A 207,905-nucleotide genomic window follows, 5' to 3' on the forward strand; every position below is an offset into this window, starting at 1 on the left:
TACCCTTCTTCTTCCACCAACGCAAGGTCCTTACGAGCCACTCTGGCACATAGCAAACAGTGGTACACGAAATCCACATGCGCGAGACTGTGGACGCCCTTGCATCGCCATCCCACCGGCTGTTCACCTCCCAGGGCCGTCCCCAGTCCACGACTCGCTCATCCACCACCTTCCTCGTCCTCTTCCTCCGCAACTCCAAAAAGGAATGCTTCAAGAGCACTCAGAAGAGCTTCCTGACGGAGAATCGAACTCCGATCTCCCGCGATCAGTGCAGAGATGCAGTGACAAGCGAGCATACTAACCGTTATACGATCAAGAACTTGGATATTATGTAGAAATGGCGTATCGCCGGAATCTGGCCTGGTCATTTCGTCTGCGAAGCAATCTACGTCTGCGCCTGGTTTGGACCTCGAAAAGCCATCCACAGCGGCCCCGGCAAGGCTGTTCATGATGCTCTCATGTGGCATTAGCGCTGATATGCTGCGAAGAGGGGCACCAGCCCCTCACATGCCCCCACATTTCGGCCACCAACTCAACGACAGGACAGAACCCACCATTGGACGCCTTTGCGCCTTGGGCGTCCCCGGAGACGCACGTTAGACAAGGCCAAAGCCATCAAGCCATCAAGAATGGAAAAAATCGAAACATGACAGGCTTGACGGTGGGTACGTGGGCTTGGCGGACGACGGAGCTTTGCGGAAGGGGGGGAGAAAGGCACACAGTGTCCTCCTCCGCCACAGACCCTTGCAGCGTGGCGTTGGCTTGTCAACTGTCCGCATTATCCCTGCCAGAACGACGGCTTTTCAGTCTTTCTTGCTCCTCTGTGTCCTGCTTGCACTCGGCCGACGAGGAATGTAATAACGTTCAAGAAAAAAGAAAAGGCACACCCTCGGGCACATCTGCATCCGACGGACGCCGCCGCCGCCGCCGTGTGGCTGTTCCCCGACGCCGACGCCTCGTGACGTCGATGGACCTTAGGAGCCTTGCCAGCTTGCCACGGGGGTGGCACGCGGGCTTCAAGGCTTCCTGCTTTCAGCTCGGTGCCCGCACCTTGGCATTGGCGTCGCGGCGTCGGCGTCGGCGTCGACAGGTGCTGGTTCTCAGGTGGCATTGCTGAGGCGTTGCGGTCAGCGAGGTCAGCGACACCCTTCCCCTCCCTCTCCCCCTCCCCAGCTCCCAGGATGCCCCGATGGCGTTTGTCGCGTGGACGGAACGCACCTTACACAGGTCGGCGCCGCCTCGGTCGTGTCGGTCGTGGACGTCATCGCCGGTCGCCGGTCGCCGGCCGGTTCGGGCCTCGGCGTCTTGGTCATGTGCAGATGAAGATCCCCGCGCGCCCCCGCGCAGTCACCCCGTTTGTTCGCTAGGGACACACTCCTGGTGCCACATGCCGCCCAGGTGGATGCCACAAAGCCCGGCCCCCGTATGCGAGTCGCGCACCGCGCTGCAGGTGCTGCTGCAATTACATCCTACCTCCCCCACTCCGTGTTGCACGTCCTGAAAGGTCCGTAGGATACAGCGTGCCTTTTGTAACAAGAGAAGAAACAAAAAAACAAAAAATAAAGGTGTAGTGTGTCGCATGATGTGTATCCGCCCCCCTCTCTGCTACGTCCTCTCGAATTTGAATATGTCCTTTGGGGTGCTGAACCCAAGGTGAACCTCTCCGTTCTTGCACCGCACGCCTGACCCAATCCTGCATCATACGTAACTGCCGTGCTTTCATGCTCGACGTCGGTGTGCTCGCTAGCCTCGGATTTGGGTGTCACGGGCCGAGTTTGGCCTGTGTATGTACGACTCCCGTCTTGTATGCCGTGACCCATGGTTCATGGCGAAGCGCGTAGCGTTTAACAGGACCAACGACGGGCGTTTGTTAAGCGCGGCGCAGTCAGCTGGGGCAAGTGTGGCAGGAGACAGAGTACAGAGTACAGAGTGCGGCAGCCACGCCGTTTCCAAACCCGTCACGTCTGGTGCTAAACAAGTGCCCGTGGCCACCAGAGTTCCAGCCCTGTCAGGTGGAGGGAGGGTGGTGAACAACCCCCTCCGCGGACCGTTATCGTTTAGCGCGCAACGGTCTCGGACAGTCGGAAAGGGTGTGTCTAGCGCAGACATTCTTTTTCCTTTAATATTTTTTTTCTAGCTCCACCAGGTCGCGTTCGCACAGCCTCGGGGCCAGGAATTGTCTCGGTGCGGCTAGACCAGTTTTACCTGCTCTCTGCCGTCATTGTTTGGGTGCTTCAATGCTCAAGTACATCCGCGATAGAAAATGAATTTGTAACGCAACCAAAAAGAAAAACCCAGGTAACAGGAATTGGTCTAATCGACACTTGAGGCGTTCCCAAGACTCGTTAGACCCCACTAGAGACTGTGTAGACGTTCCTCATCATGCAATTCATTCAACGCGCGCAAAACCCCTTGCGTGAATGGCTGGCATGTTTAGACAAGTGGTAGTGTCGTGCCAGGATCGTTACAGACACTTTCACCTGCTCAGGAGCGTTGGATTGTATGTCTGTGTCAGTTCATTTGGGCACAAGTCGCACTGTGAGCCAAGCTCGCTCGGCAAACGTTTGTACTACTGTGGCGCATGGCCAGTGCTGTTACATCATGACACTAGACTGAAGTTCGACAACGGCAATGGGGCGTAGAACACGCGCGGTAAAATCTAAACAATCGGCCTCGGTTGAGCGTGAACCCCAAAGGAGTGCAATGGGGTACAAGACAGGATTTGCCGAGGGAATCCTATGTGTGCAAGGAGACATGGTGGGGGTATGGGCCATGTTGAGAGGCCTGGGTGGTGTGGGTCGTCACGAATCGAATAGGGGCGGGGAGTCGAGGCTGCTCGAACACCTCCAAAACAAGAAAGAAAGAGAAAGACATGGGTCGGGGAGAACAGAGGGAAGACGCTAGGCCTACTCTCGCCTCAAGGGAGCAAGGCGGACCGGCTGAGGCGAGATGCTACGACGGTACTCGGGTGCGTACGCGTACGATCCACGCCTGTGGGTGGGCCAGCCGGCGCTGGGGTGTGGGCGGAGCAAGTAGCCCGCGTCAAAGGCCGGGGCGTGGCGGGGCTCGGCGTCCCATCCGCCGGGGCCACGCTCACGCTCGACGACGAGCGGGGCCGTGCGCGGGCCCGACCCAGCACCAGGAGACACGCGGTAGGGGTGGTGGCGGACCTCAGCCTCGTACTGCGCCGATGGCGGGTACGAGTACGGCCACTCCTGTTGGTGTGGCGGGGCCGACGTTGGCACCCCAACGGGTCCGTGGCCTGCCGACCAGGTGCGGCGGTCGCGTGCCGATTCCAAGCTGCCGCGACGGCCAGCATTGGCGGCTGCTGCCGCCGACGAGGCAGCGTTGGCAGCAGCAGTCGATGTGGCCACACGGCTGGTGGCAGGACGACCAGGGCAAGGACCGCGCTTCTTTTGGGTGGCCGTGTAGACGCACACACGACCAGACTCGCGGCAGCGCGAGCAGGTGCCGGTCGAGCCAGGGTGGCCGCCAGCATCACAGCGAACCTTGCGCGCGCGGCATGCATCGCATGCCTTGGTTGTGCGGGAGATGGGTGCACGGGCGCCCATGTTGGCGTCAAACGGCATACCCACCAGGCCTGGTGGGTACTGAGGAATGTCGTAATATGGTGGGTACTCGACGGTGTGGTATGCCGAAGTGTGGCGGCGGCTTGCCTCGGGGCGGCCGTATGGGTGTGGGTGAGGCGCTGTCGGTGGACGGTAGTCGTAACGCTCCGGAGCATAGTAGCGAGCATCGGGGTGGACAAGCGGCGCAGAGGGGGGTCCGGGGGGCACGCCCATGGGATCGTGGTGCATGGCGTGAGGGTGGTGGTGAGGTGGAGGCTGGTGGTGGTGAGGGTGCTGCTGCTGGTAGTGTGGGGGAGTGTGCGGAGGTGCGTGCGACTGGGGCTGGTGCGAGAAATAGTCGTCATGCCTGCGAGGCTCGTTGAGGAGAGCAGCAATGTTGCGGCGCTCGTCGCTGGGCTTGCGAGTGAGGGGGACGCTGTCGGTGCGGGGCAGCTGGGAGAGGGAAGGCAGAGTGGTCAGAGGTGCTGGACGGCGCTTGCCATCCTGCATCATGCCACCTTGGCTGCCGTTGACGCCCATGGGACCAAAGTTGGGGCTTGGACCGTCCATGTTGATGCTGCGTGGTGTGCGTGGAGAAGAAGAAGGCGAGCAGCTGCTACCGGTGGACTGGCGGGGGTTGGAGAGTGCTGGAGTGTGTGCCGGGGCAATGGATGACTGGGTGTTGGCCGTGTCGGGTCGCCTAAGCAGAGTGGAGAGTGAAGGGAGACTGGAGGACTCGATGGGGGCGGGGATCATGACTGTCGGCTGGACACCGCGCTGGTCTTGAAGGGGGATGGGGATTCTTGGGATGAATCCAGTGAGCGAGCCACAGGGTGTTGCAGAGTGCAATCAAAGGCGGAGAGATGAGGGTAGGTGGGGGCCGGTGTGGTGACTGTGCACAGGGAGAGCGGCTGTGGCGGCACGGTGGCGGGGGTGCACGGCCGTCGTCGACAGTGTGGTGGGTTGGGGTCGTTGCGCAAGGAGGGTGATGTTCGAAGGACTGAAGGCTACGTGGGTTGTGCGGTGTGGGGGTTGTGTGAGGGCAGATGTTTATGGGTGAGGGAGTGTGAAGGAGGGGAGACGAGGATGTGGTCCTGTGAATGTCGTTCTCTTTATGGACGCGCTTGACAAAGAACCTGCACGAAGGGGGAGAGAGGGAGGGAGAGAGAGAGAGAGAGTTTGAGAGAAACGCGCGTCAGGAATGAGCGAGACAGAGGTCAAGGAGAGACAGGCTTTGGGGAGAGCGGAGAGAGGGGGCCATTGAATGTGGGTCTCTGGATGCACTAGACGGCGGCGGCAGCAGCAGCAGCAGCAGCAGCACAACACACTGCGCGCACTGTGTGGCGTCGGGTGTCTGCCGTTGATGCCTGTCGTCCCTCTCTCTAGGGTTGAGACCAAATGTTCATCCCCACCCCCCACCCACCTCTCTCTCCTGGCTCTCCTGGGGGGGCCAGCAGGACCGAAAGAGAGGGTTCAAGGAACGTAATTGTTCCACAGACGGCGCCGCGCACGGAGGGTTTTTTGGGCCACCAAAAGTCGCATGCCGCACAGAGGCTCCATGGATCCATGGACCCGAACTGGCGCGGGCTGGCCGCCCGACCGTCCGACTTGGCGGGCAGGGCCCAAGGACTGATGCATATAGAGTTGCGCGCCGAGCACTGGTATCGATCGCGCAAGTCTCCCGTCAGTTCTCCGACGCTTTTGATCTCTCTTTCTGTTGAATAAAGCCCACGGTATCAGTCACCGACGCCTGGTGCGCGTGTCGGATGAACCCCGTCTTGCGCCTTCCTTCTCGTTGCATCTGGCTGGCGAGATGGATGCCTGCCCCCTTGCCCCCCTCTTCGGCCCTCCATGATGCATTCCATGTGTTGCCGTCTCCCTTTTGCTGCGTGTGCCGGCACTTTGGAGGGGAACGCCCAGGACAAAGAAACTTCGAACTAGGCAGCGTGTGCGAGATTCCCTTATGGGTGGTGCAGATCCCTGCCACTGCTGCTGGCTGGGGGGCCAGCGGCCTATTCAATGTGTTGTCTCTGGTCGTCGTCGCCGCTGTGTCTCCTTTTTTGTGCATTCATTCATCAACCCCGCCTCTGGCCCTCTGCTCCCTCACGGCCAGGGTGCCTGCGCCAACGCCACCTATGCACTCTGTCCCCCCGCTCTGCGCCGCTCCCCTCTCCCCTCCGCGCACGCCGCGGCACTCGGCAGACTCGGCTTCTAAAGAACGCCATTTCTTTCGCCTCTGGCCCCTCTGGTGCTGACATGCGTCTCTCTGCACATGTGCATGCCGCACGTCGATGAGGTGGCGGGGGAAAGCCAAGCCAGCTGCAGGCAGGTATTGCCCCCCCCCCCCCCCTCCCCCAATGAGACGCACGCCACCGCCACTGGCTCAGAGTTGTTTTTGTCCCTGCCATCCGACCTATACAGAGGCCGGCTTACACGCACGCACGCACGCACGCAAGGCCCCGCAGCGCGGCCCAACCTACTTTCGCCTCTCGGGCCTCGAGAGACGGCCACTCTCTCCATGTACCTCTGGGTGTCCTGTGCCTCAATTCAACTGGTGACCGCCAGGCAGAGTGAGACACACACACACACACACACACGCTCCAACTCATACATGTGTCGAGCTCGCCGCCAAAGATTCTTTTAGCAGACTGCCATGCGCAGCACAGTCGCAAAATCCCCCACAGCTGAAATGGACACGCTGGACAAGGGCCCGAGACATGAGGCAGCCTGCCGCTTCCGTGCCGACCCGTGCTAGATCTAGCGCAACACGCAGACAGGCAGCAGCAGCCCACGCTGTTTGTGTCCTATTGAAGGTTGCCTGGTAGCGCGACACGGTTCGTGTTTGTGCGTGCAGGAAAAAAAAAGCACGTAAAAACCTAAACCCAACCCAGACATGCGCAGACACTGGCCCATGCTCGGCGATCAGTTTATCTAGAATACCCACCATGAACCAACATGCCGTCATCCGTGACCAACACTTGTCACGCGCTGTTCATGACCATCCCAGCAGTCTCGATCTAACGAACGATCTGGAACCACACTGCCGTCACCTCTTGACGCAGACGTCTCTCCAGAGTTGGAACTCTCTTTTTTTTCCATGACCCCCATGCCTCGTTGATGGCGGCCGTGCCAAGGTTCGCAGCCATCAACCATCAGTAAGCCCACCCCGCGCACGTCCTGCACATCGCTTGGGCGGCGGCCGGGTGGATCTGGCGGCGTTCGGACCTGTGGCCGCTGCTCGTGATGCGCCAGTGCATGAGACGGGGCTGGTGGCTCGTTGCATCGTGTCTGCGTCTGGATGTGGTGGGCAAGCATCTGCATGGAACGAGTGCTTAGCCAAAGGGCCAGTCGGCGCACAGAAGGCGTAGCGTGCAGGGCATTGGCGCCGCACCGTAAAAACCTAGAGCCGTTGGGCCGTTGTGCATATGTTGGCACGCGCGCACACAAACTAACAGCGCGCGTCGCGGCCTCGTCGGAAAAGGGCCGGGACAACTAGACACAGGCCACAGAGACACAGACCGCGGATCCGCGGACCGACGGGGGATGGACGTGCAGACACGAGACTCTGCCGGCACACCGATCTCGACATGCACAAACGTCGTGCACACTATGAACAGTGCTCTGCGAAAGCATCTCGATATAGAGCAACCGTATATTCCCACTGCCGATCGTGGGCTCTCTGATCTGCGTCTCTTTCGGGCCTGAATCCAACGACGTACTACATCTGTGGCAGGTCCCAAAGCGAACCCCTCTCGGGCGACGCCCAGCCGCTACAGAGAGGGATGGACGCGTCGAGGCTTGCGGACAAGCTCCAACGTGCAGCACCGTTGTGTATTTGCGGTACCGCCCCAAAGTGTGGGTGCGTACGTCTGGGCCTTATGCTTCCATCTGTACGGCATCAGAGCACCTCGACAGAGGCACATGTATTTGCGCGCGGGTGTGGCGCCGGCCGTGCTTAAGCTTGCTTGTCCCTGCGCCACGATAACGACGCGCCGGGGTTGGTGTGTGCCGAGACCTGAACAGGAGAGGCCTATTCTTTGTGGGCCAGGACACGCAAAACTAGGATGACAAAAAGCTGCTAGAAACACTCTGCGGTGCACGATGTCAAATGGGAGACCGTGGGACAGGATGCCTTGAAGGGTCAAATGAACCGTAAATGAAGATGCAGGACACTTGCAGAACTGCGCCGATGGGCAGAATATCAAAAGCGTTCGGGTTGACCCCCCCCCCCCCCCCCCCCCCCCAGCACAGCAGTAGTTGCTCCGGATAGCCGTCTCGGCGCGCGCATTCTCCCCCGGGTGCACTCGGCTTGGCCTATGCCGACCCGTGTACCCGTGTTGACCGTCGTGATGAATGCAAAAGAAGGTGAATGGGTCTCCCATCCCAACCTGTGCGACACTCGATGCGCCAACACCCAAATGCACCGACTGCGGCGCCACCCACACCTTCCGGCGGCTGTGGCGTGTTCCCAACATCAGTCCCCCCCCCCGCCCGCCCCGCCGCTCGGCCAACAGTGCCAGCCCCCATTGGCCCTGCCGCGCAACCTGCAGGTGGTGGCGCAGATCCTCGATCCTCAATCTGTGTCGTCCTCTGCATCGATGACGACCTCGTTGTGACCCTTGTGGGCCGGCTCGGCACCAAGTTTGGGGGCGGTTGCCTCGCGGGGTGCCTTGTGTGCACCTGGTGGTGGTCTAGTTCAGTTCAAGAGCCAGAGAATCAATCTCAGACACGGTGTAACACATCCAGTCTAGCGGCAGAATGAAAAGAATTTGCCTGTGCTTCAGTTACAGATCGGAACCACGATCAGGCGAAACCGCCCGCTAGTTTCGTGTATTGCAGAATGGAATACACGCCACATTCGAACACGACCTATCGGCACCCGCTACTGTACATACACCATCTGAATCGATCACACTACTGAGCTCTCGAGTGACAAGTGTATGGGCGGCAGAGGAGCCGAGTTTGGCTCCGGCCGCGGGAGAACACATCTGCAAACCGTGTCCTAGGTGTTACCAGTCATTTGGTCTCCCCCCCTGCAAAGGACCCACCTGTCCCACATACCGAGCCGCGGACCGCAGCAGTTCCTTTCTTTGCATATGCACTCTGCACAAATGCCCCTGCACAGACTCTTGGGGACCGACCGCCAAAACATGCAAAGCCAGCTGAGGTCTGGTCTGTCGACCTTTGACCACGCCTCCGCCCAAAACCGAAGCCCCCCGTGCGGCGTGGCGGCGGTCTCGGACATGTCAATGGGTCTATTAACAATTCACAGGGTAAAACGACGACAGTGGCGCTCACACATGTGAGGGTTCCTCGATGGGCACCACATTCACAAAGGTGCAGTCTCGGTGGCCGTGCGCTGCGCAGTCAGTCCCGATCCCAATGGCCGAGGTCGAGGTCGAGGCGGGGTGCGAGAGGGGAGCGGAGATCGAGCGAGACACTGCGAGACAGACGAGACACAGAATCAGAGAGAAACAGAATCAGAGAGAAACAAAGGGGTAACGGCACTACAGACACGATGTTTGGACACTGACACACGAACATGTGCATAAATAGCGTGTTCTTTAGGCTCTCGTCTACACGTACCATGACGTTGCTTGCGACAGAGGACCTCAGATCTGCCTCACGACTGCGGGGGAGAGGTTACCTACAGTTGCGATAGCAACAGTAGTGGTCCGTGGCACGCACATCTCGGGGTGCGATTTTGCCGAGTATGTTGGCCGGCAGGTCAAACTCTCCCCACAGACCGCAGCACCCCCGTTCGCAACAATAGATACTGGACACGCATTGTGCTCATGTATTTGGGGAATGCTAAGGCTACCCAAGTCTGTACCAAAAGTAGAAAATACCGTTACCAAAGAGTAAATACAGGAATGCAGGAAAAATAACACACACAGTCCACCACAGTAATCAAACCTCCGTCAGGCGACACATAGGGAGTGTAGGGAATGCGATAAATGCAGGGACGGTCAGACAAAGGCGACTGACCGGTCCTGCAGGACCACGGTCATACAAGAACCAGGAAGCCACGGACTCAGGCCCCACCTCACTTCACTCTATCCAAGGGACGTATGGAAGGAAAGGCAATATGCCCCGTGGACCAGACCGACGGAATAACCGGGTCGAACGGCGAGGCGCTCGGCTTCCGGAACCACTCCCTGGCATAGATGAACTGTGTGGCTGCGTAGGATATTCATCCCCAGTGCCCCCACCCCCGCGGCCCCCCCACGGTCCTCACCGTCCTCAATCCCAGTACGGCCGTGTACACTGGTGAACAGGGCTGGACACGCCGGCGCAAGTAGAGCGGGACCAGCCGGGATAACGCCGCCGACTCGGACCAGCTCTTGTGCGGTATGGCCGGCCGTCCAGACCCTCGTCGTTGATCTACATGCCTCCCCCAGCTCGCAAGCCCCTGGGGGTAGCCTCTGCATACGTTCATATCAACTTGCAATCGTGGAAGCATGTCGGAGCAAGTTTGGCCGAGGGAAGCCTGGCCCACACTCTGTCGTCTGCTCGCCCTCGCTGGACAGCGTGTACCGCCCAGTGGCCAGTGATGGTTGCTGTAGGCCTGTGCCTGTGTTGGCCACCTCGTCCCTCGACCGGCGGCCCTTGTCGGACCGCGTGCAACAACCCTCAACTTGGGGAGCTTGGCTCCGACCAGCTTCCGAAGTGCCAAGCAAGCGTTTCAATAATTATGCCGGATCGATCGCCACTGCCACTGCCCGAAAGAGCCACAACCGTTGACGCCTGGTGTATCTCGTTTGTGGCAGTCGGAGGTTTGTCGCTTCCGTTTGTGGCTTCCGTTTGTCGCTGGGGGTTTGTCGGCCTGTGCATCGCGTCGGGTGTACCTATCCCACCCCTGGTGCCATCAAGGTGCAGCGCACAGAATGCGTAGACTTTTCGATCGCCGTTGAGTGCCAGGTGCACATCTGCGAGCACCAGCAAGACGCGTTACGACGCGCGCATTTCGTGACCAAACGCCCCGCTAAGCCTTTTCTCTTCTGCGCCACGACAATCACTCCAAGGATCCAAGGACGCGTCAAGCCTCGTCAAATACAACGCTTGGCGAGGCACGCCACGCCATTTCAATTCCCATTCCCATTCCCATTTCCGTTTCCTTTTTTGTGCGCGTCGCACGTCCTCTTGTATGAATTAAGAGCAACAGAGAGGCAAGGTGACAAAAAAGCCGCCCACTCGGTAGCGCACCTGTTCAGTCACACAACCGCTGGTACACTGCCTCGGCACATGTCTGAAAGGCAGTCAATGCCGCGGAAGAAGGCCTCGATCCTGCCCATGCCGCGGATCCAGGTCAGGAGAGGTCATTCCGTCTCTGCTGCGGATGCGGGGTCTGGGTGCAAGAGACCAAGACTGGCGGCGCACCGCACTGGACGGCATTGATAATAGGCGGCTGGCTGCCTCCGGCGAATGCCTGCTCCAGAAGTGATGGTGGCTGGAAAAGTAGTGCTTGCAATTGCGATCGTTAGGTCTGGCCTAGTCGTCCACGGTGGACAGCCTATCCAGGGGTTAACAGGTTAATAGACTGACTGCTCTGGATCCCAAATCGTGAGTAGGACCGGAGTATCAACGGAGGTCTGCGGCTGTCTCTCCCCCAGGAATTTTCGAAGGCAATTCTGGTGACATTTTCAAGGATTAATCTTGCGCACTCCTCTAACCCGGGCGCAACCCAGCATCATCACACTGGGTTTCCTGCACCTTCCTGCACCAGTATCCTGGTCTAAGCCAATGCAGGGCGCTTTTGCTCCTTTTTTCACTTTGCTGGGCTCGACACGTTGTGCATTTGCCTACCTGCCTCTCCTACAAAGGCCGTTCAGACGAACAGTTGTTCCGTGCCCTATCTCAATGCAATGACGCCCAGCCCCGGATTTTGGCCGGGTGCGGCGTGGCGTGATGGCGTCGCGGCGTCGGTGGCTCGTCGGGCTAGGTGGCTCACCGGGCCGGGTTCGGGGTCGGACCTGCCAACTGTGAGGAATCCCTGCACGGGCATTCGGTGCCCTCCGCTAGTCGACGGCCCTCCCTCTCCCCCACCTTCGACGCCAACCCTAGGAGCCGCACATTGCACTCTGGCCAACCTGACTCACTCTGCTGGCCACGTTTCCCGTCCACCCGTCGAAGGACGTCCACCACGCCATCCCGCCCGAGGCCCTGTCTTGCCACCGCACTCACCCCCCCGACTGGCCTGAGTAAAACTGTAAATGCTGCCATCGTGCTGCCATCGAGGGCTGTTTCTGTGCTGACCGCGCATGCTGACAGAAGGGGAGAGGTAATGTGGCGCTTGACACTCGGAGGGGGCTGGTGCGACGACCTCGGCCCATGAGAGCGGGAAAACTGGGCGGTCGGACGTGCAGGGCTTGTTCCAATGTGTGCGGTGGGGTAGCTTGCACCGGCCAGAGGTGGCGACGCAGTCATGTGAGATCTTCAGCGGCAGCTGCAGCTTGAGTTTGTGCCACCGTTCATGTTGGGACCTCGGGCCTGATTCTCACCGCGCCCGATGTTGCTATGAGATCATGTTCCCTTGTCTAAGCGAGACGCCGCTGCCCATGTGGCCGGCACACAGAGTCCAAAGTGCTCCGTGGGAGATCGAGGCTACTTGGGTCTTCTGCCTCAACGTGTTCGGTGCGTGGTGGGCTCGTGTTCGGCGATTCTTCTGAACGCGAGGCGTTCGTCCACCCATGACTTCTGCGGACGGACGTCGTGCAACATTACCAAGATACCAGAGTGTGGTGGATCTACGAGTCAAGTGCGAGGTACAGCTGTGGAGAGATGAAACATCACGTCTGCATTCCTGGTCCGTACTTATTCCCACCGATGTAGATGTCGATGGTGAGAGTAGCACATGACCACGCCTGAGAATACTGACCGAACAGGTCGTGAGATCTGCCCCGTTGCTCGACGCCAGCCACGGAGGGGTTGGAAGCTGCCGAGAACCGGCCCCGCACGGCGGTCTCGCAAGATCACCGGCCATTTCTCGTGACGGCTCCATACTTGAAGCGAGACAAAAGTGGCGCGTGAGAACAAAGTGCGTCATCCCCAGACCTTCCAAAGCTTAGATCCAGTACCGCAAGCCACCTCTCGGCAAGCGGCCATGCAAGCGGTGAGTACAAGGTCAGGAAGATCAATAATAACACCCGATACAGCCTGACAACACGGTAGCCACGAGGAAGCGACACAGTACGCGAAACAACCGCCAGGAACTAACAGAATAGAACCTGATAAGTGTATTAGTGGTAGCCTCCCAAAAGCTCATGTCAATCCTCTACAATCCCGATCTGGTATCTCGGCGACGACAATTGCATCCAATGGCGCAAGTTGCCGTGACTCAAATACTGGTTGTATTGATTAAGTTGACACCAAGACGAATGCGTCGAGAGCTGCCCAAGCTGCACAAGCAATCTCTGCACCAGCGGCAGCAAGAGCCTCGTGTGGGAGGGAAGTGGGAACGGACGGTGAGACGAGGGCTGCAGCACGCACAACCGCGTCTGACGCGAGGACGATGGCGGCCAGCGGGACAGATCCTGGACGGCGAGATGCGAGGACAACGGCAAGCGCGAGCGCTGACGCGGCCGCCTCGAGGCCTAGGAGGGTGGCGAGCGCTGGCGCAGCAAAGTCGTGGATGCGGATACCAATTGTGACTGATCCCACGGCAGCAACTAATGCCAGCAGACGGGCACCGAGAAGCACCTTACGTGCGAGGCGGAGCTTGGCGTCATCGAGGACAAGACCGCGTGGAGCGAGTGGTGCGCTGGGAAGGGATCCCATTGGGATGCCAGAGGGCCCGTTAGAGGTGGGAGCTGTACCGCCCACTGCTCCGGCACTGATTCCCCAGCCAGCAAGTAACGACTCAAGGCCAGTCTCGTCGTTGCCTGTCTGCGGAGGGAACATGCGCTGACGACCGACACCAAACGAGTCCCAATCGTCACCCTCTGCGGCAGACATGCTGCCTGGTGCCAGTGATGGTTCCCAGTCCATGGGCTCGGATTCGTCGCGGTTCTGGACGGGCTGGACCATGGATTGCTGCCCAAAAACGTGGTTTGAAGCGGCGGGGGGAGGCTGAATGGGTGCCGGGTTGAGAGAGAGGGATGACAGCGACGCTGGTGACTGAGCCGCAGCAGGCGCAGGTGTTGCTGATGGCGAGGCATGGATGGGTCGAACAAGTGTGAGTGCCACTGGCTGAGAGACACGAAGCTGGTACAGTGCTGCAATGGTCGCCTGAATGTCAGTTCACTCGTGGCGACCAAACTTACAATGAAGTCGGACGCAGCACATTTCACCAGTAAGCTTGGGGCTTTGACGGCTCCATTGCGGGACCACGATGAGAGGAAGATGGCAGTGCCAGTGCGCAGGCAGCAGAGAGCGAGCATTGCAGCCTGGACAGTCAGGTAACGAGTTGACGGCTTCACTCACGACCCAGGCGCTGCGTCCTTCCAATGCGGCTTGGCTGCGAGTACGGCGAAGCCATGTTGGATCCCACACAGCCCAGAGGATAGCGAAGACTCTGAAAACGAGGACGTAGGTAGTCGCGCGAAGCCCAATGGTGCGCGACGAAGCCACAGTCGCCAGGTCGTCAGGCGCAAGCCACGCTTGTCCGGGATCAGCTTCCTTCCTAGACAGCAAACAAAACACGTACCTGCCAGACCAATGCCCCAGCTCATTGCCGCGTCGAGCACCCATAACACCCCCCTCACGCGCCACATCCCAACCTCGACCACGCCGAGAGACCGTCCCGGCTTGTCGGGCTTCATGGCGCCGCGCCGCAACGCTCGTCCCCATGCCTCGGCCTGCGCGCGCTGGTCGGACCGCTTGAGGGCGTCGTCTACTGACGGCTGACAGGCCGCACACACGGGAGGGTATCGCTCGTGAAGAGAAGCAATGTAGCGTGGGAGATCGTCTGAGAGCCCCTGATATGAAGGATCCTGGCGACGTCAGTCATCGCGCGGCGGGCAATGGGGAGGGGTGCGCGAGTGGGCGAGACGGAACGGTCGTGGAGGGAGGACGTACGCTCTCGTCGGGGAGGTAGTTGCTTAGAAGGTTCATGACAAGTGTTTGGTTCGTGACACAGTCTCGGCAGAACGGCGAGGATCGCGTCGAAGACGGAGTTGGGAGACGCGCAGAAGAGGGCCGGCCTGGGCACACCGTATCAGTGTATGACGTGACGCTGCCGCGATGCAGTAGGTGACGGAGGTGGTGCGCAACCGTCGTCACCGTCCACATCCACAACCCAAACAACGCCGTGACTCACCTCGTTTGGCAAAGCTTGCGCCATTGAGCGTGGAGTCGCGCATGGCAGGGAGGTCTCCCATGATGACGCCGCGGCCGTCGTAGACGTTCCAGCAGCCGCATTCGCTGCAGCGCCAGTTGGCGGGCCGTGCTCGCGGGTCTGCGCCTGGGGTATCTTGGGCATCTGCGGTGAGGCAGTAGTAGCACTCGCGCTGCTTTGGCCTGCGAGCCAGGCGCATGATATTATAGGTATGTGCGGGAATGTGTTTGTTGAAATGGTGTCAGTTGGGTGGCGACGGATTTGGATTTGACGAGTGGAATCTCGGAAAACACAAACGACAGGGGAGAGGGGGGCGAACTCGGATCTCATCTCCGTTCGTGTCCATTACCCAACATCCACTGCACTCCACCCCACCATGTCATTCTCATCACGCTCGCGCAACCCAAACCCGCTCCTCAACACCGTGCGCAAGCACCCATTCGTCTTGTTTGGTCTGCCCTTCCTCTCCATCGTCGTCGTGTCCAGCTTTGCCCTCAAATCGTTCACCCAGAACCGCTATGACCTCGACAATCAAAAGGTCCAGGCAGTGAACAAGGAGGAGTCCCTTGGCATGGCCAAGGACAGGAAGAAGATTGACATTAGGGAGGAGTACTATGTGAGTCGTACCGGTGTGCTCCCGGTGGTCACCGCGTCACCAGAGCTACATCGTTTGTCTTCGCTGCTCAACACTCACACTCGCCACTCTCCAGCGTCTCACTTCCGGCGCGTTAGCAGAAGAGAGCCTCTCCGCCCTTGACTCTACCCCTTCCATGTCCACCACAGCCCCAGCCTCTTCTTCTGGACCTCGGCCGCCGCGCAAGAAGAAGTTCAGCATGGCCGCGACCACTCAGGACGACTACGAGCCCGTCCGTGTACCCCGTCCCGACGGCGTGTCCGAATGGGGAGCCATGAGCTCTGGCTCCGAGGACGCTCCTGTCAAGGGCAGCCGTCCCGAGGACCGCTGGGTGTAAAGCGTTTTGTTCGCAAACGTGACACGGGTCGTGTAGATCATGTAGAGAAGATCTCAAAAAGCCGAACGCCCCCGACGATCTCAACGGCACGGTGGTGTGCTCGGCGTGGGACCTCATGGAAGGTAACTTCCGCCTTCACAACGTCTAGGAGCTATGGACAAAGTCGGAACGTCAACAGAGACATCCAGTTGCCGACATTGTGAAGCAAGTACAATCAGCGAGGAGGCAACGACAGTCGTATCATCGGAATCAAGAAATTAGCATTTGCATGGCATGTACTTCCCTACTCTACTTTCTGGCGCTTGGCCTCTTGGTTGTCCTGAGTCTGACTGTGGCCGGGTAGCAGTCGAACGAGATGGGAGTGAGATGAGGTGTCAACAACATTCAGACGGACTGTACTAATGACTAGCTCCGTTTATTGCGATGGCTTCTGCCATGACTGGCCACCTCAGTGCGTCCCTCCGCTTGTCTGGGCCAGTAGCTTCTCAGACGCGCAACTAATCAGTTTGACCTGTTGCCCTCGTGCACCTCAGCTCTGGACGCCAATACTGTGTGGCATGTACATCTATGTGCTCAAATGCACCCCGTCTCGTTCTCCATACACACTGGCCCCTCTCACCGCGCTCACTTGTGCTGGCGATCAAGGTAATCCAGGCCGCGAGACTTGCACTCAAGCATGTCACGCTTGTCCTCGTGGACGAGCAAGCGCTCCAGCGACTCGGTGACCTTGCTGTCCTCTACTCCCTCGTTCCACGCGTATGTCACCCACTTGTCCTCGTCCTCCTTCTGTGCCGTGGACCACATCTTGTTTCGGAAGTCCTTGATCGAACCAGAACCATCGTTGTTGGGGTCGTCCTGAAAGGAGAAAGCGTTAGCTTGAGTTGCACAGCACGGATCACGTGTTAGAGACAATGAGAGGGACGACAAGATGGAGACCATGAATGCCACGGAACGGTGGCCAGGCGCTTATAGCGTCGGACAAGTGGCTCGCCACAATGCAAATGTATCGGGCGACTGGTACGGGGCCTGGCATTGTGAACCCCCTGCACCAGCGGCTTGTGCTAGGCAGAGGCGACAATACACTGTCACTAGGCAAGCGGCAAACTTGACACTGCCGAGCCCCGAAGGAAATGCGTGACGGGCTCGATCACTCGCATGACGGGTTTGCGAGATGCCAGGTATCCTTCCGTTGGTGTGATAAATGCACGGCGTCGACTAGTGGTCGTGCCAGCACTAGGACCAAGCCACGGTCCCATTTGCTGCGTTTCGTCCGACACGAAACAGAGCAAAACGGTACGGGGCAGCCACAACCCGCAGTCACAACCCCACACACAGCAATAACACAGAGAGACATGGTCAAACGGCATGACTCACCAGGCTCTTGGGCATGTCCTTCCTCGGCGCGGCGGCGGCCTTCTTCTTCTCCTCCTCCTCTTCGGCGCGGGTTCCACGGCGGTTCTTGGTGTCAAAGTCGTCGAGGTACGTCAAAGCTGTGCGGAACTGAAGCACACGCGTGATCGGGTGCAGGTGCAGAGCGCCTGTGGCAGGGTCAGCATTGGTGCGCATGGGCAGTTGGTAACAAGACGTAGCCGCCAGCCGCGCGCAGCAGTGCGATGGTCGTCGTGATCTCTTCTCCTCCAAACAGACACTGCAACTCACCATCATGCACGATGCCCGAAAAGTGCGTCAGGCCGCTGGCGACGGGCACGTTCTCACTCCGGAGACGCATCTTGTCGCCCCACTTGGCCTCGACCGCCTTCTTCCCCTTGCCCTTCACACCACCCTCAACCTCCGCATGCCCATTCTCACGGGCATGCGAGTTGATGTCGGGGACATAGCCGAGGTCACGGGCACGCTCGTCGCGCCACACCTTTGGGTCGGCGTCGACAGGGACCTCGATCTCGACACGGCCCACGCTCTCCTTGACGCGCGTGGTGATGCGCTTGCCGCGGTCGGCGGCCCAGCCGGGCACGCGGAGGGAACGGTGCTGGAGTGGATACTGGAACATGGCAAGGGAGGGGTGGAGGGCCGGGGAGAGGTAGACGGGGAGACGGGCGACGACCTCGTCGTCCTCGTCGTCATCATCGTCGGCGGCACTGGCGCCAGGAATGCGCCGCAGATCGGGGATTGTAGGCGATGGAGCACGGGGAGGAGGGCCTCTAGCGGCGGGTGCAGCTGCGGCTGCGTCTGCCTCTGCAGTAAAAGTGGTGGCAGGAGGGGGAGTGTTGTGCGTGTGCTCAGTGTTGGGGAGGAAGGTCGTCGACGGGCCGGGGACGTCGCGGTTCTCGGTCGTCGCCATGATCACGTCGCCGGCGTACTCGGGGCCCTCGGGAGACTCGAGGATCGAGTCGGCGACGGCGACAATCTCGGGCTCTCCGGGATGGGCCATGTTGATAAAGACTAGGGGGATATTTGGAGCTCGCGATCGTCGACGAGCTCGATGTTGTTGCAAACTCGGGGTTGTTAGGTGGCCAAAGATTTCTGAACGGTCATGACGCCCAGCTGACGGGATCAATTCAGGAGAGGGTATTTTCTAACATCCCATTTGAACAATATTCTAATTGCACACGTGGCATTTCCTAATGCCTAGTCTACTGTTTTCTGTGACGATGCCTGTTACGCTGCCATGACGGCCATCACGAGGCCAGCCCGTGTCGGCTCTGAGCGCTGGCGCGCTGGAGAGATGGCGACCCATGACGCTTACGCCGTTTTCAAAAGAGGGTATACCCATCCACATTGTCTTCTCCAGAACTGTACCTCCTCTAGTGCAGAAGCCGCACGCGCTCTAGTTGCAGTCCGAGGCGTAGCCACGCTCGACCGCCTCGTCCATCTCGCGCTCGAGCTCGCTCTCGTTGGCGCTCGACTCGGAGCCATCCTCCGAGACCGCAGCCTTGGACCACAGCTCGCGCCAGACGTGCTCGTCCAGGCGCTCGCCCTTGCCGTTGCGCTTGGCGCGCGACCACATGCCGACGCGGGGGTCGGTGATAAACTTCCAGGTGACGTAGGGCCATGACTTGTGGGAAGGAAGCGTGTTGTAAAACTCGGGCGCGAGGGCGCGCAGGGCAGGGAGGCGGGTCCAGGCGACCGAGGGGAAGTCGTGGTGCTCGTTGTGGTAGCCAACGTTGTAGGTGAGGATGTTGAGCCAGCCGTAGTAGCTGGTGGTCTCCTGCGCGAGGCTCTGGACCGATCCAGGCTCCACGTCGTTCATGAGGTAGTGCTCGGCAATAAAGTGCGCAGCGCATGGGTGCAGCGAGCCGGCAAAGAACGACGACAGGAGGAGGTAGACAAGCGGCCTCCAGCCAAAGAAGTGAACGAGGACAATGTCGAAAGCAAAGACGGCAAAGAGGTTGAAGGCGTGCCACAAGGTCGGCTTCTGCGACCGGATAAAGCCAGGGCGGATAGCGTAGAAGAGAAGCTGGAACGTGCTGATCGTTAGCCAGAGATCTCACAGACAAGACCACGCCAGTGCCAACATGGGGGCCGCGTATTGACAACCCCGGTCACTTGTCCGGAAGGCACCACGTGCAATTCCGGGGCAGACCGGGTTCAGTCACAACGGGGTCGTACCACTCCCAACCCAGTCCCTTTTGTCTGTACTCACGCAAAGAAGGTCTTGCCAGCGACATTGTTGAGGATGACAGCCTCGATGCGGGAGGGCAGGTCGGTGTCAATGCCATCCTCGCCGAGGAACTTGTGGTGCTCGATGTGGTAGCCCTTGAACGCCATCGCGTAGGGAACAGCAATGGCAAAGTTGGACACGATGGCGAGCAGCTTGTTGGCCTTGATACCCTTGAACGCGAGGTTGTGGGTAATCTCGTGGATCGAAAGGAAAGTGTTTTGGTTGGCCGTGCCGCCGACCACGTATGCAATGGCCAGGACGAGCGGGGACAAGGGGTGGTGGCCGCGCAGGCCGATGGCAAGCGAGACTTGCAGCGTGAGGACAAAAGCGACAGACACGGCAGTCCAGCGTGTCGGGCCCATGAGCTTGCGGACCTGTAATGTTGTCAGTTACATCATCCCAGCGAACAGCTGCTCGACATCGCACTCACCTCGGGGTGTGCCTTGAGAATGGCCATGCGACGACTACGGTGCGGCTCTTCGGTGTACATCCACAAAAAGTCGTGGGTCGCAGGCGGCGCGTCCCCCACCATCTCCTCCTTGTCAGCCTCGACGGCCAAGTCGACTGACGCAGAGTCGGCGTCAGCCACGTCGAGGGCCTCGTCCTCGTCAGACGACATCGAGGATGAGCTCAGTGTGCCCGTCGTGGTGTCGCTGGGCGTCACTGCTCCACTACGGGCCACGGCATTGGAGACTGGGTGGGCGGTGTAACCCGTAGTGCGCGAGCTGGGGTGGGATGAGGGCGACGGCACGTCGGCGTCCACGTGCGCGTCTTTCCTTGCGACTGCCGCTGACATTGCGGATTGCGGGAAATGGAACGAGTGAGGGGGAAGAGATGAGGATAAGATGCGATGCGATGCTTGCGTGGCTGCTGTAGGTCGTAGGCGATAGGGTAGGACTGGTCGGGGTACCGTGGGGGAATTTCCGGGGGTCCAAAGTATTGGAAAGAACAACTGAGATGCGCTACGTGTTGCGGCAAAAAAGACGCTCGGTGCTCAGTGTCGAGCTGGAGGGAGAGGGGGTGCGTGGAAGCGCACGCAGGGGCGCGTTCGTATCGGGCCTGGACGGAGGGGTTGGACAGCGAAAGGAGAACGAGTGATGGAGACGATGAAGAGAAAAGAGTGAGGCGAGAAGAAGATGCACGCGCCCGCCAGATGGTGAGCCGACACCAGACTTACCACTGCGGTGCGCTACTGCGGCGCGCCCAGCAGCCGCGCCGCCGGTGCCACGATGCCGATGCGCTTAAACGGGCCGTGCCTGCCTTTTCTGTCCATGAGGATCTCGGGACGGCCTTCTGGTTGAGACTGCATTGCAGCGCGCTCTTCTAGCGTTCGGGTAGGTAGGGGTGGCCAACAATGCCATAATAATAAGCTACTCGCATGCGCTGCTAGCTGGCTATAGGTAGGAACACAACACTGAATGACAACACATACTCTCTACACTCTCCCCTTCTCTCTCTCGCGTCTCTCACTCTCTCTCTCTCTCTCTCGTCGTTCTCCCCCTGTCTCTCTCTATCTCTCTCTCTCGCGCGCGCGCTCGCGCAGACATGGTTTTCTCCTCTCCTCATTCCTTGACAAGGTACGCCTTCCGGCCGACTACCAGTCATCGTCGTCGTCGTCGTCGAGCTCGGCGCCATTGTCAGGCGGCCACTCGTCGTCGTGCAGCACCTCGGGTGCGCCCCATCCCTCCACAAAGCGCTTGGGACGCGGCAACGCCTCGCGGGACGCGTACTTTTGCTCCACGAGAGCAGTGATGAGCGCGGCAGTGCCAGACGACCGCGTCGTTCCGATTGCCGTTGCGGGGCGAGGTGGGCGGTCACCGGGAGTTGGGGGACCAGACGAAGGGGACGAGCCGCTCGAGCCAATGGACCCACCGTCAAGGCGTGACGCAAAGGAGGGGGCAAACTCGGAGAAGCGGTTCATGCGCGTTGCCGGCAACGACGGGCGCTTCATGACGCGTCGAGTGGGCAGGGAGCCGCCGGCGGCACTGGCAGTGACCTTGCGCATGGCGATGCGCGCGACAGTGCGCGAGAACTCTTCCTCCTCGCTCTCGCTTCCGCTCCACCCATGTGTTGCCGGGACACGGTCGCCTTGCGCACTCAAAGGTCGAGGTGGTGCCGACACGAGCAGACGCGATGACGACGGAATGACGCGCGAACGGAGGGCCGCGTTCATCAACGGGAGGCTCAGGTCTGGGAGGGGAGGAGATCAGTGAACTGTACGCCCTGATTCGCGGAAAAGTGGGGCAGAGAGGCCAAAAACTCACCAAGGTCGCTCTCGTCATCCGAGTCGAGATTGAGCTCGCGACGCGAGTCGCGAGGACCTATGCTGCTGCGCGGGGTGTGACGAACAAGGTCGGCCACGGTGGGGCTGGGTGGGCTTTCACGAGGACGGAACGGCGCCGGCGCGTCGGACGCGCGGTCGGCCGAAGCCCTGCGCTGGCGAGCGTCGCGCTCGGGCGACTGCTCTTGCTGGCGGCGCTGCATTCGGAGGTCTGCCAAGGACGACTGGAGCTTGAGGAGACGCTCGGCTGCGCGAGGAGGGTTGTGCGTGTATGATGATGGAGCATCGAAAGACGATGCGGAGATTGGTTCTGACCGACGTGGGCGCATACAAGACGGCGGCGGCGGAGGGGGAGGTGGGAGGGGTTGTGCCTGCAGGAGGCGCAGCTTTGCAGGTTCAGACGCCTCTGCGCCTGAAACGTTGCCACCAGTGGAGCGAACCATGTATGCAAGCATGTCAATGTCCGACACATCGTCGCTGTCCCCCGTGTCGCGCAGCGCAACAGTCGCGTCGTCATGGGCAGGCGATGGAAGGTTTGGTAACCGGTCGTATGGCGACGAAGGCGACAACAAGAGACTGGTCATGGAGGGCGCGGTCAGTGTGGACGCGACGGACGCGCGGTGGGACGCGTTTGACGAAACGAGTGATGGGCATATCGACGACCATGATGGGATGGGAGAACGCGGCGCACGACCTGCCTTGCGCGCGGGCGTCGTTGCTGCTGCTGCCGCCGTTGCCGTTGGAACCGGTGTCGTCGCTGCCGATACCGATGCCGCCGGAGAGAGCGATTGAGGCGACGCTGTTGCCGCCGCAGGCGGTGCAGGCGGCAAGGGTCCAAACGAGCCCCCCGTACGCGAGGGGCAGGCCGTCCAGATGGCACTTGGCATGGATCCATCGCTCAGACGCGCCAGTGCCGCTGACACCTTTGGGTATCGCAGGGTCTGTGGCCTGAAGTCGTCAAAGTCGAAGTCCAATGTGGCGACCGACGCCGTCGAGCCTAGCTCCACGATGGTGTCGGTCCCGATCGAGAGTGGCTGCGAAGACGAGGCACGCTTCAATGCGGGGCGTGGGGTAATGGTTGATTTTCGGACCGCGGCGTCGCCGTCCGCAGAGGGTCGACGTCCTATTGCAGACGATGGTGGGGAACCGTGCGAGAGCGGGCGACGCGACGTGGTCGTCGTCGTCGACGCTGAGCGAATCATCATGTCGTCGACGGCCGCGACGTCGACCTCTTCGCGGAACGACACTCGCGACCTGCGCGGGCGCACTCCACGGCATGACTGTGATGTCGCGGCGGTGGTGCTGGGCGGTGCACTTTTGCGGTTACTGTTGCTGCTGCCCCTTGGGAATGGGGGCAAGGGAGGGAGTGGGGGGAACGCGAGCACACCATCGGGCCCAAAACCTGGTGATGGTGATGACGATGGTGCTGCTGCTGCTGCCGACGACATGTCGGCGAGCTGATCTAAGGAGGGCGAGTCGAATGGAAACGCTCTGCGGCCGGCGGGGAGCGAGCGGAGAGACGAGTTGCGAAGGATAGAGACTGGACAGCGACGAGAGACGGACGAGATAGACGACGACGAGGAAGAAGAAAGACGCTTTGATGAGAGAGACAGGGAGCGAGTTGGAGGCGACTGGAAATGTGGTCAGTGCGACGCACGGTGCGCACGCTAACGGTGATGGGTTGGGGGCCACCCATTCCTCGGATTCGATCTCCCCGATCTCCTCCCCATCCATCTGTCCAAAAACTCACCTGCGCGTGGTTGCCTGACGCCAGCGTCGACGGTCCTGGGCCGGCCTCGGCAAGGCCAGCAACAGAAACTGTCATACCGGGCGCGAGAGATGTGGTTGAAGGGGACAAACAAGCCTCCCAACTTGACAGACGAGCGCAAATTGTCGTGTTGCTCTCTATCAACCGTCCGTCGGCCGTCGCTCGTTCTGATGAAAAGAACAGGCCGCGACGAGTCCTTGGCCCTTTCTGGTCGTTCTGGTCTTCTAGCCTTTCTCGGTGTCGTTGCTGCGCCGCTTGCGCTTTGCGCTTTGCGCAACCGGGGCGGAAGAGACCAAGTTAGCTACAAGGGGTTTGGCGTACGGGTGGCGTTGGCCGTGGCGGCGCCGGCGAGCAAGAGGGACCTGACTGGTGCTGCGGTCCAAATTGGTGTGTCGAACTAAACAATGGGCCGTGCAGTGAAGGCTTTAATAGAGTAAAGCGTACTCCTGGGTGGAAATGGGACAAGGAAGGGTGGGCCAGGACAAGTATTGAATGCTGAAATGCCGGATGGCGCAGTGTCCGTCGAGATGGGAGGAAGGGTGGCCGATACACACCAGTGGTTTGCGGTGTGACGAGCAAAAGAGGCCAACACGCGTTTGTGGATGTGCAAGTGTGCGCTGCTACTGCCACCACCACCAGCTCCCAAGTCACCTGTTGAAACTGAGCGTTACACGAGACCTCAAGTGTCCCTTGCAAGGTCTGATCTCCGGCTGGTGACCCAAAGAACGGAGGGAAAGAAGGCACGGCCTTCCGAGTGAGGGTGGGTGTGTGGTCGCCTGGGTGTGATGGGAGTTGTCGTCCGTCCGTCGTTGGGCCGCCGGTGTCTCAAAGGCGCTGTCGCTGAGAGGAGGTGTGATATGTGCAGTGTGAAAGGAAGAGAGATGGTCGTAGTACGAGTCGTCGCTGTTTGTCGTGTTGGGGCGATGGTTGAATCCAAGTTTTGCGTTTTGGCGATCCCGGTGTGCGGATACGCGTTCACGCTAGCGTCAATGGATCAATGGTCGTTGGATGCTAGTTTGTGCAGCCAAAAATCACAGGTCAATTGGCCTGGCCTTCCCTCAGCTCCCCTCAGTTCCTCCCAGCTCCCCCACGCTCCACCCCAGCCAAGGCCTTGGTCGCTCACTAGGTTCGCCCCGCCATGATAAACATACCGCGGGGTAACTACCGGACCTAGCGACGACTTGACGTGCGTCGAGGGTCAAAGGCCCTCTGGATCCTCTTGCCTCCTGCCTCCTGCCAACAGCGCCGCAATTTGTACGTACATACACACGTACGTCGGTGCGCGCTTGTCGAGTGTGTTGGCAGCGCGCAGCTTGGGACGTGCAGCTGCCCGGGACTCACTTGTCTGCTGGTGTACCCGCACTTTGCTTCCCGCACCCGTTTCACGATGCCGAGATCCCCTGATCATTCCCACTTGCATGTCCTCTGCCGACGTCCATGGATGCAATGCCAGTCCCTTGCCCTTCCCCTGTGTGTAACGCTCTTCTGGACTCTCACTCCCTCTCTTTCTGGCCGTCGCGTCCTCCTTAAAACCACCACGGCTTTGCCTGGGTGTGCTCAACAGACTGACCAGCGCGTTGACACAAGGACGGCGAAACAGTTACAACTCGAGGGGTACTACCATCAGCTGGCACTTCTCGTGTCTGCCCCCGCCCACTTCGTTGCCTCCCACACACCGCTTCCCGACAAGACTTGTCTTCGGAAGCAAGGACGAGGGGGCTTCGAGCCCGTTGCACCCGGTAGTGGTCTCGGGCTTGCTCGATCGAGCATTGGCGTGTCATTTTGACCAAAGTTGCTGTCACGGTTGTGGCATGCCCCCCTCAGTGATGTTGTCGAGGTAGCGGCTGGCCCCAAAGGGAGACGGCCACACATGGGCTACAGAAGGAAACGTGGACCGCAACTCTCGTTATTGATTGCCACCTATGCCAGGACTAGAAGGGGACGACGAATATCACGAGAGCCACACATGTTCCACTGTCCTATGCCGTACACTGACCGTGGGTTCATCTGTATGGACAAGTGGGTCGGTCACTCACCTTGTTCAATGTTTGGATTTCTGACCCGTGGATCCATGGCCATAGCCGCTTGCAACCGCGACCCTCAGGCCCACGCTTGCCAACACCTGAACTGTCGACATGGACATGTGTAGTCAGCCCCCTTCTTTTCCATGACGAGCTAGGACTTTGGGGTCCTGTCAAACCTTTGTTTACCCAAAGAAAACAATAGCGCCAACTCGCATGCCAAAAGACGGGTTTTGACACCATATCCGAGACCAAATAATGTCCAGATCAGGAGTGTGGGCGTGCACCTAGAAGGCTTGGAAAATGCGCCTACAAGAACAGTCTCGAGTTGCAAAGCCTTGCCCACGCCACATGAAAGTATTCCAGGAGATGCCAGGAGTCTTATGCAGTGAGAGGAGGAGCGCTGTGGTCTCCGGACACAAGCGAGCCCCAGCCCATGAGTGGGTGAGGGAAGGACTGAATCACCAGGCGCCAACGCCTGCTGCCACTCCGCGGGTGGCCGCTGACGCCACCAGACGAACCTGAGAGAGGCCTTGCTGGGGTTGACGGCAGTTGTCCCCGAGATGCCGCTGGACGCAGGCTGCGAGTGGGCGCGGGTAAACGAAGCTCGCACATTGACATGCTGAGCTGCGCGGCCAATTGAGTAATGAAGAGATGAGTGATAGACAGGAACAGACACCATGTCGTACTTACACAGACAAAAAGCAGAATGGACGCGACTTTGCACACTGGTTGTAATGCATACGCGTTTGGACGGTCATACAACTGTGCAACCGTTAGTCGTTGCTGCCTACAACGCTTTGGACCCTCGGGCCCTCGTTGATCGGCACCGCTCTCATCCTGAACGTCGTCGTAGTTGGCCGACCGGACGGACGGATGCGAGGGCACCCTGACCTATGTCCGCAGGAGCATATCCGTTCGCGTATCCAGGTGCAGCTAGCTCGTAAGCTTGTAATAGCTGGCGGGCAGTTTCTATTCCTGCCAGCACCGGCCAGTGATCCAGTGGCCAGTGGGCTGGTGATCCTAGTGACCCAGTTAGACTGGGTGTCGTCACCAGGATACCGGGGGCTGACGTTCGGACCCGTTCCAGCGAAGACGCCACAAGTGGCGTTGTAATCACGTCCTATTTATCCACTTTATTTGCCCCTTACTCTGGTGAGTTCCTCGGTGCCGACTGCTCCTGCTACTGCTTGTTGTTGTGCGGCACTCTGCAAAAGACCAAGAGGCACGAAGGGTCGAGAGGGAGTGCAGTCATTTCAGAGAGAGCCTGTTGCGCCGGAACCCAGGGGCCTGGAGGGCCGAGAGGATTCGGCAAACTGGCACGTTGTCCAGGGCCCACAATACCAGCTGTCATGTACAATCTGCATTACACTATGAACCTACGAGCTGCTTCCGCGTCGTCGACAGCATCTGTCGCACTGCTTCTATGCTTGGCGACCTTGATTCTGGACTGCCACTTCTTCTGCGTGCTCTGCAACGAGATCAACCCTCATGCCCTTCATCGGCCGCGGCCCTTAGGCTCGCCACGCTCCGTTGGGACGTCTCTCTGCCCGCCTGAGATGCCGCAAGTCAACAAGCATGAGCAGAATGCTAGCAGAATGTAACATATGTCCCAGGAGCCGTTGCAGGTTGAACCGCAGAGATCAGAGATCAGAGACCCTTCCATCCACCCCCCTGCCACAGGTCACTATTGTGCGCCTCCGGATCCGAACCGAGTCGTCGGAGAGACGTCGCATCTCCGCGACTCGCCATTCGGATCCGGGCTGCGAGCACACCACCTCCACTTTGGACTTTCACGCTGATCTTAAGAACCTCCCATTCACAACAAACCCGCCCTTTTTCCTCACACCACTTACATCTTACACCATGCCCCGCAAAGTCCCAGGGTCACACAAACAAAAGAAAATCAAACTTATAAACCAACGCGCCACCAAGCGTGGCGAAGAGGCTCCCATCCACGTGCCAGAACGGGGCCCGGCGCCATGGCTGAAGCCCAGCGCCCGCCCCGATGCGCACCGCGCAGGACCGGGTGGCAAGCTCGCTCTGCAGTCTCGGTTCATCTCGATGCCACCACAGTACGTGGAGAAGACGCGTGATTTGGCGTTCAGCGAACGCGTCGCGCGACCGTTGCCCGGGTCGGCAGCGTGTCTCCCTCTGGAGCTCGTGATCAACCCGGCTGGCGACAACTTGACCGTGCCCGTCAGGCCCCGGTTCCGGTACGGCCAGACCAAGAAGGAGGTCGAGAGGAACGAAGAAGGCATCTTCCGCAAGTGGCTTGCAAGCACGAGAGAGACGGTCGAGGACTGGGTCAGCGTCGAGACTGGCCCCGACGAGTGGCCTCATTCCCCATCGTGGTTTGAGACCAACCTGGAAGTCTGGCGTCAACTGTAAGAGCTAGCACAATGCCTAGGTCGTAGCTAACACTTCAGGTGGCGTGTGGTTGAAACGTCTTCCATCGTGCTTCTCCTTGTCGACTCTCGTTGTCCACCAGTCCACTGCCCGCCAAGCCTGCGCACATACCTCCGCAACACAAAACGCCAGGTCATCCTAGTCTTGACCAAGTCGGACCTCGTCGACCCTGTGGCACTGGCAGGTTGGCGTACCTGGCTCCGCAGGTACTGGGCCGGCGACGAGGACGATGAACAAGGCGACGACAACCACGATGTCGAGATTGTTGCCGTGTCGAGTTACGACACCGCGCTACTCTACTCGTCCGAGGGGCGCGCACGTCATCGGCCCAACATCCCCACCTCGGCGCGCAGCTCCCTCATTGCAGCTATCAAGCGCGCTCACGCCCGCCTCATGGCCCCACCAAGCTGGGCTGCTTCCGACCCGGAAAAGCTCGCCGCGTGGAAACCCACTGTGCGGAGCAAGGTGAACTGGAGTGCTCTGGCGAGTGACCCCGACCCAACGGCTGGCCGACCCGTCAAGACGGCCAGAACCAAGCCCAACTATGAGAAGGAGGAGAGCGAGTCTGCGTCCGAATCTGAAGACGATGGAGGACCTTACGTGCGCGACCCCGAGACCGAGCCACTCACGATCGGTCTTGTGGGTCAGCCCAACGTCGGCAAGTCGTCCCTCCTCAACGCTCTCTTGGGCTACAACAAGGTTCGTGCCAGCAAGACGCCTGGCAAGACCAAACACTTCCAAACCATTCTCTGGGGCGACGCCAAGGACGTCAAGATTGTCGACTGTCCTGGACTCGTGTGTCCCTCCTTGGTGCCCATGGAACTCCAGGCTATGGCCGGCAGTGAGTTTGACGCAAGGGTTATGTGTTCTGCTAGACTGTACTAACGCGCGTCTCCCAGTCCTGCCCGTCTCTCAAATCCCCTCCCTCCCGTCCTGCATGCACTTTGCCGCCTCCCACCTGCCCCTCGAGGACGTCTTCCACATCCCGCCTCCCGAGATCGAGGTCGACACCATGGCCTCAAAGCGGACGTGGCGTACGCCCCGCGAAGAGGACCCAGACGTCATTGCCGCGGCTCAACAGGTGCCATGGACCGCTGGGCTGATCATGGAGGAGCGTGCCTTGGACCGCGGGTTCGGTGAGATACCACAGATGCTCGACACGCTGAGGACATGGTAGCTGACGGATCGTCCAGTGACGGCAAAGAGCGGACGACCCGACACCAACCGCGCAGGAAACGGAAGTGAGTTGTGCTGTCATTAGGTTCTAGACCCGGAACTGACTCGGACCAGTGCTCCGTGCTCTTGCGGACGGCCGCGTTCGGTGGGGCTTCTACCCTCCCGGCGGATGGACAGAGCGCGAAGGCGTCGGAGCGTGGTTGGGCGGACGGCCGGACATTGACGGCGAGCCCGACGACGAGGATGGGTTGGATGGCGAGATGCTGTCCGACTTGGACAGCGACGGAGACGAGAATAAGCGCCACGGGGCAGAAGAAGACGAAGAGGAGGAGGAGGAGGAGAGTGAGGAGAGCGAGGACGAGTTCCAAGCTGCCAACAAGCATAGTTTCTTTGCTGCGCTCAGCTTGGACGATGGAGACGACGACGACGACGATGAAGAGGAGGAGGAAGAGGAGGGTGAGGAGACGGTGTAGATAATCACCATTGTAGGCATAGTCATATTACACATACGCATTACCACCGTCCATCATCACCCTCAGTTGCGAGTTGCCGTTGCACGAACATCTTGGGTGAGCAGTAAATGGACAAGCCTCCCGACGTAGCGACATTCAAACATCATCGCATGCTGTACACTGTTCTACACATTATACACACACTCGCCTGCCTGTCCTCGGTAGATGCATATGTTGTTTGTTCTTGTTCTTGTAATGTTTCACAACGGAGTGACAGCGTTGAGAGCCATCTCCGTAAAAACCGCGCGTATATTGTGCCGGTTTAGTCGTATGTTCAAGTCATTCTCGGAGGGTGACGGCGTTGAGAGCCACCAAACGGTTTGCGTCTACTTGGCCACAATGGCCGGTGCGGCGTCGACCTTGTCGACCTTGCTGTGGCCATTGACCGGCGCAGAACCGTTTACAACCTTCTTCTTGTATGGGTCATCGAGGTCGCGGCCGATGACTTTACGGATCGTCTCGCGCAGGGCGAGCTCTTCCTGGCCCTCGGCGGGCTGGGCGAGGAACCATGGCTTGGACATGTAGTTTCTCGATCCGTCAGGCAGGACCACGACGACATTGGCGGTGGGGTCCTCTGCGATCTTGCGGCCCTCGTCGCTGTGCAGGAACCGCACGGCTCCAGCGAGTGCCGTTCCAGACGATCCGCCGACCATGAGGCCCTCGATGCGGATAAGGCGCTTGGCGGCTGCGAAAGACTCGGTGTCGTCCGTCTTGAGCCACTTGTCAATGAGCGAGGGCTCCATGTCAAGCACCTTGGGGAAGAAGTCCTGCAGCGTCAGTGTCAAGGGTGGGTCATTCTTAACGCACATAGCCAATTCCCTCCACCTGGTACATGCCAGGCAGGCCACCGCCGAGGATGGACCCGACGGGGTCGCAGGCGACAACAATGGCCCGGTGGTCGCTGTCCTTCTCTGCGTCACGGACGGCGCGCGCGAGGCCTGTGATGGTACCACCAGTGCCCGCGCCGGCCACGAGGAGGGCAATGTCCTTGCGACGGAGCATGGACGACTTGAGAGCGTACTGGAAGAGGTCAGCTTGGGTTCTCAAGTACGAGCGACCTCACCGCAATCTCGCCATAGGTCTCGTGGTAGTGCGCGAGGGGATTGTTAGGGTTCGAGTACTGGTCGAGAATGACGCCGCCGGGGATCGCGTCGCGCAGACGCTCGGCGATGCCGATCAGGCTCTCGGGATCGTTGTGTCTACTGGTTAGTAAACTTCTGTGGTACCGTTGCTCACGGTGCCTCTGTCCTGCAATGTCAGCGTGGACAGTCATACTGTAGCTCACGGTGTGCGGACAATCTCGGCGCCAAGAGCACGCAGCATGACCTCCTTCTCGAGGCTCATCTTGGCTGGCAGGGTAATGATGCAACGGTACCCCTTGATGGCGCAAGCGAGGGCGAGGCCGATACCAGTGTTACCACCTGTTGTTGTGAGCTCCAATCCTCATGGCCTAGCTCGATGGTGCGTGGTACACGGCATAACGTACTGGTAGGCTCAATCACGACGCTCTGTCCCGGAACGAGTGTGCCTTCCTTCTCGGCTTGTTCGACCATGCGCTGTTAACCAAAGTTAGCTCTCGTTAATCCGATTCAATCTCGGCTCGAGAAGCCACCAGGTGGTGCTCACCTTTGCAATGCGGTCCTTGACGCTGCCGCCTGCAGAGAAGTACTCGCACTTGGCCACTGTACCAGGGGTCAGCGCGGGTGGTGCCCAGGGGTCACTCGAGCAGACGTACAGAGGTTGCACTTGAAGCCTTCGGCCTCTGCGATGCGGTCGAGACGGATCAGCGGGGTGTGGCCGACAGCGTCGAGGGCGCTGTTGAGGACGCCCTGCCAGTGGTGCGTCGTGTCCAGAGCCATGATGCGTGGGAACTGTGTTGTGGTTGAATGAACGAGTGGGTTAGTTTGTGGTTGGGAGAGAGAGAGAGAACGACAAAGGACAAGATGGGCCGCGTTTAAAGAAGGTGGACCAAGGCGGAACGCGACCCATCAGCCAGCAATGGGGGATTTTGCCGGGCCAGAACGGGAGGCACCACCCCCCCACCTGCATGCAGCACATGTGGTGCGTGTTGGTCACAAAAGCGGTGGCGAACACATGATGCAAACCGGGCAGCAACGCGTGGGTAGGCTCCGGCCGGCGGGCGCGCGCGGGTGCGTCTGTGGGGTACCCCGGATTGTCCCCCCACGTGACAGTCGCGTGGGCGGCAGGGGGGTGTCGGGGACGGCATGGGCGCCCACGGAAGCAAAAATCGTGCCTCGCGTGCCCGGTTGACGGTGGTGTGTTGTTGTGTTTCTCTGCGCGCGCACCGCCAGGCAGACGGAGAGGGGACGCGCCTGCTCTTTCTGTCGTCCACCACCAATTCTCCTCGCCCACACCATATCCGACAACCATCTCTCGCCATGCCCACCCCACCACCGGGCACCGTGTTCGACGCGTCCACAAGTGAGACTGGAGATGGAGCATCCATCCTCTTCTCGGAACAGGTCCGCGCAGACACCTACGACAGTGCAGGCCCCAGCACCACTTCATACCACAACCACCAAAACCAACGTCGCGGGCACGCAGCAGAACCCGAGGGGGACGACGGAGACAACGACACTGAACCGGACGCCGGAAGCATGTTCTTCTACGTCGTCGACGACAGCGTTCCCACTACGGCTGGTATCATGCCGCCAGGACAAGGAAAGGAGCGCGAGGACGAGGCAATGGATCAAGACGAACACGACCCACCACCAGACGTCGACATGAACTTTTGGCTCGAGTCCGGCGAGGAAGGCGACGAGGACGTAGAGGGCGGTGGCGAGACTACACCAAGAGCAGCACCGGCACCAGAAGTAGCAGCAGCCCCAACACCTCCACCACCACCGCCGCCCATTTTGGAGGTGACTGTGCCTACCGACAATGAGACGAGCAGCGTTCCCCGGCCCGTCCGCGATGACAGGTACTGCTCTGCGGAAGTTGTGGAATCGGATGATGACGTCTATGTTGAGCCAGCAAGTTACCACTCTGGCGACTCGGACGAGTACGAGATGGATCACCGACCATGGTTGGAACGTACGGCCATCAAGCGCGACATTCAAGAACTGTACGCCATTACCGGCATGCAGAACTCTTTCCTGGGAACTGAACGCTACCGTGCAGTAGATCGTCTAGGAGAAGGCACCTTTTCATCCGTCTACCTCGCGCACGACACACTCCATCACCTCTATGACAACCGGTCCTGGCGTGAAGAGGACGAACTCAGTCTGAGCGCAAACGGCAAAGTCAAGGTCGCACTCAAGAAGATTCTTGTCACCAGCTCGCCCTCGCGTATCGAGAACGAGCTGTCCATCCTCGAGAACCTGCGAGGGTGCAGAAACGTCTCCCCCCTCATCTCGGCGTTCCGCGACGAGGACCAGATTGTCGTTGTCCTCCCCTTCCACCCTTCGGACGACTTTCGCTACTTTTACCGCTTGATGGACCCACCAAAGATCAAGCAGTACATGACCTGCCTGTTCCGCGCGCTCAAGGACACGCACTCGAGAGGAATCATCCACCGTGATGTCAAGCCTGCCAACTTTCTCTTCGACTATGAAACCGGGCATGGGGTCCTCGTCGACTTTGGTCTTGCGGAACGCTATGCTCCTCCACGCCGACCGATGTGCCAGCACGAGATTGCGACCCCGGCGTCACCACATGGTACAAGAACCAAGACTAGCGACACTGTCGCTGTCGAGCAAGCTGTCTATGACGCGAGGAAACGCGCAAAGTCTGGAGACGGTCGTGTTGGTTTTAGGCAAGAAGACAGCCGCCCTGCCATCAAGACAAACCGCGCCGGTACACGAGGCTTCCGCGCACCTGAAGTGCTCCTCAAGTGTCCAGATCAGACAGTCGCGATTGACGTATGGTCTGCAGGCGTGATGCTGCTCTCGATGCTCGCACACAAGTTCCCAGTTTTCAACTCGACTGATGACGTCGAGTCTCTCATGGAGATTGCGGCTGTGTTTGGCCGTGGGGCAATGGAACGATGTGCATTATTGCATAGTGAGTTGCCTCCACACGTCAGGTTGGACATGTATCACTGACGCTTCACAGACCGTACCATCATGACCAACGTCCCTACGGTGGATCACCCTCCCGACTCGCTTGCTGCACTCATCCTGCGTCTCAACCCACACCTCTACACGCCGCACCAGGCACAGCCCACTCGCGAGGAGGCGTTGGCACACATTACCGATGTTGATGCCGCGTTTGACCTGTGTGGACGGCTGTTGCGGCTCGATGCGACCACCCGTATCACTGCTGCTGCAGCGTTGCGACACCGATTCCTTGCCAACGATGAGGACGACGGACCAGACGAGATTCTTGATGTGACCGAGGGCAAGTGTGGACACCTGCACCAGATCACCGAAGATGGCACCCGTGAGTTTCTGCCAGCCTTCTTTGTCCAACAGTGGTGCTGACAATTGTGCGATAGACCAAGCTCGCTTCGGAGACGTGATCGAGGACATGCGTTATGGACAAGGCATCCCGACATCGCGCGACGCGTTGTGTCCCGAGCACGAGCACTGGCAGCAGCGGAGCGGTGTCAACCCCCTAGGTGCAGCTTATGGCGCCACGCTCGACGACGAGTATTACGAAGACGCCGGGTTCCACGTCAAAGATGAACATGCCGGATGGGACGATGTGGGGCCAGCCCGCACAGTCATCTGAGACGTCAAGGCGCCGAGACAGTGAATGCAACGTCTCCATCATGTCTACTCTCTCCGGCTCTTGCTCAGACGAGAACATGATCGATTTGCTCAGACGAGAACATGATCGACAGTCGTCTAGGGTCTGACACGAGACGTCATCATGACGCTCGGCCCACGGGAGATGTGCCACAGGAGTGCATCGAGAGCCGGTGGGAGTAGACGACGCGTCTGACAGAGTTGATTGGGAGAATGAACTATGAGCCGCGGTTGCTGGGCGCGTCATTGTGAGATGGTGGAGCCGGTACACACGGCAACCAAACCACTATGGGTGGGAGGGAGGGAGGGGGGAGCAAGAGGCGTATTTTCGTAGCCTTGTTTAAAGTGTCATTATTGTAGTTTTAACCAACAGCATGCACAGCAGCCATGACGACACGATGTGCAGATGAAAGACATCGGCTTGAAGAGTAACCGATTCCCCGATGCTCCACACGGCGCCAGTCCTTAGCCTGCGTGCACAATTGATGTCGTTGCGCACTTGACACGGCTGATGGCAGCCGGCGGGCTGTGTGGCTCAGGCGATCAGGCTCGCTTCATCCTGGTATACGGCAACACCGGCGAATAATATTGGTTTTGTTTTGTTTGTCGCTTATTGGGGAAAAAGGGATGTTCCCTTTGTCCTTTGGCTAGCTTCGTGGACAGGTTCCCGTGCGACGCGCAGCCGCAACCAATATCCAGAAATCCGCAAGTGCCGATCTCTCTCAACGGTATACCAGTATGTTATGTACTGGTCGCGCTGGAACGCGCTAAGAAATGAACGGGAAGTAGCACCACTGGTGGACGTGGTACGTGCCATAAACACGGACTGAGGCCGGTGTGAGGTGGACCGCCTCGTGAAGGGTTTTTGGATTTTTGGTGGCAAACGGACAAACGTACGACAATAGTGTTTGAGACTTTCGTCTTTAGTGACCTTCTCCGGTTGGAGTTGGTATCCGGTGTTCTGGACATTTTGACGTTTTGGTCTCGTTACGATGTGGGGAGCTGTATCCCAGGGGCCAGAGGTCGAGTATGCACAACACTCGACGGGCGAGTGCAAAGTGCCAGTCCCGCACTCGCTTACTGGACAACGTCGCAAACGGACACCTTTTCCTAGCTTTTACGTTGTTTCGTGGCATGTCTCTCCGTAAGTACCTGCGGACTAGGAACGTCGAGCGTTGGCTTGCCGAGCAGGCTCTGCTTCTCCACATGCAGTGTGTGCGTATGTGTGTGTGCGTATGTGCGAATGGATACATGCCAAAGAAGTGCTACGGTTACAGCGGGTGGAAGTGGGCGTTCTATTATGGATGTCGGGGCTGGGCAACGCTCCCTCTTCAGACCTAGACCTATAGTAATGGGGATGTAATGGACAGGTGTACGGTTACAGCATAAGCGCAGAACGAACCGGGTAGAGCTGGGCCTGGCCCATCTTGGGCGTGAGCGCGTGCGAGTCCTCGCCGTCGTCATCTTCATCGGCGGCTGTGCCGTCGGCGCCAGTCCACTCGCCCATGCGTGTGCATGGCGACGGACCGGCTGCGACCCACGCTGCCTCGTCGTCGCCAAAGTTGGGCGTGGCGGGCCAGGACATTGCCTCGTCATCGGACGAGCCGTGGTCGCTGACGCTGGCTGTTGGGGACATGAAGATGCCGAGACCGATGAGGCCTTGCCCCTCGTGGCCGCCCGAGCAGCACCGGAGCATGGCAGTGGGAGGGGCGAGCGTGCCGTTGTCGTCGCCAGGTGGGATACAGAAGGAAGACGGCGACTCGAGGTAGATGGATGACATGGGGAGCGGGCGGGTAGGGAGCAGGCGCTGGCGAGGGAGAGCAATCCCAGGGGGCATGGGATACTCGAAGCGCGGGACGTCAAAGCGCGCAGCGAGGCTGGTGGCGACCAGAGGGTTGAGCCAGGCGGAGATGGTGATGGCGTTGGGGTCGGAGCGGTTGGAACGGAAATCACCCAGGTAGTCGGATACCTTTGCGTTCTCGTCGGCAAGGAGAAGGGGTGGGGCTGAGGTGGCGGGATAAGGAGTCGGACGGCGACCACGGGTGAGACCGCCAGTGGCGTCGATGGCGGCGAGGTCACCTTTGCTCATGTCTATGCGCCAGAGGATCAGGGCATCGAGCATGCCAGCCGGCGCTGGGCGGGACGAAGCAAGGAGGAGGGCGACCTTGAATTCTGCAACGGTCGAGTCTGGGGAAATGTCGACGAGGACGACACCGTCATCGCTGTCGACGGGTGTTGCTGTTGCCGAACGTTTGCTGCGCATGTCACTGTCGATCGACGCGAAGCGAGCGGAAATCGTAATGGGCACGCTTGGTGGCCGTGTCCAGTCAAGCGAGGAAGTCGACGCCGTACGTGCCAGAATGCTAATGGTGTCTGGGCAGCCGCCGTCGGGAAACCAGTGGCCGACTTTAGGCTTGACGCCAGCGGGCCAGCCGCTGCCTCGACGTCGTGGTGCGCGTAGTGAACCGGATCCGTTAATGTAGGCTGGGAGGGGGAGACCACCGCTGGCAGCCAGCTGCGAGGGGTCGTCCAGGTTCCACCCAGGGAATACGGAGAGGAGGGATGCTGGCACACCGTAGCGCTCGACGTATGCACCGGCCTCGTAGTGAGCCTGCCATGGAATGGAGACCTGATTTTGGTGTTAGTAACCGCGCACATGTGTGGTGGCGTCTGGGGTTGTTCCTTGTGCGGCTACTCACCTTGAACAGGCTTATGCTTGCCACACCAAGCTCAGCGGCAACCGCATCACGAATGGCGCTCACGTCGTCATCGGCATTGACTCGAATGACAAACATGTCGCGAGCACTGGGTCCCGAGTCAACGAGAACGCGGACCTGGACCACCATGGCATCGGAGGAGGTGCCGGTCGGTGTGCGCGAGTTGGTTTTACGGCGGAACAGTCCGAGGCCCATTGTGCCTCAAACGCTCAAACGGGTGGTGTGGTGTGTGGTGGGTGGGGGAGCGGGTGTGGAGGGGTCGTGGTGCAAGCTCGTTGCTCTACCATGTACCACTTCTGCTTATGTCTTATTACTACAGCTTTGTCGTTTTGGCGGGTGTGGGGCGAGCAAGTGGGCTAGGAGGAGGGGGTTAGAAGCGCGGCAGTCACTATCGTCACCAACCTTTTATTGCCTCTTGACGTCGGCGGAGTGGTGGTGTGGTGTCGGAACCACGCTCTCCTGTCTTGGAGCCTCGAGCCTTAGACGCTTCGACGCCTCTCGCGTGGCCACGCCTCTCTTCTCTGCACCTGTGATCGACAGACGCGTTCCCTGTTCTCACCCCCGCACCCCCCGGTGACCCGCGGTGGCTGCTGCGGGATGCTGAATGCTGAACACATGCAGTGGCCGGCGCGTCTCGCCATCGACCCCTCTGGCCTCTGGGCCCACCTGGTTCGCTCGGCGCGCTCGGGCTAACTCCTAAATGGTCTTTCAATACCCCCCCTGCCGTTTGCCGGCACCGAGGTAGAATCCTGGACGTGCGTACACTAGTTCGGCAGCGTGAGCGTGTTCTGCCGCGGTCTTGAGTGATGATAGAGAGAGCGAGAGAGAGCGAGAGAGCTTGCCGCTGTGGTGCTGCGCGCCAATGTGGGGGCCGGAGGAGGACGAGGAGGGGGCAGCAGCTTTGAGGCATGTCGGCCGCGGCGGCGCCACACGATCCCGCATGCCGTGTATTAAGAGGCCCCCCGCCCCCCTTCATCCACTCCCTCCCGCGCTATCTCACCCTGGACAGCGACCCTCAACAGAGTCCTCGCATCGAAAGCTGTTGCACGCGAGCACCACGCAGATCGAGGGATGCCGTCATCCTCTCATGTCGCTGAGCCTTTGGAACAAGAGCCGTCGATTGTGGAGAGTTACCACACCGCTCAAGTTTTCACCCAAATTCTTCCTCTGGCCGTCTGGCGCGTCTGGGCTCAGAGCCAAGCGGATTGCTGGAACGTCCTGAACAGCTGGGAAGCGATTCCCGCTGTCCTCGATTGATGTTGCTGGGTGCAACTGCACTTGAACTGGCTCCCTTGGCAGCATGCCCGTGCAATCGTGTTCTCTACCATGGTCCAACCGCCGGTACATGCACCCATCGAGATCTGTTTGCTGTATTGCTCGCAACATTGCCCTGTTCCGCGCTGGTCAATTCGGTGACATGGCCATCCGCTAGTTGTGTCGTGACCTCCGCCTAAACGGCCAGAATCATGTCATCCACAGGGGAGAGCCACGCAGCTCACAGGGCCAACTGCGCAAGGGGGGCAAGACGTCATACGGCACATACATTCTCCGTCGTCTTTGTGAATGGAGAACACGCGACCGCAGTATCACCCCAGAACGCCATGTACGCGGATACGCGTCGTGGCGGTATCCCGTAGCTTCCGTCACATACACGGACAAAGGATGACGATATGGCGAGGTCGTCGGGTGTGCCCATGGCGCACACTCCACAGGACCGAGACTGGGCCGTGGCTGGTGAGCAGGGCCCTCCTGCAAGACACATGCCAACCGTTGGACGAGCCGGACGAGCACACGTGCTGAGCCCCTTGGCACCCATTAGGAGCTTAGCAGACGGCAAGAACGGGCACTTGTTGCGCAGTTGTGCTCTAGACCGCGTGCTCCAAGCCGCAACACACCGCACACGGATTAACCATGACACCACCTCACAGGGATGTCACAAGTGGGGGTCGCTCGGTGCCAACGATATCCATGGCTCCGCCGAACGTCGCTCGGCGCGCTCGTACAAAGCACTTTAGAGGCCGGATGTGAAGAGGTAACGCCGGTAAGAAGGCCGGAAACCCATATGCGGTCTTGACCCGTTAATCCGGTACTGCACTAGCTAGTTATCGGGTACGAGGCTCCAGGATCCAGGTGCGAAAGAGTGGAGCATGGGACGCCGTGGTTGCACAACTCGTCGTTGCGCTGGAACCCGTACCCAGACAATCTAGCCAACATCCGAGAGCTTCCGTAGAATTGGGTCTCCGGTAAACCTTCCGCAAGAAATCGGCTCCTCAATAACGGCAGCGATGAACTAGTGACGGATGTGTTCTTTACCTGACACTGATGCAGGTAGTGCGAAGCTGCTTTCCTGCATGCCTGCTCCCCCCACCCGCCCCCGCGTCTCTACAGTTTAACAGTTTCCTGCCAAAGCACAGCATGCCCGTCCGCTGGCAACTCGTATCCACAATGGACGGCGACCTGACCTGCCCTGACACCCGGGTACACGCACTTCCTGTGGCCTCTTTGACGTGCCGGCGTGCCACGGCCCGGCTCCCTGTCTTTCATACAGCGTACCTTGCATCTGCATGCCTGGGCAAGCTGCCATACCGTGTCCCTGTCTAGAACCCCGCTCTACTCGAATGATTGCGTGCGAGTTTTGTTGGAGACAGAATATACCGCCAGACCTTTTTGCTGCGGGACGGCGCTAGGCTGGGCAGGGACCATATGGACAACCTGATCGACCTGGCTGCCATGGACGTGCGTCGTGCCTCGCCCCACTCTGGAACCCCTCAACGCCACTGCGCACCTCGCGCTGCAAGCCTAGATACAGAACATTCCTCACTCACCACTGCCTCGTGACAAGGAAGCAGATGTATTTGTATTGATATGGGTTCGCAGTGCCATGTATTTGTATTATAGCGCAGAGGGGCTCGCGCATTGGCAGGCAGTGATGAACTATTCGTCATATCGGCTCTTGAGTGCCCCGCCACATCATCATGACGTTGTGTGGGTGGTCTCTGGAGCAAGAGCCGTGTTAGCTTCGAGGGCAGCAATCTCAACAGCCGCCTCCTCTTCTCCTATGCTCCGACAATGGTCCGATGGTGATAGACCAGGACACAGTACACAGGTAAAGACAAATGCTGTACAACGCACTCAGTCACCGGTACTCCCTGTGTGTGCATGCGGGCCATACGCAGTGCCTATGTAATAGAGGGTGCCGCCCTACTCGTCCCCAAAGGTACATTGTATGTGCAGGACCCAGGTTCCGAGAAAAAAAGGTTGGCATCCTGAGCCAGCAGGTGGAGGATCATCTGCGACACGCGCACGCTACTGACATTTGTATTGCTGCCCGGCACGTTGCTCCAACGATCAACGATCAACAAGCCGTGCAGCCACCCATCAGCCACAACCGATCGAGTGGCTGTGGCGGCAGCCGTTCCGGCGTGAGGAGATCACACAGCCAGTACGCCTCCTTTTTTTTGCTCGCGGGTGAGGTTGGTCCCTTGGGTGTGTGGTGGAATTGTGGTCACCCGCACAATGGAGAATGCATAGAGCCAGTTCTTCTTCCTTACCGCTGTGGCGGGCCCTTGTTGTGGACGGGCTCGCGGGCCAGACGGCCCGTTGCCCTTCACTGCTGTACCAAGTGCTTGACCTGACACCTGGCCTGAGACTAATTGCCAGAGCAGGCATACACTCCTGAACCGCACGTCCATCGCAGGAAAACCGGTGGTTAACCGCACCCGCGAGCCGCTGACGAAAACCCCACATTTGCCGCTGCCGCTCCGAGACGAATGGCTGAGACATGTGTGACCGACCCCGCCAATATGCTGGGTTCCCAGCGACGCGTTCATCATGCCAAAGAGTCGTCATCGTCGTCCGCGCTTTGTGCCCTTTGACACACCTGGATTCTAGAGAAAACGGTGCCACCCGCGGGAAAGTGTGTGTAAGGAAAACTGTCACGGCTCGCCATGGTGACCCGCCCCCAGCTATCAGCGTTGACCCACATTTTCGCACGAGGTGCATCACCCTCGCGAGGCCGCGAACTGGTCCCAAAACGCCACCGAGGTCATGACCACGACAGGATGTCAGCTGACTTTGCTGAAGCTGATGCTGACGATTTTTCAATGACTGGACGGTGTTACTTTCAAACGACACGTTTGTCATGTTAATGTGGCAGGGGAGTCACTGCATGTCACCTGTCGCCTTGCTGTGCGGCTACTCTGTTCCATCTCGTTTTTCTCTCTGTATGCGTTCTCAGCTACAACAAGGCCATCAGGCTTGACCTGAGTGCTTCGTCCCTGCCTTCCGAAGCTTGCTGAGGTTGCAGCACTGGCATTGGCCCAATGAACCCGGGACAACGGCAACCGGCCTGCTGAGGTTGTCCACGTAGTTGTTACCGGGGGTACGGCGGAGCGCCGCTCTGTAACCTTGTCTTGAACCACCCTCACTCCCCCACCAACTGAACCTGACTGCCCACCCCTCACGCCACATCGCTTACGAACAGAGGCCACGGGTTTTGGAGCGAGATTCACGTTGGCGGGTTGTTAGCATCCGAGCCTCCGTTCCCCACAACAAAGCGAACTTGGTTCTAACTGAGAGAGAGAGACTCCGGCTCGATCACCGCTTTCTCTCTCGGAAGATGGATCTTTTGCACCTCCGCCGTTCCGAGGTTTGCCAGGCTTTAGGTCGTCCGTGGCACCCAATTTCCGACGGCAGACCCCGCCAATTCCGCACTGGACCATGCCACTCCCAGACCTCGTCACATGCACCGTCGGAGCTCCACCCCACTACGCGTTCCCGAGCGGTAAGTTAACCGGTGGATCTCAGTGCCACGATCGCGAGCAAGATGGAGGCGCGACCTGCCTCTCCAGTTCCTTGTCGATTTTGCTTTTGCCGGCTCGTCTACGCCAGGGATTTCCGGCACGTCGGGTCGTGTGAGGGTCCACGCCACACCCTGCACCGGCTTTGCCGCCGAACACGAAGCGACCAAGCGACCAAGCGAGGCAGATCTGCATTTCTATAAAAAAAGTGGCATCCCTACGCGCAAAGAGGTAGGTAAGCGTTCGCCTCGCGGTCTGGCGAGCTGGCAATCTGGCGATCTGCCTCTTACCTGTTTGCCAAGACGAAAATGGATCTCAGGAAAGCCACAGAGCACCTCGTTGTGGCTTTGTCTGGCCCCAGTGCCTCATACCACCCGACGCGCCGCAGGTACGAGGGTATGAACGACTGTACCCACATGGCTATGCTAAAGCGAACGAGCCTGAGGAACGTACCACGAACTGATGTGGTGCGTGCTCGCAGAGTGTCCTCATATACAGACGAGATATTCCGTTATCGGTACAGCGCACAGCACCATGGGCAGTAAGTAACCGCTTGCACCATGTGCCCCACCTGGGCAGTGTGGCCTTCAAAAATGCATCGGAATCCGGATTCTTGACGCGCTGTGACAAACGAGAGAGCGGACCTCGCCGCATGACCGCATGGCGCGCGTTGGTGACATGTGCTCAACGCCTCCTGTGTCAGAAACGACGTCGAGGGACTGCAAAGTTCATTACAGCGACCAACGCCGAAAGCCAACGCCGAAACCAAACACCGAGACCTACACAAGGATCCAAGAACCTGTGTCCGTAGTTCTCCCTCGCGTAGGTTTTCTCGGCCAGGAGCAACCTCGTGAGATCCAGAATAAATATTGGGCCTGGAGGCGTCAGTGCCCGAAAGGGATGACGGCAGTGGCGGTCGGCCGCCGGTCATTGCGGTCGTCGATGTCAATACGAGACGGTGCCGAGCGGCGAGCGCCGCTACACTGTTGGCAGGTGAGGGGTGTACATGCATCGTAGACGTCAACATCAAAGACTACCCTCCCTCCAACTCTGCACACGACACGGTACTGACATGCAAACGAAAAAAACGTGTCGGTGGTTTTACTGACTGAATTGAAATGATTTAATTGGTGAATCTCGAAAAGTGTGGCAACTAATAAAATTGTCATTCTGATTAGACATTCAAGACCAGCTGTTGTCAACGTAAATTCCTGTGCACGTCTCAAGGCGATCTTAACTGGGGATGTGGCAGAAATACACGACGTCGGTCGACGTTTGATCTGTCCGGCTTTCAACTATCCAAACAGATCGCCCATGTGTCCACAGTGTGAAGATCCCGACAGATCATCCGCATGTATAATCCCCACTCTTGCCTAGATGTGCTTAACGCAACCCACTAGGCCTACGCAAGTACCACACGCACACACAGACTACTAGCCACACATGAAGCGCAGAAGACATCGTTGGGAAGTGGCAAAAGCGACCTTCGCGGTCACGACTCCCAGCCTTATTTCAATAGCGTGGCAGACATCCACCGCCCTTCTTCCCTCTCTGCGTCTCGTCTTCACACACACAATGCTTTAGAACTGCATCTTGGGCGAGGCTCCCCCATGCACAAGCACGGCTGAGACGATTGTGGCCAAGGTGGGCGACAGCACTTGCCGGCGACACCGGCGCCCGCCTATTCCTTCGCGCGCCTTTCTATTCGGCCACTCCGATTCATATCTCAACCAGCGTCGGCGATCTCCCGACCGGATCAAGTGACGTCTTGGGTCTGACTTTTAGAACCCCAATCACAACGAGCTCTTGCATGACTCCCACCCCCACACTCCTCTCTCACACTCTCACACCATGACCTACGCTGCGGTCCTTCGCAAGAAGTACCCCTTCATCGCGCCGTCGATGAACGTCGACCACCTGGTCGTCGGCGGCGGCGTTGTCGGCCTTGCTGTCGCTGCCGGACTTGTCAACACGGCCGGCGCGAACCGGACAACCTTTGTCGTCGAGCGTCGAAAGCTGGTACGTCCACCTGGGAGGTTATCTGATCGGCGCTTATGACAAGTGAAGCTTGGACAGGAGACTACGTGCGCATCTTGACTGGCATTGGGAAGAAGGACACGGAGCTGACGATCTGCAAGTGCTCGCAACTCTGAAGTCATCCACTCTGGTGAGTTCAGGACCATGCAAGGCGGGAGCTCATTGTAGGCATCTACTACCCCGTGGGCAGCCTCAAGTCTGAGCTGTGCATTCGCGGCCGCGACCTGCTGTACGACCGCTGCAAGGTGTTTGGTATTGGCTACAGCAAGACTGAGAAGGTGAGAACCCACCTGGACGAGGGACAACGTTCATGACCGGGTAGTGACTAACGCTCAGCTCATTGTCGCTACGGACAAGTACCAAATCCCCTACCTTGACGACTTGCAGACGCACACCCAGCACCCCTCATTCCTGCGGGGCATGGACACTGGCTCGTCCATGGACAACAACTCGGTCATCCCTGCCTACTTTCTCAACGGCGACGACGCCCGCGACATGGAGCCCGACCTCTCGCCAGACGTGTGCGCGGCTCTCCTCGTTACAGACACGGGTATCGTCGACTCGGCCGCCCTCGTCGAGTCGCTGTCCCGCGAGATTGAAGAGTCCGATTACCTTACCTCGGCTGGCGACGACGGCATACGCAACGGTGTGGGACTCAAGACACACGACTTTGACCGCGGCGAAGGTGTGGTCGTCCCGGGTACCCGTGTTGTGCGCATCGACAGGGAGGAGAACGGCGCGGGCTGGGTCGTGCAGCTCGAGTCCAACTGGGAGGGCAAGGGCGAGGGGGAGACGGGCGATGTCGAGGCTATCCGTGCGGACGTGGTCGTCAACGCCGCTGGCCTGAACTCGGCGAGCCTCGTCGAGCAGCTTCTGCCTGAGTCCCAGCGACCCGGCATCTGGATCTCGAAGGGTACGTGCGCGCGCAGATGTTGAGGAGCGTCTCTCTTTGTCTGCAACGCCACTGACATCATGCTCCAGGCAACTACATGAAGTACAGCGGTCCTGGTGTCGAGAACATCCAGCGTCTCATCTATCCTTGCCCAAGCAAGAGCCTCGACTCGTTGGGCACGCACCTCGTGAGCTAGGAGTTGGACTCGGAAGCTGACAACAGACGCTCGACCTCCACGGCAACATCCGCTTTGGGCCCGACGCCGAGCCCCTTGGCGACGCTGCGCAGTCTGCGGCCAACCCCGACTACTGGCAGGACCATCTCGCCCCATCGGACGCACAGCTCGAGTCCATCGGCCGTTCAGCTCAGCTCTACCTTCCCGGCGTGGACCCCACACGCCTGACTCCCGACTACGCAGGCTTCAGGCCCAACATTGTCCCACCAGGCTCGGGATTCTTCGACTTTGTGATTCGGCACGAGCCGGAGCGTCGGGGCCTTATTGACATGCTGGGCTTTGCGAGCCCTGGTCTGACGAGTTCGCTCGCGGCGGGCGAGCGGGTGGCGAGGATGGTGCGGCGCGAGGTGTGGGACGGCAACAGCGTCGAGGCCAGGGCTGAGGGATGGGAGCTGTGAGAGACGAGTGAGCATGCATGTCAGGTGTTGTTCGTTGTGCATGGAGAAAGGGTGATTGACTTGCTGAGGCAGTAGGGAGACGCGCGATGCATTCTGGGGTCGTGCTGAATGCGCGCATTCATTGTGCAAACTGCGTCGACTGCGTCATTGTGGCACACGTGAGAGCGGATGTGGTGGTGCCATTCAGCGTTTAAGTGGGCTGACTTGTTATGATGGTGTTAGGCCGGTCGTTCCGATGGTGGGGGGTCAGGTGGTCATGTGAACAACAACGTCCGAGTCGTGTGCGAGCCACATCGCGGGGCAGTGCGCGGCCATACGATGCACACGCACGCGGCTATATAAGAGCGACACGTCGTGCATCAACATCTCTCTTCCACCCGCTCTCTCATCCCGAGTAAGCTCCCCAGCATCCACCCAGCCACCGCCTCTGTGCTCCAAACCCCTCTGTAACCCTTCGTACACCCCCCCAACACTCCAGCATGGACTTCGGTACCTCTCCCACCGAGTGAGTAAGCCCACTTGCCCACCTCCCCCTTGGCTGTGCACTGCACCCCCCACTCGTCGCGTCGCACACAGCCCGCACGACCTCGCATCCACCCCCACACAGAGCCGCCACTGACTCCACCCAGCTCGACCGCTTCGGGTACGCCACCATTGCCACCCACGCGACCCTTACTGACCCCCCCATAGTTGAGATCAACGACGCGCTCTTCTGCGAGCACGGCAAGGAGGTCTGCGAGCCCTGCGGCTTTGACGGGCGTGAGGGTAAGTGCACATGGCTCCGCCACATCTCCACAAGCACGACGCCACAACTCCACAACCACTCCACCCCACTCCGCAACCTCTCTACTCCACTCCCCTGCTCCCTACTTTCACCACCTGTCCTCTCCTGCCGTACACCAGCAGTCACTGACCACCTACACAGACAACGACGCGGTTATGGGCTACGACCCCGCTCCCCGCGCTCCCCTCGACATCCCCTCGTACTACCGCAACGCCAAGGACCAGCAGATCGTCTGCAAGGCGTCAGTTGGCCTCGTTGGAAGCATCGTTGAACACTGCTAACGTCTGTTAGTCACGCTAATGTCGATTGCAAGCAATGCGTGAGTCTTGAGCAACGCATTTCATGTATTTGTGGACGTGTGGAGAGAGAGAGAGAGCACTGGTGGCAGAAGGTGGCAGCAGGTGGCCAGGTGGGCATCCACCGGCCCACTTGATTGCCCACCTGGTGCTATATCCGCCATATCCATGACGTCACACGAATACCTTTGCTGACAACCGTGCAGTTCAACTGGAAGAAGCAGGCAAGTATCCAGAGTCCCCACCTCGTAGATGACATGCTGACCGACTGGTAGATCTCCAAGCTCCACAAGGAGGGCAAGAAGATGGCCAAGGCCAACAAGAAGCCCGAGTCCAACTGGTAATCGCCCTTGACCCCTTCCGTCCCGTCCGTTATAGAGTCTCGTTCCGCGGCGCTCGGATTCGGCTCGGTGTAGGGAGGAGCGAGAGGAGGCGGAAAGCAAGCGCCTGTGTGTAACGAGGAAGATAAAGAAGAAGAAGAAGCAAGCAAGAAGTCTGTAGTAGTGTTTTGTATGTGAGAAGCAGTGAGATGAATACGATGGTCATAACCCGATAATGTGCAGTGGTGCGGCATGGCTTGTTCTTGGCTGCAAGGGCTGTGCTGGCTCTTGCACCTGCGAACAACGACTCGCCGCGGGCGATGTCCACCCTTGATGCGTGTTCGACGTCAGTGGCCATTGGCCAGTGGCGCCATACTGGAGCCCCCACAACAGCCCTTGAACAAAGCAGGTCGAAGCGGCCCGTTCAGCCCGCTTTTGTTGGCGCCTAAACACAGGAACAGAAGCGAGGGGGCTGGAGATCCAAGCCGACGGCGCACAACACACAGGTGCCGACTGCGTGTCCACATCACTCTTGACGTTGTCCATTCATTCTTCCCACCATCCGATCTCGGCCAGACAGGACATATCGCCTTGGTGGGGATGCTACGCTATGTCTCGCTGTACAACGGCACGGGCGAGTGCACGCCGGCCTCTCAGCTGAGGCAGGAAGTGGACTGAGTGGGTTTGCGAAGTTGCGGGAATGAGCATGCACTGACTCTCCATAGCCAAGCTTCGGCGACGCTACTTACATGGCCGCATTGCAATGCTGGAGGTGCGCAGGGCTAACGTGTATCGATCTCGGTCCCAGCACAGGAAGCTCTCATTCCCAGCATGTGCTGTGCCGAGATGCTCCTGCGACGAGCCTGTATCCCGAACCAACGCGGTGGCACGAACACAGTGGCACGAGCGTCGCCCAGCGCCCTCTGCGCGCCACTTCCGTCATGCACACCTTCAGCAGTGTCAGACATCCAAAGCTTGAAGTGAGCGAGTGTCATCAGTGAGCACAGAGAGCTCTGCGAATGGTGCGAGCTTGGTCTAACATCTGCAGATTGATCATCTCTTGGTCTAACATCTGCAGATTGATCATCTCGTCTCCTTCACGAGCCTTGACCGCATTCTGTCTGCGGCGCCCTCGTTCACGTATCTCAACAATGTCAAGGACACACGAGAGAATACAATACCGCACAACTGTGGAATGCGTACAGCAGCACCCTTGGAGGAGGAGAACAGAGCTTGCAGGTTCACAAGGGGTCTGATCCAATAGCCAGTGAGGTTTGCCAACGCTTGGCTGCCAACAGCCCGCTCCGGTAGGTGCACGTCACTACGAACAGCGCTAAACGTCACTAGAGCTGCAGACGCAGTCCGCACCTACGGACGCATGCAGACACTGTGCATGCAGGACTGTTATTCGGTAGCAGACTTGAGGTCAGCCCAGGTCAGCAGGCTCTGCTGGCGGGCAGCACACACTCAAACATGACGCCCACTCCTCCTGCCCATCTTTGACATCTTCCACCACCACCCACCGCTGCTACACCACCACCACCACCCACCGTCACAGCACCACCACTACTGTTCCAACGCCTATCGCTTCTGTGGCCAGCGGAGTATCAACTGCGGTGCCATGTATTCTCTTGACGGCCTCGGATGGATGAAAGCAGCATGGTTGCAACGGCAGGCGGTCGCGAATGGGGTACACGTTTTCGAGGTCGTCGATTCACGCGAGTGTGAGAGGTCCATGGAGTAGTGCCGTGAGTTTGAGCTTCACAATCTGGACCGGTTGGTGCAGATTTCGCCCCATGCGGTGTGCCGAGCTGCAGACCTGTGCATGGGCACAGCGAAACGGCTTGCACACCGGGATGGGCGACGGCTTGCAGATGGAGCCATCACACGTCCGGTTGCGTCCCGGAAGAGCATTCCCTCTGTCCCGAGATACCCATTGCGGATCGCAACGCTGTCTGCAAGGTGTGAGGGTGAGGAGGGAAGGTCAGCTGGCTTCCCCTTATCTGTCCACGACGATGGCACTGGCCTTCCCTTCCATGACCGACGCAAGAGGGAAGGAAGGAAGGTCGATAAGATTGTGGTTATCGACACCGTTTGGGCGCTGGCCAGACACACACAGTCTGGGATTGGCGTGGTGCATGTAAGCCACTGCTCGTCCCATCGCATGACATCCATCTTTCAACTATCGATTAATGCATGCCCGGCCACAACATGCTTTCTACATCCCGTTGTGGGACACTTGGGGAGCCTATGGCACCGAAAACGTCCTACGGCGTGCCACCGGGGCCACGCGGAAGCCATAATGCGTTCTCGGCTGGTCGGAGAAACACATATGGCTGGCAACCGTCCAACCTCAGGATAGTATAGTTGGTTATGGGTGGCAACACTCACAGACTGACGGAGCTGACGAAGAACGCGTACCTGGATGCAAACATGCTCTTGTGTTCTAACACCTCTCTTCCTAAACATCCATCCGCATCCACCACAACACTGCTCTCACCACGGTTATCACTACTGCTATCACCACTACCAGCTCCCTTCCACAACGCTCTACGACACCACTCTCGTTCTACCGATTGTTAAACGCCCGTCTCTCCATACTCGACCTCGTCCGCACGCTCCTGTCTCGCTCCTCGGCAGTGTAGCAGCAAGTCTCTCGTGCCATCATGGTCAGAGCCAAGAAGAAGAAGGCGTTCTCGAACACGCTCAAACGATGGCACATCTGGGTGCAGTGGGAGGGAAGGAGTGAGGAGGCATACAAGGCCGACGTTGACTTCTGCCTGGTGAGCAGCCATTACCGATGGTTTCCGCATGCTGACACGCCTCACAGCGTCACTCGGCGACCGTGGTGGACGAAGTGAGCTTGAGCAATGTCGTCGTTGTTGAGCTGGCTGTACCTCATGTGCACCCCTATGTTCATGTGTGCGTGACTCGACACGGCTTTGGCCTCGACGGCCTTGTCTTCAAGTTCGCGGACCTTGAGGAGTCGCCTGCTGCCGACCAGGGTGGGACAAACTTCCCCGGCGAAGACGGCACCGCTGCCGATGTCGGCGAGAAGACCGACGATGTCGAGGAAGGAGGAGAGGAAGACGTGGATGCGGACCTCGTGAGTTGCTTACGATACAGACCTGAGGAGAATGGCTCGTTGACGTACAGGAGTTCCTGTCGCCGCCGTCGTCGCCGATGGAGCGCCCCCGTCAGGTGCTTGTGGATGCCGCCTGTCTGCGTGACTTCGTCGCTCGGACGATCCGGATGGACGGTGTGCAGCCGTACGTCTTGGACAGCACCGACATCGTGTAAGTTGAGCCTGAACGTATCGTATGTCAGTAGCTAGCAGCTCATCGGTACAGCCGTGCCCGCACCCCAACCGTCTGGCTGCAGGACGACTCAACCTCCGACAACAGCCACCCCTCCATCGTCGAGTGGATTGCCCGCGTCGGCGACTCACAAACGTCAACAACTGAGTCCGGTCCGATCACACCACCACTTGTCGAGGAGCTCTCGGTCGGTGGCATCCCGCACGCTGTCCAGGGTGTTGATGCTGCGACATTCACCACTCCGGTTCAGCCAGCGGCCGGTGATACGCCCGCGCCTGCAACGGCTGAGACGACATCGTCGGCAAGCTCGGCCTCTGTCACTTTCGAGTCCATGCTCCAGGAGGAGCTCGACAACGAGCATGATGTGTTTGGTCCCAACACCATGGCTCCCAAACGGGCTCTCTCCAGCTCCAGTGGCTCAAGCATCGCGACGGATTCACGCCGTCCACAGAAACGACCCAGGATGTGCTGGCGCAAACGTCGTGCCCCTCAGAAGGAGGATGTGGGAGGTAGGGAGGGCGAGGAAGGGGAGGACACAACTACCGCAGGCGGTACGGCCGCAGTCTTAGTTGTTGGCCAGAGCGACGAGGAGGAGGACGAGTTTGCCGACAACGAGGAGGAGGAGTTTGCCGACAACGACGACGAGGAGTTTGCCAGCGACGACGACGAGGAGTTTGCCAGCGACGACGACGAGGAGTTTGCCAGCGACGACGACGAGGAGTTTGCCGGCGACGACGACGAGGAGTTTGCCAGCGACGACGACGAGGAGTTTGCCAGCGACGACGACGAGGAGTTTGCCGGCGACGACGACGAGGAGTTTGCCAGCGACGACGACGAGGAGTTTGCCAGCGACGACGACGAGGAGTTTGCCGGCGACGACGACGAGGAGTTTGCCAGCGACGACGACGAGGAGTTTGCCAGCGACGACGACGACGAGGAGGAGTCTGCGGACGAGGAGGAGCTCATGCTGCGTAAGGGCCTGCGTTAGAGTAGATGGGCACCTGGATGTACGACTCTGAGCATTTGTTTTTACAATACGCACAACAGATGCGAGGTGCTAGCAAGGTGATACTCCAAACACAACACGCGTACAATTTGGCTAGTACCTAACAGTCAGTGGTATCACCTTAAATGGGACGATTTATCTTTCTACCAAGAGGTCATCCGGTCCTTTAATGCAGCGGGTAGCGGCTCACGGAAACGTTAGAGCAACTCTTGACATCACCAAGCGTTGGTTTCTGCACCGAGCGGGTTCGGTTCGCCAGAGTGCCAAGCAGACTCCTGAAGCTTTTTGCGCGCTCGGAGAGGGTCCGGCTACGGACGGCGGTATAGACGGCTGGGACGGCTACCAACGGTGACATGCCACGCTAAGAGGGCCGTCAATAAACCGTCTTTTACCGGTCAAGCACCCCACCGCGCTCCAAACGCGTTCTGCTCAAGCACCAGTGGACATTTTCGGATTCTTAAAAGTTGTGCTAGGGCTCGTGGACGTCGTATGTGCTCGTTGCCGTCAGTGCGTGCACTGAAATGGTCAGAAATGAGTGAACAAGTGCAGGCGCCACATTGAACGCCGACGTATTTTATGTTACGTAATATTTACACTCAGTCACGTGTTCTGATCAGGTGGGATCCAATGTGTGGCCATCTCGGCGCATTTCCTTGCCGCATGGCTATGTGTGGTGCCGGTCTTGACGGCGTCGTGTGCATGTTCGCCGAGCTCCACGACCCCGACGAGAGTACTGGATCCGCGACCGCTTCTGCGGACGACGGTGACGAGGAAGAGGAGCAAGACCTAGTGTACTCCGTATATAATCTGCGACAGACAGCTGCTAACGCTCAGGAATTCGTGTCACCTTCGCCTATCAGGCCCCACCGTACCATCGTCACAGATGCGTTGTGACTTCGCGACTGTGTGTCGCAGACGATTCACACCGATGGAGAACTGGGGTACCCTCTCACAGTAGCTCGTCACTCCAGCCGCACGCCTGGCGAACCAGCCGTTGCTCCATATGCCAGCACAGTGACGGGTCAATGGGGTACACTGTGGAATAGATCAGACGCATGTTGCCGCCACTGACAACCGATTCCTCAGCCTTCCGACCCCTCGATGGTGGCCGCCGACCAGTTCCCCGCTACAGCTCACGCCTCGGCATTCATTACTCCGGAGCGCCCTGCATCGAGGCACCACGACACGCCTGCCACGGCGGAGACAGACTCGACGGGCTCCGCAGACACGACATTCTTCGCCCTTCTAGACTGGGCGATGGGTGCCGCAAGTGAGAGCGACGAGACCACCTCGACGTCCTCCGCCCCGCTGGACTTGGTGACGGGTTCCTCGAGCGAGAGCCACGACGCCTTTGGGCAGATCACGCCCCCCGTTCGCAACAAGAGCGCCGATAAACCAAAAACTCGATTATGGCGTTTATAACCGCACAATTTCACTAAACACCTAAGGAGGTACTAGTCGCTTAGAGCGACGGTACGGCATCGCGTTAATCGCTAGATGTGCTTCTTTGAAAAGTTGAGGCCCGGGCACCGAGCAGGTTCGGTTCGCCGCGCACAGCAGAGGCTGAAACTTTTTGCGCTTGGCAGACATCCGGCCATTGACTAGTACGCCTACCAACGGCCGCCTGCCACGCTAAGAGGACCGTGATGGAACCACCTTTTACCGGCCAACCATCCAACCTCAATCCAAACCCGTTCCGCGCAAGCACCATTGGAAGTTTGAAGTTGCTTTTAAGTCGTTCTGGAGCTCGTCGACGTTGCATGGCCACGGTACTGGGTGCATGTGCACTAAAATGGTCATAAATGGCGTGGCGGAGAGATGCAGTTGAGGCTTGGAAGCGTGATGTGGCCTTCTGCTGCCAGGTGAGTAGCCGTCAACCAACGTTCCCCGCATACTGAGACGTTCCATAGCGACACGCAGCGATTGTCGTCAGCTTGGAAAGCTGGGCATGCGACCTCATCTTTGTTGTAGGTGGCGGCGGCGGCGGGTATTTAAGTCGCGGCCGTGCCGTACCCTTTCTATGCATCGCACTATCCCTCACTACAACAATCTTGACGGAATTACCAGCACAGCACTATCACCCGTACGCTCACTTCTGCTCAACTCGGTCAGGTGCCGGTCTCGACGGACTGGTGTACAGGTTCGCGCCGCTCGACGACCTCGATGCACCATCGCCCTCTGCCTACGAGTACGACGAGTATGACGAGTACGACCAGTGTGACGACTACGACCAGTGTGACGACTACGCCCAGGCCGATCAGCACGACCAGAACGACCAGAACGATCAGTGCGGATTTGAGAGAGCCTATACGGACTGTGACGACGAGGTGCAGGAGGAGGAAGAGCGGGACCTGGTAAGTTTGCTTGCCACGTAATCTGCGGAGAGCAGCTAACGCGCAGGAATTTATCTCACCCCCTCGCACGCCCGGCCACACGATTGTCATCGATTGGTCGTGTCTTCGCGACTGGGTGGCCCGCACGATCCAGAACGGAGGCGAGCCCCTGTACCCTCTCCAGGACATTGCCATTCGGTAAGTTGGACTTTTGAACGTATGTCACAGTAGCTCATCACTCCAGTCGTACGCGTGTCGATCCCGCAGCCGCGGTGCGCTCAGATGTGCCAGAAGAAGCCGACTCGCCGTCCCAGCCTAGCCCCACGGATGCGGGCGCCGAAATTGGCTCGGCGTTCACGACGCCAGCACGCCTCGGAGAAGGGGACCAGGGCACGCCGGCCATGACGAACACGGCATCCTCGTCAAGCTCGGCCTCAGACGCTTTTTGAGTCCATGCTCCAAGAGGAGCTGGACAAAGCGCAGGCGAGCCGCGAAGATGTTTTCAGCCCCATCGTGAAGGTGCCCAAGCGGGCTCGCTCAAGTGACGGTGATTCGTCCAACGTCACCTCGAGTTCCAGAGAAACGCCTTAATACCGGCATCAGCACTACCGGCGACGGCACCACCAATGGCGATGAGGGCAAGGAGGACGCGCCCACCAGCAAGGAAGAGTCCGACAGCGAGGAAGAGTCTGCCGACGAGGAGGAGATGGTACTCAGTGAGAGCCTGCGTTGACGTAGAGGTTATGAACACTGTGTGTGACTGTATTAGCTATTGCAATATGTACAAAGAGGGACACATATGTTAGCAGTGACCCAAGTGCTTGGTATATGGATACATGCCAAGATACATACAAGACTACTATATCTACAGGGGGCCTGGCAAATATAACCGCTGCGCCCCTTGCGCTGCTGTAGATGCATGCTCGCGCAGTGGGTACCTGACGGCCAATGGCGCCCACATCCCAGAATTTTGTTAAGCATGCAGTCTTTAAGAGGAGCTGCGGTTCCTGCTGGGTTCTGCCTAGCTAGAGCCGTTCTTACAGATGGTCCTGCTTGACTATCTTTTATGATAACTAGTGCTGTGCCCGTGCCCGAATGGGCCTGCACTTACTGTATTAGACAAATGGATACTATGTCAGTGGGAGCCGTCACCTTAAAGTTACCGATTTCATGTACCTTCCTAAGGAGGTCACTTAGTCGCTTCGTGCGACGGTTACAGCTCGCGGAAACGTTTGAGCGCTCCTTTTCTCGTGGTGGCTTCGGAACCTAGCGGTTCGGTTCGAGACCATGACACATTTTCTTCAGTTTAACCTGTTTCTGCTCCAGCAGCCCCCATTGGACGTTTTTGTAAAGTCGTGCTGAGACTCGCGTATGTATGTTGCATGTCCTTGGTACAGACAGTATGTGAACTGAATGGGCAGAAAGAGTTATCTGGCCCCATTGCACGGTGTCGTAGATTGGGTAACAGCTTCACTTCAAGTGACGTGTTGTGATCTACCATCGGTGCATGCGGAACTCTACCAAGGCGACATTGACCTTGCTCGCATATCAGGGCACCGCGGCCTAGTGAAGCTGAGGTTTGTGGATGCTCAAGGTTGGAGAAACTAGGGCCGGAGGAGCGAGACGTTAGAACACGTCCTCCAACGCATCCACGTTGACTGACTCGACTTCGACTTTGAGCTGAACCTCGTCCTGAACAGCACACCTCATCCTCAAAGAGCAACTCCAGTCTCCCAGTACCTTATGTCGTCTTCAACAGACTCGAGTCGCCGTCGACAGTGTCTGTGCGGCGAGAGCGCCCGCCGCGGCTTGTCTTCCCTGCGTTCTTTCTAGTCCGGCTGCACTGTACTTTGAGGAAGGGTCGTCGGCAGGCTCAAAAGGGGGCAGTTGAAGTGATGAGCTGCCGATTTATTACGGTCAAGTATAACGTATTAGATCGATGTTGCCGCGAGTGGACTGCTGGAGCGACGACGTATGCATACTGACGAACATCATAGCGTCGCAAGGCCATCCTCGTCCCACTCCCCACTTTGGACTGTGACCTCATCATGGTCGAACTGCCCCTAGTTCCGCACCAGGCCCCTTACGTGCACCACTGCACCACCCTCGATGGAGAGGGTCTGGATGGGCTGGTGGCAAGTTTTGCGAAGCTGGCAGTCGACGACTCGCCTCCTCCCTCTGAGGGCGACGACAACGCAGAGGAAGAAGAGCACGACCTTGTGAGTCGCGTACGCTATCCACACGAGAAGGCCAGCCCGTTGACGTGCAGGGGCTCTGGTGGTCGCCACCGTCGTCCCCTCAGCAGCCCAAGCGTCCGATCGTCACCGATTCGTTCTGTCTGAGGGCATGGGTGTCCGCTTATATACAAGACAAGGGGGAGCCGAGGTAGACCTTCAACAGCATGTCAGGGGCTTATCACACAGCCGCGCCGCCGACGCTACCGCCACCTTCACTCCTGACGCGGAGGTCAGCGACAAGGACGTCGACATGCCCTTCGAGTGGATTGGCTCTGGCCCCGGACCTTCTCTCCCGTCTGCGCCCCGGACAGCGACGACAGCGGCCACCGACCCGCTTTCATGGATAGTCGTCGAATCAATGGCAGGTGCTCAGTTCTTCGCCTGCGTGCAGTTGATTTTTTCGGCGATTTTCGTGATATCTGAAGCCTTTTGTTGCCGACGACCGCTCACTGTCTGAACGTGCTGCACACATGTACATCTGTTCAGTCCTGCTGCAGCAGTGTGAATGAGACGCACACATCCATCAAAGAGGTCTCGATAATGTTGGTTGGATCCCCGTTGTCTGTAGGCAGACACAGGTCAAACGGTGGGTAGCATGCACGATGTGGGCAATCGTAACCGCCAGCCGGTGGTCGCGAAATCCCGCGCCGTACGCAGTGCTAATGACCGTAGACTATGCAACGGTGCGACGTCTCAACCATCGAAATGTGGAAAGTGTGCCGATGCGCGTAAGACTGTTAGTATGCAAACAGGAAATGGCCCATGCTAGTCATTGCCAGTGAGGCATGGTGATTTGTGGCATGGCCACACGCCGATCGTCACGTGCCTCCACATTCGCCTGCGCTCCCCTCCTGCTCGCGAGTGACTCGCCGCCCAACAGTCCCTCAATGCGCAATGCACCGCTCCAGACAGTCGAGAATGTAAACATTTGCATTCCCATCGTGGCCCATGACACAATGCATGCAGCCATACAACCCTCCTCGTAAGACGAGCACAGAAATCTCTCGGATCCAACCTTCGACCACGGGCGCCTTGGGCGAGACGACCAAGAGAAGACTACTTGCCCACCGTTTAACGGTAGCGGCGGAGCGAGAGGGTGTTGTGCTTGCGCCAGGTGGCACGAGCGGGGGTGTGGTTGTGCTTGGAGCCCTTGCCGAGACCACGGTTCTTCTTGCCCTCGGCGGTAAGGCCGCGCGACTCGCGGTGCTTGTGGACGGGGTTGCAGATCCAGTTGATGCGAGCGTCGCGACGGATAGCCTTGTGCGAGGGGTCGACAAGGATCACTTCGTAATACTTATAGACTCCATCTAATAGAGCATTAGCAAGCTGCAGGCAAAGGACAAGAGACAACGGAAGAAGGAGTAGAAAGGTGGAATGAAAAGTGGAAGTGTGGTGAGACGAAAAAAAAAATCCCGCGATCTGCCTCCGCTGATAACACAACTTACCGGTGTCAAGGGCGTACGAGTTGAGGACGCGGAGGTTACCGCAGCGGCGGCCAACACGCTCCTCAGCGGTGGACTTAAGGCCACGCTGGTACTTGAGGTGGTTGACACCCTGGCGGACGGGCTTACCGTAGGTAGCACCCTTGGGCACAGGCTGATTTGTCAGTGGGACAATTCCCTTGAACCAATGTCTCGACGTACCCTCTTGCGGTTACCACGGCGAACGCGAACGCGGTAGATCACGTAGCCCTGCTTGGCCTTGTATCCGAGGCGGCGAGCCTTGTCGGGGCGAGTGGGGCGGGTGGTGCGGTGGATGACCGCGAGCTGGCGGTACTCCCAGCAGCGGACGCGCGAGACGAACTGGAGGACGTCCGACTGCTTCTTGGTGTAGAGCTCGCTGAGGAACAAGGTCAGTAACATACTCTAGGACAAGAGGAACGCTTCGGTCGAGTACCGTTGGTTGAACAAGGCAATCGATTCACGACGCCCGCACAACCCTCGGTTTGACGAGAAGCACTCCCCGCTGGGAAGAGACGAACCTCAAATACTTGTAGGCACCCATGGCTGGTTTCTGTTAGCACAATGTATAGGCAAGAAAGGGAGCAAGAACGCGCGCGGCACAGATGCTGAAACGATGTCGGAGCGATGGACGATCGCGGAGGCAAATTTGTGTCAAGCCAGGCCGCGGGCGTGTGCCGATCCTGAAAGGCCAAAATTGTCGGGAAATCACACAAAACATAGACGGGTCGGTAGGGGGCAGTGGCGTGGTGGTGTGCAATAGCGTGGACTGCACAAGACGGTAGGTGGTGTTGGGGAGGGATGCCGAGTTGGATGGCTGTTGGAAGGGTTGGGGGCCTGGACTTTCACAAGCCCAAACCTCCCTCCCCCGTGACGCCTGTCGTCTTGCGAACAACCTGGCCACCTGGCTGTCCAGCACAACTCTGAACAGCCAAGAAGCAAGGAGCCCGTAGCCATCCTGGCGTAGGACATCAAAAGTGGCAGGCACAAGTCGGAGCAGGGGTCCCGGCGACGCAAGTTTGCGAAGCTTCACTGGATCTGCCGCACACGACACTGACGCAGCCGTGTGCACTCCAGTGGCGAGTCTCTACTCGCTCATTGAGCAAGGCGACAGAGTCCTCTCCGCTGGTCGTATTTATCGCTGTGCCACGTCCGGTACCAGTCCCTCGCAGACGTCGATCTGTCTGCTCCAGCACTGATGTGCCCGATTCGAGGCCACACGAGTCGTTTCCTGGCGTTTCTTGTCGGTCGAACGTGTCCAGTCGGTGCTCGCCATGTCGAGCATTGTGCCGCGCGCGTTTGCTGGGGGACGGGAGGCTCACCTGCTAGCTTTTTTGATGGTTGGAGAACAACGACTGAGGGCGAGAAGACCCAAGAGAGCGGCCAGCAGCGGGCGCGCACACCGCAGGGAGTGTCCCAGTGCCAGCCCAGGCAGGGCCAGGCGGAAATAATTGTCGGCGTTTGGCACGGGGGCGCATGCGTGGCGAAAATAAAACGCATCTGTCGGCGAAAAGGACAGTTAGTTACGTAAGCGGGTAAACTTTATGAGATCAGCCGGGGCACTCTGTGGCACACGAGACCCTGTCGTCGTTCGTCATTCCCAAACACGAAACGACCAACTTGATGCACCCTGCACGCCCCTGGCAGCTGACACCCTGTGGCCTGTGGCCCCTCTCGTTCTATAGCCACAGATCCACAGATCCACAGATGCATTCCGTCCTCTGTCTCGCCGTCCGAAAGAAAGGTTCGAGGTTTGGCTGCCAGACAATGCCCAATGCCAGCTCATAAGGGGTTCACCGCGCCGTCCGGCCGTCCGGACTGGCCTCCGCGGCGCTACTAACTGTTCTGATCATGAAGCTGACAGTCCATTGCTGACCAGGAGGCCTGACGCAGCCATCGTGCAAGTCACATTTGCATGGCACAACACTCGCCGACGAAACGACTCTTAATCACACCGCTGTCTACTTCACTTGCATCTTGAGCTCCTTGATCTGGTTCTCCAATTCGGCAACGCGCTCCTGGAGGCCAATCTCGTTCTTGATCTTGTTGACAAGAGCATCGTCGAGCAAGGTGATGCGCTCGCTCTTCTCGGCAGCAAGGTTCATGTGGCGCTGGTACAACTCGAGAATGTTGGCAAGCTGGTTGGGCGTGAGGGGGCACCTGCCAGGTCAGTAAGCACTCTCTTGGAGGGTAAACCACTCACCCACGACCTGGGCAATGAGGACGGCCTTTGTGGCTTGGTGGTTGTGCTTCATGAGCCACACAATCTGCTGGCAGAGCGGGGGGTAGACATGGGCGAACTCGTGGAGGGGGGTGATGGGCTCGGCCGAAGACCACAATAGGGGCCGGCGGGGGGTTGGAGGACCCGGGACGCCGGGAGAGAAGTCGGAGTCACTGGTGTCGTCGTCACTGGTGCCGTCGTCACTGTCGCTGTCGTCTTCGATGACTTGGTGGACGGGAACATCAGGTGATGTGGAGCTCGAAATGCGTTGTTGTTCGCGATGCTCCAACTCAACCTAGCGGAAGGTGTCGTATGTCCTCTCACGGGGACCACGGTCCTGTTGTCGAGCAGTGTCGAGCGAAGCAAGGCGGGACGAGTACGCGGAGTCGGAGACCACAAAAGAGGCAAGCACCTGATCAAGCATGCGCTCGCCTTGCGACGCCATGTACGCGTCGCGAGCGGCTGCTGCTTCTGCTTCAAGACGGTCGTGCACGACCTTGGCTGCCTTGAGGTCGGCGTACTGCTGCTCGGCTGTTCGGTGACCTTGCTGACGGAGCCGAGTGCGGAGCTCGTGGGCCTCGTCCTCGCGCTGCCTCTTCTGGCGCCTCTCCTTGAGGTCGAAGTGCTCCACCTCGAGTCGGCGGTGCTCCTGGTCCTCGTCGAGAGCCTTCTGGTAGCTGGCCATGTGCTCATTGATCGCAAGGGCAGTCTTCTTGGCCGACCACTCTGGGTGTGACCGGCGCCGGAAGAGCTGTTGCGAAGAATGCGCACGGCAGGCCTCGACGCGACCCAGGTGTCGAAGACCGGCGGCAAGGCAATGTCAGCGTCACCGATCAGACGCCCCGCAGACAGCATAAACATGTCGACCTGATCTGGCATGTAGTCGGTTTGACGATGCCAGATTTCGTTGAGGGTCGACTTGTTGATGCGGGGTACGGGACCTCTGCCTTGTTCAAAGGCGGTGACGCTGTTCATGGCGTACTCGGCCTGGGCCTCTGACGACATTGCGTATGTCGCCGGAAGCGTGGCGCCGACGAGGTGGCCGTTGCCCTGGAGACGCTCGAGACGGTCCAGGACGAGAGGTGGACGGTCACGTGGAACCGTTCCAAGCCGGCGAGCCGCATGCCGCGGACGGAGAGGTTGGCGAGCGAGCCCTCGATGCGCATGGTGCAGCGGGCGGGCTCGAACTGGACGAGCGTGTGAGGGGTGCGGGTGTTGAAACCCGAGTGGAAGTGGGTGCCGTGGGTGGTGTGTGTCATGAGTCCTGGGCTGAGCCTGGGGACGTACAGGTCGAAGGGAAGTCCGCTCTAGATACAGCGCCTGCCAAAGCGCACCCAGTACAGGCACCAGTGGAAGAGTGAGGACCGAGAGTCCATCATCCTCAGACGGCATCTTGCCCTTCCATCCACTTCCACAGTCGTGGACACCTCGATAGAGCGATGCTGGCGTCGCAGAGGGACTCGGGAACCCCAAACCGTCGTTGCACTTGGGGATGGTGCAGTCGTACTCGACCTCCAGCTCGGCGATGAGCGAGTCGAATCCCTCAAAGTGCTCGGCAGCGAGGTGCGCGATCCACAAGACCTGCGGGTAGCGAGCGAGCGCGCGACCACCTCGCACTTTGTAGCGGTCCAGGATGGCCGCGATGACGGGTCGGTCGCGCGGGGGTTGCTGCGCGGCCGTTGGCCACTCGGCCATGGTCTGGGTCGCGTCCTCGCCGTACGCTTCCAGGAGCTGCTTGGCGAGGGCGAGGTCGTGGTCGTTTGCCCTGCTGGGGTCTGCACAAACGTCAGTGAGGCGTTGCACAGCACCCATCAGGCGAGCCAGCTCGTCGAGGTGGTGCGTTTCTGCGCCGGCACATCGGAGAGCGTGCGCGACGAGGCTCCACTCAAAGAAGAGAAGCCCGGCATCCTGTCGCACTGGGCCACTGTTTAGCTGCTTCGGCTTGACAGACGCCACTATCAGCCATTCCGCCAACAGCAGTACGAATGATAGTCGTTGCTTGCTCAGCTCAAGCCGATTATTGTCAATGTGTCTTGTGGGATTGTTCGTCTAGGACGAGTAGAGGAGGCAACAAATCTGTAGCACGGTGACACTGGAGCACTGCGACATGTGTACGCGGGGATACAGACATGCTTGGTATTGCGTTGACGTCTGGCGAGATGGCATGCAGTGACATGACATGGATCCATGGACATGACATGGACGGCGGGCTGCTCGACCCAGGCCTCGTCCAGAGCCACCACAACGGAAGCAGATCGCCACCACACGGCTTCGCCAAAGCTAGAAAAGCTAGAAAAGTGCCACACGTCACGTGGCACACCCGAACGAAACGAAACTCCGGTCCAAATCGTCCTCCCTCACTACCTTTCCTCACCAAACTCCCTCTTCCATCACTCTCCACCACCGCCACAAAAGCACGACACCATGCCACCAAAGTTCGACCCCAGCGAGGTTAAGGTGCGCAACCTCGAGGACGGTCTCGCGGCGCCGGCGGATCTGAGAACCGTTTCTTGAATCGCGAGAACGGGTCTGCAGCCCGCCGATCTGAGAGCCGTTTCTTGAAGATTTGAATGAAAGACCATGGTGCTGACTAGATTCCTCCCTTCGTTCTCGCGACTCTCCACGACCTGTCTATCGCGTTGCCCGTGTGCTACTTCCCCGTGTCACGACGTTCTGCTGCTTTCTGCGCTGCCCCCTACGCCAAAATCCCCTTCCCAATCCGTTCGCCAAATTCCTCCCCCCGTCCCGTCTGCCAAATTTCCCCCTCCCCCCGTTTCGCTCGACCCAACAGATCATCTACCTCCGTGCCACCGGTGGTGAGGTCGGTGCCTCGTCCGCTCTTGCCCCCAAGATCGGTCCCCTTGGTCTCGTGAGTCGAGCAGAGCAACCAGACCTCTAGCGCGCGCAATCAATCTGGAAACCTGGGAGAGCGGAATTTCGACATGTCTGCACGCGGAGTGGTGGTGCTACGCCCCGGCCAAAATGCGCGGGCCTCCCAGCGACCCCCAGCTGTTGGCTCTGCGCGGTGTGCAAGTCACTCCTCCCCTCGTGCAACGCTCCCCTTGGCGACCAGATGCGCCCATGCCCGTGGTTGCTCCCAGCACACGCCGCAACGAAACCGTGCTAACATTTTACAGTCGCCCAAGAAGGTCGGAGAGGACATTGCCAAGGCTACTGGCGACTGGAAGGGTCTCCGCGTGACCGTCCAGCTCACCATCCAGAACCGTCAGGCCACCGTCTCGGTCGTCCCCTCGGCTTCGTCGCTCGTCATCAAGGCCCTCAAGGAGCCCCCTCGTGACCGCAAGAAGGAGAAGAACATTATCCACTCGGGTAACGTCGCTCTTGACGAGATCTACAACATTGCCCGCAAGATGGCCCACAAGTCGATGGCCAAGGACCTCGCCGGTGGTGTCAAGGAGATCCTCGGCACTGCCCAGTCGGTCGGCTGCACCGTTGACGGCAAGCCCCCCCACGACATCATCGAGGCCATTGACGAGGGCGAGATTGTTGTCCCCGACGAGTAATTTATTTCACTCTGTCACGGCGGCGAGGCGTGTACGGTAGTCGGGCATGCATGAGGCTTCTCTACACCAGTGAAGCGATGCGTTAGAACAAGACCAGGCAGAGCACGTGCAGAGACGGAGCATGGCGGATGGAGCAGAGGTGCAGGGGCTGCGACAGAACAGAGATGCTGTGTCCGCGTAGACGCGAGAGTCACTGCAGAGTTGCAGACGCGACCTCCCGTCATACAGTCGGCGACCTTCATCAGACCCACATTCTGGCAAGGTTGTAAAGATCGGGAGACGTTGTTTTCTGGTTGTTAGGGTTCAGCGCTGCTGTCGCAGACGCAAGTTGGTATCTCTGGCCGTTCTGAGCTGTTTCAATCGGACTAGAGGTTGTCGTATGGGGCCAGGCCTTAGGACAAGGACACACGTCTAGATCGACGACCTCCTGATAGCATTGGCCGGACAGTAGAAGATGGACCCGCCCGCGTGGCCGCCGCCCTCATCGCTTGGGACTTTCCACACTGCCCATTGCTTGCTCCATTGAAACCAGACTACATTCCCATGACTATACATACTACGAGAGGTTGTCGTGCTCCTCCCACTTCTCGAGACGGGTCTGTACGTGTCAGTTTTCGGGCCCATGATGTGCAAAACAACTCACCTTGCCTGCAAACGGCTTCAGTCCAGCGGCGATACGCTGACCGCCCACGAGCGCGGTCCAGTCCATCTTGTCGCCGCCAGTGGCACGCGCCGAGATCATGTGCTGGTGGGCGACGTCGATCGTGGGCATGGGGACATTGTGCGAGTCGGCCAGCTGGCGAATGTGGTGGGCATCCGCCATACCGCCTGCAAGGTTGAAGCCGCCAGTGGCGTCAAACTTGTTCTTGGTGATACGCTCCGAGTAGCGCACGAGGGCGGGGGAAGCGTGCTGGTGACGGATGAGCTCGACGAGCTGGTCGGCACCGACACCAGCCTGGTCAGCGAGGGTGAAGCACTCGGCGAGGAGCTCGATGAAGCCGAGCTCGAGCGAGTTGCCGACGAGCCTTGTGCGTCAGCGGGTACCCCCCCCCCCATGACGTATTCATAGACTCACTTGAAGGAAAGGGCACGCTCGGGGTTGCTGCCGAGATCCATGACCTTCTTGCCGATGGCAGGGCACAGAGCGTGGGCGGCAACCTTCTTGGCAAAGTAGTCGCCCGACATGGCGAGGATGAGCTCGGCCTTTTCAGCGGCGCGGGGCACACCAAAGACGGGGCACGCAAGGAAGACACGCTGGGGCTTGGAGGCGGCCTGGCGCTCGAGGGCTCCGGCGGTTGTGGGGTAGACCTGTGTGTGGGTGTGAGACAAAGGCAATTCCCGGGTGGATACGCACGGTGCTCGTGTCGACAAAGATGGTGTTGCGACGCTTGCCGTCTGCTGGGGGCTCGTGAAGGGCGGACTGGGTTTGGTATTAGCATGTTGGACATGCCCCCACCATTGTTCTTACCTCCTGGCCAGCAAAGAGGGTAGCATAGACCTCCTTGACAGCGTCGTCGCCGCTAAGCGAAGTGACGACCATGTTAGCACTGCCGGCGGCATCAGCGCACAGTTCTTCCGCAGCCTTCTTTTGTCGGCGCTCCCTCATACTGACGTAGCAGCAATCGCCTTGAGGTCGGTCATGACGCGGTAGGCACGCTCGGGGAGACCCTTCTCCTCGGCCCACTTGATGAAGGCGTCCAAGCCGTCCGACGAGCGGTTGTAGACAATGAGAGGGGGATGGTTCTCCTTGAGGAGCGACTTGGCGAGGTTGGTAGCCATGCGCTTGCCCATCTCACCGAGACCGACGAACGCATACTGAGCCTGCAAGGGGACGTCAGTGAAGGTTCCGGTGTGTCATTCCTAGTCTTGCTCACAGTGCTCATCGTGGGTGTGACGGGCCTGTGGTGGTTGTTAGCCGCCGGGACTGGCAAAGGGTCACATGTGGAGAGCGGGGGGTGGGAGAAGGAAAATGTGAGATGGGGGTTTACTGCTTACCTGGAGAAGGGGATGGGGTTGTGGCCACCCTCTGAGTGAACGCGCGACATGATGGGGGATGGATGGTCCATGGTGGGGGGGATGTTGGGGGGAGTGTGTGTGACAGATTATCTGGAACGAGAGATGGAAAAAGGACAGGCCGACGACGACGACGGAGAGGGGGTGAGAGGGGCTAGGACACACTGGGCTCAGGTGATGACGTCGAACCCTTCTGCCGCAACCTCACACCCCAGCCAGGCGCGCCAGGCCCCCGCCAGCACGTGTAATTGCTTCCCTCCATCCCCCCTAGACGGCCCTCTCCCGCGCGCCATTCGGGCCCCAGACACACGCCCATCCCATCCACATAGGCTGGCGCCATCCATCCATCTCTCCATCCCACCAACATCCCCCCCCACCCACCCAGCACCGCGCACCAACCATGAGCACAGCTCCATCCCGCTCCGCTCCCCCTCCTCCCCCTCCCCAAGAAGAGGACGGAGCTTCGGCCAGTGAGTGGCCCCTGCCGCCATCCACGACACAGCATCAGCATCATCATCGGCGTCGCCCCGAGAGGCCTCCGTGATAGCTCCCGTGCCTTCCTTGTTGCTGGTGCAGCTGGCCAAATGCTGACACCCAACAGACGAGCGTCTCCTCGCCGCGGCCAAGACGGACAATGAAGAGCTCCTCGAGTCGGCTTTCAACCAGCTTGACGATGTCAACTTTGTGGACGGGTGGGTCGTGCGCGCAGCTCGGGACAGAGCTGTGCAAGTCCGGGGGGTATGGACTTTTTGGGCTGACGCAGCCGCGTAGAATGGGCAACACTGGTGTGTTGTCACGCGTCGTGTAGCCTTCTGGACAGTACTGACCGTGCCGTCCCAGCGGTGCATTACGCGTAGGTGCCGTGGCACGACCCGAGCTTACTGTCACAGCGTCATGAACGGCTCTACGGACGTGCTGGAGCACATTCTTGCTCACGATAGCTGCAACCCGGACATCCGAAACAGGCTGGCTGGTGACACACCACTCCACATTGCCGTGCGGAACAAGTGGGAAGACCACCCAGGCATGCGGTTGTATCTTGGTGCGTTGGACTCGGGTCACACCGTGATGGCCGTTCAGGTCATGCACAGGTCCTGGACCGATCCGGTGCCGGGCCCACCGACCCTTCTCCGCCCGAACACCGTTCTGACCCCCTGCTCCCAGTTGGCTCACTTCTCGAGGCCGGCGCCGACCAGCTGTGCGTACCATGGCGATTGACAGACTGCTGACCGCCAGGATCAAGAACCGGCACAACGAGCGTCCGGCCGATGCGCTGCCCCAGTGGCACGCCGGTGTGGACCCCGAGGCGGACGACGAAAAGGTCCGCTCGATGCTCCGTCGCGCCGCCGCCGAGACCATGGTCGCGTCCAGCGGCGACGTTGTTGAGGGTGCGTGTTTCTTGAACACCTCAGGGAGTAGCCGTGCTGACGTGTGTTCTGCAGAGGACGACATCATTGACCCCAACGACGTGGCCTCGGACAGCGACTGAGCGCGCTCTGCCTGTGGGGGGACAGGTGGGGTCAGTAGATGAGGTGTGAGCATACCCAGTGTTGCGATACCGGTGTTGATGGAAGTATGCATTGGTTCGTCATACAGGAACAGTGTTGGGTTCGGGGGGTGCAAGCTTGTAGATGGCGGTGATGATATCCATGTAATTGAGCGTTTGGTCTGGATTACGGATTACTGGCGGAATGCGGAGTGACGGGGAGCCAACCTGTGGCCTGTTTTCAGTTGCGGAGATGGCGCGTTCCATTTCGGCCACCATCGACTCGCTCAGTGGGCATTTTGCGGATAGCTACTGCCAGGGCCTTTCGAAGGCGAGGAGATGCCTGGACGCACCCCATCGCCCTAGCATCGCTGCATCCTGGGGACATGATGAGATGCGATGGAGGTATGCATTATGCAGCGATCCACAGTGGCCCAGTGGCCAGTGGTAGACTGGACGGTGGGCGTGGGCAGTTCTTCTGCCACACCCGGCTGGCGGGAGTATATATACCCTAAGGCCCCCCCATGCTCTTGGTGCCCGCCCGCGCACAACTCGATTTCTCATCGATCACATCCCTCTCACCACCACTCTCGGGCGCCTTTACATCGCCTTTCTTATACATCCGACGTCCATCCACCCCCCGCAGGAGACCCCTTCATTGGCACACCTCCAGCGACTGCCCCAGACCACCTTCTGGCGCGGCTTCGGGCTCGTCCGAGAAAATCAACCCACCCCCGGGTCACAACACAAACCCACTCGCCACCCGTTGACCACTCCTTTCCCCCACTTCCATCGCCCCTTTCCTCATCCTTCTATCCCCATCGCGACCCCCTTCCCGCATCGCCACCATGTCCGGCCTCGCTGTCCCCACCGCGTCCTCGAGTAGCCAGCCTCCTGCCGAGGAGCAGCAGACGTACGGCAAGACCACTGCCCCTCCCCTCCGCGCACCCGCGAGTGTGCCCGAGATCACGGCCGTGCAGGGCCTCGTGCCCGTGCTCCAGTGCGTATGCTGATACTGAAAGAGTGAGAGTGAGAGAGAACAGCGGTGAACCAGTTGCACAGGAACATTGTCGCGACGGTCAACCTCGAGTGCAGGCTGGACCTCAAGACCATTGCCCTTCACGCGCGCAATGCCGAGTACAACCCCAAGGTGAGCCCTTCTCGTTGTATTCTTTGCCACCCAAAACGCTGACACTGTTTTTTTTTCAACAGCGTTTCGCGGCTGTCGTGATGCGTATTCGTGACCCTAAGACCACGGCGCTCATCTTTGCGTCGGGCAAGATGGTCGTCACTGGTGCCAAGAGCGAGGACGACTCGCGTCTTGCGTCGCGCAAGTATGCGCGTATCATTCAAAAGCTTGGTTTCGACGCCAAGTTTGCCGAGTTTAAGATCCAGAACATTGTCGGCTCGTGCGACGTCAAGTTCCCCATCCGTCTCGAGGGTCTGGCGTTTAGCCACGGTGCTTTCAGCTCTTACGAACCCGAGCTCTTCCCCGGTCTCATTTACCGCATGATCAAGCCCAAGGTCGTGCTCCTCATCTTCGTCTCGGGCAAGATTGTCCTGACCGGTGCCAAGGTCCGTGAGGAGATTTACATGGCCTTTAACCAGATTTACTCGGTTCTAGTCGGTGAGTACAGCGTGCGGTTGGGTTTGGGGGTTTGCTGCTGACCAGGCTACAGAATTCCGCAAGGAGTCATAGACGCTGCCGTCCCTGTTACTTTTCCCTCCCCCCCTCCTCCCCCATCACCCCCATTACATATACCCTTCATCTGCATCAACCAGGCTGCCTGGCCCCCTTGGTCTCTGGCATGGACACGCTATCTTCGCTCCCCCCTCCCTCTCCCCCTCTTCCCCCTGTTCCTGCTCTTGTTCTGTTCACAAAACCACATCCCCCCCGCCCGCACACAAACTGGGTCCTGCCTGGTGCCCCGCCTCGCCCTTTCGCTCGTACGCCGTTACCGCGGCCGTTGTCTAATGTCATGCAGCCAATCAATGTCACGTGGAGGGGGTTGTGGCCGTTGGTGCAGAGGTGTTGGGTCCTGCTGAATGGTGAATACTGATGGAGAATGGCGGGTTGGTGGAGGTGTGTGTCAGTGGGTCAGTGGATTGGATGGTGGTGAGTTGAAGTCCACGGTAGCCACTCGCCGCTGGCCACTGGGCAGATGGGTTCGACTGTGGCGACGTGTACAGCGCCGTCGTGTACAGCGCCATCATTGTGAACTGAGTGCGCAGGCTGGTATTCGTGCCGGCCAGAGTCGCGGCGGGCAGTTTGGCTGGAGAGGTTGTGTGAAAGCTCTGCTGTCGAAGTGGCTGGTCACCGTGTCGCGTTTGAGATCGAGCTAGGTCGAGTCGGCAGCGGCAGTAGAGGCTCAAAGGTGGTCAGTCGCTGGGGTGTTGGCGGTCTGAGAGAAGGCCATGGGTTTGGGGCCGCAGGCGAGAGCACAAGCGTGACGGAACGGCCACGAGGATCTCACTCGCTCCCTCTGCATCACCATCCAGCTCGTGTGACCGCCCAGTTGCGTCCAACCAGACATTCCCGCCATCTCCTCATCGACACCGGCAGGGGCCCGCGACGATCCTGCCACACGGCCGATCCCACCACACGGATCCGCGCCACCCCACCTGCCCCAACTGAAAACGCCACATCCCCCCTCCCCCCGCCAAACACCTCCGACTTTAACCCTCCATTCCTCCATTTCCACTCGATCAACAGGCGTCGTTCTTTGCATCAATCGGAAGCCACGATACAGCACTACAAGGAGGACACCATGAATGGCAATGTGGCGGAGTGGTTAACGCGATTGACTCGAAATCAATTTCCTTCGGGAGCACATGTTCGAATCATGTCATTGTCGTCTCTCTTTTGCTGGTGCGTGAGCGAGCGCGTGAGAGATGTGTTCTTTTTTGTGAGAGGCGGGAAGGAGAGAAGGCGAGGATGGACAAAGACAGGTGGTGGGGTTGTGGTGGTGGTGTGGAGCTCGTGTCGTGTGAGGTGGCGGTGAGGGGTCCGTAACCGCGCGCAACACGGCCCACGAGGGTGACAGGATCTCCATGTGCCCGAGACCTACTGCATGCACGATCTGCATCCCGATATAGCGCACGAAAGACTTGGTACACCGCTCGCAAGTGCAGCAGAAAAGTGTACCAAAAAATCGCGCTGTTGGTCCGGACCGGCCGAGACCGACAGTGGCTGTTGGGGACGATGTCGGCAACTGGCGGTCCAGAGCGGTGCCGTTCCGGCCCACCGGCAGCCGAATGAGTCGCCCACCATCGCCTAGAAGCGAGATCGCGAGTTGGGTTACTCACTGTACTCTCTCTCCCTCTCTCCACTCCCCGCCGTTCTACTCCACAGCAAACATGACTGGCACACTCGGCACCAAGCCCAACGCGCTCCTCTTCGGCCTCGGCGCCATTGGCAGCGTGTACGCATCTGTCCTGCAACGGTCTGGTGCTTGCAACGTCAGCGTTGTTGCGCGCTCCAATTATGCCGCGGTCAAGGAGAAGGGTTATGCTCTGGACAGCCAGAAGTTTGGCAAGCACCACCACATGCTCGATGGTGGTAAGTACGGGGGAGGATAGATACCAAGGCCTTTACTGATGACAAGTGTTCCGCGACACAAAGGAGGCGGCTGCCAGCGGCATCAAGTTTGATTACAGTGAGCTCACTTTGGTCATAACCCGAGCTGACGCCAGTCCTGTGTGCCAACAAGGCCCTGCTGACGGCGGTGCCGACCCTCGCGGACCAGCTCGCGCCCATCATGTCGGACCAGACCTCGATCGTCTTGCTCCAGAACGGCGTGGGTAACGAGGACCCTCTGCATGCCGCCTTCCCCAACTCGACCATCATCTCCGCCGTGGTGTGGACTGGCGGCAAGGCCGTGCCGACCGGCGAAGACGGTGTCACGACGTTTCAGCAGTTTGCAGCCGAGGGACTGACCATTGGTGTCGACTATGCCGAGGGACTGGACCGCGCCACCGAGCGCGCCAAGCTCGACCGCCTCGTCGAGTGGCTCCGCGCCGCCGGGTCCGACATTACGCCCACAGAGGACATTCAGAAGGAGCGCTGGATCAAGGTCATCTGGAACGCGTGCTGGAACTCGCTCACGACCGTCACGCGCGTCCGTACCAACCACTTTTTCGCGTCGTCGCCCGGCGCAGCCGAGTTTGCCACCAAGCTTATGGACGAGGTCGTCGCCGTGGCGCGCGCAAAGGGCCTGGACATTCCGCTCGACACACCCGCGACCCTCTTGGCCCGCTGCCAGGTCGTACCAGGCGCAGGCCTGCCGAGCAGCATGATGATGGACAACGAGGCCGGCCGCCCCACCGAGGTGGAAGTCATCCTCGGCACGCCGTTGAGGGAGGGCCAGCGCCTCGGCGTGCCCGTGCCCATCCTCGAGACGTGAGTGTATAAAGTCAAATGACAAGTGGTCGTCTGGCTCGCTGACGCCGGAACAGGATCTACACCATTGTCAAGGCGCTGGATTGGAAGAATGCCCATCCCGACGAGGCTGCCGCTCCTGGACCTTGAGTGGACAGGCTGAGGCTAGATAGGATGTTGTAGATGACAACGTAAGAAGACATGGAGCAGTGCAGAACAGGACCGCAGTGCATATACATCAACATGTGTACCTGGGTCGGCCAGGTGTGGCTGCGGATATGCACCCAAAGGCTTGTGTGCGTCACAAGACCCACCTGTGGACGCGTCGCGACGCCCAGGACGCCCAGGGCATCGTGTGTGGAAGATGTCTAGTAAATGCATGGTCTAACTCAATCCCTCGAGAATTACTACTAATAACATGTGCCGGCCCCTACTCTTCTCTGTAGCCCGTTACACAAGGCCTAACCCGTTGTTCTAGAGATGCTGCGCCTTCTCCGACTTCTCGTCGTGTGCGTGCTGGTGCTGCTGGTGGTGGGCCTCGAGAGACTGGCGGAGGTAGGCCATCGACTCGCGGCGGCCCAGGGGCATACCGTTGTGGGCCTCGGCGACGTCGAGCTCGTGGCCGAAGAACGAGTGGGCAGCCGACGAGAGCTCGTCGTCCTCGTGGCTCTCAAACTCCTCGCGGCCACCTTGCTCCTTGGTGACCTCCTGCTGGCGGGCCTCCCACATGACGCGGAGCTCCTTGATACGCTGCTGGCGGTCAAGGTCCGGGTCGTAGGCGCGGTGACGCTTGAGGACGACACGCTCAAAGAGCGAGAGGTGGCGGGGGTGGACGGCGATACCGTGGTAGTCGCCGGCGCGGCCCTCACGGACAAAGGCCCAGTAGCGGTCCTGCTCGCGGAGGTCGAGACCGGTGACGTCGGGGATGAAGGCCTGGGTGAGGATCCATCCAAGGAAACCGAACCAGCAGACAACCCAGAACTTGGTGTGGGTGCCAATGTAGTTGTAAACGATAGCAGGGAGAAGAGCACCGAGCTTGCCCGAGGCGGCCGAGAGACCGTGGGCGGTGGCACGAACCGAGATGGGGAAGACCTCGGCGGCGAGGAGGAAGGTGGTGCAGTTGGGGCCGAACTGCTGGAAGAACGAGGCGAGGAAGTAGATGGTCTGGAAGCCGGCAATGTGCTTGGCGGACGAGAGCTCCTTGTACCAGATGGCGGGGAGGAGGTAGAGGACACCGCAGGCGAGGAAGCCGACAGTCTGCATGCGCTTGCGGCCGTAGAACTTGTGGTCGACGAGGAACGCGGCAAGGTAGTAACCAACAAGCGAGACACCGACGTTGAGCAGGTTCCAGAGCCATCCGGTCATGACACCAGTGGAGTTGGGGGTGATAACCTTGATAAAGGTCGAGGCGAAGAGCTTGGCACCGTAGAAGAGGAAGTCGGCGGCGAGCCAGCACATGCAGGTACCAAAGAGACGGCCACCAAAGTGCGAGCAAACGAGCTTGAGCGAGACAATGTCGTAACCAGACTGGTTGACGTGCGAGTTCTTCTTGGAGCGGCGGAGAGCGGCCTCGGAGTACTTCTTCTTGTAGAAACGCCAGTAGGCGAGCCACAGGGTGAAGGGAATCATGAAGGCAAACGACAGGCGGAAGACCCACTGGCCAGTCTTCTCCGAGTAAGGAGGAGTAGAGCCGCCGTGGAGGACGAGGACGAGGAGGATGAGGAGACCCTGGTTGAGGAGCTGGCCCCAACCCTGCATCAGGAAGGCGAGGACGACGTTACGGCCGCGGTGGAGCTTGTCGTCGCGCTGAGCCTGGCCGGCAGCAGCCTTGTTCTCAAGAGCCGAAGTCGAAGTCATGGGGTACTCGCCGCCAACACCGAGGGTGTAGATGAACTGAGACCAAGCGTAGCAGATAACCCAGCCGTTGAGCGTAGTGCCCCACGAAGCGGTAAGCATGACGAGACCAAGAGTCATGACGAGAGCGTCCTGGACGAGACCGACACGGCGACCAATCCAGTCGCCCTCGATTCCGACACCGATCTGGCCACAGATAATACCAATGATCTGGATGTACGATACACCGGCGATCCAGTTCTCGTCGCACACCTCGTACGTCTTCCAGCACTGGGGCCAGACAGCCTGGTACCAGGAGGTAAGGTTACCAATCGAGAAGATGGTGTAGCTGGAGTCTTGTCAGCATGGTGTAGCCAGTTTTTTTTTCTCGCTCGCCCCATCGTCGTTGTGTAACGTACCCTTCAGTGAACATTCCGAAACCGGTGACAACGTAGCGCGAGCAGTAGGCGTTGAGGGGCGAGAGGGGGTCCTTCTTGAACATGTCCCACACGACGCCAATCTCGCGCTTGGTCTCCTCGGTAGCCTGGTTGTTGACCCAGGCCTGGCGCTCCTTCCATGGGAGGTCGGCCTAAACATGGTGTCAGCCACTGGATCCGCGCGAAATGAATTCTTTAAGACGCCGCCACACTCACCCAGTAAACACCCTCGGGGGTGTACGAGTCCTCGGGACACAGGTCATTGAAGAGGGGGTGGGCGACGCTGAAGTCCACCTCCTTGTTGGAGGGGAGAGCGTCGCGGTCCTGGAGGTCGGGGGGGAAAGGCATTGCGGGCAGGCTCGCTGCGGGGTGCGAGCGGTGGTGGTGGTGGGGGAGGGGGGGTAGAGTGGTCGCGTGAACGCGGGGAGGGAGCCTCTACAAGACGCTGTCGACGCTAGACAAGAGCGATGCGACTGGCTGTTTTCTCTATGAGAGGAGAAGAGGGAGGGGGAGAGTGTGTTGGGGGGTGGGCAGTGGTGGGTGAGTGCGAAGAAACGACTCGGTGGTCCTTACATATGAAGCGTCTGGCAGAGCCCCCGGTCCCAACTTTCCGGCCGGTTTCGGTTCCACTGGTCCAGATTCTTTGAAGGGGGGGGGCAGAGGCGGCGGCTGGCTGCTGGCGGCGGCCGGGCGTGGGCGGCGAGGCGCTGCCTTGGCTGTTGGTCGTGTGCTCTGGCTTGCCGGATCGGTCGTGCATTTTGCTGATGGCCCCTGTGTGTTCTGCCCAGTCCAGAGGCCAACAGCACGCAGGTGGTCGAACGGACCGTTGTGACTGGCTGGCGACAGTGCACACGTTCGTAACGTCGCTTCGAAGATGGGTTTTGCCCAGGCACGATCACTCCCCGGCCCTGAGCTGTCATGCGGCCCTTGTCCTTGTTCGTTCTTGTTCGTGTCTTGGCGAGCGCTTGGTCTCTTGTGGCATCCGCCCGCTGGGCCGTTTTGAGAGTTTATTGACCACATGAGATCGCCGTCACACGACCAAGAGTCACACGAGCAAAGAGTCACACGACCAGAGGCCAAGGCTCAAGGTGGCGGCCAACATCTGCACAAACATGAGTCTCTCACAACTTGTTCTGTCTCGACACTGTTCGGATATCGTCGTCTGGGCGCGCAGCACCACATGCACACGTTCCAATCTGCCCACCTGGTTCCGACACACGTTCGTTGCCTCGTCTTTCGCTGGGTCTGCTCGGTCTAGTGTGCCTACTCGGCTCGCCCGGCACTGCTGCGCAGCAGCAGCAGACTTCTCCGCGCTATGTTTAGCATACGTCATTACTAAATAGCATTCCTGTTGGCCTGTTGTAAGCGCGGCCCAAATCCATTAGAACGCTTCATTAAACAAAGCCAGGCTTCAAAACCCCTTTTGCGCGCTGAATGAATGAATGACGTATACACCCACGGCTCCGTCAAGTTTTTTTGCTCTCGGGCGGCACTCTGTACTCTGTCCATACCGTTGTTTACCCAGTTCCGGCAAATTGAGAAAACGTTGGTTCGGTGGATGCCGCCGGCGCAAGACAGCCGTGGCCAGAGCTAATCGCTGTCTCAGTGATCAGGGCAGGCACAGCTCAACAGCATCACATGAGACTTTGACCGTGGTTGCATGGGGCCCAATGACCGTATTTTTTTGTTTAGCCACACAGAGAGGTGACGCATACCGCTTGGTCACACACACTACCTAGCCAAGGTACTGAACGCATGTGCGTCGCTATACGCTTTTCTACTCGTAGATCATCTTGTTCACGAGGGTTCCTGTGGTTATCGTGTCAGCCACGGACTGCGGACACGGCTGAAATCTGACACGACGATCCCTCGATATCCCTCTACAGACTACACGTGTGGTCGGCATCCACTCACCAATACCGTGCGAGATGTTGCAGCGCACCTCGTCGCCGTCATGGAGCCATTGACCACGTGAAGCGCCGATACCGGGCGGGGTTCCGGTGATGACAACAGTACCGGGAAGAAGAGAGGTGCCGCGTGAGAGGAACGAGATGATTCTGTAGGTTGTGGCAGTTGATCAGCTGCCTGTCGCCTGGAATGACGGAAGCGCCAGTCTCTTCCATGAATGTCCAACTCACTCAGCTACGTGCCAGATCATGTTTTGGGCCGAGCCAGACTGAACGATCTCGCCGTTCACACTGGTCTGGAGCGCAACGTCGCGGGGGTCCGGAAGCGCCGTCGTCGAGACGATGCACGGTCCAAGAGGGCAGAACTTGTCAAAGCCTGCGTCATCAGTCTCAACCACATAATTGGGTGCCACAAACACACTGTCTCGGCCACTGCTTACCTTTGGAGTAGCCCCACTGACTCGTCTGCTGCTGCAGCTTGCGGGCGGTGAGGTCGTTGGCACATGTCCAGCCAAGAACGTGGTCGAGGGCGTTTTCGGCGGAGACGTCGCGGCAAGTACGTCCGATAACGATGGCAAGCTCCACCTCATAATCCATCTCGTCCGCTTGGGCGCAACGCGGGATAGGGACCGCCTCGCCTGGGTTGGCAAGGGCAGTGGCGGGCTTGAAGAAGACGGCCGGGACGTCGGGCATCGCCAAGCCCAGTTCGCGGGCGTGGTCGGTATAGTTGAGTCCGGTGGCTCGAATCGTGCCACACTGCTGGGCACTCACAGGCGAGAGGAGCTAGGCGCGTGTCAGGATGGTCTCGAGAGCTGCGAGGCACGGTGTGATGCGAAACGCATGTCGGACAACAAGAAGACAACGCCATCTACCCTTCGCGCGCACAAGTGGAAGGTATGTATTTGGCCAAATACCTCATCTGCCCAGTCTCACGCCCATGCAGCACATCAGGACACAAGCAACTCACTTTACTGACAAGCACCGTCTCCCCCGAGTGGCGAGCGGCTGGGTCCCAGGGAGACTTGGCGTCCAGAACATGCGCGGTGACTGGGAGACCTTTGGCAACGGCCAGACCGACTGTGTTGTATCGTCAGCCTCTTGTGCGCCCATTGCTCCACGCCAGAGCGACGCCCACACTCCACTTACCGTCCACGCGCTCGTCCGTGGGTTCTCCCAGGAGCTCGCGACCGTCCTCCGAGACGAACCGAATCAGGCGGCGGAATGGCCAGGCAGTGGTGTTGAGCTGACTGTGTCAGCTAACGAAACGGGGATACCCAAGCTGGCGTTTACCCACCGCTTTGGAGTTGTTTCCGCTGCCGCCGTTACGACCATCGGCTTGGGCGGGGATGCTGGTGGAGTGGGCGTGTCCATTGGAGTGGCCGCTGCCATCGCCACTCGAGTAGCGGCTGCGATGGCTGTTAGGGAAGGGGTCCATGGTGATTGTCATGAGTGGCGTGAGAGAGAGAGAGTGGATGGATGGGGAGGAAGAGAGAGCGAAGAACGAGCCAACGCAGCGGCAGACACTACTTTTGGGAGAAAACCGGCGCCCCACGTCGTCCACTCTTGCCATTTCCCAAGTAAAGTCCGTGTACACCGTGTGCGCCCTTCCTTGACTGCCTGCGTCTTCCTCCTTTTTGGGCCCCCTTTGGGTGGGTGGGAACCCCAAATGGGCACATCACGTCTGTCTCTCTCTCTCTGTTGCATCTTGTCCGATTCTCTTACCTCTTCAACTCATCCTCCTGGCCATCATCCGCTTGCTTCGCGCTGCTCCCCGACGCCCCGCTTTCCTCCTCCGTCAGCTTCAACCCGACAAACTGGCAACCTGTGTGTGTACATGCCGACGGGCCGACACCACCAAACACCACACACCCGCTGCCGACTTTGCGAGCAAACAGACAAACGTCCGCACCTCGCGCGCTTTTCCCTCGTGCCGTCTTTCTTCTGTGCACGCCCCAGAAACAGTAACAGTACTCACAACCCTCTCAGCCGGGTACCTAATCGAGACGAACTGCCTGGCACCCTCCTCTGGATCTGCGTCATACGGACCATGGACCATTCCCGGAGGCCGGCAGGCATAGTGCCCCACCCCGAACCACTGCTTGAGGGCGCGGTCGTACAGCCTTCCCTGCAGAAGAATGACTTCCTCCCTGGATAAGAGTACGCAGTGAGCCCCCCTCGTGTTAACCACTCTGAGACCGATCCGTCATCACGCACCAAAAGTCGTGTACCTTCGGCTCTGCTTCCTGCGCGTACCCCGGCGGCAAGTCAATTATCATTGTGGCGTCCCCAGTGTCGGGGCTGAGCGTGTCAGGACATGTACGACCAGGCGGCCATGGGTTGGCTCAGAGAGCGGCTCACTCGCGTGAAAGAATCGTACTGAGATGGTGTGAGCTTCTCGCTTCCTTCCACCCGTCCCTCCCGGCAACCTCTTGTTGGCACTGTCTGCCAGAGCAAGGAGCCCGCAGACAGGAGGACAGACACGCACTGTTTTTCCTCCCCGACGCACGTGCGGGGTGCGTTGACGGCGTCAAAGAACTCGAGTTGGGGCTTGGGCATGGTGGATGGCTGGGTTGGGCGAGCAGTGGGAATGGAAGAGCAAAAATCATGCGTGCAAGGAGGCCTTAAGCACACGGGCTCGATGGTGGGCATGGAAGGATGGTTAGCAAGATAACGGGGATATCCGAAGACATGACATCATTAACCGTTTTTAGGCCCAACTTTCAGACTTTTGGTGTTGCTCGTCCGGCAACATCCAAAGCAATCTTTTTTGGGCTCAGCGAACCAGCGGGCCAGCGAGGCGGGCCAGCGACGAGGCTTTAGGCGCATATCATCAGCGTATATAGCCAGCCTACTGTGCCAGCCTACAATGGTCTTTACGTTGAATTATCAACAAGGGCTAACAGCCAACGAAACACTTCCAGACCCAAACAGACACTGCTTGAGGCACCCGCCATTCCTCCGGCCTGCGGATCTCAAACCATCTCCTGGATCCTGGCCGTTGCTGTCCACGCGCCACGCTCACTCAACACAGCGCGAGGGCGACCAGCGCGTCGTGCATCCTGTTTGTATCGTTCAGCAAAAGTGATGCAAGTGACAACCCAGCCATGTTACATGCTTTCCAGTGCCGTGGCGGCGTGGCGCACCGGCGCCGGCGAGTGGCGTGGCCCTACGGCGATCTCCCGGTGACTTTCCCTTCCACAGGTCCTGCGAGTGTGTACATATTTCTTCGTATCGTCGACTGCGCAAACGGGGCCCTTTGCAGCGACATGGGAGCGCGAGCGCTGTCGAGGGACCTGCTCAAACCATGAAAAAACAACGCTGGTGCCTATCTGACCCAACAAAGTGCGTGCATCCGAGGAACGTGGAGCCGGCCACGGGAATGGGCACTGGTGCTCAACCTGTGGAGTCTGGAATTGGAGCTGAAACCGGAAAAGGGTGCTGGAGTTCAAGCAAGAGCAAATAAGCTTGGGCAGTGGTCCCAAGGCAACCGCGTGCCACAGCTGGCTCGCACATGTAACTTCTATACTGTGCATTCTGCGTGGCTCTATTGGAAAGTCTATAGGGATGACACGTCTGGACTCGCCAGAGTGATGGGGATGGTAGGTACAAATTGGGCTTGTTCACTCTCTTGCGCGCATTCCCTTGTTTTTTTCCAGAGTCGCCGAAAGTTGGGGGCTCGTGATGGGACTCTAATTATGAAGCATAGATAAAAAGCAGGTGTGGCCGGTGTGTGCGGTTAGGCCTTTGCGTTGCGCCAGCGGCGGGGAGGAAGGAGGAAGCCCGGGTGCGCGACGGCCAAGATGGCCATGCAGAGAACCATGGGGAAACCGTCGAGCCAGATAAAGTACTTTTCGGTCGTGATGATCACACCGTCCCAGCCCTGTGCGAGCTCGATGGAACGGTAGATACCACGAATGAAGATCATGAGGGTGGCACACGCGACACCGATGAGCAGGAGCTGGTTGCGGCGGAGCCAGGGGTCGGCGCGGCCGCCGGTGATGGAGCGGGTCAGGTCCTTGGGGACGGCGTTCTCGTCGACGTCGACAACGGAGACCTCGGTGGTGGCGTCCTTCTCGGCGTCCGCATTTTTGGGCTTGCGCAGGGTGAGGCCGCGCATAAACGTCCAGTGCTTGGGGTAGGGCTTCTCCCACATGACGCGGAGCATAAAGTCGCCAGCGAGGGCGACGAAGATGACACTAGTGGCGAGCTGGAAAAGAATACCGGCAAGCACTGGGAAACCAAGAGTCAGCTATGTTGTGCAGAATGCCAGTTGACAGGTGCTCACTGATGCGGGTGCTGCTGGTCGTGTCGTCGTAGTTCTCAGCGGCCACAGCGGCACCGCCACCGCCGATTGCCTGGAGGACAAGCGAGACGACGTCGGCAGTGATAAAGATGATCATGTACCACGCGGGGCCGAGGATTGAATACTGGTGGCCCAGCCTCTTGATGCACTCGCCGAGAAGCATGTAGTCCCATGCCGAGAAGAAGACGGGGCCGATAATGAGACTGTCGCGTCAGCAAATGCAGCTGTGGCGTTTTGATGATGACGTCGACAGCAACAATGCTCCGCACCACGCGCACATGGTGTCCTCCTACTCAACACTTACCAGCAAATCTGCATGAGGAAGCCGTTCCAGGCCAAGACGTTCTTGGCGGACCAGAGACGACCAGCCCAGCCGAGAATCTCCAAGAGGCCGCCAGTGACCATAGTGAACATGGCCGAGTAGTATTTGTACTTGATAGCGAGAAGGAAGTGGACGAGGGTGAGAACCGAGAAGACCACGAGGAACGCAGTGGTGTTTGCCAGCCCGGGCGTGTACCCATAGGGGGACTCGGTGAGGGCCGTCGCGTGGGAATGAGTGGCGGTGGCCACCGTGGTCGCGGTGAGCGACGCAGCAACTGTTGACGACATTGTGCAAGCAAGCCGTTATGGATGATGGGAAACAAGGAAGGCGGTAGTCGAATCCAAATAGTTACCCCAGTACGTCAAGGCGACCCGAGTGTGAAATGCCCCGATGCAGGCGTGTGCAGAGGTGTGGCTTGAGGCGTACGCGCGTTATGAAGAAGGAACGGTGTTGGAAGCAACTAGCCAGCAAAGAGATAAGCAAAGGCGTGAAGGCACAGGACTGTGGACTGCAGCACAGATTGGGGTGGTACTGAAAAGCAGGTGGAGGTGAAGGTGTCGAACTTAAAAGGGGCGTGGGGAAAAACGGGGACGGAACCCAGCGGTTGAATGCCTTTTATCGATTCGAGTGGACGAGTGTGTGGTTTATCTTTCGTGCAACGAGGGAATCACGCTTGCAGCTTCAAGGCCGCCGTGCACAGCGGGGGCGACGCTGGAACACCGAGAGCCGATTTCTAAAGCGACGGCACCAGGCCCCACGCCCCCACACACCAACAACGGTCGCGCGGTGAGCGGTGGCCGTTTGCGGGGTGTGTCCACCGCGCCACCGCGCGTCAAGACCGAGAGAGGACCGAGAGGCGAGAGGGTATCCCGCAGCGGCGGCGCTGTACCATGTTGCTCTCGCAGAAATGACGCAACGGCGGGACTGAGTAAGCCATCGGGTCCGCACCGCAGTCTTTTCGGTCCCTTGGATCCATTCATTATATTATCAGATGTGCCACCGCCGCCGCACGGCAACAACAACAGAGATCGCACCAGGCTTGTGAGAGGCGCACTGGTCAGTGCCGTTAACATGCATACCTGTGCTGGCACACACGGTCACTGCAGCACAGTGTCCTCAGTTCCCAACTTGTTCATCCTTACCCAGCTGTCACGAGCGGCACACAAACGCCGCATCAGACAGGAAATTTGAACTCATTGGGGGCAAGCATCCACGGCGGCCGACGGCCTTGGCGATTGAAAAAATCCAAGCCAGGTGCAAAATGGCCGAAAGTCCCTGGCGGCATGGGCGGGCGGGGCATACGAGTGCGCGAGTGTCTCCATGTCTCTCCGCCGCGATGCGACGCGGACTGGAGACGGCCAGGCGCAGCCAGTGCGCGCAGCGCGGCCTTGGCGGGACAAACAGCGTCCACACGGTGCGTCCACACGGCCACACGCTGCAATACCGCTAAACAACTCTGGCCCCCTGGGGAATTCTGGAACCCACAAAACGCCAGCAGCCGGCGGCCACATGCCATCATGTTGCGGCGATGGGCGATGCTGCGGCGGTGCACATGCGCAAGCGTCTGTGATCCTCTGAGCGGTTCTCGCGTCTACAGTTGCTCGGTTCCAGCTCTCGGCGCCCGACCGCCGGTGTTTCACATGCATGGTGCTTGCCATGGTGCTTGCCATGGCGCTTGCCATGGCGACAGAGTCTCGAGTTACACAGCTCGGCGCTCGTCGGAGGTCCCGAGAGAGGCAAATCGTTGCAACTTGGCTCCACCCACCTTTGACTGCCTCTGTACTGGTGTTGTAAAGTAAGTACATCCCGGGTGCCGATCGTGGTCGATCACACGGCACCGCCGAACCGCCTGTTCGTCCCGTGCTGCCGACTGGGTGCGTACTATCAGACGGCTCTGCATGCAAACCTATGCAATGACAACTACCCCCACAAACACATCAAGAGACTAGATACCCATCATGCCACCAAAGCCTGAGCTGTACGCCATGGGCTTGATATCGGGGTGAGGCACCGCCTCAAACTGGTGGTATGACAGCTGGCCGTCCGCCTGCATGCGCACGTACGCCGCCTGGTGACCGAGTCAGTAATGGAGCTATGGGCCAAGAGGATTTCAACTCGACATACCTTGTTACCAGTCGAGTCACAGTAGTTGGGGCAGCTAAACGTCGTGATGCAAAGGCCATCGTGCTCGATGGCATAGCCATCTTGCCGCACCTCGTGCGAGCGAATGACGGCAGTGATCTTGTTGAGCTCACACCAACGCCTCGTGACATCGGGGCCAAAGCCGAGACCAACACCCTGTGCTGTGTCAGCTTACAAGAACGACGAAACAACCCTCGTTAACCTCGCTCTCATCGTCTCATCCGGACCAGGGTAGGTCCACATTAAGCATCTCAGCCTTCCCATTGTTCTCGGGCACCGCATACAGTGGAGAGGGGACACAGCATAGCGTTGCCACGGCCCAGGCCTGCCAAGCAGGTACCGGCTCCAGATCAACTGATCAAAGAGCGTGAGATCGTGGGCGAGGCGGTGGTCGGCTCCTGCGTCGGGTGCTGGATCGGATCGCTTCCAAGCACGGCGTCAAGGCTTCCAAACAAGACACCAACCCCATGGGGTAGATGTTACGTCGAGAAGAAAGTCCTTCCCGCTCTCTCCACAACTTTGGAATGCACCAGTTGCCCTGGTACTTTGTGGCCTGTGTCATCAAAGAAAACACTCACGCGCTTGGAGGGGCCACGACCAATCTGCTCCTGGGGATCGGTCCAGAGGAGCTACACGAGTCAGTTTGTCCATCCACAGAATGTCAGCTACGCTGTTAAACGTACCTCGCACATGAGACCCTCCTGGCCGGGCTGGCGGCCGTAACGGTCAATCTTGGCAATCTCGTCGAGGGTGACACCGTCCTTGCTAACGGGAGGACCGCCGTGGACGACAAAGTAGCGCTTCTTGCCATCGGGGCCGAGGATGGCGGGCTTGGAGCCCTCGGACTTGAGGCTCGAGGGAGCCTCGCCGGCAGACAGGAGGGTAGCGAGGGGAACTGAGAGTTAGGATTGCAGAGGGAAGTTAACTCACGAGCAGTGAAGACATCGGTGAAGAGCTTGTAGGTCATCTCGCCGTGCTTGGACTTGCACTCTCCCTCAAAGCCGTACACCTTGTTCATGTCTGTATGGTTAGTTCCTGATTGGGGGTGTACCTAACCCACCGTTTGTCTCGTGGTTGCCGCGGTTGAGGAACACACGCTCCGGGTAGAGCCACTTGTAGGCAAACAGAGTCAGGACCACCTCGATGGACCATGACCCGCGGTCGACAAAGTCGCCGTTGAAGACGATCATGTGGTCCTCCGAAGGCGGCGTGATGATACTGAGGAGGTTGTGCAGGTCGTAGAACTGGCCGTGGGCTGGCAAGTCAGTAACTGCTCAATGCACTGTTCACTCACTGTCGCCGATGACGTCGACGGTCACACCCTTGGGGATGGTGACCTCTACGAGCGAGGGCTCGCTGTTGATGATAGCCAAGACACCAAGGACAATCTCCCACACGACGCGCTTAGGCAGCTTGCCTCCGTTCTTAAAGGTCTCAATCATGCTCTCGACAAACTCCTTGGTAGGAGTGTAACGCGCAGCAGGGTCGTCCGGGATAATGGGGAGAGGGGTATTGGCGGGGAGGTTGGACTCGAGGGCGCAGGCGCCGTGGCTGATGGCAGTGATACAGCGCTGCGAGGCGGACTCGGTCTCGCCAACGCTAATTGCCTTGGCATGTCAGTAACCTGGGACACGAGAGTTGGAGCAGCTTCTTGTGCTCGAGGTGACGCCCGATGTAATCACCCCACTGCAGGGAGCCCTCCCTCGTGGACAGCCATCACTCACCTTCTCAAACTCTATCCTGCGAACGAGCTTGACAGTGGCCGACAGCTGCTCGTGGACTGTACGGTTGGATGGCTCAATCTCGAGTGCCTTCTTAAAGTCGGCCACGGCGTCCTTGGGACGCATGATAGCGAGCGCGCTCACACCACGGCGGTAGTAAGCCTTGGCATACTTGGGGTTGATGCCAATAGCCTTGGTAGCGTCCGAGATGGCGGCGCCGTGCTCCTCGAGCTTGCCCTTGGACATGGCACGGTTGTTCCAGAACGTAGCGTCGTGGGGGTTGCGCGCAATGGCCTCGGTGTAGAGGTCAATGGACCGTGAAAAGTCCTTGGTGGCGAACGCCTTGTTGGCCTGAGCCTTGAGGTCGGCGGCGGCGGCCCTGTCCTCGTCGGTGACCTCGCGCAGCTCATCGACTTCGGACTCGAGCTCACCATCGGACGACACTGTTGTGGATGTCAGCGAGGGCGGTTTCGGCGACCAGTCAAATGGTCCTGGTAGGAGACAAGTCTCTATGCCAGGAGGCACGAGTATGGCGACGGTGGCAAGACTCACACGACAGACCGGCAAGCGAGCGCGCCGACAACATGGGGGAAGGGAAGGGGGTAATGTCATCGTCGTAGTGGGAGGAGGGTGCCGAGGATCCCGAGCCGGAAGGGGATGTGCCAGAGATGGCCGCGGCCGCCGCGCGAAGGTCGTCGTCGTTGCCCATGGCTTGTTTTGACAGAAGATAACGGAGGGGTAGTGATCCAAAAAGAAACGAGATGCCGGAAAAGAAAGATGGGCGACAGGGAGACCCGGAAAGTTAAAACGGGCCCGCGCGAGTGGCGAGACCGTCCGGGCGCGCGGGGGTGGGTGTGTGGCTCTCGGCTGTAGGCATGGGGGTGGAGTTATTCAAACGATCGACGTTTATCCGAGTGAAGAGACGACACTGTGTCCCGCCAAAACAATCTCAACAGTCGTTTGTGCGTGTCTTAGACGGTGTCGGAAGCCAAGGAGATGGCAGAACAATACCAGAAGCTGGTCGCATGCATGTTTGTCTCACACGGTCCCAGCGGCCAACCAACCTGTCGTGGCGCAACATGGGCCGCCTGGTCGTGTGCCGAAAGAGTGCTAATACGCTAATATCAAATATGGAAGTCCGTTTGCCTGCCCTGGGACGCTTCTAATGACCAGTTAGAAAAATCAAACATGACTGCACTCCTCCATCTATTAACCCTTTTGTACGATGCACAGCGTCGCAGCGCGGCACCCGATGGTCCCTTTCTATAGAGGCTCCAGCTCCGCGCTCTACAACACAAACCTGTCCCCTCGGAAGTTCCTCGGCATAGCCACCTCCCTTCGTTCCGCAGACTGCCACCAGCTCTCCACTCTGTGGGATTTCAAGTAAGGCATTTGAACATCTGCTTCCGTATATGACCTGATTTGGTTTACTATTGTATTCGATTATCACGGATAAGGAGGAGACGCGTTACACCAGCAGCAGCCTTCCCTCGCCGTCTTCCCTCCGTCCGTTATCGCGATGCAGGACACCGTACTGAGCCATCTCAACTCGATCCTAGCAGCTTGGGCACTTGACGCCTGATATGCACCTATGCGCGCCCTTTCAAAAGGTTCTGTCTCTGTCACTTCTGCTGCGCGCTGCGCATGTGCGTGTTTTAAATGATCAAAGCCACGTGGTTGCCCGCGCGGTCGCGCGGTCGCGCCGCCAGAACACAACTGTCGCCGTCATCGATGCAACCGCGCCGCAACTCCCCCTCATCTCTTTCCTCCCCTACCTTCTCTTCTCAGTTTCCAACAACAGACAAGCGGGAAAGGGACTGCTTACTGTTTACCGGTCCTCCCCTCCCCCTTCCTTTTCTTCCTCCTCCTCCTTATCCTTCGACTCGGTCTAGCTTGGCACCATGCGGCTCTCCCTTGCCGTCTTCGGCGCTCTGGCGGCGGCGTCCCACGCAGCGGCGTACACGGGTGCGTTGGCGCGCTGCGCACCATCTGCTGCGCACCTTGTGCTGACCATGCAGTCGCCATCAAGGACACGGACGACTACCGCGAGGTCTGCAACGGCATGTATGGCGGCGACAAGGCGTACATTGAGGGTGAGCTAGACGACCTTACTTTGAACCAAGCTGACGCAACAGTCGCGTTTGACTCTGGCTCCGATGGACAGGTCGCGCTCGTTATCTACGAGTGGACGGATGTCGACTATCTCGGCGTCGCGACCCCCGGGACGGAGGAGGATGCCTTTGGTTACCGTCCTGTATGTCTGCCGCGTGTGAACGTGGCTGGCGCCAATAGTTCTGAGTGCTGACTCCCCCCTTAGAAGACGTACATCTGTACGAGCTCGGCAGGTGAGTTTTGAGAGGTGCCGCTGTGACACGGTTGCTTACAGTACAGTGACCTCGGGTCTCTGCAAGACTGCGGAGCTTGGTTCGTTCATCGTCAACACCCCAGAGGGAGTGAACGCAACTTCAGTGTACACTACCCCGCTTCGCTTTGACGGCTCGAGTTCGAGCGGTGACTCTGCGACGACCACGACCTCGGCCGATATTGTTGAGGCTACTGGTAGCACCGACACTGCAGCCGTCGACGAAGGCGACGACTTTGCCGAGGGTAGCCCCAGGCGTAAGCGCGCTGGTGCGCCGGCACTCGCCGACTCTGAGAGCGCCGACGAGGACGACCCCGAGTCCGACGCTACAGACTCCAGCCTCGATGAGCCAGACTTTACGGAAGCCGAGGATGTGGACGGCACTACGCACGCTGCCGCTGCTGCTCTGGATGAAGAGCCCACCACAACCACCGATGCCGCTGAGAACGAGGCCGACGTTCCTCTCTACAGCGCACCGATCCACTACAACGTGCCCCACACTGGCTACTACTGTGTCGGTGAGTGTAACAGCGTGGAATATTGTAACTGACTGTCAGGCGTTGTGCCCGTGACGCTGCGTAGCCAGCGGTCTGAGATCCCGACGGTGATCGAGCGAACGCTCGAGGTTCGTGACTCTGCTGTCCACGCCGCGTATTCGGGCGCCGTGACGTTCAAGAACCAGTTCACCGGCGAGCTTTCTGCTGCCGAGTACCCCAAGATTATGGTGGGTTAGGGGCTTGTGCTTGAGCTAACTGCCCCCAGTTCTACGCCGTGCTCTCGGTCGTGTATATCCTTCTTGCCGCAGGCTGGGCCTTCCTTTGCTACCGACACTTCCGCGAGCTCCTCCCGACCCAGTACTACATCTCCGGTACCATTCTCTTCCTCAACGTCGAGATGCTGGCCCTGTTTGCCTACTACCGCTACATCAACAAGCACGGCGGCGGTGCCGGTTCGCTCGCCTTCCTTATCGTCATCTCCATCCTCAACGCCGCTCGCAACTCACTCTCCTTCTTCCTCCTGCTCATCGTTTGTATGGGCCTCTCCGTGGTCACCCCTTCTCTTGGCGCGGTTATGAACCGTGTCCGCCTCCTGACGGGTTTCCACTTTATCTTTGGCGTCATGTACGCGGTCGGAACTGTCAAGCTCGACATTGACGTAAGTTGTCGTATACCCAGCGGTAACTAACTTTCCAGACCGCTTCCCTCTTCCTTGTCCTTGGCATCATCTTCCCTCTCGCCATGACCCTTACCGCCTTCCTCATGTGGATCATCATCAGCCTCAACGGGACGATTCTCCACCTGCAGCAGCGCAAGCAAAACTTCAAGCTGCAAATGTTCCAGCGGCTGTGGCGTATCCTCATCATGTCCGTCATCGCCGTTGGCGGCTTCTTTGTTCTGTCGTCCATCTCGCTCTCGAACCGCCTCGACGAGGACTATGCCCCGAACAACTGGCGCTTCCGCTGGGTGCTGCTGGACGCGTCCCTTGCACTCATCTATCTCTCGGCCTTTACCGCCATTTCGTGGCTGTGGCGCCCGACTGAGAACAATGTGCGCTTCGCCATGTCCCAGGAGCTGGCGCAGGACGAGGCCGACGCCGAGGACTACGAGATCCACTCGCTCGAGCAGCCGCGCGAGCCCCTGGGCCTGGAGCCCGAGGATGGCCGTATCCGCCTGCACGGTGACGACGACAGCGACGACGACGACGGACCCAACAAGGGCCGCTTCCAGGGCGGCCAGGTGCACGATGACAACGTCGTCTTCTCCATGGGCGACGACAGCGACGACGAGGAAGCAGCTGCACCGGCGGCGCCCAACACGGCGTCCCGCCGCTCGAGCCGCAGTGACGGCTCGCGGAGCAGTGGCGAAGGCCGCCGTCTCCTTGCCTCGGGCAAGAAATCAGATTGATCAGTTTTTGTTTTATCCCAGCGAGCCCGATGTACCTCGCCCCCTCCCCCTCACCCCCCGCCCCCGCCCCCAACCGCACATGAATCTAGCAGGACCATGCATGCACATAGACTTGAGAACAGAGCCCCCGAGACGCGCATTGCTGTCCAAAACCACGCAACGCCAATATCCGGTGTGGCTTTAGCACGCGCAGCCGCTTTCTTGATTCTCCTCGCCGACAGTGTCCTTTGCAAAGAAGAGGTAGCCAAACGTGTGTCCGAAGAAGATGGCAAAGAGAATGGCGCCGTTGTAGTACATTCCCAAGAGCATGCTGTGGTTGGTTTGTTAGGACCGACTCGGGAACCGCGACGACGCGAACCGATGGGAGGACCGATGGGAGAGCACCGCCGCCACCCACCACCTCCGGTCTTCCACTGGCTTTCAGAAACTTACACGAGGAATGAAGCCGTAAACTGTGAACCGTACATGGAGGACCGCTGGGGAAGGAACATCAGTCATCTGTCCATTGGCCGGAAACTCGAGTGGCAGGGGAGCGGAGCTCAACGTCTGCGAGAACGAGCCTGTCGCACTCGCCACCAGGCCACCCACACCACTCACAATAGCCTGCTGGACCCAAGTGACCTCTACGCGCTTGGAACCCTTGGCCGTGGCCTCGATACGGGCACCAAGCGTGATACGCCGGTCATACTCGCGCGCGGCGCGACGGATCGCCTCGATGGCCATGCACAGAAAGAAGACGCCGATGACGGAGCCGGCAAACTGGCCCATGGTGCGGACGTGCCACGACTTGGACAGGAAGCATGCGTCGATCGTGGTCCAGTTCCACAGCATGGAGACTGGCAAGGTGGGTCAGTGATTCAGTGATGCATGACGACGCCCGAAAGCAAAGTGCAACGGCGGCGTGTGGCGGGCCGGACACTCTTGCTCTTACTCACTCTTACACGAGCCGCCGCCCATGTCCATCGCAGCCGCCGCGGTCGAGTTGGACGTCGAGTTGGTGCTCGACGTCATGTTCATGCCGGACATGTCCATGGTGTTGGGAGTGATGCGCTGAAGAGAAGAGAGAAGAGAGGAACGCTGGTGGGTTTAGGTGGTGGGAACGGCCTGCCATCGCGCCTTTAGTAGCCCCCCGTACCCCCCGCCCCATGCGCTGTGCGACGAAAAGCCAAGACCTGCTGGACCAGCTCAAAGCCTCTCGACAGTCCGGGCGCGCACGGGGTGTACGGCGTTCACGCAGGTCGCGCCAGCCGCGCGCAGTATCGCAAGCCGTGAGGCCAAAATCCAGTTCGTCGGCCGGAACCGGGGGTCAACACGCTGCAGGTGGCATGGAAAAGCGCCAAGCATTAATAGTCCCAAACAAAACGGTCGCGCGGCGGTGAGGCATTTCGACGTTTCACTGCTCCGGGACAGCAAATGCCGCTCGCCGACGCGGGGAAATCGGGCATCAGCTGTCAGCTGTCAGACAAGGTCAGAGTTTGGGACCTGCGACGCGTCGACGGACGGCAGTGGCAGTGGACGGCGGCGCGTGGATGTGCCACGTCTGCGAGGTGCGAAGGACGAAGGGAAGAGCGAAGTCAGGAGATATAAAGGTGACCGGTGCTTTATAGAACGCGACACACGGCCTTTTAAATGGCCTCCCTCTCTCGATCTCTCACCCTGTGCGCGCATTTCCGGGGCATTTTCGGTGTGCCGCCGATCGCGCGCCGGGGTCGAGATTAGGACCTTGACCATTTATCGGCGTCACTCCGAACTGACCTGGGTCAGAGTAAACGACAATGGCCACGCCGTAATGTACCACCGCAAGGAATATCTGCAGCCTCGTTAAGAACAAGGAGACGCCTGCATGCGCAGAACCGAGTCGAGCCACCGATTCATAGACCGGTTCGTTTGCAGGTGTGCGGATTAATCGCCACGAATGATCCGGGTCCCACCCTGCCAGCTGTGCCGTGCAGTCGTGTCCGCCAAGAAGGCACTCGACACGCATCCACGTCTCGGGTATTAGAAGGTCGGACAGTGTGTTGACGATTGCGCATCTCCCCACCTTTCAGCTCTCTTTTTCTCTCTGTCTCTCCCCCCTCCCCCACTAAACACCCACACGCACACGCTCACTGTTCACAATGGCTGTCAAGTGGAAGACCCCGCAGCTGGCCCCCAACGAGGCCGAGGGCGAGAGCGCCGAGGGCCTCCTGGGCATGATCGCGGGCAAGCCCTACCTCGCCGGCGACAAGTACGTGGACCGCGTGCGCGACAGCATGGTCGAGCCCCTCTGGCAGGCCAACCAGGAGCGCGACATGGCCAAGCGCATGGTCATCTTTAGGAAGCACATCGAGTTCCGTGAGGGCCCCCGCAAGCGCGCGTTCATTGCCGCGCCGTTTACCTGCGAGTACGGCTTCAACATTTCGTTTGGCGACGACTCGTTCTGTGGGCCCAACTGCACCTTTCTCGACGTGTGCCCCAGTGAGTCAGAGTGTTCATGCAGCGGAGTGGTCTGTATGTGTGTGTGTGTGGTGTGCTGACTGGTCGCAAGTCTGGATCGGCGACAGGACCATGATCGGGGCCAACACACAGCTGTACACCCCGCAGCACCCCATCATGCCCGAGGAGCGTGATGGCCTCAACGGCGCCGAGTGGGCCAAGCCCATCACCATTGGAAACGACTGCTGGATCGGTGGCGGTGAGTGAAGGTGCAGCGGTGGAGGCACCACGCCGGCAGACACGCGACACTCGTTCGGTGGTGTCTCCTGGACCAGCCTGGTCAACAAACAGCTTAGCAAGCATCACACGCGCACGAGCTGACTTGCGCAGGTGCCATTATCCTCGCCGGTGTGACCATTGGCGACGGCTGCACCGTCGGTGCCGGCTCGGTCGTGACCAAGGACGTCGAGCCGCGCTGCGTTGTCGTTGGCAACCCTGCCCGCGTGATCAAGCGTCTCCCCGAGGCCGTCAAGAACGGCAACGTCGAGTAGAGAGAGAGAGAGAGGGTATACTTTGTAGATATATGTTGCCGCTATGCAACAAAGCAAGAAGGAACAGCGAGCGCCATGGGTTTGAGAGTCTTAACCACAATGCATGAATGAGCGGGGCTCGCAGCCATTTTATATCAAAGCTACAGGCCAATGCCAAATTCTTTTTGTTGTGCAACATGGGATAGGACACATACTGCCATACTGGCGGATGCAAGCGTGACGGCCATAACGGCGTAGTAGACGCAGAGCTCTCTTGGAACGGGTTAGCAAGACGACACAGCAGCGGCGACGGTAACCCACAAATGTCGTCGATCTCGGCCTCCTCGAACTCGACACCACCCTCCTCGTCGGAGAAACCACCCTCCTCGCCGCCCTCGTTGATCTGGAAGTCGGACTTGAGCTCGCCGTAAGTCTTGAGCGAACGGGCCTCGTCGGGGGTGTAGCGGTGGATAACGTCTGCCTTGTCGTCCTGGAAGTCACGGAGCGAGAGAAGGATAATGTCACCCTGGGTGATCCACACCTGGGAAGGCTGTTAGCAGCTGTTTGCTTGCACACACGCGAGACGAGTAGGGCGGAGCCAAAGAAAGAACAATGGGCGGTATTGTCTCCATCGTGATAGGCCTTTTGCCTTTGCTGCTTTGTTGCCCCATAAACCGATGACGCACGGTCGCCAGTTGGACAACGGCAGGTGGCAACTCCTTTTGCAGACAAACAGAGATGTGTTGTGTGGGGGGCAGAAGCAGGCAATGCTCACCTTCTTGCGCATCTGACCACGGATCTGGCCAAGACGCGTCTCGCCGTCCTGGCACTTGGCCTCCAAGCGGCCGTTACCGAGCATCTTCACGACCTGAGCGTACTCTAACTCGTTAGCGAAAACGAGGTCTCCGTGTGCGTCCCAAACAAGCCCTCTCGCGTCAACGCACCCTGGCCATCCTCCTTGAAGACGAGCTCGCGCTTGTCATCGTCACCGTCGTTCTTTCCCCTCCTGCGGTTCTTGCCACCCTGTCTTTGGTCAGTCTTTTGGGGCTTCCTTTTCCCGGAGAGACTCTGATGGAGAGTAGACTCTCCGGGGTCCGGGGTCACGGCGGCGGCGTACCTTTCCCTTAGCCTGCAGCATGTCAGCATAGTGTCCACGAGGATGGCTATCGCGCGTAGCTGATGGGTGCGCACCTTGGGCATGTTTGATAGATGTGTTTAGAGTGTTAAACGGACTGGGACCGCTGGCTTCTCTCGTCGACCTGAACAATGGCGCCGCGGGGAGCCAGCGTGTCTTGCAGATTTGGGACCGCGCGCACAAAAACGGATAGGCACGTGACCTGCAAATGACGCCTAATTCATAGTATGGTCCATTTGGCCATTTGCACCACTATTTGCCATTTGCCATTTGAATTCTGATGCCGTCGGTGGGTGCGTTAAGTGGGTGGCGTCAACTCTGTCACTTCGGTCTCATGGTGCGTACAGTCACGCGCGCGCGCGGTGAGCTGGTACGCTGCTGGCTGCTGGCTGCTGGCTGCTGGCTGCCGGGTTACATGACCCATCACTCGCACCTTGTTGTTGCTTCCTCCCTCACACACAGGCTTGCCTGCCATGCCGCCAGCAGGCTCGCGCTCGCCATCACCACACGTCTGGTCCACCACAGACACAGTCCCTACCTTGGCTGACATTGCACTTCCACCTCGACGCCGCCTGCGCGACGGCTCCACCTCGACCGCCTCGTCCCGCAGCAACGGTACAAGCTCACGGCCACCCGCAAAGTCTGCCAAGCGCACGCGCTCAGAGCGCTCGGGCTCGTCCCGCAGTGACCATCTAGGCGATCCTCAAGATCCCAACCCCAGTGGTGCTGTGCCCTCTCGCACCGCTGAGGAGAGCAGGCGCCTCCCAAAGCTCAACCCTCGTGCCCGTAGCACCTTGTTCTACAGCAGCGATACCGACAGCGGCAGCGACGGCGACGACAAGGACGGCGCAATGGAGCGCGAGACGAATGACGCACAGAAGCGTCAGCGCGATGAGTACCAACTCCCGCCCGAAGTTGCGCCCACTTCGGCCTCGACACCGTCAACTGGTGATCCAGGTGAACGCCGATTCACAGCTCAAGAGAAGGGCAAAGGACGCGCCGTCGCCCCCGCTTCGCCGTCCCCCGGGCCCGAGATCGTGACAGTTTCCGACGACGAAGAAGAAGAAGACGTCCCAGGAGCCGACTTTGACGAGAGCATTCAGTTCATCTCCTCTACACCAGCTTCTGAACCTGTCGCCGCCGAGGAGGAAGTGGAGGGCATTATCGACGAAGATAGCTCCCTGAGCGCCTTTAGTGAGCAACCGCGATATGTCCATGGGAGACCAGTAACCCAGTATGACTGACACTTTACAGCGTGCCCCGTCTGCTTCTGTGCCCCAACAAACCCGCGTTCACACCATGGTATGTCCTACCCAACCTGTCACTGCCTGCACACGAAAGGGCTGACCTCGTCTCGTAGCGGTCACGTGCTCTGCTACTCTTGCCTCCACTCGTCTCTCCTCGCCTCCATCCAGCGTACCCCCAACCCATGGCCTGCACCCCAAGGTCCGCCACGTAACCGTGGACGAGGCCGTGGCCGCGGCCGTGGTCGCGGTCGTGGAGCCAGCAGTGCGCTCCAGCCTGCCGAGTGGGGTCGGGACGCACTGCGCGACGCCATCGAGACGGAGCGCGACGACCGACTCCGCGCGGACCTTGCTGCCCAAGGAATGGACCAGGCCGACGCCGAGGCGGTGATCGACTTGCACCACGACGAAGCTGAAGTCAAGATGGAGAACCCACTCAAGGGCCTTTGGGATCTGGAAGCCGGTTGGGTTATTGAGGGAGAATGTCCAGTAAGTGTGGCGTAGATGGAGGGAGACCTTGTGGACGAGTTAGGTGTCTGACGCCACTGCAGGTGTGCCGCAAGCCTATTGCCGGTGGCCTGGGACCACTGGGCTCTGGCATCGGCGGGGTCACCGTCATCGAGACCAGGGTCATGTTTGCGACGTAGTAGAAGTTTGACGGCACCCACCCACACCCCCGGGCCGCCGCCGCCGCCGCCCCAATAGCCCCGCCAAACTGTGTACAAGTCTGAGCCTCATGATGCGGCATATACGTGTAGTTAACGAGTCGGCTGTCGCCCCTCGTTCATGTTGTTGTGGATGTGAATAGCAAAAGTACAGTATACCCATGCGGTGCAACGGTGTGGACGACGCTGTGGCTTGTGGAAAGGGCCAGAATGTCGGGCAGAAACCTGTGGCCCGGCGGGTTGTTGGTCAGCCTCACTGGAGATCTGCGCCTTTGTTCGGTCTTGAGCCCCTTGAGCCCACGCATGCCGCGCGTGGGTGCAATCTGCACTGTGCACGCACTATGAGCGCAATGCCGCAGGGCATATGGCCCCCCAGGACAGCACCCAGGAGAGCACCTAGCACACCCGGGTTGCAGGACCTTTTTGGCCAGGAGCATTTGGTTTTTTATCTTGGCGTGCGGCACCGGCGCGCACCGGCCAGCCGCGGGTGGACGGCGAGTGGCCGCGAGTGGCTCCGTTTGCCACCGTTTGCCACCGTGGGCCGCCGGGAGAGGTCGGAAAAAGGTCGATGCAGCGATGGAAGATTGTGGGCCGTGACTGTTTGAGTCAGTTGTCGCCGCTCGGCACAAGGCTTCTGGCAGCGGCTCGGCACACGGCGCGCGTCGTTTTCAGAGAGCTCTCTGTGGTCTCTGTTGCTCTCTCTCTGTCTCGTATCTGCCTCCTCCTCTGCGTTCCCTCTCTCCCCCACCCATCTCCCCCGCCGCCTCTCTCTCGCTCTCTCGCTAGATCCATCCACGGGCGACTCACTCTCGCTCCCACCGCCGTCCGCTCTTGCTCGGACCGTCGGCACAAGAAAAACACACTCAACCCTTTCCTTCATTCCTTTCACTTTAACTGTGGTGACTCCCTTCCCTCGTCCACCACTCTCCCACCCCACCCCCCTCCCAACAACAACACACACAACCCAGCCCTAGGGCTGAGGTCCATCCAACACCACCAACATGCTCACCAAAGCTGCGTGAGTGACCTCGCGACTCACCTACCTATACCTACACCTCCATACTCACATTGCCACAGCACCCACATTAGGCCGCTGTTGCGTCTGCATCAGACCGCACATGCCCAACCCGACCTCTTCACCTCCAACCCTTCCCTCCTCCACCACTTCCAGGGCCCCGGCGTCAGCAACACTCTTGTCGCCGCGCAGACAGCACAGGCTGCCTCGGGCTCGTCCGGCGCTGCCGGCGGCGCAGGTCGCTCCGGATACTCTGGCGCTTCGAACGGTGGCGGGTACACTGGCCATGCCCGCGCCTTCCTCAGCCTCCCCCAAGGCCCCGCCGCCGATGCTACAAGTGTCTCGTCGTCGTCGGACGACAAGCAGCAGGACGCTGCCACTGCCCGCCAGCTCGCCCACCTCCAGCTCAAGCAGCGCATCACCTCGCGCCGCGATGAGAGTCCTCCCGTGCGCACCGTCATGCTCCGCGACCAGATGGCTGCTCGTGCCGGCTCGCGACCAGTCACCCTCATTGAGATGGAGCCCGTGGCCGAGGAGCCCATGAGCCCCAAGCGCAGCACGATTGCGTACCCGGCCTGGGCTGCTCTGCCCGACAACGCCGCTGCTGGCGGCGCACTGTGGCTTCCCGGTGCCGCACCGCGCCCGATGGGTGCCCGCGCGTTCTCGACCCGTACGCGCCCCACAGCGCAGCTCGTGTCGTCTGTGCCCACCCCGGACCAGAGCCGCATCGACCAGCCCAACCGTGTCCTGATGGACCTGGCTGGTCTGGACATTGGCCGTCCTGTCTCGCCCATCGCGCGCGGCGCCGGCCGTGTGCGTCGCAACTCGACCCACTCGCACTCGGCTCCCAGCAGCGACTCGCACTCGGGTGTCCTTCCCGCTCAGAGTGTCGAGCTTGACAACGCCATCCGGAATGCCATTGGCGCCGCATTCAATGCTGGCGACAGGGAGATTGTGCACAAGCTGATCGAGCACTACCGCTTGCCCCGCACCGCCGAGGCCAAGTTTAACGCCGACCCCAGCCTCGCCAAGTACCCTCTGCCCAACGACTACTCGACCGCGACTTACGACCGCTGCATCCAGACTCTTATGTCGCTCCGCAGCCGCGGCGAGTCCATTGCCCCGATCTTGGACTGCTACAACGAGATGCTCGAGCGTGACGTCCTCCCCAGCGTCAAAACCATCAACATCGTCATCGACGCTCTCTGCCGCCGTGACGAGGACGTTTCCCTTGCATCGCACCGCTGGGCTCGTCACACCGCGTGGCAGGCGTTCAAGCGCGACCAGCTGCACATTGCTACCGAGGAGACTCCGGCTGACCACGCCGCTTCGGACGCCATCGAGGCCTACCAGAGCGAGCACAACTTTTCTTCGGCACTCAGACTCCTCATTGCCAGCCCGCGCAAGCTGGAGACCATGGACGAGTCCCTGCTCACCGCTGCGCGCGCATCAATGGGCCTCCCATTCGCCCCCACCATGGAGTCCGCAGTGACTGTGCTCCAAAACGCTGTGGGTCGCAGCTCGCGCCTCAGCATCTTCGCCGACACCTTTGACATTCTGTCCTACGGAACGCCCAAACAGCTGTCAACGGTCAGCACTTATTGGAAGCTGTTCGAGACCAAGCTCAAGGCCGCCGCCTCATTGAACAAGGACCTCACCCGCGACAGTGCAGAGATCCAAGAGACCTACCTCGCTGCCATCCGCGCGTTTGTTGCTGTTGGCGAGACAAAGTTTGCCAAGGAGCTCGCCCAGTCGGCCAACGACCGCCACGACAAGGGCAAGTACCTCGGCGCTCTGATCAATGGCTCGTGCAAGCACGGCGACCTTGATCTTGCCTGGGAATCGTTCAACGCAGGCCGCACCGCTTGTATCCCGACTGAGGACCTGTACGAGCTTACCGAGGCACTGGCCAAGGCTGGTCGCGCCGAGGACACTGTTACCGTCATGCGCCACCTCATGGACGACATTGCCACCGACCGTCCCGGACAGAAGATTGAACGTGCCCGCATCCTTAGGGCCTATGGCTATCTCCTTGGCTACGCCATCAATTCCGAGGACCCCGCTGTTCGCGACGCTGCCCTCACGGGCGCCACGGACATCCACACCGTCTCCTTCCCCCGCTGTGACACCGCGGTGGTGCTCAAGCACATTGAGCTTTTGATTGCTGCCGGTCGGTTCACCGATATCCCTCACGTCCTCATTCGCTACGCCCGTCGCGAGACCAACGACGTGGCCGACATTTGCGACATGATCGGTGTCACTGCTTGCTCGCCTGCCCCGATCAGCGTTGTCCTTGACACAGTTCGCGCCGCTGCCCGTCTTGACGTGCAAATTTCGTCCAAAGTCATGAAGCCTGTTACCCCTCACATCATCGACAAGTACAGCGCCACCCGCACCACTACCGCTGTCCAGGACCTTGGGCTCACGCATGACCAGTGGTTCCGTCTTCTCGATACGTTCAACGCTCTGCCACGCGAGTACATCGAGGCCAACACCGCCACTGTCGAGGGCTTCTTCACGGACCTCGCGGTCGTCCAGCAGGGTCGCATCCCCCTCCCTGCTTCGTTTGTCAACTCGCCTGCGGCCTCTAAGCTCGCCAACACTCTCACCGGCCTCGTTGGCAACGAGCGCTCCGCCGAGCTCCTCACTGCTGCCTTTGGCGCCAACGCTGCAGTCCTTCTCCCCACCCCTGCAGCTTCGGCTGGTTCGTCGGCGCCGTCGTTTACTCTTCCGCCCACCCCCATGTCGGCCGACGCTCCTCCTTCAACCCTCCAGCCGGCATCTGCCCACACCCTGCACTTCTCGGGCGGACTTAACGCGATGATTGAGCGCATGTCTTACGGCCAGCCCGGCACCGGCAACATCGTGACTCCCACCGCCGCCTACACCGCCGTCCGCCAGGGCCTTGCCAACAACGAGGTCCCGTCGCCCGAGAACATTGGTCGTCTGATCGTTACCATTGCGCGTACCGGAGACGAGCCCAAGGTCAACGAGCTCTACTCGCTCGCCCAGGTCGTCCTTGCGTCGTGCGTCCCCAAGGAGCGTGCTCAGGCCCGCGGTTGGTGTGCCGTCGAGGACGCCATGATCACCGCTCGCTGCTACCTTGGGCACCTCGAGCAGGCCGGCATGCACCGTGCACGTATCATCGAGGCCGGTATGGCTCCCACCGCCGACGCATACGCTACCATGATTGCCTCTTCGCGCGACTCGACCGACGACGCCCTCGTTGCCCGCGAGCTCTTTGACGAGAGCCAGGCCCTCGGCGTCGTCCCTCACCTCTACCTCTACAACACCATCATCTCCAAGCTCTCCAAGGCTCGCAAGGCCGAGGTCGCTCTCGAGCTCTTCAACCACATGAAGGCTGCCGGTATCCGTCCCTCGTCTGTCACCTACGGCGCTGTCATCAATGCTTGCTGCCGTGTCGGCGACGCCGAGAGCGCGGCTGTCCTCTTTGAGGAGATGTCGTCGCAGCCCAACTTCAAGCCCCGTGTCCCTCCTTTCAACACCATGATGCAGTTCCACCTCCAGACCCGCCCGTCGCGCGACCGTGTCCTCTACTACTACGAGGCCATGCGCAACGCCGGTGTCCGTCCCTCGGCCCACACGTACAAGCTCCTCCTCGACGCCTACGGCACTCTCCCCACTGTCGACCTGGCTGCCATGGAGCGCGTCTTTGGTGACCTGTGCGCCGACCGCCACGTTGCCGTCCAGGGTACTCACTGGGCTTCCCTCATCACTGCCTACGGTCTCCACTCTGGCGACGTCGAGCGCGCGCTTGAGGTCTTTGAGGGCATCGCCAAGCACCCTTCCACCAAGCCCGGCTCGGCTCCCGAGCCCGTGGTCTGGGAGGCGATCCTCAACGTCCTTGGCCAGCGCGGTACCCTCGAGCAGCTCGACGCTTTCCGCACCCGCATGACTGCCCAGGGTGCCCGCTCGACTGCCTACGTCTGCAACGTTCTCATTGCCGGTTACGCCCGCCACAGCCAGTTCCACCGTGCCCGCGAGGTGTTTGAGAGCATGGCCGACTCGCTCACCGGCGTCGCAGCTCCCAACAACCACCCTGCCCTCCTCACCTCGTCGGGCCACGCCAAGCCTTCGGCCGTGACCGTCGAGCCTACGAACGTCGTCTACCGTGAGCCCTCGACATACGAGGCCATGGTCCGCGCCGAGCTCAAGGCCGAGGACCGTACCGCCGCCGAGGACGTCCTCCGCCGCATGCAGGACCGCCGCTACCCAGTCGCCGTGTGGATGAAGGCTCGCGCCATCCTCGACGAGGTTGTCCTCTAAGCGAGTTTTCACACCCCCAAAACACCCATACGGACACTAGAGGGCACCTGGCGCTGGACGCGGGCCGACCACTGTAATATCACCCCCCCAAACACAATTACACAGCAAAGCAACAATGCAAAGGAGGAAAAACGGAGCCAGAAGTATAGTAGTAGCAGTCTTACAACTCTTCACACCTGTCATCATATCGGGCTTTCAGATATAAACCCAGCACCACATCACACCACACCACTCAGAATGTATTCTTATTGCACGGAAAAGGACGAACGGGAAGCAGCAGCAGCAGAGAGAGGAAACGTTCTCGGCGATGACCATTGAATACCATTGATAACACCCAGATGTTCGTTCCCAGATGACCTCTATAGCCCAACTCCCAACTCCGTTCCCTCTACCTAAACCCGCCCACCTTGGCCGAAATGGCCAGATACGCGACAAACCGCCACGCAAACGCCGTCGCGAGGACGATGCCCACATACATGGCCGTGCGGAGGTCGTTCCACCCAAACAGGGCCAGCATCTGCTCTCCCGTCGTCGCGACACACTGGCCATCGGCAATGTCTTGGTCGGAACACGTGAATTCCAGGCCGACACACTCGTTGATGACCTGCACGAGGACGGCGCCCTTGACGCACGTCGCCCACGCGACGGCCGCGAGCCAGTCGGGCAGTGACAGCGAGACGACACCCGAGATTTGCGCGGCGAGGGAGATGAATGTCGAGATGAGCCTGTGGGGCAGGTTAGACGTGGGAACCATCACAATAACCTACGTCACTGTAAGGCCCTCGACACTGATCCATGCGCCAAAGAGCATGCTGAAGCTTTCGCCCATGTGCAAGAGACAGAAGATGGTGACAAAGTATTCGAAAAAGATGCGCACGCTCGTCTGCATGCCTACGCCGACGTTCATCTGTTGGGAGGAAGAAAGTTAGGACTGCACTAGGAGAGTGTGGCGTAACTTACGATGGCACTGTAGGCCAGCGCGCCAAAGATCTGCGGACCAATCTCGACGAGCGAGTACATGAGCACAAACGTCGCGGAGCTGTACCGCGCCGAGCTGTTCGCCTCGTGAAAGTACAGGTCGCGTTCTGGCGGAAAGATGGCCACGGCATTGAGGACGCCGACGAACGCGAGCGCCGTACTCGACTGGATCGTGATACCGATGCGGTCCTGCGCGCCCTGTGGACCATGTGTGAGGCGCTGGAAGAAGAAGATGAACAAGGCGCCGACAAACGGCGCCTGCATCCACCGGTTCATGAACACGCCCTTTTGGCGCCAGATGTTGGTCCAGTGCCGCACGAGGACGACGGGGAGCGCGATGCGCATGGGTGTCGTCTTGGCGCCCGAATGGATCTCGTCGGTCGTGTTGAGCGTCGACACGTCCTCGTCGCCCGTCTCTTTCGCCTCGTACGTCGACCAGGTGGCCACCATGTCGCCCACGCGCTTGGCACTGGCGCCGTTCAGCGCCGGCCGAGGGTCGACACTGACAATGTCCAGCAGGTGGTCGGCCGGGTTGAAGAATTCAGTCGGCATCGGGTATCCGATAGATGTAAAGTATGGGATGGCGTCGGCGCGCTTGCCGCTGTATGCGACGTGGCCGCCACGGGCGAGCAAGGTGACGTTGTCGGCGAGCTTCCAAATGTCCGAGCGGGGCTGGTGGATCGTGGCAATGACTGTGCGGCCCGTGGCGGCAATGTCCTTTAGCACCTGCATGACGCTCAGCGCAATGCTGCTGTCGAGGCCAGACGTGGGCTCGTCGACGAGGAGCACTGCGGGATCGTTGATCACTGGCAGGTGAGTCCACTTGTTCACACGTGAGCTGGAACCTACTCTGTACAGCAAGCGACAGGCGCCGCTTTTCTCCTCCGGAAATACCCTTGATCAACTGACCACCCACAGGCAGGTCGGCGCAGTCCTTGAGGCCAAGCATGCGCAGGACCGTCTCGGCACGTGCAATCTTCTGCTTCCTGGGCATGTCCTGCGGGAGACGCAGAATGGCAGCGTACCGCAGCGTCTCGCGGACCGTGAGGCTGGGGAGGTGCCAGTCGTCTTCCTGTTCCACAAACGCCACATTGCTCATGGACAAGTGGGTGGCCGCCTGGCCGTTGAAGAGGATCTCGCCCTTGAGGTAGAAACCGGCCAGTGCGCCAGCTTTCAACTTGCGGCTGGCAAGAAGTTGGAGAAAGGTCGACTTGCCGGCGCCTGACGGACCGAGAATGGCAGAAACCTGGCCGGGAGGGAAGGTAACGCAGATGTCTTCGAGAATGACCTTTTTGGAGCTCTTGAGCAGACCGCGACCACGGCGTTCCCATGCCAACGAAAGATGCCGGGCACTGACACTGATGAGGTCACGCGTCAGGTGGCTGTCTGCCACATCCGCCTGCTTGCCGCGATGGTGCGAGTCAATCTCAGAGGCGTGGCGCACACCGCCAGCGTGCCAGGCCTGGGTGGGTCAGCTACAAAGGAACTTGGTGCCAACCGACAGCTGCCACATACCCATAAGATGAGGCACGAGAACGCATACTCGAACAGCGCAAACGCGATCAGGCCACCAAACCACGCGCCAATGTTGGTATCGAGGTTGAACCTGAACGACCGCAGCACATTGTTGCCATCACACTGCTCGAGGTTGGCCTGTGAGACGGACGGACACGCGAATGTACGGTCCTTGAACAAGACCGTGGCGACGATGCGGAAAGAGTAAAAGTATGGCGACAGCCAGCGGATCCAGGCTGCGTACACTGGGGGCTCGACAAGAATGAAGCCCGCAGACAGGCTGGTCGTCAGCGACTGGTAACACCGGTGTGTGGGGGGTTTGGGGCAAACGTACAGTTGAAAGATGTTGATGGCATTCGCCACAAGACTTGCCACGGCAAACTCTCGTGTCACGGCTGCAGCGAACAGGGCGAGGCCCTGCGTCGCAAACTGAACAAGAATAGTCTGGAGCATCAGTATTGTGCTCGTCTTCCATGTGGTGGACTCACAGACGCAATGATGGTGAACAGACGACTCGCAATCTCGTCCATTCGCAGCTCGGCCATGAAGTAGACCAGAATGATGTACACTGTGGGCGAAAAGACTGCTGGGGCCAGGTAAGAGAGCCAGTCCGAGATGACATACGGCACCACGTCGTAGAGATTGTCCTCGCGCTCGCGGTCAAAGATTACCAGATCGGTACACCACTTGTAGACCCAGAAAACCTGTTGCAGGTAGAACACGGACGGCATAAACTGGAAAGAGAGGTTCTTGAGCGACTGGATACCCTGTGGGGTCTCGGGTATCTTGTAGAATGTCCCGCCGATAAAGCACCCAAGGGCCACGCCTTGGAAGCACAGTCCGAACAGGATGGGTACATTTCGATAGACATTGCGATGAGCGCGTGCTGTAAGGATGCGGGTTTGTAAAAACCACCCGGGGCGCTTCGAGTCCACGGCCTGAATGCTGACTGTCCGGTGCAGTTCGTTGACCTCTTGGGAATGAGACGAGGAATGACGCGCGAGGGGGTGGTTCGTTGGTACGACGAGGTGCGAGTGGGACAGTAAAGCCAGCTGGTTCTTGCCACTGCTGACTTGAAGATGGGCCTCCCACGCATTTGTCAACGCAGAGACACGTGCCTTGCTCTCCTCTTCGTTTTCTACCGTTCGGTTATCGATCGAGCAAAGGTCGATAAGGAAGTCTATCGTCAGCTTGCAAGTCGGGGAGTACGAGCTTACCTAGTGGGTTGACATTGTCCTCGAGGGTGTGGCCCAGCTCGGCAAACCACGGGAGACACAAGCTTCGCATCCCGGAATACACGACTTTGCCCTTTGAGAGAAGGCAGATGCGGTCAAAGAGCTCAAATGCGTCCGAGCGAGGCGCGTGGATAGACAGAATGACTGTTCGGCCTCGACGCGCCAGAGCGTTGAGTGTGCGGAGAAGGAGGTACGATGTGTACGCGTCGAGACCTGAGGTCGGCTCGTCCAGGATCAACACTGATGGCAAGGTGACGAGTACGCAGCCGATGGAGAGTCTTCGCTTCTCGCCGCCAGAGATACCCTTTCGCAGGGGACCACCAACGACAGTGTCCGCGGCATCTCGCAGGCCCAGCTCGTCAAGAGTCTCTTCCACAACAACGTCGATGGTCTCGCGCGAGAGGCTAGTTGGAAGACGGAGTCGTGCCGCATATGTGAGGGTTTCACGCACTGGTTGGGTGAGCGAGCGTTCGCTGTTTGTCACCGGTAAATACACCTACCTGTCAAACACTCGACGAGGTAGTCTTGCTGTCTCACGAAGCCGATTCTGCGCCGGGCCTCGCGGTGCCCAAGAGGGTTGCCACCCCGCGAGGGAACGTATTGGACATCACCAGCTCGGACCGGGAGGTTGGCCAGACGGTGAGCTACGGCGTTGAGGAGCGTAGTTTTGCCGGATCCCGAGCCGCCGAGACTGGTCACGATTAGCACGTACTCGGCAGCTTAGTGTGCTACAGCTACTCACATTGCGAGTACTTCTCCAGATGCACACGTGCATGACACATCTGACAGGATCGTTTTGCTGGCTGCCGTCTCCTTGTCTGCAGTTTCCAAGCTGGCGTCGCCGAGAAGCTTGGCAGCCCGGCCAATGTACCATGACAAAGGGTCGTACGGCACTCCGACTGTCAGGCCCTCGACGTCCAAGTCGAACGGCGGTGGTGGTGGGAGATTGAGCAGTGCAGAGGGGACCTGCGTTGCTGCCTCGGCGTCGGCGACAAGAGTCTTGTTGGTGACGCTCGGATCGCTGCTGCCGGCAAGGTCTGACTTTTCGTCGATGACGTCCGCTCGCTCGGGCACGAGCGCAGCGGCGCTGGCGGCAGCAGCTGCCAGCTTGATGGGCGGGCCCGGCACTGTTGGAGCTGATCGTGTCGAGGTCGTGACCTGTGCTGAGGGAGTCTCTTGCTCTGTTGTCGACGACATACTTGGCCGCGCAGTGTAGTATGGGGGAGAAGCGGGACCGTTAGCAGGCGACATTGTGCCTGTTGGGGTGACGTCGCTGTTGCTGCTGTTGTTGTTGTTGTTGCTGCTCGAGCTGCCGTCGCTCGTGTCAATGAACTCCTCCACCTCGTGGAACACCAGTTCCGAATGAGGCGGGGGAGGGTCAGCCATTGCTGTTATAGTCGACTGAGTGAGTGTTTGGAAGCGACGCGGGCATTTCGTGGACGGCCATGGCTGCTTTGCTGTTGCCTTGTGGTGCATGGCCGACTAAGGAACACGGCGAGTGGAACGGGCAGTTTATGGACCGACGGCACGCGGCGTGGCTGCCGTATTTGTATTCAGCCTTGACCGTAATACAAAACTGTGTGGGTGCTTTCTAATACGTTTGCTAATGACCACTGATTCGATAAGGGATTCACCGCCTCCGCAGAAATGGCCGCGCTTTGCGTTGCATGTGGTGCTCGCCATGTGTTTGCACGTCGCCGAAACGTCGAAACCAACTCGGTAAATGAGTTCCAAGCTCGGTACTGGATGTGGCTCTGTGGCTCTGTAACATCAATCGCAGATCAGCGATTTGGATATCAGCGAGATTTGCCTTCCTCAGCGTCGATGCCCAACCCGCATGCCGCATGCTCAATCTGTGAAGCAGTGCTATCCAGTCTATACTGGGCCTGTTATCTTGCGGCTGGCCAACTTTGGCACACTGTTTTTACACCTAGTGGACGCCGGCGTCATCGGGCAAAGGCCGACGCGCACCGGCCGCAGGACGCCTTGCTGTCATGGTCTCAGGCAAGACGAACTCACGAGTCTCCATGAACAGTCGCACTTTGCCCACGCCGTCCGCGGCCCCGGTGTGGAGCATGTGTTCTGCATGTTCTGTGCATTTGTTATCCGCTTCGGAAAGTCCACTTTATACCTGGAGTTGTGAAGCAGTGTTGCTCTTGTCATTCCGACTTGAGCCGCGGTCGTCACGTCTCCGGCCCTCCGCAAGTGTTCCATAGGCCATACATAGCACTCGGTGTGCATCCACGAGAGCTTAACCATCGTAGCAACGACCAGAGCCCACGCTTCCCGTGACCTCGTTGTGGCCGAGGCTGCGGAACCTCGTCATCGGAAGCGGGGCAGCTTTGCCCCGCGGCGCCCCCAAGACCGGCCGCCGGCACTTATGCCCACCCCGGATACAGTGGCCTGGCGTCTAACATATAACCCGGGTCGCCACTGGCCGAGATTTCACCCACAAGGCGACAGTTGCACTCGCTCATGATGGTGCTCGACCAGCTCACAGCCCCAGCGGCCTTCTTGCCCCTCGTCGCAGCACTGGTGCTTCTTGGCCTCGTCCTTGTACGTCGCCGGGGAACCAAATACACAAACCTCCCAGCTGGACCTCCATCACACTGGTTCAGCGGGACAGCCCTACCGGCCTCTCACCCATGGCGCTGGCTGTACGACCAGTCACGCCAGTACGGCCCTCTTATGACGATTTGGCGTGGCAGCTCGCCTACCATCGTTGTCTCGACGGTCGACGCGTGTGACTTTGTCCTCGAGAAGAATGCGCGCGACACTGCCGATCGCCCACGTCAGATTATGGGCGACGAGATCATGTCACACAACAAGCGTATCCTCCTCGTCTCTCATGGTGACCGCTGGCGCCGCCTGCGCAAGGCCCTCCACGCCCCACTCCAGCCCCAGAGTGCGCGCGAGCTCCGTCCACTGCAGGAAGGCATTGCACGCTCGGCCGCCCTGGACATCCTCCGCGACCCGTCGCGCTTCCAGGACCACATCCAGTCCTATGCTGCCACACTGGTCGTTCACATGGCATACGGTCGCAGAGGTCGCGCATACTACTCTGACCCCGAAATCCGAGAGGTTGTCGAGGGCTCGAAGCGTCTGGGTATCACCCTCCGCCCGGGAGCCTTTGCCATCGAGTCGTACCCATGGCTCCGATACTTCCCAGGCTACCTCAAGTCGACCGGCGTTCAAAAGTGGGCTGATGACGAGCTGGACCTCTTTGTTGGCGCCCTGCGTGACGTGAAGGCTCGCCTCGCTTCCAAACAGCCGGTCGCAGACTGTTTTGCAAAGTATCTCCTTGAGCACCAGCGCGAGTTCAACCTGGAAGACGACGAGATTGCCTATCTCTGCGGCTCAGTGTTTGGTGCCGGAAGCGACACGTCCTCGTCCGCCATCACCATCTGCGTCATGGCTGCAGCCGTGTTCCCGGACCAGGCGGCGCGCGTGCGTGCCGAGCTCGACAAGGTCGCTGGTGGCCGCATGCCTTCGTTTGACGAACTGGACATTGAGTCGGCACCGATCTTGCGAGCCTTCATTGCCGAGTCGTTCCGCTGGCGGCCCGTCAGCAGTGGTGGGTTCCAGCACAAGACCACTGCGGACATTGTGTACCGCGGCCAGCTCGTACCCGCCGGTGCAGCCATCATCCCCAACCACTGGGCGATCCACCGTGACGAGGCGTACTACGGTCCCGACGTCGAAGCGTTCAACCTGGACAGGTGGCTCGACGCCGACGGCGCCTTCAAGACCAGCATGAAGCACGTCCAATTCGGGATGGGCAGGCGAGTATGCCCTGGCCAGCACGTCGCCCACAACTCGGTCCTCATCAATACCGCGTTCATGCTGTGGGCGTTTGACATCGGCCACGCGGTTGGCAACGATGGCCGCCCAGTCCCCATTGACACCCTCGCGTTCACCAACACGGCCAACTCGCACCCGCTCCCGTTCAAAGCGCAGTTTGTACCACGCCACCCCAACCTTGAGCAGCTAATCCTCGACAGCGGCGGCGAGGACATTGAGGAGTAAGACATCGTATCTTGTACTGTGCCGGAGAGACGGAGTGAAATGTCAGAAGTGAGAACCAGTCCACCAATTTGCATCAATCCCCTGGGCCGCCACCCGGCTCCTACTCGACCAAGCTCAGGCCGAGCTCCTGGTGCACAGCGGTGACGGTCGTGTGGGTGAAAACAGCGTACTGTCGTTAGTTTGGGATTTCGTCGTGGGTTTATCAAAACTAACCTTGCCGATGAGGGCCTGCGCGCCGTCCTTGATTTCGTTGTAGGTGTGCAGCAGCTTGATGTGACGCTGCACGATGGCGTCGGCATCGCGCCCTCTTTGAGTCGTTAGATGAGAGTCACGGTACATGATGATATGTGAAGCTTAGGACGCAAGGTGGTCCCACCTCCATCCTGTAATACTCACTCGAGCTGAGCCTCGAGACGGGCGATCTCTTGCTGGAGGAGAGCGACGCGCGGGTTGGGGTGTGGCAGGGAGCGCTGGGTGTTAGCTGGCATGAGTATTGAGCTCAAAGCTTACCTCGGACATGGGAGTGTTGATGGATGCAGAATGAGTTGAGGATGAAAGACGACAATGTAGAGAGGGAAGTGCAGAGGGAAGGTGCAGAGGGAAGGCGAAGGAGGGTTGACTCACGCGGCTGGTTGACTCAACTCACCCAGCCAAAACAGTGCCACTCGCGACGGTCCACATCCACATGGAGACCTCCACCTCGCGGCATCTTGTTGTCACCAGTCCATCCACCGTATCGCCGTCCAACATCCAGCATGTGCGCAGACACACCCGCAAACGGGTCTCGCACGCAAAAATGGGAGACCATAGACCTCCCACGGACCCACGTCCTTCGACATTGTGCGTATAGCTCTGATCACCTGCCCACTCGAGAGCTACGATGCTGACCTTGCCCTCAGTGACAGACGCGCATTGCCACCCGACAGACCTCAGCCCAACAACTGAGCAGCTAGACGGGGTCCTCCTCGGCGGCCTCGCGGCCATGGCTACGTCTGATGACCAGGAAAGCGTCTGCAGACTCGGCGCAGCGCGACCTTGGCCACTGGACGAGCCTGAGGCCTCGTCGTCGTCGACTAATGCGCCTCGTGTGGTTGCTGGCTTTGGTACGTCAGCTGTTTATGTCCCCCAATCGCTAAGCTGACACTATAGGCTATCACCCGTGGTTTGTGCACCTCTACTCTCTCCAGGACCCGCCACTGCCCAAACGCGAGCACTACCAGGACCTCCTGTCGCCCAAACCCGCGCTCATGGACCAGTTTGACGAGCTGGTCGAACAGCTACCAGAGCCCAAACCGTTCGCCCCCGCGCTGGCCCGCATACGCGAGCAGGTATCCGACGCCAAGGCTTCAGGCCGTCTAGTCCTCATTGGCGAGATAGGCATCGACGGGAGCGCGCGCGTGCGCGTCCGCCCAACCCACTCGACTGGCAACTCGGGCGACTGGACACCGAGCAACCTCACCCCGTTCAAGTGTTCCATCAAGCACCAGGTGGCGCTTGCGCGGGCGCAGCTGGACATTGCGGTCGAACTGGGAGTCAACGTCAGCTTCCACTGCGTCGCCGCGCCGGGAACGACACTCGAGGTGCTCAAGGCCGCGCGCGTGGCACACGGCCCGTCCTTTGGCCGCATCAACATTGACATTCACTCGTGCGGCGGCATGTCGCCCGCCTTCCTGGCGCAGGCGGCAAAGGTCCTCCCCAACGCATACTTTTCGCCCAGCATGGCCGTGACGGCTCGCAGCCCCACTGCGGCCGAGGCGGTACGCGCCATCCCGCGCGACCGCATCTTGGTCGAGAGCGACGCGTTCGCCGTCGGCGACATGACGCGCATGGTGTGGGCTGCGACAGTGTGGATCGCAGACTGCCGAGGCTGGCAGGTCGAGGATGGTAGCGACGAGTGGGAGCTGGAAGAGGAGGAAGAGTATTATGATGCTCGCGGCCGGTTGCAGTTGGCGCCAGAGGAAGAGGTGTGGGCTGTTCGGACATTGGAGCGTAACTGGGCACGCTTCATGGGTCAAATGATTTAAACGGCGGCGGCGGCGTCTGGACGCCATAGAAGTTGTAGACACTTTCTTCTCTCTCTCTCTCTCTCACACACACACACATTCTCACACTGCACGGATGCATTGTACTGTACACTGAATGCTACTACCTCCTCTTGGAGCGCGTGCTGCGGCGCTGCTCAGGCTCCTCGGCGCTACGGCTCCTCTTCCTGCGCCGGCGCTCATCCTCCTCACCCGACTCCCATCCATCTGGACCCAAGCCAGACGGCGTTCCGGCCCCGCTCCCAGCTTCGTCGTGTCGCCTGCGGGACGACCGCCTGCTCTCGCGCTCGCGGTGGTCTGGCTCGTCATACTCGCCCTCGCTGCGGTCGTCGTACTCGCGACTCTCGCGTGCGCTGTCGCGCGTCTCACGCGTGTCGCCACGACGGGAACTGCGCGTCTCGCGGTCGCCGTATCGATCACGCTCCTCGCGCTCCCCGTACCGGTCGTCCCTGTCGCCGTAGCGGTCGCGCTCGCGGTAGCGGTACGGGCTGGGACTGCGTTCGCGGGAGCGCTCGCGAGATGCAGGGGGCTCAGAGTCGCGTCCGCCGTGGCCACCACCGCCGCCGCCGCCCATGTCGCCATAGTCGAGGGCTGTGGCAGCGGCAGCAGCAGTCGAGTCGTTGACGCGGTCCTTGTCCTTGAACCGACCGGCCTTGGGGCCCTTGGGCACGTTGCCAGGCATGACGCCAGCGCGGGGGCCCAGCGGAACACCGCCGCGGCCGCGGAGTGGCATTCCACGCACCGGCATGCCACCGCGAGGCATCACCTGGTTGCGAGCGGCATATGCATTCTGGATCTGGTTGCCAGGCTGCTCCGTCGATTCGGTCGAGGCAGATGCTTCGTCCTCGGGTGCTGTCTGTCAGCTTCCGACAAGTCATTCGTAGCTCACCTTGTTGCTGGGCCTGGGCTTGCTGCTGTTGTTGCTGGGGCTGTTGTTGTTGCTGCTGCTGTTGCTGCTGGAGCTGTTGCTGCTGCTGCATGCCCGGCATCATGCCCATGCCGCCCTGCATGGCCTGCTGTTGCATGAACATGGCTGGGTCCATGCCGCTCATCATCATTTGCTGTTGCATTTGTTGCATTTGCTGCATCTGTTGCATTTGCTGCATCTGCTGCATCTGCGGGTTGACGTTGGGGAAGTGCAGGTTGGCAGCGACATCGGGGGTGAGCGGCTGCATGCCCTGCATGTTGGCCTTTGATTGTCAGTAGCAGAAATGGTTTACTCGTCTCGCTTCAACTCACAAGAGCCAGACGGCCCTGCTCCATTTCCTGGCGGTACCGCAGGTACTTGGGGTATGTGACCTCGTCGAAACCATAGTTGAACCAGTCGGAAAGGTCACTGCCAGGCCTACGCCACATCTGACCCGAGCCCTCAAACTGAGCGACATCAACGTCGTACACCGACGTGCCGGTCGAGGGGATGATGCCGGTAGGGTGTGTGGGGTCGATCCTTTGTGATCCCACAGTCTGGACGGGCAGCGTCGAGTGCGGAAGGGCGGTGGTAGGCGGGGGTCCGTTGCCCGGAACGAGCTGGGCGACAGACTCGGTCGAAGCCAAAGGCTGAGCAGCCTGCGGTGCGGTACCGGGGCGGGCAACCGGAGCGTAGTCGGTCAACGCGTCAGGTGCTGGGGCCGCTGCTAGGTCAGCTCGAGAAGCGTATGTTGGCTCACGCTTCGAGGGAGTAGGAGGTTTGTTAGGAGTAGGGTCGGCAGCTGGCGGTGCCGTGCCGATCGCAGTGTGGGCCCATTTGCCAATGCCAATGACGTTGGACGTCTGCTGTTGCGGCCGCCTGTTTGGGTCAGCCGGTGACACATACCACTAACCTACCTCAAGTCAAGGGTACGCTGGGGACCACCGGTGAAGACGAGCTTGATGTCATCGTCGTCCGAGTCGCTCTCGCTGTCGTCGCCATCTTCCTCCTCGACACCGCCGTCCTCGTCCTCTTGGGCTTCCTCGGCCACAGCAGACGATGGATCAATACCATATGCCGCAAGGGAACTAGACTGTCAGCACAATTGTCTTTGACGTTGGGGGAAAACGTACGCGGCCATGGACGCGCTCACTCCATTCGAGACGGAAGTGCTACCAGCAGCTGCGCCGTCAGTATTCTGCGCACATCAATCTGGACAAGAGCAACAACGTACCTGCCGAGGGGGCGGCATCTGTGCTTGGTGCTGCCGGGTCACCGTAGAGGAAGGCGTCGTCGTCGTCCATGTCCATGGTGGCGATGCTGTTGATGAAGGGATGGTGGGATGCTGGATGCTTGCAGAGCCTGAATGGAAAGTGACAATCGACCAACTCCAATATAGAGCTTAACGGGGCCAAAAATAAAGTAACGCGGGAGAGCCGGCCTGACATGTTGTGACGAGCACTTGTTCCCCGATCTTCTCATTCACCCATGCTCTCAGATGCATGCAAAGCATGCAAAGAGAAGACCTGTAAGGGTACTACCTACTGTGTACCAGTATACAGGTCCCATTTAAGGTGAGGGTCTTGGAAGTTGCTGGTGGGGGTCGCTGTCACTTGCCCACCGCCGCCACCCCGTGAGACATCTTCGTCGTGTTACTGACGGTAGCTGTCTCTTGCTTCACATACAGTCTACTCGCCAAAACCCAGGTCTGTTATCTACAGTTCCCATTCTGTCGCGTATGGAGACAGCAGTGTGTGCGCTCGTCCAGGACGCTGGTGATGGGAGCCACTCCCAAAGTTATCTAAAATGGAGGCCCGCATAAAGATGGTGTTCCCTCCAGCTGCGAATGTTCGACTTTCGAGTCGGCTGCTACGTGCTAGAGGTGTTGTTGACACTGTTCTTCACCCACGTTCACAACACCCTACTCCAATGCCTCGCCCAAACGATAGTCCTGACGTCGCCGCTTCTAAGGGGCTCGCCTACATTCTGCGCCATGGCGCGGAGAAGGAGGGCCTGCACATCCGCAGTGACGGACTCGTGCGCCTTGTCGATGTGGTGCGTATTGTATAATGTCGCCACCCACACGCCGTAACAACTCGACTTTCCTGCCCGGGACACCGCTGACACTATGCCAGCTCGCTCGCCCCAAAATGAAGGCTGTGGACCGTGACACCGTCTTCCGCCTCGTCGAGGAGAACGCCAAGAAGCGCTTCGAGCTCGTCTTCGGCTACGACCCGTCCGAGCCCAAGCCCAAGAAGAAGCAGCAGCCCAAGAAGAAGAAGCCCGCGCCAGTTGTTCCAGGCAGCAGCCAAGTTGATGCTGTCGCCGCCCAGCTGGCTCAGACTGCCGTCACACCTGCCCCGCCCCCGCCCCCGCCCGCACAGCCAGAGTGGAAGGAGCTCGACTTTGTGACTCTTCCTGCTCCTGAAGCCGGATCCGAGGCTGGCCCCTCCGAGCCCCGTGGCGAGTGGTTCATCCGCGCGACGCAGGGCCACTCCATCAAGCTGGAGGGCACGGCGCACCTCGAGCCCGTCCTCGCCGACGATGCTGGACGTGTCAAGGCGGGCCTGCTCGTGCACGGCACCCAGTGGAAGCTCTGGGCTACTCTCAAAGAGACGGGCCTGAGCAAGATGGCACGGCAGCACGTCCACCTGGCGCCTGCGCTCAAGGACCACCGTATCCTGCCGCGTAACAACTCGACTCTCCTCATCTTCCTCGACCTCGACCAGATGCTCGCTGCCGAGCCCCCTATCCCTGTCTTTGCCGCTGCCAATGGCGTCATTCTCACTCCTGGTGACAAGGACGGTATTGTGGCCAAGGAATACTGGCGCAAGGCAGTGCACCTCGAGCACGGCAAGCGTATTGTCGTGTGGGAGGGTGGCAAGGAGGTTGAGCGTGAGGAGCGTGAAGACGAGGAGTAGAAGGCGACCATTAGACGAGAACAGCAAAGGTCGGCCATCTGTATATCGCCTAGACAACACCAGATGCATGTTACAACCCCCTACTTCAAATTCTTGAGACGTTCAAAGCGCGCAGCGAGGTCGTCGTCCTCAGTGTGCTTCTTGACCACTGTGGGACCCGTTGTACGTGGCGAAGGCACAGGAGCCCTCACGCTGGGCGACTTCTCGTCTGGGATGGGAATGGCAATGGCAACGGCCTTGGCTGGCTCCTTGACGCCGCCCACGTCGTCATCATCGTCGTCACCACCGGCAGCGCCGGAACCGCTTCCCTCGCCGTCGCCGCTGCCACCGCTGCCCTCCCCTCCGTCGTCCTTCTCTGGCTCGAGCGCTGCGTCCGCTACACCATCCTCCAAGGGAGGCAGGTAGCTCACACCATAGCCGCGGGCGATTTCACCGAGGTAGGCGTCAACGAGCGCGGCTGGGGGAGTGTACAGGACGAGCTTGGAGACGATTCGTTGGGGAACAACGGCGGGAGGTGGGTCTGAGGGTTGCAGAGAAAGGGAGAACGCACGGCCATACTGGATGTGTGTTAGGGCGAGAGCTGTCTGAAGGTCACCTCAACTTACCTTGTGCATCAGGATCTCACGCAGGACCTGCAGCTCCTTGAGCTCCGTACGGGGCGCTGCGTAGATGATGGCACACACTGCGTCGGCGACGCTGGGCTCGGGCGTCTCGCCACTGGTTGTTAGCTGGCGTTCGTCAGCGCAGCTCACCTTGCAGCATCAAGGAGGCCGAAACGCGCTTGCAGCGTCTCTGCATAGAGCTGCGTATGTCAGTAATCGGTTAATTGGGTCGGGCACGAGAGAGGCGGAGACGTAAGGCCGATGGGGGCAGCTGTCCGCAGCCGACCATCCGTTTGGGTGGTGGGCCGCAGCAGATCGACTCCAGCGCAACCGCCAGCACACTCGACATTACGAGCACGTTCGTGCGTGACGAGATACGCTTCAAGTAGGGCCGCCGCAGTCGTCTTCCTTAGTGTTGTCGGTATCCAAGCCCACTTCACCACTGGCGTAGCCGATCCGCTCGGCCCGGCATTGTCCTCGTCGCGATACACCATCCGTCCCTCCACTTACCTCCAGGAGCTCGAGCAGCTCAACGTAGATATCGTCCTGGATAAGGCCCTCGACGCGGAGCTTTGCGTTCTCGATACGACCCTTCTGGACGAGATCGGCAATGTCGCGACGGGCCTTCTTGGCCAGAGCGAGCTTCTTCTCCTGCAGCGTCCGGAGGCGCTGAATCGAGAGCTTGATTTGGACCTGTTGAACGGTTTAGCGGTGAACATCCGGCTGGAGCGTGGTACAAGCACAGAAAGCTGGAGATCTGAACAACAAACTCACCTTTGTCCTAGCGGGGTTCCATGGAAGCATCGTGTGTCGATGGTGGATGGCGAATGCAGCACCAAGGACGATTGTGCGGAGCATTCGAACCCCCTCTCCCCCACAGACGTCACGGCGTCGGTCGGCCGGAACGGAAGCAAAATGTTGAACTGACCCGCGACGACGACCAGCGAGAACATGAACAACGATGAGCAAAGGCTTTGCAGCAACCATAACACCACACACCATGACCCCCGTCCAGCCCACAACACACCTCTACCGCGCCGTCCTGCGCGAGATGCGCCTGGCTGTGAGTATGCACGCGAGTAGAGCTATGGGGAATGCAGCAAAGGGGCGTCAAGAATGTCAACAACAGCTCGGTCGCTGTCGCCTTTGCTTGTCTTCTCTGTCCTCAAACCTCGCCGCCTACAGGGGCTCTGAGCACCGCTGACGGTCCAGTCGCGCCAACCTCGTGCTACCCGCAACCCCGTTGTGGGCCGGGAGCTGCGTGCCATGATTGACGAGGCCCGCCTGTGCACCACGTCGCCCAAGGATGCCGACGCGCTCGACCGCGCCCTGCTCGAGGCTGGAGACTTTATGCGCGCCGCGAGGATACACGCCGTGAGTCAAGACGGTGGTGCTGTTGTTGCGTCAAGTGTTGTTGTTGCCAGTGTCGAGTAGCTGTTTCGGCTCATTGCGAGCCACAGCGCTCTACCTACGCGAAAGTGCAATTGAACATCTGGCTGTGGCAAAGGCGACGGAACCTCTCGGAAGATGGTTTTTGACGCCCCCAGGACCTGCTGCAGCGCTACAACCCGATCCACGGCATGAGCGAACAGGAGCGTATCCACGCCACTGCCCGCCGAGTGGGTCTTGACACTCCCGTGGAGTACAAGAAGGACGAGTAAAGGTCCTGGGCGACGGACGACGGGGAGGACGGAAGGTGCGCGGCATTAGAGCTCAGGACAGCGCCAAGACTCGACAACGAGCTTGCGCCTACAGCAGCAGCCACAGAGAGAGAGAGAGGGGGGGGAGACTATCCATTTGCATACGCCGTGACCATGTACCCATGTGCTACGCCTCCCTTAACGAGTCCTGGTGTCGTCCTGAGTGTGACTGGCTGCTGAGGGTGCCATTCGTGACCATGTCCGGTTGCATCGGACGTCGAGACGGGCAACACAAATTCGGTGCGCACCGATGTTGGATGCATCACGTGACCGTCCAAACGGGGGTACTGCGCGCCCACAATAAGATAAGAAGTGGGACTGAGCGAAGTTTGCGATCTTAGTCTTTGGCCTCACGTCTCCTCACGTCACCCCCATCGCACTACTCGTTCTTGCCCGTCATGTCCCCTCCCATGTGTGTATGCCTCCTCCTCCACCGCTGCTACTCGCCGTAGCAGCGCCACCGCGCGCTGTATCCCAGCCTGACCTTTCAGGATCCGTCTGTCGTACAACGACATCCACAAGGCCATCCAGGCCACCGCTCCCAAGATCAAGGAGGAGTTTGGTGAGTAACGATCTGTACGCCCACGTATGGCGCGGTGTATGGGCAGGCAGTCACCCCGGTAATCTTGCACCACCGTGTGTTTGTGTGTCACCGCCGATTGTGGCGTAGCCCCCCTGTCTGCTCGACGACGACATTGCAACACCCAGCTCGACCACGCAACAGCCCTGCCCATTACATCTCGCGTATACCCAGGCCGCCTCGTCTCTTGTCTTGTGTATGCGTTTCTGGTGCTAATGAACAGCCCCCAACCTCTTCATTGCCATCGGCGGTGGTGGCTTCGTGAGTAACCCTTAGATCCCTATGCCGTCCACCATCTTCAAAGAAACCAAGGATGCTAACCCCACCAGATCCCCGCCCGTATCCTCCGTTCGTTCTGCAAGACCACCCAGGACGGCCAGAAGCGCAACATTCCCATCCAGGCTATCGGCCTTACCCTCTACGAATCGCTCGGTGGTGTGAGTGTCCCAGATGAGACGTTGGCGCAGGCCAGTGAGCGGGGAACAAGGTTTTGGTTCTCGGTGGAGCCTAGCCCGCGTACCAGGTCCAGGTCTTCCGCGACCGACACATCTCGTGTCCGTTGATCTGGGCTGTCCGTCCTGTATGAGCCTGCTCAGACAACCGTTCCCGGCTCACTGGCCTGCACCAACTGCCTCCCTTTCAACCCGCCATATCCACAGCGCTGACCCACTAGATTGAGGAGGTTGCCGGTACCGAGGTTGTCCGTGTCCAGTGGATCGACTTCTCGACTGTGAGTGACTCCCCTTTCCCTCTCGTTCGTTTTGTTTGCTGACCGTCCACCAGCTCGGCTCCAAGCTCACCGGCCCCGGTGGTCTCCTTGGCCGTCGCATCCTCATCATCGACGAGGTCGACGACACCCGCACCACCCTCGTCTACACCGTCCGCGAGCTCCAGAAGGACATTGAGAAGCAGCTCGCCGAGGTCGCCGACGTCGAGGAGCGTGAGCGCCTCCGCACCGAGACCAAGCTTGGTATTTTCGTTGTCCACAACAAGTGAGTCTCCCACAGTAGCCAGTTGGGCTGTACAACAAGCTGACCCAACGCCAGGCTTAAGCCCAAGGCTGGTGAGATCCCTTCGGATGTCTCGTACTTCTCGGCCGTCGACACCCCCGACGTCTGGCTCGCGTACCCCTGGGAGTGCGAGGACGACATTGACGAGCACGACGCTCTCCGCTCCGAGAACGTCCAGCCTTAAACTAGCCGTAGCCACCATAGCCATTCCGGAGTAGACGCCAATCTTGCATGTATTCCAATAGACTTTCCCCTGCAGCTCACGGTACAGGTCACTGATCATTGAACGCAGCCTGTAGTGACACTTGGAGTTCCGAGCATTACCATTGGAAAACGACCCAGGAGTGGCGAGGGCCGCAAACCAAACCTTCAGGGCGGAGTAATGGACAATCAGTGATGCCGAGGCCTGGCTGTCAGATGCCACCTGCCAAAATTCCAAAACCTGGTGTGAACAGCGTGCAGACGTGCAGGGAGACCGCTGCCGTGATCGCAGTGACCTTGCACCGTCCTCTGCATCTGTAGAGCCCGCGCATGCTGCCCAGGCTCTATCCCTCAGTGTGGATATGGACCCTGGGAGCCGGTGGTCTGCAAAACCCGCAAACCCGGGAAGAGGGGAGCCCATACATTTGGCACACCGGGCGGGCCATTTGGCAGTGCAACTCGTGCAATTTGGGAGTCCAGGTGCCCATTTTGGTTATGACGGTCGTGACCACATGGTGCGTGTGCCCTCAAACCACAGAAGACCAGCATGCGACGGAGCATGCCTGGGCGAAGAATGGCAGATGAGGCTGGCTACGCGCCACCCACCGCGCGGTCGCCACCATTTGTTGCCACATTGCCACCCAACCTTGTCTACTGCCAGTATTCCACAGAATCACTGTCAATATCTCAGAATCATGTCTAGGCCACTCTACTAGCGACTGTGCGACTGCCAGCCTTGACACTGGGAATGACCTGGGGGTCACGGTCTTCCACCACCCTCCACCTCCAGCCAGGCACGATACTCCCCAGGGCGGCAAACGCGCTGTCACGACGCTCTGGGATCTTTGACGCGCGCGTGCCGAGTGACATTACCCATCATCCACCACACCCACTACACCATGAGCGTCCCGTCGTCACCCACGCTGTCCGACTCTGAGCTCCTCGACTCGCTCGAGGCCGACTTTGACCTCGGGTCCGAGCGCGAGCGGCGCATGGCCGAGCTCCGCGACCAGGCGCAGAAGGTCCAGTCCCTCCGTGAGACCGAGTACGGTCGCGTCGTGACCTACGGTGATGAGAAGAAGCTCATTGAGCGCATGTCGTGAGTAGTAGTCTGCTGCTCAGATTGCCTTTCCGTGCCAGAGCTGACACGTTCAGGAAGGAGAAGTGGTGTCTCATCCACTTCTTCCACCCCGATTTCCCAAGGTGTCGCATCATGGACCAGCGTCTCGAGGTGGGTCTTGGATGCTACTGCACCTCTCACCTGCGCTCTACTAACTCGCCACTGCAGGAGATTGCGCCAAAGTTCCCCCACACCTTGTTCCTGCGCGCCTCTGTCGCCGACATCCCCTTCCTAGTCGGCAAGTTTGGCATTCAGGTGCTGCCCTGCGTGCACGCGTTTGTGGACGGCGCCTGTGTCGACAGGTGAGCACGGGAACCCTCTCCCTACCGCCTTGACCTGTTACTAATTTCCCCCCCCCCCCCAGGTTGATAGGCTTTGAGGAGCTGGGCCAGACGGACAGCTTCACGTCCAAGACGCTCGAGTTCCGCCTCAAGACCGCGGGCGTCCTGCACTCTGGCCCCGTCATGCTGGCGCACCTCCTCCCGACCCATTTGCAAAAGGACGCGGCCGGGTCGTCGGGCGAGTCGGACGAGGAGGACGACCGCCGGCACCGCGACAAGGCGACGCGGAAGGGCAAGACGGGCATCCGGAACGGCCTGGCGTCGAGCAAGCTGGACGACGAGGAGTGGGACTAGACTCGACCGGCTGCTCTGATCCTCTGATCCTTGTCCATGTCTCGTTTCTCAGCATCGCCGTCGCGGCTGGCGGCTGGCGTCATTCCTCATTTCCATGTACACTACATGCACTTATTGTGGGCCCTCCATATCGGCCTTGGCATTGAGACGCTGCATGGCTGCGAGAGCGCTTAGGTGACTGGGAAGGCTGATACAGTATCAGGTCGCACAATGTCATGCGCAAGGGGGGCTGACTTGCTGGCTGCAGCGGCTGTACGGTATACGGTGTACGGTGTGCGATGCGGTGTGTACCGGATGCACGGCTGGCTGGTCGATGAATCCATCCATCGAGATTTCCGCATGCCGAAAACTGGGCGAAAACTCGGACTGTGGTGTTCTCAGCCCGCCGCAATACACATACAGTCACAGTCGTTCAGTACGGAGCAGGCCGATACTGCGTTGTCCGTCAGGGTGGCAAACGCAGTATTCCGAGCCACCATGACCGCCCGCAACAGGACACATGCGTACACACGGTTGTCTGGACCCCCCACGCCTCCAGCCTCTGGCCTCTGGCCATGTTACCGGTTACCTACAGGACAGGGCTGAACACATGATAGTCTGCGATGGCAATGCCGATCGGTGGCGGTGTGCAGCCGTCTAGACGTTCAATCTACAGTGTCGCTGCGTGCATGCCATATACTACAAGGGAGAGGGGAGAGGGGAGAGGCTACATCCATCTGTCTAGGCCTTGCCGGCAAAACCGCCAGTGGAGCCAAAGCCACCCTCGCCACGGACAGTCTCGTCGAGCTCGTCGACCTCGAGGGCAGGGGCCATACGGACCTCCTCGAGAATGAGCTGGGCAATGCGGTCGCCAACAGCGACTAGGAATACAGTTAGCGCTAGGTAGGCCCCCATGTATGTCGAGTGCCGGAAAGATGTACTCACTGTTAAAGTCGACGTCCGAGAAGTTGAAGAGGATGACCTTGAGGGGACCACGGTAGTCGACGTCAATGACACCGGCACCCACGTCGATCGAGTGCTTGGCGGCTGTGGAGGCGGTCAGTAGTCCTCCTTGATTCAACCGGAGCAGACTCACCGAGACCGCTGCGAGGAGCAACGCGGCCGTAGGTGCCGGCGGGGAGGGCGATGGAGATGTCCGTGTCGACCATAAACTTGCCACGGGCCGGGACGACGGCCTCGCGCGACGCGTACAGGTCAAAGCCGGCGGCGTGGGCCGATCCGCGGGTGGGGACGGTCGCCGAGGGAGCGAGGCGCTTGACACGCATGGGCTGGTTCTGGCGCGTAAGCATAGTGCGTGCGAGGTTTAGAGGTTGAGTTGAGGGCATAGCGTTGGCTGGATGGGCGAATGGACCAATGCACGAACAAACATCGGTTACTCACCTGAACGGACGCGACGGGGGCGGCAGCAGCGGCCACAGGAGCGGTGGTAGTAGCAGCAGCAGCGGCGGCGGCCTCCTTGGCAGCGTTGTGGGCGCTCTTGGGGGACATGGGAGCCTCGGTGGGGAGCTTGGCCACGGTCTTCTTGCCGTCGGGGAGGGTCTTCTTGTCCTGGGTGGTCGCGGTCATTGCTGTGGGGTTGTGTTTTTTGCTGGTGGTGCAAGAGGGGGGCGAAAGTCAAACGCGTCGCGCGTCACGTCGTTAAATGGGATCGCGAACACAGGGTAATCATATTATCATTGTTTTATTTTATCCCACGACGCGCCAATCTCGCGCCACCGGCTGCGCTCTTCCATCGCACGTACATGCACATAATATACCATCTAGCTACATCACATACGTCTGGTCGTATCGTACAGTGTCAACAGTGGGCCGGTACCAAGTGCAGGGCGACTTGTCTACTCTCGTGCGCTCTCTAGACGCCAAGCTCAAGACGCTGCAGCCAGGCCTGCTGCTTCGCGGTGGGGAACGCGGTGCTGATTTCCCTCATTTCCTCCATAACGTCCTGGACGCTGTCCCTCTTTGAATTCACGAGGTGACGTTGGCGGACCGCCAGAAGCAGGAAAGTAATGGCTTCGCGCGCGAGGGGGACGTTCTTGTCCTCGAGCTCGAGAAGCTCGAGCAACAGGTCGCTGCCGGGCGAAGGATGAGCCTCGCTATTGCGCAAGTCAACTTGACCTTCCCACGACGGATTCTTCTCAAAGGCACGTTTGACGTCGGCATTGAGGGTGCAGACCGTGGAGCCGAGTGTCGTCCCCCTGTCGCGGTAGTCGCTGAACAGGTTAGGTTACCTGGACTGGTTGGAACTCGTCACCGCCAGACTTACACGAACACGTTCTTCAACTGACGGCGTGCTGACTCGCCGCCACAGCCAAACGCAGCATTCAACGCTTGCGCAGTCGAGACAATGACAGTTGCGCTGCGACGATCCCTCGCTTTGTCGTCCTCGTCCTTCTTGTCCTGTAACGTCAGTGTCACGGCAATGGGTGTAGCAGCCTCACCTTCTTCATCTGCGCCAACTCCTTGTTCGTCTGCGCCAACTCCTCCTCCACCAGCTTCAAGCGCTGCTCGAGTGTCACACTCTACGACGGTTGTCAGTTGTGATCATGATGGACTCGAAGATCTCACTCTCGCTACGCTGCGCTGAAAATGAGTCAACTGTGGTTCCTATGGACGGTCTAGGGTCTACCTACCTCAACGACAGCCAACGCGCGTGAGCTGCCCTCAGGTGCCGCATAGAGACGCTTGGTGGGGGTATCCTCGGCATCTACGAAGGACTTGACTGGGTGAGGTTCGAGCTTGTTGTTGCGACAGAAGCTGTCGGCTTTGTCGTAGAGGCTCTGGACTTGGGTAGCCGCAGTGTCGCTGGGAAGGCTAGGTTTGGCGAGAACGCGGACCTGGACGAATTCGAATGGCGCCTCTGGAGTGGGCTTGTGGGCCGCCATCTGAGCAAAGGACATGGTCGCTTTGTCGCTTGTTGGTTTATGTATTCATTGCACGAGTGAAGAAAGGGATGTGGATGAGGGCACTAGGGATGAAGAGAGAGATGAGTGGACGACGAATATGGGTGGCAACTGGAACCACACAAAATTGGTTCCGCCCACCGTCCACTAAAGGCGCGACGGGTTCGAGCCCCATTACAGCTGCGCGCAGCTGCAGCATGAGTGTTTTTTGGTTCACGGATCAGCTCACGGAGCTTCCCGTGTGGCCTGTGGCCCCACTGCTATCCACATGCTTGCACTACATGCATTTCGTCGTCAACGCACCCCGGTCCATCCACCGTACTCTGTGATGTGTGACCTAACCGGCACCCACTGCGCACACTGCCCTGCCACAGCCGGTATCTCCGCAAATTGCCGCCGCCACCCAGCGAGCGAGAGATGATGTTCGGCGATCACCTACTGCAACAACATTCGAACGACGCGACGAACGGGACAACAAGGACAATCGACAGAGCCTACATCTAGACAACTCCACACACAGCTACGCGCATTTGCATTCAAACCCTCTCCTCCAGCCACCCTCCCTCCAAAAACACAGCTCCTCCAAGATGTCCACTCCCGCAGACCTTGAGAACGACCCCTTCTACCTCCGGTACGAACAGCCCCCATCTCGCGCTTCTGTGACGTAGCTACCATACTGACACGACGTTTTCTCTTGCACTTGGGGTTTGGGTTAATAGCTACTAGTAAGTTTGAATACTGCCTGACCAAGGTACACCAACTGACGGGGACAGCACTGGACACCAGGGCATGCATGGCCACGAGTTCCTCGAGTTCGAGTACAGCAATGGTGAGCTCCCTCTGGTGTCTCTGACGCCTTGGTAGCTAATATCCAGGCCGCCTGCGTTACGCCAACAACTCCAACTACCGTAACGACTCGCTCATCCGCAAAGAGTGTGAGTGCTGAGCCTGCCCGGCCGTGCGGAAGACCCGAACGCATCGTCGATGAGGCGCTGTTCGACGGCTACTAGCCAGATCTCGCTAAACGTTTACAGTGTACTTCAGCCCTGCGGTCGTCGAGGAGATGAAGCGTATCGTGCGCGATAGCGAGATCACAAAGTGAGCAGCACAATGCCCCAGTGGTGTGGACGGAGGGACTAGCCGCTGACGTCGAACAGAGAAGACGATGCGTCGTGGCCCAAGAAGAACGTTGTCGGTCGCCAAGAGCTCGAGATCAGGATAGACAAGGAGCACATTTCCTTTGAGGTAAGGTGGGCCCAGCTGTGGCCGTGCTGACTCTGGCAGACTGCCAAGATTGGCTCGCTCGCAGATGTCAACGAGAGCTCGGACCCCGAAGGTCTCCGTGTGTTCTACTACTTGATCCAGGACCTCAAGGTGGGGGTTATTTACAGTGAACATTTGTCTGACCCCTCAGTGCTTCATTTTCTCTCTGATCACTATGAACTTCAAGATCAAGCCGAGTGAGTGCGACTGGGACACCATTCGGTGTACCGCATACGTTTGATCACGCAGGTTGGCTGACATAAAGTTCAACAATAAAATGAGCGTTGTTCATTGTGAAGGGAAGAGAGCAGTGTTTCCGAGTTGGGTGGCCTGGACAGAGAGATATGAGATCTGGGTAGAGGCCGCAAGTCCGTATGCATGTACCATGATGTCGTGTAGCGCCATGCTTGATGGGACCCGTAGAGGAGAAGCGCTGTACGAGGACAGGCGTGCCTGCAAACCGAGACCCCAGCCGAGAACAAGCGCCGCGTGCCGCCGCCTCACCGCCGCCGCGCCGCCGCCGCCGCCCGCGCACATGGCACAGAGTCTTCTGTTCCATCGTTGATCTCAGTCTCCGTCCTCTTCATCGCCCACAAACCAACACCCCCTCGCCCCTCCCCCCACCGGCATACATCCTCCACTGCGAACGCTCCATCCTTGCCCCCCTGCGCCGTCCTCCTCACACCCCAGCCCCGCCGCCGAGACGATCGTCACGGCTATTCCGCCCCGGAGGCGAGATAGGGTTGCGTCGCCGCCTCTACTCGGCCGTGCAGTCTGCCGACTCGCAGCCAGTCCCCCCCCATCAGCACCGCTGCATAGGTGCTCCTTGCTCGTCTGCATACAGTCGACTCGTGCTTGACATACCCACCTTTTTCTCCATGGAGCTCTAGGGCCCTCGATCCTCGAGTTGACCCAACTTCCCACCCCTCCCCCCTCCCCCGTCCATCTCCCTCCCAACCGCGCGCCCAGACGCCGGCGACCCCGGACAACCCCGCCCTTCGCACCTGACCGCCAACCGGATTGACCAGTTGCAACTCTCACCACTCGCACCGCCGTCCCACCCACCATGCCGCTCCCAAGCGGCACACTCCCGCTTGCGCCGAGCTCAAGCTCGCCACCGCCGGCCTTCCTCGTACGCTTCCCCGAAGACACATGGAATAAGCTTGGCGCCGCCGCCAACAACGGCGACGAGGTGACTTTCACCATTGGTGATGATGGTCTTGTGAGTAAAGTTCCCTGTCCCTTTCTTTCTTGCCGCCCGCGTTTCGGGCATGCACTCAAGTTGTTGTCTGCACAGCCTCCGACGCCTCTCTCTCCTGCTCCGCTGACACCGTGTGCCAGACTCTTAATGTCGAGGGCTGCGACTCGATCCACCTCGATGCGCACACCGGCCAAGCCTCTGAGATCTTCTCGATGACTGGCGGCAGCCTTTCGCAGCTGGGCGTAGCGACGTCACGTCTGACAGTGCCGTTCAATGCTGCCTCCACATCCCGCGCCGCCGAAAAGGTTCGCCAGACGAGCGAAGCTCTCGACCGCCAGCGCCAGGCGCGCGCTGAGCGTGTGACTGGCTCTGCCAAGCCGCTCAGCAGCGCGAGCAGGCCGATCAACACCAACAAGCCGTTGAGTTCGGGGCCGTCCAGTAAGCCCCTCAGTTCGGGGCCGAGCTACCCCGTTCTGGCGCACACGCAGCCGATGGGGCGCACAATGAGCGGACCAGCGGCGACTCTCACAATGTCCACGACCGAGAGGATACCCCTCAAAACTCGGATAGTGCAGCTTCTCGCACTGGGTCCGGCATCACTGCCCGAGATCCTCGCGCGCACAGGAGGCAACCCGGACGAAGTCGAGCGTGCAGCCAAGGTGGTGAGTTTACCGTGGCGCCACCCAATGAACAGCGGAAAACCCAGAGGCCAGAGGCTGACCAAACTACTCAGATTGGCCAGTTGCAACCAGACAGCCGGTTCCGTCTACGACCACCACAGTACGCCAAGATCAAGATCGGCCAGTGGAAGTACACCTACGATGAGAGAGTCACGGTTATCAAGCTTGCGCGCAAGGCGTTTGACGAGCTCGGGCTGCCGGCAGATGCCGAGGAGCGCGAGGAGCTCGAGCAAAAGGCGCGCGAGGCACTCGAGGGTGGCCAGAACGGCGGCGGTGGGTCCAGCTCGGGATCCAACCCCACCACCCCGCCCGAGAGCGTCAACGTCTCCCCGTCAAAGCCAACCTTTAAGGAAAAGGCGCCACGACCGGCGTCGCCTGTCAAGGACGTGTCGCCGCCACTGCGTGCGGAGCGTGTTGCCTCGCCCGTGCCCGCCGCCGCCGCCGCCGCACCCAAAAAGTCTACCAAAGCAGACAAGGACCGCACCAAGGTCGGCAAGCAGATTGCCAAGATGCGCAGCGACTTTGCAAAGCGCGCGACGTCGCTTCCGAACACCAAGGGCACGGACGGGACTGCCAGCCCGCGCATCCCCACCAGTGCCGGCGATGACGATGTGCCCGAAGCCAAGCTCGACCCGTCGCCGCCAAAAAGGAAGGCAGAGCCCAAGGAGCCCAAGGCTGCCAAGAGCGACAAGACTGAAAAGGAGTCCAAAACGGCAAAGGTCAGCAAGAGCGCAGACAAGCCAGAAAAGCCGAAAGTGTCCGACAAGGCGTCAGACACGAATGGCAAGCGCAAACGCGATGCCGCAGCCGCAGCCGCCCCAGCTGTGGATCGGAAGCGCCCAGCTGCCCGCAACTACACCTCCTCCGAGTCTAGCGATAGCGAGGACGACCGCGGACGTAGCCGGAATGTCAAGAGCACTGCCAACGGCAAGGCCAAGACGTCGGCCAAGTCGGCCAACGGCAACGGCAACGGCAATGCTCATGGCCCCGGTAACGGTGCGAGCAAGCGCCGTGGATCCCCCATATACACGTCGAGCGAGGACGACGCGCCGGTCAAGCGCCGGCGCGACGAGCGGGATGACCGTGACCGTGATCGTGATCGTGACCGTGTCCGTGAGCGCGACCGGGATCGTGACCGTGACCGTGACCGTGAGCGCGAACGTGAACGCGACCGCGACCACGACACCAGCAGCAGCGCGTTGCCCAGCTTCAAGCGCAAGCAGCCCGGCGCCCTCGAGCTCAACGGCCACCGGAAGGGCATCGCGTCGGCTCCCGTGTCCCCCTCGCTGTCATCTACGCCCGACCCGAAGGCACTCCGACAGCGCTGGAACGAAATCTACCCCAAATACCAAAAGCTGGCGGACACGCTGTCCAACGTGTATCAGGCCGCCGAGCGCGTGCGTGAGGGCGGCTCGCCCGAGGTTGTCATGAGCGAGAGCGACATTTCGGCCAAGGCCGCACAGTGGAGCGAGTGGCACAAGGAGCTCGAGCGCATCAAACAGTGGTTTGCGGCATAGAAGATGTAGCGTCGTGGCGTGAACAGGGGCGGGGGGGGAGAGAGGTCACATCGCGATACATCGTTGTAACTATTTAATTGGGTTCTCTGCATGTGTATGAGCTATGCGGCAGTGCAGTGCATATGTGTCCAGAGGCCAGAGGCCAGACGGGCCAAGAGGAGGCCCAAGAGTGAGCGTTCATGGACACATTTGGTAGGAAACCCCCTTGATGGCCACGAAACATACTGCCGCCGCGCCACCGTGCGTCATTGTTGACTGAACTTTGCGGGCCATCGTTCGCCTCCGCATTCACCTCTCACCCCCCATTATACACGACACATCTCTCGCCATGGACGACCCCTCAGGCTGGTCGCTCACCGAGTCGGACCCCCAGGTCTTCAGCGAGCTCCTGCGCAACCTCGGCGTCACGGGTCTGCAAGTGGTGAGTAGCAGACGTACACTGCCGTTGCGCGCGTGCGGTAAAGGACCTCGCACAAACGTAGTGAAACGCTTGCGCGGCGCCGCCGCGCTCTCGTTGTTGCCACGGACCACGCTTTGCCATTTGAGCATGCCTTGCATCGTCGTTTGGGTAGGCGGTGTGTCCTAGTGGCCATCCTCTTGGCTATGTACTTTGCAGTGTACAGCAGCAAGACGATCTAGCAAGACGACGGACGGTAGACGGCTAACACATCCGCGCCCAGGACGACCTGTACTCGCTGGACGAAAGCACACTGTCCACCCTCAAACCTATCCACGCGCTCATCTTCCTCTTCAAGTATGTCGGTGGTGACGTCGAGGCGCAGGGTGTTGAGGTGGACCCCCTCGAGGCCGGGGTGTGGTTTGCCAACCAGGTGAGTGAGGGCGAGAGTGAACGCAGTTGGGAAAAGCGACTGTGGCCAAGCTGCACATGTGCACCCCACCAGCGGTCTCTGACCTTGATCTTTAGGTCATCCACAACTCGTGCGGTACGCTCGCTGCCCTCAATGCAGTCATGAACATTCCCGGCGCGACCTCGTCGTACGCTGGCGAAAGCATCGGACTTGGCCCCGAGCTCGAGAACTTGCGCGACTTTGGCGCCGGCATGGGCAGCATGGAGTGAGTCGTTTGCTGCTGCTTAGATACACCGCACAGCATGCATAGACCCAGGCGGCTGACTCGCAGTCTCGGCCACGTCGTTGCGTCGTCGGACACCATCCGCGAGGTGCACAACTCGTTCTCCAAGACGTCGCCGTTCTCCATGGACCAGTCTCTGTTCTCGGACAAGGAAAAGGAGGACGCGTACCACTTTGTCGCGTACCTCCCCGTCAACGGCGTGCTGTACGAGCTGGACGGTCTGCGTTCCTCCCCGCTCATGCACGCCGCCGTCGAGGACGACTGGCTCGAGCAGGCCCGCGAGACCATCCAGGCCCGTATCGAGACATACCCTCCCGGCAGCGTACGTTTCTAGGTCTAGCCAAGGTGTTCCATCCGCCAGGATTGTTGTAGCTGACCGACGTGCCCAGGTCATGTTCAACCTCCTCGCGGTGCGCTCGGCTGCGATCCCGCGCCTGGAGCGCCTGATCGCCGACCCAGCGACGCCGGCCACGGAACGCCTCCAGATGCAGGACCAGCTCGAGCACGAGCGCGCAAAGGCCGAGCGCGGCAAGTTTGAGAACGCGCTCAGGCGGCACAACATGCTGCCCCTTGTGCTGGGCCTGTTTGAGGCCCTCAATGGCAGCAAGGTTAAGAGTGAGTTGGGAAAGAATCGTGACGGCGGGGCGACAGGGGAACCATCTGGCTGACGTCTGTCCAGCGGCCGCCATTGACCAAGCTCGTGCAAAGGGTAAAGAGAAGCGCGAACGCGAAAAGGCCAACAAGGGCGCCGAGTAGCGTATAGGCATGGCCCCATGGGTCATGGTCAGTAGTAGACAGGCCGTGATTGTAGACGTAGACATCTTCGCACGCCACCTGTGCTCGATTAAAACGGATCTCTCGATCAGACCACCACCACCACCACCAACACCAATCTCTCGTTTGGCCGCGTTTTAACGGCATGCATTTTCAGCTAGGTTGCCATTGGTTTACGACACTCGTGGGCCTATTTTTCCGTCTAGTGGTGGGCGTCCTTCTTGGGGAGGTCCTCCTCAAGGAAGGCGAGGTACTGCTCGGCCGACTGGCCGTCGGCGGCACCCTCAGCCTTGGCGGCGGGGGCCGAGCCGCCGAGGGTGGGCTCGGTGGCGTCGAACTTGGAGAGCTCGGCGGCGAGGTCGGTGGGGAGGGCGGGGACGACGGGGGCGGCGGGGGCCGAGAACTGGCGGACGGCACCGGCGTGGGCGTCGGCGGCCTGGACGTAGGTGTCAGTGAGTGTTCACAAGAGGGCAGTCACCGCTCGTCGCCATCTCGATCTTGTTGCCATCTTCTCGCGCCGTCCACTTCCTTTCCTTTCCTTCACTCTACCCCAAAAGCGGCGGCTCACCTTGGCGGGGACCTTGTAGGCCTTGAGCTGGTTGACGTACAGGTCCTTGACGAGGTCTGGCCATCAGCAACGGATCTCCACATCGCACGCCTCAGTTTCGCAGACGGTGCTGCCCGGGGTTGCCGTTCTTTCCTCCCCGGGCAGCACGGTCCACACAGTCTGCTCACCGGCACGGGCGGCCGAGACCGAAAAGGTGCGCGCAAAGGCGGGGGCGGCGACGCGCTGCGCCTGTTCCAGTCAGCAAAACATGCTATACATTGTCAACGGCCTTCCTTGGCCGATGATTCGTTGCGCCGAGCAATTCCGGCGGGCCCTCCAGGCGTCTGGTGGGGGGCGGCGGCGCGGGGCTCGGTCTGGGCCCGCTGGATGCTGCGCTCGGCGCTCGGCGGGGGGGGGCAACGCACAGTGACGCGGAGGAGGGACATTTTAGGCGGAGTGGGGAGGAGGGGTGAGGTGGATGAAGACGAAGAGGTGCGACCAACGAACGTCCAACGGGCACTGCTGGGGGGAGACGGGGGGGGCGGAGCGCGGAGGGTTCCGAGTGGGTGGTTTTTGGGCCGGGAAAAAAGGTGCGCGAGAGTGGGTGGCACGCCTATTTGGTATGTACGCAGTGCAACGTGCGTCGCTCGCCGTGAATGCGTACACAGGACGTGTCCATGCATGCTCTAGCAATTGGCATCCTGCATCTAGAAAAACGCAGCGATTGTCCTTGGGCAGGAACATCGGCCGGGCGCAGAGCAAAGTTGGGACAAGACGAAAATCCATAACGACACCATTTACACAAAAGCCACAAGACAGAATCCAAGTTTACTACAAGCCACTACCATCCAACAACGCATGCCCGGCATTGTATCGCTCCGCAAGCTACCAACAGCTGTAGTAGGTAGCCCACGTACACGCGACACAAGACCTGCAACATGCGCTGCCCATTGTTTGTTAGAGTCAGACCGTGCGTTTGCCGCCTCTTTGTTAACAAGGAGGGTGGCCGCCAGGCGGCAGATGTCTGCCTGCGCCGCCGCGTAGGGGCGCAGTCGAATAGCTGCGGCCGCGGAGTGTCATCCTTTCTAAAACTGAAAAGGGAACGTCAGCGCCCGAGTCGCGCGCGGCTGTGTGACAAACATCCCAGCGGCTGTACTCACACAATGGAAGGATGAGAGACGAAATGTTGACGGAGAGCCAGACTTTGTAGGGGCAGGCGCGAGCGAGTGCGAAGGGGGGGGGGAAATGACGTGGCGTGTGAGTGGTCCGTGGGTGAGGTTATCACCCGTGCATGGCGAATGTGGCGGCTGGCCGTTTTGGCAGAGGGCCTCGACATGCTAAGCAGCTGAAAGTCGAAGAGTCCGTTGACCTATAGGCTCAGTGAGTTCAAACAGAGCAGAGGTAGACGGGGTAACATGAAAGACAACATGGTATGGAACGATATCTGATCCAGGTGCTGAATGTAGCGGGTGTACAACGGACGTCGGTGCGAGTGAGCGCGAGAGCCGGCTGGCCGTCCTCGTTAGTACAGTGGCCGACGACCACCAGAAGTTGATTCTGCATTCCACCCGTGGAGGCAGAGCCCCAATGTCAACGGCGGTGACGAGAGCATGGAGACGGAGAGTATCCGCTACGGCCGTATCCGTGAGAGAGGACAGGATGAAGGCGCGAACAGCGCGAGCCTGGGCAATAATCACTACATGCTCTCATATACGGGCGGTGGGATAGCTGCTTGAACGGCCGTCGGGTTGACAGTCGCGGACACAGTTGCTGGCACAAGCCAAGTTGCCGGCCGCTGGCGGCGGCTGGCGGAGAGGCAGGGGTACCGGTGCTCTAGCCTGCTCGAAACTTGGCCACCGTGTCGCTGGTGTGTTGCACGAGCATCTCGTTCAGCGGCGAAAGGCCAACTAGCACTGGACAGTAACGATATACAAGTGGACACCCGTGACGACGCAAACACGTAGGATCGGCGGAGAGGAGATTAATATCGTCGATTTTTTCGGGAATTTCCTCCGATCGGCGTTCCACCCATCCACAAAACCTTCTTCCCCGGCTCTTGTCCTCCTTCAACATCCAAAAGGGAAGCTACTACTTCTAACGAAGTAGAAGGATCACGTGACCACTGACAGGATCGAACTGCCGACCTCCGCATGGACTAGTAACCAAGGCTGGGTATTAGTACGATGCTCTAACCAGCTGAGCTAAGCGGCCGAATTACGAGAGCAGACCCGCATGCCCAACTGTGTGAGCTGACGCTGCGCGAGCGATTGAAGCTGCATGCGTTTGCTGGAGACTGCACAGTGCCCGCCTGGACTAACCATGGGCGTGATAAGAACAGAGCAGAGCCCGAATGGTTATGCCACTTTTAACCCTTTTTCGTTCTCCAACCTATACTTGCGGGGATGTCAAAGCAGAACGACGCTTGGGCAGCTCGTATCGTATCGGAACAGACCTTTACGAGGTGCTGGTTGTCGCAGAGGAGATGCGTACATGCCAAGGACTTGTCGACTTGTTGTTCCTCAGTGCCTATGTATGGATTGTCGGGTCCCTTCGCGTCCCCAAATGCCACATGCGACCCTCAACTCGTCATCGACGCCTCCAGATCAATGGCCGCCATGCCCAACGCATGAGGCTACGAAATGCGAGGGTGACTGCAGCTCGTGCGGTCGCTCGCGGGACCGGCACCGTCGTCTCCAGGCCACGTCTGCGGCCACGACTAGATGCCGCTGTGCCGCGCGGCTCACTCTTGCAGCTGCACAGTGGTGTTGGCCGACGGCGATGATGTGCGGGGCGGCAGCCACTCGGAAGTAGCGTGCGGGCAGATAACGAGAGGGCCGATGGCCGAGCGGCTGGCCAGGGGGGGCGGGGACCGAGATTTCACCTGCGTCTTCCACACACAGACACACAAAACACCCCTTCTCAAGCCTCCCCCGGCCGACTCTTTCTCTTCAACACATTCGCGCATGCGCGTCACGCAGCTGCTCAACCGGCTTACACCCCGCGTCTCGCGCTTGCACTCACCAACGCACTCGCACTCACGCACGCTCGCCACAGCAACACTCGCCGGAACAATGGCCCACCTCACGCTCTCCGACCCGCCGACGCAGCGCAAGCGCGCCGCACACTGGACCAACGACCACGGTACGGGCTTCACCAACCCGTGGCCCAGTGCAAAGGGACCTCCAGTGAGTGGGGATGCAGCTGCTGCAAGCTGGAGGGCGGTGTGAAAGGACCTTGCTAACGGGTAGGCGCTTTCGCACGTTGCCAAGGTATGCCTCTGCGTGAAAGGACTCTGTTTGAGCGAACCCACTGACTGACCGCTCTGCAGTTCTCATGGCAAGTGAGTGGCCCTGTTGACAGCTGAACAACATGCAATGCGTAAGCTGACATCCCTTCCAGGGCATGCACATCCAGAAGCCAGAGGTCAAGGACCCGCACGCCTTCCTGCCCATGCAAAAGCCCGACTTTACACCCCCAACCGAGGGCGTCAAGGCCACCTGGCTCGGCCACGCATGTGTGCTCGCCCAGTTCGCCACGGATGGCGGCAAGAACAGCATCAACGTCCTCTTCGACCCCGTGTTCAGCGACCGCTGCGGGCCGGGCGGATACCTCGGACCCAAGCGGTACACGGCCGTCCCATGCGGCGGCGTCGAGGGGTTGCCCGAGATTGACGTCGTGGCCATCTCGCACAACCACTACGACCACCTGGACCGGTCGACGCTGTCCGAGATCTTTGCCAAGCAAAAGCGCACGCCGGCGCTCGTCGCCTCGCTCAACACCTGGCGCGTTCTCGACGGCATCTCGCCCAAGGCCAAGCAAGTGTACCGCGAGGCCGACTGGTGGGAGACGATCGAGGGTCGACATCAACGTCGAGGGTAAGGGCCGTCTGGCGTTTACGTGTACGCCCGCACAGCACATGACCGCGCGCACGGCATGGGACATGGCCAAGAGCCTCTGGGCCGGCTGGGCCGTGCAGGGCGACGCTGGGTCGGTGTACTTTGCCGGTGACACTGGTGAGTTGCGCGTCGCGCGGCGAGGGAGCGGGTGAGCCATGCAGGACCTCACCCGGCCCCATTCCTCTTCAGCTTCGCCAAGCCCCAAACCAAGCTAACCCGCAGGCTACGCCGCCGTCGAGACCGAGACGTACGAGATCGACCCCGCCGTCCCCGTGTGCCCGGCCTTCAAGGAGATTGGCGAGCGCTTTGGCGGCTTTGACCTCGCGTTCCTCCCCATCGGCGCGTATGCCCCCCGCTGGTTCCTCTCCACGGTCCACTGCGCGCCCATCGACACCGTCAGGCTGTTCCAGGATGTGGTGCGTAACACTCCCCTTCATTTGACTCATAACCCGCTAACACGTCCACTTGCAGCGCGCGAAAAAGGCCATGGCCATACACTGGGGTACCTGGGACCTGTCGCACGAGCAGCTCTCCGAGCCCGCCACGATGCTCGCCGAGGCGCGCGACGTCGTCGGCCTCACCAAGGAGCAGTTTGACGTCGTCGACCTCGGCGCTAGCATCTCGAGCGTCCCGGCCGCGGCCGCAGCCACCGCTCGCGTCCCCGAGGCGCAGGCGCAGGCGCAGGAGCAGGAGCCCAAGCAGGCCGAGGCTGAGGCGGAGCTCGAGCGTGCGGTCGCATAGAGAAGGGACAAGGGAGGAGGAACGCGACGTGAGAGTGTCATTCCGTGACCGGTTACGTCGCTGCCAAAAGCGACCCTGCACAGTGCTAGTTTCTTGTGCGTGTGCAGTCGCGTGTACATTACATTACCCCCAGGCGGACGGAGCGAGCGGATGACACAAATACATGTGGCGAATATATAGATATTGGATGCGACTACTTTTCTTTTTGTTTTACATTAAGAAACAGAGCCACAGACTGTGCGCTGCTTGACGACGGCATATACTAGTTTTCGGCCTTTTCATTCACGGGCTCGAGCTCGCTGCCCCCGGCCCCCGCATCGGCATGGGTCCCATGGTTCCCGTGGTTCCCGTGGTGGTGGTCGCTGTGGATTGCGCCGTGGACCTTTGACCCGTGCCACTTGTCCCCAACGGCGCCCTTGGGGTCGGTCATAAAGTCCAAGCCCTTCTCCCGGGTCCCGCGGAGGTAGTTGCGGCCGCCGTCGTCGCCGTCGTCGCTGCCGTCGGGACTGGACGCGCGCGAGCTCTCGATGGAGCTGAGGTCGCCCGCGGACGCGGCGTACACGCGACCCTGGTTGCGCTCGGCCTTGCGCTTGCGCCGCTCCTTCTTCATGGCCTGCAAGTGGTCGTCGTCGCTGGACATGGTCTTGATGTGCAGCCCTGGGAACTGGGCAGCGAGGAAGCGCTCGAACAGCGGCAGCACCTTCTTGTTGGGCCGGTACGTGCCCGAGTCGTTGTCGATGACGAGCTCGTACGCCTCTGGCTCGAGCGGACGGTCGTCCTCGGCGCCGTGCAGGGCCGTCACGAGCTTGGGACGTGCGGGCTGGATCGGCGTCCGCCTGGCAGGCTTCGACTTTGAGTTGGAGTTTGAGCTCGCCTCGCCCTTGCCCCCGACATTGACGTCGGTGCCAATCGGCACAGAGGTGTCTGGGGCTACATGGGCGCTGCTTGCAGCCGTGGCTTCGGCCGCTGTCGCTTGTGAATCCCGGCTCTCGTCGACGTGCGCCTGGTCTTGCCCGCCGTCATTGCGCTCACGGAGGAGGCTGTGGGATGGCGCCGCGGTATCAATCTCGCCGTTGGCGCTGCCGCCGCCGCCGTCGCTCTGCTGTCCGGGCTCGTACTTGCGCACAAAGAACTCGCCAGAGATGGCAATGTAGACCTGTTTTGACGTCAGCCACAAGACTCCAGGATGCCGCTTACGTTCACGTCCGAGTGCATGGTGTGCTTGCTGAGCAGGTCGATGGCAAACTCCTTGCCCGTCTCGGTGAACCGCATGAGGCCGTCGAGGTTGATAATGTACGTAAAGATGCGGTCGCCTTCGCCCCAGTGCGCCATGTCGAGGAAGCGACGGGCCATGTCGCGTCCGGGGCCAGGGAGCGTGCCGTACTCTGTCGCCTCGTCAAAGTGGTATATCTGGCAGTGCTGGCGATGGAGGGCGGCGTGCAGGACGTGTCCGCGGGCGCCTTTGGGCTGGAACATGCGGTTGACAAAGAACGAAAAGTCGACGAAACGGTGGTACAGCTCGTTGGGGACGGGCCCGACCAGCTGCATTTCGTTTGCTTGGAAGCTGGGCGCGTGTTAGCTGCTTCAGCTTGAGCGCGCTAGCGTACGCGACAGCTAAAAACCACTCACTTTGCCGTTTCGTCGCCGTCCCGTCTCGTCGTGGTGCCGACCATGCGGCCGATGAGTGGCGAGTAGTGGATGTACCAACAGCTATTGACGGTGTAGAGCTTGCCACACTCGTCCTCGGTGGGGCCCAGCACCTCGATGGCGATGCGCAGCGTCGCGTCGCCGCGGGCGTGCTTGCTAAACGCCCCACAGCACGACTTGGCAGCCAGCGCACGCCAGCTCGCCCCGCGCTTCTGCAGCTCGACCAGCTCGCCAGCCAGCTGGCCATCAGCGCCGCCCTGGTCGCCACGGAGGCTATCGCCATGGAGGCTGTTGCGATGGCCGCCGCCGCCGTCGCCAGCACCAACGGCACCGACGGCGGTGACACGGTTGCCACCGAGCGACCAGCCCTCCTTCAACGGCCCGGTGGTGATGTATGCCGTGCCCAGACGGTCGTCCTGCGTGCCCGTGTCCTCGTCGTAGACGCGGGCCTTGAGCTCAAACCCGCTCGCCGGCACGCCCGCGAGCACCCACGCCGTGTTCCACCTGGGCTCGAGCGTGCGGTGTGCCGTGGGCGTGCGGAACCGGATGTGCGGGTCGTGCTTGTGCCGCGTGGCCACGGACGAGTTGACCTGCGCGAGCACGAACGCGTCCGCGGACCCCGACGCCTGGTCGCCTGGCGGCAGGTGGTGGGCGGCAATGAACGTGATGCGGACGACGTACGTCGTGCCCGCGGTGGGGACGAGCGGCGTCGAGTCGAAGCCTCCCTCGAGCTCCTTTTCGTCTTTACCCATGGTTTGGGACGGGTACGTGTCGTCTTGCTGGGGAGGGGCCACAGTGGATGGTATAGATGAACTAGGGTGGCGAGTTTGGAAGCTGTGGTGGTGATGGGCACGGACGGTGGGTGGTGCGAAGGTGCGAGTGAAGAAGCAAAGTAGATCAAAAACCAAAGTTGTTGTGGTTCTATTTCTTGATTCCCGCAACGGCATGCACTGTCCGTCCCGCTCTACCTCCCCAACGGTTTGGCATCACCTGCCCCTCGTGCCGTGACAGCATGCAAAAGCAAGGTATGCGGGCCTCAAAGTGCGACACCCACAACCAGTGCGTGCCCAGCGGTGCAATCATGTGGGTGCTTGCAAAAGTTGGAAGGGGGTGTCCCACGCAAACATCGCCTCCCGCCGACAAAATGACGTCAACGAGTGGGGTCTCGAACGCGGCACCACCGCAGTCAACGTCATCGTGGGGTGTGGCCACCGCTGCGTCCCCGTTTCGTCTTTTCGTGGCACAACCAGCCTTGCACAGAGTGTGTTACATGAGGCCTCCGTTTCCAGTCCACGAACAGACTGTAAACAGCAGACATGTACAGAGATCCAGAGCAGTAACAGGCACATCTCAGGTCCTACGCTGGCGTCATCTCTCTGCACACTACATGGTTTATTTTTAAAAACACAAAACACAAAGGCTTAGAGCTCGTTCTTGGCACTCTTCGCCGCCTGCGAGGCGGCCTTGCTGGCGGAACTGGGGCTCTTGCTGGCCACGCTCGAGAGGCTGGACGCACTGGCCGATGCGGCCGAGTAGACGCTCGACAGCGACTTGCTAGCGTTGGACGCCCACGCCGACGCCGAGCTCGCGCTCGCGACGGCCGCGGCTGAGATGGTCGACGCGCCGGCGTGCACGCTCTTGGACGCCTGGACGGCGGCCGACGACGCCGACTTGGACGCCGCGCTGGCCGCGGACGCAGCGGCGACACTGGCAGAGCTGGCGCCCGTCTGGGCACTCTTGCTGGCCGCGACGCTGGCCGACGACAGCGATGCGACGCCGGGGGTCTTCTTGGCGTTCTCGCTGGCCACGGCAGCGGCACTTGCGAGCGACGCAGATACGCTCGCGGCCGACTTGGACGCCGAGGTCGCGGCTGCGTCTGCGGCAGAGCTGCCGCTGGCCGAGAGGGACGAGTAGGCCTTGGTGGCCGAAGCGGAGAGGCTCGAGGCGGCCTTGTCGGCCTTGCTGGTGGCGGCGACGAGCGCAGACGACACCGAGGCGACACCGCGAGACAGCGCTTCCTCTGGGTTGAGCTTGTTGAACGACTGGAGGATACCCGCCGCCTGCTGCTGGACAAACTCGGCACCTTGGTTGAGCGACGCAAACACGCCACCGGCCACGCCGGCAATGTTCAGGTTCTTGAGGTTCTGGACGACAGACTCGAGGCCCGAGGTGGTCGGCGCGTAGCTGCGCATGGTGCGGAGGAGCTCGTCGCGTTTCGTCGAGGGGTCCTTGACACCGTTCTGGCGGAGGTAGGCACGGAGGCGCGAGTCGGGCCACGCAAGCCAGTCCTGCACCGTGTAGTGCTGGTCCATGAGCTTTTCGAGCTGTTGAATGTGTCAGCACAGTACGGTGGTGCATCATAAGCCTGTGCCACACACCTGCGAGCGGTCGTCCCAGGCTACACCCTTTCCAAAGTTGTGGTCCTTGAGCCAGTCCTTGATCTCGGTGTCGGTCCACGAGCTCCAGCGCACGCTGTCTGCCGTGGTGTACGCCTTGTCCATGGCCTCTGTGAGCTTGTCGCGCGTGGCATCCTGGGCATTTGTGATGGCGGTGCTGACGTCAGACCCAATCAAACCACGTTTTCGGATTCCACCGCAAAAAACTCACTGGGCGTCGTTCTCCGCGAGCCATGCACGAATCTTGGCGTCATCCCAGGCGCTGTACACCTTGTCCTCGGCGGTGTAAAAGTGGTCCTGCATCTGCTCGAGGAGGTCCTTGCGCTTGGGGTCCTTGGGCGTGACGCCGTGGTCCGCGAGCCACTTGCCGATCGTGCTGTCGGTCCAGCCGTCATAGATGTGGTCGACCGTCGTGACGTAGTCTTCACGGACGGCCGCGAGGAGGCCATTGCGCGAGGCCGGCTTGTCCTTGATGCCGTGGGCCTCGAGCCACTCGGCGAGGTCAGAGTCCTCCCACACGCTGAAGATGTAGTCGGTGGCGTCGTTGAGCTTGTGGGACAGGGCATAGGTGGCCGACGACGCCTCCGAGGCCGCCGACGACGCAGCAGACGTGACGGCGTCTTGGGCAGAGGCGGCAGCTTTGGCGAGCTGGTCGTTCTTGGCCTTGGCGAGCTGCAGGAGCTGCTTGTGCGTCGTGGCCGGGCTCGTCAGACCATAGTCGGAGAGGTAGTCTTGGAGCTTGTCTGTCGACCACGAGTCGAGGTCCTTGGGCGCCGTAAAGTGCTCCTGGATACTCGCCTGGGCAAGTGTCGCCGCGAGGGCGAGGAGGTAGAAGGCACGCATAATGTGGGTGGATGGGTTCGTTCAGTTCCGGCAGATGGTGTGAGCGGGACGCGGGGAGAGAGAGAGAGAGAGAGAAACGAGGGGGTTGGCCACTCTCCACGTTGTCAGCTCGTAGCCTTTATTGAGCAGACTCCCATCGTGCGGGGCGTTCCCAAGAGCATGATATCATGAGTTGTCCTGGGAAGAGGGGAGGCGAAAGGACCTGGTGGATTCGGCGGGACCTGTCGTCATCATGGTCCAACGTTCGCTTGGTGAGAGTCCCAGCACTATAGTGTGACACGTCGCGCGGCCGTCGGCAAGGACGGGTTATGACGATGATGGGTGGGTTGGACGCGGTTAGACATTGGATGAGCGGGTGTGGTGTGTGGTGTGACTGGGTGACGTCATGGCTGTAATGTTTCTGTCAGAGGAGGAGGCAGATCGAGTCTGTCCTTGGCGCGGCCGACATGCATTCAAAGACAGCAATAGAGTGCTGGGCACATTGCCTGTCGCCCGTCCATGTTGATGTCCCAGTGGCCAGTGGCCAGTGGTGGATGTTTGCGTTTGGGCATTGTTACTTCTGGGTGCTTTTGGGCATGCCCGTTTGGTCTGTTGGAAATCGCACGGCCGGAGGAAGACTGCAGTCTCCGCCGCTCTCACCGGCCGGCCTCGTGCATCGGCCATCATGCATCGGCCACCTTTTTGGCATTTGCGAGCAAGCTCTGCAGAGTTTCCAACGCTGAGTCAGAATCAACAAACGCAGGCTATCGTGTGTCTGTATTGTCCTCTCGAACGATGATGTGTGTGTGCGGGGCTTTTCCAACACCAAAAGCGGGCAGCGGATCGGCACAGCGTGTAAAGAGGCCGTGTGTGGGGGGGAGAAAACGGGCTGGTGGAAATCGAGGCATTGGACAATGGTGTGACGCTTCGTGTATGCATCGACGTCTGTCCACTGACTCATCTTTGCGTGGGCGTTGCAATGCAGCATTTCCACAGCGAGACGTGCATGCATGCATGCATGCATGGCAGTAGTGGCCGCCTGGCTGGCAGCAGTGTTCCCCCCGGCGGCATATATGGCCCGCGGCGGGCCGTCGAGTGCCACATTGGGGCGATTTCATCGGGGCTTGGTCCGAACGGCGCTGGCTGGCTGGCGCGGCTGGGCGGGCGGCGGCTGGCAGGCGCCGGGCGAAGGACAACGGATGTCCCGCCGCAAGCCGCCTGGGTGGGGTGCATTCTCCGCACCATTTGGGTCAACGCTTTACTCGCCGGCGTGCAACTTGCTCGTCATCTACATACCACCCACCCACCACACACCATGTTCGCCAGGGCACCCCTCGTGCGTACACATCAACACACCCACCCCCACCAGTGGGCAGCACCATGGGGCAACACGCAGCAGGCAGGCAAACATGGCAAATAGCTTTTGCTCTGCCTCTCGCCCCCACGGTTGCCCACTGACGTCGTTGGCTCTGTTGGGCCAGCGGCACACAATGTTAACAATCATGTTCTTTGCTGACAGCCCACCCCACAGTCTTCGGGCCTCCTCCGTCCCCTCACCAACCCCGCGTCGTCGCACGCTGCCTCGCGCGGTCTCCTCCGCGTCCGTGGCCTCGCCTCGGCTGCCGGCCCTTACGATGTCGCTATCATTGGCGGCGGCCCCGGTGGTTACGTTGCGGCCATTAAGTCTGCTCAGCTCGGCCTCAAGGTGTGTTTAAACTCGGCCCCTTGCTGGTCAACTCTGCCCCCACCGCGCTATCCTTTGACTAACGAGCCAGACCGTCTGCATTGAGAAGCGTGGCGCTCTTGGTGGCACCTGCCTGAACGTTGGCTGCATCCCTTCCAAGGCCATGTAAGTTGCGGCAACAACAAGACGGAGCGAGGGACATTTTATGCTGACTCTTCTTTTTTTTTTCCTTCTTTCAGGCTTAACAACTCGCACATCTACCACACCATCCAGCACGACACCAAGAACCGCGGTATCGACGTCATTGACGTCAAGCTCAACCTCCCTGCCATGCTTGCTGCCAAGGAGACCTCCGTCAAGGCCCTCACTGGCGGTATCGAGTCGTACCTGTTCAAGAAGTACGGTGTCGACTACATCAAGGGCACTGCCTCGTTCGCTTCGTCGTCGCAGCTCGACGTTGCCCTCAACGAGGGTGGCGAGACCCAGGTCGAGGCCAAGAACATTATCATCGCCACCGGCTCCGAGGTCACCCCCTTCCCCGGTCTCGAGATTGACGAGGAGCGCATCGTCTCGTCGACTGGTGCCCTCTCGCTCCAGGAGGTCCCCAAGCGCATGATCGTCATTGGCGGTGGTGTTATCGGCCTCGAGCTCGGCTCGGTCTGGTCGCGCCTCGGCGCCGACGTGACTGTCGTCGAGTTCCAGGGTGCCATCGGTGCCGGCATGGACGCCGAGGTCGCCAAGAACTTCCAGCGCATCCTCCAGAAGCAGGGCTTCAAGTTCAAGCTCAACACCAAGGTCGTTTCGGGCGAGCGCGTCGGTGACGTTGTCAACCTCAAGGTCGACGCCGCCAAGGGCGGCAAGGAGGAGACCCTCGAGGCCGACGTCGTCCTCGTCGCTATTGGCCGTCGCCCCGTCACCACCGGCCTCAACCTCGACAAGATTGGCGTCGAGGTCGACTCGAAGGGCCGTGTCGTCATTGACGACGAGTTCAACACCTCCGTCAAGGGTATCAAGTGCATCGGTGACGCCACTTTCGGCCCCATGCTCGCCCACAAGGCCGAGGAGGAGGGTATCGCCGCCATTGAGATTATCAAGAACGGCCACGGTCACGTCAACTACGAGTGCATCCCCTCGGTCGTCTACACCCACCCCGAGGTCGCTTGGGTCGGCAAGAACGAGGAGGAGCTCAAGGCCGCCGGTATCAAGTACAAGGTCGGCAAGTACCCCTTCGCCGCCAACTCGCGTGCCAAGACCAACCAGGACTCGGAGTGAGTAGAGCGAGCAACAGCGAGCAGCAACGCGAAGCGTGGCTGCGAAACGTGGTTGCGAAACGTGGTTGCGAAGCGCTGTTGCGAAATGTGGAGGTGGTTGGCACCGCGAGCGACAACGTGCAGTGTTGTTGCGATTGTCGCGGTGATTTTTGTTCCGGTGTCCCGCTTTGGTCCAACCGTCTCCGAGACTGTTCCATGGTGGCCCAGCCGCAGAGCCATACACACAAGCAGAAGCGCAAGCGCCACGTGCAGCCCTGAAACAAACACAAGGAACACCGCTGACCGTCACAGGGGCTTCGTCAAGCACCTCGTCGAGGCCGAGACCGACCAGATCCTCGGCACCCACATCATCGGCTCCGCTGCCGGTGAGATGATTGCTGAAGCTACGCTCGCAATTGAGTATGGTGCTTCAGCAGAGGATGTTCGTGAGGAGCAAAAGAGCGCACTACTGACACTCCCAGGTTGCTCGTACTTGCCACGCCCACCCCACGCTCTCGGAGGCCTTCAAGGAGGCTGCCCTTGCCTCATACGACAAGCCCATCAACTTCTAAGCAAAAGAGCAAAGTATGGGGTAACGGGAGTAGTAGTGTCGTATCACGGAGTGCATGCACGCATCTTAGCGAATAGAAAAGAAGGAACCCAGTGTTGCAGGTGCAGATGTCGAGCAAGATGTGGAACGGTAAAGGAGGGAGTCGGATGTTGGTGGAGGAGTGGCACCGCCACACCGCCGATCATTCCCGCCTTCCTTCCTTTCGGCTGACCGCCCCCCCCCCCGGCCCCCCATCCAACATGCGCCCCATCCCAGGCTCTTTCAGGCGAGCATGGCAGCACGCGATAGACATGAGGGGCAGGAGGAGATGGAGAGGATGCACAGTGTACATGGAGAGGGGGGGGGAGCCAAACCGTCGCGGTACGCCCCAAACCCGCCACCCAGTCAAAAACTCCCGCCGCACTAAAAAACCACCGACACCTCCATCTTCATCTTCCTCTTCCTCCACGACCTCCCGATGCTTCCAGGCCGTCCAAAGCACATCCACAAGCCCAAAAAGAACAGAATCCTACCCCACACGGGCTCGAACCGTGGACCTCGGAGTTTGTTGAAGATAACAGCTCCACGCGCTAGCCAACTGAGCCATAGGGTAGTTGTTGTTGACGACAAGGTGAGTAAGGTGTTGAGCGGTGGCTAGGAAGCTGAAAAACGGTTTGGAACGGCGTGTGAGTGTCCAGGTGAGCCCCTGCTCCATTTCTGGTGTCGTTTTCGGACGTCAAGTCGGACGAAACCATGGCCAGAGGTCGATTGAGGGCAACGGAAGGTAGGCAGTGTGTCTGCCGCCACATTGGGCTGCGACGTCCTCTCACAGTTTGGGCAACGGCCACCTACTTCCAGGCTTCAAGGCTGCTAGGCTAGGCTAACAGCATGGTACTCAGCCCGAGCTTCTGGATGTCGCGCCTGGCCTTGTCTCCGTCGTGCCGACCGGCCCGGTCGAGTCGGCCAAAAAGAGACTTTGCGCTTCGAACTCCTTGCGTGGCTGAGAGGCGAGCGTGAGGCTCTCGACCCACATGATGACGTCTGGGACCCTTCCGATCTGACTCCCAAGGAAGAGCAGCTGTTCCGCAACTTCTGCCAACGCACCACAGCACTCTGTGCTTCCATCGATCTCAAACGCCAAGTCTTCCTTCTTGTCGACGGCAAGCCCTCACCTGTCCCATTCCACCAACTCGACCAATGTCAGCTGGTCCCCAACTGGTGGAAGCTCGCCAAAGCCGGCGGCTGTGAGCTCACATTTGCCTTGGTGGTGACCGCCTGTAACCTGCATCAAGCTGGCCATGACGTCGCTGGCCTTGTGCCCCTGTTGGACGCGACGGCCGACATCCACGCAGCCTACATTCGCCGAGACAGCCTCAGCCCAAAGGGGAAGAAGGTTATCGTGAAGAAGGCCCACGCCCTCGAGAAGGCGTTCCATGGCAGCGAGTCGTTGTTGGACTTGGTCGTCGAGTTGGTCAATGCCCCCAAGGACGTACCTTCCATCAAGGAGGCACTAGAGGGATACCCCGTTGTTAAAGGAGATCGGAGAGAAGGAGGAGGTCGACGACTTGAAGACACACACGCCTGAATTCTTGCGTTTTGTCGAGGCGTACGAGTGAGTACCGATACCACAGGCCAGACCTTTTTGTTGACAACACAGGGCCAAGTTCAACATCACATTCCCTCGCGACCACAAGGGCTTCCCGGGCATCAAGTTTTGGCACGACTCCAACGAAAATGATTTGTGGCTTCTCTGCGTGCGCGTCCGGCGTCGCGCGGAGGAAGCGTGCGACCATCGTTTTCGAACGCGGCTCGCACAACTCTCCCGTCGGCATTATCTTCCTCATGATGAGGCACTGGCTCGAGCACGGTAACTCGGATATCTTCTCAGGTCTTCCCATGGACATGAGCTGCTGGCCTTGTTCACCCCGCAAGCCGACATTGTGCGCACACCGTGTGCATCACGTCCCGTTCCATTTCGGTTTCGACAGGCCTTTCCCAGACGAACTCGCCCACTTCGACGGGAACCTTGTCAAAACGAGCTTGTGAGGTCTTGGCCAGTGGCGGTGATACCCGCTATGATGGACTCTTCCCGTGGGTACTCCAATGCTGTCGTGTAGCTGACAGCTAGTCCCGTATGTGCAGACCATGGTCGACAACTTTGCCGCCTGTGGTCTCATCGATACGGTTCAGCTTAAGCCATTTGCGCTTAACAAAGCAACACGAGTCGAGTACAACTTCAACGGACTGAGCGATCCGGCCATCGAAATGCTCTTTGGCATCCCCGATCCTGTGGTCCTCGCGTGCCGCGACCCATATGGTCCGCACGTCAAGCAGGAAGAGCGCGACAGTGAGTGTTTCGATGTCCATCCTGCTCTGGACGAAGCTGACAACCTGATGCAGCGCCGGGCATCCCGGATGGACCCATGTCCGACCTCCTCACCAGGTATCGCACGTTAACTCTCCACCAGCGTTTCGAGCTTGCGCCGGCGTGTTCATGGCCTGCATGGACCGTACGCTGCTGCGCGATGCGCTGATCACGGCGGGCAAGACCCCTATCAGCGTATGGTCCTGCCAGAAAAGCGACCTCGTAGGCATGTTGTTGCCGAGGATCTCGACCTCGGCGCTGGGGAGGAAGAGCTCGACTATGGCAAGTAAATTCAGCAAACCAGAGCTAGTGGCAGGACATCCGCGCAGAATGCAAGAAGCGCCACCTGAGTGTACGGCCCTCCAACCAAAACCCTCTGCTCCCGTCTAGTGGCCGGCGACGTGAGTGATGCAGCCACCGCCGACAATGCTAATCTCTCAGGTTCGGCATTGTCACGGAGGAATGCAAACAGGTTCGATTTGCTGTGGCTCCCGCCGACAAGTCGCAAGGTGAGAGGAGAGATGTTAGCTGGGTGATTGCTGACAAGTTCAGACAGTGTGGTCGCGGCGTCAAGTGGCGAGCAGTGGCCGCCATTTGTACCCATCGGTAGGTGCTTTCCGGGACGTGCGACAAAAAGTACAATAAAAAGAACATTATTGAGCTGTGCGGTACCCGTCGCATTCAGCACATGCCTCCTGGCGAGGGCCGTCTGACGAAGGAAGTCCTCTGCTTCCGACTCGCCGAGTACGACGTAAGTACGATTGACGTTGCCATCCCGCCCTTGAGCTGACGTGTCAGGCCGGTCGTGCACCCGAGTCGTGGAGGATGTCTGCCGTCGCTTGGCGGCCGTTACCGTGAGTTTAGAAACCCTCCAGGATGATCAACGCTGACATCACAGACAAACTCGCCGACGAACTCGAGCTGGTTTGTGAAACAACCGCACGGCACCATAAAACACGTCTCCTCTGGCTTCCCGCCAAGGGCTCAGCATCACCATAGGCGCACTGCGAGCTACCCACTCCTTCCACTCCCTCAGCTCGAGCCCCCTGCCACGCGCAACTTCCTCTTAGGACCTGTGCATACAAAGTAATGCGGACGCCACGCACGACTCGGTCGTTCTGCACACGTCGTCGTTTCTTCACCCTTCTTGGATGTGATGGAAGGGAAAAGTTTGGAGGAAGACAGGTTGAACGAAAGGGGATGAGCGAGGAAGATGACCGGGCGGAGGGGGCCTGTCGCGCAATCGCCACGTTCCGCTGCCACTCTCCCTCGTATGTCTTGACAATTGAACCGCCTGTCGCCATGCCACGCTGTCAGCTCTTCACATACGCATCAACCAGTATCATACACGCAGCAACCAGCACCGACGAGACACTGCCATACAGACCCGCTGTCAGTTGTTGCACAGAGCCAGTCAGTCACCCGTCAGTCACCCGTCAGTCGCACAATCGTTGCCAAAACCACAAGGGACCGTCCATGGTACCAGAGATACATGATTGGGGGGGTATCGCTGTGTGGGTAAATGCGGGAGGGCGAAGGGAGGCAGCGATGTACAGCACACACCTGTTGTCGAAGCGAAGGGGGAAAAGGGAAACGAGACCAGAGACCAAGCTAGTAATGGGACAGAAGAGGGGGAAGGAAGCAAAGGACAAAAAAAAACCACAGGGGAGGGGGGGAGGGGACGCAGGCCGCGGTGTGTTGCGTATGTTCCGACAAGAACAGCGTGAGCGAGAGAGCGAGCGAGAGAGCGAGCGAGAGAGCGAGCGAGACCGAGAGAGAGCGCATTGTCCTGAACAAGTAGTGCACGTTGACAGGGTGGACCTGGTTGTCGAGAAACTGGGCAGAAGGCACCATTCGTGGCTGGTGTGTGCCGCGGCGTTGCCGATACCGGCGGCGACCGCTCTCACGCCCGTGCACGTCGCCTGGGATCCTCGTCGTTGTCGTCGCTACTGTCGTTTGCGCCCGAGATATCTGCCGGACTGTCGCTGGGGACAATGTCGTCGGGGTCGTCGGGGGCCTCGCTCGCTTCCCGGCGCATGGTGGTGAGGTGCGCCCATCCCTCGGGACACTCTTCGTGGTCGACTTTTTCAAGGTATCCCTCGGGGACGAGCCCCTCGTGGCCCGAATCCAGGCGGATGGCAACGACCCACCCGTCGCCGCCGCCGCCACGGCCGCGCACGTCGAGCAGGTCGCCGACCTCGACGGCCATCTCGTTGACGCCCTCGGGCTCAAACGCGTACGCGGCGCGGAACAGGCCGTCCGGGTCGTCGTCGGCGCCTTCGTACTCGTCGTCGTCGTCGGACCAGTACTGGTCGTTGTCGTGGTCGGGCGTCGTGCCCTCGAGCCTAAAGTCGGTGTCGTCGGCGGCAGGCGCGCCGACGGGGGGCTCGGGCTCGGCCTGGCGGCGACTGAGGAAGCCCCAGCTGCCTAGACCGAGCGACGACATGCCCCACGCGGGCTTTTCCGGCTCGGGCGGCTCCTCCGGTTCGGGCTCTCCTTCACACCAGTTTGAGCGTGAGCGGTGTGGACCCAGCCCCAGGAACCGCGCATCATCCAGTGGATACGCATAGTCGCGGACGATGACTCGGCGAACAAGCGTTGCTGCCACGCCCACGAGCTCTGCATCGTAAAGCTGCGAGCTGCGCGCTGGCGCTGGCGGCGGTGCGTCGGCTTGCTCCCCTGGCTGCGGCTGTTCTGGCAAAGCGCGCTCCTGCGGGGCGTGCGGGGTCGACGCCGATGTCGAGGTCGCAGTGGACGTTGGCGGCGCAAGCTCTTGTGATCCCATGACAACGTCGTCGTCGCCGCTTACGCTTGCACTTGCGGCACTGACACCGCTGGCGCTGGCGCCACTGCTGACGAGCGGCGAGAGGGCGGGCGCAGCTGCAACCTGGACAGCCACAGCAGACAGACTGGCAGAGCTGCTCCGTGCACTCGAGCGTGCCATGGCAGCGACGCTAATGCTCGCTCCGCGTGTACGCGGTGTGCCCTCTGCTGCTGCTGCTGCGGCGGCGGCGGCGCCATCACTGTCTGCCCTGCGCGGAGACGTGGGCTCGGACAATGCCGACGACTGCTCGGGCAGCGATGGGGCGATGAGACTGCTTGTGCCCAGCGTCGACTTTGGTCGGAGACGGCGGGTGGACGACACGGAACTTGCGCGGTCGCGGGGAAGATACGAGACCGCCGACGGGCCGCTCGAGACGGACGACACTGGTGTACCGAGGTTGACGATGCCCAGGCCACCGAGCGGGCCGGGACTTGCGCGCGGGCTGAGGTGCGGGCTCAGACCGGGGCTGGAGAGCACCTGCGACTGGGGGCGCGACGTCGCCGGGCTCGGCGGGGCGGGGCGCGAGCTGTGGAGGGACGAGTTGGAACGCGGCTTGACGATACCGGCTGCGTTGCCGGCCACGAGCGACGAGACGAGCGCACTCGTGGGGCGGGCGCGCGATGCAGGTCGAGGCGACGCGCACGGCGAGCGCAAACGCGGCGACAGCGGCTGGCCCAAGGCCGCTGCAGTCGGCGGTGTGCTTGTGCTAGTGGACAAGGGGTGTGGCCTTGGCCTTGGGGAGGCGATGGGAGGGGAGGAAGTGGACGCGGATGCCGTTCCAGAGCCCGCGGGCGTCGAGCGCAGCGGTGAGGGGATAAACACGCTGTCCTCGGGCACGTCGGCGAGCTCGAGCTCGAGCTCGAGCCCATCCGCCGAAGTGTCCACTCGAAGAGGAGTCGACGCCGTCGCCATGGACGACGACGACGACGACGCACCTGGCTCTTCGCCGAGTGTGCCGAGGCCAAGACCCGTCATGCTGTTGCCCGAGCTGTTGCCCGACACGGTCGCGCCGGTGTGGGACATGGAGAATGTGTTTTTGGTTGCACGCTCTGTGGCCGTCGCCGAGGTACGGCGAGGTCGAAGCCAGCGAGGGGCAGGGGAGAGAGGGGGTGTGACTGGGGGTGGACGGACGCGCAGAGTGCGAGCACGAACGCGCGCGCGGGAGTGTCGGATTCGCGCAGGGGACGCGCGACGGGGTGTGTGGGTGGGGTGTGGGGATGTGGAAAGGCGGATGGGTGCGCTCTATCGACAGCTGCAGCCGCGATGCAGTGGGCAGCGGGTGCAGCGGTGCAAGGCGAGCTGGAGTCGAGATGGAGAGATGGATTGATCGAGAGCACAATGACCCCAATGGCCCGGAAGATGGGATCGAATGGGTGACGAGGCGCGCGTGTGCAGAGCGACCAGGGAATCACGCGAGGAGGCGGGAATGCGGGCACGGCGGCAACGGCCGAAGCTTGCAAGCTTGCCTGGGTGCTTCCTGTCCGACGTCTCTCCGGGACACGCGGCGAGCTCGACCCTAAAAGGCGGCGGCGGCGTCGGCGATGGCGATGGGAGGTGTTGGGCAGTTGTTGCAAAGGGGTGTGAGTGACGGACGTGTCGATGCAACGAAAGAAAAGTGTGACCCACAGACCCCAGCTGTGCGTGTGACGTAGTACCACTGTTGCAGACAAGCGACCAGGAAGTGTCATTTTAAAAACGGGCGGCTGCAGTGCGCACACCTAGCTGCGCAGTTTAATGTCACTGGTGGTTCCTGTGCACATCGGCCCAGACCCCGTCCCGCCCGTTCGTCTCTCTTCTGTGCACACGCTAGCGCAGAGAGAGAGACAGAGAGAGAGAGAGAGAGTGACCCCCAGCGCTATGAAACAGTCCGACACCCAGGGCACACACACCACATGTCAATGTTCGCTGCGCTTCTTGGCACAGCGGGCACACTCTAGGCAGAGAGCCTCGTTGCTGAGGCGTGTGCCGTTGACAAAGCATGTACCTCCCACCGCCGTGCACTCGCTCCCCACCCCGCTCCAGCCACTGAACCCAGTCCCATTTCGTGGGGACACACCAGAGAGACACGGTGCGGATGAGAAACACGATCCCACCACAGTCCACACTTGCTTCTTGCTCCCCCCCCTCTCCCTTCCCCCCCCCTCCCTCCCTCCACCCGGTGCCTCATTCCTCACATTGTCATCCCGCGTCCTGATCGACACGCACACGCTCATGAAGCCAAACCAAAGCACGATTCGTTGGCAGAGTCTGCATGTCTGCGGTTTGGGGGGGGGGGGGGGGTTTCTACAATATACGTATAATCAACTATAAATTCCAAGCAACAGGCTTTTTTCTCACTCTTCTCCTCCTCGCACCTCGACCACGTCCTGCCGCGCCATGCCCACCGCCTTTATCACGTCGTCTAGCGTTTCGAGGCTGGGGCCAGACAGCGGCGAGCCAGCGGGACGGTGTACGACACGCCGCGAGGCCGAGCCCGAGCCGGCGGGGGCAAGCGCGTACGTCGCGACGATGGTCGACGGGCCGCCAGCCGGCGGCTGCAGGCCGAGGGTAAACGCACGGCTGTGGCCTGTGTGGCGATTGTTGTCAGCAACCGAGGTGTCTCTCTACTGAAGACGCTGGGCCACTCACCTCCCCATCCCTTGATCTCTTTAAGGTCGTCTACGCTCCCGATACCACCCTCCTGGGGCGACAGGACGCGCAGGCGCACAGGCTCTGCCTTGCGCGACTTGAACAGACTACCGCGGTCCACTGGCGCAGCCAGCAGGACCAAATCGTTGAACACCAGCAAAGTAAGCACGTCCGGACGCGCCTTGCGCAGTGCCTGCATGCTGGCCTTTGGTGGTGGTGGGTGTGTCGGGTCGTAGCCCGGGTGCAGTGACGAGCGCCCCGAGTGCGAGTGGCGCGCGGGAGAGCCGGGTCTCGACTTGATGTACAGCGACGACGACGCAGACGAGCTGGACGCAATGGAGCCCACCTGGGACTCTGCAATGCTGCCCGCGCCGCTGTTGGAGCGGCTGGGGATGGTGGCGGGCGTGTCGCCTCCTCCGGGCGTCGACGCGGCCGTGCTGGACGCAGACGCAGGCGTGCTTCGAGACGACGACTTGACAGCGCTCCCGAGCGAGTGACGCAGCGCGCGGATCGAACTGGAGCGCGTCATGCCTGCTGGCGGCTTGTCTTCCAGACGCACCACTTGCGCGTGCGCAACCAGCCGGCGGCCGCGAGTCGCGAGGTCAAAGTCGGCGTCCAGGTCATCGAGCTGTTCCGCAAGCGCCACGAGCTGCTGCAGGTCGTCCTCTTGGGCCTTGCCAGACTCGAGCTTGCCCAGAATCGTCTCGGTCGCGTCGATCAGGCTGACCAGGTCGGCATGTGCAGGGTGAGATTCCGGCGTCGCCTTGCACAGTTGCTGCGGTCCGTCAGCGTCCGGTAAACGATGTCTTGTCTTGTGCTCACCCTCAAGAACAATGGATACTTTGTCAGACGCTGCACGGGCTTGAGCAGCATCGAGCCGAGACTGAGTGACCCAAGAGCCTTGTCGGTGCTCTGCATGCGCAAAAACTCGCCAAACGTGCTCTTGTCGTCCCGCGCCATGTCCTCGACAAGCTGCGAGACAGGGTTGAAGAGCACAATGTACTTTTCGTGGCACGACAGGCGCGACACCCAGCCGGAAAACAGCGAAACAAAGACTCCAACATCAAACACGTCGGACGCTTTCCTCGCCGCGTCCTGGTTACGCGCCAGGTCGGCGTGCGTGTCGGCAATGGTCTCGAGCGACTCGAAGAGCTGGGTCACCTGCTGCGGGATTCCAGACATCCACTCGCCGCCCACGACGCGGAGCGGGGACGCGAACAGGCGCAACACGTCACGACAGGAACGAACAAACGCCGCCTCGGTTTCACACATTTCCCACATGACGTCTTGGCGCTTGACCTCTTCGCCGCCGTCTGGCCCAGACACGAGCTGGTCGTACACTTGCGGACCCATGAACGCCCGCCATGTCGTCGCGGCCTCGACATCGACAGGCGTCACGGGGCGCATGGCTTTGGTGTAGCCAGAGTACAGTGCTCCAAACGTCTCCTTGCGCTGTGGTGGGGGTTTGGGGCCTTCGCGCCGGCTGACCAGTGATCGGAATGAAGCAGACTTGCGCAACCCTGGACGATTGATGGTTGTCGCTGGTGCTGGCTCTTCAGTCGCTGGCGTCGAGAGGACAATCTTGGGCGAAGGTGCAGGTGAGGCAAGTATCTCGGAGCGGTCTGGAGGTGAGGGGGGAGGTTCGCTGCGACGCCCGGGGCTGTCTGGTGCTGGGTACATGTGGGCTTCGTCCCAGCGGTTCACAAGCGAAGTGAACGAGCGACCGAAGCGGTTGGGCGACCTCGACGACTTGGCGCTTGCCGTAGTGCTGGTCGGCCTCTGGGGGATTTGCAGCGGAACGGAGGCAGGGACGGCCACGTCGTCGACCATGTTGAGGAAGCTGCTTCCCAGAGACAGGCGGTTCAACTGTGGGGGGTTGCCCTCTGCTGGCCAGAACGCGTTGTGCTCGGCCTCAGACTTGTCGATGATGCTCCACGGCTGTTGAAAGTCGAGGTTGGAGACGAGACCGCGGAGAGCGTTGAGGCGACGGCTTCGTGCGATGGGTGAAGGCTCGGGTGGCGACACGTCAAGGGGAGACGACAGCGCAGTGACTGCATGTGATGTGTTCTTGGGCGTCGAGTCGGGCGTCTTCTTGCCCCGCAATGTCGCCACAGAGTCATTGGAAGGAGAGGACGGACGCACAAACGAGGACAGTGGCGGGGCCAACAGTTCTGCCTCGGAAAGCGAGAACCGAGAATCCACGGGAGACTCGGTGATGTGGATGGAGGGCCCAGAGGCGATGGATGTCGCAATGCTCGTGCGCTGGTCGTCGTCGGTCGTCGATGACTGAGAGTATTCGGAACACGATGACCAAGGACGTGCCCGAGGCGACGCAGGTGCGGACGAGGCGCGGCGCGTGCTGGAAGATTGCCGTGGACTGCCGCTGCCGCTCAGGTACAGCTTCTTGGGCTTGGCCTTTCGGCCAGGCGACCAGACGGGTTGATCATCTTCGCCGTCGGTCGTACAGACGATGGAGGAAGGCCGACTGGAGGCGATCATGGCGGTGTTGATGGTGAGGGTGAGCTGACTGGCCGAAAGGTTCTTGCCACTCATGACGGAATGTCGCCACGGCGTGCCAATGGTGTCGGATTCAAACGACTCGGCAGACGAGGAAGGGGTGTAGCAGTGGCCGTTGTCCGACAGCCGGTCTGACAATGGGGTGGAAGGGGTGGACGAGCGCACGACGGGTGGTGCCACCAGGTGCAGCCTGTCGAGCTGGGTGGGTGTGGGACGCGGGGTTTCGGGACGGCTGTCGCTGCCGGAAACCAGAGTGCGCGACGAGGCCTTGTCGTCAAAGATCTGATCAGGCGCACAGACACTGCGGGTTTGCTTGGTCGACCGAGCACGCGAACCTTGGCTGGGAGCCGCAAAGGGATGGCTGTACTCTTCGTCGTCCTCTTCGAACTGGCTGAGGTAGGGGAGAAACTGAGGCTGGAGGTGGTCGAGACAAAGGTTTATGAGGAGGGAGACGAGGAAGAGTGCAAAGTGGTTCGTAAATGTGCGTCACGAGGAGGGTGCAGAGAAGGTGGGTCCCGAGGGCGAGGGTGAACCAGGAAGGAGAAGGGGGCAGCAAGTCGAATGCGAGATGACGAGGAGGAGGGCGAGACAGTGGACGCGAGGGAATCGATAAGTTTAGGGTGGACGCAAAGAATCGAGCATCAGCGAACGGTCACACGGGGTCACGATCAAAGAGGCCGTAATGTACTCACCATGGCGAGCGGGGTTTTGAAAGTAGGCGGCGATGGCGAACGTCGATACTGGGCCTCGTCACTGGCGACCCAGTTGGGATACATTGGTTCGCCGGGCAGTCTTGTTGACAGCCTAGTTTAGGTGTAACGGCCCGGGACACAGGGGGGCTCTGCGGTGCAGAGCGAGGTGCTTGCAACTACGCGCCGCACAGCGAGGCCGAATGGGTCGGCGGTTGGAGGCCCGGGATGCAGGGGCCGGAGGGGACGGGGGATGAGGGATGTGGGATGCGGTGTGCTGGCAGCTGGCAGCTGGCAGATCTGGCTGCTCGAGGCGGCTGAGAATGTGTGCACTGTCGAACGGGGGTAGGTAGCAAGTAGGCTCTGTCGATGAGAGCGCGAGTAAAGGAGGATGGATGTCGGTGGTCGTGTGGGGGGAAGTCCTTTACCGGGTGTTGAGCGAGGAACCGGGGGAATGGCCGAAAGGAGCAAGGAATAGATGGATTGGATGGTGATGGTATGTGTGTGAGAGAGAGAGAGTGCACGGTTGAGCGAGTAGATGCCAGTCGGAGTGATCTACCCAACTGTCAACTGCGCACGGCGAGATGTAAAGGACAGCGAAGCTTGGAAGCAGCAGCAGTACGACGAGTGTTGCCACCCACCCACCCACGCAGCCAGCAGCAGCAGCAGGAAGAAAGGAAGGATGTGTTTCGAAGAATGTGGCCTGACGTGTGGCGTCTGGCACAGACCCCTCTCGTCCTGGAAGACGTCCTGGACAGCGGCGGCGGCGTGAGGCGGCGTGAGGCGCTTTTGCTGTTTCGCTTGCGCGCCAGCCCGACACGAAACGGCCCCGAACAGTCACAGGTGTGGGTGATGGGAACCGCAGCAAGGGGCACGGAAGGGGGAGGCGAAAGAGACAGAGATGATGGGATGATGGGTGTGGTGGGAAAAGCCGAGTGAGAAGAACAAGGAAAAGGGTCGGTGGCAGCTATTGTGTCAACAATGCAACAATCTCATCAGTGTGTGTGGGTTCTCATTGCACACGAGGGGCTGGCGGGTCGATTCCCGCAGACTAGTGCTAGCATGCATCAAGCAACATGCATGCGTGCGTTGCGCGTGTGTCGTGTGCTTGGCAAGGGGGAGACTTGTAAGACGACGATGGGTACATTCTTGGGTATGCGGGGCTGGCCACCTAGGAACGCACACCGAGGCCAAAAACGCCACATTGTGGCCAGCCGGATTGGGCAGCGCGGCGCGAGCAACGACGACAAACCACCCTCGATATCTTGAATTGCACTACCATTTCATAATGGCTCATGGCCTATGGCGCGCCATTTTGGGCACACGCGTGGGCATGGCAGGTGGTGCTGCCGAGACATGGCCCGGTCATGCCGGCCACCATGTCGTTCATTCCTTGCGATAAAACGGCTAATGTCCACCCTAGAGGGGGCTCGAAATGACCCTTAGCTGGCCATGAACGGCGCGTCGTAGGTCGTTGACAACGGGTGACAACAGGTGTTGCTAGCAGTACGGGAACGAGCTACTGCATGGTGGGATGACCATGATCGCCACCTGTGCAGTAACTTCTAACGACTAGATTGCCATCGAGGCCTTTTGTGTACGGCATCCTCGTGGACTCGCCTTGGGTTTTGACCGCCTGCAGTCATACCCGGAATCGGTTATGCGATGCCCGTCCAAGCGGTTTAGACAGCCGGGGGCCGGCTGGTTACATGTGCACTTGTTTGTAACCGAAGCACAACTGTCGCCCAGGAAGAGTGGTCTCTCCGATGTCTCCCTCGTTCTTTTCTTTGATCACTTCCTTTGCTCGGCAGCCCTGATGGTGCACGGCCAGGATCATGCACACTGGTAGTCAAGCTCCACCCTAGCAAAAGGCCTGGCTGGATGTCTGGACAAAGCATCACCTACACGCTTCTGCCCACCAGCAATAGAGTTGACAACTGCGTGGCGAGGGTCCGTGGCGGCGGCATGGCTGCTTGGGGACAGCACCGATCCGGCCCGCTTCCCAGCGATGGTGGAGGGTATGGCTGAGCGGTCGCAGTCCCCCTTCGTCCTGGGTAACTGTCCCACAGGATGGTATCCCTAGGGTACAACAGGGCCAGAGGACCAGAACCAGGACACGGAGATGCTGGGTAACGAGGGCGGGCCGCTGGCGTTCCATATCCAGTGCCACCATAACCATGTGTCTGGCTCGAGGAGGACGCGTCCACGTCCAGGCCACCTCCTCTCCCCCCACTCTTCGCAGGCAGGGGCGTACAGTACGTGGGGACAACTGAACGGAGCAGGAGGTAGATAACAGAGGGGCGTCTCTTGTTATCAGTGGTGGCGAGCTGGCGCACGGATGGGGCTTGCTTGTGGGAACACGGCTGTGGCAGGTAGATCCCGTGGCCCGTGGCGGCATCCCGATGAGATTATCACACGATATGGCTATCATGATACGGCAATCACACGATACGGCAATCACACGACAAGTGATACGGTGCAAGGCCCTTCGAGTTGAAACGAGGACATCTCCGCCGCCTTCGCCGCTGTGGCGAGGGCCTCAAGCGAAATGTCACAGGCCATGCGTGGCCGCTTGAGCGCTTGAGGATGTCCCTTGAGCACACGTTGTGGACGTGCAGGTTGACCGCGTCCTTGACTGGTATGGTTGTACAACACGGCAGTAGATCGCTGTCGGGCGTTGCAAGGCCTGCTAGGGGTCCTCAGACCACCTGCAGTCACTCAGAGCTAGGAAACCCCCACAACAGAATGAGTCGTAGAGATCGCCCGATACAACGGAGGCCGATGTGGCGGCATTGCTTTGCGAGCTGTTTGTCGGACCCCAGGGTGGTCGGGGTGCTGGCGCTTGGTGCGACCTTGATCACCGATGAAACTGGGCCCGAGGCCACACCGGACGGCACTACAGTACCATAGGCGCTGTGCCCACGTGCTTTGCTGCTGGGGGCGGGACTGGTGCGGTGTCCTTGAGCTTACTGGAGGGGAGAGTCTTGTGGGGTGATATTAGATCGCGGTCGTTGAAGAGTCATGAGTTCTGGCACGCATAAAACTGGAAGATGCACCAGTTGCGTGTGCGCTGGAAGGACTGGGTCGAGTTCAACGGCGGCATCTGGCATGCACCAGCCAACACTGAGCCGATGCTGGAGGAAGCCCACCGGCCACCGGTATGCTCACTGTGGTCTGGAGCGCCACCACGGCATGCCCGGTGTACGACGAGGCAGCCGCCGTGTTCGTCGTCGAACGCAGTAGTTAATGCACACAGCGGTGGAGGCGGGTAAGCTGTGCTATGCCGAGTACGAGGTGCGTGAGCATGACCTTACAGAGAAGTTGTTGACAAAGCACAGAACAAGTCGAGCAAGGGACCATTCGATCATTCGCCGGACATTGGAGGCTTACATCATCTGCACGCCTATAACACCACCCAGGCGCGCCACACGCCACAGAGCCGATGCCGCATTACGTCTTTGACTGCTCCCACCTCTTGCTGCTTTGCATAGATATAGCTCATGTTCGCGGCCACCCGGCGAGTCACCGTCCTTGCGAACCACCTCTCGCGCACCGTCCCCACCCCAGTCACTCGCACTCCGTCCCTCCTCGCCACCGCCAAGCTGGGTTCCTTCCTTTCCACCGCCGCCGCCGCATCCCCCGTTGAAATGTCGGCCGCCAAGACCCTCGTCGACTCGGCGATCAAGGAGAACGACGTTCTCGTCTTCTCCAAGTCGTGGTGCCCCGTGAGTGTCAGGTGGCGCAGGCGAGACAAGAGAGAGAGAGAGAAGGCAGGGTATCAGGTGGTGTAGACGCGGGTGGGAGATGGCAGCGATAGACAGCTGTACACACTGCGACGATGGCGAGGTTGGCTGGGGCCATTGCTGACTAAGCTACAGTACTGCCGCCGCGCGAAGACCATCCTCCAGGAGGTTGCCCCCGACACCAAGGTCTACGAGCTTGACGAGATGGACAACGGCTGTGAGTAGCATGAGTACGGTGAGAGGGGTTGCGGGAGGTGCTTGTGCGACTGTATGACCAAGCGTCTACGTGGGTTCCTTGTGGAGCCCAGGTGGCCGTCACAGCGAGTCGGATGAGTGACCGCTGTGTGCTATGTGTTATCTGCGAGACTCTCCTTGCCGTCGAGCCCCTCTCTCCCCTTCGTTCCCGACCCACATCCTCAATACTGACCTTTTGTACAGCCGCCGTCCAGGCGTACCTCAAGGAGCTCAACGGCCAGGGCACCGTCCCCCACGTCTACATCAAGCAGCAGTTCATTGGCGGCTGCAGCGACCTGCAGGCTATCCCCCATGCCCAGCTTGTCAAGCGCATCGCTGCTTAAGTGACGTGTAAGAGCAGCGAGTATCGTAGATATCCAATGTTTAGATGTATCGCCCCCTTTTGCCCATGTTGCGAGGTCGGAGTTGTCGGGTGTTGTTTTGGAGTCATGTCTCGTAGGACCACCACAGCGCCGACCTAACCACCGAGATATCGATTGTCTGGCCTCTGGCCTCCAGGTATTGGGAAATAAACTGCACAGACTCGTGGATATCGCTTCTGGGACCTGGGGGGAGAAGCGAAGAAGCGTCATGTGTCCCCAATTACTGAACGGTCCTGCCCCAGGATTGCGAACGTCTGCCTCTCTGATGGCCAAGTTGGCGCTCACAATTTCCATTCCACGGATCACGGAAGTGCGGAGTGCCAACGGCGCCCACCTCTCAGCTCTCAGTCCTTACGCTAGAGCGTGCGGCGCGGCCCGTCCTCTTCCTCCCTCGCAGCGGCCCCCCCCCCCCCCCCCCCCCTTCATTTCCTGTGTGCCGAGGACGATGCGAGGACCCAAAGGGCCAAGGGAGACGTCGGTGCACCGCGTTGGGCTGTTCCCTTTGCCCAGCTTTGTCCCCAGATCCCCCCGCATCCACCACAGGGAGGTGTGGGGGTTTGCCCACGCGGGTCGCTTGTGTGTGTACAACCAAAGAAAGCAACGGGGCAGCTCGCAGCGTATGACATTGCGCATTGTGCAAGCACAGAGGGAGGGCAGCTGTATGCCAAAAAAAAAAGAAGACAGCAGCGTGAAGCGGCGCTTGCAGCGAACTGTGAAAGACTTTCATGCTTGGGACGAGTGGGGGGGTTGTGTGGTATGAATGTGTCTGTGTGTGTGTATGACTGTTGGCCGTGACACATCCACCAAAACGGGAACACTTTCTGGCCATTTCGCCCATCTCCGGTCATTCACATATCCCATCATCAATCAGTCTCCACACACACTCTCGCCGTCACTACCATCCACTCCCTCCCTCAACCCATCCACAGCAAGCATATCCTTCTTTGCTACCTTGGCATCCCTACTCCCACCACCCTAATCAACCCCACCGGGCACCTTTGCCTCGTCGCCAACATGGATCCATCCCGCTTCCACGGCCCGGGACCGTCCACCGCGTCCGCGTCATCAAGCACCCCTCGCAACACCAAGAAACGCAAGTCGCCAGAGTCGGCCACCGCTCCTCTCCCGGGGCGCACTGCAAGCACTGGACCTGGCGCTGGGGGCGCCGCTGCGGGCGACCTCTCGAAAGTGCGCGCGTTCGCCGCCTGCCGCGCCTGTCGCCAGAAGAAAGTAAAGTGTCTCCCGGGACCAGCATCGACCGTCGGCGGCGCGGGCAACGCTGCGTGCCAGCAATGCACGCTCAGTGGAGCCGAATGCGAGTACCAGCCTACACGCGACAGGGCCGCGTACTCGCGCGCATACGTCCAGGACCTCTCGGGTCGCGTGCAGGCCCTCGAGGCCATGCAGGCCCGCCTTGTGCCACTCCTTGCCGCTTTCGAGGCCAGCGGCGGCACTCTCCCCTCTGCTCTGTCAAATGCAACTGCGAAAGCAGGCGGTGGTGGAGGTGCAGGCAGCGGGGCAGTCCGCAACACAAAGGCCGAGCCTGACGGGGACGAGACTCTGTCCGATGAGGGAGGCCCGCACTCGCCGCGCTCGGCGGCGTCCGATGAGGACCAAGAAAGCCGTGGCTTCCTCGCTGATGAGCGCGGCAACTTTCGCTGGATCGGCGCAAGCAACACCCTCTCTCTCCTCGACTCGTTTGCCGATTCGACAAAGGAGCTGCCGTCGCGCGTCCGCTACGGCCCGCACGACAGCGACGACGGCGAGTCGCCCTCTGACGAAATGGACATCTCGCCACCAGAGTCCCACCCGTACTTTACTCCTGTCGCCGGTGCTGGCACTGTGCGCGCCGTCCCTGGAGTCGAGAGCGTCACCTTTCCGTCCCGCGCGGACGCTGAGAAGTTTGTTGACGCCTTCTTTGAGGACGTGCACCCGGTCCTTCCTGTCGTCCTCGAACCCGACTTTCGCCGCCGCTTCAAGCTTATCATGGACAAGGTTGAAGTGGGCGACTTTACCAGCCTCCGATCTGGAGTGAGTGTCATGCGCTGCCTATGGGAGCTGTTTTCCAGTTTGTTTGGGAAACGGCGCGTTATCGCGCGCTCAGCCCCACAAGCCACGGAACCACGGACCAAGACACAATCGGCGTTCCTGTTGCTGACGCGATAGCCCATGTCTGTGCTCTTTGCCATCTTTGCACTTGGCGAGCGAGTCATCAAGACGTCTGCCGCATGGCAGCGTGAGCGCGCAAAGCCCGCACCGGATGACCAGACCGTGCTCCCCGGTGAAGCCGAGGCCGGTGTCATCTGGTTTGAGCGTGCCCAAGTGCTGCACTTTTCGTCCATCTACGAGATCGACATTCACCAGGTACAGTGCCTCACGCTTCTTGCAGCGTTCCAGGCGAGCGTCAACGCCATGCCCAACGCCTGGATTCTGGCGAGCCAGGCGATGCGCATTGCCCAGGATATCGGTCTTCACGTGAGTTGGGTGGAAAGGAAAGTTGACTGCCGCTAACTCTCCAGCGCACAGCACCCCGTTTCAAGGTCAGCTTCAAGGTGAAGCAGCTCGGCTCTCGCTGTTGGTGGGCCGTCTACGGCCTCGAGCGCCTCGTCTCAGTCACGCTTGGCCGCCCGCTGTGCGTCGACGACCTTGACATCGACGTCGCGTACCCTGCCGAGGTGGACGACAAGACCATCATCTCGTATGGCGACGCTCTTACTGAGGAGGTCATGGGCCAGCTCCCCGAGGAGGCACCCGACTCCACCATGGGTGGCTTTGTGGCCCTCACCAAACTGTGCAAGATTGCGGGACGTGTGGCGCAGCTCCTCTACCGCCCCAGCAACGGGAAGTCCGTCACCGACCCGACCTGGGCCGAGAGCCAGCAGCGTACCATTGACAAGCTCCACCGCTTGCTCCAGGACTGGCTCGAGCACGAGGTGCCCAAAAAGTACAAGGACGCGTCCTCGTCGCGCTCAGTGTCCGTCATGTCGGCTGTCCTTTCCAACTCGTACTTTTCAGTCATGCTCGCTCTGCACCGCAACCTCTTGCCCTCCAACCCCGACTTCCCCCGTCCCAAGCCGCCACCCAACTCCCAGTCGCTTGCCCTTTGCGTAGAGGCCGCACGCTCCGTCATCCACGTCGCGGCAAAGTCGAATGTTCTCGTCCCAGTCTCGCACCACATTGCCGTGTTCTGCCAATACCTGTGGTCGTCTGCCGTCATCCTGCTGCTGTGCGAGGTGCGCGCCAAGGAGCAGCTCGTCCTCGATGCTGTAGGTGCTCAGGTCGAGTCGTGCCACTATGCCCTCCAGGCTCTCGAGCCCGTGTGGCCCGGCTGCAAGAAGCTCCGCGATCTCCTCACCGACGTCGAGACGCGCGCAAAGGAGGTGCGCGCCAACGTTACCCTCCCTCGTCACGTCTCCAAGAAGCGCAAGTCAACCTCGAGCGAGAACGGTGCTGCTGTCGCCGCTACCGCTCGCAGGGTGCCATACCCCAAGCCCCAGTTGTCCGACCCCGGAGCGACCGCTGGCCTCCCTCCTGCCGCATTTGAGCGCCCCGCCCTTCCCCAATCGACGCACACTCACACTGGCATGCACCTCATGCCCCACACGTTGGACCCGAGTACATTCGACATCTTCGACGTCGGAGGCATGAACTTTGACGGTCTCGAGATGCTCAACGCATTCACAAGCGACGCATGGAACGCCCCCATGCCCACGTCCGTCTCGCCCATGGGCAGCGCTGCGTCCAGCACCCCTGCTCCCGGGGGCATGCCCCCGCTCAAGCACCACCACAGCCAGACCCAGACCCCGAACCAGACCCAGCAGCACCGTTCCCCCGCATCCCGTCTCGACCCCACGCCGCCCTCCATGGCGGTCCCCTCCCCACAGACCGCGACCGGCACGGCGGGCGCTGCCGCTGCCGCGTCTGCGTGGTTCACGCAGGGCCTCGGACCCGCCGCGCCGTCCCCGGCCCCCGGCCCCGCAGAGCTGGCGGAGATGTGGGCCCAGATTGCCGGCACGAGCTTTGACTGGCAGGCCGACCCCAATGTGCCCTTCCAGATTTAGGCAGAGGACGCAACTGTGCCAAATAGCGTAGAGGGAAGAGAAGACAAACGTCCGTAACAGACCTGCCCCCCCACGGGCCACGGGACCCAGCAGAAACAAAGAGTATCGCCTCCCTGCCCCCTTTTCGGAAGCTACTGTACAATATAGTGATTCGCAGCCAACAGATGAAAACCGATTTTGGTCTTGGTTCCCTGTTTCCAAAAGCGATACCATGCGAGAGAGCGAGAGAATACAATAACGAGGAAAAGGAAAAGGAAAAGGAAAAGAAAACCAGAAAAAGCGTATCAAGAAAAAGAAACGAAACGCCAGAGTTACACCCTACTGAACTCGAAAGTCCCAAGATCAAGCCTTGCCCTTCTTCATGGCGGCGATACGCGCCTTGCGCTCCTCTCGTCTCCGCGCCATCTCCTTGTCCTTTTCCTCCTTGCTCATTGACGCCAGGCTGGGCGGCGCAGGCGATGCGGGCTTGGAGGACTCGGAGATGGACGAGCGGGGCGAGGCCACCGACGACGGAGCGGCAGCGGCAGCGGGGGTAGGTGCCGGGGCCGTGGTGGTGGGAGTGGGCTTGACCTTGACGGGTGTAGGAGCGTGCACCTTTGGTGCCGGGGCTGCCTTGGGCGTCGGCTTGGGCGCCGGGGTAACGTAGTAACTCTGTGGAGGGGGCACGGCGATCTCTGGTGCGGGCGCAGACTCAAAGGCGGCTGTGGGATTGTCAGTTACTGCCCTTGGAGCACACAACTCACTCCAGTCATCATTGTCGGCGTTGACATCCATCAAGTCGTCGTTGCCCCACGCGTTGGCCACTTCGTCATCGTCGTCCCACTCGCCAGCGACTTCGTCTGCAATGTCTGCAAATGCCGAGTGCTGGGTCTTCTTTGGTCCGCCGCCGAGCTTCATACCGTGAGCAGCGGGCTTGCTGGCGGAGGTACGAGCGCCACCAGAGCTCGACTGGCCAAACGACGACACAAGGGGAGAAGGCGCCGGACGCGAAAACGACGCAGTGACGCTGTCTGCGCTGGGGCGGCGCGAGGTGTCTGGAGTGTTGGCCGAAGGGGTGAGGGCCTGGACCTGGGCCGGCGCCGCGGTCATGGTCGAGTTGGCTTCGGTGGTGGCCAGCTGCTTGCTGAGCGAGCTGAAGGCCCATCCTGCCAGCGAGCCGGCGGCTCCCGCTGCAGACGACACGAGAGCAGTACCGCCACCGGAGGCTGGAGCACCTGCGGCACCGTTGCCGTTGGTGTAGCCAGATCCGAGAGCATTGGGCGAGTCCTCACGGATCATCGTCGTAGGGAGGGTGGTGGCGTACTCTTCGAGGCGCTTCATGAACATGGCCATGGCCTTGAAAGCCTGGTCACGCACGACCTTCTCCTTGTCCACAAGGGCAAACGCCATGTTCGGAATCACACGCGCGGCCAGGTCGTCGCGGTCAAAGCAGTCGACAGTGGCCATGAGCGCCATGAGGGCGGCGACACGGGCGTGGACAAAGGGGTCCTTGAGACTGCGAGCAAACGCGGGCACCAGGACCTTCTTCTTTGTGTTGGGGCCAAGCATCGGCGCAAGGCGCCCCAGAAGAATACACGTGTTGGTACGGATCGAGGCCTCCTGGTCAGTCTGCATCTTGGCCAGAAGACGGAGCAGGTCGTTGTTCAGGATACGGTCCGACAGCTTGCCGGCCAGCGGGAAGACGGCCTTGATGGTCGCCTCACGGATGACGGGCACAGTATCGGCAAAGCCAGTGATGAGGTTGGGCCACACGCGGTCAACAGTAGTCCTCGAGTCAAGCTTGTCGGCGTACTCGTCGAGGCCATCGAGCAGCGCCATACGCGTGCCACGGTCTGGGCTGGCGTAGAGCTTGACCACAGGATCAAGAATGACCTTGCCGTACGTCGAGGGAGGAACCTGCCTACCGAGCGCGAGGACAAGGGGGAGCATGAGCGCACTGGGGGCGTTGGGAAGCGACAGCGAGTGAAGAAGGGAAGGAAGCACACGGTGAACGAGGAAGGGCTCGGGAAGCGATCCGCCTTCGGCAGCGTCCTTGATCGTGCGAAGCAGCGCATTCTTCTCGCCGTCAGACCGCAGCTCAAAGCCATCCAGGCCATCCACAAGCTGGACGAGAGGGTTGTCGTTCCAGAAACCAGTCTGTACCACCTCTGCAACAAAGTTGATCGTGGACAGGCGCGTCTTGGCGTTCGGATTCAACATGCGCTTCCACAGAGGAAACAGGCGCTTTGGCAGCTGGCCAGCAGAGGCCGGGGTAGGAGCGGCAGAGAAGTTGGGGAGAGGTTTCTCTGGGTTGAACAGCACGAATAGGAACATCGCGAGCAGGTACGTGTCTTCTTGTGCTGGGTCGGTGCTGCATAACGTCAGCTCAGTGCAGCACAAGGCCAACAACACACTCACTCTCTCAGAACATTCCATCCGCCCTTTTTCACTTCTGGGCTGGAGTAGTCACCAGCTCCTCCAGGAGCAACACCACCAAGGCCCCAGAGTACACCAGACTGGTCATCACGTCCAGTTAACAGGTCAAAGCCTGCTAGCCTCCACTCCATCGATGGCGTTATAAACACAGCTGAGGGAGTGAGGTACGCGTGATGCAGCGACAGTGGTGGCGAGTTGAGGAATGCGAGTGCGGTCTGAGGGTTAGCTCCGGCACCCCGCGTCTTTTGTAACCCACAGAGACACTCTTCATACCCCATCCCATCCAAGCCTCCTTCCCTGCCTTGCCCTTGGCGCCAGCCGAGCCGGTCAGCGCGCCTCCGGTACCCCAGTCGCGAAGAACACCTTGGAGTGGTCGCACGGGCTCGGTAGCGATGTAGACGTGGGTCTCGGTCTCGACCGAATCAATATACTTGATGCTGATTGTTAGCGTATGTGTCAGGCGTCTGTCAACTACCTACACATCAGGATGCCTAATAGTGCGCAGCTTCTTGAGCGAGTTCTTTGCAATCTGCAGCAGTGTCTTCCTGTCTTTGTTTCCCGGCTGGAAGGGGCCAAGAGTCGAGTCGAAGATGAACAATGTCACGGGAGTGCCGTCGTCCTGTTCCAAGGTCAGTGACAAGCAGGGAGTGGTGTTGTTCGATGTTGTGCGAAACGAACCTTTTTCACACCCTCGCGAACCTCCCAGATGGAGCTTCCAGCCTCGATACCGGGGATACGTTCGCCAATGGTGAATGGGAACGACACACCGGTCGAGTTGAGCACGGCGCCAGTGACCGACTTGAGAAAGTTCATGGTGGTTGGCGTGCTGTCTTGTGCGCAATGTTATTAGGGGGACCTGTGGGCACGAGTTGGGAAAAGTAAGAGAGGGCCACGACAGTCCCTCTAGCCGAACAGTTGGGGCGCCGAAAGTGTGCGCTGGACAGACGACAGACGTGGGCGGTGGACGTGGTGAGATGAAGAGTCCTTGAGTCGTGTCCGTTTGGCGCGTGCTGTTCCTCGTCGTCGCCGCACCAGCAGTCGCGCATCCAACCTCCACCGCCACCGCACACCCGGCACATCATCTGCCGTGGACGGTGCTGGGCCGCGCCTATTTCAGTGCCTAATGTCCCGTATTCCGCGCCTATTTTTTCCCATTATAGGCGTGCAATCGGTGCCACCTCGAGGGTACCACCTGTGACCTGTTTTCCCGATTTGCTTCCGTAGCCGCTGACGGACTGGGGTCCTCTGCGTCCCAGCCAGTTGAACTTAGCCGTGTGGGCACTCGCGGCGGACTGCCCAGCACCTCGAAGGCTGAACGCTCTTGGCCGCCTTCTTGAACAATCCCATTCTTTCCCCCCTCCCTTGCATCACCCATACCAACACCACGCTCGCACCAGTATCCATCGCACACCCTCCTTTACCTTTTCGTCCACGGCTCCTGCAGCCACCCAGCATCGTACACACACAACAGCCATCGCGGCTTATCCCCCTTAGACGCCTAGCGACTTCCAAGTGGAGGCACCCGACCCACCCACATATCACATATTTCCCCTCCCTTCCCGAGCGACAATGGTTCGCGACTACTCCAGCGACGAGAGTGATGCCCCTCTCGCTCGCAAGCCCAAAGCCAATGGCAAGCGCAACGGTGCTGCCTCGAGCGACGAGGACGAGCGCCCCCTAGTGAGTCATGTTTGGCCCAAGTGGACGCGTTTTCTGCCAGCGAACTCGCGTGCCTGGGCCAATGTGTAATGTGGGCTGGACCCGTCCCCCCTTCACACTCAACAAACGCACTATGTATAGAGCTGACTGTGCGCTAGAGCAAGAAGCCTCGTGTTTCCAGCACTGCTGCCAAGAAGCGTCGTATTGTGGAGAGTGACGACGAGAGCGACGCCGGCCCGTCATCACCACCTGCAAAGGTATGTGGAGTGGAGACACCGCCGAGAGAGAGAGAGAGACGGTGGCACCACGGAATTCAGTGGAGTTTTGCTCGCCCCGAATATATATTGACCTCCCCGACAGGCTACCAACGGACACGCGGCCTCGGACTCGGAAGACGACAAGCCCCTCGCCAAGGTGGCCCGCAAGCCCGCCTCCAAGGGCAGCGCTAAGCCTGCTTCGAAGGGCAAGCCTGTGTCCAAGGGCAAGGCGGCCCCAAAGCCCAAGGTCGAAAGCGAGTCGGACGAGTTGGACGAGTTGAGCGAGAGCGAGGACGAGAAGCCGCTGGCAAAGAGCCGCAAGGCTCCGGCCAAGAAGGCTGCGCCCCGCAACTCGAACGCGTCGGCCAAGAAGGTCAAGCCTGAGCCCGAGAGCAGTGATGACGAGAAGCCTCTGGCCAAGAAGAAGAAGACCGCTCCTGTCAAGACTGACAAGAAGCCCGCTGTGAAAAGGGAGAAGAAGGAGTGAGTAATTGTTGTTGTGTTTACATATGTGTGCAGCCACTGACAGACGTAGGGCTAGCAATGATGATGACGACACCGTGAGCAGCCCAGTGACGAGGTGAAGGTCCCTATGACTAACTTCTGCCCAGTTCAAGTGGTGGGAAGGCGGTGACGGTGCCGGCGACGATTCCGTCAAGTGGACCTCCTTTGAGCACAGCGGTGTTCTCTTCCCGCCTCCATACGTTCGTCTTCCCTCCAACGTCAAGATGAAGTATGACGGCGTGGCCCTCACTCTGCCGCCAGAGTCGGAGGAGGTGGCTGGCTTCTTTGGTGCCATGATCGAGACCGACCACGCAAAGGACGAGACCTTCCGTGCCAACTTCTTCCGCGACTTCAAGGCCGTCCTCGAGGAGCACCCTCCCAAGGAAAAGGTCAAGGTCACTTCGCTCGAGAAGTGCGACTTCCGCCCCATGTTTGAGCACTTTGAGGGCGAGCGCGAGAAGAAGAAGACCATGACCAAGGAGGAGAAGAAGGAGTGCGTAAGAATACGGTGACTGTTGTGCTGACCCGTTCAGCTTGAAGGAGGCCAAGGACAAGCTCGAGGCTCCCTACCTGTTCGCCATGGTCGACGGCCGCAAGGAGAAGACCGGCAACTTCCGTGCTGAGCCTCCCTCGCTGTTCCGTGGCCGTGGTGAGCACCCTCGAAAGGGTACCCTCAAGTACCGCTTGCGCCCCGAGGACATTGTCATCAACATTGGCAAGGATGCCCCCATTCCTGTTTCCAATGTCCCCGGCAAGTGGAAGGGTGTCCAGCACGACAACACCGTTACCTGGCTCGCACACTGGAAGGAGAACGTCAACGGCCAGTCCAAATACGTTTTCCTTGCCGCTTCATCGACTTGGAAGGGCCAGAGTGACCGCGCCAAGTTTGAAAAGGCACGCGAGCTTATCAAGCACGTCGACAAGATTCGTGCCGACTACAACCAGGACCTCAAGTCCAAGGTTATGGCCGAACGTCAGCGTGCCACTGCCCTGTACTTTATCGACAAGCTGGCTCTTCGTGCCGGTAACGAAAAGGGTGAAGACGAGGCCGACACAGTCGGCTGTTGTTCGCTGCGTTACGAGCATGTCACCCTGATACCCCCCAACATTGTTCGTCTCGACTTTTTGGGTAAGGACTCGATGCGCTTCGAACAAGAAGTCGAAGTCGAGCCCCAGGTGTTCAAGAACATCAAGCTGTTCAAGGCCGAGCCCAAGGGCAAGGGCGATGACCTTTTCGACCGCCTCACCGTGAGTATTTAGTCTGCGCTCTTTCAGACAACGACTGACCTTTGCAGACCTCGACGTTGAACAAGTACCTCAACGAGCAGATGAAGGGCCTTACTGCCAAGGTGTTCCGTACCTACAACGCCTCGTGGACGTTCCAGCAGCAGCTCAAGAACACTCCCAGGAACGGTACCGTCGCCGAGAAGATTGCCGCCTACAACACTGCGAACCGTCAAGTTGCCATTCTGTGTAACCATCAGAAGACTGTGAGCAAGGGCTTTGCCGAATCCTTTGCCAAGTTTGGCGACAAGGTCCGTGCAGTCAAGTATCAGCGCATGAAGGCACGTCTCCAGCTTTTGGCCTTGAACCCCAAGCTCAAGAAGAAGCACCCCGAGTACGCCGAGGACGAGTCGGACATGGACGACGAGTTCTTTGAGCGCCACGAGGAGGAGCTGCGCGAAAAGGCGCTCGAAGCCGCCAAGAAGAAGTTTGAAAAGGAGAACCTCAAGCTCAAGGAGGAAAAGGAGAAGCCCCAACCCGAAAGCGAATTGAAGGAGCGTCTGGCCGAGATCAAGGCCGAGTTCAAGACTTTGGCCAAGGAGAGGAAGACCCGCAAGGTTGAGCCCAAGAAGAACAGTGGGTAGATCATTTAGGACTAGTGGACTGACAAAACAGTGACTGAGGAGAAGCTGCGCGACCAGATTGACAAGTTTGACGCCCGTATCGCGACCCTCAAGGTCCAGATGGATGACAAAGACAAACTCAAGGACGTAGCCCTCAGCACATCCAAGATCAACTACATCGACCCTCGGTTGACAGCTGCCTGGTGCAAGAAGCACGATGTGCCTCTTGAGAAGATGTTCACCAAGACTCTTCGCGAGAAGTTCCCGTGGGCTGAGGCCGAGGCCGACGCAGACTGGGTGAGTTTTGGGACCAGTGCCGGCGAACCTTGCTAACGTTTGCCAGATCTTCTAAAGTTTCTCTCCTTCTTGAGAGTCTTGTGTTGATCCTTGATTTGTCGGATGTGTGTGACAGCACATACGTCCTGTGTATTGGCCCTCACCCTGTGGGGGCTGCCGGCTTTGTATCCACCCCCAGTAGTAGCATGCATAGAGCGTCGAGCGAGCGCTGCGAGCACACACACCCTGGGCGCAGGCGACGGGGCCGGAAAGTCCTACGACCGGATCGATGGCTGACGTGAGGGGCCCACGGTTTCCCCCTTCAAAAGCTTCCGGGCGGAGACTGGCGTTCGAAATGGTGCGGCGACCTTCGGACTTGTCGGTTCACTGCTCGGGTACGACCGGAAGACGGCAGGCAGCGTGCTCAGCCAACCATTGCGCGTTCCAATGTCACGAGTTGTGTCCGCCCTGGTCGCCCTGCTGCATGGCCTCTCCCCGCGCAACCCACACCTCACTCGCACTTTTCCTGTACTCACACTCCTACTCCCACCTCACCACTCCCCCCCCCTTCACACCTCTAGCAAAGATGATGCGCCTTTCGCGCAGCCTCGCGCGCCCCTCCCCCGCCGCCGCCGCGCTCCGCAACGCGCGCAACTACGTCGTCGCCTCGCAGACCCAGCGTGCCCAGGAGGCTACGGTTAGTGTCCCAGCCGGAAAGAGATGCAGAATGGGCCAGCCAAGCTCCACAGGGAGAGCCAACGCCAAACACAGACGTCAATTCATGCACGCCCCAGCATCGTCCATCGCTGTTTGCATCGCCCTCTGCCACATCTCTTTCTGTGTTTTCGTGCATGCACACAAGTACTGACCCGCCGTTTAGAACTTTGGCCAGCACAAGGGCTACCCCGTCATTGACCACGAGTGAGTGTCTTTGTTTCCCCGGCGCCGGCACGGCCGTGTGCGCCAATCAATTTGTCCGACGATCTGCTGACACTACACTCCAGGTTCGATGCCGTTGTCGTGTGAGTACTGCTGCATGCTGGTGTGCATGGTTGGAATGGTATCGAGGGCTGCATCGCATGCGCGTTGTTTGCGGGTCGCTGCGTGCATGGTGGAGTTGCGTCGGTCCGGCACGCGGCTTGCTGCGGACAGACAGCAGCCCGAGTATGCCCGTCCGGTGCGCGGCATCCGCAATCGCAATTCCGAGTCCAAACCAAGAGACCATGCCCCATAGAAAGCCATCGTTATACTGACGCTGCCGTTCAGCGGTGCTGGTGGTGCCGGTCTCCGTGCCGCCTTCGGTCTTGCCGAGGCTGGCCTCAAGACCGCCTGTATCACCAAGCTCTTCCCCACTCGTTCGCACACTGTCGCTGCCCAGGGTGGTATCAACGCCGCTCTCGGCAACATGACCGAGGACGACTGGAGGTGGCACATGTACGACACTGTCAAGGGTTCGGACTGGCTCGGTGACCAGGACGCTATCCACTACATGTGTCGTGAGGCTCCCTCGACCGTCATTGAGGTTAGTAATAGTTTTGGAATGAAAATAAAAAACCGTCCCGACCGTCGGGACGCTCGACAAATCATTAGAAAATTAGAAAACTGACAATCCCTCCTCCTTAGCTTGAGCACTACGGTGTCCCCTTCTCGCGTACCAAGGAGGGCAAGATCTACCAGCGTGCTTTCGGTGGTCAGTCGCTCAACTTCGGTAAGGGTGGCCAGGCCTACCGTTGCGCCGCCGCTGCCGACCGTACCGGCCACGCGCTTCTCCACACCCTTTACGGCCAGTCGCTCCGCCACAACACCAACTTCTTCATTGAGTACTTTGCCATGGACCTCCTCATGCAGGACGGCGAGTGTGTTGGTGTCATTGCCATGAACATGGAGGACGGCACCCTCCACCGCTTCCGCTCGCACAAGACTGTTCTTGCTACTGGCGGCTACGGTCGTGCCTACTTCTCGTGCACTTCGGCCCACACCTGCTCGGGTGACGGTAACGCCATGGTTGTCCGTGCCGGCCTCCCCCTCCAGGACCTCGAGTTCGTCCAGTTCCACCCCTCGGGTATCTACGGCTCGGGCTGTCTCATCACTGAGGGTGCCCGTGGTGAGGGTGGTTACCTCCTCAACTCGAAGGGTGAGCGCTTCATGGAGCGTTACGCCCCCACCGCCAAGGACCTCGCCTCGCGTGACGTCGTCTCGCGTTCGATGACCCTCGAGATCCGTGAGGGCCGTGGTGTCGGCCCCGAGGCCGACCACATCTACCTCCAGCTCTCGCACCTTCCCCCCGCCATCCTCCACGAGCGTCTCCCCGGTATCTCGGAGACCGCCGCCATCTTCGCCGGTGTCGACGTCACCAAGGAGCCCATCCCCGTCCTCCCCACCGTCCACTACAACATGGGTGGTATCCCCACCAAGTGGACCGGTGAGGTCATCACCGTCGACGAGACTGGCAAGGACAAGGTCGTCCCCGGTCTCTACGCCGCCGGTGAGGCCGCCTGTGTCTCCGTCCACGGCGCCAACCGTCTCGGTGCCAACTCGCTCCTCGACATTGTCGTCTTTGGCCGTGCTTGCGCCAACCACATCAAGGAGACCCTTGCCCCCAACACCCCCCACAAGCCCTTCAACGAGGAGCTTGGCAAGGCCTCTATCGCCAACCTCGAGAAGATCCGCACCTCGGACGGTCCCCTCCACACCTCGGAGATCCGTCTCAAGATGCAGAAGACCATGCAGAACGACGCCGCCGTCTTCCGCACCCAGTCGTCCCTCGACGACGGTGTCCGTGGAATGTCCGAGGTCTACAAGACCTACGACCAGATTGGTATCAAGGACCGCTCACTTGTGTGGAATTCAGACCTCATCGAGGCCCTTGAGCTCCGTAACATTCAGCAGTGCGCTATACAGACAGTGGTTTCTGCCAGTGCTCGTAAGGAGTCGCGTGGAGCGCACGCGCGTGAGGACTGTGAGTTGAATCAAAAATGGTGGAGAACGAGCAAGAATTGCGAAAGTTAGAGCAGAACGCGCGGAGGGGTGTTTGAGACAAACTCCCGACGGTTGCGACTGGCTTCCGACTTGCCTCCGACTTGCCCCCCCCCCCCTGTGATGGACGCTGACCTTCTCAGTCCCCGACCGTGACGACGAGTGAGTACCCAAGCCAGGACAAAGCTGTGGAAAGAGATCTGTTGGATCTGCTGGATCTGCTGGAATGAGTGTGACGGGTCCATTGATCCTCCCTTCTCTCCATGTAACTTCACAACAATGCTAACTCGACCCAACAGGAACTGGCAGAAGCACACGCTTTCGTTCCAGCGTGACATCGAGTCGCCCGAGGTCGAGCTGCAGTACCGCAGCGTCATTAACAACACCCTTGACGAGAACGAGTGCAAGGTGAGTGTCCAAAGAGAGACGCTGGTCAAGAGACGATGGTCAAGAGACGCTGGCCAAGAGACATGGGCCAAGAGACATTGCGAGCCAACAGAGAACTGTAGCTAACGCCTTGAAAGTATGTTCCTCCCTTCAAGAGAGTGTACTAGGGATCGACAGACGAGACCAGGAGCATCGGTTAGCTTCACAGCAGATGAAAACATCTGCAGATGGAGCGGAGAAGAGTGCAGACATGCAAACTAAAATTATGATCCAATTTGATCCCGTCGCACGTTTCTGGCTTCATATCATTAGTTCAGGCCACGACCGCATTCCGCTGGTGCAGTTTGGGGATGCTCGAAGCTTAAGTGCGTGAGCAATGGTCCAGCGAGTGGTTGAACACGACCTGGGGTGTAAGAGGTTGTGGAGATTTGTGGCGCCAAACGCCACACTCAGCCTATTACGTGACTCGTGTAAAGACGACGGATGCTTTTTCAGGTTAGGGGACCCCATATTTACCCTGAAATTGCCTCCACTTTGGCTGTCCACCTGGGGGGCGCACCTCGTCGTTGCGCCCCTTCCTTTGGTTACACAATCGTCGCCTTCCTTCTTCCCTCTGCACGCGCCCTTCCCTCAGATCATTATATAAGAGGTGTTTTCCCTCTCTGCATCTCTGGACTGCTTTGCCCATTTGTCTATTCATGCCCGCAGGTGCCATGCTGACACCATCAGAGTCAGCCAAGTACGCGAGTGTGCGCGTCGATTATTTCCGTCGGATCGCTCCGCAAGACCGCGGCGTCTGTCCACCTGAAGGCAGCCGTCTACTGGAGCATCAACAGGGTGGCAATGGAGCTGAAAACCAAAGTACGTCAAGATCAAAAGATATTCGATACTGACACCAAGGCCCCCCATTACCAAAGCTGAGCAGCTCAACGCAATGCGCGCCATGGCGAGAGCTCGGAGGATCATGAACGAGGTAAGTTCCTTTGGCTTTTAGGCGGAGAAGGTCTACAAGACCCACTACATAAAGCGTTATGGGTTTCTCTTGTAGGATCGGCGGCTTTCCTCTGATCCTTTGATCCTCTGATCCTCTGATCCTCTGATCCTTTGATCCTCTGTACGCCGCTGCCTTCCCTCTGTACGATGCTGCCTTCCCTCTGGCCTCCACTGCGTCTTCCCTTTTCTCATACTTGCTCTATTTTATTTATCGTCACCCTTTCAGCCATCCACACAATTTGGATCGTGATCTGGATCCTCCTCGCCCTTTGGGCATCACCCTTCGTTCACTGCACCACCAACTTCAACACTTTCGACCTTCTCCACCCCGCAGTTTCGCCTCTTCCCTTCTCATATGTTTCCACGTCCGCCCCAACTCCAACTATCTCGACCCCGGCACTCGGTGTCTTATCCGCCGACCAGAGCCCGTATGTATCATGTCACAACGTGTCGGCCACATGAACTGAAGCTGACATTGCAGCGACTCTGGGGCGCAAGAGGATGACTCTGACCTGGAACATGCCCGTATCGCAGACTGGCGGCGGGTCATCTCATTCTCCGCGACATCCGCGCTGATGGCAACTGTCTCCCCCGCTCACTAGCTGACCAGCAGCACGGCAACCAGGAGCGCCACGCCGAGGTGCGCAATGCCGCCATTGCGGTGATCGAGGCGGACGTGGCCCTATTCCAGCCCTACTTTGAGCTCCTTCCCGCCGAGACCGTCGCCGACTACCTCGTGCGGATCCGCCAGGACGGCGAGTGGGGCGACCTCGCGATGCTCCTCGCCGCTGGCGTCGCTTACGGAAGGGACTTGATGGTTGTCATGCCTCACGGTGTCGACGATTACCGTCCCGAGAACCTCGGCTTCGCTCCTTCCCCCTCTTCCTTCCCTCTGTGGGTTGCGCGCCACGCAGCTCACTTCGAGTCTGTCCGTGCCGTCGATGAGCAGTGGGGTCCCACCGCCATTCCTCCAGAGGCCGAAGCCGACGTCACCGCTCTCCTCCGCTGAACGGACCCCAGTATCGATCGTCACGATTACGACCTCCAAGCTTTCTTCGACGGGGAGAGCAACGTCTTTGAGATCACCGACACCGAGGACGAGGATGACGCGCACTCTTGCCAGAGCGACGACTTCAGCCGCCACGAACGCCGTCCCTCCAAACGTCGTCGCCTGGAATCCACCGCTGCTGACCCCGTCCCCCTCGCTACTCCGATTGTCCCGGACGACCTCACCACGACAGCTGGTCGCTCTGCGCGAGACATTTGACAGGGTGTACGATATTGTCCTTGACGATTATGCCACCAACATGGGCTGGCATGACGTGCTTACTGGTGGCTCGATGTTCAATGGCGAGGCCCACTCGCGTCGCCTGTTGTTCAGCGCATTCGCTGAGCATATCAATCCCGCCCTCCTCGCCCTGCTCGTGCGGTCCCTGGACGGCTCAATGCCCACCGCTCCCGAGCTCGCTGCTACTGGCGGCTACGACGAGTCGGCATTCCTGGCCTACCTCAAGATTGCTCTGCGAGAGGATCGCGAGGACACCACTCCGGCTGACCTCGTTTACAGCGGTCATACGCGCCAACCTCGCAGCCGTCGCACGCAACACGAATCCGATTCGAGGAACGGGGTGGCGGGAATGGGGATTTGGCAGAGCTACGCCAAGGCAGCCGACGAGTTTACCGACCTCCAGTTTACCGGCACGGTTATCGTACCGGAGCCGTCCACGCCGGCCGAGAATGTGCTGGACGGCCTCCTCGTCCACTTCGCCGAGGCCTCATCACACATTGGCTCGGCACATGTATCGGCGAACAGTGAGACCACGCGTCCCTGATGGCGAGCGACATCTACAATTACGCCGGCGGCAATAACCACTCGCCGTTCAGCAAGCGTCCGCCCGGCATGCCTACCATGACCAGCGCAGACAGGCGTGCTCGGAGGGTTGCCGCCGACAAGCGCAACCAGTCCCGTCTCCACGACAGTTACGTTGCGCGATGGAAAGCATTCACGCCTACAGAACGTGTGGAGATCAACAAATACAACTTGGCGCTCTATCACAACCTCCCAGAAGACAAGAGGAAAGAAAAAAAATGAGAACAAGAAGCGAAACGGTGCCGCGAGGCGACAGGTAGTCCTCGACAACCGCGCTGCCAACCCGGACTTCCAGGCAGTACACGGCGACACGATCCCCGGAAGGACAAACCCCGGCGATGGCTTGAGCTGCCGTAAGTCTCCATTTGTGAATCTCAACCTGACAATACCAGGGTCAACGCAGTACCCTCAGCTAGTCGTGAAAGATTTCTGTCGAGGTTAGTAACAGATATGTACATTCGAGCGGCACCCCGTCTGACACAATGCCAGGTCGCCAACGACAAGAACAAGACCGTCCTCGACAGCAAGCTCAAGTTGACTGACAAGCCCGAGGAGACAGAGGTGAGTGCCAGTTGTGTCTCTTTCAGTGCCAGCCACACGGTGTGGTGCTTGTGAGGCATCCTCGAGTGGGCGACTCACTGACAGAACCAGCCCCTCAAGATTTCGGGCAAGGACGCCTCCAAGAAGGAGATCAAGCACTCCGCAGACAAGAAGGACATGGTCCAGGTGAGTTGTTAATCCTGTCTGTTCCTGTGACACAACTGACAGTGCCAGAGCACGAGCAAGGGAGACAAGGTTGTTCAGTAGGAGGTCATGCATCTACATGTCGTAACTAATGGGTTGTCTCCTTGGCCATGCCCGAATGACTCTCCACCCCACAGATCCACAGAGTCTACAGCCCCTATGGTGGTTGGGGAGGGAAGACGGGCAAGGGAAGACGGGGGAGGGAAGACGTGTGGGTGGTGCAAAGTGCGTGCAAGTGGACGTTTAAAGTGGAGGTCGTCAACGGGGCCCCAGCTGTAGGTTTGCCGCTGGACGGGGAGACCTCGCTGCAGTAGAAAATAGTGCGCATAATAGCATAGGGTAAGGCCGTGCGCCGTGTGCAGCTGCAACACAAAAATGAACATGTATGAGAGGAGCGGTGTAGTGACGTAGATGAAGGTCCAGCTTACAATGTTAACGGTCGCAGGCCACGAGGGGGGCAATGATTTTACGCTTCACGCTTGGTGGTAGGGGGGGCAATTTTTTGCCAGGCGAGAATGGAATTCTTTCTGACGAAAACACCCTAGTTACGTTACTCGTTGCCTGCGTCTACACAGTGTAACCTAGCTCGTGGGGCAAGAGTACCACTGTGAGGCATGGGATCAAAGGTTACCCAAATAACCGAAAACTGGAGACTTGCCTCCTTCTGCCGGGTATAATGTACATCATACTTCTACAGCCAAGACCGAGGACAGAGCAACTAGGCCAAGATCTAGTAACCACCACGGCCACGGCTCGAGAAGCCTCCACGCGAACCGCCGCGACCGCCAGCGCCGCCCCTGCCGCCGAAACCGCCGCCGCGACCACCTTGAGAACGATGTCAGCTGCCTGTTGTTATGTGTAGCGGTGATTCTTACCAGAGAAGCCTCCACGGCCGCCAGCACCTCCACGCGAGCTGAATCCACCCCTGCCGCCGCGAGGAGCACCACGGCCGCCACGAGCACCACCACGAGCGCCTCCACGAGCAGACTTCTCGGCTGTTTGGACGACGACGAAAGATATGTTGAAATTTCCGAACACGGGAGAGAATTGAGAGGGAGTTGCGTCAGTGGAAGCAACATGACATAGAGCTCAGAGCTCCATCTGCACTCACGCTTAGCTCCGGGGGTCTTGGGCTTGGGGAGGAATCGCTCTATTGGGAGAAGCTTGTCGCCGCCAATGTAGACCTTGTCGTCCTTCTTGAACGACGAGGCGAGCATGCCCTGCTCCATCTTGACAGTGAAGAAGACCTCGTTGATAGGGCCAAGGATCTCGTCGACCTTGCCGATCTGGGTCTTGTTCTGCAGGTAGATGGGAGCGTTGAAGTAAGGGACCTTGGTAGGCTCGGTGAGAGCGCAGACCATCTCCTCCTCGCACGAGTGCTGGAAAGCACCGATAGCTGGAGATCCGGTTAGCATCACCGTTCGACAGCTGCCAACGAGCTGCAACTTACGAAGGACAGTGTCGGGAGGACCGTACGAAGCACCGCCGTAGCCACCGCGACCACCACCGCGGCCACCTAACGCTATCAGCACCATGTTCACAAAGTTCAAACGGTCGACCTCGGTGCCTCATGTTCCGAGAGGCTGCTGTCGGTGTTCCCAACAGCAAAGGCGGCTCAACTTACCGCCACGGGAGAAACCACCGCCACGGCCACCGCCGCCGCCGCCGCCCCTGGAGAATCCGCCGCGCGACATTGTTGTTGTTGTTGTCGAGGTGTGTAAGGGGGTGTAGCTTGAGGCTGAGGCCGTTGAAGCTGCTCACTACTACTGCTCGTCCTGGCGTGCCGGTCAGAGTGGACACTACGAACTCTGAAATTCAGCGGTGGGCGGAGATTGCGGGAATAGACGTGTGGCAACGCGGGGAAATGCGGGGGACACGTGCTTGTCACGTGTAGCTGTGACGTAATACCGACGCGGGCCCATCGCGCGACGCGACTTCGTTTCTGTGGATCTCGGGATCGATGGACCTACTCACTCTACTCTCAGACTCTTTGGTGGACAACCACTTTCATGTCAGACTACAAGGCCGCCAAGGAGGCCTTTGTGGCCGACAATCCAGGAAGCTCGGTCCACTATATCAACGCAATCAGCCTGAGTGCTTTGGTGCGTATGGCTCGCTCACGACCACTCTGCTCTGCACTGACCATACACCCCAGACAGCATATGCCGTCTACGCCGCCGTGTCGCGGCGCGTGCAGTCACCACTGGTCGACTACATGACCATGGTGTTTCCCCTCCTCCTGGGAGTAACTGTATTTGCCGAGGCACCCATGATTCTTAGCGCTGTCCTCGTGGCGATTGCGGGGGTCGTCGGCTTGGAACGTGCTCAGCCAGTCGCCAAGTCAACCGGCCAGTGGTTGAATGAGAGCGACAGTGAGGACGACGCTCCTATTCTGTCACGTGCTCCACGCCCAGGGTTGACCGTTAAACTGCCCTCCGAGGTCGTCGCAGAGGTGCGCGAGAAAGAGCGTGTCGAGCTCGAACGCACACGCAGTGAGCAGAGCCTGTCTTCTGCGTTGTCTTCCCCCACGAGCTTGGGGCCAGGACAATCCAGCCGCCGTCGGCTGTCTCCCGCGCCTACAAGCGCACACACCATCGATATTGGCGCCTCGCCACCCACATCTCCACCTGCCAACAAGCGGCCCTTCAATGCCAAGGAAACGGACAGCAGGTCATCGGCATCGCCTCGTCGCCGCAACCGACCCCTTATCGTCGACACATCACCACGCAACCACCTTCCCTTCCTCACCGTCTACCGCGCGCACATGATGGTTATGACTGTGCACTGCATCCTGGCCGTCGACTTTTCCATCTTCCCTCGCGTGCTCGGCAAGTGCGAGAACTTTGGTACGGGTCTGATGGATGTGGGTGTCGGCAGCTTTGTGTTCTCCCTTGGCATCGTTAGCTCCAAGGCGTTTGCACCAGCTGCAGCATCACTAGCAGCGAACAGCCCGCTCAGAACTGCTCTTAGTGGACTCCGCAAGGCTCTACCCATTCTTGCTCTCGGGTTTGTCCGTCTGCTCATGGTTAAAGGTGTCGAGTACCCGGAGCACGTCACCGAGTATGGCGTTCACTGGAACTTCTTCTTCACCCTTGGTCTCGTCCCCGCACTTGCGAGCATGCTTCTGCCGTTGCGCAAGGCGGTTAGGTGGCATACTCTTGCCTTGGGTATTGCCTTTGGTAAGTAATCAGCTTTTGCTCCCGTGTATGAGCTGAACATGTCCAGTCTTCCAGTTGATTCTCTCATACACATCTCTGCAAGACTTCCTGCTCTCCCCACTCCGCCCTGGCCTTTTGGGTGAGAACAAGGAAGGTCTGGCGTCGTTGCCAGGCTACCTTGCCATTTTCCTCCTTGGCCTCAGCGCGGGCGAGCATGTGCTCCGTGCCACCAAAGTGGCGCCCCCTCGCTCCCCAGAAGAGGGCCAGGGCCCGAGTCTCAGCGCCTCGGCCCAGGCCCGTGCCAACCAAAAGGACAAGCGCCGCACTGAACTCGCTCTCGAGCTGGCCGCTTACGCAGCTGCGTGCTGGGCCGCTCTTGGCCTGGCAAACCTCCTGGGCATCGAAGTGTCCCGTCGGTTCGCCAACTTTTCCTATGTCCTCTGGGTTGTGGCGTACAACACGTCTTACCTTGCGGGCTACCTAGCAGTCGAGCTGTGGTTCTTTGACGTGCGCGAACCCGCGTCCCCTCCCTGCCCACCACTCTTGGATGCGATCAATGCCAACGGCCTGGCAGTGTTCCTCGCGTCAAACCTCCTCACGGGTCTCGTCAACGTCACTGTCCAGACCATGTATGCGAGCACAGCTACTGCCATGGTGGTCCTCACCCTCTATTCGGCGGGAACCTGTGCACTGGCATTGGCGATTAGGAAGTTGAAGATTAGGATATAGAGCCGAACGAGTGATGCAGTACTTACATGGAATTGGACCCGCACACCACCAGCCTTGTAAGTTTGCATACGTGGAGATATACCTTGGTCACCTCTTCAACCCTTCCTCTGCTGCTCTCACTCTAACCCGCTTTTGAGTCGCGCTGCAAGAGCTGTATTACGAGTCGGCCCGTGGCCGCAGCCAACCGTCGGCGATTTCCGACCACCACCAACACGTCATCCACGCGTACCCCTCCACTGACTCATGCTATCAGCCGGACGACTGGTCGTTCCTTCAGGACGAGCTCAACGTCGTTTTCCTCTCGGACAGCGAGAGCGAGAGCGAGGGTCTGGGGTCGTCTGACTGCTCTCACTCCGGTGGTGGCCGCGGCCCCACCGACCCCCAGCTTGCTGTCGCCCCCCTGACCGCGACGAGCTCACCCTCGACCAGCTCGTCGCCCTCAAGCAAGATTTCGAGATCGTTTACGACAATATCCTCGATGAAGCTACCACCAACGGCGTCTGGCGCGACGTCATGGAAGGTCTGATCCTGTTTGACAACGAGGACCATGCCCGTCAAGTTCTGTTCACTGGCGTTTTCGAGTAGTATATGAACCCTGTCTTCCTTGTCCGTATGCAAGGCGATGGACCGGTGCCGACGGCGCCCGAGTTGGCATCAATCGGCGGCTATGTCGAAGACGGCTCGACGGCGTACTTGAAAATCGCTCTCTGCACAGACAGGGACGCGGCCCCATCAGAGGCACCCAGATATCGTGTATGCCGGTCACCCCGCCGCCCAAAACAAAGAAGGGAAGCGCACATCCGAAGTGCGCTCGACGCTCTGCCAGGCCGGGGATTCAACGATAAGTAGAACGCCGCCCGCGAATGCTACGACGAGCTCGTCTTCGCTGGCGCAGTCCCCCTCCCCCCTCCGGTCGTCGTCCGCGCTCGAAAACAATTTCACGGAGTCCTAGTGCATTTTGTCAAAGGCTTCAGGACTGGGTCGAACCAGTTGGCGGCCTCATGGACTTCCTCGACCTCGCTCTCCGTGCCGGGAACATGACCACCGACCCCATGCTGATGCGCCTCAACCTCGGCGTCGGCGTCGCCAACGACCTCATCGCTTTTGGATCCAAAAGCCGCTTCGGCCGCGCCGAGCGACGCCGTCTGACCGACCAGGTCAACACGGCCTTTGATCTTCTAAGTCACATCTTCAGCAACACCTCGACCCTCGCTGTCTCATGCAGCCAACCGATGACACGTCCGTGGCATAAAAGGGTCATAAGCATCCGCTTGTCCTCTGTCATGTTTCTCGTCCTCGACCGCTGGACCCCCGGCCTCATCATCCACGACGGTGTGTACGTCACCGTCGGAGTGCCACTCTGCAACGTCCCACGCCAGATCGTCATTTACCGCGACGTCCAGGACCCCGACGCCGTTTACAACATCGAGCTCATCGGTGACCACATGGTGGAGATGGCCGCCCTGGACAACATCCACAATTACGCCGCAAACGGTCTCCCCGTGGAGGAGCTCTACGTCCAGTACGTGACGTCAAAACTCTCACTCCCTTACGACAAGTGCAAGAGCGTCTCCTACTACAGCGTCCCCGCCAACGCCGTGGTTGAGTACAACGACAAGAATGAGCGTGTCTTCACCCCCGGCGAGATGAAGGCGCACAAAGTGATGCGCAACGTCGACTACCACTTCCGCCGCGAAACCTACACTGGCTAGGTATAAGTGATTGTGATAACAAGGGGATCGGGGGAAGAATCGCGGTCGAGTCGCAGTACCCAGAACATCACGGAGCGACGAGCATAGAGGAACAAAGTTGTTTTGTATATATACACCGCATGAATCAAGCAAACCACGCCTCTCTCTTTCGACAAGTGCATTCTCTTACTGATACAGGTTACGTATAAATGGTAAAGTCCAAACTGAAAGGGGGGGGAGAAAACGACCGCGCACACCCTCGTCTATACACAATTACTGGGCAAACGCATTGTTGCCTGGGGCAAAAGCACTGCGCACCTCTCCCCTGTCATTCTCGCTACCCTTGTCACCGGGCGTGGCCGACTTTTGCGCGTGCACAGCGGCCTTGTGTGCTGCAAACATGCGCTCAGCCGTGGTACTGCTCTTCTTGGCGGAGAGCGGACGCTCGACGCGGTGGTGGCCCTCGTTTCCACGGCTTGCGAATGGTGACCGACCGACCTTGTGGCCAGGACCGGGCTGGACGCGCGCCTCGACAGAGTTGTGGCGCTCGTCATCGTCGTCTTCGCGCGCACGCTTGGTCCCAGAGTTAGGAGCGCGGACCTGGTGCTGATCTTGGGAAGGGGTACCCGAAAAGACGTTGAACGAGCGGGCGGGAGTACCGGCTGTTGCGGCAGCGAGCGAGACGCGAGCAGGTGAGGGCTCGGGTGCAGGGGGAGCCACGGTGATGGCCGGCAGAGTAGCGGGGACAGGCGGTGGTGCCATGGCAGCAGCACTCTTGCGAGGTGGGCTAGTGTTTTGCATGGTGTTGCGCATAGTCTCCAGCTCGGTCGTGATCGCCTTGTTCTGGCGGTCGAGTTTGTCGGCACGCTTGCGCAGACGAGTGATTTCCTTGTTGAGTTCGAGTGCCCGGTCATCGGCCTCGTCGACCTCGTTTGTCTTGTACGTGAGCGAGTCGGTGGCGCGTTCAAGGTCCTCTTGCAGCTCGGAAACTTGTTGCTGGAGAGCCTTGTTCTCCTGGACCAGTCGAGAAAGTTCGGCGGTAGAGCCTTCATTGCCCGCGTTAGCCGACTCGGCGGCAGCTTGAGCGGTTGCGAGTTCTTCACGAAGGGCAGTGACGCGTGCGCTCAGCTCGTCCTTTTGCTTCTCCATGAAGCGGAAGTGGGACGACACAGACTTGGCCTCGCGTTCTGCCACCTCAGCAGCAGTCCTGGCCTCGATGGCGGCCTGAGTCTGCTCCTCGAGTGCTGCGTTGGCGGTTTCCAGCTCGGCACGGAGAGACGCCTCAGTTGCCATCATGGCGTCCAGCGACGCAGTAACGTCGTCGAGCTGAGTTGCCAGTGCTGCCTGGTCCGCCTTGGCTAGCGACAGTTCCGAGACCAGCTCATCAGCACGCGCCAAGTGGTCGTCCCTCTCAGCCGTCATGGTGGCGAGTTCGGATTCGAGACGTGCGACGTCGGCGCGGAGCGTGGCGATCGAGCCTTCCGCAGTGGTTGCATCCGAGGAGACACGATCGAGGTCCTCCCGGACAGCCTTGAGGTCCTCCTGGGCAGATTCAAGAGCCGTGGTAATCTCTGCCACAGATGCAGTGAGGTTGTCGATCTCGCTCTGCGCCGTGGCGAGCTTGGTAGCTGCATCCTCAGCGTTCTGCTGGGCAGTCGACGCCGCGCTCTCCAGCTGGTCCTCGAGGTCGACCAGGGCGGTCTCGTGTTCATCCCTTGCCGCTGCGAGATCCTGCTCCTTTCCGACGAACTGGTCCGTAACCTCGGCGAGAGCAGTCTCGAGTGTGTCAATGCGGTGCTGAAGCTCGGCGCGGGTTCCCTCGCTCTCGAGGAGCTTGGCAGCGTGCTCCTCGCTGGTGGCACCGCGTGCTTCGGCAAGAGAAAGAGCGTCGCGCGCAGATTCGAGCTCCTCGCGAATCCTGCCGACCTGCGATGCCTGCTCGAACAGAACAACCTGCTCATCCTCCAGGGCGCCGACCTTGGCCAAAGCAGTCCGCATAGCGGCCTCCGAAACATGGGCGTGGTCGGTGGCAGCCCGAACAGCCTGGAATTGGACAGCAATAGCCAGCACGAGGTCGCGAACGTCGTTGGAAGCGGCCAGTGTGCGAGCGTCCTCAATGGCCGTGGCGAGAGAGTTTTCCAAAGTTGCAACGCGAGCCTTTTGCTCGGTGAGGAGGGCCTGAGCTGCCTCGAGCTCGACCATGGTCGCCTGGGCCTGGGAGGCATGGGCGTCCCGGTCGGCAGAGACAGCAGCATGCGTCTCCTGCAGCACGCCATGAGCGGCAGCAAGCGAGTCCTTCTCGGTCTTGAGGTCGTCATAGTCGCGATTAAGAGTGTCGGACACAGCCGCGGTCTGCTCCTTGAGGGCAGCGACACGCTCTTCCGTCTCGGCGAGCTGGCGTCTTGCGTCGTCCAGCTCCAGACGCTCGCGCTGGACTTGCTCTCCGAGCGCAATGTTCTGTGCGCGGGCAGCCTCCAACTCCTCGCCCATCTCCTTCAGGTCCTCAGCCGCTAACGAGTGGTTGGCCTGGAGCTTCTTGTAATCGGCCGACATGTTCTTGATGCGTTCTGTCGTCGTCAGCTGAGAGCACAAACATCAAACTCACGTTCGCGCCTGTGGACACGGGCATAGAGCTCGTCGAGGTGCTTCTTGCGTTCCTCCTCACTGGCGGGCACGGCAAGCTCAGCAGCTTCGGCACGGTCCTCAGCCTCGCGACGTTTGGTACGCTCCTCTTCAGCGCGCTTGGCGGCAGCCTCGAGACCCTTGCGCAATGTGACAGTCTTGTCCTCGAGCTCGGCAGCGTCCTTGGTCATGACCTCACGCTCGTCCTCCAGAGACGTAACACGGGTGGTGCTGACGGCCGCCTCGGTCTGGAGGGCAGCCACACGCGTGGCCAACTCGTCCTGCTGGGACTTGAGGTTGTCGTAGAGCGCAGTCTTCTGGCGCAGAGAGTCGAGAGTGTCGCGCAGCTCGCGTTCCACGGCCGACTTCTCGTCGGTCGCAGCCTGGATCTGGAAGTGACGTTCATGGGTGACAAACGATAGCTGGCCTTGGATTTCATCCCGTTCCGCGCGCAGACGCTGGATCGTGTGGCTCATCTGCTCGAAGCTTGCGCGCTCAGAGACCTGTGCGGCCATGTCTCCCTGTAGTTGCAAGACAGTGGCTTCCAATGTAGCAATCGTGGAGCTGCGCTCGGCGGCCTCATGAGCGGCCTTGGCCATGACGTCGTTGGCATTGTCGAGCTCAAAGCGGAGCAGGTCGACCTCCTCCTTAGCCTTGGCCGACTTGTCGGCCTCAGCGTTGCGCTCTTCGGCATTCTCGTCGCGAGAGGCAATTTCCTCTTCCAGAGCCTTGATGTGGGAGTGGGTTGCTTGGTGATCGGCGACGGCTCGCGTCAAATCCTCGCGGACGACCTCCAGCTGCTTCTCCTTCTCGGCCAGCTCGGCACGAACCTCATCGAGCTCCTCGTTGAGCTGGGACTCCATGTCGATCAACTCGGTCTTGAGAGCCTCGACCATGTCTTGGGACCTCTCGAGCTGCTGGCGAGTAGACGCAAGGTCGGTCTCAGACTTGGCGCTGGAAGCCAGCTGTTCTTCCAGGTTGGCAGCGTGCTGCTCCTTCTCCTCAAGACGACGGCGAAGTTCCTCGGTGTCTCCGGACGAGGCCGTGTGACGCTCCAGCTCCAAAGAGAGCTTCTGGTGAGCCTCCTGGGCGGCAGAGAGTGCTGCCATCTTGGTTTCAAGCTCACTCTTGAACGCGTCGCGTTCGCCTTCGACAACAGCCACATTCTCACGCGCAGTGGTGAGGGATGTCTCCATGTCGGCCAGCTGGTTCTGGACAGTCCCAGACGCAGTCTCAAGCTCGGACATACGCGCCTGAGCTTGAGAAACAGCCTCGTGGGCCTGTGTAAGTCGAGCAGTAGCGTCCTCCTGCTGGGTTGACATGGCCTGGTGTGTCAGAAAAACGGGCTGGGACGCCGAACTCACCTCAATGCTCGCCTTGAGCGTACGGATCTCGTCCTGTGCACTCTGCACCTCTTCGGTGGCTTGCGTAAGGCGAATCTCGAGCTCGGCCTTGATAGAACGTTCGCCAGCGAGGGCGTCCTGGGCCGTCGACAGATCATCTTGCAGTTGAGTGACGCGGACGTCGTCGTTGTTGCTGCCAGCACCTCCTCCTTGACGGAGTGCGTCGTTCTCGTCCTCGACCTCCTGGAGGTCCTTCTTCAGGTCTTGCACTTCCCGTTCCTTCTGCTCGATACGGCGCTGAGCCGATTTCAGCTCGCGCTGGAGGTGGGAAGTGCCAGGGGCGGCCGCTGTCGGAGTAGGGGCGGAACGAGCAACCTCGAGGTCACTCTCAAGGGCCGTGATCTGACGCTTGAGTGAGCCAATCTCCTCTTGGTCGACGACAGGAGTAGGCGCAGACTGCAGTCGCTCAATCTCCTTGTCCTTTTCGCCGACCAATGCCTTCAATTCGTTCACGTGGGCCTGGGCTGTCTTGAGGTCGGCACGAATCTTGTCGGTAGCAGACGAGTCACCGCCGCTGTCATCCAGCTCGAACCGCAGGTCGTCAATCTTCTCTTGGAGCATCTCGATTTCCTTCTTCGTCCGTTTCTCGGTCGCCATCTGCGAATTGACGGCCTTGTCGCGCTCGAGGTATGCCCGGTCGCGCTGGGCCTTGATGGTGTCGACTTCGGCTTGGGATGTACGCGCAGCTTCGGCTGCGGCGTCGCGCTCGGTGGTGAGGTCCGCGACCTGGCCTGAGCTAACGAACGACGCCCTACGGCGACCTCCACGAGAACCGTGGGCTGAGAAGTCGTTCGCGGGGCCTTGGCGAGCCTTGTTGGCCTGTTGTCAGTTCGATGAGCATAGAAGACCAACTCACTTCTACCGCAGCGCGCGTCTGTGCCAGCTCGCTGTCCTTGCGGTGCAGCTCGGTCTCCAGCACCTTTATACGCGCGTGCAACTTCTCGTCGTTGCCAACCGCCTGCGACGACGTCGTAGCCGCTGCTCCGTACTGGAGCTCGTATTCAAGACGTTTGACCTCCCTGTCCAACTCGTCCCGGCGCTTGTGCTCGCCTCTCAGGCTCTCTTCCAGGTTGGACACGTTCAACTTGGCGCGCTGCAGTTCCTACGACAAATTAGAAGAGTGTACGCCAATATACGAGAAAATGTGGATGGTTGCAGAGACGCGGGGTTGAGGACACTTACATGAGTGGACAGCTCGAGCGCTGCTTCCGCCTTGGTTGCGCGTTCTTCGGCGTCGGTAGCCTGGGAAAAGGGAATGAGCGACTGGGAAAGAACAGAATGCACGTACCCTCCCCGACTCAATGTCTGACTGTTTAGTCTTCTCCTGTAGTGTGGCCTCCTTGTCGCGCAGATTGCGCTCGAGCACGGACAATCGCGCGTCTGGGTTGCCAAGTGTCAGCGCGATCCTGATCGCGGCCTCTCGCCCGAGACCCACCTCTGTCTTGCAGTTGCTGCTTGAGCGTCTTGTTCATACGCTCCAGCCCATCATTGCCAAACATGGAGCCCATGTTGGCGGGCTGTTGCGTGAATGGTGTTGGGGATGGTGGGATGGGTCAAGTGTGGGGTTAAAATCAGGCGCGTGATGTTTGTTGTTTATGGTCCCACTTGGCTGACGACGGAAGCAATTTCACAGGGACGACGCAAAAACAAGGTGCTTCTTTACAACGGCGACGGCTAGCATCTAGCTACAATCATTTTCGGGTACGTATACTTCTGAGTACTTCTGAGTGTGAAAACCGTTGGGAACAATATATTTAATGTAGTCTCATAAGGAGGTTTCGGGGGTCGTGCCGCCAGATTAAACGGTGTGAGCTGGGTGTTCGGTGACGTCAAGCGCAGCGAGCTCTTTCTGAATCGCGTCCACTTCCTCCTGGACCGTGGCCTTGCTTGGCCGGTGTTGGTGCTTCTTCCACATGACCAAAGCTCTGGGCATGAGGGCTGCAATGGCGTCTTGACGCTCCTCACTCGTCGGGTGTGTTCGGAGCAAGGGCACGCGAGCGTCAAGGCTCTGCGACCGTCCCGAGGCTGCCTCGTCGAGCTCGACACAGTGCATGAGCTCCCAGAGGTCAGCCATGGCCCGTGGGTCATACCCTGCCAAGGCCATGAGTTCAAGACCGACAGCGTCGGCCTCTTTCTCGAGTGTGCGGGAGTAGGCGCGCTCGGCAACCACATCGTTCAGCCAGTTGATAAACATTCCTGCCGAATCGGTGATACTGATGTCAGCTTGGGTCGCGGAATGCAGAAGCTTACAATGGAAAGGAAATGGTGAGCGCAAACGAGATGCCTCGCAGCACGTCAAATGCCACAGCGGCAAGGTTGAGAAATCCGGCGTTCTCAACGCTATGGCGTTGCGTGACGTGGGCAATCTCGTGGGAGAGCACGGCGGCGAGCATTGGGTCGTCGTCCGGGAGGAGGTCGAGGAGTCCAGTGTAGATAAAGACTTCTTTGCTGGGAAGGGCAAACGCGTTGAGGAGGGGCTAAGTATTGTCAACACTTGTGTCGGGTGACACTGGGTGACACACAAAGGTCCCAGCGACGCACAGAGTTGGGGACAAGTTACTCACCAAATCTATGACGTAGATGTTCCAGTCGGCCGCCTCGATATTCTGATCCTTGAGGGGGTTGCTGCTCATGGGTCGGAACGGCATGAACCCACTCGTCGCCGTAGCAGAGGGAACGTAGCGGTTGATACGACTGTCGTCCTCTTGACTAGCCCGTTTCTTGTCCTCTCGTGGCGGCCATGTCGCACCGCAGACGACATTGCCCTCTTGCTCTTCCAGTGCCTCGACAATACGCGTAACCACGCGTCCGACCTTCACAGAACGGATATCCTCGGGAGGAAGCAGTAATGGGCCGTCGTGCAGGAGCACGTCTTTGTGTCTGCTTTGTCAGCTGCGGTTCCAAGAAACCTCGCCAGCTGAAGCCAGTGCCACCCACTTGCGGTGAGACCAGGCCAGTTCTTCTCCAGGCGACATGAGCAGCAGCCTCCATCGTCCTGTACGGGGACACTGGTCTAGGCCAAGCGCAATGACAATGCAAATCGCAAATATCTGCGCGATACTGTCAGTGGTGGTGATCTTGCATGCCAAATGACGTCGGTGGGGGTGGATGGAGAGACCCTGGCGAGGACGGCGGGTCCACTGGTGCGCAGACCAGAGATCCAGAGAGGTACATGAACACAACTCACGGGAATCTGGATGAGGAGCCACGCAGTGCGCTTGTACTTCTTCCACAGCCTGATGTCAGCTCGGCTGGACGGACCCAGCTCACCTGTATCTAAACACAAAGGGAAGGAAGAGCAGACTGAAGCGGGTAATAGTGAGGAGCCCCGACTTGATAGCTGGGATGGAGGCGAAGAAGACGTCGCTGCGGCGCGACGACGAGTGGAATGCGCGCCGCAGGAGAAGGGACTGCGAGCATGGTGCGCATGGATGCGCTCCCAGTGACAGCGGGGCGGTGGTTGGAGCTGCAGGATGGCGGAAGACTGTGGTCGGACGAGCCGCGAGCGAGATAGTGGAGGTGGAGAGCCGTGGGGTCGGTAAGGGATGGCACGCAGTATGTAGCCCGGCGGCCCATCCTGCTCTTGCAGTGGCGATGGGTGTCCGGCGGACCGCAGCTGCGAGCTGCAGACCGACGGCGAGTCTCATGTTTGCTAGGTCGTGAAGTGGGCGGAAGGCGTTCGAGGTGGTGGTGACACACTGTTGGTGCGGGTGGCCAACCCAGCCCACTCCCCGGGTACTCACCCGACCGCAGCCCCACGGAACCACAAGACTCCCACCGATAAGTGCCTGGGCTGCGCTCTCGAGTGTCTCTTTACTCAAAACCACTCTCGTAGGGCATGAATCATAACATATCACACAAAGGGAGGTTCGGACACGGAGGGACGGGGGGACTGGCTAAGCATGTACTTGACTGCATTCAAACCTCTGCTACAAACTAGTCGCCGCGTCCGAGCTTGTCGAGCGCGCGGACACCCTCCTCCTCCCACTCCTGCTTCGTCACCCAGAACTGCTCCTTGTCCTTCATAATGTCGGCAAGGACGGCACCGCCGAGGAAGACCATGTGTTTCCTGCGAGGGGGGTCCTCGATACGGATCTTGAAGTGCTTCAACCTGCTGGCATCGTTGGCGAGCACACGGGTAAGGTACAGCTGCTTCATCTCCTTCTCGAGACGCGAAGGGAAGCCCGGGTACATGGACGAACCACCCGAGAGGACAATGTGCTTGTACAGCTCGGAACGGGTGTCGACGGCGGCCTGCTGAATGGTCTGGAAGAGGAGCTCAGCGACACCGGGCTGCTCGACGTCGACAAGGTGGGGCTGGAACATGCACTCGGGGGCCTCGTAACGCTCCGAGCCGACCTTGATCACGCGGCCGTCCGGAAGGGTGTAGTTTTCGACGAGCACCGTCGTCTCGTCCGCGAGCTTCTTGTCAAGCTCAAGGTCGTAGCTCATGAAGCAGAGCTGCTCCTTGATGTCGCGCACAGTCTCAAAGTCGGCTGTGCGCTCAAACGCGTATCCGCGCATGAGGAGAAGCTTGATGAGGTAGCGGGTGACGTCACGGCCAGCGACATCGAGTCGGCGGGTGAGATGAGGGAGGGCAAAGCCGTCGTAGACGGGGACAATGTGGGTGACACCGTCACCCGAGTCGACAACGACACCAGTCTGGAGACCTGTTGGTTACGCGTCAGCGCCACCCGAGCCTCCTGCTGACAACTCTGGAATCCAACGACGCCTGCTTACCTTGGGCATACAGAGTCAGGACTGCCTGGATGGCAATGTAGACACCGCCAAAGCCATACTCCTCGAACATGACCTCGGCCATCTTCTGACGGTTGGCCTTGGGGTTCATGGGAGGCTCAGTCAGGAGGATCTTGCGGCCGCGGGGGTCGACCTGCAGCTTCTCGCTAAAGGTGTAGTCCCAGAGGTGCTTCATGTCGTCCCAGTTCTTGACGATACCGTGCTCCATGGGGTGCGACATCTGGAGGAACGAGCGGTTCTCAGCCGCCTCGTCACCGATCATGAGGTCCTTGAGCGTGCTGGAGCCCAGACGCTCCTCGGCACGCAAGATTGGCCGACCAACGACGGAGGGGAACACTGGACATCGTCAGCATGGGCGCTCTGGGTACTGCAAGAGGCGCAGCATGGAGTGCGGTACAGTGGACGTGCTCGTCCGCATGACGATTGGGCAACAATCACAGTCCATCGGGACATCGCACACCACCATGCCGCTGTGCTGAGCACTGACCATGTTCGGGGAAGTTGCTACCGGCAAAGCCACACTTGACGAACTGGAGGGTCAGAGGAAATCTCACAAACCGGCACTCACGCCGGTACCGTTGTCGACGACAAGGGGCACAGAGGGGTCCTGGGCGGCCATGGCTGTGCGCCGGGTTACAGGTGATCGGGAGGTGGTAGGTGGAAGCCGAGTTGGGTGGGGGGAGGGGGGAGCGCGGGGCCTAGTAGTCTAGATTTCCGCGTGTCTATGCTCTTAGGCGTTGGTCGTTGGTCGTTGACGCTTACGCGGTCGTGGCTGTTGGATGGGGTTGTTGAGGATGGATATGGACGTCCAGACACACCACCACGTCGAGCACAGCCAGCACAGGCAGCCCACACGCAGGTGGTGACGTATTACGGGCCGCCACAGCCCGGACATTCGGCATTTCAGCGGGGTGGAGGCCCTTCGAGGTCGCTGGGTGGCGACTGCGAGGAGCTCCATACAGCTTGGCGTTGGGAACCACACAACGTCCTTCTATCAGTGATATATCACTCCTCGTCGAGCAACATGGTGTGCAAGAAGTGCGAAAAGGTAAGCTCCGCCATTCGATGCCTCCAGCTGACATCAGAAAACCTCGACGGTCGCCACGGCGGATCCCTCCAGGCCGGCAGGCGCGACTCGCGTCATTGGCGAGAACAAGCTGCTGACTGCTCGTGCTCGCGCGGCACCGTACGCCAAACCGGGCCAGAACAAGGGCAAGGTCAACACGTACGGCAACAAGTGTATTGACTGCAAGGTGGGTGGAACGCCATGGGCAAGAGGCGGATGCTCCCAGGCGGCTGCGTTGTGAAGAAGCAACACCTCGACCAGCTTGGCCGATTCATGTGCGAAGCTGACAAACGCAGCAATCTGTGCAGCAAAACAACGCTACACGATGCCAAAAGTGCGCGTACAAGACGGGTCTCTGTGCCATCTGCGGTAACATGGTCCTGAATACAAAGCGTGAGCTTATCCACTCTTCACAGAAGCTGACAGGCTTAGGTTATAAACAATCTTCAAAGTAACCTCATCTCCGCCCTGCTCATCGTTTCCGACCAATCTCATTCTCATCTGTCACACCCATGTTGTATGCAACGTATGTTAGACCACCTGGAGCGCAGGCCTTGGGACTCTTTGAAGCGGTCAGTGAGGCCAGTAAGGAAAGCAGCTGGTGTACAGCTTGGGACACGAATCCTCATTTCGTCGCCGCGTCTTCCCTCACCACACACCACATTGCACCCTCCCTCAAGTGGAGACAAAACAAAAATCGCATCCTTAAGATCCCTAGAGACTACTATATGTTGTATGCAGATATATCGGAACAGAGGTATCATATCAATGGAAAGCAAACACCACCTTACCCTACCCATTGGACTTAACGACGGAGCAGGCTTCCAAACCTCTTCAACGTGTTTTCGCGCTTGGCCGCGGCTGCAGCAGCAGCCACAGGTCCTGCAGGTGCTGGGGCGCCGTTGCGGTCCGCTCCCGCGCCCGGGCTGCCAGACATCATGCTCGCGCGCGTGCTGGGGGTTGCCCTCATCGCAGACGGCGGGGCCGAAGCCACCGCCGGACCGGTCGGGGTGGTGGGTGTAGTTGGCAGTGGCGTCGTCGCCTGGGGCACACTGAGGCTTGACGCCGGAGCCGGTGCTGGAGACCAGGCAGGAGGCGTCATTGGCCTGTCACCAGCCTCGCTCATGCTCATGCTCATGCGCGACGTGACGGCGCTGGCCATGCTGAACGACCGTTGGAACTGGGGCGGTACCTTGGCCGTGCTGGGCGTGACCGACTGACTGTCATCGGACGCGCGCGGGATGTGGCCGTTGCCATTCGTCCTCCTGGAGCCCGAACGCTGGAGACCAGATGTGTGCGTGAGGAGAATACCAGGTAACCCGCCATCTGCGCTGGCCTTGCGAAGGCTGTTGCTGTGACCGTGAGCGCTGCTGGCGACGCTGGCGCTGGCGACACTCGTGACGCTAGGTTGTGTCTGGTGCATGGTGCCCCGAGGACCGACGCGCAGAGCAGGCAGCACGTAACTGTCCCTGCTCTTGGTACCGTCCGACTCGGGGATGGACGAAACACGCGCCAAGCTAGCGATGACAGGCGACACATCGCGCGTAGACCGGGCAATCGGGGAGAGGGGGCTGAGCATGCCGTCGTCGTCCGACATGGGCGGGAGGATAAGAATCTCCTCGGCGTAGGCCTTGTTGTACAAGGTGCGAAGTGCCTCGTGGAACGCAATGTCCTTGTTGACACTGGCATGCGCACGGAGACCCTTTTGGATCGTACGCACGTACGAGAGGACGGCGTCGCGAAGGGTGGCGACGTTCTTGGCCTCTCCTGGGTGGCGATCGACGTATGCTTCGTCGAGGAAGTGCTTCTTGTAAACAGGGATACCGCCGTTGACACGAGAGTCGACAGCGCCGTTCAGGGCGGTACCGAGAAGCTTGACGTCCACCGGTACGGCCTCGGCGAGCTTGCGCAGTTCGCGCTCGGCGCGGAGGACAACGACAATCGCCGAGTCGACGGGCGAGATGTGGTCGTGATGGATATGAATCACCTCGGCACGGCTTTGCAGAGCCGGAAGGTCGTTGGCAGTGGTGATGGTCGTCTTCTCGAGCCACTGCAGTACGCTCTCGCGCTCTTCCGGGTCGATATTGTACGGACGCATAGTTTCAAACTTGTTGACCGCGTTGGCGCGGTAATATGCCTGGACATGCGGGTTGACGCCCTTGCGGAAGACGGGGTGCTTAATGTCCGGCGCTGGCGCGACCGACGTGACCCAGATGACAGGCTCGGTACCGTAGCGTGCAGAGTCTGACGGCGGAATCTTGGACCGGTGGATCTGCGCATCGGGGTGCTTGGCCTGGAGGGTCTCGCAAAAGTCGACATAACGTTGCCATGGCGCACCGCGAACGATAAACTCCTTGTCGAGATCGAGCGACGTAAAGTTGCCAAAGTAGGCCACGCGGAAGTACTCGGGCTTGGGACGTGTCGAGGTGCCGATTTGTTCCCAGAGCTTGGCCTCGTGGATGAGCAGCTCGGAGATGCGGTCGACATCAAAGGTGATCAAACGATGCTGGGTGACGAGCTCTTGACAGATCTCGGCAGCCTGCTCGTACGCCTCTGCTTCCGCCAGGTAGTCGAGAACGTGGTAGAGGATGGCCTCCTTGCGCTCAAACTGGCTCTGGGCCGGCACCTTGATATCGCCATGGCTAAACTCGTCGACGAGCTCACCCTTTACTGTCCACTCGTACAGGTCGGCGTGCATGCGCAGCGCAAGACCGGCACCAAACCAATCGCCTGCGGCTGCGTTGATCGCGACGAGGTGGTGGACGAAGCGAATGTAGAGGTCGTCACGGCCCACTTGAGAGAAGAACTCCATGAGACGGACAGTGGCAGCCACGCGCTCTTCCTTCCACTGGGGCGTTTCGGGCAGGTCACGCACCGCCATGAGCAGGTCGATGAAGAGCTCCACCTGGTCGAGGAAGGTACCGACATGCGTGCGGAAGTTGGCATCAATCTCGGGCGTGGCTTCGAAGACTGCACGCAGACGCGACACAAAGTAGGCACGTGCAACCGACTCGGACGCGGTAGACGACCTGGTCGTGAACAAGTGCTCCAGCTTCTGGAAGATTTCGGTCTGGATCGTGTTAAACTTGCCATCGAGGACGTATTCGGCGTAAATCATCGAGAACAGAATGTCGACAGCCGACTCGCACAACCTCTCGTGCGACGACAGGCAGAGCGTGAGGATACGCTCCGCCAGACCCGTGAAGCGTGTCTGGTAGCCGCCGTAGCGGCTGGTCTCCCTCGAGTCGATGGCCTCCCAGCCGATGGCATTCCACAGCTTGCGAAGGAGGGATGCTCCGTCGTCGCGCAGATCGCCAGCAATGATCCACGCAGCTCGGCGACGCTGGAGACCTTGCTCCTCGAGAGCGAGCTCGGGGCTGGACAGCAGGTCGCACAGGAGCTCGATGCAGCGCGTCCACAGCTCGACGTCAAAGCGGTCCATGTCCTCGATAGGAGGGACAAAGTCCTCACGCGACAGGAAGGCGATAACGGGGTCAAAGTAGCGAACAACGGCAGTGAATGCCAGACCAGACAACGTGAGCCACTGGTTCGGGAACGCCTCAAAGTGAATAATCGAGTCAAAGACGTTGAACGAGTTCTTGAGCATGTCCTTGACGCTGGTGACGCCGTCCATGTCGAGTTTTTCCTCGAGCCAGCTGACTAGGGCGTTGCGCGGAGCGGCGATGACGAGAGCAAAGATGACGACGGCGACTTCCGCAAGCGCACACTTGAACGTGCCAGCCGCGGGCAGGTCGTCTTCTTGACCAAACAGCGAAGGAGGGGGCAGATGCGACACGAGAGCGAATGGATGGGAAGCAGGGAAGGTATCGGGAGTGTCCTTCCAAACGGTCGGCGACTGGAGGTGACGTTCCAGCAGCGCCATGGTGTCATCGCTGGCGAGGTGGTGGTACGAGTCCAACAGTCCCGGAAAGATTGACAGGCAGTACTCAATGTTGTCCTCTTCCTGTGCGAGAGCGAGCGGATCAGACTTGATGATCGGCGAGTCGAGCAGCTCCTGAAGCTTGTTAACAGTCCATGCCATGACCGAGACGGCGAGTCGGTTGCACTCGAGCCACTTGATCTGGCGACTATCCTTGAGGGCCTGCGTCTCACCGCGAGCCGAGTACAGGTCCTCTTCGTAGCGGCCCACGTGAGGCTTGACCCAACGGACAATGGCAGGGATGAGGTCGGCGCGCGTTTCGTTAAACTCGAGCAGAGTGGTGACAATCTGCAAAATCAAGAGAAGCTTGTAGACTGCAAGGTTGCCTTGGGCACGGGTGAGGGTGTCGGTAAACTCGATGACCATCTCGACAATCTCCGCGGGCGAGAAGACTTGCACGAGGTCTGGCAGAATGTCGGCATAGTGCTGGACTGCAAGTGTCTGCGAACCGATCAACGCCTTGTCTGAGCGAAGCATGATCTCGTTGATCTCGCCAAGTATGTCGCGCGTCTGGCTCTTGAAGTCTGCCTCCATCTGCGCAGAGGTGGGGCCGAGCGACGAGCCACGGGACCTGTCAAGTTCGCGGGAACGGATAACGAAGCGGAACACGTTGTGCCAGACCTTGAGCAGCGAGCGGTATTCTTGCGATGCTGGGCGACCCATGACAGCCTTCATGGCACGCAGGAGGTGTGGGGCGGACGACGCAAACGCAAAGTGCTTGCTCGTGTATGCGGCAATGATTGGGTCAAACGACGGGAAACGACGGTCGGTCGCCATGGAAAGCACCTTGATGAGACCCTTGAACACTAGGTCGTCGACCTCTTCCCGGCGGTCGCCCAGGTGAGACACGAGGATGGCAAAGAGCGCATCTAGCACGGGCTGGAGGAACTTGGCAATCTCGTCCTCACCAACAAAACCAAACATCTGTAGAGTTTGGCACAAGGCGGCGGCGTCGGCACTCTGCCAAGCAAAGAGTGCCCGCAGCGTGTCGTCCTGGGTGTGGAGGGTGGAACACAGGAACGTCCTCAGCGACAGGCGGTCGCGCAGAGCGGTCATGTAGCGTGCCGACTCGGGTGAAAGCTTGGGCTCGCCAGTGGACGGCACCTCAAAATAGAGGTTGGGCGTGGGCTGAATGGCAGCCTTCTCCATGTGGTAAAGAACGAGTTCGTGTTTGCCGTCCTTGATCGAGGCGTTGTGCGAAAAGAGAGGGAGATACGCAAACGCGAACGGCTTTTCACCCTCTCCATTGATGCCTTCGCGCTCACGCGTGCGGTGCTTGAACGAAAGGTACAGGTGGCAGTCGCCCGAGCCTTGAGGGAGAGCAACCTTGATGAGCTCACCAAACGTAGGTCTGTCGTTGTGGTAGTACACGATCGAGTTGTACTGAGCCGAGGGAGGCTCGCCGGATCCACCCGCAAAGAGCGAGTCGGGGACAAGAGTACCATCTGCGCGACGGACTTCGAGCGACACCTGCGTACTGGCCGGGATGGGCGCGACAGTTTTCCTGACACGCAGGGTGCCGCCTGCCGGGAACATTGTGGAGAACGAGGCATCCCAGAGCTTGATGTAGAGGTCATTGCGGACAAGGCCTGGTGGCACAACATCAGGAAAGCCCAGACGAGCGGTCTGTGGAGTTTCGAGAAGGAGTGCAGGGTGTTCACGGATGACCTGGTCGATGGGGCCGTGGAACAGGCGCAGGCCAAGCGCAATCCCTTGAGCGCGAGGCGACTGCTCGTACATGCGGTCGTTGTGGAGAATAATGTCGGCATGCAGGGTCGCGAATGTAGACTCGTCCCTCGCCACATAGATGGGCATGACCAAGTCGTCGCCGCTGGCGTCACCAGAGAGGCGCGAGATGGATGGCAGCTCAAAGATGGCACACCCGAGTGGACGGCGAATGGTGCCCCGTCCACCTTGTGCGGTTGACTGAGACATGAGCGTGTCGATGGTCTGGGTGCGCTTTGGCTCGTATCCCGAGACCATGGATCCCGAGTCGTCGGTCACACTGTCCGAGATGGAGAGTGAGCTGCGCCAACGACGAGAATGGGGGTCGTGGTTGCTGAAGAGGACGCTGCTGCGCTTGTTGGCCCGGCTGCTACGCGTTGTCTCGACCTGCCCGACCGAGCTGGCTTCAGCGGCCATCTTCATGTTACCGTTGCGGACAATACGGCAGACGAGGTAGGTACCGGGGGCAACGTCGTCGGTGCGGAGGTCGGCAAACAGTGTTCGCAGCTTGCCGAGTCGGCGCTCAGCGTCGCGTGCTGGGCTTCCGTTGTGGTTGAGGATGAGGCAGAATTCTTCTGTCAGGAACTTGCCTTGCGCCTTGCTGTACAGTGAGAAGAAGAGCTCGCATGTCTCTCCAGGCGAACACGGGCTGGCGACAAACGCGCGGAAGTCGAGCAGGCAGTGATAACCGCTGGGGGAAGTGGATTTTTCCACCTCTCCTCCTCGGCTTGGGTCTTGGCTCATGTTCGGCGCGCCCTTGATGGCGGCGAGTGGTCGTGGAACATTTGGCTTGCCAAAGAGCGCGTCCAGCGGCACCAGGTCGATGTATGCGAGTTGGACCTGGTTCTTGTACGCCATGACACCTCCCATCCAACCTGACCGAGTGAGGGCGCGGTCCTTGTCGATACCAACAACGCTGCCGTCCTCGAGACTTCGCACAATGACCTCGAGTCCTTGGGCGACGTTACACTTGACCAGGCGCGAGACGCACTCCCGTCGGATCCGCACAAGCTCGTCGCCGCTGAGCATCTGGGACAGCAGCTGCCGGCGACCGAGGAAGAGCGCGTCAATGTGCTGGACGACCGCATTGAACAGGCGGTACTCGCGCATAGACAGGTATGTAGGCAAACACTGGGAAATTTGTTAGTAGAAGACGAGTCGCACGACTTACGGCATACCACTCGCGGATGGCACATGCGATCTCATCAACAAGCGGCCATTGTTGGCCCGCCACGGTGGAGTCGCCAGCTGTGAGAGCTGGCAATGGGGGCTGCTCCTTTTCGCGTGGTTGAGCAAGCAGGAGAGACGCTGGGCGACGGTTGCGCTTGATGATGCTGGCCGAGCCGTTGGCGACGGCGGACGCGCCGCCGTTTAGGAAGCCCCCGTCTCCGTCCTCCTCCTCTTCGCGCACGGATTCCATCTCGTTGCGCAACTGTCGCGCACGGTCCTCTGCCATCTCGCGTGCGGTCTCGTACGCGATGGTGAGGACCTCGCTCTCCGTTACGGCGTTCCGTCGCACATGGACGGCGGCGGCGGGGAAGATGCCGATGAGGACACTTGGCTCGACTTTTGGGTACCCGGACGGGTTGTCGGACGAAGGCATTAGTTGCTGCAGGGAGACGCCCTGGACGATGTATCTGCGCAGCCGTCAGCATCTGCTGCGAGTCTACCGGTGCGCTCGCGTGATGGAGCATCCTCTCTCACCCTCGGTACCAGACAGAATCGTCGGCATCCTCTCCGCTGTGGTATTCCTCAAACGCAAAGAACTCGTCGCCGACATCCAGGCTGACTTCATGCGGGTTACCGCGTGCCGCGGAGAAGACATCGTTGGCGGCGGCTGACGATGGGACTCCTGACCAGGAGAAGCGATTCTTTTGCTGCTGCGATCGAATAGTTGTTGTCGGGGAGGGAGGCGGGGAGGAGGACGATGGATGGAAAGGGTGGACCACCAGACCCGAGTAGATGTGTGGCAGCGGTTCCCACATGCCTGTTTTGCTGTATGCACGGAAGTAACGCGTCAGCAGCTATACATATGCTTTGTGTCGGACACGGAGGACGCGTTCTGCGGACACGGAGGGGTGGAAGGCTCACCGCGAGGGGCCGGCGCTGGCGCTCGGGCCGGCGCCAGTCGCGTTGAAGAGCGCCATGGGCGGGTGGAGGCTATGGCCCGCGACGGACGCGCGGTGTGGAGGGGTGCGCGGGGTGGCGTGAGCTGGCGATGAATGGAAGGCGGGTGAGATGGGGGAGAGGGTGTGTTGTTGTTGAATGGGAGGGGGGGTGTAGTGGGTAGTCGCGTAGTCGCAGATATGTGCAGGCGATTTTGCCAAAAGGTCGATGGAACAACAGACGGAAAGGGATGCAAAGGATGGAATGGATTAGGACGTGCCCACAGCGTCCACAAGAGTCGAGAGGGTGTCCTGGGTGGGGTCGACGTTTCGTATGCACGCTTGGAGCGTCGCTTCGCTTGGTGGCTGGGCGGCGGAGGGGGACCGTTCTGTTTGGCTGTGTGGGCTGCCGCGCTCCCGCAGGTGTGGGTGTCTCGTCGCGGGAAGCGCGCAGTGACCCGTGCCTGGCCGTGGAAAGCTCTCTCCGCCCAGTTCAAAATATATTGTGTTTCAACCCCCGTCTGGCAACATTACAGCAACAACAATAACAACCAACCAACCAACAACAACATGAAGGGATACGTCAAGTACGCCTGGTATCTTATGGTCTTTCAGCTGACACCCCCAGAGCGTGCTCCCTCGAGGACACGTACTCACACACCCGCTTCCACCTCTCCCTCCGCACCATCTCGTCCCCCGCAGTCTATCATCGCCTCTTGCTCTTCCGCATCAACAAACCCGATGTCGACAAGGACGAAGCTCAGGACGGCGACAACGCTGAGACCAGCGATGATGCTGATGGTCTGCCGCCTGCCAGCTCGTCAAACCGCAGCGCTCCCGAGCTCTACTGTATGGAGGAGAAGTGCCCCCACCTGGGCGCGCCGCTGAGCCATGCCGTTCTCGAGGTGGACGATATCGAGGACACGCGGGCTGTTGGTGTGTATGGCTGCTGAGGGAGACGGATGGTTGCAGCTTGCTGATGAGCACAGTGTGTCCCTGGCACCAGTATGACTTTGGTATGTGTCGACGGGAGGAGGGGACGACGAAGACGGCAGTGTGAGAATCAACAAGGACAGGGCGCTGACCGCACAGACCTTCGCGACGGCTCCAGTTGTAAGCAAACGAGTGACCTGAACACTACTGACGAGCAGCTACTGGAGCACAAACGTGCACGTACAAAGTGCGGATAGAGGGGTCTGGCAAGGACGCAGAAGTCTGGGTGGAGGCACCGCACGTCGAAGGCGGACACGACTGGGAGGCGCTCGAGTTCCGCGCCGTCAGCGAAGGTGACTTGGACACCCACGAGGCAACGGGCTAACTCGTGCAGACTTTGCGGACCCTCCATCGCTCTCGCTTGCTGGATTGTCGGTCGGGGACGACGTGGCGGATGAGACTGCACACACTCAACACGCCAGTGCAACTCCGGCCGATGCCGCGCTCCCCAACGATCTCCCAGACTCGCTTCTCGGCTTTGCGCATCTCGTTCTCGCCACTGCTGAGCCTATGGCCAAGTGTGCGCTCACACGCGAGGCCGTTTCGCGCATGCGTGCCGGAAAGCTCCGCTCCATCCGTCCTAACAAGTCGGAAATCCGCAAGGCGAGGGAGAACGGCGGCCTGCTCGATGAACCACCACGGCTTCAGAGCTCTGTCCCTGCTGGGCAAACTGCCAAACGGTGTGTCCATAGAGGTACGACCTGTCCACTAACGGTGCAGCGGAAAGGGAGGATCCGAAAAGTCGCGTATTATGATGCTTCGTGAGTGGGAAGACGACACGATTAAAATACAACATGCTGACACTGTGTTTGTCACTGCTTTCAATTCGCTCGTTCCATGCCTACTCACCTCGTCTGACAAACGCGATGGCCCCTTTTGTGGTGTACTGACTGTCACTGTCAATTCATCGGCTCAGACGCACTGGCCAACATCGAGCAATACGCGATAGACCTCGCGTGGGACATTATCGCGCGTTTCGCCGATGCTGAAGTCGAGGGCGAGCGCCTTCCTGTCGACTTCTTCCTCGACTGGGCCAAGGTCGCTGAAGACGAGGCCAAGCACTTCTCCCTGCTCAACAAGAGGCTAATTGTAAGTCGCCCCCTTGGTTCGCGCTACCCCAAGCTGACATGTTGTGCAGGAGATGGGGTCATACTTTGGAGCCCAGTCCGGTGTGTTCCATCAACTCGAGCTGCGGGCCTAGTGCTGACACTTACCTCTTCTAACGCCGTCCTGGTCCACCGAATTCGAACTTGTCCAACGTCTTTGGAAAATGTTTCACAAAAATACGCCAACGAATAACGCACCATGTATATCCTCTAGTCCACGCTGGACTGTGGGAGTCTGCCATGGACACTGCCGATTCGCTGCTGTCTCGCATCGCGATCATTCATCTGGTCGCCGAGGCGCGCGGTGTCGACATGAACCCGCTCACGCTGGCCAAACTGCAGGCTGCTGGAGACGCCGAGTCGTCACGCGTGCTGGAAATTATTCACGCCGATGAGATTACTCGTAAGTCTTTTTTTCTTTTTTTTTGGAGTGGCCAAGGACGACTCTTTGAGGCAGTGCGTTGGCCGGGATCGACGAACACAGCCGACGGGACCTCGATTCTGCCCGCTGCACTGCCTATCGATGACGGAGGGCTCTGCCGCGGTTCCATGTCGGACGACCACTGCCGCGGCAGTGAGCGTACGGTAGTTGCTGCTGTCTTTTGTGTCACCTGTGCGCAAAGGACATAGCCTGGTTTTGGTATATGACAGCAAAAACTCACGACCAATGCAGATGTCACGACTGGTCACCGCTGGTTTTCATACATGTGCGTACAGTGGAGACTTGTGGTGCCTTTACTGGCCACCCTAGTACTTAGCGGTAACGGGACGGACAAAAACAGGTGTGCTGACTTGCGTACCAGCTGTGCGCGCCAAGGATTGGAGCCTGTGCAGCAATTTCGCCTCGAGGTCTCGAACAATTTCCATGGCGATCTCAAGGGGCCGTTCAACATTACCGACCGGGCGAGAGCAGTGAGTAGGACTCCGTTATTCCCGAACATCCATCCCATAGCAACAAGGTGAAAGGTGACGACCATGGCCATCTCGTTTGTGCCTGTGGTGACCGTTACACTCTGTGCCTTGCACACTTGTTCCTTTGTTAATTCTCGGTTGGGATCCCTTTCAGCAGTGCCAGAGATCGAGACCACACCCAATAGCCAAAATTGCTGACGACCCCCTCCTCTCCTTCTCCAGGGCCTCACACAAGAATTCTACACCGACCTGCGTGGACACCATCGTCGCAGACAAGAGGTGTACGGCAACGGTACTGGCAGTGGTGGCGATGCCAATATGCACCCGCGCCTCACTTGAGGAGCTGTACCATTACCGGCCACTCCCATTTGTAACCCAACATACCGATGTATTCCGCGCAGTGTCTCCGCAAGTGTGTACGACTGGCTGGTTGATAGCCGGGTTTTAAGCACGCGACTTCTAGAATGGCGTCTTGTTCCAATGAGGTCGCGTACTGAACCTTAGGACACAAGCCCCGTTGGGGTCATTATCTCCTCCGCTTGATCAGCACATTGACTGCACGTGTTCGGGGGCCGTCCAGCCGGCGGCGGCGGCCTAACAAAAGGACACGGCCAAACACAGAGTGTCTCGACCAACGAGGACGCCCCCCGTCTGACACTGCGGCCGGTCCGTCGCCGTCGCTGGCGGTCTTTCATGCCATGACTTGCACCGGCCCGCCACGGCTCGAAAGTCGCCGCAGCACACGCCGCGGCTACTTGACATACGCACGCGACTGCGGCTTTGGAGACTGGGCTTTTGTCAATTGGGTATCCGGGCGGCAAGCAAAAGCAAAAGCAAGACAGATGCAGGTACAGTTACTTGACGTGTGCAGACCCTGTACCAGCGAGGCATTTGATTGTGGTGTGGGCCTGTCGGCAACATTTGGTCGGCGGAGGTCGTCTGGGGGCCGCGAGAGAGACCCTAGAGGCGCCAGAAGGGCTAGAAGGAAAGGGGGTCTCAGATCCAGCTACCAAAAGGCCCAGCCCAAGTCTCTCCAACGCCGACGTCGGCGCCAGGTAGCCGAACCCCATATACACATAGGACCGCTTCGACGCTAGCGTCCATGATTCTTCCTTTGTCTGCGGAATCTCCGTGTGTGTACTTGTGAGCTTGTGAAAGCTAAACCACGTGTCCCCCGCGCTGTTGTGCGGTGCCTGGATTCCGAGCTGCGGTTGCGTGTCGGTAACGCGTGGCTTGCATCCCGCCGTCCAGCGCTCCTGTAGCTCCTGTTGGCGTACTGGACGTCGACCGTAGCCCGTCCCTTCGCGGGGCTTGCCCAGGCGTCAGTGAGCAGTGGTGACCGACTGGGGCGCGAATGGGTACGGGGAATGTGGATGGCTGCTGTTTTTTTTTTTTGGTATTATTTCCGTCCTTTTTTTCCCCCCTCCCCTTCTTCTCTTTCGATCTGTTGTCGACCCATGTGGTGTGGGCGTGTGAGAAGCGCGGGCGGGCGTGGTGCGAGATTGATACGCGGAGCGGAGCAGATACGCTCAGCCACCACCACGAATCACTCTCGGCCATGTTCTGTCCATTGCGCGAGCCTGCAGGCGCGACGCGGCCATTCCAGAGACCGGAGCGGCGCCGTTGGGCGACACACCACTGTCATTTGTTGACTGCGCTGTGGGGGCGCAGCACGAGTGGGGTGCGTGTGGCTGCTAGCAGCGGTATGGGGCGGCGGCGCTGACTGTTGCCTGAGCTGGATGCCCGCATGCCTGTATGCCTGATAGCATGCCGGATATACCGGCCATCGCGATACCGGGACCCGAACATGTGCGTGGTACGGCCGCTGGGGGTGGGGGATGGCGGAACTATCGGCCGGCAGAACTCGACAAGTGGCGGGATTCTTTCGTTCTTTTTCTCTTCTCAAAGGGATCAAGGGAAAGCCATTTGCCCGCCAAACTGCACTCTCGGGACCTGGGTGGTCCGTACCTGCGCCACGATACAGGTGCACATGTGAGGGGCGCGCGGGGGCCGGCAGGTTATCGAGACAACGGACGAATGCAGTGGGCGTCCTTGGAGTACTTTTGGTTGTGCGCCACATTCCTCGGCATGACTTGGCGGACGTTCGGCGCCCGCCACAGAGCGCGGCGGAGTTGCGTTGTGGAGGCATGGAGGAGAGGAGGGTGTTGTGCACGGCACAGGGGCGGTCCCCAGCTGTGGCCCGCGCATGCCTTTGGGCGGCACGGAGAGTGCAAAGGCGTCGCACTCTCTGTCGATCATGCCTCGCTCATTTCTGGGTCGCGGGTAACGGTCGGCTCCCTAGCGCCTAGCGTACATCGGATGCCAACCGAGAGTGCGCACCACGGCCACCTACCAGAACCAACACCCACCATCATCAGTACGACGACCTTGCTCTAATGGTGCCTATACCGCACTCTGTCCACAGTCGGTCAGTTGGCCTTCCACCCCGCGAGAACATGTTTCCATGCTGAGAGACCGAGACCCGGTTCTGTTGGGACGTTTTCTGTGGGTGGTCGCCGTGCCTGCTGAAAATGCGTCTCGCTGGCACACTCGCTCAGGACCCAGGGCATCGAACACCAACCCCTTCGCTCTCTCTCTCTCTCTGTCTCTCTCTCTCACCAAAGCAGCAGGTTACGGCCGCTTGCCGTTCTTTCGCTTTGCTCGCCTGGGTATCGTCTACTGCGGTCGCTGCGTGGGTTGCGCAGGTATCCATCCATGCACACCCGAGAGATGGTGCGGACGTGGAAAGAACAGGGGGACGCGGCACCCCCCCCTCCGGCTTGACGCACAGGCAAAGCCCATGGGGTGGCAGAGACAAAGGAAAAAGAAGAATAAATAAATAAATAAAGAATGGCATTGACACTCAAGCCTTCTCTTGGCTGATAACCGCCACATAGGAGCCGGGAGAACTGTCCTTTTTGGATGACCCGGCGCAGGCGCGGTGGACGGAGACCACAAGGGAGTGTTGTTGGGGGTCTCGGTGTGCTGGCCCACAGTACAAGTAGCCGCAGGGCCAAGGGTGGGGTAACAACCGAGTGACGACCCTGGTTCTGTTGCGGACAATTTGTATTGGCTAGACGACCACAGTTGCTCGGCTGCGACGCGAGAACGCCGCCCGTTGCTACGTGCGACACAGAGTGCTCGTGTCGAGTCTGGAGTGCTAAACTGGAACGGTTACCCGGTCAATCTTTTGATGGTGCCAGTGCGCACGCACGCCGTGTGGGGGCCGGGGGGGTCGACGTATGCTTGTGGTGCGTAGTTGATGATGGAAGGGGACGACGACGACGATGTGACGCACGGGTTACAGAAAGAGTTCGGAGGAGTACCTGCCGCAGCACTCATCACGGCCACCACACATCCACTAGCGCGGATGTGCGATGCCGAGAGACCGGCAGCTTGTCGATCCCGATCGCCCCTTTCGACTGCCCGAAAATCCCGTTTACGGCACAACCGGCATTCCAAAGCGCGGCGCCCGGGGGCCGCTTGTGCTGCTGTGGCAGAGTGCGGTGGAGTGATGAACAAGATACATACATGTCAGCACATGGTGCGTACCGCGTACTTCTGCATGTACGCACGCACGCAACTACAGAAACGGCCCTGCAGACGACCTCTGATCCTCGCTTGTAGGGACCATCGGTAACCATGAGCTGCGTACACATGCACACGCACGACATGCCTTTGGATTCGGAATTATGAAGTTTCGTAGTGTGACGCACGCAGCTGACGACGTCTCATTTACCCCCTTCCTCTCGATCTGGAAGGATGTTCTGTTCTCCGCACATTTCGGGCCCACGGCGTAAGGGGGGGGGGGGGGTCTGTCACTCGACTTGTGGCTCTGGATGAGGTGATCCAATGGGCCAATGGGTCAGTCATGGTCCGTACCGTCGTCCACCATTGCCAGGCGACGGGAGGTCGAGCAACCAGCTGTAAACAATCCACCCACCAAGTACCAAACAGGTCCTGTCCTCGAGGCACCATTGACGAACCGAGGGGCGGGCATACAGGACGGACGTTGGGTGGGGCGTGGCAGCACCGTTGCTGGCCGTTCGAGGCAGCCACATGTGGACTGCTGCCTCTCCCTATGGTACACCGGTAGAGCCGGTAGAGAGGCGTCCCCCCAGCCCCTCCTCCCCCGCGTTCGCGTGGGCGTGGAACAACAGGTCTGCTGCGCATCGTCCCATGGCGGTCTCTTTGGGACAGTGTTGTTCCGTCCGCTATCGGAGACCCAGGAATGCAACTCCCACTCCTGATCTGTCGCCTGGGAAGCTGCGATTATACGCCAGGTGGCGCCAAACGTCGCCAGAATGCCCCCCCAAGCCCACCCACCCCCGACCGGCCACACCGTCGACCCACAGGGGTGCGGATGTTGCGCGGCTGGCAGCCGGAAGAACAAGCCAAACGCCACAACACGCCACAGTTAACCCACCCGTCGCCCAGAGAGAATTCCTCACCGAGGCCACAGACCCAGTAAAACATACCGGGGCGACTCTCGAGGGTTCCAGCGGCCGGCGGGTACAGCAGCCGTGTTCCCACCACACGGCATTCGCATGCCGCACAGGACTTTGGGGGCTAAAGGACGGGGAGGAGTGGCAGAAAGCCAGAAAGGGGTTTGTGGCCTCGTGGCACGATGTGGCAGGATCAACCTGGATCCTAATTAAGACGTGGTGAGGAATGTTGACCCCCCCCTCGACCTTGCTTTCCAAGGACAAAAAAAGGACGCGATTGCGTGCGCAACAGGGTGACTGCGGGGCTGCTCCAGCTACCAAGACTGGCAAAAGCGTTCCCAGCAAAATCCAGCACAGACAGGAAAATTCCAACCAGAGGCGGCAGGAACAGTCAGACAGAGGACAGGAAACCTGGCTGCTGGCTGCATGGTAAAGGCGGACTGGCGGAGCGGACGGCGGCGGACGCGGCGGACGGTGGCGCGCGGGGACGACAGGGTACAGCTGGCCCAGGACTTGGTAGTGCATCTCTATCGCTTACAGGAATGGTTAGGAACAAGCAGGATCAAAAGGCGGGTGGTACAGGAATGCCTCTGCAAGAGGCGTAACAGGAATGAAAAGCCGTGCCATGCGAGGATCCTATGGGTTACTTCTGTGGCTGGTATGCGGCGGCGTTGGTTGATTCCTGGACAAAACCTGGTATGGGCTGTGGCACTGCTGCTACCAATGTCCGCATGTTTGGTGGCAATGGGCCAAGAACCTCTGCCTCCTCGGTTAGACTTGGACGGTGTGGGGGGAGGTGTCGAAGGCGTTTCCGGCGAGCGAAGGGGCGTGCGTTCGTGCGTGCGTTGGGTATGTGGCCCCCCACGCCAAAGCCGCGGGGGCGCCTCCATGGGACCTGCCCGAGTTGCATTTTGTGGTATGGGTACCCACCCATGTACACAGTGGCCCAGTGGGTGGGGTCGGCGTTGAACACGGGGGTGTGAGGGGGAGTGAGGCGTACACGCGACAGTCTTGTGGAATGGACATTTTCTGGGAGGTGTTGGGATGGGATGTTCCCTGGGTGTATCCTGGAGCCACCAAAGGGCCACCTCATCCGAAAGTGGTTGTGGCAAGGGGTGTGTTCCTTGGCGATCCATTCCGTCTGTTCCCTCAGCTGCGGCGGCGTTGGCAGCGTTGTGCGTTGACGCGGCACAGACCCATTGCCGTCTAACGCCACGGTCACCGGCGGCAGTGTGAGTGGTGGTCCGCACTGTCCGGCGGGGTGCGCTGGCCTGCACACACGGTAGAGGACGCAAAGGGTGTTGCAGGGAGATGGGCGGGGGGAGAGCTCCGCGCACGCGGGGTGTGGGTGTAGGTGTGGTTGTCATGCAAGCTTCGCAGTCGTGGTCGTGGTCGTGAAGGCGACGCGAGGCGCTGCATGTTTAGCAGCGCATTCGGTTCTGGAATTCCACAATACCCTATATGGCGGAAGGAGAAGCAGAACAACAGTTTCGTGTTCCGTTGCCCTCGTCGGCAACCTTGATGAAAAGTTTGCACCCCCGTACCCCCCCTCGCCTCTGCCCGTGCGTGGAGTGTGGTGGCTGTTCTTCCCATTGGCATCGAGAAACAATGTGCCGAATCTCTTTGGGATCTGTGGATCTGTGGCTTTTGAACATGTTTTGCCCATTTCGTGCACGGAGCACACCATGCCACACCATAGTCCCCCCGCTCCCAAGCCAAGTGCGGCGAGACATACCTATCCGGAGAGACACTCCTTCCCGGAGACACACCTGTCCGGTGCGCCGGAGACACACTGCGCCGGTGCCATCATCATGCTCCATAGCTCGGAGCATTATTTCACTCCCACCTGTCCCACCTGTCCCGGAATACCGCCATTTTGCTTCCGAAACCTGTGGGGGGCCGGTCTAATGAAAAGGGGAAAAAAAGTAAATAAAAGAAACCTAGACGGATGCGGCGGCGGCGGCGGCGGAGTGACGGAGACGACCACCCCGTCGGACAGCGACAGCCAGTACACCTGCAAAGAGCGGCCGGCCATTCGCACCGTGCCGCTGCGGCCGCGCGGCCCCTCTGTGCCGTGCATACATGTCTCTCCGTTGTGTCGTCCTGTAGCAGAGGCCGGGCTGACCGAGGATCCCTAAAGGCGCCTGCCGCGCGGCGAATAGCGATGGGCACGCGCCTGATGGCCCCGTCAGGCCGTCAGGATTCCGACCTTGCCGACCTCGACCCGCCAAAATAAGTGTGGGCAGTCAGGGTCAAAGTGTTCATGGATCGGTAGCTGAGGCGTCAATGGGCGTTGCATAGCGTCGAGCCGCATTGGCTGCTGGCTGGCTCTGTTGGCTGGCTCTGCTGGCCGGGGGCAGGCGCCGAGTGCGGGCGACAAGCGCGGCGCAAGGTTGCTACGGACGTTCTGGTGTCTCTCACAAGGCTCTCACTCTCTCTCTCGGTTGGCGTTTTACATCGGCG

General features: G+C 59.8%; 71 protein-coding genes and 4 non-coding genes across 75 annotated transcripts; 39 read left to right on the plus strand and 36 right to left on the minus strand.

Moving 5' to 3' along the window:
• Positions 1 to 229: 229 nt before the first annotated feature.
• On the minus strand, positions 230 to 319 carry EHS24_000149. The gene has a single exon. It is a non-coding gene; the product is annotated as a tRNA-Asp (tRNA).
• A 2,275-nt stretch (positions 320 to 2,594) lies between these two features.
• Positions 2,595 to 2,774, minus strand: EHS24_000150 (uncharacterized protein; the record flags this gene model as incomplete). The annotated part of the gene is made up of 1 exon (XM_028615988.1): positions 2,595 to 2,774. The coding sequence occupies one exon, from the start codon at positions 2,772 to 2,774 to the stop codon at positions 2,595 to 2,597; it is 180 nt and encodes a 59-aa protein (XP_028479845.1).
• Positions 2,775 to 2,906: 132 nt separating this feature from the next.
• EHS24_000151 (uncharacterized protein) lies at positions 2,907 to 4,325 on the minus strand (the record flags this gene model as incomplete). Its single annotated transcript, XM_028615989.1, has 1 exon — positions 2,907 to 4,325. One exon carries the CDS (start codon positions 4,323 to 4,325, stop codon positions 2,907 to 2,909), a length of 1,419 nt encoding a protein of 472 aa, XP_028479846.1.
• An 8,601-nt stretch (positions 4,326 to 12,926) lies between these two features.
• On the minus strand, positions 12,927 to 15,043 carry EHS24_000152 (uncharacterized protein; the record flags this gene model as incomplete). The annotated part of the gene is made up of 6 exons (XM_028615990.1): positions 12,927 to 13,796; positions 13,832 to 13,954; positions 13,992 to 14,167; positions 14,215 to 14,500; positions 14,586 to 14,710; positions 14,827 to 15,043. The coding sequence occupies 6 exons, from the start codon at positions 15,041 to 15,043 to the stop codon at positions 12,927 to 12,929; spliced, it is 1,797 nt and encodes a 598-aa protein (XP_028479847.1).
• Positions 15,044 to 15,220: 177 nt separating this feature from the next.
• COX16 (Cytochrome oxidase assembly) lies at positions 15,221 to 15,815 on the plus strand (the record flags this gene model as incomplete). Its single annotated transcript, XM_028615991.1, has 2 exons — positions 15,221 to 15,460; positions 15,555 to 15,815. 2 exons carry the CDS (start codon positions 15,221 to 15,223, stop codon positions 15,813 to 15,815), a joined length of 501 nt encoding a protein of 166 aa, XP_028479848.1.
• Positions 15,816 to 16,439: 624 nt separating this feature from the next.
• On the minus strand, positions 16,440 to 18,204 carry EHS24_000154 (uncharacterized protein; the record flags this gene model as incomplete). The annotated part of the gene is made up of 3 exons (XM_028615992.1): positions 16,440 to 16,670; positions 17,190 to 17,353; positions 17,475 to 18,204. 3 exons carry the CDS (start codon positions 18,202 to 18,204, stop codon positions 16,440 to 16,442), a joined length of 1,125 nt encoding a protein of 374 aa, XP_028479849.1.
• A 396-nt stretch (positions 18,205 to 18,600) lies between these two features.
• EHS24_000155 (uncharacterized protein) lies at positions 18,601 to 20,230 on the minus strand (the record flags this gene model as incomplete). The annotated part of the gene is made up of 3 exons (XM_028615993.1): positions 18,601 to 19,240; positions 19,417 to 19,808; positions 19,865 to 20,230. 3 exons carry the CDS (start codon positions 20,228 to 20,230, stop codon positions 18,601 to 18,603), a joined length of 1,398 nt encoding a protein of 465 aa, XP_028479850.1.
• A 798-nt stretch (positions 20,231 to 21,028) lies between these two features.
• On the minus strand, positions 21,029 to 23,540 carry EHS24_000156 (uncharacterized protein; the record flags this gene model as incomplete). The annotated part of the gene is made up of 3 exons (XM_028615994.1): positions 21,029 to 21,624; positions 21,699 to 23,346; positions 23,466 to 23,540. 3 exons carry the CDS (start codon positions 23,538 to 23,540, stop codon positions 21,029 to 21,031), a joined length of 2,319 nt encoding a protein of 772 aa, XP_028479851.1.
• A 3,830-nt stretch (positions 23,541 to 27,370) lies between these two features.
• EHS24_000157 (uncharacterized protein) lies at positions 27,371 to 29,562 on the plus strand (the record flags this gene model as incomplete). The annotated part of the gene is made up of 5 exons (XM_028615995.1): positions 27,371 to 27,891; positions 27,934 to 28,754; positions 28,813 to 29,049; positions 29,107 to 29,154; positions 29,204 to 29,562. The coding sequence occupies 5 exons, from the start codon at positions 27,371 to 27,373 to the stop codon at positions 29,560 to 29,562; spliced, it is 1,986 nt and encodes a 661-aa protein (XP_028479852.1).
• Positions 29,563 to 29,927: 365 nt separating this feature from the next.
• Positions 29,928 to 31,460, minus strand: CYS4 (cystathionine beta-synthase; the record flags this gene model as incomplete). Its single annotated transcript, XM_028615996.1, has 8 exons — positions 29,928 to 30,368; positions 30,409 to 30,621; positions 30,665 to 30,800; positions 30,838 to 30,849; positions 30,887 to 31,022; positions 31,088 to 31,157; positions 31,228 to 31,283; positions 31,337 to 31,460. The coding sequence occupies 8 exons, from the start codon at positions 31,458 to 31,460 to the stop codon at positions 29,928 to 29,930; spliced, it is 1,188 nt and encodes a 395-aa protein (XP_028479853.1).
• A 540-nt stretch (positions 31,461 to 32,000) lies between these two features.
• EHS24_000159 (uncharacterized protein) lies at positions 32,001 to 34,293 on the plus strand (the record flags this gene model as incomplete). The annotated part of the gene is made up of 3 exons (XM_028615997.1): positions 32,001 to 33,624; positions 33,676 to 34,002; positions 34,058 to 34,293. The coding sequence occupies 3 exons, from the start codon at positions 32,001 to 32,003 to the stop codon at positions 34,291 to 34,293; spliced, it is 2,187 nt and encodes a 728-aa protein (XP_028479854.1).
• A 1,395-nt stretch (positions 34,294 to 35,688) lies between these two features.
• On the minus strand, positions 35,689 to 37,222 carry EHS24_000160 (uncharacterized protein; the record flags this gene model as incomplete). Its single annotated transcript, XM_028615998.1, has 2 exons — positions 35,689 to 36,939; positions 37,010 to 37,222. 2 exons carry the CDS (start codon positions 37,220 to 37,222, stop codon positions 35,689 to 35,691), a joined length of 1,464 nt encoding a protein of 487 aa, XP_028479855.1.
• Positions 37,223 to 43,677: 6,455 nt separating this feature from the next.
• EHS24_000161 (uncharacterized protein) lies at positions 43,678 to 45,388 on the plus strand (the record flags this gene model as incomplete). The annotated part of the gene is made up of 7 exons (XM_028615999.1): positions 43,678 to 43,845; positions 43,894 to 43,910; positions 43,965 to 43,993; positions 44,032 to 44,141; positions 44,200 to 44,776; positions 44,845 to 44,942; positions 45,044 to 45,388. The coding sequence occupies 7 exons, from the start codon at positions 43,678 to 43,680 to the stop codon at positions 45,386 to 45,388; spliced, it is 1,344 nt and encodes a 447-aa protein (XP_028479856.1).
• A 479-nt stretch (positions 45,389 to 45,867) lies between these two features.
• On the plus strand, positions 45,868 to 46,812 carry EHS24_000162 (uncharacterized protein; the record flags this gene model as incomplete). Its single annotated transcript, XM_028616000.1, has 7 exons — positions 45,868 to 45,893; positions 46,018 to 46,031; positions 46,079 to 46,153; positions 46,314 to 46,413; positions 46,464 to 46,491; positions 46,675 to 46,716; positions 46,744 to 46,812. 7 exons carry the CDS (start codon positions 45,868 to 45,870, stop codon positions 46,810 to 46,812), a joined length of 354 nt encoding a protein of 117 aa, XP_028479857.1.
• A 2,642-nt stretch (positions 46,813 to 49,454) lies between these two features.
• On the plus strand, positions 49,455 to 51,463 carry EHS24_000163 (uncharacterized protein; the record flags this gene model as incomplete). Its single annotated transcript, XM_028616001.1, has 5 exons — positions 49,455 to 49,571; positions 49,619 to 49,894; positions 49,945 to 50,084; positions 50,139 to 51,076; positions 51,219 to 51,463. 5 exons carry the CDS (start codon positions 49,455 to 49,457, stop codon positions 51,461 to 51,463), a joined length of 1,716 nt encoding a protein of 571 aa, XP_028479858.1.
• A 308-nt stretch (positions 51,464 to 51,771) lies between these two features.
• Positions 51,772 to 53,893, plus strand: EHS24_000164 (uncharacterized protein; the record flags this gene model as incomplete). Its single annotated transcript, XM_028616002.1, has 5 exons — positions 51,772 to 51,909; positions 52,198 to 52,381; positions 53,224 to 53,465; positions 53,512 to 53,642; positions 53,689 to 53,893. The coding sequence occupies 5 exons, from the start codon at positions 51,772 to 51,774 to the stop codon at positions 53,891 to 53,893; spliced, it is 900 nt and encodes a 299-aa protein (XP_028479859.1).
• Positions 53,894 to 55,492: 1,599 nt separating this feature from the next.
• Positions 55,493 to 55,833, plus strand: EHS24_000165 (uncharacterized protein; the record flags this gene model as incomplete). The annotated part of the gene is made up of 2 exons (XM_028616003.1): positions 55,493 to 55,663; positions 55,714 to 55,833. 2 exons carry the CDS (start codon positions 55,493 to 55,495, stop codon positions 55,831 to 55,833), a joined length of 291 nt encoding a protein of 96 aa, XP_028479860.1.
• Positions 55,834 to 56,752: 919 nt separating this feature from the next.
• Positions 56,753 to 57,685, minus strand: RPL15 (60S ribosomal protein L15; the record flags this gene model as incomplete). The annotated part of the gene is made up of 4 exons (XM_028616004.1): positions 56,753 to 56,988; positions 57,127 to 57,277; positions 57,325 to 57,520; positions 57,663 to 57,685. 4 exons carry the CDS (start codon positions 57,683 to 57,685, stop codon positions 56,753 to 56,755), a joined length of 606 nt encoding a protein of 201 aa, XP_028479861.1.
• A 1,417-nt stretch (positions 57,686 to 59,102) lies between these two features.
• Positions 59,103 to 61,174, minus strand: EHS24_000167 (uncharacterized protein; the record flags this gene model as incomplete). The annotated part of the gene is made up of 4 exons (XM_028616005.1): positions 59,103 to 59,279; positions 59,349 to 59,657; positions 59,775 to 60,074; positions 60,134 to 61,174. The coding sequence occupies 4 exons, from the start codon at positions 61,172 to 61,174 to the stop codon at positions 59,103 to 59,105; spliced, it is 1,827 nt and encodes a 608-aa protein (XP_028479862.1).
• A 612-nt stretch (positions 61,175 to 61,786) lies between these two features.
• On the plus strand, positions 61,787 to 62,886 carry RPL12 (60S ribosomal protein L12; the record flags this gene model as incomplete). The annotated part of the gene is made up of 4 exons (XM_028616006.1): positions 61,787 to 61,819; positions 61,957 to 62,109; positions 62,154 to 62,231; positions 62,500 to 62,886. The coding sequence occupies 4 exons, from the start codon at positions 61,787 to 61,789 to the stop codon at positions 62,884 to 62,886; spliced, it is 651 nt and encodes a 216-aa protein (XP_028479863.1).
• A 556-nt stretch (positions 62,887 to 63,442) lies between these two features.
• EHS24_000169 (uncharacterized protein) lies at positions 63,443 to 64,952 on the minus strand (the record flags this gene model as incomplete). The annotated part of the gene is made up of 8 exons (XM_028616007.1): positions 63,443 to 63,484; positions 63,530 to 63,911; positions 63,962 to 64,194; positions 64,241 to 64,306; positions 64,355 to 64,433; positions 64,499 to 64,707; positions 64,761 to 64,785; positions 64,882 to 64,952. The coding sequence occupies 8 exons, from the start codon at positions 64,950 to 64,952 to the stop codon at positions 63,443 to 63,445; spliced, it is 1,107 nt and encodes a 368-aa protein (XP_028479864.1).
• Positions 64,953 to 65,299: 347 nt separating this feature from the next.
• On the plus strand, positions 65,300 to 66,388 carry EHS24_000170 (uncharacterized protein; the record flags this gene model as incomplete). The annotated part of the gene is made up of 8 exons (XM_028616008.1): positions 65,300 to 65,369; positions 65,501 to 65,591; positions 65,671 to 65,684; positions 65,740 to 65,752; positions 65,790 to 65,941; positions 66,064 to 66,097; positions 66,136 to 66,287; positions 66,342 to 66,388. The coding sequence occupies 8 exons, from the start codon at positions 65,300 to 65,302 to the stop codon at positions 66,386 to 66,388; spliced, it is 573 nt and encodes a 190-aa protein (XP_028479865.1).
• An 845-nt stretch (positions 66,389 to 67,233) lies between these two features.
• On the plus strand, positions 67,234 to 68,084 carry SPT15 (TATA-box-binding protein; the record flags this gene model as incomplete). Its single annotated transcript, XM_028616009.1, has 4 exons — positions 67,234 to 67,385; positions 67,448 to 67,535; positions 67,598 to 68,012; positions 68,065 to 68,084. The coding sequence occupies 4 exons, from the start codon at positions 67,234 to 67,236 to the stop codon at positions 68,082 to 68,084; spliced, it is 675 nt and encodes a 224-aa protein (XP_028479866.1).
• Positions 68,085 to 69,159: 1,075 nt separating this feature from the next.
• Positions 69,160 to 69,240, plus strand: EHS24_000172. Its single transcript has one exon. It is a non-coding gene; the product is annotated as a tRNA-Ser (tRNA).
• A 502-nt stretch (positions 69,241 to 69,742) lies between these two features.
• EHS24_000173 (uncharacterized protein) lies at positions 69,743 to 70,913 on the plus strand (the record flags this gene model as incomplete). The annotated part of the gene is made up of 4 exons (XM_028616010.1): positions 69,743 to 69,944; positions 69,991 to 70,041; positions 70,079 to 70,784; positions 70,841 to 70,913. The coding sequence occupies 4 exons, from the start codon at positions 69,743 to 69,745 to the stop codon at positions 70,911 to 70,913; spliced, it is 1,032 nt and encodes a 343-aa protein (XP_028479867.1).
• Positions 70,914 to 71,237: 324 nt separating this feature from the next.
• Positions 71,238 to 73,381, minus strand: EHS24_000174 (uncharacterized protein; the record flags this gene model as incomplete). Its single annotated transcript, XM_028616011.1, has 3 exons — positions 71,238 to 72,945; positions 73,016 to 73,185; positions 73,250 to 73,381. 3 exons carry the CDS (start codon positions 73,379 to 73,381, stop codon positions 71,238 to 71,240), a joined length of 2,010 nt encoding a protein of 669 aa, XP_028479868.1.
• Positions 73,382 to 74,810: 1,429 nt separating this feature from the next.
• EHS24_000175 (uncharacterized protein) lies at positions 74,811 to 76,375 on the minus strand (the record flags this gene model as incomplete). The annotated part of the gene is made up of 7 exons (XM_028616012.1): positions 74,811 to 74,842; positions 74,948 to 75,090; positions 75,172 to 75,316; positions 75,381 to 75,723; positions 75,908 to 76,017; positions 76,087 to 76,183; positions 76,235 to 76,375. The coding sequence occupies 7 exons, from the start codon at positions 76,373 to 76,375 to the stop codon at positions 74,811 to 74,813; spliced, it is 1,011 nt and encodes a 336-aa protein (XP_028479869.1).
• Positions 76,376 to 78,676: 2,301 nt separating this feature from the next.
• EHS24_000176 (uncharacterized protein) lies at positions 78,677 to 79,852 on the minus strand (the record flags this gene model as incomplete). Its single annotated transcript, XM_028616013.1, has 3 exons — positions 78,677 to 79,170; positions 79,226 to 79,446; positions 79,548 to 79,852. The coding sequence occupies 3 exons, from the start codon at positions 79,850 to 79,852 to the stop codon at positions 78,677 to 78,679; spliced, it is 1,020 nt and encodes a 339-aa protein (XP_028479870.1).
• Positions 79,853 to 81,510: 1,658 nt separating this feature from the next.
• Positions 81,511 to 84,137, minus strand: EHS24_000177 (uncharacterized protein; the record flags this gene model as incomplete). The annotated part of the gene is made up of 9 exons (XM_028616014.1): positions 81,511 to 81,633; positions 81,690 to 81,863; positions 82,286 to 82,336; positions 82,391 to 82,602; positions 82,638 to 82,727; positions 82,768 to 82,962; positions 83,002 to 83,314; positions 83,432 to 83,871; positions 83,981 to 84,137. 9 exons carry the CDS (start codon positions 84,135 to 84,137, stop codon positions 81,511 to 81,513), a joined length of 1,755 nt encoding a protein of 584 aa, XP_028479871.1.
• Positions 84,138 to 85,329: 1,192 nt separating this feature from the next.
• Positions 85,330 to 87,694, plus strand: EHS24_000178 (uncharacterized protein; the record flags this gene model as incomplete). Its single annotated transcript, XM_028616015.1, has 8 exons — positions 85,330 to 85,393; positions 85,447 to 85,521; positions 85,564 to 85,682; positions 85,746 to 85,773; positions 85,820 to 86,308; positions 86,348 to 86,514; positions 86,553 to 86,945; positions 86,984 to 87,694. The coding sequence occupies 8 exons, from the start codon at positions 85,330 to 85,332 to the stop codon at positions 87,692 to 87,694; spliced, it is 2,046 nt and encodes a 681-aa protein (XP_028479872.1).
• Positions 87,695 to 88,114: 420 nt separating this feature from the next.
• Positions 88,115 to 88,726, minus strand: CTR3 (Copper Transporter integral membrane protein that functions in high affinity copper transport; the record flags this gene model as incomplete). The annotated part of the gene is made up of 2 exons (XM_028616016.1): positions 88,115 to 88,530; positions 88,630 to 88,726. The coding sequence occupies 2 exons, from the start codon at positions 88,724 to 88,726 to the stop codon at positions 88,115 to 88,117; spliced, it is 513 nt and encodes a 170-aa protein (XP_028479873.1).
• A 1,085-nt stretch (positions 88,727 to 89,811) lies between these two features.
• EHS24_000180 (uncharacterized protein) lies at positions 89,812 to 90,660 on the plus strand (the record flags this gene model as incomplete). Its single annotated transcript, XM_028616017.1, has 3 exons — positions 89,812 to 90,151; positions 90,222 to 90,368; positions 90,500 to 90,660. 3 exons carry the CDS (start codon positions 89,812 to 89,814, stop codon positions 90,658 to 90,660), a joined length of 648 nt encoding a protein of 215 aa, XP_028479874.1.
• Positions 90,661 to 90,794: 134 nt separating this feature from the next.
• TIF11 (Translation initiation factor 1A) lies at positions 90,795 to 91,839 on the minus strand (the record flags this gene model as incomplete). Its single annotated transcript, XM_028616018.1, has 7 exons — positions 90,795 to 90,800; positions 90,855 to 90,912; positions 90,957 to 91,180; positions 91,415 to 91,518; positions 91,584 to 91,707; positions 91,757 to 91,768; positions 91,831 to 91,839. The coding sequence occupies 7 exons, from the start codon at positions 91,837 to 91,839 to the stop codon at positions 90,795 to 90,797; spliced, it is 537 nt and encodes a 178-aa protein (XP_028479875.1).
• A 408-nt stretch (positions 91,840 to 92,247) lies between these two features.
• On the plus strand, positions 92,248 to 93,665 carry EHS24_000182 (uncharacterized protein; the record flags this gene model as incomplete). Its single annotated transcript, XM_028616019.1, has 5 exons — positions 92,248 to 92,968; positions 93,029 to 93,076; positions 93,135 to 93,229; positions 93,295 to 93,507; positions 93,570 to 93,665. The coding sequence occupies 5 exons, from the start codon at positions 92,248 to 92,250 to the stop codon at positions 93,663 to 93,665; spliced, it is 1,173 nt and encodes a 390-aa protein (XP_028479876.1).
• Positions 93,666 to 94,684: 1,019 nt separating this feature from the next.
• EHS24_000183 (uncharacterized protein) lies at positions 94,685 to 98,985 on the plus strand (the record flags this gene model as incomplete). Its single annotated transcript, XM_028616020.1, has 2 exons — positions 94,685 to 94,701; positions 94,761 to 98,985. The coding sequence occupies 2 exons, from the start codon at positions 94,685 to 94,687 to the stop codon at positions 98,983 to 98,985; spliced, it is 4,242 nt and encodes a 1,413-aa protein (XP_028479877.1).
• A 388-nt stretch (positions 98,986 to 99,373) lies between these two features.
• Positions 99,374 to 104,099, minus strand: EHS24_000184 (uncharacterized protein; the record flags this gene model as incomplete). The annotated part of the gene is made up of 10 exons (XM_028616021.1): positions 99,374 to 99,710; positions 99,753 to 99,892; positions 99,946 to 100,769; positions 100,813 to 101,425; positions 101,479 to 101,758; positions 101,813 to 101,922; positions 101,967 to 102,658; positions 102,696 to 103,163; positions 103,214 to 103,404; positions 103,456 to 104,099. The coding sequence occupies 10 exons, from the start codon at positions 104,097 to 104,099 to the stop codon at positions 99,374 to 99,376; spliced, it is 4,299 nt and encodes a 1,432-aa protein (XP_028479878.1).
• Positions 104,100 to 105,191: 1,092 nt separating this feature from the next.
• On the plus strand, positions 105,192 to 106,739 carry EHS24_000185 (uncharacterized protein; the record flags this gene model as incomplete). The annotated part of the gene is made up of 1 exon (XM_028616022.1): positions 105,192 to 106,739. The coding sequence occupies one exon, from the start codon at positions 105,192 to 105,194 to the stop codon at positions 106,737 to 106,739; it is 1,548 nt and encodes a 515-aa protein (XP_028479879.1).
• Positions 106,740 to 106,839: 100 nt separating this feature from the next.
• Positions 106,840 to 107,258, minus strand: EHS24_000186 (uncharacterized protein; the record flags this gene model as incomplete). Its single annotated transcript, XM_028616023.1, has 4 exons — positions 106,840 to 106,908; positions 106,953 to 107,046; positions 107,136 to 107,209; positions 107,250 to 107,258. 4 exons carry the CDS (start codon positions 107,256 to 107,258, stop codon positions 106,840 to 106,842), a joined length of 246 nt encoding a protein of 81 aa, XP_028479880.1.
• A 236-nt stretch (positions 107,259 to 107,494) lies between these two features.
• On the plus strand, positions 107,495 to 108,763 carry EHS24_000187 (uncharacterized protein; the record flags this gene model as incomplete). Its single annotated transcript, XM_028616024.1, has 3 exons — positions 107,495 to 107,579; positions 107,639 to 107,842; positions 107,889 to 108,763. 3 exons carry the CDS (start codon positions 107,495 to 107,497, stop codon positions 108,761 to 108,763), a joined length of 1,164 nt encoding a protein of 387 aa, XP_028479881.1.
• A 121-nt stretch (positions 108,764 to 108,884) lies between these two features.
• FIP1 (cleavage polyadenylation factor subunit fip1) lies at positions 108,885 to 110,998 on the minus strand (the record flags this gene model as incomplete). Its single annotated transcript, XM_028616025.1, has 6 exons — positions 108,885 to 109,633; positions 109,671 to 109,971; positions 110,021 to 110,567; positions 110,606 to 110,776; positions 110,822 to 110,870; positions 110,923 to 110,998. 6 exons carry the CDS (start codon positions 110,996 to 110,998, stop codon positions 108,885 to 108,887), a joined length of 1,893 nt encoding a protein of 630 aa, XP_028479882.1.
• A 619-nt stretch (positions 110,999 to 111,617) lies between these two features.
• On the plus strand, positions 111,618 to 112,609 carry EHS24_000189 (uncharacterized protein; the record flags this gene model as incomplete). The annotated part of the gene is made up of 2 exons (XM_028616026.1): positions 111,618 to 111,743; positions 111,824 to 112,609. 2 exons carry the CDS (start codon positions 111,618 to 111,620, stop codon positions 112,607 to 112,609), a joined length of 912 nt encoding a protein of 303 aa, XP_028479883.1.
• Positions 112,610 to 112,689: 80 nt separating this feature from the next.
• On the minus strand, positions 112,690 to 114,015 carry EHS24_000190 (uncharacterized protein; the record flags this gene model as incomplete). The annotated part of the gene is made up of 5 exons (XM_028616027.1): positions 112,690 to 113,166; positions 113,215 to 113,326; positions 113,362 to 113,411; positions 113,722 to 113,904; positions 113,986 to 114,015. 5 exons carry the CDS (start codon positions 114,013 to 114,015, stop codon positions 112,690 to 112,692), a joined length of 852 nt encoding a protein of 283 aa, XP_028479884.1.
• Positions 114,016 to 114,211: 196 nt separating this feature from the next.
• EHS24_000191 (uncharacterized protein) lies at positions 114,212 to 114,872 on the plus strand (the record flags this gene model as incomplete). Its single annotated transcript, XM_028616028.1, has 3 exons — positions 114,212 to 114,274; positions 114,424 to 114,585; positions 114,771 to 114,872. The coding sequence occupies 3 exons, from the start codon at positions 114,212 to 114,214 to the stop codon at positions 114,870 to 114,872; spliced, it is 327 nt and encodes a 108-aa protein (XP_028479885.1).
• A 437-nt stretch (positions 114,873 to 115,309) lies between these two features.
• HPT1 (hypoxanthine-guanine phosphoribosyltransferase) lies at positions 115,310 to 116,685 on the plus strand (the record flags this gene model as incomplete). The annotated part of the gene is made up of 7 exons (XM_028616029.1): positions 115,310 to 115,323; positions 115,403 to 115,473; positions 115,715 to 115,752; positions 115,821 to 116,045; positions 116,165 to 116,221; positions 116,275 to 116,483; positions 116,538 to 116,685. 7 exons carry the CDS (start codon positions 115,310 to 115,312, stop codon positions 116,683 to 116,685), a joined length of 762 nt encoding a protein of 253 aa, XP_028479886.1.
• A 916-nt stretch (positions 116,686 to 117,601) lies between these two features.
• On the plus strand, positions 117,602 to 118,457 carry EHS24_000193 (uncharacterized protein; the record flags this gene model as incomplete). Its single annotated transcript, XM_028616030.1, has 4 exons — positions 117,602 to 117,801; positions 117,858 to 117,933; positions 117,991 to 118,124; positions 118,187 to 118,457. 4 exons carry the CDS (start codon positions 117,602 to 117,604, stop codon positions 118,455 to 118,457), a joined length of 681 nt encoding a protein of 226 aa, XP_028479887.1.
• A 1,852-nt stretch (positions 118,458 to 120,309) lies between these two features.
• EHS24_000194 (uncharacterized protein) lies at positions 120,310 to 121,354 on the minus strand (the record flags this gene model as incomplete). Its single annotated transcript, XM_028616031.1, has 5 exons — positions 120,310 to 120,667; positions 120,721 to 120,854; positions 120,896 to 120,976; positions 121,023 to 121,037; positions 121,088 to 121,354. The coding sequence occupies 5 exons, from the start codon at positions 121,352 to 121,354 to the stop codon at positions 120,310 to 120,312; spliced, it is 855 nt and encodes a 284-aa protein (XP_028479888.1).
• Positions 121,355 to 121,944: 590 nt separating this feature from the next.
• EHS24_000195 (uncharacterized protein) lies at positions 121,945 to 122,896 on the plus strand (the record flags this gene model as incomplete). The annotated part of the gene is made up of 9 exons (XM_028616032.1): positions 121,945 to 121,988; positions 122,077 to 122,082; positions 122,131 to 122,186; positions 122,233 to 122,292; positions 122,392 to 122,455; positions 122,515 to 122,602; positions 122,642 to 122,731; positions 122,772 to 122,817; positions 122,886 to 122,896. The coding sequence occupies 9 exons, from the start codon at positions 121,945 to 121,947 to the stop codon at positions 122,894 to 122,896; spliced, it is 465 nt and encodes a 154-aa protein (XP_028479889.1).
• A 790-nt stretch (positions 122,897 to 123,686) lies between these two features.
• On the plus strand, positions 123,687 to 126,018 carry EHS24_000196 (uncharacterized protein; the record flags this gene model as incomplete). The annotated part of the gene is made up of 3 exons (XM_028616033.1): positions 123,687 to 123,842; positions 123,962 to 124,483; positions 124,555 to 126,018. The coding sequence occupies 3 exons, from the start codon at positions 123,687 to 123,689 to the stop codon at positions 126,016 to 126,018; spliced, it is 2,142 nt and encodes a 713-aa protein (XP_028479890.1).
• A 328-nt stretch (positions 126,019 to 126,346) lies between these two features.
• EHS24_000197 (uncharacterized protein) lies at positions 126,347 to 127,866 on the plus strand (the record flags this gene model as incomplete). Its single annotated transcript, XM_028616034.1, has 6 exons — positions 126,347 to 126,439; positions 126,699 to 126,848; positions 126,944 to 127,092; positions 127,159 to 127,432; positions 127,500 to 127,725; positions 127,790 to 127,866. 6 exons carry the CDS (start codon positions 126,347 to 126,349, stop codon positions 127,864 to 127,866), a joined length of 969 nt encoding a protein of 322 aa, XP_028479891.1.
• Positions 127,867 to 128,086: 220 nt separating this feature from the next.
• Positions 128,087 to 128,877, minus strand: EHS24_000198 (uncharacterized protein; the record flags this gene model as incomplete). The annotated part of the gene is made up of 4 exons (XM_028616035.1): positions 128,087 to 128,320; positions 128,453 to 128,508; positions 128,620 to 128,680; positions 128,857 to 128,877. The coding sequence occupies 4 exons, from the start codon at positions 128,875 to 128,877 to the stop codon at positions 128,087 to 128,089; spliced, it is 372 nt and encodes a 123-aa protein (XP_028479892.1).
• A 1,670-nt stretch (positions 128,878 to 130,547) lies between these two features.
• On the minus strand, positions 130,548 to 130,642 carry EHS24_000199. The gene has a single exon. It is a non-coding gene; the product is annotated as a tRNA-Ile (tRNA).
• Positions 130,643 to 131,502: 860 nt separating this feature from the next.
• On the plus strand, positions 131,503 to 133,068 carry EHS24_000200 (uncharacterized protein; the record flags this gene model as incomplete). The annotated part of the gene is made up of 7 exons (XM_028616036.1): positions 131,503 to 131,616; positions 131,680 to 131,700; positions 131,760 to 131,771; positions 131,831 to 132,306; positions 132,383 to 132,444; positions 132,550 to 132,743; positions 132,799 to 133,068. The coding sequence occupies 7 exons, from the start codon at positions 131,503 to 131,505 to the stop codon at positions 133,066 to 133,068; spliced, it is 1,149 nt and encodes a 382-aa protein (XP_028479893.1).
• A 262-nt stretch (positions 133,069 to 133,330) lies between these two features.
• On the minus strand, positions 133,331 to 135,467 carry EHS24_000201 (uncharacterized protein; the record flags this gene model as incomplete). Its single annotated transcript, XM_028616037.1, has 3 exons — positions 133,331 to 134,224; positions 134,266 to 134,632; positions 134,698 to 135,467. The coding sequence occupies 3 exons, from the start codon at positions 135,465 to 135,467 to the stop codon at positions 133,331 to 133,333; spliced, it is 2,031 nt and encodes a 676-aa protein (XP_028479894.1).
• Positions 135,468 to 136,136: 669 nt separating this feature from the next.
• EHS24_000202 (uncharacterized protein) lies at positions 136,137 to 137,954 on the minus strand (the record flags this gene model as incomplete). Its single annotated transcript, XM_028616038.1, has 3 exons — positions 136,137 to 137,039; positions 137,094 to 137,268; positions 137,323 to 137,954. 3 exons carry the CDS (start codon positions 137,952 to 137,954, stop codon positions 136,137 to 136,139), a joined length of 1,710 nt encoding a protein of 569 aa, XP_028479895.1.
• Positions 137,955 to 139,248: 1,294 nt separating this feature from the next.
• LPD1 (dihydrolipoamide dehydrogenase precursor) lies at positions 139,249 to 141,439 on the plus strand (the record flags this gene model as incomplete). The annotated part of the gene is made up of 6 exons (XM_028616039.1): positions 139,249 to 139,269; positions 139,465 to 139,638; positions 139,709 to 139,782; positions 139,857 to 140,885; positions 141,180 to 141,309; positions 141,350 to 141,439. The coding sequence occupies 6 exons, from the start codon at positions 139,249 to 139,251 to the stop codon at positions 141,437 to 141,439; spliced, it is 1,518 nt and encodes a 505-aa protein (XP_028479896.1).
• A 507-nt stretch (positions 141,440 to 141,946) lies between these two features.
• EHS24_000204 lies at positions 141,947 to 142,030 on the minus strand. The gene has a single exon. It is a non-coding gene; the product is annotated as a tRNA-Asn (tRNA).
• Positions 142,031 to 142,170: 140 nt separating this feature from the next.
• On the plus strand, positions 142,171 to 143,002 carry EHS24_000205 (uncharacterized protein; the record flags this gene model as incomplete). The annotated part of the gene is made up of 2 exons (XM_028616040.1): positions 142,171 to 142,201; positions 142,317 to 143,002. 2 exons carry the CDS (start codon positions 142,171 to 142,173, stop codon positions 143,000 to 143,002), a joined length of 717 nt encoding a protein of 238 aa, XP_028479897.1.
• Positions 143,003 to 143,562: 560 nt separating this feature from the next.
• On the plus strand, positions 143,563 to 144,714 carry EHS24_000206 (uncharacterized protein; the record flags this gene model as incomplete). The annotated part of the gene is made up of 8 exons (XM_028616041.1): positions 143,563 to 143,764; positions 143,818 to 143,927; positions 143,977 to 144,068; positions 144,224 to 144,291; positions 144,335 to 144,378; positions 144,432 to 144,533; positions 144,581 to 144,636; positions 144,681 to 144,714. 8 exons carry the CDS (start codon positions 143,563 to 143,565, stop codon positions 144,712 to 144,714), a joined length of 708 nt encoding a protein of 235 aa, XP_028479898.1.
• Positions 144,715 to 145,685: 971 nt separating this feature from the next.
• Positions 145,686 to 147,629, minus strand: EHS24_000207 (uncharacterized protein; the record flags this gene model as incomplete). The annotated part of the gene is made up of 1 exon (XM_028616042.1): positions 145,686 to 147,629. One exon carries the CDS (start codon positions 147,627 to 147,629, stop codon positions 145,686 to 145,688), a length of 1,944 nt encoding a protein of 647 aa, XP_028479899.1.
• Positions 147,630 to 148,939: 1,310 nt separating this feature from the next.
• EHS24_000208 (uncharacterized protein) lies at positions 148,940 to 152,527 on the minus strand (the record flags this gene model as incomplete). The annotated part of the gene is made up of 4 exons (XM_028616043.1): positions 148,940 to 149,172; positions 149,235 to 150,009; positions 150,057 to 152,165; positions 152,444 to 152,527. The coding sequence occupies 4 exons, from the start codon at positions 152,525 to 152,527 to the stop codon at positions 148,940 to 148,942; spliced, it is 3,201 nt and encodes a 1,066-aa protein (XP_028479900.1).
• Positions 152,528 to 155,940: 3,413 nt separating this feature from the next.
• On the plus strand, positions 155,941 to 156,761 carry GRX2 (glutaredoxin; the record flags this gene model as incomplete). The annotated part of the gene is made up of 3 exons (XM_028616044.1): positions 155,941 to 156,165; positions 156,319 to 156,400; positions 156,622 to 156,761. The coding sequence occupies 3 exons, from the start codon at positions 155,941 to 155,943 to the stop codon at positions 156,759 to 156,761; spliced, it is 447 nt and encodes a 148-aa protein (XP_028479901.1).
• A 1,053-nt stretch (positions 156,762 to 157,814) lies between these two features.
• EHS24_000210 (uncharacterized protein) lies at positions 157,815 to 160,861 on the plus strand (the record flags this gene model as incomplete). Its single annotated transcript, XM_028616045.1, has 3 exons — positions 157,815 to 158,831; positions 158,967 to 159,275; positions 159,320 to 160,861. 3 exons carry the CDS (start codon positions 157,815 to 157,817, stop codon positions 160,859 to 160,861), a joined length of 2,868 nt encoding a protein of 955 aa, XP_028479902.1.
• Positions 160,862 to 161,203: 342 nt separating this feature from the next.
• Positions 161,204 to 164,089, minus strand: EHS24_000211 (uncharacterized protein; the record flags this gene model as incomplete). Its single annotated transcript, XM_028616046.1, has 6 exons — positions 161,204 to 161,562; positions 161,605 to 163,211; positions 163,259 to 163,491; positions 163,533 to 163,713; positions 163,756 to 163,895; positions 163,955 to 164,089. The coding sequence occupies 6 exons, from the start codon at positions 164,087 to 164,089 to the stop codon at positions 161,204 to 161,206; spliced, it is 2,655 nt and encodes an 884-aa protein (XP_028479903.1).
• Positions 164,090 to 164,845: 756 nt separating this feature from the next.
• Positions 164,846 to 167,895, plus strand: TOP1 (DNA topoisomerase 1; the record flags this gene model as incomplete). The annotated part of the gene is made up of 9 exons (XM_028616047.1): positions 164,846 to 164,956; positions 165,094 to 165,192; positions 165,296 to 165,675; positions 165,728 to 165,752; positions 165,804 to 166,189; positions 166,230 to 166,944; positions 166,992 to 167,556; positions 167,596 to 167,840; positions 167,887 to 167,895. 9 exons carry the CDS (start codon positions 164,846 to 164,848, stop codon positions 167,893 to 167,895), a joined length of 2,535 nt encoding a protein of 844 aa, XP_028479904.1.
• A 510-nt stretch (positions 167,896 to 168,405) lies between these two features.
• Positions 168,406 to 173,442, plus strand: SDH1 (succinate dehydrogenase flavoprotein subunit; the record flags this gene model as incomplete). The annotated part of the gene is made up of 14 exons (XM_028616048.1): positions 168,406 to 168,516; positions 168,700 to 168,740; positions 168,824 to 168,841; positions 169,086 to 169,341; positions 169,443 to 170,778; positions 170,939 to 170,957; positions 171,095 to 171,203; positions 171,262 to 171,547; positions 171,891 to 172,043; positions 172,108 to 172,155; positions 172,402 to 172,603; positions 172,657 to 172,720; positions 172,789 to 173,069; positions 173,196 to 173,442. 14 exons carry the CDS (start codon positions 168,406 to 168,408, stop codon positions 173,440 to 173,442), a joined length of 3,171 nt encoding a protein of 1,056 aa, XP_028479905.1.
• A 40-nt stretch (positions 173,443 to 173,482) lies between these two features.
• On the plus strand, positions 173,483 to 174,852 carry EHS24_000214 (uncharacterized protein; the record flags this gene model as incomplete). The annotated part of the gene is made up of 6 exons (XM_028616049.1): positions 173,483 to 173,987; positions 174,306 to 174,398; positions 174,438 to 174,463; positions 174,535 to 174,606; positions 174,697 to 174,771; positions 174,820 to 174,852. The coding sequence occupies 6 exons, from the start codon at positions 173,483 to 173,485 to the stop codon at positions 174,850 to 174,852; spliced, it is 804 nt and encodes a 267-aa protein (XP_028479906.1).
• A 667-nt stretch (positions 174,853 to 175,519) lies between these two features.
• On the minus strand, positions 175,520 to 176,483 carry GAR1 (H/ACA snoRNP pseudouridylase subunit; the record flags this gene model as incomplete). The annotated part of the gene is made up of 5 exons (XM_028616050.1): positions 175,520 to 175,614; positions 175,665 to 175,784; positions 175,901 to 176,185; positions 176,240 to 176,305; positions 176,414 to 176,483. 5 exons carry the CDS (start codon positions 176,481 to 176,483, stop codon positions 175,520 to 175,522), a joined length of 636 nt encoding a protein of 211 aa, XP_028479907.1.
• A 315-nt stretch (positions 176,484 to 176,798) lies between these two features.
• GWT1 (Glucosaminyl phosphatidylinositol (GlcN-PI) nositol acylation protein) lies at positions 176,799 to 179,261 on the plus strand (the record flags this gene model as incomplete). The annotated part of the gene is made up of 5 exons (XM_028616051.1): positions 176,799 to 176,891; positions 176,945 to 177,968; positions 178,015 to 178,601; positions 178,930 to 179,067; positions 179,106 to 179,261. The coding sequence occupies 5 exons, from the start codon at positions 176,799 to 176,801 to the stop codon at positions 179,259 to 179,261; spliced, it is 1,998 nt and encodes a 665-aa protein (XP_028479908.1).
• Positions 179,262 to 179,677: 416 nt separating this feature from the next.
• On the plus strand, positions 179,678 to 180,388 carry EHS24_000217 (uncharacterized protein; the record flags this gene model as incomplete). The annotated part of the gene is made up of 1 exon (XM_028616052.1): positions 179,678 to 180,388. One exon carries the CDS (start codon positions 179,678 to 179,680, stop codon positions 180,386 to 180,388), a length of 711 nt encoding a protein of 236 aa, XP_028479909.1.
• A 252-nt stretch (positions 180,389 to 180,640) lies between these two features.
• Positions 180,641 to 185,900, minus strand: EHS24_000218 (uncharacterized protein; the record flags this gene model as incomplete). Its single annotated transcript, XM_028616053.1, has 7 exons — positions 180,641 to 182,934; positions 182,973 to 184,314; positions 184,354 to 185,211; positions 185,249 to 185,494; positions 185,575 to 185,634; positions 185,681 to 185,772; positions 185,828 to 185,900. 7 exons carry the CDS (start codon positions 185,898 to 185,900, stop codon positions 180,641 to 180,643), a joined length of 4,965 nt encoding a protein of 1,654 aa, XP_028479910.1.
• Positions 185,901 to 186,190: 290 nt separating this feature from the next.
• On the minus strand, positions 186,191 to 188,039 carry EHS24_000219 (uncharacterized protein; the record flags this gene model as incomplete). The annotated part of the gene is made up of 7 exons (XM_028616054.1): positions 186,191 to 186,605; positions 186,643 to 186,869; positions 186,957 to 187,272; positions 187,330 to 187,532; positions 187,580 to 187,628; positions 187,663 to 187,802; positions 188,004 to 188,039. The coding sequence occupies 7 exons, from the start codon at positions 188,037 to 188,039 to the stop codon at positions 186,191 to 186,193; spliced, it is 1,386 nt and encodes a 461-aa protein (XP_028479911.1).
• Positions 188,040 to 188,328: 289 nt separating this feature from the next.
• ARP2 (actin) lies at positions 188,329 to 189,769 on the minus strand (the record flags this gene model as incomplete). The annotated part of the gene is made up of 4 exons (XM_028616055.1): positions 188,329 to 189,062; positions 189,133 to 189,486; positions 189,638 to 189,680; positions 189,719 to 189,769. 4 exons carry the CDS (start codon positions 189,767 to 189,769, stop codon positions 188,329 to 188,331), a joined length of 1,182 nt encoding a protein of 393 aa, XP_028479912.1.
• A 405-nt stretch (positions 189,770 to 190,174) lies between these two features.
• Positions 190,175 to 190,671, plus strand: EHS24_000221 (uncharacterized protein; the record flags this gene model as incomplete). Its single annotated transcript, XM_028616056.1, has 4 exons — positions 190,175 to 190,198; positions 190,236 to 190,403; positions 190,513 to 190,609; positions 190,649 to 190,671. The coding sequence occupies 4 exons, from the start codon at positions 190,175 to 190,177 to the stop codon at positions 190,669 to 190,671; spliced, it is 312 nt and encodes a 103-aa protein (XP_028479913.1).
• A 350-nt stretch (positions 190,672 to 191,021) lies between these two features.
• Positions 191,022 to 198,028, minus strand: EHS24_000222 (uncharacterized protein; the record flags this gene model as incomplete). Its single annotated transcript, XM_028616057.1, has 4 exons — positions 191,022 to 197,012; positions 197,053 to 197,518; positions 197,586 to 197,876; positions 197,973 to 198,028. The coding sequence occupies 4 exons, from the start codon at positions 198,026 to 198,028 to the stop codon at positions 191,022 to 191,024; spliced, it is 6,804 nt and encodes a 2,267-aa protein (XP_028479914.1).
• A 528-nt stretch (positions 198,029 to 198,556) lies between these two features.
• Positions 198,557 to 201,336, plus strand: EHS24_000223 (uncharacterized protein; the record flags this gene model as incomplete). Its single annotated transcript, XM_028616058.1, has 13 exons — positions 198,557 to 198,573; positions 198,615 to 198,922; positions 198,976 to 199,002; positions 199,079 to 199,099; positions 199,138 to 199,272; positions 199,314 to 199,659; positions 199,700 to 199,740; positions 199,896 to 200,068; positions 200,118 to 200,148; positions 200,300 to 200,488; positions 200,759 to 200,792; positions 200,889 to 200,997; positions 201,220 to 201,336. The coding sequence occupies 13 exons, from the start codon at positions 198,557 to 198,559 to the stop codon at positions 201,334 to 201,336; spliced, it is 1,548 nt and encodes a 515-aa protein (XP_028479915.1).
• Positions 201,337 to 207,905: the final 6,569 nt, after the last annotated feature.

The sequence above is a fragment of the Apiotrichum porosum genome (assembly GCF_003942205.1).
Source record: "Apiotrichum porosum strain DSM 27194 chromosome Unknown scaffold_1, whole genome shotgun sequence".
In the NCBI taxonomy this organism is placed as follows: domain Eukaryota; kingdom Fungi; phylum Basidiomycota; class Tremellomycetes; order Trichosporonales; family Trichosporonaceae; genus Apiotrichum; species Apiotrichum porosum.